Raw genomic sequence first — 288358 nt, forward strand, 5'->3', positions numbered from 1 at the left:
AGAGAGAGAGAGAGAGAGAGAGAGAGAGAGAGAGAGCGAGAGAGAGAGAGCGAGAGAGAGAGAGAGAGAGCGAGAGAGAGAGAGAGAGAGAGAGCGAGAGAGAGAGAGTAATGTGGTCATTTGCATGAAGATTATGATTACTGAAAAGATATAAAGATATTCTTAAACGCGTAGCGTGGGCTTTGTTTGAAGTCAAGTATTTTAAGTATTTTGAGCGCAGTTGTCCATGCAATAGCTGGGGCCCCAGTTCTCAATCTTCATTATAGGATGTCTTGTTTCATAGTCCTTGGTCATGATGCCTCACTGGTGAATCTGGGCCGATTCTTGATTGCTGCTTCTCATGAGTATGTTTAATGTGAAAAAATTCTGTTTTAGAATTATTTGTCTGATACAGATTCAACCAGGGGGCAATGAAGACTGAAATTAATCAATCATGACCATTACGTACCTCCTGTAATTATGTCACTGATATCTCGATGTTTTTAAATTGTTGCTCATGTGCTTGAATACTGTTTTTACAGAAAAGTCGGTTTGCTAAATTATTGTTAATTACTAACTAGCAGTACCAATGTTTAAAATTTTTTGTAGTTCTTTGAGCTGTAAGAGTCATTCATTCTAATGCCGTAAGCAAGCGTTTTGTACTGAAGGACTTGATGGGTCGATGATCACTGTCGGAGGAGTCGCGCGGGGTAGCCGCGCTGTTTCAAGCATCTAATTACGGTCCGCGCGGCTCCCCCCAATGGGAGGTTCGAGTCCTCCCATGAGCTTGGGTGTGTTTGTCATTCTTAGCGTAAGTTAGTTTAAGTTAGATTTAATAGTGTGTAAGCTTACGGACCGATGACCTCAGCAGTTTCGTCCAATAAGCCCTTGCCACAAATTTCCAGTTTCCCCTGTTGGGCGAGGATGCGTATCAGGCAGTTACGGATTTTTTCACATAGCAGAACATGTGTTTTACCAAAAGGGTATCTTCTAACTGATGCGTCTGTAAGATGATTGCCTCAATGCTCACGGTGGTTTTACTGACTTGCATGTGGATTTTGGGCTGTATGGTCTTCTAACGGAAGCTTCTTGAACACTTCTTATGTTAGAGTGGTAGAAATATTTGTCTTGAGTCATCGTAACTGACTGAACTGAACGTCGTCCGAAACAGGCCTTGGACGGCTCAGGGGTTCCGACCGGCCGTCGTATCATCCTCAACCCATAGGCGTTACTGGATGCGAATATGGAGGGGCATGTGGTCAGCACACCGCTCTCCCGGTCGTATGTCAGTTTCAGAGACCGGAGCCGCTACTTCTCAATGAAGTAGCTGCTCAGTTTGCCTCACAAGGACTGAGTGAATCTCGCTTGCTAACAGAGCTGGGCAGACCGGATGGTCACCCATCCAAGTACTAGTCCAGCCCTACCGCGCTTAACTTCGGTGATCCGACGGGAACCGGTGTTACCACTGCAGCAAGGCCGTCGTTGGCCACCGTAAGTGACGGGGCGAATATATTAGCATTTTGTTCATCCGGTACTTGAGAACGAGAACGCTAGCGACTTCCAACAAACTTAACACATAATTTCAAATCCTTTAGAAACCTTTTCTCCCCGACACCCGCAACAAAACGATGGAACGGAAAATGTGTAGCGCTTACTTCATTTTCGCTGTTAACCCGCTACCACGTTAGCGTCGGGCATGACATTTTAATTTATCACTGACTTACTACCTAATCTATATGCAACATATCTTGCAGACAGTATTCACATATACCACTGAATGTATTTGGAGATACTACATACATTTCATTAGGTATGACGTCATGAACATCGACAACAGTCCAAAACTAGCTTTTGCTTGAAATTGAGCGCAGATTACCCAGTTTATAATCATCCAGTTTTTCATAATGAGGGCACTTAACGACATTTAACTTTCCCTCGCTTGCATGACATTTAAAGCTGTTTTGTCCGTGAGAATTCCGTTCTTTTAAGAATTGGGCGTTTATGGGTTTTATACTAATACGCAGTCTCTTAGCTTTTCGGCCCTTACGATTTTAACCTACAGTTTCCTCAAATCACAGGAACCGGACTACGAGGTAACACACGCATTTGGCCGCAGGATTACACGGAATGAGAGTAGGAGTAGTGGTTAATAGGAACGCTTTGTCGTTGCTATTTTGCATGATTAATGAATCAGGCGCCCGGTTTTGGCCGTTAGTGCGGTCGTTACGACTCCATAATCGGTCCAGATGGCAGTTGCTAGCAAGCCAGGGCGTAACTAAGTTAGAACGAGAGGCTATTGTGCATAGTTGGCGACGCGGAAAGCGTAGACTTGGCAAACGAAGTTGGAAGCAATCGCAACTCGGGGTGTTACCTGCGCGGCAGTCCTCTGACGTCACAACCGGGCTCTCTCTTGTGATCAAGGCTTTCTCAAAGTTGTTTACACCAATAGCCCGTAAAGATTTGCGAGAATAAAACAATATAAACAGTTTATTGGCATGTAACCAGCTCATATTCAGGAACTATCCTCTTTGTGAAACGCAACAGGCTCTTTATTCGACGGAGAAATGAGTGGAATCGACAGGGGATCTCAAGTTGATTTCATATTTCTGGATATCCAGAAGGCTACCTCTTCTACACAAGCAGATTCTAATCAAACTGCGCGGCTGTGGAGTATAGTCTTCGTTATACGACTGAATTTGTTATATCCCGTTAGAAAGGTGACAGTCCATAGCAACTGATGGGGACGTCATCAAACAGAAGTGATGTCGGGGCAAAATGTTATAGGCTATTTGCTCTTCTTTTCCTATGCAGGGGATTTAGGTGAAAATCTGAACAATCCCCTTAGCCTGTTTGCTAGATCATGCTGCTGTCTGCTGTCTAGTAAAGACATCAGAAAATGAAAACGAATTGCAATGCGAGTTAGGTAAGATATCGGTTTGGTTCAAAGTACCAGTTTATACTAAACAACAAAAGTGTGAGGCATTGAAAAAGAAATTTCGGTTAGATGATAAAGCACACAAATTCATCGATCGTTAAGTCAGTGAAGTTTCGTGTAAAGACTCCAGTTACGAACAATTAGAACCAAACACTGCCTCTTTCTAGGAGAACAGCAGACACGACAAATCTACTGAAGAGGCTTCCTACACTACGGTAATTTGCCTTCATCTGTTCTACTGCTGCGCGGTATGGGGTCCTTACCAGTTGAGACTCACGAAGGGTATCGAAAACGATCCAATTGCGAATCAGCGGAGAGAGTTTCAAGGGTATGATACGCGCGTTGGTGTGGAAATCAAAAAATGTAAGATGTTTATCGTTATGGTGAGATCCGCTGATGAAATTTGAAGCACGTGCTTTTTCCCATGAATGCGAAAGTATTTTGTAGACTCGCATTAACAAAATGGTTCTAATGGCTCTGAGCACTCTGGGACTTAACATCTATGGTCATCAGTCCCCTAGAACTTAGAACTACTTAAACCTAACTAACCTAAGGACAGCACACAACACCCAGCCATCACGAGGCAGAAAAAATCCCTGACCCCGCCGGAAATCGAACCCGGGAACCCGGGCGTGGGAAGCGAGAACGCTACCGCACGACCACGAGATGCGGGCCTCGCATTAACAACGGGAGAAATCGTCATCATTGTAAGAGATGTCAAGCTCGCATTTTTCCCACGTGCTATTCTAGGGTGTAACTGCCGAGAAATAGCCTAAGTGTTTCCACGAACTTTATGCCAAAAACTGAAGCGAGGCTTGCAGAGTTATCATAAAGATGTTGATGTAAGAGAGTAAACTCCCTGTAAGGTGCGCAACTTCGCATTGGTGTTCTCGTTGATTCTGATCAAATGTTTGAGAGAAAGCGAAAGCAACACTCCTTAGAAATTACATTATAGATTCTTGTCCGAATTTTTCACAGCCAAACGAAGAGGGTGAAACGAAGAAATGGGGGAAGCAAATCGAGTATCAATTTTACCTATGTGAGGTCAAATTCTGCGAAAAGAAGATCTAATTGTTTTAAATTAATCGGAGTAATTAAGAAAAACTTAGTGGCGTGAAGGAAAATTAAAATATCTCACGAACAATGGCATTTTGCTGTACGCATTTTATACTGACACTCGTAAATAATGTGATAGGTATAACCTTTTGAAGAAGAGCACTAAGTGCCGGACACAGGTACAAAATTTAAATTTCTTTTATACAACTGATTGTTTATTATTTCGTTATATACAATTACAGTTGCTGAGAATGGATAAAATATTTATGTGAGTTGTCTACTAAAGTCACCTAATGAAGAAAAGCCACATAGCCTTTATCGTACAACACAGACCCACCTCTAACTGTTACCGTCTTTAAAATAACAGCATCCGAACTGTCCGTTAGCTTATGATGACTGGTTGCCGTGCTGTTCATTGTCATGCTGACGAGTGTTTATCCTAAGACGCCTGACTGTGATGTAACTGATGTGGATTCACGTATCGTCTATTGAACTGGATTAGATTAAGTTACAATCAGCACAGTGTTGCTTCCATAAACTCACAATGAGGAGATCGTCTAGGACGTGTAACATGTCAGAAAAACATAAATACACAATATACATACTTACAAAGGAAGTGTTACTGGTATTGGTACGCTAATGTTCTTTTCGCAGATCTTAAGTGAGATGGCCATCAAGTACTTGGAAAAAGTTAAAAATTTTGTGCAGATATCATTGATTGTACTGTCAGCCACAATCACTTAAACGTGTATGTACTAAACAACAGGTAGATGCAACGCTCCACAATACTTGGCTTAGGTTGCGCGCATTTCATCAGACAGCGTTTCGCTATTCGAAACACACTGATAATTGTCGTACTGCACTACATCTCTGGCAATGTTTGAATACCATACATTATGTGATCAAAAATGCCTCAAATGGTTGTGAGCACTATGGGACTTAACATCTGAGGTCATCAGTCCCCTAGAACTTAGAACTACTTAAGCATAACGAACCTAAGGACATTACACACATCCATGCCCGAGGCAGTATTCGAACCTGCGACCGTAGCGGTCACGCGGTTCCAGAATGAAGCGCCTAGAACCGCTCAGTCACAACGGCCGGCTGTGATCAAAAGTATCCGGACATCCCCAATTCATATCAAGTGCATTGTGCTGCCGCTAACTGCCAGGTATTCCGTATCAGGACCTCAGTAGTCATTAGACACCATAAAAGAGCAGACTGGGGCGCTCCGCGAACTCACGGACTTCGAACGTGTTCAGGTGATTGCGTGTCACTTGCGTGCACGTGAGATTTCAACACTCCTAAACATCCTCATGTCCACTGTTTCCCATGTGACAGTAAAGTGGAAACGTGAAGGGACACGTACAGCAAAAAAGCCTAAAGGCCGACCTCGTCTGTTGACTGACAGACTGCCGACAGTTGAAGAGGGTCTTAATGTGTAATAGGCAGACGTCTATCCAGACTACCACACAGAATTACAGACTGCACCAGGATCCACTGCATGTACTATGACAGTTAGGTGGGAGGTTAGAAAGCTTGGATTTCGGCTGCTCACAAGCCGCACATCACGCTGGTGAATGCCAAACGACGGATCGCTAGGTGTAAGGAGCGTAAACATTGGACCACTAAGCAGTGGAAAAACGTTGTGTGGAGTAACGAATCACGGTACACAATGTGGCTATCTGATGCCAGAGTCTGTGTATGGCGAATGCCCGGTGTACATCATCTGCCAGCGTGTGTAGCGCCAACAGTAAAAGTCAGAGGCGGTGCTGTTATGGTGTGGTCATGTTTTTCATGGAGGGGGCTTGCACCGTTTGTTGTTTCGCGTGTCGCCATCACAGCACAGGCCTACGTTGATGCTTCAAGTACTTTCTTGTATCCCACTGTTAAAGAGCAATTCGGGAATGGTGATTGCATTTTTCAACACGATCGAGCGACAGTTCATAATGCATGGCCTGTGGCGGAGTGGTTACACGATAATAACATCCCTGTAATGGACTGGCCTGCAGAGAGTCCTGACGTGAATCCTATAGAACACCTTTGGGATGTTTTGGAACGACGACTTCGTGCCAGGCATCACCGACAGACGTCGATACCACTCCTCAGCGCAACACTCCGTGAAGATTGAGCTGCCATTCCCCAAGAAACCTTCCAGCACATGACTGAAAGTATTCCTGCGAGAGTGGAAACTGTCATTTAGGCTAAGGGTGGGCCAACACCATACTGAATTCCAGAGTTACCGACGGAGGGCGACACGAAATTGTAAGTCCTTTTCAGCCAGGTGTGCGGATACTTTCGATCACATAGTGTAGCACTACCACCACTTTACTTACTAAACTATTTCTTCCATCGATTTAAGCTGTCGTATCATTCTCACAGTATCATGCTCAATAGCGCACAACATCAAAGAGCTTCATATATCACTACAACGGATGAACGCCTGCCGTGGAGGTGTGAGCTATTATTGTGCACCGTTGGAGAAACTTGTCATTCGAAACTGCAGCATTTATAGTGGAAATGTGAGTATACGAAACTGGTTTGCGAAGAAACATTACAGAAACACTGTAGCTGATTAGTGGATCTTCGTCCCCTACTAAATAGCATCGCATCATGTTAATACTAAATTTATTGTTTAAGGATGCGTAAGATACTTTAACTGAAGTTCTGAACCAGTTGCACTTTTTTTGAGTTGTCAGCCATATGGCTGGTTCCACGCGGTCCGCCACGAATTACTCTCTCGTGCCAACCTCATCACCTCGAAACACCACTTGCACCCTATGTCCACAATTACTTGTTGCAGGTATTTTAACCTCTATCTTTCCCTACAGATTTTATCTTCTACAGTTCGTTTAGTACCATGGAAGTTATTCCTTGATATCGTAACACATGTGCAGTATTCCTGGCCCTTCTTCTTGACAGTGTTTTCGTAACTTCATTTCTTCGCTGTTTCTGCGGAGAAGCATTTTATTAATTACCAGGACATCTCTTTTTCAACATCTTCCCATAGCACCATGTCTGCAACGCTTCGATTCTCTTCCGGTTTCCCACAGTCCATGATTCACTGCACAACGCTGTGCTCCAGAACATACATTCTCAGGAATTTCTTCCTCAAATTAAGGCCTCTCTTTGATACTAGTAGACTTGTTTGGCTATGAAAGCTCTTTGGCTGTTTCTTCTGAATTTTATGTTCTCCTTGCTACATCCTTCATACGGTATTTTCTATTCCGTAACTTCGTCTACTTCGTGATCATCAGTTTTGATGCTGAGTCAACTGCTAGCCACATTTCTGCTACTACTCATTACTTTGGCCTATGGCAGGTTTACCCTCCATCCATAGTCTGTACTCGTTATACCGTTCATTCTTTTCAACACCTCTTCACTTTTGCTTCACTTTCACTGAGGATAGCAATATCACCAACGAATGTCATCGTGATAGCCTTTCACCCCGTCTTTTAATCCCACTTTTGAACATTTCTCTTATAGCCGTCATTGTTTCCTCTATGTTTAATGTGTACAAAATGCTGCATCTTTGTTACACGCTTTTTAATTCGAATACTTCATTTTCGGCATTGCATTGTTGTTTCCTCTTGGTTCTTCTGCATACTGTATATTACCCGTTTTGTACTGTAGCTAACTCTGATTTTTCTTAGAATTTCGAAAATCCTGCACCATTTTATACAGCCGAAAGTTTTCTCTGAGTCGACAAACTCTATGAACTTGTCTTGATGTTTCTTTCGTCTTGCTTCCATTATCAAGAGCAACATCAGACCTGGAACTCTGGTGCCTTTCCTAACACCATCTAGCAGATCACAGTTGCTTCAGGAACTCTAATAGAAGTCCCTGGAGGACAGGAAACATTCTTGTTGAGCAACAGTGAGAAAATTTAGAGATCTGGCATTTTAAGCTGACTGTAGAATGTTTCTACTGCCATCAACGCACATTTCAGGTAACGATTACGAAGAGAAAAGTCAAGACTCATGCGGAGGCATATACACTCCTGGAAATTGAAATAAGAACACCGTGAATTCATTGTCCCAGGAAGGGGAAACTTTATTGACACATTCCTGGGGTCAGATACATCACATGATCACACTGACAGAACCACAGGCACATAGACACAGGCAACAGAGCATGCACAATGTCGGCACTAATACAGTGTATATCCACCTTTCGCAGCAATGCAGGCTGCTATTCTCCCATGGAGACGATCGTAGAGATGCTGGATGTAGTCCTGTGGAACGGCTTGCCATGCCATTTCCACCTGGCGCCTCAGTTGGACCAGCGTTCGTGCTGGACGTGCAGACCGCGTGAGACGACGCTTCAAACATGCTCAATGGGGGACAGATCCGGAGATCTTGCTGGCCAGGGTAGTTGACTTACACCTTCTAGAGCACGTTGGGTGGCACGGGATACATGCAGACGTGCATTGTCCTGTTGGAACAGCAAGTTCCCTTGCCGGTCTAGGAATGGTAGAACGATGGGTTCGATGACGGTTTGGATGTACCGTGCACTATTCAGTGTCCCCTCGACGATCACCAGTGGTGTACGGCCAGTGTAGGAGATCGCTCCCCACACCATGATGCCGGGTGTTGGCCCTGTGTGCCTCGGTCGTATGCAGTCCTGATTGTGGCGCTCACCTGCACGGCGCCAAACACGCATACGACCATCATTGGCACCAAGGCAGAAGCGACTCTCATCGCTGAAGACGACACGTCTCCATTCGTCCCTCCATTCACGCCTGTCGCGACACCAGTGGAGGCGGGCTGCACGACGTTGGGGCGTGAGCGGAAGACGGCCTAACGGTGTGCGGGACCGTAGCCCAGCTTCATGGAGACGGTTGCGAATGGTCCTCGCCGATACCCCAGGAGCAACAGTGTCCCTAATTTGCTGGGAAGTGGCGGTGCGGTCCCCTACGGCACTGCGTAGGATCCTACGGCCTTGGCGTGCATCCGTGCGTCGCTGCGGTCCGGTCCCAGGTCGACGGGCACGTGCACCTTCCGCCGACCACTGGCGACAACATCGATGTACTGTGGAGACCTCACGCCCCACGTGTTGAGCAATTCGGCGGTACGTCCACCCGGCCTCCCGCATGCCCACTATACACCCTCGTTCAAAGTCCGTCAACTGCACATACGGTTCACGTCCACGCTGTCGCGTCATGCTACCAGTGTTAAAGACTGCGATGGAGCTCCGTATGCCACGGCAAACTGGCTGACACTGACGGCGGCGGTGCACAAATGCTGCGCATCTAGCGCCATTCGACGGCCAACACCGCGGTTCCTGGTGTGTCCGCTGTGCCGTGCGTGTGATCATTGCTTGTACAGCCCTCTCGCAGTGTCCGGAGAAGTATGGTGGGTCTGACACACCGGTGTCAATGTGTTCTTTTTTCCATTTCCAGGAGTGTATTACAGCGCGAGGAACAGTAAATAGCAGGATAGAATCTGCTTTCACACAAGGAAACTGAAGTTTATTTTATCGATGAAAAGGTGTGCCAGGGCTTAGGGACATGTTACGAAGTGTATGTAAACATAAATAAATACCAGTAGATGAGGCGTGTTTCATTGCTAATACAAGATGGAACTGAAATAAGACCGGTGATACCCACCTAATCTTGAAATGGACGTAACTCTGCTATCAACATGAGGGATAGAGTTCTGTTAAAGTTACATAATTATTATTTTCAAAGCAGGGAAGTCACTCTGTAATAACTAATTACGGGATCTTATGCTTTATGTGCGGTGTTGGCGTATAAATGGAAAGGAAAAATATTTATGTGTAAATATAGAACTTCTAGAATCTGTGAAAGAGCGGTTTTATACAGTTAACAGCAACAAAAACTAGTGGGCACAACTCCAAAAGAATAGGCATTACTCACAGTAACCGTGGTCAATATGCCAATGGCACTTATTTCCATGTATCATAGTGACTGAAATAGCGTTCTGAATTCTAGTCATTCACTTAAATCTAAAGCTACATACCGAGTAAAAGTTACGAATATTTCTGTACATAATGACAGTAGATATTTATATTATTATTCCTAAGTTGTTTTGTAAGTGATGGACATTCGAACATACCGACACCAGAGTTCTTCAAATATTTGAAATCCGAATAGATAGTTTCCACTAAAAGATTAATAAATACGTCACAACGCAGAATACGAAAGAGCGTTCAGAAGAAATGTAATTAAAAGAAACTGCAAAAAATATATAATGAGCGAGACGTCCGATTTGTTGAAAAACTGTATTCACGATCCTGGAGTTTTTCGTTGTCATTACAGTCTCGTCATTTTCGGTCGTGGTTTCCTCGTATCTTTAAAATACTGTAGATGAATACAAAGGTGGTGTGGCACGATTTTTCTGTCCACCTCTTTCCGCCTGTACGAATATTCCGTTTCTAGTGACCTCGCAGACAACAAAGCTATGAAAATCCAGCACCCGCTTGGGGAAGACGCAGTCCTGTTCTTACTATCCTTGGAACGCCGAACGTCCATTCCCTATTTGTATCTTTACTTTAATGGGTTCCGACAACCATTTCATCGACTTGTGCGTGTGTACACTGTATGTTACTACTCACGAGCCAACTGACATACGAGTCCTAGCCATTAAGTAACATAGTAAACTTTCTTTTCCTGGCGAGCCTCATTCTTATCAATTTATTCGACGATACTGAAACTAAACAAGTTCCTTCGTTACCACAGTCTATAATATCAACCGGAAGAGCTCCTGTTGAGAATAAAACTTTCTTAATTACGTGAGAGAGCTAAAGTGCGGTACGGTAAGAAGCTCGAGGAACCACGAGAATGAAGTCGCAATAAGACCAACACAGGGTACAGGCGAACGCAGTTGCAAATCGAAGTTGGCTGTTAACGAGACTCTTCCGGAAATCCCGTAGTGAAAGCTGGGATCCAGTGACGCAGTGAGTGTACGGCAAATATTCGAAACAATATAGGAGCGCTGTCCGTGGGAAAAAAGGTAGTTTTTCAAGACGAAGAGAGATATGGTGAAATGCATACTGATGTGTGTGTTCAACAGTGGATACAGGACTCTATTAACTGTGATTCATCGAGATTCTGTCCACAGTTGCGACATCATCTTTGAATGCTTCTATATCTCCTGCAGCTGTTATTTCGTTTTTGTGTACTGTTGTTTACTTCCGATCTATTTTCAAGTATCCTGAAGAACGGAAGTAATAGGAATTTAGTACTTTAATAATCGGTTATAAGCTAACGCGATCTATAACAATAATATTAAGCGACTCTTAATGCACTGAATTCCCGTTGCTTCCCTCCATGGGGATACTTGAAAATGGTCGACGACCGAAATTGTACGAGAGAGAAACAAAGAAAGAAGAAGTAAGTTGTAGGCGGTACCAGATAATTCAAATTCCATTACACAACTTAAACACGAATACTTCATTCAGACTGCCGGAATTCAAACTAAATCATCGGTTTTATATTTAGCTACCTTACGTTCAATGTGAAATAGTGATTTGTAGTATACGGGTATGAGATTAATACCGGGCATCGGGTCCGAGCGAGGTTGCGCAGTGGTTAATGCAATGGACTTGCACTCGGGAGGACGACGGTTCAATCCCGCGTCCTGACATCCTCATTTAGTTTTTCCGTGATTTCCCTAAGTGGCTTCAGGCAAATGCCGGGATGGTTCCTTTGAAAGGGCAAGGCCGACTTACTTCCCCATTCTTCCCCAATCCAATGACACCGATGACCTCACTGTTTGGTCTCTTCCACCAAATCAATACAATGCATGCAGTCAAAGTTAAATGGCTCTGAGCACTATGGGATTCAACTTCTGACGTCACCAGTTCCCTAGAACTTAGAACTGCTTAAACCTAACTAACGTAAGGACATCACACACATCCATGTCCGAGGCAGGATTCGAACCTGCGACCGTAGCGGTCGCGCGGTTCCAAACTGAAGCGCCTAGAACCGCTCGGCCACTGCGGCCGTCTGCACCGTCATCAGCGCCAGTACAAAGTCCCAATTTTCACACAGTCCACTTTTTTACACAATCCAATCAAGCCACTGTCGCGAATGATCATAATGTATGACGAGGACAATACAAACACCCAGTCCCCGGGCAGAGAAAAGAATTCTGTTGTGGAAAATATTTTCACCACCAGTATTTCTCCTGTGAAAGGAGAGAAACGGTGACGTAAAGTTGCTAATCACCACCCTTTATGTCAATATTCTGTGTTAAATCCCGTTCTCCCTCGCAATATTTCATAGTGTGTGTACAAAACAGTAATTAAACGTCAATAAACTTCTCATTCGTTTACAATTATTATATTAATTGAAATAGCAATTAATAGCACTGAACGAATTCAGACGCTATGAGTAGATTGTCAGTGAGTCAATAAAAGAGAAAAGTAATGCATATCTTAGTCCTATTCAGATTCACAATTGTAGCACGCGTAAATATCCCCCACCCCGTCCCCCACCTTAGTAAAAGCAACATGAGACCAACCCTTACATTACCAACACTGAATCCACTTCTCTTTGGAAAGACTGGGGCGGAAAGGCTCGACATATACAAGGCAGTAACTGTCATTGTCTTCCGATGATGATTCTTCATGTTTTTTCTTCTTTCGCACTCTTGGCCGGCTGCTTTTTAAATTTAGCTTCTTTCCGCCTGGGACGGGCCTTGAGCTCTTCTTCTACAGTCAGTTTCTCTGGGGTGTAGGTCAAAATTGCAGAGTTTCTCCTTTTTCTTCATTTTCTTGTTTCTTGCCTTGGACCTGCTTCTGGTAACGGACGAACACCTTTAGGTGAAAAGGCTGCGCGAACTGAAGAAGATGATTGTAAACCACTAGGTCCTGCATCAAAGGCTGTGACATTAGAAAATGTTTTTTCGAAAATACTATTGGATCAGTATTAGATGTCCTTCCAGCTTCAGATCGGTCACTAGAAATCGCTAATGATTCTGCTAAGGGCATAGGTTGCTTGGAAGCTTGTTATGGGCGATCAGTGACAGGAGATAGTGCAAAATCGATTTCACTGAACGCATTCATATTAAATGGTAGTATTCCGGTTCAGTGAAACTCTGCTGCAATGTTTTTGGGAGTTACAGCAAGTGGAAGTGCTTCCCTTACAATTGAAGAGATGTCATAAATTGACATGGTCTTCCCCGGATGATTCTTGATCCAGTTGTCAACAAAAGCATTCACAAACTTTTTAAATTGACCATAAACTGAACGGGCTAGAGGCTGCATCCTGTGTGTTCAGTGCGATGGGAATGACAGCATAAAAATCCCCTTGCTTTTGCGAAAATTCAGGCTTCTGATTGGTATATGAGATTCGTGACTGTCGAGAGCAGTAAACATTTGTGCTCAGGAGTTGGTTTAGCAAATTTCACGAAACGGTGCAAAAATAACAAACATTCTTCCTCTTGCATCCAGTCACTCGCATTTCCTGCTCCAGTGCAACCAATAGGACCGTCTCGAATAAAATGGTCATGATACCTCAAGCTAGGGAATACAAAGAGTGGTGAGCGTTAATGACAATAGCAACAGTGACAAGAGTGCCTCCTACCTGCTTTATTCCTCGTTTAGCAACAATCCTGTTTGGTTTCTAAATAGTGTTTGCACCTGTCTCGTCCATATTCCAGATGTCCGTGGGCTCTAACCTATATCTCTCCATAACGCTAGTCAGGTTGTTGAAAAAGGTATTCACATTTGTTGGATTAAACGGCTGGCTCTGAGCACTATGGGACTTAACATCTGAGGTCATCAGTCCCCTAGAACTTAGAACAACTTAAACCTAACTAATCTAAGGGCATCACACACATCCATGCCCGAGGCAGGATTCGAACCTGCGACCGTAGCGGTCGCGCGGTTCATGACTGTAGCGCCTAGAACCGCTCGGCCACCCCGGCCGGCTGTTGGATTAAGGCTCGTTGCCCGAGCAAGACTTGTGGGTTGAGGCGAGCGAATAGACAACTGAGGATTCCTCTTCATAAATGTTGAAAACCGGTCTGGACCAGCAGTTTTGATTGTCCAACCCAGGCTGATGAAATTGGAATATTGTTTGTCGTTGCCAGTTCGTGAGCTAATTTACGGATATCCTTAGTCCAAAGTCCGTAAAATATCTCCGACGCTTTAATCACATATTCAGTTGTAATTTTTTCTTGTTCATCAGAGAACACTCGTTTTACACTTTTATATCCAACACGAGGCATTGGTGCGCTATTATCACTCATACGTTTCTCTTTCTTTATAATATACCGATGCAATGTCACATGGCATACAATGTGTTTCTTTGCTGCTGCTCTTATACTTATATCATAATTTGCTACATCATCTGCCGCAGTTTGATATACAGTAGTAGGAGTAAGTCCTCTTGTAGTCGTCCTAAGCCGTGTTCGTGTCATAGCTCCCTGTAACGAAATAACTAAGTAAATAACCAGTCTGTTCAGTAATAACGAGTTTGTTCAGCAAGACACTGCTACTACTAACAGTATCATACCTGTTCGCTAACGCAAAAAAAAAGAAAAAAAACGGGGACCAGCCGCTAATAACACTTTTTCAATAACGGGCACGAGATAAACGCTGTTACTTTCGTCCCCAGCAGTAATGTTAATTTTGTCCCCGACCACGCTTTTCTGTTTAATTGATTTTTATACACAATCTCTACAAGTAATGAAAAATTTGCCTGCCCGGATGGCCATGCGGTCTAACGGCTTTCCGGGCAGGAAGGAGCGCCTGGTCCCCGGCACGAATCCGCCAGGCGGATTTGTGTCGAGGTCCGGTGAACCGGCCAGTCTGTGGATGGTTTTTAGGCGGTTTTCCATCTGCCTCGGCGAATGTGGACTGGTTCCCCTTATTCCGCCTCAGTTACACTATGTCGGCGATTGCTGCGCAAACAAGTTCTCCACGTACGCGTACACCACCATTACTCTACCACGCAAACAAAGGGATTACACTCGTCTGGTGTGAGACGGTCCCTGGGGGATCCACCGGGGACCGAACCGCACAGTAACCCTGGGTTGTGTGTGGGGCGGCGGAGGGGTGAAGTGGACTGTGGCAGTCGTCGTCGGGTTGTGGACCACTGCGGCTGCGGCGGGCACGGAGCCTCTCCGTCGTTTCTAGGTCCCCAGTTAACATACAATATATACAGTACAACGAAAAAGTTGATAATGGTCGCATAAAACTGAAAGTTTCACGTAGTTAAATTATTACAGTAGACTTAAATTTACAGCGTGAGGACACAACCATCATAGAACTAAGAAAATTGAGAAAGCTTGCGTGAATCACTGAAAAAACGTTTTACTGCACTACACTCAACAGAGACTCTCCAACACTGGCCAACAATTGGTAGGCAGCTGGGAAAGATGAAGGGAATACATTGTTTGGATCACGTGATTTTCGGAACTACATGCGAAGGTAGGGGAGGGATGTTACTTTCATACCGTTTCTTTTGTCCCTGGTCTCCGAACAGTCACTTTCGCCTAACAAAGACGTTATGCATTTCTACGTATTTAGGGACTGTACGTCACGAGCAGAAAACTCATTTCCTTGGTATCAGGAGAGTCAATCATCGCATCAGGGTGTACAGCTAGTCTTTGCTGCCCCATATTTGCTCCTACAGCATCACTAGCGCAACGCGTAGAAGATCAGTCAGTCGTATCGAAACAAACCTCGAGGTTGACTGTGCCTCGAGAAAGCTGCACGACCGCTGAAGGAGATGGAGTCAGTGGGGCGCAACAGTCTTCGCCTGAAATATTAATCGCCTGTTTATACCTTTCTATTGGTGACGTGTGCCACAAAATTCATGCGTTTCTGACACTTGTTTCTTAGTGTAAGAGTTTTTCATTGCTGTGGTGGATAATAATAATTACGTTGCCGCAGCCCACAATGCCTGGCAGCAAGCTGAAAAGACGCGGCACAGACAAGACGCATTGTCTGCGGTTGCCTGCGCTGTCTCATTAACGCCCGTCGCCAATATTCGTTCTCTCCTTGGTTACGCTGGAAACAACTTCGTTCTCCAACAGTCAGACACAAAGCATCTGGGCCAATGCGCAACAGTGAACATCTAGAAAATCTGCGATCGTTGTAAAATGAGGCGACGAGCAAAACAGTAAGGAGGAGGAGGAGAAGGAGGAGATTACTGTTTAACGTCCCGTCGACAACGAGGTCATTAGAGACGGAGCACAAGCTCGGATTAGGGACGGATGGGGAAGGAAATCGGCCGTGCCCTTTCAAAGGAACCATCCCGGCATTTGCCTGAAGTGATCTAGGGAAATCACGGAAAACCGAAATCAGGATGGCCGGACGCGGGATTGAACCGTCGTCCTCCCGAATGCGAGTCCAGTGTGCTAACCACTGCGCCACCCCGCTCGGTCACAAAAGTAAGCACGAATCTTAAAACCGCAACAGAATCGCAGTCTTATTCCGTAGCGAGAGATCAGTAACAGCACCTACACATCTGCTGATTACAGAAGTGAGAGTCCATGGAGATTATTTATTATACACTGACGGAAAAAAAATTGTAGCACCAAGAAGGAGTTGTAGGATATATATGGAAGTTTGCAAGGCGGTTTCAACATCTGAAAGATGTCTATTCAAATTTCGCGTCAGTCGCATGAGAGGGAGCAAATCAGGTTTGCTTTAAATGCACACTGTAGCGGCAGTCAGAGTTAGTTACCTTTGAGATTGGAGGTGGTAAATTAATGTTAATCAAGACGTCGTTGTCAACACATCAGGTGAGAACGAAGTCGTGTAAACAGCTATGAGAAGCCGGATGTTCGATTGCTATACAGGGTGATTCAAAAAGAATACCACAACTTTAAAAATGTGCATTTAATGAAAGAAACATAATATAACCTTCCGTTATACATCATTACAAAGATTATTTAAAAAGGTTTTTTTTCACTCAAAAACAAGTTCAGAGATGTTCAATATGGCCCCCTCCAGACACACGAGCAATATCAACCCGATACTCCAACTCGTTCCACACTCTCTGTAGCATATCAGGCGCAACAGTTTGGATAGCTGCTGTTATTTCTCGTTTCAAATCATCAATGGTGGCTGGGAGAGGTGGCCGAAACACCATATCCTTAACATACCCCCATAAGAAAAAATCGCAGGGGGTAAGATCAGGGCTTCTTGGAGGCCAGTGATGAAGTGCTCTGTCACGGGCTGCCTGGCGGCCGATCCATTCTCTGTAAACTGTTTATACCAACGTTTAATACACCACCTATCAGGAGGTTTAACACCATACTTCGTTCGAAATGCACGCTGAACAACTGTCGTCGATTCACTTCTGCCGTACTCAATAACACAAAAAGCTTTCTGTTGAGCGGTCGCCATCTTAGCATCAACTGACGCTGACGCGTAGTCAACAGCGCCTCAAGCGAACAAATGTACAACTAAATGAAACTTTATAGCTCCCTTAATTCGCCGACAGATAGTGCTTAGCTCTGCCTTTTGTCGTTGCAGAGTTTTAAATTCCTAAAGTTGTGGTATTCTTTTTGAATCACCCTATATTACAGAAAGACTCTTTACGAATGCATGAGTGCTGTCGGCGGTGTTCCCTTATCAGCGGCGTTACGCAATCAAGGTCGTTCGCTCCCTATATAAGCGGGCAGTGCACGCCAGCGGAGCCATTCCACTGTGAGCTCTATCTGCAACAGCACTGAAGCACTATGCCTCGTCGACGTGTCTATCGTCATCGTCGCCACCGCATGCCAGTTTACAAACACATAATTAGCTTGGAAAATAAACTTTGAACAAATGGGACTGCACCGTCTGTTATTCTTAATGGACCCATTTCTTTTCGTGGATGTCGAGTTAATTTTTCACCCGATGTTGCAAGTGGAGCAGCTGGCAGTGGGTGGTTTACACTCGCAATTGTCCGCTGTGAGAATGCATCACTACCAGGATTAGAATCTTTTGCCGACCGAGATGTCATCGCCTACAAGACATAGCACTGTGGAATCGACCCGAAGACGCAAAGTAGACCTAGTATTGTTTATAGTAACTGCCTTTTACTCTGTATACCCGTTCCTGTCGTAAAATTTCTAATGATGAGAAAATACATGTATGGATTGCTGTCAGCGGTGTTCACGAGAATGTACGGTCGCAAGAAGACGGCACTACCAAGATAGACCGTCGAGACAATCTTGTTCTGCATGTGGCTCTGGCGTATCGTACTGCGTATGCAGTAGGACTCCGAGCAGCAGCTGACACCACAGTGACGCAACGAACTGTTACATATCCGTTACATGAAGGACAACTTCGAGCCAGATGATCCGTAGAGTGAATTCCACTGGTCGGAAACCACCACCGCTTACGATTTCAGTAGGGTCATCCGAGAGCCCACTGGAGGACAGGGTGGATGTCTCTTGTGTTTTATGATGAAATCTCGATCTTCCTTGGTGCAAGTCAAGACCATCTCTTGTCTGGAAGGAGGCCAATTGTGGGCTTGCTACCAACCTGTCTGTGTGCTTGACACACAATAGTTACACCTAAGTTATAGTCTGGGGTGCGATTTCGTATGACGGCAAGACCACGCTCATGGTTATCCCACGCACCCTGACTGCAAATTTGTACGTCAGTCTGGAGATTCGACCTATTGTGCTACCATTCATGAACATCATTCCAGGGGGTAAAGCTCGCCCACATACCGTAGCTGTAACCCAACGTGCTCCACAGCGTATCGACATGTTGCCTTAGCCTGCTCCATCACTAAATCTGTCACCAATCGAGCACATATGGGACATCATCGGACGAAAACTCCAGCGTCATCCACAAACAGCATTAACCATCCCTTAATTGACAGACCATGTGCAACAGGCATGGAAATCCATCCCACAAATTGATAGCAGACAGCTGTGCAACAAAATGCATGCACGTTTGCTTTCTTGCATGCAACATTCTGCCGGTTACATCTATTATTAATGTACCACCACTTGACATTTGCAATGGTTTAGGTCGCGCTTACATTAATACGTGATCTTGCAATGTTAGGCCGGCCGAAGTGGCCGTGCGGTTAAAGGCGCTGCAGTCTGGAACCGCAAGACCGCTACGGTCGCAGGTTCGAATCCTGCCTCGGGCATGGATGTTTGTGATGTCCTTAGGTTAGTTAGGTTTAACTAGTTCTAAGTTCTAGGGGACTAATGACCTCAGCAGTTGAGTCCCATAGTGCTCAGAGCCATTTGAACCATTATTGCAATGTTAATCATTTAAATGTGTTACCCAGACAAACATAGTTCCAAAATTTCATTCCCTCGTCAGCGTATTTTGGAGAAGTCCATTATATCCGAAGTGTTCCTCTTCATGATTCGGCATTTGTTCGCTCGGAGGTGAGATAAATGTGAATAAATGCATTGGTCCTGCGTTTAAGGTTGTTGATGATGTGGCGCACAACCTTGAGCGTCGAACAGATGAATTCATGCAGATATTTTTTGCTGATGAAGGACGAGGAGGCCCTAATTATCTTTCAGTTGTTTGATGAATGTGTGTTATTAAATCGTGCGAGATATATCACTTTCCTCTTTGCTATACAGCGTCCCACTTGAAATATATTTGACTTTGTATGTTCATATGACGTCCAAAAGTCGTCCATTGTATTCGGGAGGTAAAAAGAAATGAGTTTACATTCGATAAATCTACTAGGTTACTTCACTGTCTTGCAATTAAGATGAAAATTAGTATTTTTAGAATTTTGTTCTTGGTTGGATCCTCAGACTCAACATTTTTTAAAAAAGACAACACGGTCCAAACAGGCTGTAATATATTTATTGCCCGTGCTTTTACCTAATTTCGACTGGTAGTCATTTTCAAGCACTTGTCACAAACCTCAAGCTTCACATCACATTTGACAAACAAAGCAGTACATATGTAAAGGTGTGTGTTTCATAAATACAGCCAGTAGTGCACTAGTGGATTAGTACTGCTGATGGATGTAATCTACATTGAGATAACAAATCATGGGATATCTCTTAACATCACGTCGGATCTCCTTTTGTCAGGTGTAGTGCAGAAGCTTAACGTTGCATAGACTCAACAAGTCGTTCGAAGTCCTCTGGAGGAATATTGGGTCATGATCCCTCTACAGCCGCCCGTAATTGCGAAAGTGTTGCCTGTGCATTACTCTGTGCGCGAACTCAGATTACGTCCCATAAAAATTCGATGGAATTCATGTCCGGCGATCTGGGTGGCCATCTCATTCGCTTGAATTGTCCAGGTCGTTCTTCAAACCAATCGCGAACATCTGTGGCCCGATGACATGGCGCATTGTTAGCCATAAAAATTCCATCGTTGTTTAGGTATATGAAGTCCATGGATGACTGCAAATGGTCTCCAAGTAGCCGAACATAAGCACGTAGCCAGTCCATTCTATGTAAACACAACCCACTCCATTAAGCAGCCACCACCAGCTTCAACTGTGCCATGTCGAGAACATCGGTCGATGGCTTCGTGGGGTCTTCGCCACATTCGAACTTAACCATCAGCTCTTAACAACTGAAATCGTTACTCATCTGAATAGATCACGGTTTTCCAGTCGTCTAGGGTCCAACCGATTTGGTCACAAGCCAATGATAGCCACTGCAGGTGACGACGTGCAGTTCGCAAAGGCACTTGCATCGGTCATATGCTGCCACGGCCTATTAATGCCAAATTTCACCGCACTGTCCTAACGGATACGTTCGTTATACGTCCCACATTGAATTCGGTGGTTATTTCATGCAGTCGCGTTTATGTGTTAGCACTGACAATTCTACACATCGGCCTCTGTGTTATCCATGGTGGAAGGTAATTCGTGAAATTCGATATTCTCGGGCCACTCTTGGCACAGTGGACCTCGAAATACTGAATTCGCGAACGATTTACGAAATTAAATTTCCCATTTGTCTCGCTCCAACTACCATTCCATGTTCAAAGCCTGTTAATTCCCGTCGTGTGGTCATGATCACATTGTTAACCTTCTCACATGAACCTGCTGAATACAAATGATAGCTCCACCAGTGTGCTGCCCTATTTTACCATGTGTATGCTGTACTATCACCATCTGTATATATGCATATCATTATCCCATGACTTTTGTCACCTCAGTGTGGTACACTATTGGATAGTATATATGCTACACATTCACATGAAAGTGATGTGTGACCTTGCATATTGATTAGGTGGTTAGTCAAATGTGATGTGAAGGTTGATATTTGTGACAAGTGCCTGAAAATGAGGAACAGGTCAAGTGGGGTAAAAGCAACGACAACAAATATATCATTGCCTGTTTGGACTATGTAATCCGTGACTGACATAGTGCTCGTGGCAAATATAATATCGATGAACAGACTTTCATTAATCTTAATGTTCCTGGTTGGAATGACAACAGTTCAAATGGTGAGGTATTGTGGGGCAAAACAAATACCATAAATTCATCAAGTAAACAATTATTATTACACTGGTAAATATCTCAGTTCTTATTATTCGTAACAGTAACTATGTGACCAACACATGCATAACTAAAAAACAGCACTATGTATTTTACCTAATGTTAGTTCCATCAAAAGACGTCTGCCTGTTCGTTTGCTGGTTTTAGTTCAGTACCACATTTAAAATAGCTGAAGACGTTCTACTGGTCACCTACAGGAGTTTACACCAAGCCTTACTCACCTGCATGTCATCTTGTGTTTGGCTAGGATATACCAATGACGACATCTCCCTTTATATCTTTGCAAAATCTCCAAACATCTTCACTGAGTTACCGATTGTGTCTCAACCAGGTGGTTATTTTTTGTTATTAATAACTTTCATTCACCTAAGTGGAGCTGCTTTCAGTTACTATAATAATACTGTTCCATAGATGTTTACAAAAATTTAAATTAACTTGTTCAGGTGCCAATAAAGAGACGGGAGCTGTACTATGTTTCCTTTTTGCCAGACGTAATTTATTCTTCCCAGGCTGTGCTGTATATTAACATTGTGCAAGCGCTGTGGACCATCTCTGTATGTAGCAGGTGATACACGAAAAGCGTTTATCATTCATAATGAGTAATATAAATCACTTTTCTCAACGAATTTTTCAAATTTTTTAAAATGTATCAGTGTTTTTAGTGTTTTAGTATTTGGATCAGAGAAAAAAGCTAAGGAAAACTCTACATCAGTGAAACGACAGGCAAAGCTCCATTGACTGCAACCGAAGTCCTATTTCCTCTTTATGCAGAATAGGAATCCAAAGCTCCAACCTCGAGGACCATGAGATTAAGCTAACTTGTTTAATGGCCATGCCATATTTATTGTAGTAAAGTCTCGAGGGACGATCTCAAATAGTTGCCACCTTTCAGTTCCGAATCGCAAACGGCCACTAGCGAAAACAGTAACCTATAGAGCTGCGCTGAAACGAAGGTGCAGCCACAGAGACTTATATGAAATCGCGTAACGCGATTGTCTCAGGTAGGCGCGTAAAAGCAGCTGCACCACGCCCAAAGAAACTGTCAGGGATCTAGCCTCGTCGACTGTACAGTACCTCGTACTCTCCATGCCACTGTAGCTCACGACAATGTTTTCGTATTAGAAACGTCTTTGTTGAAAATTATTGAAACCAGTCCTTAAATACACACTTTGTTCTCACAGCCGTTGTCGGAAACAGTGACAATGGCTCTACGGAAGGAAGAAACAACGACATTAACGTGGGCTGTCTGTAGTTCTATAACTCTCGTGGAAGGAAAGAAAAAATAGTTTCTCACTTGACTTGTGTTTCTAGAAAACTTTTTATATCCCACCCGGTCTTCATAAATCTTGACAAATGGAAACAATTTGCGCCCACTCTAGGGGTGGACAACCCGGACGTTACTCCGGGGCACCAAAACTTAGGGGTGCCGTTTTGGCTGTAAGTGTGAAAAAAATATTGATGTGTCAAAATAAAAGAAAAATATTATTGCATGTAAACATGAAACGTAACCTGCAGTCATGTGAGTGATTTCCGTTTCGTCGGTTTTCTACATTTCCATTATTATAATGAAGTTTCTCGCCGAGTGGCCTTTTTTTTTTTTTTTGATCGATAGCATCCGTTTGAGTTGCTTATCGAATCAAAACAATGATAGTGTTTCCCAATAAAATAAATATTTTTAATTTGTCCAAAAATTTTTTTTATTGAATCATCAAAATATTGCATCGAATTTGAATGTGTTGTACAAACATATTTTTGTTTTATGAAAATAATTTTTTGAACTATTAATATATTTATTAATGCTTTGCTCTGATAGAAAGCGTTTTGTAATAATACATTTGAGCAATTGAACCGGATGTAATTTCAGTATCAAGTGTTATAAAATTGTTCACAAAGACAGTTTATGGTTTTATGAATTATTTGTTATAATAAAAAAGAACATCGATATCAACGATTTCGAAGTTATGTTAATACGGTTTTAGCGTACTTAAAACAAGGGACATCTTTACATTTTTTACAGTTTACATTGTTTAATGTGTGTTGTGTGTGCCTTTTATAGAATGTCTAGCTATCAAAGAAAACTGTCTCGCTACCAGTGCAAACCAAAAAGGCTGGAAAAGGAAGTCGAAAGGCAAAAACAGGCTGGAACATTAAAAATGTTATATCCAGAGTTGTGTCAAAACAAATTACAACTATGACAATCCAACGTCAAGTACGATTGTAAAGCAAAATACTGAAGCGTCAAAGGATTATAATGACAGATTTTGGAAGCTTCTAAATCAATTGGAACTGACGACACTAGGGTTCTATTATCACCAGAAGAAATCTGTCAAAACATTGACACCTACGTGGCACCCTCAGAACGCGTTCAACAGGTGTTGAGTACAGATGCAGTATTGTGACCAAGAGTTACAAGAGACGCCGATTTTTTTTTTTTTTTTTTTTTTTTTTTTTTTTTTTTTTTTTTTTTTTTTTTTTAGTAGCATACGCTCCAGCTAAGCCATTGCATAACTACAAATTGCCTTCCAAAGGTAATGGTCGACATTTAACAGATAATTTAGGACAGTAAATTTTACGAGATTGGCTAATGTACTCGCTTTGACAAAACTGCGTTTATTCTTTCTGTTGCAAAATTTTCGGCTGTATAGTTGGTTCTCTTTCAGAGGATGGTTTAAAAAGTGCGAAGCACCTCGGCGAAACTTAAAGCATGAAATTTCCATAATTCAGGGCTATAAATGAACCAAAAGTTAGTGTTGGAGAACTAGAGAATCGGTCAGTGAAAGAATTATTAATGCCGAAACAAATCGTTGGAACTAGGTGCTTCTAAGAAGTTAAGCAATTATTAAAAATGTTGGTAAGTGTGAGCCAAGTTGTTAGAGTATAATGACGATAATTCCTTAAAAACAGTTTAAATGCTTTCTGACTTTGATCCCATTATGGAAGAGTAAAGAGTACGTCCGTAGAATGCTAAAGAAACAAGATTCTAAAGCTCAGTATATCGGGAGCAATATACAAAATGAGATAATAGATCTGCTGCATCCAAGTCTTAAGTCTCACATTGTTGATGAAATAAAATCCAGATATATTTCCATAATCTTAGACTGTACTCCATGTATTAGCAAGGTAAAGGATATGAATCTTGTAATAAGATAAATTTCAATCGCTAAATCTGTGTTGAAATTAAAATTAATGAAAGCTTTCTAGGTTTCCTTCCAGTCGAAAGGCACGGGAAAACAAATGTTTGACATAATGGGAGACCTGAATGACATGCATTTAATTTTGCAGAATATCAGGGGACAGGGACACGGAAACTGGTGAAAAGTGAGTGGCGGTAAAGTAGAAATGCAATATAGAATTAAACTATATGTTCCTCGAGAATTCTGTGTTCCATTTAGTAACCACTCTCTGTCTTGTTGTTAATGATATGCCAAAGTATCCTTAGAAGCCGCTAGTATCTTAAACGTTATCCAACAAATATATTTTTTCGCCATCTACTTTCAGATGGGTTAAATTTTTAAAACACGTTCACGGTTAAACTTTGACACTAGATGGGGGAGTAGGATAGACGCCTTAATACTTTTAAGACTCCAATTGGGTGATATATACGATGCCTTACTAAGCGTTTAAGAAAATCAAGAAATTGATAGTTTACAAGAGCCCCTGGGCTTATTGATTTATACTAAACAATAAGTTTTTGTATTCAGTTTTTATTTGGCACAAAATACTAAATTCCATTAATCCAGTAATATATATCCTTTGCACTTTATCTTTTACAAAACTGCGAATTATTGTTTTACAAATCTTGTATGATTCGTCCTTCGATGAAACTACCATGGATGCTGAAGAGCAGCTAACGAAACACACGTGGAGGCTAAATTTTGATCAACGGTATCAGGATACCGCGTTAGAAGAAAAAAAAGAACTTCTCATACGAAGCACGAGATGAATCCATCAAATATCCAAAAAAAAAAAAACAATAAAAATACACTTTTTTATTTTACAATAACTCAAACACCACATGAACTACATGCTGGATTTGAATAACTTAGTAATCATAGAAGCTATTTGCTATACGCATACAATATGTACAATTTACATACAATGTCCAAAGAAATGTTAATAACACGCTATAAGGACTTAGAATGTAGTTTGACTGATGGTGATTCTCTTGACTTAAATGGGATCGAATTAGCAAAGGAAATTTCAACAGTATCTGCGGTTCTAGTCAAATATTAAAGCTTAAGCAATGTACTGAGGTTAATTACAAATCTTATTCTTGCTTTAAGAATGTTACTAACGATACCAGTAACCTTACCATGAGTCGAAGGAGTTTCTTCACGCTAAAATCAATTAAGAACATTTTATGTTCGACTAATACACAAAAATCATCTTAATGGTTTGGTCATATTGGCAGCTGAGCGTGAAACTGCCGGTGAAGTAAATTTAAAACATGTATTAAAAAGGTTTGCAGAAAACAGTAAGAAAAAAGTGTGTGTCTGTGTTACGTAATTTTTGTCACATTCACATGGAACATTGTAGACCAGGTAATTTACGTATCGTATCGTACTGACAGGACAATATATCGTTATTACAGCTTTATTTACATTACTAGTCAGAGAAGTATAATACAAAGAGTAATGCACTACAGACACCGTATTTAGTTAACTCTCAACGAGGTACTCTCAATAAAGGCTGTATTTCACTGGGCATAGCAAGTGATTAATTTTCCGCTGTGGTTGAATATCTAACACGCGTTCAACCCTGCCAGAGGCTGCTCCGCAGAACCGAAGGAATGCGGCTCTAATTTGATGCCGCTTGCATCGGTTGCTCTTGAATACATTCTTAAGAATCAGATCCCAGGGTGAATGTGATCTGAAACTGTTAGTGCTCTGGACAGCATGTTTCTGAAATGGGTGGTGAAAACTGCGAATCTGCACTAATGCAAATAAAGAACTTATGAGTTGACTTTCTGTTCACGGAATCACCCGATCGCCCACCCAGTTCTCATTGGACCAACAGTCCAATCGGCAACTTTCCTGCCGTTTCTACTTTCGTAGTACACCTGATTTTCGTATTGATGGAATCCATGTGGTCCAAGAACTAATGTAGTGCATCCATTTTGAGATTAAACACGTCTCGTCCACATATATATGGAAACATTAGCGACCCATCCCGGCTTTACACGGGTAGCGCTCATTATCTTTGAAAGGACGATTTGTCTGGCACAGCTATAGTGTTTTTTTTATGGACAACTGGGTATAATTATAGTTAATGTTCACAATCATTTTCAGATAAATTATACGACGTAAGCAGCGGGCGCCAGGAAAGTTGGGAGGCGCGAATATTGTGTTCCACATGTAATTAGCGTTCGGAACGACAATTCGTGATAATTATCAAAGCTGCGAGCTACCGCGCCGCTCCGTCCACCCAGAATCAGTCCTGTATTAGTGAAAACCTTGTGAACATCCATCCATACAATAGTTGCTGAGATTAGCCTTCACATACAGGGTGTTCGGAAATTTCCGTTACAAAATTCTAGGATTTGCGGAGAGGAGTGAGCACATAATATTTAGCCCGCCCGGTTGGCCGTGCGGTCTAACGCACGGCTTTCCGGGCAGGAAGGAGCGCCTGTTCCCCGGCACGAATCCACCCTGCGGATTTGTGTCGAGGTCCGATGGACCGGCCAGTCTGTGGATGGTTTTAGGCGGCTTTCCATCTGCCTCGGCGAATGCGGGCTGGTTTCCCTTGTTCCGCCTCAGTTACACAATGTCGGCGATTGCTGTGCAAACAAGTTCTCCACGTACGCGTACACCACCATTACTCTACCACCCAGACATAGGGGTTACACTCGTCTGGTCAGAGACGTTCCCTGGAGGGTCCACCAGGGGCCGAACCGCACAATAACCCTGGGTTCGGTGTGGGGCGGCGGAGGGATGAAGTGGATTGCCGTAGTCTTCGTGGGGTTGTGGACCACTGCGGCTGCGGCGGGGGTGGAGCCTCTCCCTCGTTTCTAGGTCCCCGGTTAACATACAATACATAATATTTTGAACGGTAACCCTGTTCCGGCGTATGGAGCCGGCCACGGTGGCCAAGCGGTTCTAGGCGCTTCATTACGGAACCACGCGGATGCTACGGTCGCAGGTTCGAGTACTGCGTCGGGCATGGATGTGCGTGATGTCCTTAGGTTAGTTAGGTTTAAGTAGTTCTAAGTCTAGGGGACTCATGACCTCAGGTGTTAAGTCCCATCGTGCTCAGAACCATTTCAACCGGCGTATCGACAAGCGCCGGCACGGAGAGGAAGAACACAAGAGCAGAGAAGGCTGTGAGACGGCGTCAGCCAATAGCCCGCTGACTAGGACCGCACCACGACGGGAACGCCCTCTGCCAGCCTCGGCCTCACAGTACGAGACAGAACTGGTCGACCAGCACAGTTGTAGACCGACGCTACGACAGCAATTATAAGTGATCCATGTCCATTGCTTAGTCCGTCCCGAGAGTTGATTGGTCAGCGTGACGGATTGCCGTCCTGCGGACCGGGGTTCGATTCCCCGCTGGGTCAGAGATTTTCTCCAGTCAGGAACTGGGTGTTGTGTTGTCTTCATCATCATTTCATCCCCATCCGGGGCACAGGTTGCCCAATGTGGCGTCGAATGTAATAAGACCTGCACCAAGGTGGCCGGACCTGCCCCGCTAGGGACCTCCCTGCCAATGACACCAAATGCTCATTTCTATTTTTTTCCATTGCTTACATGGACATTGTCCATAGCGAACAACATTACTTATTTGCATGTCGCCCATCGCTTGCGAGACGTTCTTGTAAATATAAAGTTTTGTTAATCTTCTTTATTATAATAAAAATTATTAATGTGATTTACTTGAATTGGTGGATAGCATTCCGAAAACGCAGCATCCTTTAGGCACCCTATACCAGACGAGTGGGCAGAACCCCACAAATCCATGTCCTGGATCGTACCGTATCCGTGCTACAACCGTTTGAAAACACGTTTTTTAGGTTTGCAACAGGGTAGTCACTGTTGAGGGTGGTTACATCGGATTGTCTGATGTCACTTGATTTCTACCCTTCCTCTCTCACTTCATTCCAACCTCATTCACGTGTCCGTGAGTGTTAACAACAATATAGTTGAGAACACATTTGTAGAATGCACCGATATGATTCTTCTGTATGGCAAAGCTGACTGTAACGGAAGAGCTGCTCGTCGCCTTTATCCAGATATTACGCACAATGTACGACTCAACCGCCCACCGCTTTCGCCACAATTACGCTACGGCTTCGAGAGAGGGCTGCTTTTACCAACAGCAGACGTCACTGTGGTGCTCCTCGGAGCTGCCTCACACCTGAATTTGAAGAGGCTGTACTGCGTCACGTTGAAGAGAAAGCGACAACGAGTTCTCGAGGTGTTTCTCCCAGCAGCCGTATGGTATGTTCTGGATCACCAACAACTGCCTCCGTACAACCTCCAATATTCTATACCAACTCTCACAGACATGTCAGTGAGGCTCGATCGAGGTGGTAGAGGTAGGACACACGTCAAATGACATCAGCTGATCCGACATAAGCAGCCGCCATGCTATCTTGTTGCAAACCTAAATTGGAAACATGTTTCCAAACGATTGTAGCACGGGAGGGTACGTTTCCGGTAATTACTTCCTATTCAGAATATTATGTACTCACTCCCCTCTACAGGTTCTGTAAGTTGCAGCGGAATTTCCGAATTCTGTACAGACACAAAAATGGGGCGGCAGACTTTGAGGATGCGAGGGCAGCACAAAATGTACAAACGGCAGAACGGAAAACTACGCTAAGGTTATAGAAGCACGACAATAGCGTCTCGGAGCAAGCGGAGAAAGATATCAATTGCAGGCAGCGGTAAAGATGAAACGGACTATGCTGACGGCGCAACAACAGCTGGCGCTGCGAGTTCTGCTATTCACCGCTAGATGGCAACGATGGTTGCCTTTAATGCATCGAAATTCATCCAGTCTGCACGAAATGTTTATAAATTATACACACAGTCTTTCCTCGTAAATCTGTCCACCTGTTAGTAAAAACCATATGAAAATCCTTATAGTAGTTCCAGAATTAGCCCGAACTCAGAAACGGTATCGAGATAGGATCTTCAACTTAAATGGCTTCAAATGGCTATGGGACTTAAGATCTGAGGCCATCAGTCCCCTGGACTTAGAACTACTTAGCCCTAACTAACTTAAGGACATCACACACATCCATGCCCGACGCAGGATTTGAACCTGTGACCGTAGTGCCTATAACCGCTAGGTCATCGCGGCCGGCCTAATTCCTTGTCCAGCTTGCTTTCTTGATGTGTCTGGATGCCAAGAACCCTGGGTTTGGTCGTTTTATTTCGTATTTCATCAGACATGAGCACACTAAAAACAATACACACACACACACACACACACACACACACACACACACACATGCGCGCGCGCGCGCGCGCGCGCAACGGTGCTAACGAAATACACACGTTTCACAAACAGCTCCAACCAAACATTACTGGATCACTTCCGATCCTTACGCTCAAGATGCGATTCAGCGTAAGATATGAAGTTACTATAATCATGGAGATCGGCTTACATTAAGAAACTTCGCCACATTGCTTGAATTTTAGAAGGCTGGAATTCATCGTTCCGATTTGATGATCAGCCATAAATACAACAACATCATCTAATGCAGCAACCTTGCGAAACGGTTAGCGCATAAACCGTACCAGTAGAAGGTCGTAGATTCGCATCTCGTCAAATATAGTGACTTTTTCTTATAAATGTAATGAACTGATAAATCTTTTTACTCAATTAATTTGCTTAATGTATTTTTTTTATTTCTAATACTCTGCTGCGTTATTTCTAGCGTCGTATTGACTTTTTTATATGGCTTTATTTTTCTTTCTATCATTTTCATTTCGCTTGGAATCTGCCTATGTTTCCTATAATCTGCAATCAAATGCCAAACAGGACTGTTCCTTGGCTGGGGTAACACGACAAATGATGTACTGAGTGTGAGGACTGTTCCAGGTAACGAATGACAGCGAGAAATTACAATTTGCTTTTAGCGCTGAACCAGAAATTTTGCTGTCTTGAGTTTGCTGGAAGGGGTTATCTTCAGTGAACCAGAAATTTTGCTGTCTTGAATTTGCTGGAAGGGGTTATCTTCAGTGAACAAAGCGATCGTGACTTTAATTCTACTGTAGATTGTTGAACGCCGTCTACTTGGCTACATTGCATATCACGAGGTTGCGACTGCGTTAGGAACTGAGTTTTAATTCAGAGTCACAAAACGTGTGTTCTGGCGCAGTCCCCTCATTAGCCGCTTAAAATCAACTGTAGACAGAGCATCTGGCATTTCTATCATACCCTTCGCAGCAGCCGCTTCCAACATTGCTCCGCGTTCCACATTAACATCATCAATGAAGCGACTCTCCGCACTTGTGTGCCATCTGCACCCGATGTGGCAACATCGTAGCGGCAAGTGCCGCACGTCAACCGTGAAATAATTTTAATCGGACGATAGTAAAATATTTGGTACCAATGGGACTCCCACGAAGAAAACTGGACTATTTAATTCATTCCCAGATTTGACGTGGAGAAGATTTTAAGATTCAACCTCTTTGTTTATTTGCTCTCTTTCCCGTGGGTCCAAAATCTGAAGAAAGATACACCAGTAGATCGTATTCTCAAGAACCGAGAATTATACTACTATTTGTAAAAGTGTTATTATTACGAGTAGTGAGAGTAGGGGAAAGCAGGGTGCAAGGGTGTGTTGTGGCCGCTTCGCGGTTGCAGTTCATTGCCGCCGAGTTGCCTTAATGTTTTGGAACGGCGTCAACATAATTTGGCAGCGGCGAGCGAGCGAGCTCCGCGCTACGGCTAAATGTGACAAGTTGCGTAACAATGGACAACGCGCCGGGCTGCGCCGTCTCGGATTCGCGTGACGCGTGCCGGCTGGGAACTGAGAGCGGCGGGAGGCGTCCGTCCAAGTGTGTGTGTGTGTGTGGGGGGGGGGGGGGGGGGAGGGGGGGGGAGCTTTTAATCCGGTGGAAAGCCTCGCCACCAGCGCTTCGCAACTACAAGGGTGAGCGGGAAGAGGGGGGGGGGGGGGAGGGCACGGGAGGAGTCTTCTGCAAGTAAACGGCTGCAGAATGCACTGCGTAGCAGCGCGAAAAAAGACAGAAACAGGACAAAGTGTGTCATTCATAGTGTTGGCGCGCGCTCGAGGGGAATGTGGCGCCCGGCTTACTTAAGGGTAGTTTAGTAAAACTCTACCATCTGGTGACCAAGATGTATGAGACAGGCGAAATACCCTCATACTTCAAGAAGAATATAATAATTCTAATCCCAAAGAAAGCAGGTGTAGACAGATGCGAAAATTACCAAACTATCAGTTTAATAAGTCACAGCTGCAATAAGTCACTGCTATTTGGGGAGCAAAATAACTGATGATCGTCGAAGTAGAGAAGATATAAAATTTAGACTGGCAATAGCAAGGAAAGCGTTTCTGAAGAAGAGAAATTTTACAGACGAATGGAAAAACTGGTAGAAGCCGACCTCGGGGAAGGTAAGTTTGGTTCCGCAGAAATACTGGAACACGTGAGGCAATACTGACCCTACGACTTATCTTAGAAGAAAGATTAAGGAAAGGGAAAACCTATTTTTCTAGCATTTGTAGACTTAGAGAAAGCTTTTGACAATGTTGACTGGAATACTCTCTTTCAAATTCTAAAGGTGGCATGGAAGGGCAGAATACAGGGAGCGAAAGGCTATTTACAATTTGTACAGAAACCAGATGGAATGAAAGGGAAGCAGTGGCTGGGAAGGGAGTGAGACAGGGTTGTAGCCTCTCCCTGATGTTATTCAATCTGTATATTGAGCAACCAGTAAAGGCAACAAAAGAAAAATTCGGAGTAGGTATTAAAATCCATGAAGAAGAAATAAAAACTTTGAGGTTCGCCGATGACATTGTAATTCTGTCAGAGACAGCAAAGAACTTGGAAGAGCAGTTGAACGGAATGGACAGTGTCTTGACAGGAGGATATAAGATGAACATCAAAAAAAGCAAAACGAGGATAATGGAATGTAGTCGAATTAAGTCGGGTGATGCTGAGGGAATTAGATTAGGAAATGAGACACTTAAAGTAGTAGATGAGTTTTGCTATTTGGTTTGGGGAGCAAAATAATTGATGATGGTCGAAGTAGAGAGGATAGAAAATGTTGACTGGCAATGGCAAGGAAAGCGTTTCTGAAGAAGAGAAATTTGTCAACATCGAATACAGATTTAAGGGTCAGGAAGTCGTTTCCGAAAGTATTTGTATGGAGTGTAGCCATGTATGAAAGTGAAACACGGACGATAAATAGTTTGGACAAGGAGAGAATAGAAGCTTTCGAAATGTGGTACCACAGAAGAATGCTGAAGATTAGATGGGAAGATCACATAACTAATGAGGAGTTATTGAATAGAATTGGGGAGAAAAGAAATTTGTGGCACAATTTGACTAGTAGAAGGGATCGGTTGGTAGGATATGTTCTGAAACATCAAGGGAATACCAATTTATTATTGGAGGGCAGCGCGGAGGGTAAAAATTGTAGAGGGAGACCAAGAGATGAATACACTAAGCAGATTCAGAAGGATGTAGGTTGCAGTAGGTACTGGGAGATGAAGAAGCTTGCACAGGATAGAATAGCATGGAGAGCTGCATCAAATCAGACTCTGGACTGAAGACCACAACCACAATAAGTTCTAGGGGACTGATGACCTCAGATTTTAAGTCCCACAGTGCTCATATGAAATATTTGAACCTCTTCACAGTCGGAAAATTTCGCGACTTCTGCAACTCAGTTACTCGATTGTCTGGATATTGTCGTCTGTGGTCGATGTGGGCGGTCTTCGTTACATATCAGCATCGCACACGTCTGTGCGGTCTTGGTCAAATTGTTGCCACAACCTCATCGCGACTGGACGCGACACTCCATTTGATCCACATAAAGTTAGGACTTCACGGTGAGTCTGTATGAAATTTAGACTTTTAGCGCACAATCGTCGTACTGTTCTGCATATTTCAGCTTTCGAATGCGTTCCTAGTTGGGGTGCGATTTCATTCACACATTATGATGCACCTGTTAAGCCCTACTGCAGAAGAACATTCTCTGCGGGGAACCCAGATCAGCCACTCTCCTCTTACGTTGCTCTATCGTTGTTCCCCAATGGTGGTAACGTGGAACGATATGTGTAGCCTACTTTTTGTGCTCCATTCGTGCATAATAAATCCTCTCTCTCTCTCTCTCTCTCTCTCTCTCTCTCAAATACTCTTAACTCTTGTTTCAATCGAGCTACTGAAATAATGTTTTATTTTTTTGAAAATGGGACGATGCACTTCTGCACTTCTTAAAGGTATTCTTAGGCTATAGAAAACCCGAGAACTGAGAAATTACACTAGTTAGCATCAGTGTCGAAAATTTTTCTATGAGTTTCCGAAGGATGCGGTAGAACTGACAGTCGGTAGAATTTTGCTATTAGGATGTACGAGTAAACACTTCTAGGCGGGGCTCTTAAAGCTAAGCCATTTTAAATCTTTCGACTGTTTGGATGAATCTACGAAAGCTGTTCACTTACGCAGTGAGGATGTAAATGTGGAAAACAGTTTTTCAAGACCCTTCTGATGCATCAGAACTTAGCTTATAGTTTCACTTATACCAACTGAGGGTGATTCTGTATCCTGTAGGAAGTAAAGCCAAGAGGATATGCCTTTAAACTTAGGTCTGTCTTCTTCCTGTGTATAATGACGAAGACTCGCATAAAAAAGTAACGAGGTGTATTTTACGCCGGGAGCCGCCTCCTGCCGCCTTGCCTTTCAACTTCAACACTTTATCGGGTAGTTTTTCTAAAGGTTTCAACGTCACTATTAACGAGTGTTGTTTCACTGTACATGTCTTTTCAAAAGTTTTCGATTGGCGTTAAGAAGGACGTTATTCCGTTACAAATAACATCCTTTGGTAACTCCTCTGATACAAGAGTTAATGTAGTATACATATGTTATGTTTTCAGCTATAAAGGGTATACGAACACGATACTGACAAAGCAGTAGGGGTGGTAGACGTAGTCTTTAAGTGTAAATCGAAGATAGGAACCAATAACTGGAAATGGTATCCATAGGCACTATGGAGTGTCGAAATTATAAGGATCAACGCCTGCGTGTAGGCCACCCTTCTAGCAACTAACGTCAGTTTGTATGCTGGCGGACCGCAATTCGAAGTTTCGCAAACGTCCAGGCAGTGTTCAGGACGTTACATGCCCTCGAACGCATCGTTTCATTTTGGAAGCGCCCTGTTTGCTGTCGCCAGCGTACAAATTGAAGTTTGCTGTCGAAGGAGTGGTGTAGCGGCAGGTGTGGTCTATACAGGGTGTTACAAAAAGGTACGGCCAAACTTTCAGGAAACATTCCTCACACACAAATAAAGAAAAGATGTTATGTGGACATGTGTCCGGAAACGCTTAATTTCCATGTTAGAGCTCATTTTAGTTTCGTCCGTATGTACTGTACTTCCTCCATTCACCGCCAGTTGGCCCAATTGAAAGAAGGTAATGTTGACTTCGGTGCTTGTGTTGACATGCGACTCATTGCTCTACAGTACTAGCATGAAATACATCAGTACGTAGCATCAACAGGTTAGCGTTAATCACGAACGCGGTTTTGCAGTCAGTGCAGTGTTTACAAATGCGGAGTTGGTAGATGCCCATTTGAAGTATGGATTAGCACGGGGCAATAGCCGTGGCGCGGTACGTTTGTATCGAGACAGATTTCCAGAACGAAGGTGTCCCCACAGGAAGACTTTCGAAGCAATTGATCGGCGTATTAGGGAGCACGGAACATTTCAGCCCATGACTCGTGACTGGGGAAGACCTAGAACGACGAGGACACCTGCAATGGACGAGGCAATTCTTCGTGCAGTTGACAATAACCCTAATGTCAACGTCAGAGAAGTTGTTGCTGTACAAGGTAACGTTGACCACGTCACTGTATGGAGAGCGCTACGGGAGAACCAGCTGTTTCCGTACCATGTACAGCGTGTGCAGGCACTATCAGCAGCTAATTGGCCTCCACGGGTACACTTCTGCGAATGGTTCATCCAACAATGTGTCAATGCTCATCTCAGTGGCCGGCCGAAGTGGCCGTGCGGTTAAAGGCGCTGCAGTCTGGAACCGCAAGACCGCTACGGTCGCAGGTTCCAATCCTGCCTCAGGCATGGATGTTTGTGATGTCCTTAGGTTAGTTAGGTTTAACTAGTTCTAAGTTCTAGGGGACTAATGACCTCAGCAGTTGAGCCCCATAGTACTCAGAGCCATTTGAACCATTTGAACTTCATCTCAGTGCAAATGTTCTCTTTACGGATGAGCCTTCATTCCAACGTGATCAAATTGTAAATTTTCACAATCAACATGTGTGGGCTGACGAGAATCCGCACGCAATCGTGCAATCACGTCATCAACACATATTCTGTGAACGTTTGGGCAGGCATTGTTGGTGATGTCTTGATAGGGCCCCATGTTCTTCCACCTACGCTGAATGGAGCATGTTATCATGATTTCATACGGGATACTCTACCTGTGCTGCTAGAACATGTGCCTTTACAAGTACGACACAACATGTGGTTCATGCACGATGGAGGTCCTGCACATTTCAGTCGAAGTGTTCGTACGCTCTTCAACAACAGATTCGGTGACCGATGGATTGGTAGAGGCGGACCAATTCCATGGCCTCCACGCTCTCCTGACCTCAACCCTCTTGACTTTCATTTATGGGGGCATTTGAAAGCTCTTGTCTACACAACCCCGGTACCAAATGTAGAGACCCTTCGTGCTCGTATTGTGGACGGCAGTGATACAATACGCCATTCTCCAGGGCTGCATCAGCGCATCAGGGATTCCATGCGACGGAGGGTGGATGCATGTATCCTCGCTAACGGAGGATATTTTGAACATATCCTGTAACAAAGTGTTTGAAGTCACGCTGATACGTTCTGTTGCTGTGTGTTTCCATTCCATGATTAATGTGATTTGAAGAGAAGTAATAAAATGAGCTCTAACATGGAAAGTAAGCGTTTCCGGACACATGTTCACATAACATATTTTCTTTATTTGTGTGTGAGGAATGTTTCCTGAAAGTTTGGCCGTACCTTTTTGTAACACCCTGTATATTTTCGACTCTGTAGCAATGGCGTCAAACTCGAGGCCTACGGGCCGCACGCGGCCCTTAGAGGTTATTTCTGCTGCCCGCCCTGCCAATATAACGGTATGTATATATCGTGTCAGCTTTATAAGCACAGGAGAACAATATCCGATTAGCAGTGAATTTTTGGTAGACAATTTCTAAGGAGATTCCACTCTGATGTGTTGCAGACTCCGTCGGTAGTCTCTGCCATTCAACACACTAGGTCGGCCTGTACGCTTTTGTGCTATACGTGTCCCTTCACGTTTCCACTTCAATATCACATCGGGAACAATGGACCTAGGGATTTTTAGGCGTGTGGAAATCTGGCGTACAGACGTATGACACAAGTGACACCCAATCACCTGACCACATTCGAAGTCCGTGAGTTCCGCGGAGCGCCCCATTATGCACTCTCATGATGTCTAATGACTACTGAGATCGCTGATGTGGAGTACCTGGCAGTAGGTGGCAACACAACGCACCTAATATGAAAAACGTATGTTTTTGGTAGCGCCCGGATACTTTTGATCACATACTGTATCTTTGGGTAAACATATCAAGGTCACACAACAACAGACTGCATGGTCTAAATAATCCTCCAAACAAAGTATTCTAGAACTCTTCAAAATTGTAAGATTCTAAGTTAAATACTGAACTTTAAACTCTCAGTTTGCACTTCGTTTGCTGTGCATGATTTCGATCATCATTTGAGAGGAGCCTCAAGTATTCCTCAAATATATTTTATTTCTAACTTCTAGACAAATCCTCTGAAAAATAAAAAATATTCTAATAAAAAATTCGTTTGACTATATTTGTGCCAATTTTCTTTTAGTTTCAAGCTTTGTTAAAAGAAGGGTAACTCTTTTGACACATCATTTGCTTCGTACCGTCTGCTGTTCTCGATATGTCCTTATCTTAGTACTTGATTTGAAGGAAGTAAATGATGCCATTTTCACAGTTAAGTGTCACAGAAATGTAAATTTTATGTGCTCCACGCCTTGGCCTTAAGGAGATAAACTTTTGACGCATTAACTGCCATCCTAGTGTCTTCTGTTTTCGAAATATTCTAAATTTAGTAGCTGATTCGAAGGAAGCCATCTTGACAGTTAAACGGAGTAACTCTTTGTGTCCAAAATAGGTATGCCTTCAAGAAGAGGACTTTTTGACGCTTCATTTACGTAGATAGCAGCAGCTGCGACTTGTTACTTAAGTTCATCTCCCCACAGACCATTAATTAAATTTACCCTAATTACTTTCATGCAACTGAACTTTTTCTTTTTTTTTTCTTTTTTTTTTTTTGCAAAGCTCGACCTCATGCTGGTCAGTTTCATATTCCATTTGTGTTTTTTACATTCTCAGTATGAATATGAAAATTAGGACAAAACTGTATTGAGTAATTTTCCCCCAAATTACGAATTAATTACTTAATTGCTCACTTTCGAGCAGTTCATATACATACGAACATACACTGTTTCATTTAAATACTAAGTGTTGCGCTGGTCAGTCTGATATTCCATTTGTCTATTTTCCACATTTCGTTTCTGAAAATTCGGGAAAAGTTTTTCTCCCAAAATCTAATTAGGTTTTTCTTAATCCTGTTTACTTCAAGCCAATAAAACGTACTCCACAAGCTAAGACGGCCCACGGGTAAATTTGATGCCCCGATACCCCTTGCCGATTTCCCATCGTTTGTTCGGCTAAGCTCAAAACTCTGACCAATGAGCAGTATCATATTTTCGAATTTCGGACGTAAATTCGGTTCCGGATTTTGTCCGACTGGATCTTTAGCACGACTTTCGAATCTCCAACTTAAAGCTAACTTCAGTGTTACTGGAGTCATTTTGCTTCTATTCTGAACACTGTTTCAGATTTTAACTAAACTAACAGCAATTTATTGTCGTATTAATAGTAGGAAGAATAAAAAGAACACAGAAGTAAAGGAAACGGTACAATACATGTAGGTTAATCGACATTAACCTCAGTATGGAGAAATATCAGATTGTTGAAATGGGAGTATATTTACGGGGCGATTCAAAGTGCAATGGCCACCTGCAACTAATCATAGGACAGGTAAATACTGGACAAATACTAAGTGGAAGAATCCACAGGATGTGTACACTACCAACCACCAGTATATGAGTATTACTCCACATCTTGGGATCGTCACTAGATAGATGAAACAGGGGAGATCCAAAGAAGGACAAGGTGGTTCGTCACAGGTTCCATAATTAAACGGAGAAGCTTGACGGAGATACTAATACAACTCCAGCGGCAGGCGATAAAAGTGGCGTAGTACTTCACGGTCAACTTTATCATTAGATTTACGACAGCGCACCTTTCTACAAGACTAGCCAGTGTATTGCTTTCTTTTAGGTTTGTTGTTGTAGTCTTCAGTACAGAGACTGGTTTGTTGCAGTTCTCCATGCTACTTTATCCTGTGCAAGCTTCTTCATCTCCCAGTACCTACTGCAACCTACATCCTTCTGGATCTGCTTAGTTTATTCACCTCTTGATCTCTCTCAACGATTTTTAACCTCCATGCTGCCCTCCAATACTAAATTGGTGATCCTTGATGCTCAGAACATGTCCTACCAACCGATCCCATCTTCTAGCCAAGTTGTGCCACAAATTTCTCTTCTCCCCAATTCTATTCAATACCTACTCATTAGTTACGTGATCTACCCATCAAATCTTCAGCATTCTTCTGTAGCACCACATTTTGAAAGCTTCTATTCTCTTCTTGTCTAAACTATTTATCGCCCATGTTCCACTTCAATACATGGTTACACTCCATACAAGTACATTCAGAAACGACATCGTGACGACTCGATGTTAACAAATTCCTCTTCTTCAGAAAAGCTTTTCTTTCCGTCACGTCTACATTTTATATCCTCTCTACTTCGACCATCATCAGTTATTTCGCTCCCCAATTAGCAAAACTCATCTATTACTTTAAGTGTCTTATTTTCTAATCTAATTCCCTCAGGATCACCCAATTTAATTCGACTAGGTTCCATTATCCTCGTTTTGCTTTTGTTGATGTCCATCTTATATCCTCCTTTCAAGACACCGTCCATTCCGTTCAACTGCTCTTGCAGACCCTTTGCTGTCTCTGACAGAATTATAGTGTCATTGGCCAACCCCAAAATTTTGGTTTCTTCACCATGGATTTTAATCCCTACTCCAAATTTTTGTTTTGTTTCCTTTACTGCTTGCTCCATATACAGATCCAATAACATCGGGGATAGGCTACAACCCTGTCTCACTCCCTTCCCAACCATTGCTTCCCTTTCATACACCTCGACTCACATAACTGCCATCTGGTTTCTGTACAAATTGTAAATAGCCTTTTGCTACCTGTATTTGAACCCTGCCTCCTTCAGAATTTGAAAGAGAGTATTGCAGTCAATATTGTCAAAATCTTTCTCTAAATCTACAAATGCTAGAAACGTGGTTTGCCTTTCGTTCATCTATCTTCTAACATAAAACGTAGGGTCTGTATTGCCTGACATATTCCAATATATCTACGGCATCCTAAATGAACTTTCCCGAGGTCGGCTTCTACCAGTTTTTCCATTCGTCTGTAAAGAATTAGTGTTAGTATTTTGCAGCCGTGACTTAACAAAGTTATAGTTCGGTAATTTCAATTTCCACATCAGTCAACACCTGCTTTCTTTGGGACTGTAATTATTATATTCTTCTTGAAGTCTGAGGGTATTTCCCCTATCTCATACATCTTGCTCACAAGATGGAAGTGTTTTTGTTAGGGCTATTCCTCTCAGGTCTGTCAGTAGTTCTAATGGAGTGTTGTCTACTCTCGGGGCCTTGTTTCGACTTAGGTCTTTTAGTGCTCTGTCAAATTCTTCAGCCGCGCAGGATTAGCCGAGCGGTCTCAGGCGCTACAGTCGTACACTGTGCGGCTGATCCCGGCGGAGGTTCGAGTCCTCCCTCGGGCATGGGTGTGTTTGTTTGTTCTTAGGATAATTTAGGTTAAGTAGTGTGTAAGCTTAGGGACTGATGTCCTTAGCAGTTAAGTCCCATAAGATTTCACGCACATTTGAATATTTTTTGAACAAATTCTTCACACTGTATCACATCTCCCATTTCATCTTCATCTACATCCCTTTCCATTTTCTTAATATTGTCCTCAAGTACATCGCCCTTGTGTAGACCCTCTATATACTCCTTCCACCTTCCAGCTTTCCCTTCTTTTCTTAGAACTGAGTATCCGTCTGAGCTCTTAATATTCATACACGTGGTTCTCTTTTCTCCAAAGGCCTATTTAATTTTACTGTAAGCAGTATCTATCCTACCCTAGTGAGATATGCCTCTACATCCTTACATTTATTCTCTAGCCATCCCTGCTTAGCCATTTTACATTTCCTGTCTCATTATCAGACGTTGGTATTCATTTTTTTCCTGCTTCATTTACTAGATTTTTGTATTTTCTCCTTTCATAAATTAAATTCAATATATCTTCTGTTATCCAAGGATTTATACTAGCCCTCGACCTATTACCTACTTGATCCTCTGCCGCCATCACTATTTCATCCCTCAAAGCCACCCATTCTTCTTCCACTGAATTTCTTTCTCCCATTCTTGTCAATCGTTCCCTAACGCTCTCCCTGAAACTCACTACAAAGTCTGGTTCTGTTAGTTTATCCAGGTCCCATTTTCTTAAATTCCCAACTTTTTGCAATTGCTTCAGTTTTCATTTACAGTTCATAACCAATGGAATGTGGTCAGGGTCCACAACTGCCCCTGGAAAAGTCTTGCAGTTTAAAACCTGGTCCCTAAATCTCTATCTTACCACTACATAATCTATCTGAAACGTTCCAATATATCCAGGCCTCTTCCATGTATGCAACCTTCTTTCATGATTCTTAAACCAAGTGTTAGCTATGATCAAGTTATGCTCTGTGCGAAATTCCACCAGGAGGATTCCTCTTTCATTCCTTACCCCCGTACCATATTCACCTACTACGTTTCCTTCTCTTCGTTTTCCCTATCGAATTCCATTCACCCATGACTATTAAATTTTCGTCTACCTTCACTATCTGAATGATTTCTTTTATCTCATCATACATTTAATCGCTGTCGTCGTCATCTGCGAAGCTAGTTGGCTCATTAAGTTGTACTACTGTGGTAGGCGTGGGCTTCGTGTTTATCTTGCCCACAATAATGCTTTCACTGTGCTGTTTGTAATAGATTAACCGCGCTCCCATTTTTTTTATTCATTATTAAACCTTGTCCTGCATTACCCCCATCTGATTTTGTACTCCTCCTGCCACCGAACTTCACTAATTCCCATTATATCTACCTTAACTTATCCATTTCCCTTTTTAAATTTTCTTACGTACCTGCCAAGATTAAGGAATCTGACATTCCACTCTCCGATCAGCAGAATGCCAGTTTTCTATCTCCTGATAGCGACGTCCTCCTGAGTAGTACCCGCCCAGGGATCCGAATTGGGGACTATTTTACCTCCGGAATATTTTAACGAAGAGGACGCCATCATCACGTAACCATACAGTAAAGCTGCATGCCCTCGGGAAAAATTACGGCTGTAGTTTCCCGTTCCTTTCAGCCATTCGCAGTACCAGCACAGCAAGTCCGTTTTGGTTGGTGTTACAAGGCCAGATCAATCAGTCATCCAGACTGTTGCCCCTGCAACTACTGAAAAGGCTGCTGCCTCTCTTCAGGAACCACACATTGGTCAGGCCTCTCAACAGATACCCCTCCGGTTGTGGTTGCACCTACGGTACGGCTATCTGTATTTCTCAGGCACGCAAGCCTCCCCACGAACGGCAAGGTCCATGGATCGGGGGGAGGTTTCTCCTACGTGTTGCTTATGAAAATACCATTAAGGTAACATTCGCGAATGGAGTGGAAAAAGGAGAAAGTTGGAGTGGAGGGGGAAGGGAAACACACCACCAAGTTACATAAAGCGACCTATGTACAGCTAATGTAGGTAACAGTTGTTGCATCCTCCCTAGTTGTTGAAGGTGGGGATTCCAGGAAACGTGCTTCTGGAAAACGTGCTTCTCGCATCGCTAGACAACAGTTCTAGCAAACCGTTTTAATAATTATATTGCGAAGTGAATGAATGACAATATTTAACTTTGAGAAATACGTAGATGTGTCATAAGCGAAGGACGCATGTAATATAATGAATGACCTTCAGTACAACAATTCCAATAGAAGTGAAATAATAGAGTGGATGCATCTATCAAGGTAGCTGTCTTGACGCTTCTGTAGCACTGGGCCACTACCAGTCGGGAACGGCGCTCATGTTCTCTTCGTCTAAAGGCCGCTGCTGTCCCGTTGTCGTCCTAGAGATGGGTCGGTCAGTGTGCTATTGGCTGGCTTCTTTTTCGCAGCCCCCTCAGCTCTGTCGTTCCCGACCGGCGTGCCGGCGCATCGCGTTATGCCGGAACAACGGTACACCACAAGCTAAATAATATGGACAAGATCTGAAAACCTCTCAACTGTAACTGCAGTTGGCAGCTACCTTTTCTGACGCACATCGGATCGACTATATCTTTAAGGCGGAGAGCCGCTATCTGAGATCTGTTGTTAGGCCGAGCCGGTCCTTAGGGACGGAGACTCAATTCGCAGAAAGAGCTCAGTCTGTCCAGCGGTGCTCTGAAAGAGACATGAGGCCACTGATTCGTTTCCGCTCCTTCCCTGAAAGTGGCTGGGCTGATTTTCTCGCACAGCACAAAAACATCACAGAAACCAAAAGAAACTAGTTAGTGTTTTGAGGTCGGCCAAAAGAAACATGTCCCATTCGACGCGTCTGATGTTTGGCGCTTCCCATGAAGTTTACGTTGGGATGCCTGGACGATCTGTTAGTACAAAGAATTCAGAACACAAGCCCTGCTGTAGGCAAAGACAAACGGAGACTTCTGCTGTGGATGAATACGCATTAAGCATTACGTGATAACATTCGGGTTCTTGCTGCGGTAAATAATACGACGTGCGTTTACGTTGAGACGCAGCGGAAATTTAGGTGTTTACCAACGTCATCGGTAGAGCAGAAAAAAGTTTTATAAAAAAAAAAAAAAACCACGAGTCATTTGTGATAGTCCATACGCCTCTGTCGATATGTGTTATACTGGATTCGAGAACTGTGTGCTGTGCAGCTTTATTCGAGTCATTAAAATGAATGTAGTGATTAATTGGATAAATGGCGCGGTGGTTCGTAAATGAAGTAATACACTATGGGCCCGGGGGTCTCGGTTACGATTCTCAATATTTCTCGGGATTTTATCTGTGGCTTATCAACTGTTCACCTCTTGAAATATTTGTTAACGCTAAAAACGTCGAGTTTAACCATTATTGGTTCCACAGTAACTAAATGTTCCCCATATAACTGGTTGGATATGAGTTGACGGTATGAAGCACAATGCTGCCTCCTATAAAGCCATATTTACTAAACGACTATCTGGTTCAAATCAATATTGGGCTGAAAGCTGCTTTACTATTTAGTTAGAGAGAAGATTTAAAATGCGTTTTTTTCTACGCTAGCAAGTACCAAGTAAACTGAACAACAGCAGGAAATATGAAGACTACAAGATATCTGCCTAACACAATGCAAAATGTTTCCTCACTAGCACACATTTGTAAAAGCAAGTACACATCTGTCGACAAAGTCGCAAGGTATTGAATGCGAACGGTTGCGGCACTTTCTCTCGCTACAGTCGCTAAACAAATTCGCGCGTCCACGCCTTCGGAGCCAGTTGCACTACAGAAACTAGAAAGCGATATCGCAATAAATTGCTCTCTGTACGTTAAATTTGAGCTTAACTAATTTAATATTACTAAAAAAAGAGAGTAAAAGTAATCGCTGATGGAGGAGAGAGTATTTTCGGGAGACTGTTACTATGAATCTTCTCGAGAAATGTGAAATAGAAGATGCTATGGCATTCAAGAATTTTATAGAGTGAGCCCTGCAATCTCGAAATCCTTCTGCGGATGAATGGAGAAATGATTTAGAAATAGTCCAACGTATTTATGGAAATCATTCAGCTTCGGTAATACTTGCCGTCATTGTCCAGCTCCTTGCAGTGGTAAATCATTTAACAGCTTGATGTATACCTTTATAATTTCAAAACATACGGTCTCGTGTATCATCCCAGAAACTCTAAGGTGTAAATACTTTGCTAAAAGGCTTTGTGAAGGTGAGAATTAACACTATTTTTACTGACAGAATATTTTATTTGGATAATGAATTTTTACACGTTGAACACCTTGCTGTATTTGCTTATAGGTTATGTGGGATCAAACACATAAATCCGTTTTTTAATTTGAACCGATTTTTTTTATCGTATGCGATATCCTCTGTTATTTTGACCTTATTTCATTTTTTATATAACAGTTTACAATTCCACCTGTTGTCAGGTGGTCCACGTGGAACAAAAAGATCACATATTGACATTTTGCTTTTTAGTTTAACACATTTATTTCACTTCAGTTTTTGAACTATATTGGCTAGCAGAGGTCTCTCAGAAGCAGAAATCTTTAAAATGCTGCCTAATCTTTGTGAACGAGATGCCACAGGCTTTTCTGACGACACTGTCGAAAACCTGAATCTTTCGTTTGATGACGGTTCCAGTTTGCGTTCAGACAGTGATGATGATAATGATTATGATAATGATCATCATCATCATAATGCAGTATCAATCAATTCTGAGCCTAATGATGTTCCTCTGCTGTATGTTTCAAACGAGAACCTGTAGCAGAGAACAGAACTAATTTTACTTTCTCCTCTCCAAACATTAGTGTTCATCCACATGTAATCCTAAAGCTTCAGGGACTACCATCTATCTCTAATTCTGAACGCTTTCTGAAGAAGAGAAATTTGTTAACATCGAGTATAGATTTAAGTGTCAGGAAGTCATTTCTGAAAGTATTTGTATGGAGTGTAGCCATGTATGGAAGTGAAACATGGACGATAAATAGTTTGGACAAGAAGAGAATAGAAGCTTTCGAAATGTTGTGCTACAGAAGAATGCTGAAGATTTGATGGGTAGATCACATAACTAACGAGGAGGTATTGAGTAGAATCGGGGAGAAGAGGAGTTTGTGGCACAACTTGACTAGAAGAAGGGATCGGTTGGTAGGACATGTTCTGAGGCATCAAGGGATCACCAATTTGGTACTGGAGGGCAGCGTGGAGGATAAAAGTTGTAGAGGGAGACCAAGAGATGAATACACTAAGCAGATTCAGAAGGATGTAGGTTGCAGTAGGTACTGGGAGATGAAGAAGCTTGCACGGGATAGAGTAGCATGGAGAGCTGCATCAAACCAATCTCAGGACTGACGACCACAACAACAACAACATGGACGATAATATTATACTAGTACTCGCTGAAGAGACCAATACGTTTGCTGCGAAAAACATTGCTGCAACTGGAACCCCAAATCAAAGGCTATCAAAATGATCTGACAGCAATACTAACGAAATGCGCAAGTTTTTGTGGATCATTCTCTGGATGAGATTTAAGCAGTTTTCCAAAATTGAGCCACTACTGGTCCGAAAAATGAATGTAGGTAAATGGGATTCCGAAAATATTAAGTCGGAACAAATCTGAGTTGTTACTTTCGATGCTGCATTTATCAAATAATGAGACAAAAGAGGTCTAAAAGAAAGGCTCTTCAAACTCTAGCAAATTTTGGATACTTCTGGGGCAGAAATTCAAGGAATCGTGCACTCTAGAATAATTATGTAACATGTCAGAATACGGTTAATATTATTGATACTCAAAACTAAGTATCAGTAGATACGTTCTGCCCATTCACCGGGACCGCAAAATCTTCTGATGTACATTTATAACATAGAAAACATGCCCGCAGGTATAGCCACAAAGTTGAAGTAAGACACGCCGAACGACTACGGGTGAGCACACGGGCTGACAGATGTTTCAAAATGTCCACCAGTGGGCACATGGCATTCAAACGTGTTAAAGAAGATAAGTTTACCGGCTACGTCAATGCTTACTGCTTAAATTTGATTATCAAAACTTGTACAGTTTTGGTATGGGTAGTCTCTGAATTTTGGACGAGAGTTTAACAACATAAAGTTTGGTTATGCGTCGTTTCTGAGTTTTTAACAGGAGCTTCACAATGTTGCGATTTACGAAGAAAGGAAGTGTGAGAATTTCTGTTTGCGCTGAGGATACTGATGCCGAGGAATCGATTGGAGGTCATATTACTTTAAGTGGTGTCGTACTCACGCATTTGAATTCACCATCCTTCCATAATACCCTATCTTTAATTTTAGTAAAACGTCATCAGCTTTCCTGGAAAAGCAGGTAACCATAGCAATTCGACTTTTTCGGAGAAAGACCACCTTCTCTTTCAAACGGACAACTTGTTGTGTTCTCTCCTGATTTGCAATTTTATACTATGGAATTTTTTCTCCATGCCGTGTTGTGACCTTGTTGCATAGCATTACCTTCATTTGCTTCTGTTTTTGTGGTGGTGTAAAGTCACATCCCAAGGGCACGAGAGATGCTGAAAATCTTCATTTGTTTTCAAAATCTAATTTTGTGTTCTTGGAGACATTGAAAATAGGTAGTGACTCGGAAAACGTACTGACTACAAGTCGCCTAACATTGTCGTTTGCTTCTCTTTTCGATGGAGAGAAGATTCCAGTTATAGGGTGTTTCCTAAAGATTCACTTGATTTCTGAAGACTATGCTCTCTACATGAAAGAAGAAAGAAACTTGATATAATTCGAACTTCCACATCGAAACTAAATGTTTGCCTTGGCTGCAATTGTAAAGGGCCCATTCATGTGGTAGCTGGTATGAGCAGCTCTCGTTTCATTTCCCAATATGATTCAAGTTTACGATAACACAGCAACAAAACCTTTTCAGCAGCACCCACTGGCACCTGTATGTGCGTTTCTTAGTGCTTAAGAATCGGTCTTAACAGATGAATGGACCCCGTATTGCACCACTGGTCGGCAACATCACTTGATCCACAGTGTGAAACTTTCTATTCCTAGAGACGCCTGTCCTTCCAACAACTCAAGGTGAACTGCACCTCCACATAATAATAGCAGTGAATGTAGTAGCTACAGGCACTCTTGCAAAAGTATGAGATGGTTTGATTACAGTGTGGATGTTCCTCGGGTGTTCAGTAGGTAGCAAATCGAACATTTGTGAGACTTAAATGAAAACTTTGATTCTAAACGTAATTGAAGAAGGCAGCAACAGGTTGTGTGGGCATGCATGTGAAAAACATACCGTTGCAAAAATGGAATGATTCTGTTGTGAATAACAAATCCAATGAACAAAAAAATGAAAAACGGCATTCTGTCACAATTGTCATTTTATTTCAATTCACGACGCTTTTAGAGCCCTGGAGCCTCGTCTTCAGGCGCTTTGACAGTCTGTCTGAGTTTGTTCCACATTTAGGTTAGTTCTGGTCTAATGAAATAGTAAACACATGGTTTCGAAACAAAATATGAGTAAATATGTTCATGTGTATCTATACATTTTCGATTGTGCAGCACATTTGTAAAAACAGTAAAAATGTGCTGTAGAATGGGATATACACTACTGGTCATTCAAATTGCTACACCAAGAAGAAATGCAGATGATAAACGGGTATTCATTGGACAAATAGATTATACTAGAACTGACATGTGATTACATTTTCACGCAATTTGGGTGCATAGATCCTGAGAAACCAACACACAGAACAACCACCTCTGGCCGTAATAACAGCCTTGATACGCCTGGGCATTGAGTCAGACAGAGCTTGGATGGCTTGTACAGGTACAGCTGCCCATGCAGCTTCAACACGATACCACAGTTCATCAAGAGTAGTGACTGGCGTACTGTGACGAGCCAGTTGCGCTGCCACCATTGACCAGACGTTTTCAATTGGTGAGAGATCTGGAGAATGTGCTGGCCAGGGCAGCAGTCGAACATTTTCTGTATCCAGAAAGGCCCGTACAGGACCGGCAACATGTGGTCGTGCATTATCCTGCTGAAATATAGGGTTTCGGAGGGATCGAATGAAGGGTTGAGCCACGGGTCGTAACACATCTGAAATTTAACGTCCGCTGTTCGAAGTGCCGTCAATGCGAACAAGAAGTGACCGAGACGTGTAACCAATGGACCCCCATACCATCACGCCGGGTGTTACGCCAGTATGGCGATGACGAATACACGCTTCCAATGTGCGTTCACCGCGATGTCGCCACACACGGATATGACCATCATGATGCTGAAAACAGAACCTGGATTCATCCAAAAAAAAAAAATGACGTTTCGCCATTCGTCCACCCAGGTTCGCAGGCGCTCCTGTATGTGATACAGCGTCAAGGGTAACCGCAGCCATGGTCTCCGAGCTGATAGTCCATGCTGCTGCAAACGTCGTCGAACTGTTCGTACAGATGGTTGTTGTCTTGCAAATGTCCCCACCTGTTGACTCAGGGATCGAGACGTGGCCGCACGATCCGTTACAGCCATGCGGATAAGATGCCTGTCATCTCGACTGATAGTGATACGAGGCCGTTGAGATCCAGCGCGGCGTTCCGTATTACCCTGCTGAACCCACCGATTCCATATTCTGCTAACCGTCATTAGATCTCGACCAACGCGAGCAGCAACGTCGCGATATGATTAACCGCAATCGCGATAGGCTAGAATCCGACCTTTATCACAGTCGGAAACGTGATGGTACGCTTTACTCCTCCTTACACGAGGCATCACAACAACGTTTCGCCAGGCAACGCCGGTCAACTGCTGTTTGTGCATGAGAAATCGGTTGGAAACTTTCCTCATGTCAGCACGTTGTAGGTATCGCCACCGGCGCCAACCTTGTGTGAATGCTCTGAAAAGCTAATAATTTGCATATCACAGCATCTTCTTTCTGTCTGTTAAATTTCGCGTCTGTAGCACGTCATCTTCGTGGTGCAGCAATTTTAATGGCGAGTAGTATAATACGTGTGTGTGTATAAAATTGTTTACTCGTTCTGTGCTTCAAACCCTGTATCCAGTACTGGAAACAAAAGAATTAACCTAAATCTTTAAAAAAAAAATAGATGTAGAAGGTCAAAGTACCTGAAGATAAGGCCACAGGGATCGAAATGCATCGTGCATTGAAATAAAATCACGATTGTGACTGAAGGTGGATGGATGTTCTTTATTCTACAAATGTTATAGAGTCATGAAATAGCATTGACAATAATGGATGAAACTGGAGCAATTCCAGCCAAACTACGGAGTCGTGTGACTTCTATCACAAAAAGGAAAAAGAATAGCAGTCTGTTAAGGCCAACCCTACCACTTCTACGTGCTTGTGGTAGGCTTTATGGGACAGAAAGTTGTGTCATGTAATCATAGCTCTGAAAGGCATGAAACAAATGTACGTGATCTGATGTTAGCACAAATACTGTTGACTTCCTAGGAAAAAAAATTACTGTTCGGTGTAAGGAAGTCCTATGATCCCTATTTAGGGGGTGGGTGAGGGGTAGGAAATAAGTGAACCACGCATGAAATTTCACCAGAAAGTGGCGGGAAGAGAAGAAAAAGTTCGGGAAAGACGCCCCCTGCACATTCACAGGTGGGTTAGAGTGTGAACATGTAACATGTCATAATAATATAAAACTAATGATTTTACAATCAAAGCAATTGCTTCCGATGTTCCTAGGCTCATCAGCAACATTCTTCATCTTATTTAATTTCTATTGGTCATGGTGGTGGTGGTGGTGGTGGTGGTGGTGATGGCAGTAAGATAAAAAACTAAAGTCGTATGACATGGACCCACAGTCTACCGGTGGCGTCTTTGACTAGAAATCAAAACATCATTGGTCCCGGTTTCGAACCAGTTCACAGCTTAAATTTTTAATAAAAAACATCACCAAAGGCGGCCGAATAAATCCGGGATAAGAAGCTACCTCATTCTGACAACGATGTTGCCAAAGAAGGGGGAGGTGTGAACTCCCTTACCCTTAGGGCGGCAAACTGCCCTGAGCGATGATCAACGGCATGAGGATGCAGAAGACAGTACAAACCACTGCATTAAAATCACATAATGTGTTTCCTCAGGCCTTTTAAACTGTAATTCAAGTAGTTTGTCATGATGATCTCTCCAACTACAAAAGTTTACGGACAGGTCCCCCATTTGGATCTCTGAGAGACGACTGCCAAACAGGAGATGGCTATGAAAAAAAAATTGAATAACCTACGGAATGGTAAAATTCTACGAGTCTGTGCGTGGAATTTCAGATTTTTTAACGTGGTAGAGAAGCTAGAGAAACAGAAAAGGGAAATGCAAAGGCTCAGTTTAGATATAGCGGTTGCCAGTGAAGTAAAATGGAAAGAAGATAAAGGATTCCCGGTCAGGCGGAAATTGGGTTAAGATCAGACGTAGCTGCAAATTACGTAACGGGAGCATTATTCCTTATGAATGGAAAGGCAGGCCAGAGAGTGAGCTACTGTAGACAGTTCAGTGTTCTCATCAGATTCAACAGCAAACCAACACCGACAACAATAGTTCCGGTATAGATGCCAGTAATAAAAATTAGAGAAGTTATTTGAGGTTATTTAACGGGTAAATGGAGATGAAAATCTAATAATCATTGGAGATTGGAACGCGGCTGTAGAGAAAGGAATAGATGAAATGGTTACGAAAGAATTTGAACTTGGCAGTTGGAATTAGAGAGGAAAAAGACTAATGGAGTTCTGTTGTATACTTCAGCTTATAGTAGTGGATGAGGTATACTTGAAAAATGCCCAGAGGCACGGAATGATTCCAGCTCGATTACATCATGATCGGACAAAGATTCCTAAATCATGTATTGTATTTTAAGGCGTACCCTGGAGCAGATATAGACTCAGATCATTATTTAGTAATGACGAAGAGTAAACGGAAGTATAAGAGAATCATCCGGAAGAATCCGTGAACAAGGGAGTGCGATGCTGCAGCCTGATGAATGATAAAAGCCTATGCTCTAAGGACGTGGATATTGCGACAAACAGTACCACAGTAGGCTGCTCAAGCTAATAGGAATGGACATTTGGAAAAGAGCAACCAAAGATGTTAGGCTGTCTCATATGGGTTCAAGGAAGAAACTTTGGGTAACAAAAGAAATACTACAGTTGACTGACGAAAGGAGAAAGTACAAAAATGTTTAGGGAAAGGAATCAGCAATATTAACCACCTATGAATGAGGTAAATAGTAATTGCATTCTAATGAGGATAGAATATGGATTGAGAGTAAAATCAAAAGAAATAAAGTAATGAGAAGCATCAGAAGTAAGAATAGAGAGAAACTGGTTACGAAGTTAACGAATCCTGCTACTTTGGAGGCAAAATAGTCTATGACGGCCGAAGCAAACAGGACATAAAAAGTACATTAGCGCAGACAAAGAGGACATTCGAGGCCAGGAGAAGCAACACAATAAAACACAGGAATAGAAGATTCCACCAATAGCTTTATTGTGAACACTTATTTTGAGCTAGAAATAAAAAATGTCAGGATATGAGCACACAAAGGGCGATGTAGTATTAGTTTCAAGGTAATACGAAGGGTAGTGCAATGGTCAGTACTCTGTCGATTCAAAATCTTTTTCGATGTCACCTTTTTTGTATTTGGTAAGAAGTTGCAGCTAACAAACACACTGTGAGAAACGCTTATATATATTGTCTCCTAGTGCGCCCTCCTTTCTCTCCGACTTCACCGCAGCGAAGCGATGCGTCTGGAAGCGTGTGCCGTGAAAACTGAGTAGGGGCTGGCCATTGTCAGTGCCTGTCCTTTGTTACTTCGGCAGCAAGCAAATACGAGCGTCTTTCAGTCACGCTATTCAGCAATTGAATGGCGCTCTGCCCATCTGTCGTCTTCATATAGAATGGTAATTGCTATTCATTTCATACCCGTATTTCACCCTCGTTAGTCTCACGCTAGTCTCGAGCGATTTCCTTAAAGAGGACACCTTATGAAAGCATATATCCTTGTTCGGTCTCATACCGGTAAGCTCAAAATACAAGGCATGACCAAAAATTTCCAGTGTGAGGCCATTGCTGCAGTGTTACGCAGCGTAGCGCGACTCTAATGCTGCTATGCAAACACCGAGATATACACAACGGATTAGTAGCACATTCATATCTTCTCGACGTACGTGCCGGAACCGCGGAAACGTGAACTACAGCGACATTAGCAAATGTGTCAAAACAGGACGAACGGGCTGTTACTATTTTGTTGGCTTTCGAAGAGAAAACACCGGCAGATATCCACTGGAGAATGAGTAATGTGTATGGGGCACTGTGTCTGTCGAAAACCGCCGTTGTGGAAAACTGCTTCATGCTAGTGCACGTCCCCATATCGTAAATGTCGTCATGCAGAAGTTACCCAAACTCAAGTGGGTGACAGTGGAGCACCCACCCTATGGTACTACTCTCTCTCTCTCTCTCTCTCTCTCTCTCTCTCTCAATGCAGTTAGCCCGCTTTCGGTCCCTTATAAAAGGCCCTAATGGGTCGACGATTTCTGTCTGACGAGGATGTGCAGCAGGCAGTTACGCACTTCTTCACGCAGCAGGACACGGTTTTGTACCAAATTAGTACTTCAGACTAGTGCGTCAGTGGGATGACTGGCTCAATGCCCACGGCGATTTAGCCTGATTGGTATACCACCGATCCTGAACTTATAAATGTTATCGCCGTTATTCTCCTAAACTTTTAGTTGTAAACACTGAACAATTGTCAACGACCAGCTTACTGAACAGTGGTAAGCTATTTTGCATATCAATACAAAAACTTTATTTTGATGTATTAGGTAATTAGTTGGGACGGATTCACTGAATGACGCATGTAAAATATTTTTAAGCCCTTATACAAACAATCCTTCAGTTTCCATGAACGCGTGGAGAGACAACTAGGTTCCACATCTACGTCTGTAGCATGTAAGTCACGTTGTAGTGTGTGGGGGGTGGGTACGTGTAGTAACAGTATCATTGCACTCCTTAATCCATTCGGCCGGCCCTTGTGGCCGAGCGGTTCTAGGCGCTTCAGTCTGGAACCGCGCGACCGCTACGGTCGCAGGTTCGAGTCCTGATCGGGCGTGGATGTGTGTGATGTCCTTAGCTTAGTTAGGTTTAAGAAGTTCTAAGTTCTAGGGGACTGATGACCTCATAGTGCTCAGAGCCATTTTTTTAATCCATTCGGGAACGGAGCTTGACAGGAACGACTGTCGCTATGACCTTCATATGATCTCAAATTTCCCAGGGTATCCAGTTGTGTGTGGGAGACAGCAAATGCTAACCGACTCTTCTTCAGTTAACCTCCTGGTATTTTTAACAGTAAGCCTCTCAGTGATTCACAACACCTCTCTTGTAGCGCCTACCACTGGAATACCGAAGTTTACTATATGAATCCGCGACGAGAAGCTCTGCTCTACACCCGCCTCCTATATAAATCCTAGCTGGTAACAATCGCAGACGCACAAGCAATACTGCAGAAGCGGAACAACGAATGCTTTGTAAACTACTTCTTTCGTGGATGAATTACATTTCCTTAGGACACGCTGACTCTTACATAGAAGATTACAGCAACTAGCCACTTTTTACAATGCTATTTATTTATTTAAACAGTGCCGTTACCGGTTTCGAACCGACAGGTTCATCTTCAGACGGCTAGTTCAAGTTTCACATGAGATTTCTGCTTTTATTTCCCCAAATGACGAAATTTTCTTAGGGTGGTGTACATATATAAGTGCATTATATTGTTTTCACTGCTGCGAGATAATAAGCAATCTGGAGTGGAACATAATGGTACGGATTCTTCGTCATAAGTAACCGAAACATCTTCACTTTAATTATTTGTTTTCATCGCTTAGATCGTTGAGAGGCACAATTATAGTTAAAAAGTCATTGTCTCACATCTTGTTTTGGTTTGCAGGGCACCACCACTCCAAGAAAATTTCGTCAGCTGGGGAAACAAAAGGCGAATTCTAACGCAAAACGTGAACTAGCCGTCTGAAGATCAACCTGTCGGTTCGAAACCGGTAACGGCGCTGTTTAAATAAATAAATAGCGCTGTAAAAACTGGCTGATTGCAATAATCTTCTGTTTAAGAGTCAACCTATACTTTACACACAGGCACGGGCTCAAAATGTCAGTTTTTAACAAAATAGCATTTGCTTAGAATTTTTCCAGTCGGTATCAACATTGTGCCTCCTTTCCCAACAACCGTGGAAGTGCCGCAAATCGTCTCTCCAGCGCATCCTACACATGTATGATGCGATTAAGTCATGAGAACGGGCAGGCCAATCCATTTGGCCGAATACCCCCTCGTTCCAAGATCTCATCTACGTGTTCTGTTCGATGCGGTTGCTCATTTTTATCCATAAAAATGAAGTCGTGGCCGAATGTATCCCTTGAAAGACGCACAGAGAAAGGAGTGCAGCGCCACAATAATATTGATCGGTGAGTGAACCTGTTAGTCGTCAAGACGCCCATGCAACAATATACCTCCCCACACCATAACACCTAGACCACCAAAACGATCATGTTGTTCATTGCTGGGCGTACACCTAGGTCTATATGGAACAAGGTTGGAACACGTAATGCATAGAGGAACAAAATTCTCAGATCCTCCTTTGTGGGCAGCTTTGGACTACAGCACTTGAACCGAAGCTCACCCTTGAAACCAGCTATGCTCTCATCTATATCCATATTTCTTCGTGGTACATAATTTTCTTTTACATTTATTACCCACATATTCGCTGATCAGCTTCAATTTGTATTTTCTGGTGCGCAAAATCTCATGTGCTGCGACGCAGTAATTAAATGCATCATACAAAATATCTGGATAAATCTGAGACGAGAGGAAACATAGGTGAAAAATGAGTAAGGTCTATCTCATCTTTAGTAAAATAGTCCTCTAGTTCTCCCTTTAAATTCAGAGCCACGATCAATGTAAGACCAAGGAATGCCCACATTTATTCTGACTGAAAGTTTTTCCATGAGTTCCACGTGTATTCTGCAGTTTTCCAACTATTTCACGTTTGATGCAGTCATAATTTGGCTAATAAGATAGTGAAAACCATCTGAAAATATTGGGTTCATCGTTGAGTGTGTATTTCGAGAAAGAGTGGATCCCTGTTGCCTGACGGAGCATGCGAACTGAATAATATTACCGTCACATTGTCACTTTCTTATTCGTAAGAGTAGAGGAAGAAAGAATAGGATTTAACGTCCTGTCGACATCGTGGTCATTAGCTTAGAATGTTTCAAAGTTGGGGATGGAAATCGACCGTTCCCTTTCAAAGGGACCACTCCGACATTTGGCTGGAACGATTCAGGGAAATCTTTCTTTCAATTCTTCGTCGCTGCTTTGAGATTTACTAGGGCTACGCACAGGAATAGATTCTTCTTGCTCAATCTCATCACAGCTTCATCTTCAGTATCTTCCCAATATCACCTCAAGATGTCACTGACTCTTACACACCTTGTTCCCGCCATCTTCGTACAAGCAAAAAGCGCGAGCAAAACACAAAATCGCTTACGCACCTCTAAACTCTCTGCCTGCTGTGCAATAAAGCGAACAGTTACTGTTAGCTGTTGGTCAGAGTTGGTACTACGTGACGAAGCCTGAAGCGAGCAGAACAGGCGGAAAAAATTGAAAAAAAAATTAAAAAATGAAAAACCGCCTGTCCGATCACGTCCGACACCGCAGCGCAAGCGAAATATTATTATGTCGGACGAGATCCGACATTAGAGCGGAAAGGGTTAAAGTGCATTTGATGGAGGATGTCTTGCAGGAAGGTATTGTAAAATCATTAAAATTGTGGCTACGGCTCCTTTGAATTTATTCCACCTCAATTTTCCAGCAGTGCTGTCCAACGAGGGACAGGGTGATATAGATATAGCTGTTATCATCTTGGCTGAAATGGACGGATATGTGCCGTCCGTGACGATTTTTCCACGTAAAGTCTAATGGACAGCAACAACCAGCACACCATCATGTCCTCAGCGGGCGTAACTGTGTTAGTGCGTGGGACACTGACGGATATGGCTCTGTGGACTTTGACATGTAAAGATGCCCCCACAGAATACCTAGCGATTATGATATGGATTAACCAAGTGAAATAACGGTCCAATTTGCTACCGCATCGGAACTGAGAGACAAGAGAAATATTACCAACAAATGTTCTATCTCTTGTCTGTGGATGAATCAGATTTCTTCCTTACTACAGGCGTGTCAGTTTCCAAAATAAATGATAGAATGAGGGACAGGGAGAAGACAACGAACATTTAACAGGTAAGCAGCAAATGAAGGGAATAAATTGCGATGTAGCGTTATCACAGCTTGGGGACGACATAATCTCAAAATTTTCCGTTACTTGACGGAAAGCCAGTCTTCCGGAGAAAATACAAATAGTACAAGTAAAACAACTGACGTAAAACTGTAGCACGTCCAGTTCTTAGAGAGCCCTACAAAGTGAAATTTGATGAACTGACAGAAGTGCTAGAGAGTCGTTGTTGGCCATGAGGGAAATGAAATGCAAAAGCAGTGAGCGGCAAGTGCGACAGTATTTACGCATTAACACTGGTGAATGCATTGTACAGGTGTACTTACGGCGGGCGATGTACACACGTGCCTACTCCACCGACGTGACTGTGCAAAAGACTGGTCCCAAAGTAATAGAAACCAATTCGTGTTAAATAGAACTAGAGCAACTGCGGCACTCCCTGGTCAGCAATACTGTTGTGAACCTGCATACGAATGAGCACCTTCTGGTATCTGCAACTGAATGGCGGCATGAAATTCAGAAGGATACCGCTGACAGCTGGTAAAATTAGATGAAATGTATTCGCAGTTCCGATTATGGATAACCATTAGCTGTATAATGTAACGAAGACAATGAAGATTTATGCCAGTCCAAGACGCGATTCGGAATTTCCCGCTTATCTCAACCTGTCGCCTTACATTTAGGCTATCCGAGCAAGACCTACAGACAGGCCCAAACTCCCACATGTCGACAACCATGTGTCTAAAACCGACAGTCACACATCCATTACGTATATTCCCATACAGGAGAGGCATTTTAATTGAACGTCGCTTGCCCTGTGTCAGCAGATAAATATATTTCTGAACGATCATCAACTAACGCCAACTGCTGCCAGCGAAAGAATTAGGGCTCTCCGAATACCGCTATCTGGAGGTAAATTTACAGCTTTCATCTCTACATATGCTTCCACACCGTGATGTAGACACTAAAGATCACTTTTATAACCTTCTGAGCACAAGCATCGCCAATATACCACCTCGAGACAAACTCTTATTACTTGGCAGTTTCAACGGAGAATTGGTAAATACCATCAACTATGGAACAAAGTGGTGAGGAATGCATAGCTTGACAACTGAAACGCTAATGGTCTACTGCATCCTGGTTTATGTGCTGGACATGACTCCTTGACACCAGCACTCAGTTCCGCCTGCCTAATCGCGACAACACCACATGGATGCATCCTTGCTCGAAGCTGGGCTACATCATCTGAAAGTAATGTGATAAAAAGGCTGCCCTTTGTCACCAGCACCGCAAGAAACGATGATGACTGCTGGACGGATCATAAGCTCCAATTCTGCCGGTAGACACTCTCAGTCTGTCGCAAACCAAAAAGATACATTCACAACCTGCATAGGTGGAAATTAAACTTTTCTAAACTTCAAATTAAATCCACTGCTCCAGATTACAGAAAAGCAATCTCAAATAAGCTCGCTAGTCATACAGTCAGTATTAATAGTGCAAATCAAGAGTTGATCACACTTCAGAAGGTCATTAATGAGCCAACAAAAGAAACACTCACTTCTGTAAAGAAAAAAGACTGGACTGGACTGATAAAATAATGAAGTTATGGGCCTGATCAACGTCTCCAAGATTCATCTTCCATTGCGAAGAAATCACATTTCATCGAAATTAAGGGGAAATATCAGGCACAAATTTGGCAAATCAAGAACAACTGAGGGCATTAAAAAGCTGAAGACCTGCGAAACTTCTATGCAGGCATAAATGAGGTACATGTTCCAATTCAGTCCTCATCAGGAACACTGAATACTGCTGACAATTCTATCACTTTAACTGAGAACGTAAAAATCTTAGTGCTTTGGAAAGAACATTTCTGTATGCTTCTAAATCGTGCCTCCCTTGTTGCCGAGGACAGTGTTTGTGATATCACTCAGCAACCCTAACAACTATGGATGCACTTCCAGTCACATACAAAGACTATCAACTAAGACCGAGAAAGGCTCCTGGTCCTGATGACAATCCTCTGGAATTGATATAAAATGGAGATACACAATTGAAAGCTAGACTTTTTACATTGATTCTCTAAATTCGGGACACTCAAGAAGTACCCGGCGACTTGAAGAATGCTACCATCATCTTCAAGAAAGGCAACCGAAGTTTATATGGAAATAACCCTGGTATATCGCTACTGTCAGCTGCAGGTAAAATTCCCGCAAGAATTCTATTAAATTGGCTCCAAATTATTTCAGAGAGGAGTTTGCCTGAATATCAATGCGGCTTCCGAGTCTTCAGAGGCACAATAGATCGGTTTGTGCGCTAGATAGCTCCAGGAAAAATCAGAGTGCAGCCGTAGACTCTACATTTACTTATCTATGGCCTGGAAAAAAGCCTTGATTCAGTACCTAGATCTGCCATGTGGATGGCACTAAGAAACTTTGAATGTCCTGAACACTGTGTGCAACTGGATGAAGCTCTTTATGATGGCAGGCCTGGACAGGTTCTTCACGGTAACTCTGCATCGGATTCGTTCCCAATCACTCAGGATTTGAAAGAAGGCTGTGTGCTTAAAATTGCAGCCCTCTTTACTCTACACATGGTTGCCATGGTATGTGAATCATCTGTAAGCAACCAGGCATGGAGATTAAATTTCTTTTTGATGGAGGTCATTTCATCCTTGCGAGATTTCGTTTACAAAGATTTGCCCAGGTTACAGAACTATAGCATGCTGATGACATTGCATCTCGTGCTCTAACACCGGCTCAGTTGAAACAATCAGTCAACTGCCTTTAAATTGCATGTGATCGCTTTGTTCTTACCATCAATGCGGAAAAAACTAAGGTACTCTCACAATCCAGCCCACGACCCACCACTGCTGACACAGATATGCTGTTGTGAATATCCCAGTCGCACATTTCCCGGTGGATCGCGTCCATTATGACATAGTACTAGCAAAAGTTGCAATAATTACAGTTCTTTGCTTTAATTACGCTTAAGCTGCTGCCTGCACACCATCATAGCAATTTAGTAGCCAAAACACAACTTCCCCTCTCTTATTAGTCATTTAGCATCAGCGACAAGTCAGGAAATATTAACTCAGTTAATGCAATCTTCTGTAATCTACAACCATCATATTCATTTTATAATAAATCTTTGAACATGACACTGTTGAACAAACAATTTTAAAGTATTTTAAGGGTTAGTGGTTTTTTTACCATTCTTGATGATAATGAAGAACATAGTTGTAAAGCGACTTTTTTAAATTTGCCAACACCCCTTTTAAAGGAATCACCATTAACGTAACTTACCACGTCATTATGCATTTCCCAAACATTGTCATCAATTAGATAAAGTTTCATTACTGCAATTTAAAATGTAGGTACATTACGTGGACTCATTGCACACAGTGTTCATCTGTAGTTAGTTCGCCGCCCGGTAAATGAGACGCGCCTTTTTAGTAGCTTTCAATAGCAGCAGCAGCGGCAGTTTCCAGAGAGCAATTGCCAGAGCGTTATTCATGGCCACAAGTATGCGAAAAGAGAAAAAGAAAAAAACTGCGTTTCAGATTTCAAGGGACTTCCTTTCATACGACGATAAATCAGTTAAGGTTTTGTCAAATTTCATATCAGAGAAATAAGGAAGTATGAAACAAGAGTGTTACGATTTTTGAAGGGAACGCAGGTAGAAGCTGGTGTTCTTTATTAGGGAACTCAGAACACTTCCCTGGAAATCACAGAGTCAGATTAACTTCTTTTCGATTGACTGTTTGCAATAGACGCAATTTCTCGAACAACCTTTCAAACTGTCCAAGCAAAGCAACTGCCAATGCAAAACCAATAAATAGAAACTACCAGTAGAACTAACAACAACAGGTTTTTAAATAAATTTTTAAGCGGAAGTGCTTAAAGTTAATGAAACAGGACATTGTGGCGATTGCGCAATGACGCATCTGTAGCGGTTGCAAGGGTACAGCACGGGAGGTGGTCAGGCGGCTGCGACAATAAAGAAATCGTCAATTAAGCAGTCTTGCGGTTCATTTTACTTCCATTCATTATGAAGTTTAACAGCTGTAGCTGCCCGCATTACAAAAGATCTATGCGAACAAGATGTTGATAAAGACGTTCAGGTTATCCACGTAGCATTGAGTCGGTTAATACGAAGTGTTCATGAACAAAAAACTAAAGCTGCACGTCAAACTCGTTGTTTACAGGGCTGTTAAGGTTACTATATGGCTGTGAAACTTGGACACACTATCGCCGTGAAATCAAAAAACTTGAGCACTACCACTAACAGAAAAATGAGATACATCTTGAACATTAAGTGGGAGGATCATGTGAGCCACACAGTGGTTCTCAAGAAAGCGCATCTAAACAGCACTGAGCCAACCATCTTCACTTATCAGCTGAAATGGTTTTGTGACATTCATCGCATGAGCGATACAAGGCTACCCAACCAACTCCTTTATGGTGAACTCTGGTCTGGCAGTAGACTTCATGAGACCGCTCTCAAGCGCTTTAAGGTCGAGCTAAGGCACGTCATGAAGATGACTGGAATAAACACACAAATATAAGAAGAATGCGCTGTGGACAGCTTACTGTGGAGGAATTCTACATCCATCCACATCAACTTGTTTGAAGAAGAACTCCGCAAAGAGAAAGAGGCCAAGAACAAGCAAGAAAGCTCCGTTATGTTACAACTACGACCTCCTCCAACCATTCAGTGCTATTTGAGTGGACACATGTTTTATGTCAGTATTGTTCTGTTCAGCTACCGGAAACACATTCGTAAGTTGGGCCGAAATGCTCATTCTATGAAAGAGGATGCTGTGCAGACTTGGAATTGAGTTACAACCGAGGACGACGACCTAGGAAGAGGGTGTTGGAGGGGGGGGGGTGGAGGAAGGGGGAGTGAGTTCAGCGTCGACACCAGCAGGGCGGGAAGAGATCCTGCCGTTTAGGTTGGGCATCACAGGGGTGAAGGCGCCAGGAGAAAGACTCCCGTACGAGACATTCCATTTCGGAAATCGTTCGGGAATTCAGTATTCCGAGGTCCACAGTGTTGACAGTGCGTCGAGGATACTAAATTTCAGACAATACCTCTCACCGCGGATAATGCATTGGCCAACGGCCTTCACTTAACGACCAAGTGCAGCGGCGTTTGTGTAGAGTTGTCATTGCTAACAGACAAGTGACACCGCGTGAAATAATCGCAGGAATCAATGTGGGACGTACGATGAACAGTACGATAAAGTGCAGCGAAATTTGACGTTGCTGGGCTATGGAAGCAGACGACCGACGCGAATACCTGAGCTAACAGCACGACATCACCTGGAGCGCCTCTCCTGGGCTCGTGACCATGTCGACTGGACTCTAGACGACTGGAAAACCGTGGCGTGGTCAGATGAGTACCGATTTCAGTTGGTGAGATCTGATGGTACGATTAGAATGTGACGCAGACCTCACGAAGTCATCGATCCAAATTGTCAACAAAGCATTGTGCAAGTTGGTGGTGGCTCCGTAATGTTATGGGAAGTATTTAAAATGGTATGGATTGGGTCCATTGGTCCTAATGAAACGGTCACACACTGGAAATGGTTAGTTCAGCTAGCTGTAGACCATTTACAGCCGTTCATGGACTTCAGGCTCCAGAACAAAGATGGCATTTTTATCGATGGTAATGCGCCATGTCACCTGGCCACAACTGTTTGTGACTGGTCTGTAGAACATTCTCGACAATTCGAGCAAATGATTTCGCCATCCAGACTGCCCAACATGAATACTGTCGAACATTTATGGGACATAATCGAGAAGTCAGTTCGTGCACAAAATCCTGCACCGGCAACACTTTCGCAATTATGGACTGGACGGCTGTAGAGGACAACATGTCTCCATATTTATGCAGGGGACTTCCGACGACTTTTTGAATCCATGCCACGTACAGTTGCTGCAGAACGTCGGGCAAAAGAAGATCCGACACGGTTTAGGAGGTATCTCATGACTCTTATAACCACAGTGTACAATCAAGGACCAGCAGCTTCATCCAAATGGCACTTTGCGTTATTCCTACAAACCTCCAATTCTTTACAGACTCGAACTTTCATGTACAAAACAGTTTCAAACGTAATTTTACCTTACAAATGAGTTAATGTGCTAAATATTTGAAGTTAAGCATGTAAGCGAGTAGTAGTTTAGAAAAGGTTTCAAATAATGTTTAAAGTTTGTTAAATATCGCTAGCTGCTCTTATTCTGAAGTACTGGATGAATATAGCAGGGGAATTTTGAGCGTCGATTGATACGATGCCTCAAGACATGTGGACAGTGTTTAACTGGAACACTTGTCTTACTGTGCTACATTGTCAATGTAAGATTATACTCCTCAATGGGTAGATCATGACAGCACATTAAATATTTAAATTCGGTCAATAACTATTGGAACTTTGTGGAGGTATGTTCCGTCTATACAACTAATAGAAAGCACGAAGCACTCCGTCTTCAGACCACTAGTGGCCTACCGGGACCGTCCGACCGCCGTGTCATCCTTAGTGGAGGATGGGGATAGGAGGTACGTGGGGTCAGCACACCGCTTTCCCGGTCGTTATGATGGTATTCTTGACCGAAGCCGCTACTATTCGGTCGAGTAGGTCCTCAATTGGCATTACGTGTCTAAGTGCACCCCGAAAAATGGCAACAGCGCATGGCGGCCGGGATGGTCAACCATGCAAGTTCCGACCACGCACGAAAGCGCTTAACTTAGGTGACCTCACGGGAACCAGAGTATCCACTGCGGCAAGACCGTTGCCCCAACTAATAGACGGCAGTTTGTTTATTGTCATAGGCGTTTCACATGTATTGCAGTGGCCTGGAATGCATGTTTCTTTTTATACATATAAAAACGTATTATGTGGTAGTTACAACATGTTGCTATGTTACATTTTGTCGTGTTTTTTCTCTTGTCTTTTTAGTTTAGAATCGAGTTTTGTAGTACAAATGTCGTGATATGAAACTACCGCTCGGTGTTACTTACGATTTACAGCGCTGTTATGCCATGCGTTTGGTCCTGGAGATGTATTCGTTACTTTCCATGTCCCAGTTGGGGCCAGTCTGGCTTTGTTTCACTCACATTTGATTCAACACAGCCCATGAATCAATTGTACTTTCCATTTTGTGATCAACATACGTGTTTCATCCGTGTTTAGAATTGCCAAATGTAGTTGTGTGTTTATCTGTCGTCTTTTGTTTGTTTTATATGCATGTTTTGACTTTTTCATTTGTGTGTGTGTGTGTGTGTGTGTGTGTGTGTGTGTGTGTGTATGAGAGAGAGAGAGAGAGAGAGAGAGAGAGAGAGAGAGAGAGAGAGAATCATAGTCATCACAAGGACCTTATATACTTTTTCAACAAGACCTTTACTTGAGGTTTTAAAGTTAATTCAGCAGGACTGTTGAATTTAATCTGAAAATCAAGGAGGGACATTGATAAATATCTGCTAAAATGTATCTCTCAGAGAAACATACCTCACATTTTATGTACAATGCAGTAAGTTACTGAGGCAATCTAACATGTCACACAATTGTCCATTTTCAGATTTTCATTACCTTTTAGATTGGTAAACTGAGCGAAAACCTGGTAAGTGTTCCATATGGAAAGAAACAGCCCAACACGAAATTTCAAATTCACACGGAAAAACGAAAGTCTTTATGGGTTGGAGCTGAGTGAGATACCGTACTTTACAAATAACGCATCTGGCCAGTTCTGTTAACCGGAGTTTGAAGCGAGAATATTCTCGGAAGGCTGTAATTGGGAATAAATGCGTGCTTCAGACTACGTACCGTGAAAAGTGGATGCAAGATCGCACCAGTGCACTCGGGATTTTAACGGTTGACCTGCGGAATGAAGCCCGTATGAGCAGCGAGGGCTAAAAAGAAAAAAATAGCGTACGTAACAGAACAAGTCCTATGTTCATATCGAACATGGCCAAACGCAGCGCAATAAGCTTCACATAGTGAAGCAGGAAGAATTGAAACCGTAGCTGCGCAGAGAGAAAAATATTCCTAACGGTAACCGAAGGTAAACTGCAAGAGCCTGTAAAGAGATTATTTGAAGACATAAGCTCGTTATTTTTGGATAACTACAGCTGTACACTTTTAAATAACACTGGTGTATACAGAATTTAATTTCAAGACGTAGAAACTTTCATTTTCAAACTACATGTTTCTTATAAATAAAAAAAATTCGTGTCGTTTCTTATCATGGCAGGTGATTATATCCCATCAAGTTTTGTATTTTTCGGTGTGTCATGCCGGTAGTTTTAATTTTATAACTTATCCAGCACCTAGTCTGTCTAACAAAACAAATGAAGCACTGTGAAGACATGGCCCGATGTCACTGTAACTTCGTACCCGTACGCACCACTGGCGAGTGTGTAAACGATTAAAGACGCAGTTCTCCGTGACATGTGTAATGGCCGCTAAAGAGCTTTGGTGTTGTTCGTGTTTAAAGTTGTTACCAGACGCGGTAGGGTATACAAGGTATGTAGACTGTGAGGATGCTGAGTAATCATCGTGATGTCGCGAGAATATGTGGCAGCGTTATGGGCACGTCGCTGACTTTGAAAGGGGCATCAATGTGGAGTTCAGTTTGGCTAACTGGTCGATCTGTGCAGTACCCAGATTTGGGGTCATTCGTACGGGACACTACATGAAAACGTGAGGGCAGACAAAATGAGAGATCGCCATGTTGTGCACCCAGTACATCATAACTCCTTCAATTTTTCACTTGCCATCCGAGAACAAGTAACTGACAGCACCATTCTGTGTCATCGCACATCACTGGTTGGAGGCTAGCAGTAGCCACACTAGGAAATTAGTGTCTCAAGCAGAGGCCTGCCATTAACACAACAACACAGAAGGCTGTGTTTACTATGGTACCGTCACCAGAAATCAATGACTGTTGATTAATGGCGTCGCATGGTGACGTATCGTGGTATCCCGTATGCCCATTGTCGGCGTGTAAGGGGGTGACCTTGTTGAGAGGTCCCAGTCTTCCAAACTTTAGGAGAGATACTGCGGTGTTACTCTTGGCGTCATGGAGTGTGAAGCCACCTGATATGACTTAAGTTCACGCATGGTAGTGATTGAGGGAACTTTCACGGGACTATGGTGTGTCACGGACATCCTCCATTCTCATGTGCCGCCTCTCATGCCTCAGTATCGTGGTGCCATTTTTCAGCAAAGCAATGCTTGTACACACATGGCATGTATCCCTATGGGTTGTCTGTATAATGCTGAAATACTCCCGTAACCAGCACGGTCCCCAGATCTGTCCCCGATATAACATGTGTGGGAGCTGCCCGAATGTCACCACCGTCCCAATGTCCGTCCCCAGAATATGGCGAATCAGTTACAACAATTGTAGTCCAGCTTGCCTCAGGAGAGGATATAACGGCTTCACGACACCCTTGCCAACAGAATCAGTGCATGCATTCAGACTACATGCGGTGCAACGTCAAGTTGGTAATTGGGCTCATAGTGCAAAGGTCTCCGCAAATTTGACTCGAATTTGTAATCACGGAAATGAAATCAAATATAATTTCAGCCCGTGAAATTTCTATTTGTTTCCTCTTCCCCTTCTGGATGCTTGACACTTGTATCAAACAGTGAATATACGTTTGTTCTACCGTTGAAACAGTGTGTAATGACCGGAAAACCAAATAATTGGACAGTGAATAACTTCGCAAAACTGGAAAAAATCTAACACTGTGAACAGCAATTGGTGAGAAAATGGATCATTCATACCACAGAGAGTTGGCCAAGGAGTTCGACAAAGCAGAAGTTGGGACAAATGATTCTGAACAGAATTCGGTTCACTCAATCGCTTACGTCATTGTGGATGCCTTGAGTCTGGCACTTGCTATGAAGATTAGTGGCTGTTATTTGATATACATTGTTTACGTTAATAAAAAATTTATATTCATTAGGGATTATTAGTTCTTTGTTTCAAAGTATTCAGTTTAAAACCACTATCATGTGAATAACTTTTCCCGTAAGGTTTGAGAACACCATACCAATATTTACAATTAACGGGTCTTCATTCGAGAACAGAATATGTTCATTCTTATGATGGTTCCTTGAAAGTCCTATAAAGCAATTTAATCATGGTAAGCATTATTTCATTATTTCTATTTATATTAATGAAGTCTGTCGTAAGCACTGAGAAAGATCAAGCATGCTACATTCCCTCAAGTGCTCTGTGGATTAAGACGAAAGTCTGCAAACAGTTAATAGTAGGAAGATAAGCAAACAAGCATCTGGGTGTTGACGCATGCTTTGGAAACACGTCTGTCATTCACATTACTAAGCACGCTGAATGGACGTGCCAAAATCCTTCGTTTCGCAACTCCAAGGCAATGAATAACAAACTATCGTTTCCATGAAAGCAATGGATATAACACCAGTTGAAATGCTGATGTGTTGTGACGCTTATTCATACTGTTCAAAAGTACAGCGGAAATGTCAAAATATTGCACTAATGACAGATGGAAGGCACTTCCCTGTTCGAGTATAACGTTTCTAGGTACATCCAAATGAAATAAGAACGTCATAAGAACGTATTCAGTTTTAAACGGTCCTTTTAGTTACTGGGCAAGGAAATTTATTTTCGTATAACATACGTGGTTTCAGCGCAGTCCTTTCAATGTGCTCTTGGCGAATCAGCCACTTGGACATCTCCGTATCAGATCAGTCTCGGTAGCTCTGGATCAACGGACTCACACAATATTTGGAACAATTAAAGTAGAGGCCAACATAAAAAATGGCTCTGAGCACTGTGGGACTTAACTTCTGAGGTCATCAGTGCCCTAAAACTTAGAACTACGTAAACCTAACTATCCTACTGACATCACACACATCCATGCCCGAGACAGGATTCGACCGTGCGACCGAAGCGATCGCGCGGTTCCAGACTGTAGCGCCTAGAATCGCTCGGCCACTCTGGCCGGCTAGAGGCCAATATAATCTCCACTAGCCGTCGCGTGGATGCCACTATACCACTTTCGTACACCACGTAAAAGAATCAAATCCAGCAAGGAAACTTTCCCAATTCTAGTGCATGCCCCCATGTTCTGCTAGATCCATATCTATGAACTACACGCGGTAATAAACGGAATAAATGTTTCAATAACGCACACATGAGAATTGCAAACGACTTACGAAACAATGATTTTATCTTGGAACTCTTCCATTTGGTCCGTGTTTGCATTTAAAAACAGTAATAGCAGAAATTGAGTCCGCCTTGATGCAAAACATCTTGTTATTCGATTATTTCTTTATTATCCCAAACTAATTTCGGCGACAAATATCACCATCATCCGTGGGTTTTTTTTAATCTTATTTATTGTATGTTACAGCATATTTTAAGCAATTATTGGCGCTGTTTGCGACATATTTTCTGTGCTCTTTTTTTTCTGTTGCCGTGTTTTTACTTAGCGAACATCATGTCATGTTCGTTGGATGGTATGTGGCTGCTTTTACACACAGAAAAACAAAACTTTCGCACTTTGTTTCTGATCCAGAATAATACGCCATTCTGTCGAATACATTTTCACTAAAATTTAGTTCCCTGCAGCTTTCATAACAATCAGAAAATAAAATTCAGAAAAACATCCAACCCTTCATGGTTCCCAACAAAATGAACGCCAAAACAGAGGCGTAAAGGTCATCAAATGTAGAGGAAATTGTATTACAGAGTGACCAAAGCTAGAAGAACAAATAAGAGGAGGCAGTCACAACTGGTGTAAACTTCAGTGTCTATGCTGACAAAAATATATCTTGAAGTGTAGAGCTGCAGTATACTGTACTCGCGTGAGGTAAACAGCACATCCGTAAAAGAAGACTATAAAGGCAGTTGCAGTGTTTCTCTGAGCAAGAATACTGAAGAAATAAGTAATCAGATGAAATTTGAATTGAAGGGATACGAACTTAATAGAGGTTAATTAGGAGGTCAATCATCGCAGGCATTTTCAGACTTGTGGAATATGTGTAAAGGCATCCAGGGACAATAAATTTGACACCGGAAGGCCCGGATGATAGCAAAAGCAGTATGAGGTAGCTGAAGCTACAATATGGCCAGTTCCTGGCGTCCTTCGCACTGCAATCAGGGCTAGTAATTTTTCCTCACAAACTATGGAAGTTGGCTCGTGGAAAGGTCATGGGCGTGGAGGGGTTTAGGGGGGGGGGCGGCTGCAGGTCACAGGGGGCATGTCTTGCTTCTGAGAGTGATAAACCGTAAATGCCCCCAAATTCTGGACTTCTGAAGGTTGGGTAAGTAGCTTGAAATGGTAGTGTATCCATTCGGAAAGGACATAAATTAATTACACAACGTGACTAAAACAAGGGATAAGTTGATAGCACACATAGCGAGGCAACAAGGAATAATTATTTTAGTACTGGAGGGAAGTGTGGGGATAAAAATTGTTGAGGGAGGCCAAGATTTGTCTACAGTAAACTGGTACTTTTGGATGTAGACTAAAGTAGTTAGGCGGAGATGAAGAGACTTCTACAAGGCAGTTCAGCTTCGAGAGCTGCATCAGACCAGTTTCCGGACTGAAGAGCACAAAATCAACAAAAATTAATTTATTCTTCAGGAATTTTGTAATTATGATTTGACATGTATTTTAGAGTAGATTTGAGTGCATATGACACTGTGGCGTTCACCTGATAGTAAGAGGGAACCATCACAAACATAAGCCAGAGATAGTTGTTCTTGTAAATATATTTACGATACGAATCCTATCGTTCCATAGTATCCTCGTTTACAGTTTCCATAAACAGCATGAGAAGTCAGTGGAATGCAGTGTTTTCCAGTTCAGGGCACACTACCTCAAAGTAACAAAGGGTCAGCAATTCCTTATTTTTGTGAAGTTATGGAGACATTATGGACGCAGGGCACAAGAAGTAGAATAAATCCGGAGGATGTACTGGCAGTAAGTTTACATTTCTATTTTGCTGCAAGGTTCATTGACTACGGAAAAAGGTGAATTTTTAAGCTGCGTATTTAGTTGATGCGGATTTGATAATCCAGGTCAGAACTCTGGCATCCCGTTAGCGCGACCTGCGCATTAGCACGTGGATAGTGAAATCAGAGAACAATTAAGTATCAGTATTTTTTGTTACGGAATGTCTTTCAAGAATTTTTTATTCTTGAGCCTCAGACTTCCATAACGTTCAATTATTATTAAGAATCTTTCCTTCATGATGAAATGTTTTTATGACACAGAAGAATAGTTGCTATAGTACAGTCATGCAGCTAGGTCGGTTACATTTCCAAACTGTCCTCTAAATTTTTCTTTTTAATCTGCTTACATCACTGCTGGCAACCGACATAGCTGCATGATGTTTCGGTATAGAATCACACATGGTATGTTTATCAAGTGTTACGAAGCTATCAAAAATGAATTACATGTACGCATGTGCTATCGCGCCTTCAGCTTGGTTTCGGTAACTCTACCAATGGTGAACAAGTGTCCTCTCTAATGCGTTACAGCGACCGCTTCTGTGACGGGAAACTGCGTCGCGGTTCGATAACCCCCTGGGAGTTTACGATGATGGTCAATGTACCGATCAGTCTGGATGTGGATTTTACGCAGTTTGGCACATCCCAGTAGGTGAATATTGGTCTGGCACTCACACCCGGCCTCAGACAGACGCTGCGCAAATGTTTAAAATACTTTGTCACACGTGCATGTAGAATATACTCCAGACGCAGGAAGAAGAGGTACACAGATTCCGTCTGAGGAGAGGAGAATGGGTAGGAGACTGAATATGACCCTAGGCGTTGGATCTCCGTGAACGTACACTGCTGGCCACCGTAAATGCAACACCAAGAAAGACAAGAGGTAGCACAACAAAATTTATTTTGTAGATAACATGTTGACCAAGTACCAAATGATTACGTTTACAGACATCTGTGACATGTGGTTCCTGCCAGAACAGTAGCCAGAGTAGCCGCCATTGTTGGAGATCACCGCTGCCACACGTCTCGGCATTGAGTCAAAGAGACGTTGGATGTGTTCCTGGGGTACAGCAGCCCAAGCAGCTTCCACACGTTGCCAAAGATCATCTGTTGTGGCAGCTGGGGATGCAATCTGCGTCACTCGTTGAGCAACCATGGACCACATGTTTTCTATCGGCGAAAGATCCGGAGAGCGAGCCGGCCAGGGAAGCAATTCAATCTGGTTATTGACGAAGAACCTTTGGACAATACGTGACACGTGTGGTCGCGCATTATCCTGTTGAAATATGGCTGTGGCCGAGCCCTGAAGGTAAGGAAGGACAACTGGCTCCAGCACCTCGGATGTGTAGCGCCGGCTATTTAAAGTACCGGCAATGCGTACTAGAGGCGTGCGAGAGTAATATCCAATACCGCCCCATACCATAATACCCGGTTCAAGACCAGTGTGGCGGTGCATAATGCAGCTGTCCAGCATCCTCTCTCCACGGTGTCTCCACACTCGAATCCGACCATCGTGGTTCTGCAGACAGAAGCGTGTCTCGTCAGTAAAGACAACGTCATTCCATTCTGCCGTCCACATCCGTCTGTCATCACACCATTGGCGACGGAGACGTCTGTGGTTCTGCGTCAATGGTAGACGAAGCAATGGACGTCTTGCGGACAGACCACTCTGCTGTAAACGGCGTCGAATGGTACGCGCAGACACTGGATGATGCGTTACAGACGCAATGTGCTGTGCTATGGTTCGGGATGTCACTGAGCGATCCGTCACTGCCATGCGCACAATTTGCCTATCAGCACGTGCAGTGGTGCACCGAGGTGAATGCTATCGACCACGTCGGTCCGTCGTACCCTCCTGCATCCAACGGTCACATATCCGCATTACAGTTGTTTGGTTTCGTCCAACACGACTAGCGATTTCTCTGTATGATAATCCACAATCTCGGTAAGCCACTATCCTTCCTCTGTCGAACTCGGATACTTGATCAAAAGATGTTCGCTGTTGTCTACGAGGCGTAACTGATCGTCTTGTGAAACAACCACAAGGTAAACACACGTGCCGAACGTACACTCGTCGAAATCGCCAAGCCTTAAATGGCGCTATGAGGTGACGCCACAGGCGCGCGTGATGTGCGTCTGCGCTGAAATTCCAATCAGTTGCATATCTCATCGCTGCAAACTCATGGTGTAAATTTCACTCGATTCGGATGCTTCCTTCAGGGTGTTGCATTTACGGTGGCCAGCAGTGTATAATCAGCAGAGGTAGGAAATGGTCATTAGTGGACTCCGCTGCAAGTCTAGTGCGTCTCTTGCTTCGATTGAGAATTAGTCTCGTAATCCTGCCGACGATCTAAGACCTCTCGTCCATTTTTCCACCACAATGAATTCGGCATTATTATCAATGAGATGTAAAGGGTTTTATATGCATTACAAAAAAGTGTACGTATTGTCGTTGAATGTCATTGCTAGACACAGTTGTCACCACAGTATCCTTACGGAAAGACCTGCAGTAGCATACGTGTGCGTGAAATGAAGCCTACCCTGGGAAGAATACCGTTACCGTCGTATCAGTTCTTTTCCACAATAGTGAGAAGGCTACAAAGAGTGCCACGCAAGAGCCCTGTGACTAACCGCGAGGATGAATCACCGGATTAATCAGCAACTCCATAAACAGAACTTTACTCGACAGTTACTGTAAGCAGTGGCGACGGCCAAGACACCCCACTCTAGGAGCAAGTCGGTGCCTTTGTGTGAGGGGACACCATCTGGCGCGTGCCCGGGAATGCGGGGCAGCGCCTCGGAGTCGGTGACGAGAGATGCGTAGCGCGAAAGCTAACGCGAGGTTCGTTGCCAGACCTGGAGCTGCGCTAGCTGTACGTTTCTCGGCTCACGAGACTTAAGTCATCCTTTTATTTATCTATCTATTTATAAGGATCCATGGGACCATGTAAGTTTACAGATGCTGATTACAAAATTTATAAATCAAACAATCAAAGAACTAACAAAACACGAAAAAATTATGGGAGCATACGCGAATAAATAACACATTATAGGGAGATTTGAACTACTGTGACGATCGTTTGTACAGAATAGAAAGAGTATGGAAGAAGGAAATTTTACAGCTTCGAGTTAAATGCTTGGGATTCATCATATGGTTTCTGTCGCTTCTGCCGGAACGTCGGGCCGTTAGAATTCTGAGATACCTGGAGAACGAGCTACACGTAGTTCCCCAACTGATACCGCACATCCGTCTGACCGCACTCTTTAGGGTTCCCTGCGTCAATCGGCAAAAGCGGAACGCTTTTAGGATTACTGTCGTCCGTCTGGCTATACAACTGTTAAGAACCCTTTTTCTCAGGAATGATAACAAGTGTCGAGCAGAAATATTGTCACCTACTACGGTGTACGGTCCATGGAAGGTGTTAAAAATTCGCACTTCTAAGTTAATGAATTCAAAAGATACGTCCAAATGTGCCACATATCTTGTTACTCGCAAAATCTTTCTGTAAAACCTATACATGAACAACATACGCACAAGTGAGCGGTAATGTAGCGTGATCGAATCGCGGTCGGACCTATTCGTTTTAACTCGGTCTGCACGTCTTAACGAAGTCAGGAGCTGTCACATCACGTGATTCCGATTCCACGTTACACTGTGTGTCCCCGTAAAAACCGCCACACGAGATAACACAGCGAAAGCAAGATAAGTAAACAAGCCTTCGCTTGTCATTGTGAGAGATAATGAAGAACATACTTACAGTGGCATTCAGTTTCCGCACAAATTCTTGAACTTTATATTTCTAAGATGGCTTTCCGTCTACCCTTAGTTATAAGAATTTAATATGGTCGACTTCACTGACTGTTTGATCAGTTTGTGACAGTACAATTTCTCTTTTACAAGGGTTCCAAGTCCAAGACTGTGGCTTGCGTTTTGTTACAGTAAGCATCAATGTCTGTAGGCCATGTGCTGATGTTACTGACTACCATATAAACTACATAATTTGTATTACGTTGTACGTCTTCCACAATAACGCTTTCATCAGCTTCAAACAGGAATACTTCTTAAGCTATCTGTCAGGTTTAGTGACATATTTATACGAGGGCCGTTCAATAAGTACGGCGACACATTTTTTTCTCAGTCAATTTCAGCTGTTGCAACATCGTGGAATATTCCCACTTCAGCCCCTACAGTTTCATGAAGTGGTGCCCTTAAACGTAGTCTTCAAAGAGGCGTCTGAAACGGAGGTGGGTTCCAAGCAGAGTTTCTTTGGCAGAAAATCGGAGCATCGCATATATCCAGAGGGACTTGCACAGAGTCACGGAGACCTGTCATGAAAAAAGGCAAGCCGAGTCGTGAGAGGCGCCTGTCATCATCACCACAAGGTCGCTCAGATCTGTACGATCTCCTGCGTATCGCCCACGCTCGCACAGCGGTGACTCCTTCAATATCGGAACGTACGGACACACTCATTCGAGATGGTTAACACATCATACTCAAATACACTACTGGCTATTAAAATTGCTACACCAAGAAGGAATGCAGATGATAAACGGGTATTCATTGGACAAATATATTATACTAGATCTGACATGTGATTAAATTTTCACTCAATTTGGGTGCATAGATCCTGAGAAATCAGTACCCAGAACAACCACCTCTGGTCGTAATAACGGCCTTGATACGCCTGGGCATTGAGTCAAACAGAGCTTGGATGGCGTGTACACGTACAGCTGCCCATGCAGCTTCAACACGATACCACAGTTCATCAAGAGTAGTGACTGGCGTATTGTGACGAGCCAGTAGTTCGGCCACCAATGACCAGACGGTTCAGTTGGTGAGAGATCTGGAGAATGTGCTGGCCAGGGCAGCAGTCGAACATTTTCGGTATCCAGAAACGCCCGTACAGGACCTGCAACATGCGGTCGTGCATTATCCTGCTGAAATTTAGGGTTTCGCAGGGATCGAATGAAGGGTAGACCCACCGATCGCAACACATCTGAAATGTAACTCCACTGTTCAAAGTGCCGTCAATGCGAACAAGAGGTGACCCAGAGGTGTAACCAATGGCACCCCATATCATCACTCCATGTGATACGCCAGTATGGCGATGACGAATACACACATCCAATGTGCGTTCACCGCGATGTCACCAAACACGGATGCGACCATCAAGATGCTTTAAACAGAATCTGGATTCATCCGAAAAAAATGACGTTTTGCCATTCGTGCACCCAGGTTCGCCGTTGAGTACACCATCGCAGGCACTCCTGTCTGAGATGCAGCGTCAAGGGTAACCGCAGCCATGGTCTCCGAGCTGATAATCCACGCTGCTGCAAAGGTCGCCGAACTGTTCGTGCAGATGGTTGTTGTCTTGCAAATGTCCCACACGGAACGAAACGTGGCTCCACAATCCGTTACAGCCACGCTGATAAGATGCCTGTCATCGCGACTGCTAGTGATACGAGGGCGTTTGGATCCAGCATGGCGTTCCGTATGACCCTCCTGAACTCACCGATTCCATTTTCTGCCAACAGTCATTGGATCTCGATCAACGCGAGGAGCAATGTCGCGATACGATAAACCTCAATCGTGATAAGCTACAGTCCGACCTTTATCGAAGTCGGAAACGTGATGGTACGCATTTCTCCTCCTCACACGAGGCATCACAACAACGTTTCACCAGGCAACGCCGGTCAACTGCTGTTTGTGTATGAGAAATCGGTTGGAAACTTTCCTCATGTCAGCACGTTGTGGGTGTTGCCACCAGCTCCAGCCTTGAGTGAATGCTCTGAGAAGCTAATCATTTGCATACCACAGCATCTTCTTCGTGTCGGTTAAATTTCGTGTCTTTAGCATCTCATCTCTGTGCTGTAGCAATTTTAATGGCCAGTGGTGTATCTTGCAGCTCAATTCGACTTCTCTGTTGACACACTCATCCACCAGCTGGGGTACTCGAAGGTGTGTGCCCAACGGGTTCCACCTAACAGAGGACCATAAAGAGCAACGAAGTATTATCTCTGCGGAATTTCTTGAGCGTTGCGAGGCTGATCGTGAAAACTTCTTGTCGAACATCGGAGCAGTCTGTGGAACATGAGTTCATAACTTCGAGCCGGAAACAAAATGGAAGCCGTGGGTTTTCCGCAGGAAGCAGAACGTGGATAATGGGGAGATTATTGATGCAGCAAGACGTTGGCCCCGGCGTCGACAAGTAGTCGTTCTATGCGGGAATGCAGGCCCACCCAGTAAGGTGGCGTAAGGCCGTCGCACTGAACGGAGACGTGTTGAAAAATAGGTTTTAGTAGCGAAAATATTGGGGAATAGTTTATATTGTTGGAATACTGAACAAAAGCAATCTGCTTTCATTAAAAAAAGATTTGTTGCATTACTTATTGAATAGTCCTCGTGAATACTAAGAAAAGTAATGGACCACGAGAAAAGCACTGTGGTATACAGCACACTTCACATAACCCCAGTCAGATTTGAATCTTTTCCCTGTTAGTTACTGTTGGACAAACTTCTGTTCTCTACTTTCCAAATGTGAAGTGAACCATTACTGAACTTTCCCCATGATCCTACCATGTTGTTCATTTGAAAAAGTTCAACGTGGCCCAAAGGATCAAATGTTTTTGTTGAACCAAAGAAAATACCTACAGTAACCTACCTAGTATTCAACCCTGTTAGTGGCTCACACACAAAGGAACACATTGCATTTACTGTGGATTCTGTTTTCCTGAAGCGTAACCACGACTCTGACAGAATTTTTTTTTTTTTTTGCTCTTATGTGTAACTGCTCTCCTATACATTGCAATGATAAAAACGTATGACACCTTGTTTGCAAAGAAACTGGTGCGTAATTGTCTACTTCATCGCTTCCACCCATTTTACAAATTGATTTCAGTAACTAGTATTGCAACTGTAACTGTACTGTTTCCACCAGCGGTACAACATCTGTATTGTGGCTCGACACTGTCTGCGCCCATTCTGTTGCCACTTCCGCTGTTCGCAGCATTGTGACATCGTGTTCTGAAGAAGAAAACTTTTCTCGACACGTAAATGTGGGTTGCTTCATAAGAAATTTAACTGCAGTCCAAATGGAAATCAGGAGCAAATATTCACATGCTCAGAGACAGTATGTAGGTCTTAAACAATTACCATCCAGTTTCATTACTGACATCTTTTTACAAAATATTCGAAATGTGAGTTGCTCAAGAGTAGTCGCTCAATTTACTTAAGAGATCACAGCGTGGATTCCAGAAAGGCTGCTCTACTGATAAGGCTATTTATAAATTCACTCATAAAATAGACCAAGCCTTAAATAACAATATATCGCCAGTTTCAATTTTTGTGGTCTTTCCATTGCGTTTGATTGCGTAGATCATGTTACTCTCTCGGAAAAAGTTTTATGGAACTGATGGATCTACGCACAGGTGGTATGAATCATACTTAACAAATAGAATGCAAAAGGTTGTGCCCAATAATTCAGACAACATCGGAAGGGTAGAAAATTTTAGTGGCTACGAAACAAGAAATCACAAATGGAGTCCGACAGGGCTCAATTTTTAGTCCACTCCCATTCCTTACCTATGTGAATGAGCTTCCACATAACGTGTAATACGCAAGATTTGCACTTTTTGCAGATGCTACTAGTGGTATGATAAATCCCATTAGAGGGAAAGCAACAGAAGAGCAGGTAAATGGTGTTTTCCAAGGAATTATTTAGTGGTTCTCTGTGAACTGACTCTGTAATTTTCCTTTTGCGCTCCGTAATTAAGAAGACAAAAAACAAAAAAACACTGTATTCAGAACTAGGCAAGACCCTAACGGCGATAGAGTGTTCTTATTTTCCTATCACCAATTTGACGTGTGTTGTAACTTTGATGCCTCGCAATGCAGAAGTCATGAGGTTCTGGATATTGATTCCGTCTCGGAAAAACGATCCGTTTGCCGTCGTGTTCAATATACACTCTCAGACAAAAAAGTGGAGCAGCCAGAAGGGAAAGATGAAACAAACCGAAACTTCACGGATTGAGAACGTATGTGATGGTATATCAGTGGTTACAAAATCAGGACACATTTACAAAGATCTTGGCAGCATGAGTCCATTTATCACTACCCCCTCTAGTCTGAATGCCTGCACCGATTCCGTAGGGGAAGGGGTCAAAGTCGTTGTATCCTCTCCTGAGGCAGGTGGGTCGATTACTGTTGTAAGTGATCCTTGATACCCTCGATATTGGCATTAGGAGCGAGTTCACGTCCGTGCTGCTCCGATAAATGTTCTATCGGGGACAAATCTGGTAATCTTCCTGGCGGAAAGTGTATTGCAGAAACACGCATACAGAGACTTGTGCCTTTTATCGACGAGCATTGTCCTATTGAAACATGGCACCACGATCCAATGAGAGCTAACCCATGAGGACGAAGACCGCTACGTACCACTGTGCTGTTACAATTCCCTCAAACAACAGCATACGATACCTGAAGCCGTATTAAATGGCTCCCAAAACGATGACGCAAGGAGGGACACCGCTGTGCATCTCCAAAATATTGAAAGAATGCTGCCTTTCCCCGGATCACTGTCATAATCGCAGAAGATTGTCGTCTGCGGTACTGAAGAACCGAGGCTTAAAACCGAACACTACACGACGCTTTCATCAGCCGTCCATGCTTCGTGGTCATAGCACCAGTCCAAATGCAGCCGCTTATGTTGTGGTGTTAACGGCAGCCTACGGATGGGACGGGAAACTCCTAGTCCGGCTGCTGCTAGTCCTTGACCAATGGTGCGGGATCACAGAATGCTGCAGTGGGTCCAATAGTTGTACTCGAAAAGTAGGTGCAGATACTGGGTGACAATTATTGAACTATATGAAATAAAATCATCATAACTTCTAAAGGGTTTGCATTAGGTGCTTCACATTACACGGTTGGCCACGGGGCATGGTGGCAGCTAGTATGCGCATTATGGTTTAGTTTAGCAACGAAGTGCACATTCATTTGAATAAGTTCAGTAAAAAGAAAAATTGGCACATTTGGGGGACTGCGAATCCGCATTTCGCGAACGAGAAATCTCTTGAGCCCCAACGGGTGACTGTGTAGCGTGCAGTGTCCAGTCACGGTTAGTCGGTGCGATGTTCGTCGATGGCACGGTGACTACCGAACGGTGCGTGAAGGTTTTGGAAGACGATTTCATCCCCATTATCCAAAGTGCGGCTGATTTCTACAAGATAGTGATTCATGCAAGACGAATCTCGACCCCATCGAAGCAGGGGAGTGTTTGATGTCCGGAACGAGCACTTTGGGGACCCAATTCCGGTTCTGGGGTACCCAAAGACCACTGGCATGATTCTAGATTGCCCGCCTATTCTCCGGATCTGGACACATGCGACTCATCTTTGTGGGGCTATATTAAAGACAAGGGTGTACAGCAATGACCCCAGAATCCCTGATGAGCTGAAAACAGCCAACATGAGGTCATCGACAGCATCAATGTTGTGACACGTCAGCGGATCATGCAGAATTTCGATATTCGTCTGCGCCACATCATCTCCAATGAAGGCGGGCATATCGAACATGTCACAACCTAAATCCGAATATCTGTAGTGACATGTTTGATAAAGAGTGTGCACGCCGTAGTTTGTAACTAATTTACGTTTTTTTTCATATAGTTCAATAATTGTCAACCAGTATTATGTGGTGCTTCGTGCATAATACGGCGATCCTCCCGTTTGGTGGTCAGACAAGTGACTGGAGTCTTGATGACGAGTATGTCAGCAGCCTTAACGTCCCCATGCAGTCCCCCATGAATATTGCAGGCCAACTCGAGATCCAGTGTGCGGCCAGTTTCAAACTCGGACAGATCTGATAACGGCGTTTCACAGTGAACACTCAACATCTGACGCTGGTCGCTCTTCTCATATACCCTAACCAGGCCTGGTAACAACACCAAGCACGAGTGAAACTAATGCACTCTCGATGCCGTTCTACTTTTCACAGAGAAATACAAATCTAAGGATTCACACACCCGCCGATGGTGTGTACGTTTACCAAATTACATTGAAAATACGACCATGCTTTTGAGTTCAAATGGCTCTGAGCACTATGGGACTTATCATCGGAGGTCATCAGTCCCCTAGAACTTAGAACTACTTAAATCTTACTAACCTAAGGACATCACATACATCCATGCCCGAGGCAGGATTCGAACCTGCGACCGTAGCAGTCGCCTTTGAGTTGCTTGACTTCTTTGTCAGGAAGCGTGTCTGCTCGGTTATAACGGCTAATGGGCTGTACAACTACAAGGGACTTTCCACAAGTGACGCAATATATTTCTCTTCTGAAAGCAAGTTTATTTTTCAGTACACCTTATAATTCCCCTTTCTTTGTCTACAAAATGCAAGTTTTCAACATAATCTCTATTCAATGCGACGGCCATACGCGACCTTAGTGGGAGGGCCAGCATGGTACCACTCTACTGGGCGATGTCGGCGCCAACGTGTGGCTGCATCAATAACTTCCGCGTCATGCACTAACTGTTTCCCGCAGAGTGCACCTCTCATTGGGCCAGACACATGGGAAGTCGAAAGGTGAGAGACTCTGGCTGTAGGATGGGCGAGGTAGAGCAGTTTAGTGGAATTTTGTGAGGTCTTCTCGGATGCAGAGACGTCTAATCGTGCAGTGAAGTGCTTGACTGCCGATTCGTCGACCACCACGAGTGAGTGTGTCCGCACAGTGTGACAGCGAGGAAGTCACAGCTAGGTACGGCCGACCGGCGCTCGTGCGAGACCTTGCGTTGTCATGGACAAGGAGAAGATGTTTGCATTTTTGTGGCAAAGCATATGCATTTTTGTGGCGAAGCATACGCCGAAGTCATTTCACCGCGGGAGATCGGACAGAATTGCGGGACCTTGTTGTGGCGACGACAGACGCCTCGCCCAGCGAATCGCCATGCTTTTGTTCACTGCGCGCTTCCGCAGACATTCTGCAAGCGCCTACGGATATCTGCGATGCCCTGGTTTTCCGGAAAAAAAGAAAATCTTAGTGACAGCTCTGTGCTTGGAAGGCATCTCCGTTACGGACACCATTTTGAGGGCTACGTACAGAGCAGACACTATCGGTACTTTATGAAATTATAGGGGCTGATGCGGGGATATTTCCCGATGATCTACATCAAATTCTGAATTTTTTCAGCTGAAATTGACAGAGAAAAAAAATTTTGCATCGCTTATCAAATGCCTCCCGTAATTTACTAAAGAAACGAGGACACATCACAAAAAATTTGCACACATCAGTGGTGTAAACAAACCTGAGAGGCAGGTGCGGCAGGCAGGTGGGGCGTAGGGAGCGCAACCAGCCAGGAAAAGCAGCCATGACGCGATAATTTGGGGCAGCCGCAGCGATTGATGCCGTCATCCCGGTAGCGATACGTGCGTGTGACAGCCGTCAATATCGCCTCACGGCGGGGCATGGCGACTACGCCACGTGCCCGCTAGTGGCCCAATTTCCGCACACTCCTGCGGCCACCGGTCGGTCCCGTGTCTTTTCTTTTAACAGGCTTTTCTCGACCAACAACGGAGGTTAACTACACCGAAGGAAGCAATAGCGTCCTTCACGACCGCAATATTAAAGACAGTACCATACAACTCTCAGCTGTCCTAAGCAGCTGCTGCTGTAAGGCCGGAGTTTAGCTGTCTATCCAACTAGACTGTTCCGAGTGTCCGCGTGAGCGCCATCAGAAAGCGGCACGACTGATGTACTCATTCCGGAGGATCCTTGGTCTCAAAATTATTTGCAATAGTAAACTACAGTTTCGTAAAGTGTGACATTGTTGCAATGGAGAAATCTAGATTGATTTGATTATATTTTAGAACCATTTATTCATACACCTTAATTACAATTACTGCGCTTCAGCCGGCCGGGGTCGCCGATAGGTTCTAGGCACTACAGTCTGGAACCGTGCGACCGCTACGGCCGCAGGTTCGAATCCTGCCTCTGGCATGGATGTATGTCATGTCCTTAGGTTAGTTAGATTTAAGTAGTTCTAAGTTATAGGGGACTGATGACCTCAGAAGTAAAGTCCCTGTTGTGTACATAGTTCGGCGTAGTCAACGCGTACACAACTTTCCCACTAGAGCGCGCCCCACTAAGCACAACAGCGCAGGCGCAGCGCTCGTCCATCTCCGCACTATGAGATGGCGCTGTCTTAGAGACAGACCAAATTCTGCTTCCGCCGATCCACGTATTAATATGTTACGCTGCCAATGAGATTGCTGTTAACATAGAACCTTTTCTCCTCGCAGATCACACTCGCACAGTGATACCTGAACGCGCGAGGTATTATAACGATTGTACTGACCTCCGATTAGTCAATCTGCATTAGTCTATAGTCAAGTTCCAGTTTGCGCCTAATAGGATTATCATATTCCTGTACATAGCCATGAAGAGAAATGTATAGACACTTTGTCAAGTATCAGAGATATGTGAGAATAAGATTAACGTACCAAGACCAAAGGAACTTCAGATTGTCAATTGTAAACAGCATCCAGAATCAAGTTAAGTAAGGTTTATGATTGTTATTATTTTAATAAACGTGTGTGTTCTGTTTAAAGTTGGTCACCATCAATCTGCCACTCTATATGAGCAAGTGGCATTTCTACTGTCTGACCTAACGGCAGAAGATAAACAGGCCACGATAAGACCACGAGACATATTGCTGATACTCGCCTACTTCGTTAGAAGCGACAAGTCAAATAATCTGATGGTGTGTGTACTGAAGGTCTTACAGTATGCACACCACAGCCCCATAGTGCTCAGAGCCATTTGAACCATTTTTGAACTGCGCTTCATAACACGTTTCGCCTGTAGAAGCAATCTTCTTCTTATCATATTACTTCTTTAACAGTGTTAACAAAATATCGCATGTTCCCATTCTTGTGACATTAGAATCTGACGCATATACATAGTGTCTCAGAAATGTTGCAACAAGCTTCAGGAACTGTGGAGGGTGTCTTGAGGAACATATCGAAGATAAGAACCTGTGTACGGGAACGTCATCCAAGTGCGCTACAGAGCGTCGAAGTTATAGCCGCCGGCGCCTGCCAATAGGCCACCCCTTCAGCAGCAAAAGTGACTTTGTACGTCCTCTGACGGAGTACACTATTTTCAACTGTCCTAGTTGATATTTATCAATACCTGTAAGCAGCGAAAGGTCTATATTTCATTATAACTTCATAAGCAGAAAGTCTCGCAATGTTGTTTATTATTCAATGATCACGACTTTGTCACGATCGCCAGTGGAGATGATAGAGCTACCTGCTGCATAGAAATGTCTTGTCTCCTATCAATGTGATGCTCTGTTGTTTCAGTGGATGTCAGTTTCGGTGGATGTAGGTTATGGACACGGATTTCCATCTGCAGTTTATTTTTCTCCCATGTACTTAAAAACTCCGGAGATTTTAGAGTGTTTCAGGAGCAAAATAAACTGTCAATGGAAATCTGTTTCCGAAATAGTCATCTAACAAGACGTTAGAGCATCACTTTCATAGAAGACAAGGCCTTTATAGGCAGCAGCTAGCTCCATCTTCTTCACTGGCAATCGTGGCAGTCTTTCATCAAGATCACTGAATGACAAACAACATTGCGAGACTTTTCGCTTACGGTGCGAGGTCACTTTTGCTGCTGAAGGGTCTCAGGTTCGAATCCTGCCTCGGGCATGGATGTGTGTGACGTCCTTAGGTTCTTTTTTTTTTTGTCATCAGTCTACTGACTTGTTTGATGCGGCCCAAAACGAATTCCTTTCCTGTGCTAAAATCTTCATCTCAGAGTAGCACTTGCAACCTACGTCCTTAATTATTTGCTTGATGTATTCCAATCTCTGTCTTCCTCTTCAGTTTTTGCCCTCTACAGCTCCATCTAGTGCCATGGAAGTCATTCCCTCATGTCTTAGCAGATGTCCTATCATCCTGTCCCTTCTCCTGATTAGTGTTTTCCACATATTCCTTTCCACTCCGATTCTGCATAGAAGCTCCTCATTCCTTACCTTAGAAATCAGTCCACCTAATTTTCAACATTCGTCTACAGCACCACATATCAAATGCTTCGATTCTCTTCTGTTCCGGTTTTCCCACAGTCCATGTTTCACTACCATACAATGCTGTATTCCAGACGTACATCCTCAGAAATTTCTTCCTCATATTAAGGCCGGTATTTGATATTAGTAGACTTCTCTTGGCTAGAAATGCCTTTTTTGCCATAGCGAGTCTGCTTTTGATGTCCTCCTTGCTCCGTCCGTCATTGGTTATTTTACTGCCTAGGTAGCAGAATTCCTTAACTTCATTGACTTCGTGACCATCAATCCTGATGTTAAGTTTCTCGCTGTTCTCATTTCTACTACTTCTCGTTACCTTCGTCTTTCTCCAATTTACTCTCAAACCATTCTGTGTACTCATTAGACTGTTCATTCCGTTCAGCTGATCATTTAATTCTTCTTCACTTTCACTCAGGATAGCAATGTCATCAGCGAATCGTATCATTGATATCCTTTCACATTGTATTTTAATTCCACTCCTGAACCTTTCTTTTATTTCCATCATTGCTTCCTCGATGTACAGATTGAAGAGTAGAGGCGAAAGGCTACAGCCTTGTCTTACACCCTTCTTAATACGAGCACTTCGTTCTTGATCGTCCACTCTTATTATTCCCTCTTGGTTGTTGTACATATTGTATATGACCCGTCTCTCCCTATAGCTTACCCCTACTTTTTTCAGAATCTCGAACAGCTTGCACCATTTTATATTGTCGAACGCTTTTTCTAGGTTGACAAATCCTATGAAAGTGTCTTGATTTTTCTTTAGCCTTGCTTCCATTATTAGCCGGAACGTCAGAATTGCCTCTCTCGTCCCTTTACTTTCCCTAAAGCCAAACAGATCGTCACCTAGCGCATTCTCAACTTTCTTTTCCATTCTTCTGTATATTACTCTTGTAAGCAGCTTCGATGCATGAGCTGTTAAGCTGATTGTGCGATAATTCTCGCCCTTGTCAGCTCTTGCCGTCTTCGAAATTATGTGGATGATGCTTTTCCGAAAGTCAGATGGTATATCGCCAGACTCATATATTCTACACACCAACGTGAATAGTCGTTTTGTTGCCACTTCCCCCAATGATTTTAGAAATTCTGGTGGAATGTTATCTATCCCTTCTGCCTTATTTGACCGTAAGTCCTCCAAAGCTCTTTTAAATTCCGATTCTAATACTGTATCCCTTATCTCTTCTAAATCGACTCCTGTTTCTTCTTCAATCACATCAGACAAATCTTCACCCTCACAGAGGCTTTATATTTATTCTTTCCACCTATCTCCTCTGCATTTAACAGTGGAATTCCCGTTGCACTTTTATTGTTACCACCGTTGCTTTTAATGTCACCAAAGGTTCTTTTGACTTTCCGGTATGCTGAGTCTGTCCTTCCGACAATCATGTCTTTTTCGATGTCTTCACATTTTTCCTGCAGCCATTTCGTCTTAGCTTCCCTGCACTTCCTATTTATTTCACCCCTCAGCGACTTATATTTCTGTATTCCTGATTTTCCTGGAACATGTTTTTACTTCCTCCTTTCATCAATCAACTGAAGTATTTCTTCTGTTACCCATGGTTTATTCGCAGCTACCTTCTTTGTACCTATGTTTTCCTTCCCAACTTCTGTGATGGCCCTTTTTAGAGATGTCCATTCCTCTTCAACTATACTGCCTACTGCGCTATTCCTTATTTCTGTATCTATAGCGTTAGAGAACTTCAAACGTATCTTGTCATTCGTTAGTATTTCCGTATCCCACCTCTTTGCGTATTGATTATTCCTGACTAATGACTTGAGCTTCAGCCTACTCTTCATCACTACTATATTATGATCTGAGTCTATATCTGCTGCTGGGTACGCCTTACAATCCAGTATCTGATTTCGGAATCTCTGTCTGACCATGATGTAGTCTAATTGAAATCTTCCCGTATCTCCCGGCCATTTCCAAGTATACCTCCTCCTCTTGTGATTCTTGAACAGGGTATTCGCTATTACTAGCTAAAACTTGTTACAGAACTCAATTAGTCTTTCTCCTCTTTCATTCCTTGTCCCAAGCCCATATTCTCCTGTAACCTTTTCTTCTACTCCTTCCCCTACAATTGCGTTCCAGTCGCCCATGACTATTAGATTTTCGTCCCCCTTTACATACTGCATTACCCTTTCAATATCCTCATACACTTTCTCTATCTGTTCATCTTCAGCTTGCGACGTCGGCATGTTTACCTGAACTATCGTTGTCGGTGTTGGTCTGCTGTCGATTCTGATTAGAACAACCCGGTCACTGAACTGTTCACCGTAACACACCCTCTGCCCTACCTTCCTATTCATAACGAATCCTACACCTGTTGTACCATTTTCTGCTGCTGTTGATATTCATCTGACCAGAAATCCTTGTCTTCCTTCCACTTCACTTCACTGACCCCTACTTTATTTAGATTGAGCCTTTGCATTTCCCTTTTCAGATTTTCTAGTTTCCCTACCACGTTCAAGCTTCTGACATTCCACGCCCCGACTCGTAGAACGTTATCGTCTCGTTGATTATTCAATCTTTTTCTCATGGTAACCTCCCCCTTGGCAGTCCCCTCCCGGAGATCCGAATGGGGGACTATTCCGGAATCTTTTGCCAATGGAGAGATCATCATAACACTTCTTCAATTACAGGCCACATGTCCTGTGGATACACGTTACGTGTCTTTAATGCAGTGGTTTCCATTGCCTTCTGCATCCTCATGTCGTTGATCGTTGCTGATTCTTCCGCCTTTAGGGGCAATTTCCCACCCCTAGGACAAGAGAGTGCCCTGAACCTCTATCCGCTCCTCCGCCCTCTTTGACAAAGTCGTTGGCAGAATGAGGCTGACTTCTTATACCGGAAATGTTCGGCCACCAATGCTGATTATTTATCAAAATTTAGGCAGTGGCGGGGATCGAACCCGGGACCGAAGACGTTTTGATTATGAATCAAAGGCGCTACCCCTAGACCATGGGCCCTTTTTTTCCGACGCGTTGACCACTTTTTTTATTTGATACTATTTTTTCCGTTTTTAAGTTGTAAAAATAAAAATAAAAACGCGGTTCCTCCGCTTGATAGTCCAACAACGCGACCACTTCTTTTTTTTTTTTTTTTTTTTTTTTTTTTTTTTTTTTTTTTGGAACAGGAAGGCAGGGTGAACAAACAATCTTTATTCGTACAATTGTGCTGTCCTAGGGATATGAAAAGTATCGAGACAGCAAAAACAATTTGGAAACCATAAAATCAACGCAAAGGCCGCCCTCTTTTTTTTCCTCTTTTTTTTTGTAACAGGCATAAAGTAATTGACAATCCTAGTCACGGGCGGGATTGAAAATGAAGTTATCATCTGCATCACAATCCCTGCACCACGCGGTGTCGCATCATAAACCTGGCAGAAAGCCATATAATCTTGACCATTTCTGCCAGTGTGGGCGGTATGTGTTTCTCCTGCGTCGACCATTCGAAGGACCATTATCTGAGGCGGTTTCGGTGTTTACCATCGTTGTGTATGTGTTTATCTTTTCTTTCTTTTTGTTTCGTTTTCACGTTAACATAAACCAGTCATAACTGGCACCAACAGGTAGGGGCCAGTTTTCTTCTCAGTGTGCTATATGCCAATATAATTGAACCGCGCAGTACTGTCTCTAGTCGTTCTGCTGCAGGAGTCTTCTCAGTTCTGGGACACCCCAGCTGTCGGGCGGATTGTGAAAAACACTTCCTAAAAATTTGGAAAAGTAAGTCCTTATTTCGTATGACTCCGTATGAGCTCGTGTTGTTCTTGTAAATACATCCAATAATCCATCACTGACTTAACATCGTTCGAATAAAAATATTTCGTCGCTTGTCCAGCGATCCAATTGACCGCATACGTCTTTTGTTTGGGAAAAAGGTCTTGTCCAGTAGAAAAAGTACATCAGATGTGATTTCTGTGTAGTTAGTGCGTCGAAGGAAGGCCAGTATTCGACGCGTCAGCATCCAGACGTCCCTCGCTGCGCCACACACTAAACCATGTTCTTCCGTTGCTAACAGTCCACTGTTTGTGTAAAGAGGAGAATCGACCATATGAATTGTATGTAACCGACTCCTGGTCACAAGTTTACGGTTTATAAGAATATACCACATCGACCTCGCTGCTTTTGACAGTAATGGAGTATGCACTGCACACCAAATGTGGTTCCACGTTCTCGACGGGTATTTGAATTCCATTATGTTGCGGCCATGTTGATCCATCAAGCATCTATAGATCTCCCGAGTCGTGGGTATTCTCGTCGAAGGTACTTTCAGACGAACATAACTGTAATCAACAAGAAATGAGGCAATGTGTGCAAGAGAAGGCGAAATATTGCCCACCGCAATAGGGGGTTCGTACGAAGACGGAACAAGTACTTCTATCAGAGCTGACGTTATGGTATGCTTTCTTTGTTGCCAATTTCGTATCATCGCTCACATGTACAGCGCCAGAACTTTGTTTCGCACGTTTGTGAGGTTGAGGCCACCGTTCCGGAACTGTAGCGTTAACGTATCATATTTGATCTTAAATAACATCCCAGTACTAACATAGTAACCAAAGGCAGCCATGAGGCGGTCTGCAGTACCCTTCGGTATTGGTAGGATCTGCGCTAAATGGGGCAGTCTTGACGCTATGTGAACGTTGGTGTATGCCACACGTTGGATCATGTCAAAGGCTCTCAGTGAGTTGTTGCGTATCGTCAGACGAACATTCTGCAGAAGCCGCCGAGAACTCGCCGCCGCTGACCGCCGTAGTGAACGGGTAAATGTAATCCCCAGACACTTCAACGATTCCACCGTCTGAAACGGTCCCGGTACGTCTTCCAGACCCCGTCCAATGTGCATAATTTTGGATCTCGTCATGTTAACGACACTGCCTGCCGCCGTCCCGTAAGAATCTAGATGTTCAACAGCCTGACGCACGTCATGTCCTAATCTGACAAGAAGGATCAGGTCGTCCGCATATGCGCGACAAACGAAAGAGTTCTCATTAAGCGCTATCCCAGTAAGTGAGCGCCTCATAACACACATCAGCGGCTCAAGCGCTATCCCAAACAGCATCATGGAGAGTGGGCACCCTTGTCGGACTGAGCTGTTAATAGGAATCGAGCCCGCTTCCCGACCGTTTACAATCACCTTCGATGTAGCCCCTCGTATTAGCCTCATAACGATGGAGATGAAAACAGGTGGAATCGCCATTCGGCTCATGACTGACGCCAAGAAGTCATGGTTTATCCTGTCGAACGCACGATCGAAGTCCACAGATATCATCGCTGCTCGCATTTTACACGTTTCCGCAAGGGCGATAACGTCATGGTATACACGTAACGCCGAGGAGATGTTGCTTCGCACCCCTAGGCAAGCCTGATCAGGGGATATTGTCCTGGATATCGCAGCTTAAGACGAGACGCTAGTAGTCGTGCAACGATTTTATAGTTGGTGATTAGCATAGTGAGAGGCCGATATTGATTAACACTGCTACTCCCCGCCATCTTCGGAATGGGAAGAAGAAAGCCCGGCACAAAATCCGACGGTAGGCGCATGTCCGGGCGCATCGCCTCATTGTACATCGACACCAACTGTGGCATCATCATGTCCACGAATCCTCGATAAAACTTTAGCGTAATCCCATCTGGCCCTGGTGATTTATGGGCCGCTCCTTTTGTGAGTGCCACCATAAAGGTCTTCTGTGAGTGGCTCCATAAGCGCTGCCTTATCCGTCTGTGTCAGTGTCGTTTGCAGATTTTGCAGTATCTCTTCCCCCACTAGACGGTCCGTCGGTGTACCGGCAGAGAGGTGGCGGAAATGGTCTAAAAACTCATTTGCAATGTCCTGTTGTGTTGTCAGTTGACGGCCATCTAAACCGTGGAGCACTGTTACCAGTGCCCGGCGGTAACGTTTATGTTCCCGCGACACATGGTGCATCGAGGTACGTTCCCCAGTGATGGTGTCAAGACATCTTGCCCGTATTGGGATGCCACCCAGTCGTCGTCGCGTGATCGATAGGATTTGTGCCTTGACACGATGAACTTCCGCATGATGTTCTGCAGACGGCACCTGGAAGGACAGCTCACGAAGCATGGTGTAATAATAATCAAGAGTGTCTCTTTGCCATCTCGTCTTATCCCGACCATATTGTATGAGAGCTCTTCTTATTGCCGGCTTAGTACACTCGAGCCACCATTGAAGCACGGAGGTATATGTTGATAGACGGCGTTGACATGTGGCCCATACCTCCTCGACTCTCTGACGACATTCGGGGTCCGCCAAAAGTGACGAATTGAGCTTCCATGTCCCGCGGCTTCTCCACACACTTTGCCTAGGGAGTGATATGGTACAAATTTAAGCCAGATGATCAGTAAATGCCGCAGGCCATCGTTCCGCGTCGACCACCTTATCCTGTAGGCCAACCGAAACATATATTCGTTCGAGTCTGCTCGCCGAGTGACTGGTATAAAAAGTATATCCCTCACGGTTCCTATGAATCATGTCCCAGGTGTCGCTTAACTCCAGATCCCGGCACAGCACATGCAATTCACGACAGGTATTGTAATGTGGAGTCTGGTCTTTTTGGGCTAAAACACAATTGTAGTCACCAGCTATAATGAAATGATCGAATCTGCCGGTAAATAAGGGCACAGTCTCTTCCGAATAATATCTCGCACGCGCCCGACTGTTGTCAATGCCGGAAGGGGCATAAACATTGTGAATGCGAATTCCTTTAACAGTTATCGCCAGTCCTCGTGCCGAAGGTAGATAAGCCAGGTCGAGAACCGGAATCCCGTCCCGGACCAATATCGCCGTTCCACTGTCGTTATTCGAGTGCGGCGAGGTGTAGGAGATGTATCCATGGACTTCCTGGAACTCAGGAATGTAAATTTCCTGCACCATCAGTATATCCACATCCGACGCATATATCATGTCCCTAAACAACTGCTGTTTCACGGGCGATCTAATGATATTTACATTCACTGTCCCTATTCTGTATGCCTGGGGTCGAGTAGCTGTCATCTCCACATGATGTTAAAATGACAAAGTTTCACCGTATCGATAGTCCCTTTGCACATCCGCAGAGGGTCGCCCGACGGACGTGTCCCTGCGGCTTTAGGTTTCTTGAGATGCGGACGGATGCGAGTCCCCACCAGTAGAATGGTCCGCATCGGTGATTTCGTCGTCCTGCTCATACCAGCTGATATTATTGAGGTGCTCCAAATTTTCCTGTGCGGCAGTGGTGTGTGACATTTGTTGTTCTTTCGCAGCTTTAGACTCCACCGCAGAAGGGGTAGCAGACCCCTGAGCGGATGCGTCGTCTGAACGACATCCTTTCACTGTCCAAATTCATATGGTCTGCGACATCCGAAGCTTGAGGTTCCAAGTCAGACAGGCCCATAGTGTTAGACTCATCTGGGCTCCCAAGAAGAGAAGGGAGCGTCTCCGTAGAGTTTAGTCGGCGCTTCTTGCGGCGCTTTTGCCGAGCGTTGTTTGCGGGCCCTAACCTCGGCCTCTGGTGTTGGCGAATCTTGCATGACCTGCGTTCTCGGCGCCGCCACAACGCCATGGGGCCGTTCCACTTCAGCTTCCATGCCTGTTGTGATGCTGTCATCCTCTTTCTGCACCACCTGTAATGTCTGGGATTGGAGGTTGGTCGGAGCCATTTCTTCTGCAGTGGTGTCCGAAGGCGCCTCAATCAACTGCGGCGTCGGTTCGATAGTGCGCTCCGACCTCGGCGTCACCTCCCCGCGAAGCGCCGCCACGTAAGTCATCGGCAATGACGTTGGTGTAGTCGAATTCTGGAGGTCTCCGCTGGGGAGTTGCACGAGTCTCCTCTGCATACACACATATCGAAGATGTCCTTCACCACCACACCCGGAGCATGTCCGGGGCTGTCCATCATAGATGACAATAGCTCGACAGCCCCCGATGTTGATGTACGATGGCACATGTTTCGTAAGGGCAATTCGCACCTGTCGGACACCATTGAGCACTGGATACGTGGTAAAACTTGCCCAACGTTCGGCCGTATGACTGATAACTCTGCCATATGGCTGGAGCGATTCAGTGACCAATGATTCTGGTACCTCAAAGGCAGCTCGAAGACTCGAATCGTACGTACGCCCAGGCCCGAATGAGCGACTAAAACTTCGCCAATATGACCATCGGAGTGTCGGAACTGGAATCCTCGTTTGGCGGCTTCAATGATCCTATCGCATGCTGCGTCGTCAATCATCTTTACGTAAAGAGTGCTGCTCACGATTGGTAAATGAATTCCAATAATCTCCGTGTAATTAAGTTGCACTTCGTCCCTCAAGAAACGTTCGATTTCGAAAGCCTTCGGTCGTGCATACTCGTTACAGAACGTGAACTGTATCATGGTTTTTCGGAAATTGTGTGCCATTGCGTTCGATTCAAACAGTAACACACGCGAGTGACGACGGTGTAAACACCGCTTCTTCCGCGAACGTTCGCAGCCGGGACGTAAACTAGTCCGAGCTGCTCCGCGGCTAACGGCGGACTGGTCCTTACGTTAGTTAGGTTTAATTATTTCTAAGTTCTAGGAGACTGATGACCTCAGCAATTAAGTTCCATACTGCTCAGAGCCATTTGAACCATTTGTAATCATGTGCACTTGAAATATCAGACATATCGTCATTTATGAGGCGGTCGTTTCCCTATTAATGATGGGACTATTCTCAAAAACTTTAGTTCCTGGTTGATTAAATCTGTGCGCCGGATCGGAGCTCGAACATGCGACCTCAGCCTTTAGCGGACATGGGCTCCACCGACTTACTCAAAAATTGAAAACTAGCTGCTGCCTGAATTTTGCTGGTTCAAAACAATTTTCTAGCTTGAGGTGGTCAATAATATAAATAGCTGTGAAATATGGTCTGAAGTATCTTCTAGGGTGCAGGTCATGCGTAACAAGGGCAACTAATAAATTGAAGAAGATTACAATCACGATTCTGTCCAATTCTCAAGTTTAGTTCTTCCCGCGATCTAGTGACCTGTGATAGTGCTGCCTGCAAGACGGATCTTGCCACTCTCGCTATAAGGATTTGTCACTTCTTTTTACAATCTATTTCGTCTGCTCGGTGTTTAATTCTTAATTACTTGTCTTGATTGTTTATCAGAATGTTGCAGTCTTGTTTCCAAACAGTTTCAAATCTGGTAACGTTTTAATCTGTTATTTTATTGTGTGAACAGGGATTGAATTGCTCATTTGCAACGTTCTTCGTAAAATGTTACTGTCTCTCACAAACAAAACAAGTCAAGTGATATTATTTACAGTACAATATTTTCGCCTTTGCCTGTTATCAGCGCTTACAAACGGACATAAATGTTTGTACCGTACATTCAGACATACCGCTACTATATGAGAACTCGTGTTCCAACTCAATAGGAGTTTCTGCAGTGGTTGGATTTACTGCTATTCTCTCCAGTGTTTCGCGAAATTGTCAATTTTTAAGCGGAGCTATAGTTAGTTTGTAGTCTCTTGCGTATCCCTTGAACTAGCGTCGCGCGAGTCAAACGTCACGTGATCGTTCGAACAAGCTCGATACCACAACGAACGCTGCGGCTAATCGAAAGATCTAGAGACCGTTCGAACTCGAGTATTGTTTGCCCAGCCCTGCTATTTACTTTTACCTCTATTAATGGCTACGTATGTACATGATTTTTTGTGCACATCTATGGAAAAGTATCTTTCGAATTATATACGTTTCATTGGCCTCTAGTGCACTTAATATTAAAAATCGGTATTTCCGTTTTCGATGTACATATACCAATTTTATGATTTTTATGAATACTTGGGTTGTCAGTTCGTAGTAATAGATCGAAAGTCATCGAGTAAAACAGAAGTAATATCCGGTGTTCCCCATGGAAGTTTTGTAGGTCCGCTATTGTTCGTGATCTATATTAATGACTTAGGAGACAATCTGAGTAGCAATCGTAGATTGTTTGCAGATGATGCGGTCATTTACCGTCTTGTAAAGTCATCAGATGATCAAAACGACTGAAAAATGATTTAGATAAGATATCTGTCTGGAGAGAAAAGTGGCAATTGATCCTGAATATGGAAAAGTGTGAAGTTATTCATATGAGTATTAAAAGAACTCAGCTAAATTTCGATTACGCGATAAGTCACACAAATCTGAAGGCTGTAAATTCAACTAAACACTTATCGATTACAATTACAAATAACCTAAATTGGAACAATCACATAGATAATATTGTGGGTAGAGCAAACCAAATACTGCGATTCATTGGCGCAACATTAGAAGGTGCAACAGGTCTACCAAAGAGACTGCTTACACCACACTTGTCCGCCCTGTTCTGGAGTATTGCTGCGCGGTGTGGGATCCGCATCAGGTCGGACTGACGGATGACATCGAAAAAGTACAAAGAAGGACAGCTAGTTTTGTATTATCGCGAAATAGGGGAGATATGGCACTGACATTATACATGGAGTGTCAATCATTATAACAAAGGCGGTTTTCGTTGCGACGGGATCTTCTCATGAAATTTCAATCACCAGTTTTCTCCTCCGATTGCGAAAATATCCTGTTGGCAACCACCTATATAGGGAGAAAATAAGAGAAAATAAGAGAAATGAGGGGTCGCACAGAAAAATTTAAGTGCTCGTTTTTCCCGCGTGCCGTTCGAGAGTGGAACGGTAGAGAGGCAGCTTAAAGGTGGTTCATTGAACCCTCTGCCAGGCACTATATTGTGAATAGCAGAATAATCACGTAGATGTAGATGTAAGGCTGAAGAGTTGTATGTTGTACCTCTTCCAGTGAAGTTCTGTCTCCCACCCGTGCCCCCTTTCATGGTCCGTAAGGAATGAAGAAATGAAGTAAAAATAAAAATTATAGTATTCAGGTCAGGCACTGAAAATTGCAGGGAAGTTACGTGTCGAAATATTTGTGGTTTCTGACGAATTTAATCGACCGCATTCCCGAGGGTTATTCGAAACAGTACAATGGTATTTGTGGCAAGTAAAACTTCTCAAGGTGTGGATCAGACAACTCGTCTCACAGCCATGTGCATGCAAATGTTAGCGCCCAGTAAGCTGACTGCCGCATTCCGCGATACGCCTCTCGTGACTTGTTTCTGTTTCTCACAGCTCGGCTCGCCATGCGTGAAATTCGCGAGCCTCGGCTCCCCTCGCCGCCGTCTAAATAAGTTATCAGCAGGAGTTACAGGTCAGGTAACAGCGCCGGCGGTCTGCTATCTGACCAACACGCGTGTGGCGAACGCATTGCCAGATCGACCCGGCGCACCGGTCAGACGTGCGGGTTTGAAATTGTCAGCACTGCTCCCCCTGCCCAGCACCGCCCATTGCACTCCTTTATAAGAGCTACAGGGACTTTTGCTCTATGAACAGAAATAACTGTGGCTATAAGCAACTCGATGTCGGCGGGCCGTTAAAGCCGAAACGTACACTCCAGTTCCCCAGTTCCCCCCGCATCCGGGCCGCTCTGCGCTCGCCGTTCGCACACATTCTCTCTCTCTCTCTCTCTCTCTCTCTCTCACTCTCGCTCTCTCTCACTCTCGCTCTCTCTCTTTTTCTATCTCTCTCGCTCTCTCCACATTCCCCCTCCTTTCATCGCTTGTGTGCCATTATGTGGCAGGGCAGGGGAAGAAGTTTCCCGTTGGGGAGGAGGGGGGTATAGGAGGTCGAGATGGAAGCGCAGGCCAGTATCAGATTCTGTTTCTCAAAGGGGACACACCCACACACGCGGACACGCATACAATTTGTCCAAACTTTTTTATGGCTTATATTACGGTTCGATTTTCTGTTAATTTTGTTTTCTTTGAGACATTCACGGCACTGCTAGTAAACCCTGTCTGCAAAACTTCGGCAACTTTCTGTGTCAGTCGTTCGCCGCAAAGGAATATATGGAGACAATAATGACGAGAAATAAACTTCTGGGCGTGCTGAAATATTTATCTCTTTTTCACGAAATCCGGTTCATATTATTTTACATGATCTTTCATAATTTCTATTCTTTCATTGTAGATAGTTGCTTCAGTGATAATCATTCAAAGAAATAGTTTTTTTCTTTATTGCATTACGATTTCCCCCCCAGTCCACCAGAGGGGCCGGCCGGTGTGGCGGAGCGGTTCTGGTCGCTACAGTCTGGAACCACGCGACCGCAACGGTCGCGGGTTCTAATCCTGTGTGTGATGCCCTTAGGTTAGTTGGGTTTAAGTAGTTCTAAGTTCTAGGGGACTGATGACCTCAGATGTTAAGTCCCATAGTGCTCAGAGCCATTTTCACCATTTGAACCAGAGGGGGCCAGGCTGGCAGCAGCGTAATATGCCGCCGTACAGCCTACAGAAAAGTGAAAAACATTATGAGAATATAAACAAACAAGAAAAAAGGCGATAAAACGGTGACATTATAAAAAACTGTAAAATGGCAGAAAATTGTGGAATTTAAAATATGAAAACACTCTGGTGATGATGCGGATGGAGAAACAAAAGAAATAGACAGGCACAATTAAAAAAAAAAAAAGAACACAAGGCAACAGTCTGGTTCCTTGTTAGCACAAGACAAAAAACACAACTATCGACAGTATGGTGGTTGTTCGCACGACTGACAGGGGATGTACAACACTGAACACCAGCTGAAAACAGCACTACAAAGGTGACACGGTGGCAGATGGTGGGTGAGGGAGATCCCGGACCGATGAGGAGGAAAAAGGGGGGGGGGCGCTGGGCGGACGCGAGAAGGAGGGGGAAAGGCAGTGGAGGGGAGAGCAAAAAGTACTCGGCGATGAGAAGGGAGGCAGAGAGAGGGTAGGCAGGGAAAATACAGGATAGAAGGGGGGAGAGGGAGCCCGAGGAAAAAGAAGGGAGGGGAGGTGAGGATCAGAGTTGATGGGAGGAATAAATGGAGGGAGACAGAGCACCATTCAGGAGGGGGAGTCGACGGAAGCCACCATGGGAAAGGAGATGAAGGGTGTAGAGGTGAAGTGTAGGGGGAACACAACTGTGAATCCGCGGCAGAGGGCAGGGGTTGGAGAGGAGAGGAGCAACCAGGGGATGAGGGGGATCAAAGAAATAAGGCGCTAGACTAAATTATATGGTTCAAATGGCTCTAAGCACTATTGGACTTATCATCCGAGGTCATCAGTCCCCTAGAATTAATACTACTTAAACCTAACTAACCTACGGACATCACACATATCCATGCCCGAGGCAGGATTCGAACCTGCGACTGTAGAAGCTGCGCGGTTCCGGACTGAAGCGCCTAAAACCTCTCGGCCTCAGCGGCCGGCAGACTAAATTAAATATGCTCACTCGAACTGAAGACGTCAGTAAATTTAGTCCAACGCTATACCCAGTTACTGTTCCGTCGAGGATTCCTCATCAACAGGGCATCATATACGAAGGGCGTTCAATAAGTAATGCAATACCTTTTTCTTCAGCCATTTGCGGTTGAAAAAATGCAGAATTTTCTGTGAACATGCTGGAATATTCCTACTTTAAACAGTTTCATGAAGTTCCGATAGGTGGCGGCTCCATACGTACCCTTCAAAATGGCGTCTGTAACGCGGATTCGTTCCAAGTAGAGAGCTGTCATTGAGTTTCTTCCGACGAAAAATCAGATCATCGTGGATACTCATAGGAGCTTGCAGAATGTCTACGGCAACCTGGCAGTGAACTAAAGTAGACTTAGTCGTTGGGAGAGGTGACTGACGTCATCGCAACAAGATCGTACAAACCTGTTCGATCTCTCGCCGTCAAATGATACCAGCGTGTTCGTCGCCACACAAATGCAAACGATCTTCTCCTTGTCCACGACAACGCAAAGCCTCGCGTAAGTCTGCGCACCCAAGATGAGCTCAAAAAACTTCACTGGACTGTTCTTTCTACTCCATCCTACAGCGCAGATTTCGCACCTTCCTCCTACCATCTGTTTGTCCCAACGAAGGACTCACTCCGCGGAAGCAGGACGTGTATGAACGGTAGGTTTTCGTTGCAGCAAGACGCTGGGTCCGACGTCGACCAGTAGAGTGGTACCATGCGGACATACACTCCCTCCCAGTAAGGTAGCTTAAGACCGTCGCATTGAACGAACATTATGTTGAAAAAACAGTGCTTTGGTGCCAAAACAGTGGCTAATGATTTGGAGTATTAGGATACTGACTAAAACCAGTATGCCTTCAGAAAAGTGCTCATGGAACGACCCTCGTATAAAATTAAACAACATTGTGTACCATGCTGATTCAAGGCTGAACCTATAAGGTACGTGCATAAGTGACGTCACAAGCAGATGCAGTATAGCAGTACCGGTCGTTAATCGTAGCATTGCACACATGCATCTCGAATTCCTTCTCTATCTCTTCATCCTCTGTATGTGATGTCTTTACGTTAAAATTTAGAAAACGTTATCACGCTTGAACATGAGATCCACATTAGAGGCAGTGGGGTTAACGCACATTCTTTCCCACAGGGGATACGAGAGGGGTGGGAGCGCGTCAGGAAGACCATCTGGCCACCAAGCGCCACTGCCACTGCTAAAACCGATGTAAAAAAAAAATGCTGAATCCGTACAGAGATGGGAAAAGGCAAAAGGACAAGAAAACCTCACGTGGTTATGATGTAAGTTGAGGGACCCAACAGAGTAGGGAGTTGGTTTTGGCGGATAAATGCTGTGTGGGGGATTTAAGTATACAGAGACATGAGATTTTTGGTATTCGTAACTAATGTGGATGTAATGCCATGGACATGAAAAGAATTGATAGGAAAGAGGATAGAACTGATGTGGGTTGATAACTGGATAGAGGAATGGAATGTGGTAAATGCTTTAGAAACTGACAAAACCCTTTATTTGTTGTTCAATCATTCACTAGTCCGTCACGGATGAAAATAAAAGACGCCGCTCTACAGCGAATAGAGTTTATTCTAATCCACGAATAGCATTTAAAAATGGAGAATATTATATGCGTTCTATAATTATCAATCTGATGATTGCAGGTTGATGGTATAAAAAAATTGTCATTAAATTAAAATACAGATGAAACTGATGGATCACTTGACTGCACTAAATCTGGAAGGATCTGTACTGGGAAGCACAAACTGGGGTAGTTGGGGTAGTTGTCGTGTTTAATTGTAGACATTTGGCGACGAGTAAAATGGAAGGATTGGTGGTAGTATATAAACAAGGGATTTTAGACAGTTTTAGCTGGTGGGCAGGCCATTTTTATGAGGAGGAAGCAATATGAGAGGATGGAAAGGAAAGAAAGAGTCGCATAGTGTGGAGAAGGGTGTGGAGTGGGTTACATCTGACAGGAAGAGCCGGCGGGCCGGTGTGGCCGAGCGGTTCTTGGCGCTACAGTCTAGAACCGCACGACCACTACGGTCGCAGGTTCGAATCCTGCCTCGGGCATGGATCTGTGTGATGTCCATAGGTTAGTTAGGTTTAAGTAGTTCTAAGTTCTAAAAGACTGACGACCTGAGCAGTTAAGTCCCATAGTGCTCAGAGCCATTTTTTGACAAGAAGAGTAAACACCGCGGATTTCGTTGTTGGCCAGTGGCAGTTAATTAAATTGCGTGGGGAGAGGATATGGAGGAGTATGGGTGTAGGGTTGGAGTGATTTGTTGATATAGACACGAGGCAGCATAACGTGATTGGTGAGTAAACAGGAAACAATGTCGTCGAAGTAGTGTGTGTGTGTGTGTGTGTGTGTGTGTGTGTGTGTGTGTGTGTGTGTGTGTGTGTACAGAAAGAGAGGAAATAGATGTGCTGGTGAATCATTCATGTAGGCCACGATAAAGGAATCCAGGTAGTAAGGCAGAATGCATACAGCCCAAGGAGCTGGAAAGAGACGGGACTTCGATATTCTGGCTGTGTCCGCATAACAGAGGTTGGAGGGATCAGTGCTTTATATAGTAGTGGTGGTGGTGGTGGTGTGAGTGGGGATATAGGAATATATGTTTGGCTGCATAGTAACTTTATTCTTTTGCGGATTTTCTATTGTATTTTTAGTAGGTGGGGTTCTATGTTAATTTACAGACGATGGTTAATCTGAGGTATCTTACTTTATTGAATAGGTCATTAATGGGTGTTGAAAAGTCATCGATACGGAAGCTGTTGACGGTTTGCCTATTGATTATTGCTTGGATTATGGATGGATTTATCTTGGAGAGCCACTGGTTGCACCAGGTGGTAGCCTACACAGTTAGGATTTATCAGTATAAAACCATGGTGAGTGGAGCTGCCAAAGTGTGAACCATACAGCCGCCTGCTGTAGCCGAGGGGTTTAATGCGCTTCAGCCCGGAACCGCACGACTGCTACGGTCGCAGGTTCGAATCCTGCCTCGGGTGTGGATCTGTGTGATGTCCTTAGGTTAGTTAGGTTTTAGCAGTTCTAAGTTCTATGGGACTGATGGCCTTAGATATTGAGTCCCATAGTACTCACAGCCATTTTTTCGAACCATACAGGTGGTCGTGGAAAACGGTACACCACACATTTGAACCATTGCTCTCCAGGAGTAACTACTACCAAGACACATTGATAATAAAACGTGTCGTTTGTCGCAGTTCAGTCATTGTCACTTAATATCAGTTGTCGACGGAGCATCTGGCATTTCCGTCATTCCACGCGGTTGGCGCTTCCAACATTACTCCGTGTTACACATTAACATCATTTATCAATTTAGACATATGGCCTGGCTTAACCACGATCTCATGATGTGCAATGCATCCAATAAAAAAAAATGTGCGGCAGAACTAAAATCCCGATCGCGTTGTTCACTGCGATTAAAGACAACCTTTACGAGCAGTCCTGCAGTCCTGTGCTGTTTCACTACTGATAGATATATTTTTCATCGTCATAAGCACTGTGAATCTTCTATTAGGAGAACTGTTGTGGGGGAAAATACAGTAACAGTTGACACATGTGCATCTTATTTACTTTGCGAGAAACTATTTATGTCGTTTAACATATTTGAAAAACGATAGAAATCTGTATTCTGCACATGGAGAAAACGGAAGCAGTGTGTTTCGCATTACCGTTGTCTGTGTAATGGCGTCCAGGCCCTCTTTTTTTTTAACTTGCTAACCGTAGGTCTTGTTTGTAACAATCCCTTATTTAACTGCGATTTCGTTTTGAACAAATCCGGTCATGTCTTCCTTACACAGTTTAATCGCCGTAACTTTTTAAATCCATGCCGCCACTGGTCTGGCTTTAATGTGAACATAATTATACTTGCAGATGGCGTGATTACGCAAGCAGTCTTCTTTAAATTTAATCGCTTGAATGTACTCAAGGAGAATTTAAGATTCCAACTGATCTCGGCTGGCTCTTGTTAGACTCTAGCGCAGATGGCGCTACTACCCGGCGTTCAGGATTATGAAGACAGTTAAGGCTAACTTTGAAGCAGCACCTGCTCATGAGCAAATAACTGCTTATTTATTTTGAGGAGGTTGTTTCAACTTTGTTTTTGAAGTCAGTGAAGAAAGTAATTAGTTAAAAATTGACTTTATATATGGATCTGCTGCGTGGTATGTAGAACTGCAGCCATTCGCTGACACAGATAATTTAGCATGGAAAAATTTTGGCTTCACGGAAACAGCAAGCATACATCAGAAAATAGCTTGTGCAGTCGGCAATACAGATAAGCTAACGACTCACGGTAGAGAATATAAAAAAAATTACAAATATATGTATATGTTTTTATATCGTGTCACTTCCCAAAAGCTACAATGCGTGTTTTTATGAAGTTGTATTATAGACAATGAACGAACAGTGACTGAATAGTCCGATTAAAATTACTTGACAGTTGACGTTTGTCACTTAGTGCTACAGTGGTGCCACATCGACTGTCGGCTGCTGCTCTGTTACAGCTGACACAAACACAGAGGATCTCTTCATAAATGATGTTAATGTGTAACACGGAGTAATGTTGGAAGCGCCAACCGCGTGGAATGACGGAAATGCCAGATGCTCCGTCGACAACTGATATTAAGTGACAATGACTGAACTGCGACAAACGACACGTTTTGTAGCCCACAATTTAGACATATGGCCTAGCTTAACCACGATCTCATGATGTGCAATGCATCCAATAAAAAAAAATGTGCGGCAGAACTAAAATCCCGATCGCGTTGTTCACTGCGATTAAAGACAACCTTTACGAGCAAACTCAAGACAGTGAAAATTCAGTTTCACCCCTAAAATCAAACTGTAATGTCTCCCTATCATTGCTTACCTGGAACTATCCTCATACTGCCTACACGAACTGCCACGTTACGAACCGATGATGGTCCTCGTTGACATTTGGTTGTAGATTATAGGCGACACTGATAGATTCCAAACGAAAAAGTAACGATGGCAAGAAAATAAGAATTAAAAAAGTCAGTACTATGTTGAAAATGACGTGTCAAAGTACTAGAAATAAAAAACACACTTAAACCAATAAACTGATTGAAGTCTATTGATTAGATTTAGAAATTAAGAAAAATGGACACTATCAGGATTCGAACCTACAACCTCCTATCGTCAGGTTTATATGCTAACTACTACGCTACGAAACTACTCTATACTAGAGTCTCATAACTATGACTCTGGTGACCCAGTTCAGAGTTGAAATACAGCCATCAAAAATTCAGCTTCAGCAATTTCGTGCGAAGCCTATCTGATGTAAGCCATTCTCTGTGATTATAATAACTGGATGTGTGATGCTGAATCGCGTCTTATGCGGAAGGATCGCATAACGTTAGTGCTGTGTTTGAAACGTGTGTATTCCACTAACACTGTTTTGTGTATGTTCGCGCGCGCGCGCGAGATAGATAGATAGAGAGAGAGAGAGGGGGGGGGGGGGGTGCTGTGGTTTTCCCGTGTGATGAAACACAAAATAAAAGTGCTAGACCCAGTATTCGGGATGCAAACACATCAAGAAAGAAAGTCAGACAAAGCAATAAGAAGTGACATGATCAACAGTTGTGGCGGTTTGACAACGGCGAACGGTTCGCGCGTGAGTGTGTTCTGATTGTAAGAAACCAGCTCCAACGTGTGAAGTGTTAACTAACAATTAATTTAGTCGGGCCTTAGCAAGCGACTGATACATAGACAGAACACTTTAAAATAGCCAGCGCATCTAAACAAACGGTGTATATAACGCCAATGAAGGAGCACTGTAGCAGGGATGACGTGTGGTATAAAGTCCTCACACCTCTTAAAACACCTCGTACACCTTCTCCTGTCCATGAAGATCACATCGTATTCCACATGCTTGAGAACGCTCCCATAATGACACACGTTTGTCAACACATTCAAGCAAAATCATATTCTGTTCAAATGCTTTACAACCTTTCCCAAGGGAATTTTAATCACCCCTTCTCAAAGACAATGAGGTAACTTCCAAGATATGTCCACCTTGCAGTTATTACCGAACACACTTGCTCCATATAAAATGCAGGTTCCAAATCTTCTAATTCCTGTCTCACTAAAATCCTTGTGAGATTCTCGTTCATATACCCCAAGATCCAGATGTTTCTCCCATATACATCAGTTACCGTTCTCATAGAAAATTCTTGGCAACAGTTATTAGGATAGCCACCAGTTACCTTTAGGACTCGGAGGAAAATCTCGCGCCATCATATAATTAACGCTTTTTTTTATCCTACGAGTATAAATGTAGGTCGTTCGCCAGACATTTCCTGCATCAAGCTAAGCAGAGCTGCGAACCATTAAAATGAATAAACTCCAGTGTGTTATGTTTGTATTCGCTTTGCAGGTATTAGACCGTAATACCGTCGAATGTTGTAAAAAACTATACTTTACTCAGATCAACGATCTTATCTCTTAAAACCAGGTAAAGTAGAGGGTGATCTAGAGTTTATAGGTGCAACACACTGATATGAAAATGCAGCATAGGACTAATAACTGACTGAAACCACATTTCGTCGTTCTTTATTTTGCTTTCCTAAATCACTCTATCTTGTTGTTTGGATGGATGTTTCAGCATAATTACGACCTAGCCTTCTCCATTCGTGTTATTTTATCTGTCCTTTTCACCTATATGATTTTATATGAAACTCTTGGAAGTATAAAAATGTTTTTGAAACAAGTTACACAGAATTTCCTTTTCCGAAAGGCACAGTACATTTGGAGAAGATAAAAAGTGCGCGCCATTGAATACCAGAAGTTAAGCGCGCGGGATACTAAATGACGTGAATGAAACAGAACTCTAAAGACATACCTCGCAGAAACTGATGCTGCTACAGTACATAAAGGAACCGTACGTTGGACGCGAGAGGAATAAAAACTTGTTTTCTGGGCAGAGTAAATAAACCATATTCCCAAGCCGACGCCGGTCTTTATGACTGAAATTAAGAAGAATTTACGGCGAGTGGGAGAACGTAAAACGAAAACATCAAGTTTTGTTGTCGGCAGTTCCCAGCACTGGCAGCGCGGCGCTACATGCATCCGACAGTCTGTGCGCCACCTAAAATACTGTATGAAATATTGACCGCTGGTGTAGGAAGTCTACACTTGAGCTTTACGGCATGGCCATATCTAGCTACACACCGGCACTTAACATCTCTAATAGGATTACGCAGAGTCTTTCAAAACGTGCCGACATACTGCTGTGTGGCTGCTATATAGTCTCTAAGACACTCTGAAACGTAATGAAAACGCGAATGGTCTACAGTTTCTTCATCATCGACTTCAAAAAATCGTACAATTTTTTCCCCTGTCATAACAGGCAGGATTCACTCGAAAATAAATTGAACTTGCACTATGACAGAAGCAATGGGTTGGAAATATATGTTCCTCCATTTTTATTAGGCAACACTAACATACAACGTAATCAAGCCTTGATCTACATATACAATCCCTCCTCTCCCCACTTCTCTCAGTTACTAAACTGACGATTCCTTAATCCCTCAGGATCTGTCCTATTAACTAATTTCTTCTTTCCAGTTAAGTTGAGCATTGAAATGTTTCCTCACCCACCCAGTACCTCTGCATTATTTAACCAATCAAACCATTGAATCTTCAGCGTTCTTTCGTAGCACAGCCTTTCAAAAGGTTCCGTTTCTTTATTGCCTGAATTGTCCGTCGTTTACGTTTCACTACCGTATAAGGCAACACCCTAGACAAGTACTTTCAGAAAACATTTACTGAAATTTAAACTGACATTTGATGCTATTAAAAATTCCTTTTTTCTAGAAATGCTGTTGCTGCAATTGCCAATTTGCATTCTATATCATCTGTACTTCGGGCATTGTCAGATATATTGCTGTTCAAATAACGAAGCCCATAGAGTCGAAAAATTTTACAGGTGACTGTCTACAACACAAGAAATTTATTTAGAAATCTTCTGCCTTAATGCCATAACTTGGGCAACTAGTAGCTGTTCAAAGTGATCATCGCCAGTTGTATGTACGCATTTCAACGGGAGATGATATTTTTTCGCACTCTCTCTCAAATTTACCTGTTGCTGTTACACAATGCGCCGGCCGAAGTGGCCGCGCGGTTCTGGCGCTGCAGTCTGGAACCGCGAGACCGCTACGGTCGCAGGTTCGAATCCTGCCTCGGGCATGGATGTGTGTGATGTCCTTAGGTTAGTTAGGTTTAACTAGTTCTAAGTTCTAGGGGACTAATGACCTCAGCAGTTGAGTCCCATAGTGCTCAGAGCCATTTGAACCATTTTTGTTACACAATGATACACACAGAAGCATGTCAGCTAACAAATTTCTCTCTAGTTTCTACTCAGATTTCATAGAACAACTTCATGTACTGCCGTAGGACAATAGCCATAAGATGAGATGCGGCGATCGCGTTGGCCAGTGGACAGAACCTAGCCTTTCAATTGAAAAGTTAGGACATGTGTTGTTCAGGTGATTACTGAGAGTAATACTGAGGGAAAATAGTGCACAGTCGAGCGGATATCACATCATCTTAAGGGCAACAAAACGTACAGTTACAAACAATTGTCAAGCAGCATACACTGAATGAACTTCACACCTTAAATGCACATTGAGCAGTTCAGGTAACGGGCGAATACTCCATCATCGACTACCACTCAGCAACTTTAAACAATGGTAAGCAGCAACGTAGAACTTGGGTGCTGTTGTTTTTCTAATAGAATGATGTCGATATTGGTTACTGTACTCCTACGCTACGGGATGGCGGATTAAGTATTCCAGTGGGAATTCTGAATTAGATTTTTCCTAATTTTCTCGTAGTTGCTTAAGGAAACTTTTGCGATTGTATATCTGAAAGAAACATGATCGAATTTCTTTCGTAATCACACATTAAGTTAAAGGATTATCCAACTCACAAATTAGTTTCCAACTTGGAAATTTGTCATCAATTGCCGGGCGGAGTGGCCGAGCCGTTCTAGGTGCTACAGTCTGGAACCGCGCGACCGCTACGGTTGCAGGTTCGAATCCTGCCTCGGGCACGGATGTGTGTGATGTCCTTAGGTTAGTTAGGTTTAAGTAGTTCTAAGTTCTAGGGGACTGATGACCTCGGAAGTTAAGTGCCATAGTGCTCAGAGCCATTTGAACCATTTTGTCATCAATTCTGACTATGGTTAGCAGTTTCGGACGCATATTGGAAATTTTTCAGGATTATTATAGCATATGATCTTCTACTAGTGTTGACAAACGCTTGTTCCGATTGATTCTGTCAAAATCTTCCTTGTAATCAACAAAAGCAAATAGTACTTCAACTTTCAGTGCTAATGCAGACTAACTACTCCGGTGAAATGCAGCACCCGACTACTTCAAAGATCCACGTACCCGAACTCTAACACGTATCGAAATGACACTTGTATTATTATTCAGTCAGTATAAATGCAAGAAAAATATCTAAGCAACCAAAATTTGGAAACACTTACGCATAACATTCGTCAGCAGTGGGGCGGAGATTTCTTGTTACGTGGTACTCAGTGAGAAAAGCAATACAGAGAAAAAGATAAGCAAAATACATTTTCCACCAAGCAGTCAGTGGCTAGCTTGCAATTACATAAATATCATGGACTGCAAATTTCAATGTGAATAAACTTAAAGAACTGCTAATGGACTCGAGATGCATTGTCGACAGTGGAAATAACATGTAGATAAGGGCCGGCCGAAGTGGCCGTGCGGTTAAAGGCGCTGCAGTCTGGGACCGCAAGACCGCTACGGTCGCAGGTTCGAATCCTGCCTCGGGCATGGATGTTTGTGATGTCCTTAGGTTAGTTGGGTTCAACTAGTTCTAAGTTCTAGGGGACTAATGACCTCAGCAGTTGAGTCCCATAGTGCTGAGAGCCATTTGAACCATTTTGTAGAGAAGGTAGTGTTGAAACAGAAAGAAATGTTTCATTCCAGCTTCAGAGATACCCCAAGCAAGTGGCTAATGGTAGACTTTCCGACGTACGTCCAAGAGGAACTCAAACTTTTACGACCGAGTTCAAAATATTTTGCTGGTGTTGTAACCTCCTGCTGTTAAATCAAGAAGAGTTTTAAAAACCTCACCTTCTGCAAAACACAATGTTTTAAATTATTTTTTTCTTCATCCAAAGATGTTTAGACAGATACGTGTTTCCATGTGTAGATCTCATATATTTCTGGAATGTACTAGTTTTAAATATGGAATTGGGCAGGTAGGTCTCGTTTTACGCGTTTTACGCTTGACAGCATGCCATGTTTGCCGTCATCTTGTACATTCTTCGAGTGTTTCTTTCTGTGTTGTAATTATATATTATGTTTCTCGACAGGGTATCGCAACTTTTCATGCACAGAAACGACATTAAGGGGGACGGTGTGACTTCTTTAAAACAACTGGTTTCAGGAATAAAAGTAGACCCACTGAAGACCATTACACGTAGGTGTCGATACGTGTGACTGAGGAAAAAATAAGAAAAGAAATGTTGTGTTTTGCAGAAGATAGAGCCTTAAATGCCATATTTAAATTCAAAAATTATCCAGATTTACTTCTTCTCTTGAATAATACAGGGTAGTCCCATCGACGCAAGCATATTGTCCTGGGTTCAGATACCACCCCTTTCAGATTCTTTAATGTCCTGCCATAAAACAAATGTTAAATGATTTTGTAAAATATTTATTTGCTATATTATTAAATAATAAAGGAAACTGTAGTGGCGTCAAGTCTTGTAAAATGGTTACTAACTATAGTCAGTAACTGCGTGTAGAATATCACAAAAACTGTTCTTTATGAGGAACCAAAGGGATTTAGAACAGGTCGTTCATGCACAGAAAACGTGTTTGTAATTAAGAAGGCAACAGAAAAAGAGAATTTAATACAGAAACACAGGCTTCCTTCAGCGAGTTTCGAAAGGCTTTGGACCGTAGAAGCTGTGATAGCCTATGGAAGATAGTGTCCGAATGTGGATATCTTTAATACTTAATGGAGTTAATGAAAAGAAATTGTTAACGATGTAGTAAAAAGTCTTCACAAAAATACACGCGTTGTAATAAACACACGTAGGAATCAATCAGAAGAAATAAATTTTAAGCAAGGTGTACGACAAGGGTGTGGAATGTCTGGTATCCTTTTGAATACGTACATTAAATTCATACTTGGTCAGTGGAATTAAAGGTAACGAATCAGGAATTCAAAGGGCTCTAAGCACTAGGGGACTTGACATTTGAGGTCAACAGTCCCCTAGACTTAGAACTACTGAAACCTAACTAACCTAAGGACATCACACACATCCATGCCCGAGGCAGGATACGAACCTAAGACCGTAGCAGCAGCGCGGGTCCGGACTGAAGCGCCTAGAACCGCTCGGTCACAACGGCCGGCGAATCATGAATTCCTATTATGGTTATTTGCAGATGACATCGTTATTATTTAAAAGAATGACGATCACCTACAAAGACCAGGATATCAGCTGAACGAAATGTGGAAGATATACAATTTTAACTCTAGAAGTTTACACACAACTTTAACCCTAGAAGTTTACACCAGGCTAGTCTGACACTGGAGTTTTTTGTTTGTTACTATGCATGCGCCACCGCACATGCACAGCTCGCTGCCACCAATGTAAATTCAACATTAGCATTGAGTGAGACTTTGTAGAGGACGGACGTTTGAGGTTGAGAGACAGTGTTGTGTGATTAATTTGACAGAAATACTGTAGGGAGGGTTACTGTGACCCTGAAGTATACATTGTGTAGCTGCTCTGTTGCTAAGCGTGAAGTACATTTGCGTGAAAACGGCACGTAGTAATGACGTTTTGCTGATGGAAGATGCCATACGGGAAACATTGTTAAAAGAACTCAAATGTGAAAGTGACGTAAGAGACATTCAAGAAGAAAATTATTCTGGAGCTGATGCTTCTGGAGCAATTATGGACAATGCTGAACCTAATCAGTCTGCCGAATTTTTAGACAGTAATGAAGAAAATACATCACAGAGGTGAAATGACATGTGTTTATTATATGAGAGCCTAATTTCATTATAATATATTCTCTATTCAGACAGTTTATCTAGCAAGTAACTGTGAGTCACTGTGACCCTGGTGTACAGATCGTGTGACAGTTTCACGGTTGTAAACTACTGGGGTTAAACTAACTAACGGTAAAACGAAAGTAGTGGCGTTCCGAGCAAAATATACAGTCAGATCAAAAAATAGTTTAGGTAATTCAATTTCAGATTAAGTGTCTCAAATCTTTTATTTAAACTGTGCTATAAATTTTCATTTTGACTCTGATATTGAAAACAAAATACACAAATTCCAAGCTGTATGTGGTACCGTTAGTTAGGCATTGGGCCATAAAGTACAGGAAGACGCCGTCACAAAATTCTGCTGTAAGGTGATGGCGGTTCCTATGTTACCCTATGGAAACGGAAGCTGGGTTACCACAGAAACTGGAAGAAATATGCTCAGGAAGAGATATAATTAGAAATAAAAACGTTAGAACAGAATTAAATCTTTTCACAATGAATGAAAAACTTTAAAGCTGTGGTGAAAAAGTTGGGGCCAACACCTTATAAGAATTCCCAAGGAGGTGCTGAAGTACAAACCGAATGGAAAAAGAGATGTTGGAAGACATAGGAAAAGATGGGAATGATTTTGTTCATGAGTTAGGAACAGGTAACAGCTTAATCCTTGAAAGGAAGATGATGATAACGACGATGCAATAGAACTTCGATTGACCGACTCCTCGGGTCATTACTGACGACGTACCTGACCATCCGTCTGCACAACACACGGAACGGAGTTTTGTGATCTTTTTGAAGCAATGAGAAGCCTCAACATGAATGCCATTTATACAGCTGCTCAAGCTTAGGAAGAACTTAAGAAAAGCACTCTACAAAAATCGTGGAAGAGTTGTCCTAGCCACAATCAACAGCAAGAACTTCCTGAAACTAATGAAACAGGATTTGCAAACTAATCAAACTGATATTCAGACTGATGATGCAGAGGAATGGCTAGCAGAAGGTGTTGTTGCTGTTACCAGCAAAGAACTTTTTTTTTTTTTGCATTAGAATAGTGTTGAGCAAGAGGAGTCACATATTTAAGAAAGGGAAGAAGACGAAAAGATCAGCCACTCTCAGTATACGCTTTCGAGACTGCCCTCAAATATTTGGAACAACATCCATCTGCTACAGCTGTGGACTTAGTGTGGGAAAAGAAATGGCGTGATACAGCCATTAAGTCAAGATTTAAAAAATTGAAACACAAACGCATTGTACACTTTTTAAATAGATTTTCAGTGTCTAAAATTTGCTATTATGCTTCCTCTTTATTGAAAATGTAATACTTTTACTTATTTTTTAATTTACTGGATTGTTTTGAGCTCCTGAAATTACTTGTTTCATTGTCCTCTCATTACCCACCCATTTTAGGCTTCCTACCACACCCTGGTGCCAAAATTGAAGGTTAATCGAGATCCTACTGCAATTTTACGCTCGTTTCTGTTGACGTCGTCTGTATGTCAAAAAAGAGGCCTGTACTAATAGGATTAGGAAAGCGAGAGGAAATACAATGAAGGGTGTGGTTGGTCATTTGCTAACAGCTAGCTAAGGATCAGGACTTTTTTTTATTTCCTTGAGCCATAAACGCGAGTCAGGTGTCAGACGGCGCGCGAAACCGTCCGTTTCTCATTATATCGACCATTTGCGCCCGCGCGGGCGTAATTGGCCGAGCTAATGGAAGGCGCGTCTTGAGCGCCAGCACGTGGCCGGCTTTTGTACCTCCGGCTGGCCGCTTGGTCTGCGCCTGAATGCCAGTGCGGCCGGCTGTGTCTCCGGCAGCGACAAAACCAGCGCGCACAATAGGCTGCCGTCACCGCAGATGCGACTTTCATTGGTCCGCCTGCCTCGCTTTATGCTGACGCGGATAAATAGCCGCACATTAGCGACCCACGGCAGAGCGCCCGTCAACAGGAGCCAAACGGCACGGCATGGCGCGTCATTTGTGAGCAAACAGCGGGACGGCACCGCTGCACGAAATGGCCGCACCGGTATACGACTCGGCACTTCTGCTGCCTGCTTTACTTCGTCCTAGTTCGTAAGCTCCTTTTCTACTTTTCTGCTAATGTCGCTTCGAAACTGACTTTCCCCTGAAACAGCTGTGGCAGAGAGAGCTGCTGCACGAAATTTGAAAAAGTAATGTCATCTCATTGATTAGCGTACAGACTAGGCATACAACCGCAGTTTAATGAAGTGCGGAGATAAATGACGCATAAATCAACAGTTTGATTGCCGGGTGTTTCAGCTGCCCCTACCAACAAGTTTCATGCAACCCGTAACGCCTACTGGCTAGCCTGCTTGTCACAGTTCATAAGCTCCGTTCTACCTTTCTGCTAATCTCACTTCGAAATAACGTTCAGCTAAAATGGCTGTTGTGGGGAGAACTATGCACGAAAGTTTACATTATAATATCAGCCTATATATTCGTATACAAACTAGGCATAAAGACGCAAATTAATAAAATGAAGAGATAAAGGACGCAGAGATCAATACTTTGATATACAAAGCGTTCAGCTGCCCCTTTTGACGTGTTTTATGCAACCCGCAACGTCTTCAGAAACGACGCGTAAATTTTTCGTATTCTCTTGCTTACAGTGTGCAAACTATTAGTCCTACAGAAAAAAAATAAACAAGCCCTTTTCGTAAAATATTTAATGTAATTAAATTTGGTACTGGGATACTGTGGTGTGTGTACTGTAAGACCTTTGGTACACACACCATCAGATTTGAATTGTCGCTCTAGCGAAGTAGGCGAGTGCCAGCAGTATGTCTCGTGGTCTTATCGTGGCGTGTTTACCTTCTGCCGTCAGGTCAGACGATAGAAATGCCACTTGCACACTTAGAGTAGCAGATTGACGGTGACCAACTTTAAACAGAACTTGATTAATTTTCACACACATTTATTAAAATAATAAAAAGCATAGAAATTACTTAAATTGATTCTTGATGCTGTTTACAATTGAAAATCTGAAGTTCCTATGGTCTTGGTACGTTAACCTTATTCTCACATATCTCTGATACTTGACAAAGTGTCTATACATTTCTCTTCGTGGCTATGTACAGGAATTTAGGAATATGATAATCTTATTAGGCGCAGACTGGTACAGAGTAATGTAAACTGGTACAGACTAATGCAGACTGATGCAGATTGACTAATCGGAGGTCTGTACACTCGCTATAATATCTCGCGCGTTCAGGTATCACTACACGAGTGTGATCTGCGAGGAGAAAAGGTTCTACGTTAGCAGCAATCTCATTGGCTGCGAGACATATTAATACGCGGATCGGCGGAAGCAGAATTTGGTCCGTCTCTAAGACAGCGCCATCTCGTAGTGCGGAGACAGACGAGCGCTGCGCCTGCGCTGTTGTGCTTAGCGTGGCGCGCTTTAGTGGGAAAGTTGTGTACGTGTTGACTACGCGGAACTATGTACACAACAGATACGTTTTCGCCAGAGGCTACGGATTTCGAGTTGTTTCACAACAGCGCGTTTGACTGTCACTTTCGTACTTTTTGTTGTATAATTTGAAAATAGAGAAAAAGTATCTCAGTACAAAATTTAAGTAAATGAAATTTCCTACAAAAGGGTCTGTACACATTGGTATTTGAATGCATTGCACATTGAACAAAACCCATGGGTATGAGCGGATGAATCACCCTATGTGTCATTACGTTCTTTCGTTTTGATACATCTGACTAACTTGAAATTTTCAGCAACATGAAAATAAACGACTCCCTCTACAGTTGTTAAATGAACAAATCAATTTCCGTAACAAAGACTTTTTTATATTAAACAATTTTTTTTGGTGACTGCCAAGACCTGGTTCACAATCTTCTAAAACACAGTGAAGCACCCAGAATACATGGTAGGATGTTAACATCGAACACCTACATACTTACAAACCATCGGCTACAATGTAAATGATTAGAGTTGGTATTCTCAGTCACAAGTGTAACTGTCACCAGAGTGCATTAGTGTTGCTCATGGTAAGTGTTGTTTCCAGGTCCGGTAGTGTATGTAACGAGCGTGCAAAACTTCGTGTGTTGAGTCAACATTAAATGACGCGGACATGCCATGAACTCGTCTGAGACAGCATTGTCAGCATCTGACACAGTTTGAAAGGGCGTTCACTGTGGATCTCTACTCGGTTGGTTGATCGAATGGTGCAATATCCAGGTTTTTGGGGCATCCAGATGCCTGCTACTGGACTGCATGGGAACGTGAGAACGGTCATACTCATCATCAACGTTCCGTTCGACCACTTCTGGCCACTACAAGGGAAGATCGCCTAGCTGTGCAGCCAGCACATTGTAACCCCTGCTTACCCTCCGAGAACAAGCTTATGGACTCCAAGGAACATTGTATGTCATATAACTACACTGGTCAGAGATTAGCAGCAAATAGACTATGAAATTACTATCCCACGCCTGAGCTGCGATTAACACAACAAAAACGGCTGCGTTTCGAGTGGTGTCGCGACGGGCAAGCATGGGCTACTGGTGAATGGCTTCGCACTATCTTCAGCGAGGAGCCCTCGATTCGACACGTCCCCAGAAGACCATCCTCGACGAGTATGGCGGCGACGTTGGGCAGGTTCTATTCTTCCAATGTTTTGTGGGGATACTGGTGTTACACCTGCCGTCATTGTGTGGGGACCTAGGGAGGTGGTAGTGATTGACGTAACTGTGATGGCACAAGGGTACGTTTAGGACATCCTGTGGCTTCTCATTTGACAATATCGTAATTCCATTTTTCAACAGGACAGTACTCGTCTACACATAGCATGTGTCTTTATGAAGTTTTCGTTATTTTGAGATACTCTTGTGGCCAGGAAGACCCCCCCCCCCACGCCAGACCCTAATAGAATTTCAGTGGGAGCAGCTCCATCTCAGTTTCAGCGCCCATGGATTCAATGCATACTTCCAGGCCATAGAAGGTGCAACGTCATACTGACAAGTGGGCTGATACGCCTAGTTGTTTGTAAATCTTACTCGATATTGTAATCACTTAAATAACATCATCTTTTCTGTTAATCTGCAAAGTTATATTTCTTTTTCCTCCTCTTCGGTGAGCTTCACATTTTTTGCAGGCAACGTATTTTTATGGAAGAGGCAAGAACGAAAGAAACGAAGCACAATGGGTTAAACAATAAAATTCTTTCCTCAACAACTGTGTGTGCTAATTATTAACCATACTAATGCTATCTCTCTACTATAGGTGTCTAGTACCGAACATGTACACCACTGACAGGATATATTCGCACGAGACATGTACACGTTATTTCACTCGGGCCCGTATAGAAGCACGTAAATTATTGCTACATTTACTTTTAGAACAGTGCCTGACATTAGCTGGTGATATACGTTCTGGCTTTCTTCAGCCAGATACTAAATTTATGCATCTGTCTCTGTGGCGGTGTAGGTTTAGGCTTCAGTTTTACGAAGATCATAATTCATTTCCACTGATTGTGTGGGATGAGGGCAACAAGTCGCCCCCCTCCCCCGCTCACCGTTCTTCACTGGTTACACCCATCTGCGAATGTTTAACTTTCTGTAAGGTCACTTGTGAATCTGTCAAGCGAAATAACTTCGTTATTTCCGGTCGGTCACAGACCCATAATCTTGTTGTTTCTTTGTATTCAGTTTATTCAAAGGTCTACGTTTCTCACTTCGATCCTTGTTCCATAGTCATTGAAGATTTCTTCTCAGATTTACATTCTGGCTCGTGAGGGATGGCAACTGTAATAGATAAAGCGGCACTGTGGACATCATGGTCTAATCTGAAGGGAGTGCAGTACTACAGCTGATTCCATATTTTGGATACAAAGTCTTAAATGGAAGAATAAAATCAAAGTACTGAAGTAATTTATTTTATGTGAAGCCAAACGAACAACTTACGGCAATTCCTTTTCTTCGATCTTAATAGACTTTATAAATCTTTTATTAACGTTGTGTGTGGTACTTCTGAGGGTGTTTATTTGCACTTGTATGATGGTAGTAGCGTTCATAGTGTGAATAATTTGCCTCTTATATCCATGGCTTATCTTTTATTTGTAACTTTTTTGCATGGCTTGCGCTTTCTTTCCATACCCACACACCAAAAAGTAATGGAATAAGCTCCTGAGAACAAGGGGAAAGATCCATCTTTCAGAAAATATAGGACTGAGGCGATGTTATGTGACGGATAGTGCGTGTAGGGCGTTCGTCATGCGGAGGTGATGATTAGCATTATTGTTTCTAGAGGAAACCTTTCTAACGGCAGCGGCAATTCTTTACGCAGGAAGTCAGCAAAATTAGTCAGTTCGGTAGCACAACAGGCCTAATTAACCAACAGTTGAACACACCACACAATACTGTTACAGGGAAACAAAGGTGGAAGTGCGTTTCTACAGTGGGGTACCGACTTTATTAGTCTCGTCGATTTGAGTAACCGGTATCGTGAACGTCAATATGCATGAATATTCTTTCATCAGAGATTAGTGACAATGGAATTAACTGGCATTCAGAAATTAACTGTCGGCATAAATCCAATAGTCGGCTTCTGTGAAGCTTTCGCACCCGCTGTTGCAAACTGTAGGTCATGTTTGAGTACTATTCCAATGTGGGACATCGGGTAGTGATGGGACAACTGACTGTTTTTAACAGCCGATTCCTCAGTCGACTATTTTTTCGTTCAGTCGGTTTTTTCAGTCGAATGAAACAGCCAAACGCAGCTATTCTTTGAGGTCAGCTACACTAATGTCTTTACTCACTGACCAGATCTGAGTGGTTTCAGTTACTGCAGGCCACCCGAGTAACACAAGTCGTGTCGGTTACGGCAGTTATATGTATATTTTCACTCAGTCTCCGGGGTCGAGTGATTCTACTTAGATACTTTTTCACCCGCTTCGTTATAAATGAACGATGACTAGGATGGACAACTTTTTTACGGACACATAAATTATCATTTATAATTCTAAAAGTAAAGTATTTTTAAATTGTATGTATTTACTTACATAAATACAAATTTTCCTAATTGTGGCTTAAATATCGATTTTTGATTTGGTTTCCAAAGTTTATTATCTGGAGCTCTACTGTAAATTTATGTACAAATAAATTAACAATCCATTTTTAACATACTTTTTTTGAGATCGGTTTCTCGTCTGTTTGTTTGGTACAAATTTTGCTATTGATTTTAGACTAGCTTACCGATAAGACAAACTCTTTGAATTCTCAAAACAGCTCAGAACTGAATAACACTACTCTATTAACGCGCTTTCGAGTCTGTTGTGCTACGAAGGGTACTTTTTTCAGCGGTCCATCTATCTGTCTGTTTGATACAAATTTTGCGACTATTCTTAACTAACTTCCCGATTAGCTGAAGACTACAAACTTCCAACATAACTCAGAAGTGGATGATAATGCAATATTAAGTAGCTTTATTTCATGGTGTATGGTGGAGGGAACTTGGTGCACCATAGTATTTCCCTGTTTCCCTGTTCCAGTCGCCAATGTTTCGCAGTTAAGAACGATTGTTGCTAAGCTTTCATGTCAGATCTTTTCTCTCTAATTTTTACCTTTATGGTCTTTCCGCGAGATATACCTAGGGGTAAGTGATTTATCGCTTGTCTCAGTTGAAGAGAAACTGAATGAAACATGATATTTGCTACATGTCCCTGATGTAATCTTATCAAAAAGTTCGAAATCAATTGAAAACTTTCACACACACAAGACTAACAAACAGAAAATAAGTATTTAAATAAAATACTTTTCAATATAATACGTTTCTAAAATGGAATAAAATGTATTAAATAACCTCTCTCAGCCCTGCACAGATATCTAACACAGTACAGGTAGTCCTACATATCTGTGCTTGTGAATTGTTAATAGCTATGAGAATCGTTACAAAAGGGGAAACGGAAAACTGGGGCGCATGCAGTAGATAATAGTATGGAGTGTAGAGAGCATTGCGTGGGTCCCACGTTTTTCATTTTAAATTTGTGTTAGGAATCTGGAAGGCGCTATGAGAAATTCTTTAATACATTTTAGGCCGTTTTAAAACGTGTTATATTAAATAGTTTTATACTTAAATAATTATTTTTAATTTAAATGTACTGAAGATCTGTCTGTCTCTTCCCATCTGTTAGTACCCAACATCGATATTTCGTTTTTGGTAAATGCTCAGGTGGCATGAACATAAACCACACACGATATAATATTTTTTTATTGGTGATTTGATCATCTGCACTTTAAGTTTGTACTGCCACTTCTGAGGAGTATTTTGTGGCGAAAAATACGTCATTATTCGTTAATTTCTTTTGAATTTCTTTGATTGACGTAGTTCCGAAACACGAATCGTCTTTGCAGATACTGTATATCGGATTAAATTAATCTCGAGGATCACGTCTTACTCAGTCGTATGATTTTTCCAAATATTATATACACTACTGGCCATTAAAATTGCTACGCCAAGAAGAAATGCAGATGATAAACGGGTATTCATTGGACAAATATATTATACTAGAACTGACATGTGATTACATTTTCACGCAATTTGGGTGCATAGAACCTAAGAAACCAGTACACAGAACAACCACATCTGGCAGTAATAACGGCCTTGATAGGCCTTGGCATTGAGTCAAAGAGAGCTTGGATGGCGTGTACAGGTACAGCTGCCCATGTAGCTTCAACACGATTCCACAGTTCATCAAGAGTAGTGACTGGCGTATTGTTAAGGGGTCGAACATTTTCTGTATCCAGAAAGGCCCGTACAGGACCTGCAACATGCGGTCGCGCATTATTCTGCTGAAATGTAGGGTTTCGCAGGGATAGAATGAAGGGTAGAGCCACGGGTCGTAACACATCAGAAATGTAACGTCCACTGTTCAAAGTGCCGTCAATGGGAACAAGAGGTGACCGAGACGTGTAACCAATGGCACCCCATACCATCACGCAGGGTGATAAGACAGTACGGCGATGACGAATACACGCTTCCAATGTGCGTGCACCGCGATGTCGCCAAATACGAATGCGAGCATCATGATGGTATAAACAGAACCTGGATTCATCTAAAAAATTGACGTTTTGCCATTCGTGCACCCAGGTTCGTCGTTGAGTACACCATCGCAGGCACTCCTGCCTGTGATGCAGCGTCAAGGGTAACCGCAGGCATGGTCTCCGAGCTGATAGTCCATGCTGCTGCAAACGTCGTAGAACTGTTTGTGCAGATGGTTATTGTCTTGCAAACGTCCCCATCTGTTGACTCGGGGATTGAGACGTGGCTGCACGATCTGCTACAGCCATGCGGATAAGATGCCTGTCATCTCAACTGCTAGTGATACGAGGCCGTTGGGATCCAGCACGGCGTTCCGTATTGCCCTCCTGAACCCACCGATTGCATATTCTGCTAACAGTCATTGGATCTCGACAAATGCGAGCAGCAATGTCACGATATGATAAACCGCAATCACGATAGGCTACAATCCGACCTTTATCAACGTCGGAAACGTGACGGTACGCATTTCTCCTCCTTACACGAGGAATCACAACAACGTTTCACCAGGCAACGCCGATCAACTGCTGTTTGTGTATGAGAAATCGGTTGGAAACTTTCCTCATGTCAGGACGTTGTAGGTGTCTCCACCGGTGCCTACCTTGTGTAAATGCTCTGAAAAGCTTATCATTTGCGTATCACAGCATCTTCCTCCTATCGGTTAAATTTCGTGTCTGTAGCACGCCGTCTTCGTGGTGTAGCAATTTTAATGGCCAGTAGTGTATTACTGTGATTCATACATCATACCTGATAGTTAAGGCTTCTTCGTTTTTTATCATCAGGGTTTTGTATATCAGAATCACTTGCACATAAGAATCACTTGCACTGTTATTTATTCCATTTAATTGGTCCAAACGAACGAAACACGTTTGTAAATTTCAAATTTTGCGACTTGTTACAATAATCGAAATACAATTACCTTGACGATACAAAGTTACCTCTAAATGTAGTCTTGTGTGTGTTGAAATGTGTCTGCGTAATAGCGTTAATATGTAGATATGTTCTTCGTGTTCTGAACCTTTGGGCATCGTGTAATTGAGGCTAGATGGGTATGGAGAAATCGTGTAAAAAACCACACTCAGGCTGGCAGGCAAAAGCAGTTTAAGGTGACGGGGAAACACACCGAGATGGCTATCGTCTTCACAAGTCCGGCACACAGCTAGCAGACACATCTTTAAAATAATACCTTAAAATTGGCTTATTTGAATTGAATTATAACATCTTGTACCTCTGTTCAAGTACGCCATGTGCCTATCCGCTCATTGTTACTATGGGTACAGATGTATTTCAGTTAATTAGCTAAGGGGAAAGTTATAAATTTCCAACATTGGGTTTTCCCAAAGAAGTCCTAGGTTTGGGGGCGTCGAGTGGAGTAATGGAGGAATTTTTATGGAACTTTGTGGGGTTATATTGGGATCTTTTTCGTGTCGGGGAAATTCGATTGATTGCAAATAAATAGATTAGCTAAAATTAATCAAATGATGTCCAGCCCTTAGATACTCTATTCGTTTCAGTCTATTAAAAAACCAGAAGCAAGCTCGCTTAGATGGTGTCCTATATATTTACAGGATGTTCCAAAATGATCTTTACAATTTTAATTCGTATATTTCATAAATGAGAATAGGTATAAAGTTGCGGTTTGCGGTATAGTGTTCACGCACACATAAATCTGTTTTCCTTCTTCTTGTTTTATTGACTGACCACACTTTAGCAGCTGGCACTCTATGTGGAAAGGTTGGTAAAGACCAGATATGACACCCAGGACCTGCGGAAACCTGTTACATTTTTTTTTCTTTGTGCGGGACCTGCAGGAACTCTGAGCTCGCACCAGAGCAGAAACATAAAAATTACACGCCAGGAGTGACAAGGAACAGGAATACCGCGTAGATTTCTTGGGTGCTACAAATGGCGCAGACATTTTAGGTGTCCATCCGTATCCCTCTTTTTTTCGTGACATTCGCGATATTTATAGCTCTGTTTCGAATTATTCAAACGTAATTCGGGAGACCTATTTGTTCCCCATTTAACAATTAAAACGATTTACCAAATTAGATGTCCATTGCAGCTGTACCATTCGCTGCTATTGAAAGGGTAACTTTCCAAATAAGAAGTTAATGGAGCAGCGACGAAACACAGTTCGTCGTAGAAACTACGAGTACTATGTTAATGACTCCACTGAATTATGATGAAACCTGAGTTGAATGTTTTCGTATGCTGTTGAAGAATACAGATACGCCGAAGAACATTTACAATACTGATAAATACTGTACGTTTACTAGCACTCATTCATCTTAGAAGGTACTGTTAAAATTTAAAGTAATGTACTTTCTGTAATAAACTACAGTGAAAATTTATTACTTTTGATCAAGACTTTTTTGTAATATCAGATTTTTTAATGTGTCCCCGAATTTTCGGCCTAGAAAATATAGCCAACTTAATTCAGTAAACTGTACTATAACCTTAGGTGTCCATGAACTTTGTGCTGCTAATCGCACGTTTCAGCATCTTCCCATTTATGAAGTACATATTAATCTGCTAATAGTAAACTGCCGGAGCGTCTATAGAAATGTCCCAGAACTATTCTCATTAATAAACGGCCACAATGCCCACATAGTACTAGGGACAGAAAGGTGGCTGAAACCAGATGTAAACAGTACTGAAATCCTAAACTCAAATTGGAATGTATACCACAGAGACAGGCTGGACAGTGAAGGGGGAGGCGTCTTTATAGCGATAAGAAGTGCAACAGAATCGAAGGAAATTGACGGATATCCGAAATGTGAAATAATTTGGGTGAAGGTCACGGTTAAAGCGGGCTCAGACATGTTAATTGGATGTCTCTATAGGCCCCCTGGCTCAGCAGCTGTTGTGGCTGAGCAGCTGAAGTATAATTTGGAAAATATTTCGAGTAGATTTCCCCACCATGTTATTGTTCTGAGTGGAGATTTTAATTTGCCGGATATAGACTGGGAGACTCAAACGTTCATAACGGGTGGCAGGGACAAAGAATCCAGTGAAATTTTTTTAAGTGCTTTATCTGAAAACTACCTTGAGCAGTTAAAAAGAGAACCGACTCGTGGCGATAACATATTAGATCTTCTGGTGACAAACAGACCCGAACTATTTGAAACAGTTAACGCTGAACAGGGAATCAGCAATCATAAAGCGGTTACTGCATCGATGATTTCAGCCGTAAATAGAAATATTAAAAAAGGTAGGAACATTTTTATGTTTAGCAAATGTGACAAAATGCAGATTTCAGAGTACTTGATGGCTCAACACAAAAGTTTTGTCTCAAGTAGAGAGAGTGTTGAGGATCAGTGGACAAAGTTCAAAACCATCGTACAATATGCGTTAGATGAGTATGTGCCAAGCAAGATCGTAAGAGACGGAACGGAGCCACCGTGGTACGACAACCGAGTTAGAAAACTGCTGCGGAAGCAAGGGGAACTTCATAGCAAACATAAACATAGCCAAAGCCTTGCAGACAAACAAAAATTACGCGAAGCGAAATGTAGTGTGAGGAGGGCTATGCGAGAGGCGTTCAATGAATTCGAAAGTAAAGTGCAATGTAATGACTTGGCAGAAAATCCCAAGAAATTTTGGTCTTATGGCTAAGCGGTAGGTGGATCAAAACAAAATGTCCAGACACTCTGTGACCAAAATGTTACTGAAACAGAGGATGACAGACTAAAGGCCGAAATACCGAATCTCTTTTTCCAAAGCTGTTTCACAGAGGAAGACTCTCTAGATTGTCGCACAGATGAAAAAATGGTAGATATCGAAATAGACAACAGAGGGATAGAGAAACAATTAAAATCTCTCAAAAGAGGAAAGGCCGCTGGACCTGATGGCATACCAGCTCCATTTTACACAGAGTACGCGAAGGAACTTGCCCCCCTCCTTGCAGCGGTGTGCCGTAGGTCTCTAGAAGAGCGTAGCGTTCCAAAGGATTGGAAAAGGGCACAGGTCATCCCCGTTTTCAAGAAGGGACGTCGAACAGATGTGCAGAACTATAGACCTATATCTCTAACGTCGATCAGTTGTAGAATTTTGGAACACGTATTATGTTCGAGTATAATGACTTTTCTGGAGACTAGAAATCTACTCTGTAGGAATCAGCATGGGTTTAGAAAAAGACGGTCGTGTGAAACCCAGCTCGCAGTATTAGTCCACGAGACTCAGATTCCGAGGGAGATGCCGTGTTTCTTGACTTCCGCAAGGCGTTCAATACAGTTCCCCACAGTCGTTTAATGAACAAAGTAAGAGCATATGGACTATCAGACCAATTGTGTGATTGGATTAAGGAGTTCCTAGATAACAGAACGCAGCATGTCAGTCTCAATGAAGAGAAGTCTTCCGAAGTAAGAGTGATTTCAGATGCGTCGCAGGGGAGTGTCGTAGGACCGTTGCTCTTCACAATATACATAAGTGACCTTGTGGATCACATCGGAAGTTCACTGGGGCTTTTTGCGGATGATGCTGTAGTATATCGAGAGGTTGTAACAATGGAAAATTGTACTGAAATGCAGGAGGATCTGCAGCGAATTGACGCATGGTGCAGGGAATGCCAATTGAATCTCAATGTAGACAAGTGTAAAGTGCTGCGAATACATAGAAAGATAGATCCCTTATCATTCAGCTACAAAATAGCAGATCAGCAACTGGAAGCAGCTAATTCCATCTGGTAGTACGCATTAGGAGTGATTTAAGATGGAATGATCATGTAAAGTTGATCGTCGGTTAGACAGATGCCAGACTGAGATTCATTGGAAGAATCCTAAGGAAATGCAATCCGCCGGCCGCGGTGGTCTATCGGTTCTAAGCGCGCAGTCCGGAACCGCGCGACTGCTACGGCCGCAGGTTCGAATCCTGCCTCGGGCATGGATCTGTGTGATGTCCTTAGGTTAGATAGGTTTAAGTAGTTCTAAGTTCTAGGGGAATGATGACCACAGATGTTTCAAGTCCCATAGTGCTCAGAGCCATTTGAACCAACCAAATGCAATCCGAAAACAAGGGAAGTAGGTTACAGTACACTTGTTCGCCCACTGCTTGAATACTGCTCAGCAGTGTGGGATCCGTACCAGATAGGGTTGATAGAAGAGATAGAGAAGATCCAACGGAGAGCAGCGCGCTTCGTTACAGGATCATTTAGTAATAGCGAAAGCGTTACGGAGATGATAGATAAACTCCAGTGGAAGACTCTGCAGAACAGACGCTCAGTAGCTCGGTACGGGCTTTTGTTGAAGTTTCGAGAACATACCTTCACCGAGGAGTCAAACAGAATATTGCTTCCTCCTACGTATATCTCGCGAAGAGACCATGAGGATAAAATCAGAGAGATTAGAGGCCATACAGAGGCATACCGACAGTCCTTCTTTCCACGAACAATACGAGCCTGGAATAGAAGGGAGAACCGGTAGAGGTACTCAAGGTACCCTCCGCCACACACCGTCAGGTGGCTTGCGGAGTATGGATCTAGATGTAGATGTAGAGATACATGTGATCTAAGTTGTTAAGATAATTTTGGAACAGCGTGTATTTTCCGTTCTTGATTATGGCGACAATGAGAAGCCACCGACAATCAGCACTCGTATGCAATGCGGCATCGTCCCGCCCGCCAGACAAATGAACATTTTAAATGTGATTGGTCTTTCACTCATTGAGCTGTATTAACACTGACAGCATTAACGTTCATATTCCTCACAGAAGAAGAGTACTACGTTTGAACATGGACGTCCTTAAAACGCGCTTTCACAAATCCTTATTACTCTCGTATGTACACTACTGGCCATTAAAATTGCTACACCACGAAGATGACGTGCTACAGACTCGAAATTTAACCGACAGGAAGAAGATGCTGTGATATGCAAATCATTAGCTTTTCATACTATTCACACAAGGTTGGCGCTGGTGGCGACGCCTACAAGAGTTTCCAACCACTTCTCATACACAAACAGCAGTCGACCGGCGTTGCCTGGTGAAACGTTGTTGTGATGCCTCGTGTAAGGAGGAGAAATGCGTACTATTACGTTTCCGACTTTGATAAAGGTCGCATTGTAGCCAACCACGATTGCGGTTTATCGTATCGCGACATTGCTGCTCGCGTTGGTCGAGATCCAATGACTGTTAGCAGAATATGGAATCGGTGGGTTCAAGAGGGTAATACGGAACCGCCGTGCTGGATCCCAACGGCCTCGTATCACTAGCACTAGAGATGACAGTCATCTTATCTCCATGGCTGTAACGGATCGTGCAGCCACGGCTCGATCCCTGAGTCAACAGATGGGGACGTTTGCATGACAACAACCATCTGCACGAACAGTTCGACGACGTTTGCAGCAGCATGGACTATCAGCTCGGAGACCAGGGCTGCGGTTCCCCTTGGCGCTGCATCACAGACAGGAGCGCCTGCGATGGTGTACTCAACGACAAACCTGGGTACACGAATGGCAAAACGTTTTTTTTTTTTTTCGGATGAAACCAGGTTCTGTTTACAGCATCATGATGGTCGCATTTGTGTTTGACGACATCGCGGTGAACGCACATTGGAAGCGTGTATTCGTCATCGCCATACTGGCGTATCTCCCGGCGTGATGGTATGGGGTGCCATTTGTTACACGTCTCGGTCACCTCTTGTTCGCATTGACGGCCCTTTGAACAGTGGACGTTACATTTCAGATGTGTTACGACCCGTGGCTCTACCCTTCATTCGATCCCTGCGAAACCCTACATTTCAGCAGAATAATGCACGACCGCATGTTGCAGGTCCTGTACGGGCCTTTCTGGATACAGAAAATGTTCGACTGCTGCCCTGGCAGCACATTCTCAATATCACTCACCAATTGAAAACGTCGGGTCAATGGTGGTCGAGCAACTGGCTCGTCACAATACGCCAGTCAGTACTCTTGATGAACTGTGGTATCGTGTGGAAGCTGCATGGGCAGCTGTACCTGTACACGTCATCCAAGCTCTGTTTGAATCAATGTTTAAGCGTATCAAGGCCGTTATTACTGCCAGAGATGGTTGTTCTGGATACTGATTCCTCAGGATCTATGCACCCAAACTGTGTGAAAATGTAATCACATGTCAGTTCTAGTATAATATATTTGTCCAATGAATACCCGTATATCATACGCATTTCTTCTTGGGGTAGCAATTTTAGTGGCCAGTAGTGTAATTTATATATGCTGATTGGTAGGAGGCGCGCTCCGTCTGGCGCTGTCAGCACTGAAACGCAAGCGAGGAAATATTCTCCCTCGCATGTCCCCGCACCCCACGGTACATCGTGGCCATCGGCCAACCTATCGTCTACAGACTGTGAGTGTCCGTTAAAATAATCCGATGTGACCTACATATCCGGGATTTCCGACATTTTTGTCTGGGGTCGACAGTTTTAAGTGATAACAGGCCAACATCCGCGATACGAATGCTTAATTTGTTACACGTCAATGGCGCTTGGAACAGCTTAATTCATAAAAATATATGAGTCAGTTAAAATAATGAAAAGAAAGTTACTTCATTCAGTGCGTAATTAAATGGAAATGTATAATGCTTATTTTAACTTTGGCATACCCCCTCAGATATGTGTTCACTTATCCCTGAGGGTTGGGCTAATCTCTGATGGTATAATGTAGCACTGCTTTATTTCAATTAATGCAAGTACTGCAGGCTGGTTCACTCAGAAGAATGAATGGGTATCTCAGTCAGTTATTCACTGCAGAGTGGTTTCCCATTAAAGAATGAATACATGGTTCCGAAAAACTATTGACTGTGTCTACTGGAAAAGAAAGAATGAACAATTCAGTCAATATGCAAAGCAAACAACGGTGTCGAATGTTTTATCGAGTTGCTCACACGAGCCGCTTTCACTCGAAAAAAATAAATTAATAACAATCCACCCGACACACAAAACTACAACCGACTCACTCGATTGTTTTCATCCGTTTGCTCCCACAGCTTGGTTTCATTCAAAAGAATGAATGAGTAGTGCAGCCGATTGAATAGATAGTTTTCATTCGGTTGCTACAACAGAGTAGTTTCACTGAAAACAATGAATGAATAATTAAACCGATACGTAAAGCTACAACCCAACGAATGAGTTGTTTATCAACAACCAATGGCTCAGCTGTTTTCATCTACCAGCCTTGATTGTCTGTTTCTATAGACTACATTCTCGACAGCATTTGAAATCTAATCCTCCTGATTTCTTTTCGCATTTTACTCCCGGCTGCTAACAGCAACAGAAAACCCTATGAAGAAAACGGTTCTCAGATGTCCATTTTGTGTGATTTTGACCGTGACTTTTATTTAAATTCAAAATAAAGCGTTATACTTCCAAATTTGACGAAAGTAGCCACGCCGGCGTTCAATAAAAAATGCCAAATGAACGTAAAACGAATAACATAAAACACCAAAATTTCCTCAGATAAATTCGTAAATAATGAAGGACATGGCTACAACTTGGTTCAATTACAACTTTAAGGAAATAAAGAGTTGGCACTTCGTCATGAATATGACGCAGTATGACGTCTTATTGAATGTAAACACAGTTTACGTAGCTGATAACAGATTCAAAATTTGCGCCTATAACGTGCCTTGCTCGGATAGCAGACGTGCCACCTAACTGTGAGTGGTCTGCGCTCGTAATTTGATGACGAATGCACCGACGTGAGATACCACATACCACAACAAAACACGTAACTGCACCTGACAAAAAATACCCCTCTCCGAAAGAATACAAAAGACACATGCAATAACAACTACAAAAAAATAAATGCATAAGACACAGGACGTAAATACTTTGTAAAGGATGTACGTAACAAAGTCAGTACTGATTGCAAACACTATTTACAGAAACTACATTTATTTAAAGACAGCAAATAATGAGTAAAGTTCGTAACAAAACAAAAATAAATTACCTGCGTAATGTATGAAATGCTCGAACTCTTTACAGGGGGAAAACGCTGTGAATTGTGGCTTATCTCTGTAGTCGATGTGTTGTGACGTCAGCAGCAGCTCGTTGATGCTGACGGCGTAGTTGCTGTAGCTCCATCCGTCATGAAATTACAATGGATACATCCTACCCCTCAGTGTAAGATTCTTAAGGCGATATTGTTATTTTCCAGTCTATTCCTTTTGTCATAAGTTGCTCAGATGTAATTTTTGCTATAGAAATCGATATTCATATATGTGCGAATAAGACGTTTCTTTATAAGCACTTTCTAGACAGTTTTGAAACAGTATACAATTCACTTTTCTTCACCGATAGTGAAGTTGTAGTCTGTGCGCTTTTAGAAATCACGATCGCGAATTCACATTTCTGACGAAAAACAATGCAACACGCTACGAATAGCTGGAAACTCTTCATGGCGACAGTTAATGTCTAGCGCACGCGGCAGCTCCTTAAGTCGTACACTAGATAATAAATTCAAAAGTACATTAACTCGTGCACCTCAGTTACATGTAATACATTTCGGTTCTAACATCGACAATGTCAGTCCATTCGCGTAAGCATCGTCCACTTCGAAATTTAGTTTACAGTGTGACAGAAAAAGAAGAAGGCAACAACAAATTTTCGGATTTTTCTACGCAGTGTGATTAGACAACGTAAAATGCGCGTACGCCACGTCACCACACTGCAGACAGCTGACTGTCACTGTTTTACTCTCACTATCGACATCTCTCTCGCACCACAGTTCATACAGCATTACGGCACATTACATTTAGTTTTACACACCGTTTTTCACAAAATCTTACTTATTCGAGGCCTGCTGCCACGGGATGGTAGTCCGAAACCGTTCAGTAGTGAGGAAGTAGGATAGTTTTCTTATTTCGTCCGTCTGAGCTGTATTTATATAAAATTCCGCTACAGCAGTCACCGGTTTCGGGCTGACACGCCCATTCTCAAACCACACATCTTGCTATTAACCGTAATTATTCATACAATATGGTGCCAAAAGGCACGAACAGCTTCTGTACAGCAAAGTATGCAGTGGAAAAACAGGTACCCTCACTGATCTTAACCTATGTGTCTGTTGCAACTGACTGACACAGCAGCCAGTTGCAACAGACACATAGGCTAAGATCAGTGAGAGTTCATGGTTGCCCACAGTACACTTAAGTGTAAAGAAGCTTTTCGTGCCTTTTGGGACCATATTGAACGAATCATTACGTTTAAGAACAAGGTGTGTCAGACCGAAACCTGTAACGAATGCGAAGGAATTTTATATCAGTACAACTGAGTCGGGCGAAATAAAAGAGAAACACAATTTCACAAAAACATAACAAAGAAAACCAAACATACATTGAAATTTTACGTACTCACTTACAAGGATAATCATGCAAATGAAGCAAAATATAGTCACATTACCTACTACAGAACAAAACAAAAAATATTCTAGATCATGAAGATATATGTACAGAGTAAATAAAGAGAAAGGAAAGAGAGAAGGAAAATGTATCCATTGCAGTTAGCAATATCTTCGCAACCCAACGAATAAGTAGTTCATATATTCAGTAAAAATTATGCAATACCAATTTAAATATGTGTACCATCCTATAGTATAGCTTGATGTCCGTGTGGTAAGTCCCAGATGACAACCACAGTTGAACATTAGCCCGTCCTGCGATTGTTTCTGATACTTTATGCTTCTTTCACGTCCGGCAAAGAGTTTTAAATGTGAAAAATGCCAAATTACACCATGTTTTGGACTTCATGCTAATCTGTAGGACGCACTATAATAAGTGATTAAGTGATTTGAAAATGCGAAGGAATGCAGGGCCATATTATCTCTAAAGGTCCTCGCTTAGTAGGCCAGCGTAGTTATCAAACCAACCATCTTGCTGAGGACTTTTTACTGTCCAAAGTAGTCAGTTTCAAACTGCCAATTTAACTTTTAAATGGTTCTTTGATGCTTACGCGTTGGGAAAATTAAGCAACTCCAAGGAGCGAGTCTGAATTACAGATCTATTTAGCTGCTCTTTTTATCTCTGGATTAGCCATAGAATGTCATCCTGAAGTTTTGTAAAACTATCTTTCACTCTACTGTGGCTAAAATTTTGATAGTCAGTTTCCATCACTAAACACCAAATGTGATTACCACTGGCACTGAATTTATACCACCATCGTCAGATGCGTTGATAACGCTGAAGCAGAGCTTCCTGAAACATTTTCAAGCGCTCAACTGAAGACGATGCTTAAAATGCTGGAATTGTATTACTTCAGATGAGTATCTTGATTTTCCTTATTTTCGTATGTACATGCCACGAGAATTGGTGAAGAGATGCAAGTAGAACAGCTTCAGACATTTTATTTTCTAGTCTTCTTGACTGAAACGTCAGCATGGTCAGTAATTATAACGAGTGACATTCAAGTCACTTATAGTTAATAAAGTCACGAAAACATCTTTAGTATTCTGGACGTGGCCAAATATTAAAGTCCGTTAACATATGAAAATGCATTAATTCGCGGGCTAATGTAGGTAGAGAGGTAAAACTTGACAGACATCTGAAATTATATGGGGTTTTATTGAAACAAAAAAAAAACGAATGCAAAAAAAAAAAAAAAGCACATAGCGCTGGACCGACGAAGCACATTTCATACGCTGTTGGTATGTCAAATTCCACAACTGCAGAATTTCGGCTACCGAAAACCTAAAAGTGTCGTGGAAACTCCAGTGCATAAGATGCAAGTCACGGTGTGTTGTGGATATACCACACCAATCGTGATCGATCTCTTTTTCATCGAGGAAATCTGAATTGCTGCTTTTCAGTCTGCGTGACGGATGCGAGATAGTCCGATGAGCTACAGTACCGCATCCCTAGCCTGGCTGATAAACACCTGCTGGAAGGCACGACTTATATGCAGGATGGTGTTCCACCACATCTTGCGCTACGGTCGCAGTTTCGAATCCTGCCTCGGGCATGGATGTTTGTGATGTCCTTAGGTTAGTTAGGTTTAACTAGTTCTAAGTTCTAGGGGACTAATGACCTCAGCAGTTGAGTCCCATAGTGCTCAGAGCCATTTGAACCATTTTTTGAACCACATCTTGCCACACGAGTGAATGATCTCTTGCACACGTCGTTTGGTGAGGATCGCGTGGTGAGCCACCACATCCTTCATGCTTCGCCTCCCTGGCTTTCAGATCTCAATCCGTGCTATCATTGGTTATGGAGTTACCTGAAGTCGGAAGTATACTGTGACAGTCCGACCTCATTACGGGTGCTAAAAGACAACATCCGACGACAGTTTCCCACCATACCTACCGGTATGTTTTACAGTGCGGTTCACGACATTGACGCGTGGCTACATGTATTGCTGACGAATGACGGCCGTTATGCTGAGCATTTGTTAAAAAGAATATCATATTCGCTAAAAATCGATTGAATACTAATTATTGCTTTTGTGCCACATGAAGCGCCATTTCTTGGACATTTTTAGACTGATGTTATTTGAAGCATTTGTGTCAATTTTTACTTCTGTACCTACATTATTCCGCACAGTAATGAATTTTAAGCTGTTAACGAACTTTTGGGTCACCCTGTAGTAAATAACTGGACATTATTTACACTACCAACACTCATACGCCTCAAAGAAACGTTAAGTTTTGTATTAATTTCAATTACGATTGCTTGCTTCGTAGTAATTTTCAACACTAAGGTTACGGACATACGTAATATCGAAAAAAAATTTGGAATCCACCAGCATACATACAAGTTTCGCGCCAAATTCACATGTAGTCGAAGCAGAGAAATCCAATATCCTCTCGTCACCATCTGCACAAATACACACACGTTTGCAGATTTTTACAGCAGCAAATAAAAGAGCTGGCGCGGACAGAGGTGTAATATGTTTCATAAGCGTTTCCGTCCTCTTCAGTTGCCGTTGTAACATGTCAAGTGAGAGTTTAAGGTATTGGCCTTCAGAAACAAATAATTGCTTGCTTGGGTTAATCATTATTTGTGCATATGCTTAGCCTAAAATGTGTTACAGAGCTAGGACTGCATCTCAGATCAGTACAGATGACGCACCACTTTATGTGAATTATGTTTGCAGTGTAATGCTGTGCCGGACACAAGCCGCACCGGAATAAAAGTGGAACCCTTAGTGTGGGAGACAGAAGAAAGAGTGGAAGTCAGAGGAAAAGAAATTATTACCCATTTACAAAAACTTTCCACATGACAGTCATTCGTAACCACACTTCTTAAGTCCTATTGTAGACAAATTAGACACAAATACCAACCTCCACTGATTCCACTGTTATCTTTACTATTGGCGTTTGCTTCAACACCCTTAGTGTTTCCGTCATCCTCCACCCGAATCACGTTGCCCTTGAAGAGTGACACAGTCCTCCCTGTCATCAAAGGTACTGGACGCAGCACTTCCGGTACAACATCTTTAGAAAGCTGCCCTATCTGATGTACTCTTTGCAAAGCTAATAACTGCGAATTACAAGTAGTCATAATTACTGAGGCGAATTCAGATGTTCCTTGAACATTTTCTTTCGATGTTTCCACTCGTTGGTGAATACTGAATGTTACCCTTCATTTTAAGAAAAACTTTGCTTTCCCCGTCATGTATAACAGCAAAATGTGAGTATGACTATACTTCTTGAGTACGTCTTTTCACAGCATTTTGGCCGCTAGTAACAACACATCGCTCATTGTTAAAACTTTATTTAGATGTGCGTTTCGGGAACAGTCTAGCATCCGCATATCAGGTAAAAAGAACTTAATGCAGAGTATCGTATAACACGATTTCATTCTTAAAATGATACACGATACTCAGAATTACTCACTTACCTGATAAGAAGATAATGACCTGTGACCGAAACGCGTAAATAAATACACTATATGATCAAAAGATCTTGGCAACTATTGGTGGATATTGACACAGTTGGCTTTATGACGGTTTGAACTCCACTGTGGACACATTCAGTGAGGTGTCTGTGGAGTAATAGCAGCACATTCTTCCTCAAGGCACGGAACTAGAGAAGGTAGTGATTCTGGACGCTGGGGTCTGGAGCGAACCCGGCGATCTAAATCAGCAAAACCTGTTCCACTGTGTTCCGGTCGGGACTCTACTCAGACCGGTCCATTTCACGAACGTAATTGTCCACTAACCATTGCCTCACGGATTTGTTTTATTACAGGGTGGATTACCATACTGGTACAATCCTCGTCGTCGGACTGTTCCTTAACCGTATTCAGTATTCAGTTCTGTAAAATGCGTTCATGTAATTCCACATTTAGAGTTTTCTTAAATGTATTAAGGAGACAACGCCCTAACTACACATATCAAAAAAAGCTTTTTATCCCTGTATTCGTCGTTGCATATTATCCACAAGCTAATCAAGGCACTGTTGGTTCAGATTGTCCCACTCCTCAAAGTGGTTGGTGGGACACGTCGTCCATAAACAGCCCTTTTCAATCTATCCCAGGCATGTTCAATAGCGTTCATGTCTGGAGAACATGCTGGCCCCTCTAGTCGAGCGATGTCGTTATGCTGATGGAAGTCATTCACAAGGTGTGCAGGATGGGAGCGCGAATTGTTGCCCATCAAGACGAATGCCTCGCCAATATGCTGCCGATGTGGTTGCACTATCGGTCGGAGGATGGCATTCACGTATCGTAGAGCCTTTACAATGCCTTTCATAACCACTAGCGGCGTACGTCGGCCCCAAATAATGTCACCCCAAAAATAGCAGGGAACCTCCACCTCACCGCACCTCCTAGACAGTGTGTCCAAGGCGTTCAACCTTACCCGGTTGCATGTGACGAAGACTCTGTCCTTGATATAGCCCAAGAAAAAAAAATCAAGGGGCGTAATGTCTGGAGAGGGGGAGTAATGTCCGGATCGGTGGATTGGAAGGAACGGCCCAACACCCTGGCCACCCCGCTCTCCAGACATTACGCCCGTTTCTGGGGCTATATCAAGGACAGAGTCTTCGTCGCACCAGTTGCTGACGTCGACGAACTGAAGGCTAGGATACAACCTGCTGTGGGTACTGTGACAGAACACATGTTACGAAACACCTGGCGGTAACTGGAATACCGCCTCGACATTCTCCGAGCTACTAAGGGAGCACACGTTGAGGTTTATTAACGTAAGTGGTCTTAAAAGAAACTAGTAACACTAACATATATAACGTCATCAAATGTAACTTATTATGTCAGACGGTTATACTGTTACAAATTTTTATGATCAGGGCAAGACTTTGTGCTCAACCTGTGCCATATTTCTTTCGCGTCACGGGCACAGTGCGATGACCTCAATCTTTCTATGCACTAGCTACATTTATAATTCGTAAGCACTAGCGATATTGTCGCTACATAACGGGTTAAGGCTCAAGCGCAATGGTTCGAATGGCTCTAAGCACTGTGACACTTAACATCTGAGGTCGTCAGTCCCCTAGACTTAGAACTACGTAAACCTAATTAACCAAAGGACAAAACACAAATCCATGCCCGAGTCAAGATTCGAACCTGCGACCGTAGCAGCAGCGCGGATTCCGCGCTGAAGCGTCTAGAACCGCTCGGACGCAGCGGCGGGCAGTTGACGTTTCTACGATTCGAAAAATAGCATGTTGCAATGATAAGCCGCAGACCAACTTTCTTGGCTTTATCAGTTTCACCATATGAAACGCTTCTGACTGTCTTTTGCTGAAGGCAGCTGCGAGTGTATATTTGGACGACCCGTTTGTCTCTCAGAATATAAAACTACTTCTGCAGACCTCTGCGGGCCAGAGACGTCAATTACATTCCACGCGCGACTGCGCCAGCCGGTCGCCCCCTGAAAGCTCGCTCGGCAGAGTCGAGTTTCGGACAGGTTGTGTGACGTCATTTGGTAACAAGTGCGGCTCGTTACTTGGCGGCCTGTCAGAGGCTGACCAGAGCACCGGCCGGCCGTAAACAAGCGCGAGCTGTCATAACAGTTGCGGCGGGCGCACTCTGGTAATGACCGCCGCTGGAAACGCCCGCTCAGCGTCTGCGAAAACACGCGGGTCTGCTCGAGCTGTCAGCCGCTCGCTGCAGGTGCAGTCGGCCAAGGGCGGAGCATGAGCCAGTGGCCACGCGCTATGTGCCCCATATGAACTCGAGAGCGAGAATCGGAGACGACCTTATTTTGGTTCTCCTTTTGATGTTCTCGTGAAAGTGCCTCACAAAGTCGATATCTCATAGGAAACATCACAGAACTGTATCTACTTTACTTTCTTTTCAGGATTACGGATCTCAATCGGTAAAAACGGGACCTTTATAAGACCACTTTCTTGTTGTTTGTCTTTTGGACTGTTAAAAACTCTTCTTCTCAGGACTTCGTTGATCGTCAAGTTGATTCTAAATACCAGTATCTGTGTCATTTATAAGTACGACCTAATGTTCCTTCGGGCATGCATGCGCTACTATAACTCTTGTTGTTGTTGTTGTCGTCTTCAGTCCGGAGACTGTTTTGATACACCTCTCCATGCTACTCGAATCCTGTGCAAGCTTCTTCATCTCCCAGTACTTACTGCAACCTACATTCTTCTGAATCTGCTTAGTGTATTCATCTCTTGGTCTCCCTCTGTGTTTTTTACCCTCCACGCTGTCCTCCAATGCTAAATTTGTGATCCCTTGATGCCTCAGAACATGTCCTACCCACCGGTCCCTCCTTCTTGTCAAGCTGTGCCACAAACTCCTCTTCTCCCCAATTCTGTTCAATGCCATCTCATTAGCTATGTGATGTACCCACCTAATCTCCAGCATTCTTTTGTAGCACCACGTTTCGAAAGCTTCTATTCTCTTCTTGTCCAAACTATTTATCGTCCATGTTTCACTTCCATACATTGCTACACTCCACTTTCAGAAACGACTTCCTGACACTTAAATCTATGCTCGATGTTAATAAATTTCTCTTCTTCAGAAACGCTTTCCTTGTCATTGCCAGTCTACATTTTATATCCTCTCTACTTCGACCATCATCATTTATTTTGCTCCTCAAATAGCAAAACTCCTTTAATACTTTAAATGCCACGCCCGGGCTCCCGGGTTCGATTCACGGCGGGGTCAGGGATTTTCTCTGCCTCGTGATGGCTGGGTGTTGTGTGCTGTCCTTAGGTGAGTTAGGTTTAAGTAATTCTAAGTTCTAGGAGACTGATGACCATAGATGTTAAGTCCCATAGTGCTCGGAGCCATTTGAACCATTTTTTAAGTCGACAAATGCTAGAAACGTAGGATTGCCTTTCCTTAATCTTTCTTCTAAGATAAGTCGTAAGGTCAGTATTGCCTCACGTGTTCTATATCATTTAGTCACTGCTATTTCACGCCGGTACTATTATTTCGTATAGATTCGCCAGTACCACGCTCTCAACTCTCAATTAACATGTCCTTCCTGCACGGGAATATATGTAATGTACGAGTTCAGGTTGTGACACATCTATGACGACATGTGGGCGTTACGGTCTGCCGTGATTCGTGCAGGGGTTGGAGTTACGGTCTGCCGTGATTCGTGCACGGATAGCTGAAACGATTAAGGCCTCTGCTCGAGTAAAGCAGCTAATCCGCGTACGAGTCCCACTCGTGCACAAATTTTGATTGTCATCAATCCAATATATAGTCGATGGTGGTTCATATTCGCAACTGAGAATACGTTTCCTGTATCAAGCTAGAATTTATGTCACGCACTAAGGTCTACGGTCCTTTGGCGATATAAAAAAGCAGAAGCTTCAAAGTAAAGGCAGTCAATACATATAGCCATTTATGTCACATATTTTGATATTCACTAACTCTATCATCAAAACATATAGGGTACTTACCGTTTGACCTAGAATCAAGCAGTTTGTGACGAAGCAAGAGTTAACAGTGAAAGTAAAGAAACAATCCGAGAAGTGCTAATTCGTAACTGTATAACAAAAAAAGTCATATGTTATCCGTTTGTCTGTTTGTCCATCCGTCTGTTAAGATCCCTTTTCCTCAGAGGCGGGTAGATGAAATTTATGTTACATACAATGTCCATGGAGCCTTGGTGTTGTGATCAACGTTAGCTTCTCAGCTAATACAATCAAAAGAACGGTCATTTATGTCACACTTACTGATACTCGTTAACTTCCTCATCAAAATCTATAGGATTCTTTCCGTTGGCCTAGCATGAAGATATTAGGCAAGAAGCAAGGTTTCACAGTACAAGTAAAGAAGAAATGAGAAAATTGTGAATTTGCAATAATATCCCACGAAACAAAATATTTTTTGTCATTTGTCTTCTGACTCTGTCTGTCCGTCCATTTGTTGAGACTCCTTCTAGTCAGGAGCAAAGTTGAAATACCGAATGGTTATAATTAAACTTTCCCTATTTACCACGTTGTAACACGGAAACTAATTACCGTAAGAGAATCGAACTTCGTAGCACTAATGTCCGGAGTACGGGGTGCATGATTTCTATGCGTCACTGCGCCACCGTCTAGTTTCAGCGATTTCCACCAGTTGCCGTGATCAGTCATCGTGATTCATAGTCTCATACACTTGACCAGTCGCGGTGCGCTTGTTGACGTGTCAACTTGAGCTCAGAGCAGGGCATTATTGGTGAAGCTCTATTATCAAAACAGCAGTAATGCTGCAGCTGCGCTTCGAGAATATAACCGGCTGAAAGGATTAAGGAAGGGTCCTCGTCCTCCACCTGCTGTGCGGAGCCCTGATGAAGAAGTTTGAATCAACTGGAGAACTGGGCGTCCCACCGGGAAGAGGCCGACGACGGGTTGCACCTCCGGTGGTTAGTGAAATCGCCGTTGCTGTGACAGACAATGATGTACCCAATTCCCTACAAAAAATGATTCAAATGGCTCTGAGCACTATGGGACCTAACTTCTCAGGTCATCAGTCCCCTAGAACTAAGAACTACTTAAACCTAACCAACCAAAAGACATCACAGACATCCATGCCCGAGGCAGGATTCGAACCTGCGACCGTAGCGGTCACGCGGTTCCAGATTGTAGCGCCTAGAACCGGTGGCCATCCCGGCCGGCAATTCCCGACAGTCAGGCAGTGTGTGTGCTGTGTTACGTCAGTTGAACATCCCGTGGTTCACTGTGTGGAAGGTGCTTCTAACCAGTCAGAAATGGTATCCGTACAGGATCCATATCGTACAGCAGATTGAACCACAGGACGCACAACAACGTGTTCAATTCGCTCTCCACTTTCTCGCAAGGATTGAAGTTGACGAGGGCTGACCCTGGACCATCCTATGGGCAGACGAAGCTCACTTTCCTTTGATGGGTGACGTGCACACACAGAATTGCCGATTGTGCGGATCTTCTCATTATTTTCATCATGGCAGCGACAACAGCAACCGTTACGAAATTGCCTCGAATGAAAAACAGCCCACAGTTGCACTAAATTATGTTCATTTTAAACCTTGACCGTGGTTTTTGCTATAATAATATAGCCTTATTCAGAAGTCATACACACATACTAACCATAGTCAAGGTTTAAAATAAACATAATTTAGTGTAACTGTGGGCTGTTTTTCATTCGAGACATCTTCGCTTCTAGTCATTGTGCATCAAATTACTGTATGTGGTGAACGTCTCAATGTATGGTGTGGCTTCACGGCTACGTTTATCATTGGCCCATTCTTTTTTGAACATGTTGGCGTTCAAGGACCAAAGACGTGCAGTGTCACTGGACAGGGTTACAGCGATGTGTTTCGCCGCCGTGTCATACCCGCCCTACAGGAGAGAGACGCATTGAACTCAACAGTTTTCATGCTAGATGGGGCCCCACCGCACATCGCTCGTGAAGCTCACCTGCTTCTCCGAAACATGTTTGTAAATAATCGAATTATCAGCCGATCGTCTCCAAATTCTTGGTCAGCACGATCCCCTGATCTCAGTCCCTGTGATTTCTGGCTGTGAAGCTACCTGAAGGAGAGGGTTTAACAGGGGGAACATTCACACATGTGCTGATCTGAATCGCAGCACATCAAGAGAGATAGACAGCATACCTATGGACATGCTTCGTTCTGCTGTGCAGAATGCAATCCTGCGCTTTCAGACTCTTCTGGACACTGATGGGCGCCATATTGAGTCCCTTTTGTAGTAGTAATGTTACCGGTAAGTTAGGGTACGACGTACCATAGCAAAATATTAAAAGTGCTTTAACTGAATTGATTCTGTACTATTTCTCTTCCCCGTGTCCTTGACATTAATGCTACTAAATTTGGTGTCGTCCGGTAATTTCCGTGTTACAGCGTGTTAAATAGGGATAGTTTAATTATAGCCACCGGATACATGTCGCATACAAAGATCTGTAGTAGCTTGGCTTTATAACAAATTTAGGCTTCTGCGTCAATGCTGTCAAAAGATACGGCCATTTATGTTACACATTCTGATACTCGGAAACTCATTCATTAATAACTATAGTGTACTTCCCCATGACTTAGAATCAAGCAACTTCAAAAGAAGCAAGGTTTCACAGTAAAACTAAAGGAAAAAGTCCGAAAATCTTGAATTTGAAATTTCATCCCAAGAAAAGATAAACATTTTTTTTCACGTTTGTTATCTGACTTAGTGTCTGTCCGTCCCTTTGTTGAGACCCCTTTTTCTCAGGAACTGGTAGACGCATAATGTTGATATTTATGTCACATAAAAAGATGTAGGGGCCTTTGTTGGTGTAATAAACATTAGCTGCTAAGTCGGCGCAATAAGAAGATACGGGCATTTATGTCACATATTTTACAATCGCAAACTCAATTATCAAAGCCTACAGGGCACTTCCCATTGGTCTACGATCATCCAATTTGGCAAAAAGGAAGTTTACACAGTACAAGTATGAGAACAAAATCAGAAATTTATTAATTTGCAATTATATCACACGAAAATACTATTTCCTTTAACATTTGTTATTCGACTTCGAAATTAAAATATGCTCTGAAGACTGGAGCTCTCGGGACGGATATCTTTGCAGCATCAGTGTCGATAACAGGCAAAAATCGACTAGATTCTCGATTCCCAGGATAGATGAACTTTCTATACACACACTTAAATTTGTACGGATTCGCACCTGGCCATTTTTAAGTAACTTCATTTATCTTATGATTTATGTGTACCGATGTGTAATGAGAAAATGTTAGGTAAGTTGATGCTATATTCACAATGTGCCTATGTATTTTGTTTATGTATTTCTGGAATTTTATAGCCAATAGAAAAAAAATCTGTTTAAAAGGTTGACGAACGGTAATGGGACAGCTGATCAGCGAGTTGGTTCAAGTTTTGTATCGTGTAAGAAAAATGGTTCAAATGGCTCTGAGCACTATGAGACTTAACATCTGAGGTCATCAGTCCCCTAGAACTTAGAACTACTTAAACCTAACTAACCTAAGGACATCACACACATCCATGCCCAAGGCAGGATTCGAACCTGCGCCAGTAGAGGTCACGCGGCTCCAGACTGAAGCGCCTAGAACCGCTCGGCCACACCGGCCGGCATCGCGTAAAACAGGAAATGGCAAGTGTACTGAAGTACTGAGAAAAGTCTGTTAATCTGTGATAACAAGAGTAATTTTTGTAATACGGAAATGAGAAACAGTATGTAGAGTAATATTTCACTGTGATCTACGCTGAGCAGATAACAGAACTTTGTTTCCGTGATACAAAATGCGAGCTGGCGACTGTCATCTTTATTGTTGAGCATTACTAACGAGTGAAACTTTTACTGAATTTATTCTGAACACCGTATTGTCATTTACTTCCTACAAAACTGTGTTTAGAAATGTGCGGGCCAAGCTTCCGGCCATTGGTCTTCATTGAAATAATAATCCGACTGTTAGATAAATTAAGCTTCAGACAATGTTAAAGTGCAATATCTCTGTATGAGTTTCTAAGACGATAAGATCCAGTTCCATATCCAGTCTCAATAACAGTTTAAGTTTCTTTTGTGAACTCTACAGATAATGGATGCGACGAGGCTGCCGTAAATTTTTATTTCAGATTCGGTCATTATTTTAATAATTATCATGTTGCCACCGCCATCTTGCAGCATACCAGTGATCTTCGAGAATAGAAGAACGTCGGATCCAGAACACAACCTCCACGGCAGTGGAGACATAGGTTAGACAAATAAATACATCTGTCTTCAAACCCGACTCACATCTCTGTTCATACCACATAACGATAGAATCATTACCCTAATAACAGATAACTTGAGACGAACTGCATAGACAGTGATAGTGATTATTTTAGGAAATAAGTAGGAGTGTTAATCCGATTGTCAGTTATATTATATCAGGCGACCTTGAAGGCCAAGTGTGTAAAGCGAGACCCGTACGCTTCTTCCACTGTAGGATGTGCAGTGCCGTATTCTGGGCAACAGTCACACCGCATAGCTGAAACCGAATTATACCTGTTGACATGTCGAATACAAAATGCCTTTTGTTGGTGTGACATAGCCATCTAGAACGGGCACACATTTTGTAATGACTGAGCCAGGGCAAGAATTGGCTGCACCAGGCAACATCGTAGCGGTAACCACATGGAAACTGGTGGCAGGATAAACTTGTAGTTAAAGTGCATAAGTGAAGTCAAATTTTCACCTTCATTCTTGTGAAATCGAATGAGTTTTTTCGAAGAACCATCTACTATTTACTATAGTGCTTCAGTGAGTAATTCTTTGATTCTTGCTTTGAACAAGGTGACAATAAAAATGGTCGACGGATATCTGCGCCTGACGTATCCCTTCCACAATGCAATCATAAATCCAACAGGAGCCATAAATTCGTCGTTTTCCTACACTACTTCGATGTCTACCGAGTACCACGGCTCTCTGCAACCAATAAAAGTAGCAAACCTGGAGAATCTCTTGTGCTCTTACAACTGCTCTTACTATGTGCTGAACTGGGGGTAGCGGAGGCTGTGGGTGATATTAACACTTAGTCCACTGTTTCGTCTACAATATACCTCCTACAGTGATATGTTGCCTGTAATGATACCAGACATAGTCCATACTTTCTGAAGAACTAACGGAAATTTCCTGCTGCTAAGACTAGTGGAACCAAAAACACAACACCTTCTGCACTCTTTACACTATTACAATTGCTTTTAATGTGAGCAGACATTAGGACAATATTTTCTGTTAGGTGAGACTGAAGCCTAATTAGCTGCATTGTCTGCTATACACTGGTCAGCCAGGACATTATGACCACCCATCTAATAGCTGGTATGTCCTACTTTGGCACGGATAACAGCTGAGACGCGTCGTGGTATCGAAACAGTGAGGCCTTGGCATGTCGCTCTAGGGAGTTGGCTCCACATCTGCACACACACACGTCACCTAATTCCCGTAAATCCCGGGGAGAGGGGTGAAGAGCTCTGACGTCACGTTCAATCACATCTAGGACGTGTTCTATCGGGTTCAGATCTCGTGAGTTGGGGGCAATATCAATTGGAACTCGCCACGGTGTTCCTCGACCCACTCCATCGCATTCCTGGCCTTGTGAAATGGCGCAGTAATTTCATGAAAAATCCCTTAGCTGTCGGGAAACATGATCGTCATGAAGGGATGTACGTGGTCTGCAACAGGTGTACGATACTCCTTGGCCGTAAAGGTGCCTTGTACGAGCTCCAGTGGATCCTTGGATGTCCACGTGAATGTTTTGCAGAGCGTAGTCGAGCCAGCTTGTCTCCGTTCCACAGTACAGTTGTCAATGGGCTGTTCCCAAGGATGATGACGGATTCATGCCCTCCCATCGGCATGATGAAGGAGGTATCGAAATTCACCAGTCAAAAAAATAAAATAAATGGTTCAAATGGCTCTGAGCACTGTGGAACTTAACATCTGAGGTCATCAGACCCCTGTAACTTAGAACTACTTAAACCTAACTAACCTAAGGACATCACACACATCCATGCTCGAGGCAGGATTCGAACCTGTGACAGTAGCGGTCGCGCCGTTCCAGACTGAAGCGCCTAGAACCACTCGGCCACACTGGCCGGCTTCATCAGTCCATGCAACTCTCTACCACTGCGCCAACATCCAGTGCCTATGGTCACTCACCCATTTCAGTCGCAGTTGCTGATGTCGTGGCCTTTAGATAGGTTCGTGCATGAGGCGTCGGCTGCCGAGACCCATCGTTAGTAGTATTCTTTGCACTGTGTGCCTTCACACAGACTTGAACTCTGCCCAGAATTAAGGTCTGATGTAAATTCCGCCATGGTTCGCCACCTGTCCTCTTTTACCAGTCTGCCCATCCTACGACGACCGAGATCTGTAATAAAGGATGGAAACCCAACCCCGCGAACTCTGGTCGTTGTTACACCTTGGTTTTGCCACATGTTGAAGACACTCACCACAACACTCCTAGAACATCTGGCAAGTCGTGCAGTTTCTGAAATGCTCATGCCGAGCCTTTGCGCCATCATAGGCTGCCCTCGGTCAGACTCAGACAGATGGCGCGCCTTCCCCATTCTACACACAGACAGCACGCTCACTGATACTACATGTACGGTGAGAGTGTCTGACTAGCAGTCGTTCCTCACCACTTGACACTGTTATAGCATGGACGGGTTTATATCGATAGTACGTCGGTGGTCTTAACGTTCTGGCCAGTCAGTGTATATCCTTTGCAGCGTTCTTATATTTGAGATGACAGTATTCATATTTCATGTTTCCTCTATAATATGATGTCCACTCTGAAGCCCGGTGGTCAACTCGATAGATCTTCATATGGGAGACCCGGGTTCGATTACCGATGCCGTACCAGCTTTTTCCTTGGTGGGAAGACTGGACCGGGATGCACTTAGCCTCGCGAAGCCAACTGTGAAGCTACCTGATTGAAAGGCAGCGGGCCGGCCGCTGTGGCCGAGCGGTTTTAGCGCTTCAGTTTGGAACCGCGCGACTGCTACGGTTGCAGGTTCGAATTCTGCTTCAGGCATGGGTGTGTGTGATGTCCTTAGGTTAGTTAGGTTTAAGTAGTTCTAAGTTCTAGGGAACTGATGACCTCAGATGTTAAGTCACATAGTGCTCAGAGCCGTTTTTGAGAGGTAGCGGCTCCAAAGTCGGAACGTCGACAACGGCCGGGAGTGTGGTTTGCTGACCCCCCATACCCATCTACACCTCATTCGATGATGAATAGCTGAGGATGACACGGTGGTCGGTATACTATCGCGTGATCTTCAGGGCCTGATCGCGGGGTTTCCTTCTTTGTACGAGAAGATATGCGACGCTAGAGAATCAATGAAAACCGTCAAAGGATTTCATTTCAGTCGCACAAGTGGAATCTGATAAACTGTAGATGCGGAGGGGAATTACTGATAAACTGACACTAAGTAATAAATCTGAGCGGCCAGTGACAGTCAACACCATGGACAGAATAATTTATCGCTTCCAACCAGGAGCATAAAACATAAAAACTGGCGTCCTGACAGGTACAAAAGAGGGGAAACACAACAATTATAAATTGCAATTAACAAGGAAAGTGGGAGATTATCTATCATAAGTGTCTCCTGACTAATCTACCGTGTTTTCCCTTGCATAGAGTTGCTGGGAGACGTAAGTCAGGGCTGGTGTCATGCATTACATTGGGACTCCAAACAGGCATACCAGGCATAGTATGCTAAGTCTTCAGTCTCATAAATGAATCACAGGGCGGCACGTGAAACATTGGTTAAGACACTAGAGGAATTTGGAATGTGCCTGAAGAATATTGGCAATTTTGTGGACTGGTATAGATGTGGTAGGTCTATAAAGTGCATATGAAGTAATAAATCTATGGAACTCTGGTGCAGGAGAAAGGAATACGTTAGCGAGAAACCTCTTATGGCATCCAGGATTTTTGAGTTCCCGCGGGAAGGAACAGTTGAGAGGAAATGTAGTAGGACCAAGAAAAGAGCATAGTATAAAAAACTAGTCATGCAACACGTCGAGTAGTTCGACAGAGAGGGAAAATTTTAAAGCAGATGGGTAAAGATGGATGGAATCATCAGACTGATGAATTAATATATTTTCGTGCAAGACTACTGTGATAAGATCAGCCTCCACTTTCGTGCTATGTTTTCCGAGTTATTACGGTTTTTGTGGTTTTACAGACTTCATGGTAACCAACATAGAGTACAGAATTAATCGAGTTTGACAGATTTCTAATGTGGGGGTTAGGAACCCATAAGTAAGAAGAATACGAGGTAAAGCTGAAATAAATTTTCAAACAAAGAAAGGCTGGTCCTATTGTTCGCCCCTGAAAAACCGTGCCAAAGGCTGTGACACGTCCCAGATTTAACATCTTACAAAACAGCTATTATTCTTTCGGACAGAATTATGGGTTTCCTAAGAGTCGCCAGGCAGCAACTGAAGCAGAAAAATTACGTTCAAGCAACGATAAATAAATGTTTGCTCTCCTAGTCCATTGCCAAATATCTTGGCTGCAGCGTATCCACACAGGAAGACAACTATCACGTGTCTCAAAACTCTTCAACAGCCGGGTCTCCTATACACAGGAGCCAGGCCCCACTTCCCCACACTTGCCTCCAGGAATTGCGATAAATTTTTACTAAAAGTGCGAAATTCGCGTGAATTTTTATCGATAAAAATGTCTTGAGGGACCGATTTCTTCAAAATCGCGTTTTTTTCAGATTTTACTTACCTTGTACGGTGTATTCCAAACTCATGGCTTTCATTGTTTTTCCTAAATCGGGAGACAAATACCATAAAAATAATAGGAGTAACTTTATAACTAGTTTAACAACATAATACAGTACTCGATGATGAGTTAGACATTACTTACCTGAACATACTAGACAGCTACCTCTAAACGCAGTGAGTAACGACGGAGATATTAAAACACAATCGGCTGAACTGATAATATGGAACCGTTTGTTGCTCTCATTGAAATACACTCGTGTTCAAAAGAAACAGACCACCTTCAACGATTAGAGATAGGACGTTCATATTCACAGGATCTGTACACTAACATGTTCTGCAGAAATGCTTAGCGTTTGAACCATGTCGGCCCGCGGGTTCAAGATCAGCATCAATAGCTTGATGCAACACCACCTACCAGTAAAATGTGCCTGTGGCTCTCGTTGTCTCTATAAACCGAAGGTAATGGATCAGTGTGACTTGAGCAAACGTGCAGGATGTCTCGCAGACGTATGTGCGAACCGAACAATCAATTCAATTAGTTTTAAAAAGGGTACATTATTGGTATGAGAGAGTGACGCATCCCTCCGGGGAATTGATGGTGTGTGGTACTGCAACGGGTGTGTGCGAGTAGTTCACGGAAGGACGTAGACGAGATGGGTCAGGCCGCACCACCGAAACCATTGAAGCATCCCCAACTCTCTTGTGGTTCCCTTTTTAGGTACTCCACGTCGATGTCTGCTCGTAGGTACGTATCGTCGGTAGGTTTTCCGGGTTTACTTCCCGACGTGACAGCGACGACTCTCCGATGAGGTGCGGGCCTTGTATTTTACTATTACTGCGAGTCTTGTAAGTATCGCTTTTATTTAGTAATTTGCCCGACTAAAACTCTCCCCTTTTATGATTAAGACAGACTGCGCCACCTTTCGGAGGGAGTGGGGACGTCAAAGAGTCACAAAAGTTCATATTAAGCAGTCCGTAAAACACGTAAACGTTCACTTCAGTTAACGTGTTAGTTAATGCCTACGCTTTCCGCTAGGTGGTGCTGACTTACTGCTGAATAGCTTTGGTTCCGTAAGACCTTCACTGATTAGTACTAGGTAAATGAAATAAGTACAACACTCTTGTATTTCACTTTCACCCTATGTTCAAGGATTAACATGGTGATGAATGATGGTCTATTTAAAAGGTTCCTAGCCTGGAGGAATCTAAATAGTCCGCAAATGCCGATATGCACGCGCTCTACGTCCAGATTCGCAACTAACGGCACACGACACTTTCAAAAGTCCACAAGTTTTATATCTGAGTACCGGTACCTCTGAATTCACTCGTATCAGCAGATAATTTGAGTTTCTGTCGTCTATATGTCCGTAAAGTTCCAATCTAGCACTAAAGTCCTAAAATCCCATTAATACTCCGTTGCTACCAACGGTCAGAGATCCTACACTACATGACTTTTAATCTCCGTAATATTCTAACAGTTTATCGTGAATCTTAACACGACAAAGTCCAATCTAATTATTGTCTCGCTGACTGACACAGGTTCCCCGCCCTTTAACGAAACAATCAAGGAAAAAAGGCGGCAATAATGACCGTCAGGCCTTTTTATAGGTTTTTCATCACAAGAGTTTAACGTCACTGCCTTCTCCATGACGGAGCTTCCGTGGCTTTGCTGTACTTAGACGTTAAACTACTTGCTGATATACTATAATTTTATCCGCAATTACCGAACTCTGAATCTACACTATTTTCCCCTCTAAAAATTCTATTCTTAATTTTAAATATACTTTCTATAGCTTTTATCACTGTAAACTGAACCGAGGTGTTACATCATCCCCTGAGAAGATTAACACCTCATCCGAATACCACTGTAGGGATCTGCGTCCTCCTCTGCTCGTAACAGCGTAACACATCGTACACTATCAGGGGTGACAGTCCGTCGCCGTTTAGTACGACATGGGTTACATGCGCGTCGTCAACTTCTCCACTTACCTATGACGAATGTGAGTAAACATGCTAGAAGGCAAGACATACAGCGCCAACTTAAGACCTTGTGGTGTGGGGTGGTATTGGGTATAACCACGAATTACGTTCGGTGCGTGTACAGGGTACTGTGACCCATATCACCTATGTGAGTGACGTACTGCAACCCGTAATCATACCCTCTCTACACAACACCTCAGACGACATTGTTCAGCAAGACAATGCACGGCCACATATTGCTGCGTGAATAAGCGTCTTCTTGATGTCGAAGTATGTCAGTCTTTTGTCCTGGCCCACCAGATCACCGGACTTGTCGCCAATCGAGAAGTTGTAAGATATCGTGGGACTTCAGGTGCCGCGCTGTGACCCAATGCCAACCACCACTTTGGAACCAGGTGAATGAAGCGTGGATGGCTATACCACAGGACGCCTTTCACTCCTTATGCGCATCGATGGCATCACGCATGGAACAAGTTTTCAGGGCTCATGGCCTTGCTGAACTGAGGTGACTAAATGCTAATCATTTCTGCACGAAATACTAACGCACGTGTCCTGTGAATATGAACGTTCTGTCTGTAGTCGTTCAAGGTATTCTGTTTTCTTTTTTTTATCAATATGAGTGTACTTCCATTCGTTCGTGTTAGAAATTGTAAAATCTCTCTGATATCTGATACAAGAGGACAACAAACCAGCGAACTCCGCACAAAGAACTGAGCGACGGTGTTTACGAGCAGCAACAAAGCACACGTTTAATTAAATCTCCTATGGGCCGATAAAAATTTGTTCTGTTACTGAGAAATTGGCTTTCGTTTTGTGTCTTTAACCTTTAGCCCCCAGAGGCTTGACTGCCATCGTGCAGCCTTCGCATACTGCCAGGAACGCGACATTTGAATTCATTCGTTATTTTCTGTATTTTTGCATACCTCCTCGGTATTATTCCACTCTTTTTGTGGTAAGTTCCCCAAAAGTGAAAAGGGACTTAGTGATTTATAAATACAATTCCACTGATGGAATAAGTTGATTGAAGGCGAAATCCAAATGAGTACAGAGAAAACATAAATGTTATGGCAGGCTTATTACATTAACAATGTGCTATACAGAAAGTACTAGCAAATTTGCTATGATTATTGGTCCCCCCCCCCCCCCCCACAATGGTAATATGGTTTTCATGAGCAACTCACAGTTACAAATAGTTAATTCCAAAACCCTTTGGACCAGCAATAGTAGGTACCGCAGTATAAATTTGTTGACTATAAAGCTTATCTAGGAAGAAAGTTTGATACGGAAAGTTTAGTGTTACCTTTTTCTGTGTCACTCGATACGCTAAGTAAAAAAAGTTATTAGTGAACTTTAAAATCCTTAGACTGTTTCTCGATTGTGGATTTAAGGTAATGTGGAAACATCATTTTTTTTTACAACCCTATAAAAATTTTTGCTTCAATGATACCCGTTCTAGTCTCCAACGTACGAGTCCCTCTAAAATGCTTCTTTTGTTTCTGTTTTGTTTTGACATGTGGGATGAAGATTATTTGTGAAAAAATCTATTCCATTTGCAAATAAATTGATTTTGACTACCCCAACCACGACATTTATGATGAATGGATCTGTTTCTTTTGTAGCCATATGGCCTGGAAGACTTTCTGCACTTTCACCGCTGGGGATAACGTGCGTTCTCAATCACGAGCGGCCTCAAATGAGTTGTTCCCGCTGACCTTTACACACTAGATTTAGCGCTTTACGCTGTGCCACGGTGAACGACTTGAAAAACGAGTCGCGTTTTACCTGCAGAGCTTGGAAGACAAACGTTGTTCTATTGCATTCTACTTGTTTTGAACAGTAACTTCTCAATATTTTCGACAACTGGGCAGCTAAATATTTCAATAAAGTTTTTTTAGACAGTTCTACGTACTTGTATTATTTACATACTTCACCCCGAACAATGAAAGTTGCTGTTAAAACAGAGCAATACAATGAGGAAACAGATATTTGTTCCAGTTGTGTTACCGTGCAGGCCAGATCAGGATATCTGCATTTGTGACCCTGTGTCACGTATTCATTCCTTTTCCAAAAACACAAACAATAGTTTTCATAGAACAAAGAACACTTCCATCCCAATTGCACTTAGGCTACCTTAAGCAGCTGGCGATTGCTGGAGCACTTGCGTTGTCGCATTTGATGACGGTAAAGGAACATATGACATTGAAGAGTGAGATATATGGAACAGTTGGCATCGTTGGTATAACGTAAGAAAAGACTACGGTACATCACACACCAGAATGCGTTGTGTCAGATAGGTATCACTTTGCCAATAACCAAAAGGAAATGTTAATAGAAACTGTTTAGGTGGCATAACTGAATTTTTGTGACTCTTATTACTGCGAAACGAGATGTTCAGGAGAATTCTTCATGCAGGAACTGTAAAATCTACCTAAGCAATGGGTATCTGCAAGTGACCTTACATAAAAACTGTAGAAACCAGAGTAATCTGTGGAACGATCGAGGCCAGAGTTTATGGGGTTTCCAAAGGAGTTTCCCTTATGAATGTCCTTGGAAAGAGTAAAATAACAAATCAGGTACCGAACAAAAATCTTCTGGGTACAAAGCATGAAAAATGGAAATAAGATGAGGAACAACATGGGAAAAACATATATTCGACAAAGGATCCTCTGTCCACAAAACGTACTACGGTGTACTAAAGAGAAATCTGAGGATCTGTAGAAAGATATGTTGCAACACGCAACCTATCCGCGAGATGTGGCCACCTGTGGCTTCCACCTGTTCTTTAATATAAAGTAAAATCTGTCCTTGAAATACGTCAAGTAAAATGGAGATAATGTGGGAACCTTTGGTGGCTATAATGTCCGCCCTCCAGGATTACGTTTGAAGGTCGTAATCAGCTCCTGGGAAACGACGGGCAAGAATGCTTTGACCGAAGACAGGAATATGCCGAAAAGTGCAGTTGGAGATCAGGTCAGTCTTTCATTTCGAGACCAGAAATTTTCACCTTGCTCTCATTTGCAGTCACCGCGTGAAATGGAACAATGGTTATGGTACTGTACCCATATGTATGCGGACGGGGTCCTCTTCTCCATTTGTTCATCCAGATCTAGAGTCCCGTGGTTTCCTAAATTTCCTATTTCTAATTGGTTTCTTCTAGAAGGGCACAGCCTATTTCCGTCACATTCCTTCGTTAAGTCTCTAATGACGTCGTCATCAACGAAACGTTTAATTCCTTCTTCTTTCTCACGTACATAACCGAATGTAGGAGAAGCAAGCAGTCGCACTGGCAGTCTACGACATTGAATTTCCTCCCCTTTCATCTCTCACTCTAAAAATCACTCTAATTTTATCGATTACGAGTCTACTGTCTTTACTAAGAACTTCAGTACTTGCTAATGGCAGTCAAGTTTCAAATGGCAAATGGCTCTGAGCACTATGGGACTCAACTGCTGTGGTTATAAGTCCCCTAGAACTTAGAACTACTTAAACCTAACTAACCTAAGGACATCACACACATCCATGCCCGAGGCAGGATTTGAACCTGCGACCGTAGCGGTCGTGCGGTTCCAGACTGTAGTGCCTTTAACCACTCGGCCACTCCGGCCGGCGGCAGTCAAGTTTTTTCCAATCGTGTATTTCATATACAGGCGTTGCCTATGTAAATACTGCAAGGCAGTGATCTTCAAATACTTCATACACTACAACTTCACTCGAATTGTGTTAGGTATTGATGAGGTCTTCGCGTCATTAGGAGGAATAATAAGACTTGTTACACAACTTTTTTGCAAACATTAGCTTTTCTGAAGACAGTAAACATTTTAAATTCTGCGAAGGCTCTACGGGAAGTACTGAGCATCTTTGTTGATACGTTTACATCGATTTTCCAATTTGTCTGCTACATTTAACTTCACTATGATCTCTGATAATGTGACCGACGTTCTTCACCTGTCTAGAAGTGGCTAATTACAGTGAGAAATGACATTAGTGGCGACATGTGTATACATTCTCACGTTTTCTGGCTCAGTTAACAACTTTCATTATAAGCTGCATCCGGCTGCAGCTTATGACGGAACAAAAAATGCTTTTTATTTAGATGTTCTTGCTGATGCTCCTACTCGTTGTTTCCTTGCCAGCTTTTTATTTTTTCCGAAAGAGTGACATTTCATCTGCTACCCCGAAGTAGCCAAAATTGTTGCGCCATGAACATCTTGACCGAATGCTTCCAAACAGATCCACCAGTTTGAATTTTTACCTCTGCATCGGAGTATCGCTGCTTTGTAGCTTTCTGGCAGATTAAAACTGTGTTCCTGAACGGAACTCGAATCTGTGGCCGTCGCTTTACGCGGACAAGTGCCGACTTAGCTACCCAAGCACTACTTATGACCCGCCTTTACAGCTTCAGTTCCTACAGTACTCGTCTCCTACCTTTCAAACTTTCATGGAAGTTCTCCCGCGGGAACTGCAGGACGACCACTACTGAAAGAAAGGATATTGCGGTGACTTGGGTTAGCCACAGACTGAGAGGTGTTTCCAGAATGAATTTTTCATTCTGCAGAGGAGTTTGTGCTGAAATGAAACCTCGTGGTTGATTAAAACTATGTTGAAATCCAGTTTAGAGTCCCAGTACGGCACATATGTTTCATCTGCAATAAAGTTTGAAGCTCCAATATTTCCATGTCTGTGGGATATGTTGATTGAAATTACATTCTTATGACAAGTTATTTTCAGTATACAAAAAATCCACTTCTACAGATAAAGAATGGTGTGAGGGCATAACAGCTTTTGGTGCGTTTAATGTTACAGAGACTTCTCAGATGTACGCAACAACATATCTTGCCCAGAGGGCGTGCACGTCCAGTTTATCGCAAAGTATCGGACTCTGAAGAAATTCGAGTCACTTAAATTGTGATATGGGAGCGTCGTACCAACAGATAGCACAGACAGCAGGTTATAGCGCAAAAGCTGCAACACGAATGGTGATTAGATGGACTCAGGACAATAGTCTCGCAAGAACAGTAAGCAATGGTCTTTTCAGAATGAAAGCCCAACGAGAACATCGCAGGATTGTTCGACTGGCTCCGAGGAATAAATTGGATGATCACATCTGAAATTCGGGCAGAGGTTAGGGGCAAAACGTCACCACCAGGCGTTCGGGACAGATTACACTAACCAACAGTTAAACTGTAACTGAGATAATTAAATCTTTGTTAAATATATCGACCGCCCTGATAACGGAAACGACAATGAAAAATTCTAATTAGCTCTCGTTTCCAAGTTAAAGGGGGCGGAGGACGGAGTTTCTTTCAATTATAATTATTACATCTTATTAACATTCATTGTCAATCCCTTCCCATATATGCTTCGAAATCCTACGGATGGTAGACAGAGTGATGAAGTTTCACGCAACAATAGTTGTGTGTAGTTTGTCGCAATTTTTAGTCCACGCTCGTAGCAGCAAGGGGAAGAGGAAGGAAGAAGCAGAGACTGTTTCACTTGAGCGTACGTTCAGTCTGTTACAATCTATCTTTTGTTCGTGTGTCCTCCTCCGTAGCGCAGCGGTAGCGTTACTGCTTACCACGCAAGGGGGCCCGGATTCGATTCCCATCAGGGGACTGGGTGTTGTGTGTCCATCATCATTTTCACCATCATTGACACGCAAGTCGCCGAAGTGGCGTCAACTAAAAAGACTGGTAATACGGCGGCCGAACCCCGAAGAGGATATCCCGGCCAATATATGCCATACGATCATTTCATTTTCATTTCTGTTCGTGTGCTGTAAGATTATATTACTGAAGTGTAGTTAGTGTGTGTTGTCATTATAATTCCTGTGATTCAATATGCCTCGCAAATGCCTAAACAGTGTTAAAGATTTTTGATACATTTGCAGACAGTTAACATTCACATCGCAAAGGAGGCCAATAACCCCATATATTAGGAAGACGTACAGACTTTACTTTAGCTGCGAAATCGGGGACCAGGAGAAGCCCTGGGCTCTTCAAGTACGTTGCATATTTTGTGTCTCGAGCCTTCATTAGCTGTTCAATCGTAAGAGAAAAATTGTTCAAATGGCTCTGAGCACTATGGGACTCAACATCTGAGGTCATCAGTCCCCTAGAACTTAGAACTATTTAAAACTATTTAAACCTAACTAACGTAAGGGCATCACACACATCCATGCCCTAGGCAGGATTCGAACCTGTGACCGTAGCGGTCGCGTGGTTCCAGATTGAAGCGCCTAGAACCGTTCGGCCACACCGGCAGGCTTCATGTACTTCTCGAAAGTAAGACTCAAGTGTGTGCTACTGCGTAATGGCAAAGTGTTATCACTGATTCAGATTGGGTAAGCCAAAGCACTTCATTATAAAAAGATCATAATTCTCCCTGCTCCTCGTATAAAACTGGGCCTACGAAAAATTTCGTTAAGGCCATGGACAAAACTGGGAAAGCATCTCTCAATTTTTGTGAGTAATTTCCACCTCTTAATGAGGCGAAAATAAAAGAGAAGATTTCCATGGGAGAACAGATACGAAAACTGTATTAAGATCAGAATTTCAACAGAATTCTGATAGTTCATGACCAGTTATGCTGTGATATCTTTGTTCAAGTGTCAACAGACTTGGTAGGAAATGATAGAAAAGGAAACTATAAGGTTCCTGAGCAAATCTTCTGAAATGCTACAATAGACTGTGGTGCAGCATATCCTTAAACTTACATTTCCGAGATTCACACTTAAAGTTATTTTCTGACAACGATATTGCTGTAATCAACAAGCATGGAAAACGCTTCCACCAGCAAATTTTGGACATGGAAATGAGATATGAGGGAAAGTGGAGTCAATCAGTACTAGCCGATTACTGCTGGACACTGATCAGGGAATCACCAATCGAGCCTTCAGTGACCTTCCTCCGAGGGGCAACACCAAGGTAAATACGAGCATAAGATTACATGGGCAAAAACGTAAAACTATCATAACTTCAAAACGAGAGCTAATTTGGCATGTTCGTTAACATTTTCGCTGTCAACACCACCGAATACTCAAGTATTAGTTGTTTTCATGCCAGTTCTAGAAAAAAAGTGGAATTTTGTTGGCTAGTGTTACCGGAATCTGGTTCGAGATCCCACGCACCGTTCACGGCTGACACGATACAGTACGCCACAGATACTAACATAGTGTACTGGCTGGCATTCTGTGCCGGCTGTGTGGCCGAGCGGTTCTAGGCGCTTCAGTCTGGAACCCCGCGACCGCTACGGTCGCAGGTTTGAATCCTTCCTCGGGCATGGATGTGTGTGATGTCCTTAGGTTAGTTAGGTTTAAGTAGTTCTAAGTTCCAGGGGACTGATGACCTCAGATGTTGAGTCCCATAGTGCTCAGAGCCATTTGAACCATTTTGAACTGGCATTCTGTGGTGTTCAGCGTTACCTTCCTTCTGTTTGTGGAGGTCAGACTAACACCAACTCGTTCGTTAAAGACCACAACAACTCGTCTGTTAAGGATTTGGTGGATGATCATCGGAAGCATCGATTCTAGAGACGCATGCCTCTCCAACTTTTGGAATCATTGAAGATGTCAGTAGGAACTATTTGGTGGTTGATGATCGGTGGTTTAATCCTGGTCAGTATGTGCAAAGAATGACGAAAGTGTTTATTGAACCCTTCGTAAGCATGGTACCAAATAGCATATTCCAGCAAGATAAGGCATGACCCAACACAAGCCTTGAATAATGTTTGCCATCCCTGTCTGGCTTACCCAGTCCGCCGATTTTTCTCTCGTAGAATATGTCTGGGATGCAATGGGAAAACGGATACCTTCATACTGATCTCCATCGTGCAGTTTTCCTGAAATGACACAGACTGCGTTTCATCAACAGTAAGAAATTCCTCAGGATGGCATTCGGTGGTATTTACTTTCATACCAAAATGTGAAAAAGAGAATAGTTGTGTCCCTAGTGGTCAAACCTCGCAGTGATTTTGATAATGGACGTCATTCTCGAGTGGAATGAGATATTAATAATTTAGCACCTATTATTTGATGAACATCTCCTCAAACTTTGATAATTATCGGACTCGAGGTTCGTGATGTACCACTTATTTGGACGCCACATTGACTTACTTGGCGTGTTTTAATTGCCTTTCCCCCACTGTCGAATGACATGCCTAGCCAACTGCGTGGGGTGCTACAGTTTGACCGGAACGCAAAACAAAGGTGAAACTTGGTATTTTTCACATTGATAGACCATTGTCGATCGTGAAAGAAGCGATGAGTGCCAGATAATGTCCTATACTCAAACTACTGAAATTCCGACTTTAAGAATTATAATCTGATAGGGGTTTAGTTTCCAAACCACACCTATTTATATGTACGGTTGTTTAAATTATCAAATTAGCACCTTACAAATGCGTCTTCTTAATTGTTTCGTCAAACGTTGCTTCATCCGGCGTCGTGTTCCTTCTTCGTCGTTTATTTGTGGAGGCTAATTCGTCGCTACGAGTAAAAATAGCAGACACTTGTTGCATCACGGGGAAGCGGCTTTTGTTGTGGTCAGCCTGATGCAGAGAGCTTGGTTCCCGCACAATCACTCGTGTGTTAACAGCACATATTCTGGGAAAAATGTAAGTGTGGCTCATTAATTTATTGGAAAACATAGTTACAACATTTTATATCTGTTAGAAGTACTGTAGTGTTCTTCGCATTATCTCTCTTGCTGCGTTACAATAATTTCACAAGGACATAGTTTTTACCAGCAGAGAGAGAGATAATGTGTTATTTACTGATTTTAGTTCAAGTTATGTGTACTGTGGTAAGGTTACTGCAAAGGGGAAGCCTCTGGTAAATCACGCAAAAGTAGTATGTGTGGAAAATTATCCCATAATCAGATAATGAACTTGGCAGGAACCAAAAGGAACTAAAACGAAATTTTTAAATGAACACACCGCCATTTGAAAATACAGTTTGACTGTACAATACAGTTTGGCTGTATTGTCAAACGGCGGTGTGTTCATTTAAAAATTATTGTGTGACTGTTGCTCAGCAACATCAAAAGCCATTATCAGACAGTGAGAAAATTATGCATATATTCACAGTCTTAAACCGCATTACAGTTTCTAGCGATCGTAAACGAAAGAGATCCGAAGGTAAAGTAGAAGCAAATTCGTCAGGTAAGATATCTGAAATATGTACTACTTTATGAGACGTTATAATGGATAATAAGGTATAACAGATAAAATTAAGCAGTACTTCCAGCAGTGATCGTAAACAATTGAGATCCAAAGGTAACACAGGCATAAATCTAAACAGAAACAAAGCCTTAAGGCAGGATATCTGAATTATAGAGAACTGTGTAATATATTACAGAGAATAGGAAGGTATAGAAGATAAAATTAAACAACAATTTCAGCAGTATAGACACTAAAGATTATGCCATCATAAACTATATAGGCAAATACTTAACAAACATATTTATACAAACATGTTAAAAGAGTTACACGTTTGAAATAAGAACATAAGAAAATGTAAAATGGAAGAGCAACTGTTAGACAGAAGGCCACAAATTAAAATTAATGATAACAGAATATGATTAACTGAAGGTAAATAGAATGAATTTTACTTGAAGCTGCCTTCCAGACAGGGACTCGAAGCCTGACCCTCGCCTTTCAAGGGCAATGCTCTTAACGTTTGAGCTATCCAAACATAAACACCCTCACTGCCATACTTCCGCCAGTACCTCTCCTCAACGCTCCAGACTTCACCGAACTTTTTGGCATGTTTTACGGCAGTAGTTCTCCTGGACGAAATGAGACTGCGGAGAAATGGCTAAACAACTGCTTATGGAGATGTTTTTGGAAATAATAATTCCCTGTGCTGCTGAGTTTGCACTGTTACAAAACTTCGTAAAACTTAGAAAGTTGGGGAGGAGTACGAGTGAAAGTAAAAGTGAGAGAGCGGGTCGTGAGAAGAGATCAGAAATGAGGTTTGTATACTCGCTTTAAACTCACCAGCGGGTCCTATGACGTCAACTCAGCATGCGCCGTCTCCGTATGCTCGGAGATTCAACTCGCCCAGTGTCCGTCCCTGAGCATTTAACTGAAAATGCGTCTCTTTAGTTTACCGGATACAAGTGGGTGACAACCAGAATGGAAAGGGGAGCGAGTACCCCAGTAAGGACGTATCACAGAAAACTCGCGGCATTGCCTCTGTATACACAACTGTTGGGCATAACGATTATTATGTGTCAGAATATGCACACCAACAGAGGCGGGGCTCACTACGTTCCTCAGCTTACCCGTGAGACGTCATGTTGAGAGTGTCGGTCTCCGTGAGGATCACGCGCTGCTGATAAAGCTCTTTCGTAATGGTGACTGTTAACCAGTACTCCAGCAGATATTCAGGACCTTCAAGGTTATGAGAAAAGGCATTTGTCCAGTATCTGCTGAGGGTCTAGAGAAGATGATTACAAAGTTCTAAAAGACAGGTTCTTTTGAAGTGCAATGTGCCAGAGGGAGAAAATCAGTTTCCCCGACGTCTGTCGAAGATGTGGCCATTGCACTGCGGAAGGGGTCAAGGGGTGGTGTGCAAACAAGCAGCGGACGGGGAATTGCCCGACCTCTTGACACGAGCACGGTGCATAAAATCCTATGAAACTTGCTGCATTGCTATCCATACAAAATCATCTTTATCCAAGAGTTGCTTTCTGCTGATCTGCCAGCAAGACACGCGATCCCTCTCGAATTTCTTCTTTACACGGAAGTGGACAATCAGTGGACATATGAAACTCATTTCCATCTCCAAGGACATGTCAATACGCAGAATTGTAGAATACGGGAAACGGAAAATCAGCACACACATCAACCGGTACCACCACGTTCATCAAAGGTGACTGTGTGGTGCAGGCTGACGACATAGTTCATCGTAGGGCCGTACGTTTTGGAGGAGGTGAGTCCTGCGGGTCCGGTTCTCTATATCGGCACTGATAAATGCTGTGAGAGTCTTCTGCACACCGACATCACTCCAACCCCCATCAACAGCGTCTATATGTACACTCCTGGAAATGGAAAAAAGAACACATTGACACCGGTGTGTCAGACCCACCATACTTGCTCCGGACACTGCGAGAGGGCTGTACAAGCAATGATCACACGCACGGCACAGCGGACACACCAGGAACCGCGATGTTGGCCGTCGAATGGCGCTAGCTGCGCAGCATTTGTGCACCGCCGCCGTCAGTTTCAGCCAGTTTGCCGTGGCATACGGAGCTCCATCGCAGTCTTTAACACTGGTAGCATGCCGCGACAGCGTGGACGTGAACCGTATGTGCAGTTGACGGACTTTGAGCGAGGGCGTATAGTGGGCATGCGGGAGGCCGGGTGGACGTACCGCCGAATTGCTCAACACGTGGGGCGTGAGGTCTCCACAGTACATCGATGTTGTCGCCAGTGGTCGGCGGAAGGTGCACGTGCCCGTCGACCTGGGACCGGACCGCAGCGACGCACGGATGCACGCCAAGACCGTAGGATCCTACGCAGTGCCGTAGGGGACCGCACCGCCACTTCCCAGCAAATTAGGGACACTGATGGTCCTGGGGTATCGGCGAGGACCATTCGCAACCGTCTCCATGAAGCTGGGCTACGGTCCCGCACACCGTTAGGCCGTCTTCCACTCACGCCCCAACATCGTGCAGCCCGCCTCCAGTGGTGTCGCGGCAGGCGTGAATGGAGGGACGAATGGAGACGTGTCGTCTTCAGCGATGAGAGTCGCTTCTGCCTTGGTGCCAATGATGGTCGTATGCGTGTTTGGCGCCGTGCAGGTGAGCGCCACAATCAGGACTGCATACGACCGAGGCACACAGGGCCAACACCCGGCATCATGGTGTGGGGAGCGATCTCCTACACTGGCCGTACACCACTGGTGATCGTCGAGGGGACACTGAATAGTGCACGGTACATCCAAACCGTCATCGAACCCATCGTTCTACCATTCCTAGACCGGCAAGGGAACTTGCTGTTCCAACAGGAAGGTGTAAGTCAACTACCCTGGCCAGCAAGATCTCCGGATCTGTCCCCCATTGAGCATGTTTGGGACTGGATGAAGCATCGTCTCACGCGGTCTGCTCGTCCAGCACGAACGCTGGTCCAACTGAGGCGCCAGGTGCAAAAGGGCTTGGCAAGCCGTTCCACAGGACTACATCCAGCATCTCTACGATCGTCTCCATGGGAGAATAGCAGCCTGCATTGCTGCGAAAGGTGGATATACACTGTACTAGTGCCGACATTGTGCATGCTCTGTTGCCTGTGTCTATGTGCCTGTGGTTCTGTCAGTGTGATCATGTGATGTATCTGACCCCAGGAATGTGTCAATAAAGTTTCCCCTTCCTGGGACAATGAATTCACGGTGTTCTTATTTCAATTTCCAGGAGTGTAGATAGGATCATTTTTATGCAAGATGGCGTCCCTCCACACATTGTACAGCTAGTGTGAGTGGCTGCTGCAGAGGTATTTCGGAAATAATAGAATTATTAGCCGTCATTCCTAAACAGGCTAGCCGTCCAGATCACCTGCCCTAGATTCATCAGGGGAATACGCCGAGAAAGACTGCAGTCGCGCACATTATACTGGGTTGCGAGAATAGGATATAAACAGATACAAGAATAACTGAATATGAACAACTAGAGTACCATGGAGGCTTCTTTTGTGGGCTTCATAATGGACGACATTTATAGTTCTGACAAGTTTTGCTGGCACCACGCTCGGTTTATTATTATATCAGTTGGCGCCAGACCATTGACAATGAACAAACACAAATCAATATAAACGAAATGAGCGCATATTATACAATGAAAAAATGGCTCATGGAGAATTATATACACTAAAACAAATGTATTATTCCTTCGCGTTTCCAATGAGCTAACGTATCAAACAATTGCCCAGTAAAACTCGGAGTGCTTGACCTATGTAGAAAACCATTTGAAGATTAATTAATTATTAATTATTCCACCAGGTCGCTTGAAACGTTACAAATGTTCAATGAACAAATGAGTGAGGTAACACAAATATGCCAAGCAGTATTCTTGCTACACTTAAAATAGTTTTTTTTTTGCCTCTAAGGATATGATTGTCATGATTTTAAAATTTTATGTAACAAGTTTCGTACTGTAAACACACAATTTCAAATACATAATTGTTATTATGCTGCTGCCTCTTGCACCTTTTTCAGCTTAGATAAATAGGTATTAACATTACTTGAGTCTTCTCTTCGAGAGCAGACAGGGGAAGCACGAATCTCAGGGAAGTTGGAAACGCGCGGTAAGCCAACGGTACACAGGAGTTAGAAACGAGCACTAAAACGTAGCGGACTTTTAAGGTGCGGCCACGATCTGCAAGGCATCTGCCATTAAACTTTGAAGCAACAGCTCAGAATCAATGCTCCACGCATGCACAGTAGTTGGAAGGATCTTTCCACTATGAAATATATACAGTGTGGTCCATTAATTGTGACCGGGCCAAATATCTCATGAAATAAGCGCCAAATGAAAAAACTACAAAGGACGAAACTTGTCTAGCTTGAAGGTGGAAACCATATGGCGCTACGGTTGGCCCGCTAGATGACGCTGCCATAGGTCAAACGATTATCAACCACGTTTTTTAAAATAGGAACCCCGATTTCGTGTAGCACGAAAAGAAATATGAATGTTTTAGTTGGACCACTTTTTTCGCTTTGTGATAGATGGTGCTGTAATATTCACAAACTTGTGGCTCACAATTTTAGACGAACAGTTCGTAACAGGTAGGTTTTTTAAATTAAAGTACAGAACCTAGATACGTTTGAACTTTTTATTTCGGTTGATCCAATATGATACGGGTACCTTTGTGAACTTATCATTTCTGAGAAAGCTTTCTGTTACAGCCTCATTACTTATAAATACCACATTAATGCTATTAATGCTCAAAATGATGTCCGTCAACCTCCATGCATTTGGCAATACGTGAAACGACATTCCTCTCAACAGGGAGTAGTCCGCCTTCCGTAATGTTCGCACATGCGTTGACAGTGCACTGACGCATCCTGTCAGGCGTTGTTGGTGGATCACAATAGCAAATATCATTCAACATTCCCCACAGAAAGAAATACGGGGACGTGAACGTCCGGGCCATGGTATAGTGCTTCGACGACCAATCCATCTGTCATGAAATATGCTATTCAACACCGCATCAACCGCACGCGAGCTATGTGCCGGACATCCATCATGTTGGAAGTACATCGCCATTCTGTCATGCAGTGAAACATCCTGTAGTAACATCGGTAGAACATCACGCAGGAAATCAGCATACATTGCACCATTTAGGTTGCCATCGATAAAATGGGGGCCAATTTTCCTTCCTCCTATAATGCCGCACCATACATTAACCCCGCCAAGGTCGATGATGTTCGACTTGTCGCAGCCATCGTGGATTTTCCGTTGCCCAATAGTGCATATTATGCCGATTTACGTTACCGAAGTTGGTGAATGACGCTTCGTCGCTAAATATAACGCGTGCAAAAAATCTGTCATCGTCCCGTAATTTCTCTTGTGCCCAGTGGTAGAACTGTACACGACGTTCAAAGTCGTCGCCATGCAATTCCTGGTGCATAGAAATATGGCACAGGTGCAATCGATGTTGATGTAGCATTCTCAACACCGACGTTTTTTAAGATTCCAGATGCTACATCTACATCCACACTCCGCAAGCCACCTGACGGTGTGTGGCGGATGGTACCTTGAGTACCTCTATCGGTACTTATCGCGCAATTTGTCTGCTACTGATATGCGGATTAGCCGCAACAGCAGCTAAAACGCCTACTTGGGCATCATCATTTGTTGCAGATCGTGGTTGACGTTTCACATGTGGCTGAACACTTCCTGTTTCCTTAAATAACTTAGGGAAATGGCAGCAAGAGAGGGGAAGAAAACCAATGTGCACTCCGTGTGCATACCGGGGGGAGTCATTCCAGATGTGGAAAGGGTCCTTCCGGATGCCATGAAGGGTACAGGGTGCACCCATCTGCAGGTGGTCGCTCATGTCGGCACCAGTGATGTGTGTCGCTATGGATCGGAGGAAATCCTCTCTGGCTTCCTGCGGCTATCTGATTTGGTGAAGACTGCCAGTCTCGCTAGCGGGATGAAAGCAGAGCCCACCATCTGCAGCATCGTCGACAGGACTGACTGCGGACCTTTGGTACAGAGCCGAGTTGAGGGTCTGAATCAGAGGCTGAGACGGTTCTGCGACCGTGTGGGCTGCAGATTCCTCGACTTGCGCCATAGGGTGGTGGGGTTTCGGGTTCCGCTGGATAGATCAGGAGTCCACTACACGCAACAAGCGGCTACACGGGTAGCAGGGGTTGTGTGGCGTGGGCTGGGCGGTTTTTTAGGTTAGATGGTCTTGGGAAAGTACAGAAAGGGCAACAGCCTCAACGGGTGCGGGGCAAAGTCAGGACATGCGGGGACCAAGCAGCAATCGGTATTGTAATTGTCAACTGTCGAAGCTGCGTTGGTAAAGTACCGGAACTTCAAGCGATGATAGAAAGCACCGAAGCTGAAATCGTTATAGGTACAGAAAGCTGGCTTAAGCCAGAGATAAATTCTGCCGAAAGTTTTACAAAGGTACAGACGGTGTTTAGAAAGGATAGATTGCATGCAACCGGTGGTGGAGTGTTCGTCGCTGTTAGTAGTAGTTTATCCTGTAGTGAAGTAGAAGTGGATAGTTCCTGTGAATTATTATGGGTGGAGGTTACACTAAACAACCGAACTAGGTTAATAATTGGCTCCTTTTACCGACCTCCCGACTCAGCAGCATTAGTGGCAGAACAACTGAGAGAAAATTTGGAATACATTTCACATAAATTTTCTCAGCATATTATAGTCTTAGGTGGAGATTTCAATTTACCAGATATAGACTGGGACACTCAGATGTTTAGGACGGGTGGTAGGGACAGAGCATCGAGTGACATTATACTGAGTGCACTATCCGAAAATTACCTCGAGCAATTAAACAGAGAACCGACTCGTGGAAATAACATCTTGGACCTACTGATAACAAACAGACCCGAACTTTTCGACTCTGTATGTACAGAACAGGGAATCAGTGATCATAAGGCCGTTGCAGCATCCCTGAATATGGAAGTTAATAGGAATATAAAAAAAGGGAGGAAGGTTTATCTGTTTAGCAAGAGTAATAGAAGGCAGATTTCAGACTACCTAACAGATCAAAACGAAAATTTCTGTTCCGACACTGACAATGCTGAGTGTTTATGGAAAAAGTTCAAGGCAATCGTAAAATGCGTTTTAGACAGGTACGTGCCGAGTAAAACTGTGAGGGACGGGAAAAACCCACCGTGGTACAACAACAAAGTTAGGAAACTACTGCGAAAGCAAAGAGAGTTCCACTCCAAGTTTAAACGCAGCCAAAACCTCTCAGACAAACAGAAGCTAAACGATGTCAAAGTTAGCGTAAGGAGGGCTATGCGTGAAGCGTTCATTGAATTCGAAAGTAAAATTCTATGTACCGACTTGACAGAAAATCCTAGGAAGTTCTGGTCTTACGTTAAATCAGTAAGTGGCTCGATACAGCATATCCAGACACTACGGGAAGATGATGGCATTGAAACAGAGGATGACTCGCGTAAAGCTGAAATACCAAACACCTTTTTCCAAAGCTGTTTCACAGAGGAAGACCGCACTGCAGTTCCTTCTCTAAATCCTCGCACAAACGAAAAAATGGCTGACATCGAAATAAGTGTCCAAGAAATAGAAAAGCAACTGGAATCACTCAATAGAGGAAATTCCACTGGACCTGACGGGATACCAATTCGATTCTACACAGAGTACGCGAAAGAACTTGCCCCCCTTCTAACAGCCGTGTACCGCAAGTCTCTAGAGGAACGGAGGGTTCCAAATGATTGGAAAAGAGCGCAGATAGTCCCAGTCTTCAAGAAGGGTCGTCGAGCAGATGCGCAAAACTATAGACCTATATCTCTTACGTCGATCTGTTGTAGAATTTTAGAACATGTTTTTTGCTCGCGTATCATGCCATTTCTGGAAACCCAGAATCTACTATGTAGGAATCAACATGGATTCCGGAAACAGCGATCGTGTGAGACCCAACTCGCCTTATTTGTTCATGAGACCCAGAAAATATTAGATACAGGCTCCCAGGTAGATGCTATTTTTCTTGACTTCCGGAAAGCGTTCGATACAGTTCCGCACTGTCGCCTGATAAACAAAGTAAGAGCGTACGGAATATCAGACCAGCTGTGTGGCTGGATTGAAGAGTTTTTAGCAAACAGAACACAGCATGTTGTTATCAATGGAGAGACGTCTACAGACGTTAAAGTAACCTCTGGCGTGCCACAGGGGAGTGTTATGGGACCATTGCTTTTCACAATATACATAAATGACTTAGTAGATAGTGTCAGAAGTTCCATGCGGCTTTTCGCGGATGATGCTGTAGTATACAGAGAAGTTGCAGCATTAGAAAATTGTAGCGAAATGCAGGAAGATCTGCAGCGGATAGGCACTTGGTGCAGGGAGTGGCAACTGACCCTTAACATAGACAAATGTAATGTATTGCGAATACATAGAAAGAAGGATCCTTTATTGTATGATTATATGATAGCGGAACAAACACTGGTAGCAGTTACTTCTGTAAAATATCTGGGAGTATGCGTGCGGAACGATCTGAAGTGGAATGATCATATAAAATTAATTGTTGGTAAGGCGGGTACCAGGTTGAGATTCATTGGGAGAGTGCTTAGAAAATGTAGTCCATCAACAAAGGAGGTGGCTTACAAAACACTCGTTCGACCTATACTTGAGTATTGCTCATCAGTGTGGGATCGGTACCAGATCGGTCTGACGGAGGAGATAGAGAAGATCCAAAGAAGAGCGGCGCGTTTCGTCACAGGGTTATTTGGTAACCGTGATAGCGTTATGGAGATGTTTAATAAACCCAAGTGGCAGACTCTGCAAGAGAGGCGCTCTGCATCGCAGTGTAGCTTGCTCGCCAGGTTTCGAGAGGGTGCGTTTCTGGATGAGGTATCGAATATATTGCTTCCCCCTACTTATACCTCCCGAGGAGATCACGAATGTAAAATTAGAGAGATTAGAGCGCGCACGGAGGCTTTCAGACAGTCGTTCTTCCCGCGAACCATACGCGACTGGAACAGGAAAGGGAGGTAATGACAGTGGCACGTAAAGTGCCCTCCGCCACACACCGTTGGGTGGCTAACGGAGTATCAATGTAGATGTAGATGTAGAACTATCCGATGAACGGTCCGGACACTTGGATGATGTCGTCCAGGATACCGAGCAGCATACATAGCACACACCCGTTGGGCATTTTGATGACAATAGCCATACATCTACACGATATCGACCTTTTCCGCAATTGGTAAACTGTCCATTTTAACACGGGTAATGTATCACGAAACAAATACCGTCCGCACTGGCGGAATGTTACGTGATACCACGTACTTATACGTTTGTGACTATTACAGCGCCATCTATCACAAAGCGAGAAAAGTGGTCCCACTAAAACATTCATATTTCTTTACGTACTACATGAATATGTAATTAAAATGGGAGGTCTTACTTAAACAAACGCTGTTGATATCTGTTTGACCTATGGCAGCGCCATCTAGCGGGCCAACCATAGCACCATCTTGTTTCCCCCTTCAAGCTAGACGAGTTTCGTTGTTTGTAGTTTTTTCGTTTGATGCTTATTTCGTGAGATATTTGGCACGGTCACTATCAATGGACCACCCTGTATATATATCAACGCGAACTGTAGCTACACGTGAGGCGGTGTCAAATGCGATAAGTGTAGATCCATAGTCTAAGTACGCTCATCAACGCAGCCGACAGTACTGTGTCTTGTGTAATTTTGTAAAACGACAGGATCAGTGAGTCAAAAATTTTTGGTTGTTTACTAATTAAGTGAACTTTTGTAAATTAGTTCTCAATTCCAGTCATGTTACTTGCATGAAGTTCCTTTCCTGGTCCTTACATGAACTCATAAACCTGCAATATGATTTCTTCTGATGAAATCTAAATATTTCAACCAGTTTCGTCATAGTAATAATCATGTTTGTGCAATTCGTTACAACAGCATTGTGAAATATTGAATCACAAGCAAATTGATAATTTCAGACACTGGTGTGGTGTACAACTACACGTAAATGTATGTACGTATTGCCTTCCTCGTCTGGAATGAAAAGGCGTTGTGTGAGCGCCATTTGTCCTTCAGCAAAACTTGGTATCATTAGAGTATGCTTCCTGGAAAAGTGTGTGTAGGCTATTACAAGCAGTTACGAGGTAAAAAATAGTGATGGGACGCCTCCTAATATCGTGTCGAATCTCCTTTTGTCCGGCGTAGTGCGGCAATTCGACGTGATATGGACTCAACAAGTCGCCGGAATGTCTCTTGCGTCTAGCTCTAACTACCATTTCGCGTTCGAAGTTTGTTAGTTCCCGCCGCACGGCCACAATCACGTCGGAAACCTTTTCACATGAAACATCTGGGTACAAATGATAGCTCCGCCAATGCATTCGCCTTTTACACGTTGTGTACGCGTTATTACCGCTCATCTGTATACGTGCAATCGCTATCCCATTTACGTTACTATGAGGTGATTAGGAAGCTCTGTTTGATAGTAACGGTGCTAATACAAAATTATATTCTTCTTCCAGATGCATGAAAGAATATTTTGTTTCTTTAAAATCTTTCTTAGCAGTAAGTTTGTTGTACTGTTTCGTTAACGTGAATTAACCTTTCAATATTGGTTTTGTATGTTTCTTTTGTCCGCAGCTCGTGGTCTCGCGGTAGCGTTCTCGCTTCCCGAGCACGGGGTCCCAGGTTCGATTCCCGGCGGGGTCAGGGATTTTTCCTGCCCCGAGATGACTGGGTGGTGTTGTTGTGTCGTCTTCATCATCATTACGGTCGGAGGAAGGCAATGGCAAAACACATCCACTACGACCTTGCCTAGTAAGGCGGCGCGGGTCTACCGCGTCGTTCCCCTACGCTCTGTCATGTTTCTTTTGTTTACAGTGAATAACGGTAACTACAGAACAGCTACGCTTTATAAATGTCCTTATTTGCACTGGTGACCGGATATCACACACATTAAAAAATACTTTACAGAGTTTACTTATTGCTTCTGCTTGACTGTTGCTTTGGATTTTTATGTTTGGCTGTAGCACTGATTAAGTTTTGTCCTTAGGTAAAGTCTTGGTTAAGTACCAACAACGTCATAAAAAACAGAACAGGAATAGGAGAGCTACACATTGTCGCCCATGGTCCGGGGGACATGAAGAAGTCGAGGGAAATCGAGAGATCCTGCCTAGTGATTTTAAGAGCTAACTTTCACGAACTTGTCCCGCTGGTGTTGGCTGTCACTATAGACGTATCGGACAGTAGCCTGCTTAACGTTTAGCATTTCAATCCATGACTCAGTACATCACTTGTTTCGTGGTAAATTTTCAGCAGCAATAGACGCTTGTCGACTTCCTAGACGTCTCAGTAGAGCACACCGTTACTGTGACGTGAAATTAAAGCCCAGATCGCTAATCTGCCATATACGCTCTGCCTGATTGAGTTACCTGAAATGATATATAATAGGTGTGAACCAATGGAAAGTAATTTTGTGAAAAATAATGAACAACATGGGTCGAAGGTACTTCCTGATAAACTGAGAGAAAAGAAAAAGCCTCTTCCACAAGCAATAACATTGATCACTGACGTAATAACAGATTACATCTGACTACTAGCACGAAACAGCGAAACTTGCTGTCACAGAAGGTACAAGGCAGGGGAGAACTATTAACAGCGGTAGCAAACACAAGAAGTTTTCTCATTATCTGCTGTCGCTCAACACTGAACTATGAGCTGCACTGTTGGCTAATCGCCTGCTGTCTCTGTCGCCTCTTTGGGACAGGTTCCCCATTATAGTTAGCGCTTTTTTCTTTCAATCACTTTATCTGCTCATTCATTTGCTGTTAAAAACTGTACTCAGGCATAGACAATCAGCAGAACGTCTGTCAATAACATCACAATTGTCATGAGAGTACAAGCACAACAAATATTCCGAATAACGCAGACCAGATGATATTTTTTTATTTATTTTCAGTTGACGTCATGCTACAGTTGCTGCGACGGGTTTTAGATCTGAAAACGGTCTATTCTGGAAGAAACCGGTCATCGAAAATAAATCAAAGTTGTGATCTAGACTGGATTATTCAGACACTTTGAATTTACAGGTCACTGTAGTGTCTGCAAGGCGGCATAATCCCACTTTTGGTAATATTCAAATATATTGACAAATAAGCTTACGCACCGTGTAAAAGAAGTTAATGCATAGTATTGTATCACATGGATTTATTCAAAAAATATGTTCATTCTTAATGTCATCTATACGTTGTCCTTCTCTTTTCATGACATCCGTTTGTAAGATGTTCTGATGATATGCGCTGTCCGGTAGGAGTTAGAAAATGTAATTTTAACAAGTGAGCTTTTGTTATTGGTGACCAAATACAGAGGTGAAAAAAGACATTATTCACACATCTGCAGTGGCTACAAGCCTCTTGTGTGACTTTATGTCCGACTTTAAGTAGTTTCTCACTGCGTAAGAGGTTTATGACCTCAGGAACTAGGAGAATGCTGACAGGACAGGGAGAGAACACTCCATTTGCACCAAGGTCGACGAACCCAAATTTATGTAAAATATATGTACTGCCATCCACAACAGTAGTCCGACGTCCACATGGAATAATGAATGTACACTTTATCTACGACTTCAGAAATGCGAACATGTTAACTCTTAATGTCATCTATACTTTGTACCACGCCACTTTTCAGTCCTATATACTTCACAAAATATAAATTGATATTTAGATTTTGTTCTTAAATATATGTAGTTTCCCATGACGTACTTTAACGTGTCTCCAACCCTATAAATTTAATCGATGTTAATTTAATCACAGCAGACTTTGGTCCCAGTGCCAACGACCTTGCCTCAGTGGTAACACTGTTCCCGTCAAATCACCGAAATTAAACGCTTTCTGGCTAAGCTAGCGGTAGGATGGGCCACCGTCCGGGTATGCCAATCGCTGATGGCAAGCGAGTTGCATTCAGCGCTTCTGAGGTCTACTTGACTGAGAAGTAGCGGCTCCGGTCATGAAAACACAACGGTCGGGAGAGGGAGTGCTGACCAAAGTCCTTCCATATCCGCATCCAGTTTCTGCTAACGGATGAGGATGATACGGCGGCCGGTTCGTAACGTCGGGCCTTCAGAGGCCTGTTCGGACGGAGTGTTTTTCCATTATTTTATTTTTTTACAGTCTTGATCTCAGGAAACACTAAAATGGATGACAGAATGGAAAAGATACAAGACAACTGTTTTCTCTTCGTGGGTCAGCAAGCATATCATTACGTAACTGCACCTAATGTAATGGCATCCAACCAAACATTGTTGGGTGGACACCGCACTGCATCATTTAAGATTGCAGATGACATAGTAATTTTCAAAACAAAGGAAACTGTTTCAGTATTTGCATATGTCTTTCAAAATGTTAGAGAGCTCAAAATTTGAATCAAAAATATAAACTTTTAATAATGAAAACAATTACATTTCGCAAGTAATATCTGTAGTATCCAACTGAGTAACAAACTTTCTTCGGATATGTAGACTAGATAGAGGCATGGAGATGATAGTTCTTGACACTTTCTAGCAGGTTAAAACCGTAGTCGAGAACCGAGACTCTAACTCGTAGCCTTTTCCTTTCCTATCAGATTAAGAATGTGTGCTACAACGAGCCTCGAACTCGGGACCTTTGCCTTTTGCGGATAAATGCTCTGCCGAGTTCAGCCCTCCGTGTGGTAAACAGTTTTAATCTACCAGGAAGTATCATATTAGCGCACACTCCGCTACAGAGTGAAATTTCATTCTGAATAGTATCCACCTTTTTCTGGTCATTAGTCTCCTGACCGGACGATGCGCACCGTTATGAATTCCCCTCCTGCCCCAAACCTATTCGTCTCAGAGCAGCAATTGCCCTCAACGTCCGCAACTGTTTGTTGGGACTATTCCAGTATTTGTCTTTCTATACAGTTCTCTGGTACTGCGGAAGTAATACCTTGCTGTATTTAGACATGTCTAGTCATCATGTTCCTTCTTCTTGTCAACGTTTTCCACATTTACTGCTCCCTGTCATTCCATCTCAAACGCTTCGATCCTCTTCTTTTCTCGTTTTCTCTCAATATATGACTGACTTTCATAAAATGCTGGGCTCGAAATATACACACTCAGAAATTTATTTCTCAAGTGTTTCAACAGAAATACCTCAAATTAGGAAAAGTAGTATGAAAGAAATATTGTTCCAATATTATCCACTGCATCTATGTTTCTGCATCACCTTGCGCATGTAATACCATTCAATTTGGCATCAAAATATATTGTGTTTGTTTTATATATTTAAAGTATCGACTTGATTTTCATAATGTTATGTAGGCTATTCTGTTGTTTTGCCACATGCTCATCTTGTCTTCTTCCATTTAATATTCCTTACTCATTTTGTTCTCGAACTGTTCTACCTCATTCTGACACCTGACGAGCACGCATAAAAACACTCACTCACTCACTCACTCTCTCTCTCTCTCTCTCTCTCTCTCTCTCTCTCTCTCTCTCTGTCTCTCTCGCACACACACACACACACACACACACACACACACACACACACAGAGAGAGAGAGAGAGAGAGAGAGAGAGAGAGAGAGAGAATTTTTCCAGTTAAACCTTAATGTATTGTGGTATGTTCTCTTTCTTTTGCTTACAGTTTTTCTGTAGCATTTTAAGTGTATTACTATACAACTGCTAAAGAGGACATTTGCTCTGGTTTACAATTCCAGTCTCCACGTGCAGTTTGTTTTACAAATTTGTGTAGCCGGTCGTTGTGGCCCAGCGGCTCTAGGCGCTTCAGTCTGGAACCGCGCGACAGCCATGGTGCAGGTTCGAATCCTGCCACGTGCATGGATGTGTGTGCTGTCCTTAGGTTAGTTAGGTTTAAGTAGATGTATGTTGTGGGGGACTGATTACCTCAGATGTTAGTGCTCAGCTCCATTTGTACCATTTTACAAATTTGTTTACCAGTGTTGTAAGTTCTTTTATGACAAAAGATAGTTATAGTCTGATGATTGATTTGTAAGCCGAAACCAGGACGATTAATTAAATTAATAATATGAAATTTTATTTATGGACTGTAAGACATTTCTCCAATCCATGAAATAATGCAGCAATTGCTCCTCTATTTCACAGAAAAGGAGAAACAAATGAGTAAAGAACTGAAGGCTTATTATCAACCTACCCGTAAGGTCAATTCATTAAAATTATGACCAACAGCATAACAAAGACATCTGAGTTTATCGAAAGTATGAAGCTGTATCAAAAAATAGATAAGCAGCGTACAAATAATCATTTCCAAATCGTCAACGAAACTACAGAACACAGAAACGATTTTGACTTACTGCTATGCCAGGCATTCATGTATTTTGAGAAGGCTTTCGATTCAGTTTCAACAAAATCTATTTTAACAGACTGTGTTCAACAAGCCATCGATTCGCTCTGTGTTGGAATACGTTACCAGTAAAGCTGCCATTAGGCTCTTCAGATAGTAAAACGACAGAATTGAAAAAGGAGTCACCTTGGGGAACCTCGTATCCACAAAACTCTTCATAGTAGTTGTAAAGGAAGTTTTCGGATGTTTGGACCGGGAAATCTAAGATTGAATGCATGTTAAAGAAAAGTATCTACAGCCGAGTTTTTTCTTGCACACCAAAGTCTATTGTCCTGTCCACTCTTGAAGTGCGTGTAGTCCACATACTAATATCCTTGTCGATTCATCGGAAAACCTTCTCCCATTCTATCTTTTCAACATCATTCTGTAGCAGCCACGTCAAACTCTTCGATTCTCTTTTTTAATGGTTTGGCAACAGTAGAGGTGACATGTTCAGCAGGTGGCCCAAGGAAAATAGTAAATGTCGATGTGGCCATCGCACTAAAATGTAGATGTACTTGCGGCATCTACCGTGTTTAATCGGAAGAACATAGTACGCCATTCAGTATGGAACGCGATCCAGTGTAGGTACATACTGCAACAGTGGAGGGTATCTATCGTATGGAGGCCGCTGCGGCTGTCCAAGGCACAGTGCGCCGGGGAAGAGACCGCCATTCCCTTTTTTCGGAGAGAAGGAGACTAATGACCATAAAAAAAGGGAATACTATTCAGAATGAATTTTCACTCTGCAGTAGTGTGTGTGCTATTGTGAGACTTCCTGGAACATTAAAACTATATACCAGACGGAGGGCTGAAATCGGCAGAGCATTTACCCGCAAAAGGCAAAGGTCCCGAGTTCGAGGCTCGTTCCAACACACATTCTTAATCTGCTAGGAAAGGAAAAATCCACGAGTTAGTGTCTCGGTTCTCGACCACGATTTTAACCTGCTAGAATGTTTCAAGAACTATCATCTCCATGCCTCTATCAAGTCTACATACCCCAAGAAACTTTGTTACTCAGTTGGTTACTACAGATATTACTTGCGAAATGTAATTGTTTTCATTATTAAAAATTTTTATTTTTGATTCGTATTTTGAGCTACCTAATATTCTGAAAGAGATATTCGAATGCTGACACAATTTTCTTTCTTTTGTTAACAAAAATAGGATGGTGTCACACGGGTATTGCAACAGATGTGAAACATAATGACTCAGGAAGGACAGTTCGAACGACAGAAGATATCCAAAGAGTTCGTGCTGCTCTGCAACGAAGACCACAGCAATCTGCACTTCGGCACTCCAGAACATTACAAATCGATTCCACGTCTTTCCAGAGTATTTTGAAACAGAATTTAAAGTATCATCTTCGTCAGTTCCGAGTGGTTCATCAGTTACGGCCCGCATATAAAGTGTGCGGTCGAAATTTCTGCATTCCATTACTGGAATACAACTGACACGGATGATTTATTTCTGACGCATCCTATGAACAATTGTCAACCTGACGAAGGAAGAACAGGTTGTCACTACAAACTCGGTCCTCTCCGAATGACTGGACTTCGCTCCTGTTCCTAGCATAATACCGCAACATAACATTATTAGCAGCGTTTAAGAAGCAATCAGTGGCGATTCAGCGGAAAGGGTGGAGGAAATAAGGCGGGAAACTTGCAGGATGATCGACAAATTCCGACTTCAGAAACCAAATATAACAACAGCAGGACTAAGAGTACTAAGAGAAAATGATAACACAGTAGTCCTACCCACAGACAAAGGAAATGTGACAGTTTTATTGTATGTTGACGACTACCACCAGAAAATAAGTACCCTACTACAGGATCCGGCCTACAGGACACTGAGGATGGACCCAGCACCTACGATGACAAAAAAGAACAGCTTTGCCTCACAGGTCAGCACTAACGAAAGAAGATACTAAAGAAAAGACTTCTTCAGTAGGTAATGGCAGTGACACTCATCTAAACATCAGGGAATTTCGAGGCAGCCACCAGGACTTCAGCAACAAATCTTATGTTTGACGAGGCGAAATTTAATCTAAATAGGTTTGTGAACGAGCAAAACTTGCAGCTCATACACAAACTCGCAGCGTGATTATGAAAAGGCTCAGTGCAGCCCAAAGGTCGTAGTCTTTTGTGCTATTGAATAGTCTATTGGTATCGTTCAGCTACATCTTTTAAGACAACAACGGCCGTCCAGTGAGTGTAAATTCCGAGAAGTATGGACCTTGGTCAGTAATGTTTTCATTTCAGAGCTGCATGGATGTTGCCATCTAAACGCGATATGGTTTCAGCAAGACGTGGCTACAGTCCATGTAGCTGGAAATTCGATGACTTAACATCGACTACTCTACGATTAAGTGACTACTCTACGATTAAGTGATATCCCCTGGTCGGTTGTTTTATACTGTTCTGTACCTCAGTCGTTAAAAGCGGATCTATTATAGGATCACTTTGTTTCCGCCTGACTATCTGTCTGTCCGTCTTTGAAGACCCCTTTTTGTCAGGACGGGTAGAGACATTAAGTTGAAATTTATTTCACGTACGAAGATCTGTGGCTCCTTGTTATAGTGTGAAAAATTTAAGCTTCAAAGCCAATGCAGTCACAAGATAAGGCCATTTCTGTAACGTATTTTCATACTGGCAAACTCACTCAACAAAACCTACTGGATGCTTACCGTTGACGTAGAGTCATGAAATTTTACACGAAGCAAGGTTCCACGGCACAAGTAAAGGAAAAAAATCTGAACATGGTTAATTTGTAATTATATCACACAAAATATGCCAGTTTTTGTCCTCTATCTGTCTAGGCGTCCGTCTGTGAACACCACTTTTTCTCGGGGACGAGTAAAGGTATCAAGATTAAATTTATGTCAAAAGCGAAGCTCTATGGTTCTTTGGCAGTGTAAGTCAACGCAGTCAAAAGATACGAAACAAACCGAGAGGTCGTGGGATCGAATCTCTGGAGGACCACGGATTTTTCAGTCTTCGTTTTAACCTGTCCTTCACCTTTTGACTACGTGAGGTGTCACCAAAACAACACGTGATTCGGATTCCACGTTAAACTGTAGGCCCCCTTTCGCCAATTGGATGACAGGGGTAGTTCAGATACACACAATTCATCGAAGTGGCGTCCAATAAAAAGACTTGCACCAGGTCATTGAAACATACGAAATTGTTATTATTATTGTAATTATTACTATCATCATTATCATATATGTACTCGTACATAATTAAGTTTGTACGGAACCGTAATGCGCGTGTCCAACTCGCACTTACCCGATTTTTTCCTGTGAAGTCACCCCAGGAACAAAAAGTTTTCACTTTGGCTACAGAATACTAATAATAATAGTAAGCCACAGTCCAGGAGAAGACACAGTCTCTTCATTAAGAAATGTCTAAGAACGTAATGAGGAGCTTCCGTGAATGCACCAACAATGAAGGAAGCCATTTGTGAGTTGCACTGTTTAAGAAATTGTTTCGGCACTGAACAATGAGGACTATAAAATGGAAATTTTTTATTAAAACACACTCACACTGGCACAGGCAAATTCAAGTCATGCCAGAGACAGACGCGGACGCAGGGGCTGAGCCAGTATGTCGCAAGTGGGTCACGTCGAAGACACTGTCTGCCGAGTAAGGATACGCTTTCAGGCAGTAAGTAGTCTGCGACAGAAAACCAAACGAAGCGAAACAAGGATATTCTTTAACGCGCGAGACATGCTGCAAGAGATTATCTCTTTCACAAGAGCACACAGCGAGGGACTGACACAGCCTGTTAACAGAATATAGCAGAGTAAGGAGGACACATTCGGTCATTACGAACCGAGCTGTTCGTCACAGCCTCACATTAGCTCCCTGTGAATACTCCTGCTCTCCAGCTCTCGACATGATCATTGGGATCGATGGCATTTACAGCAATATCACTCGATTCCTGAATTACGATACTGTAGCGAATTTATGTCCTAGATGGTCCAACACAGTCTATGAACTAGCCGAAGATGTACTCAGTATGATGGGCTTCACCTGGTGGACTTCATGGCACTGGCCGCCTACCATCTACTGAAAGAGGAACTGTCTTCCGACAACACCACACTGCAGAATGCTGCCAACGTCGGAGCAACAGGGCCTCTTGTGTTCCACATTCCTATTTAACACTCAGCCGCCTTCGGACGCTGACACATTGCATCGGTAGATAGGAGATCAACCGATCACACGACTACCGACACGAGATGCGTCGTGGATGGGTCATCAAGGGCCATCGTAGAATTCGGAGAGCGACCGAATACACTCCAGCAGCCAGCCCGAAACGATCGCGCCTTCTCAGCGGCAGTTTGCCGCGCTGCCAGGGTCTCGAACGTCTTCTTCTCGGCATGTAACCGACGGACGTCATCTAGAATCCAATACGGACCTGAATGTGCACCAGCCGAGGCTGAAGCGGAAGACTACGACTTGTAAGCATTGTGAATAAATAACTGAACTCTATTAGTGTTTTATTAGTGTCGAAGAGGCTTCACAGGTTCCCAACAGCAATAGTGATTTTACGCAGAGGTGTCTCCTCTCGGCCCTCCGTAAAATGAAGTTGTGTTTGGCTTTTCAGTGATGGCCATACGTGTAGAATAGCGGTCTAAAGGCTGATTTTTTCCACTGTGTACTGACTCTAGGGACGGATCGTTGAGAGAAAACGGAACAAAAAAAGTTCTAATGAACTTACGTTCGGCAATGCATCGCTTCAATGTCAGAGACCATGTATTGAATCACACATTGGTACAGCGACTGAGGTATGATAAGCGCTGTACCATGCAACCACAGTTACAGTATGTGCTGAAAATGGTTTCCATGTGCCTCAACGCATGTATGTATGTGTCATAGCGTATTTTGTCTCACACGTTCACATCGGCCAGGCTGCAACGGAGCAGTACAAAGGCAGCATAAATACGCTGCTGCAGAGTCTTCACTCTGCATACGCGATAGTTTTGAGTATAACCAGAAATCGCACAAGCTGAAATCCGGTGAACCAGCAGGCCATGCAACTGGACTCCCTCGTCCTATCCATCGACCAGGGAAGACACGATTGAGATGCGTCCGGACGTTAACGGCAAAGTAGGCTGCAGCACCTTCATGTAGTAGCCACGTAACCCTTCTAATCCTCAGTGGCACTTCTTCTAGCAAGGAAGGTAAAATCACCAACAAAGAAACACCGTTAGTGCCGGCCGGTTAGGTGACGGTGAAGGAAGATTGGTCCCAAAATACGGTCGCTAATTATCGCGGCCCACACATTCCGGCAGCACCGATGCTGATGATTCGCTGTCACCATACCATGGGGGTTCTGCATACTATCCCACAGATGACTGTTATCAATGTTGAAGATACCACTACGTGTAAAGGTAGCCTCATCCGTGAATAGGTTGGATGACACAAATCCCGGAATCGTGGTTGCCTGGTGAAGAAATCAGTGACAAAACTGCTACCGATGTGGAAAGTCTGTCGCTAGTAAGCGATGCACGCGTCGTAAGTGATAAGGGTACTAACAATTGTCATGGAGAATGTTCCACACGGTCGTCTGACATACTCCGTAGTGGCGGGCTAACTGTCTGGTACTGACACGGCGATCGCCTTCCACAGCGTTTGAATGGAGTCTACTGGGGTACACTTGTATGTTGCACCCGAATATGATAATATTAATGTAAACTAAAATGGTTCAAATGACTCTAGGCACTATGGCACTTAACATCTGAGGTCATCAGTCCCCTAGACTTAGAACTACTTAAACCTAACTAAACTAAGGACATCACACACATCCACGCCCAAGGCAGGATTCGAACCTGCGCCCGCAGCGGTCGCGCGGTGCAGACTAAAACGCCTAGAACAGCTCGGCTACAGCGGCCGGCTGTAAATTAAAGTGAAACTATTATAACACAAGTATGTCTCTGATAGGCTTTATAATGAGGATCGCTCACTGTGCACAACCACAAAACCAAAGATACTGTTTCTGGTCTGAGACTGTAGTGTTGCATTAAGAGAGCGCTTGGTGTGCAGCAGTGAGTAACCGTCTGTGAGTGAAAAAGGATGGAGCACGCAGTTTTTGTGGTCTGCTCTGTGAAGCCACCAAGTGTTCGATTATAATGTAGAAATTATGAGTACATGTATTATTGGAAACAGAAACGGGTAAGCTGAAGTCTTTACGCAAGCAAAGTAGACATGTGAAGTAATTATGACTTTCGTTTTGCGAGCGCTTTAGTGTAGATAAGTTGGCTGATAACTGTAACTGTCGAGTAATCCCAGAATACACGTTAACTGATTTGATGTAAAAGCTAGTTAGATATTTAGTTTTTGTGGTGTTTCTAAGATTTGTTAACACAGGTGTATGTAATTTGATGATTTGTATTCATGATTATTAGTGAGGTTAGATAATACTTGCTGTATAAATCTCATTGTTTGTGAATAAATTAGTAAAAAGGGATGTCATTTTTCTGAGTAATGTAATTTCAGTTGTCAGATGTTTTGAAAAGCCAAACTTAACGTGAAATACAAGTACGCTAACAAGCCAGTGTTAGTAATTCATTGTAATCAGTACCGTCTCACCGTCCGGATCATGTGTTTTTCAAAGGTTTTGGACTTTTCTTAAATGTTTTCATTTATCGGCCAAAGGAATTTCACGTGCATTTGAAACTATTACGGGCAGCATTGCACACGGCTGAGCCTGTAGCCACCATATTTTAATTTTTTCATACGATAGCAGAATATAAGGTTGCACTGCCAGTAACCGAAGATTAATATTATTCTTATTAAGATAGATTTCATTATTTGTATTTGTTCACACTCGTCTTCATCCAGTGTACAACAAAATAGAAGAATTTTGAGAGAACATTACACGTTAATCACATTTTCCTCCAAGTCTGGTGTCCAAACATTTCGGCTACGTCCTTCGTGATTTCCTGCTTCCTGAAGTGACCCTTTCTCAGACAAACGGAGAAACTCTGTTGCAAACATTGAATGCTGTGGTTGTTGACGGCGGGGATAGGTCTCCTGATACAACACTGCGGCCCGTTGCCGTCTGCCTTTACGTAAGTAAAGAACATGTCGTTAAGCCCTCGATTCGAACGCAAAACCATTGTGTACATTTCTGTGTCACATCCACTATAAGGTGAGTCAGCTAGAGATGTGAATCGGATACAACATTATCAATTACTATGGCAGGAGAGGGAGCTATGGTAGGACGTATGGGGAACGGTACCACTCTCTAGGAGGAAAGCATGCATACTGTAACTGTGGTTGCGTGGTACAGCGCGTATTAGACCTTGGTCTCTGTAGCAAAGTATGATTGAATGAATTGTCTCTAGCACGAAAACAATGCATTTTCGGACACAAGTTCATTTGACCTTTTTTGCTCCGTTTCCTCTCACCAATCAATCCCCAGAGTTTGTACACGGTGGGAAAAAACGCCTTATACATGGTGGTCAATTGATCGTGAACGGGCCAAATATCTCACAAAATAAGCGTCAAACGAAACAAACTACAAAGAACGAAACTTTTCTAGCTTGAAGGGAGAAACCAGATTACGCTAAGCTTGGCCCGCTAGATGGCGCTGCCATAGGTCAAACGGATATCAACTGCGTTTTTTAAAATAGGAACCCCCATTTTTATTACATATTCGTGTAGTACGTAAAGAAATATGAATGTTTTAGTTCATCACTTATAAGTAGGCTGTTTAGGTTTTTTTATTGGTAACGCCACCTCTGTATAAAAATCACTGGCTGTGCTGTGTGCAGTCTGTGTCTAGTTTGCATTGTTGTCTGCCATTGTAGTGTTGGGCAGCGGCAGCTGGATGTGAACAGCGCGTAGCGTTGCGCAGTTGGAGGTGAGCCGCCAGCAGTGGTGGATGTGGGGAGACAGATGGCGGAGTTTTGAAATTTGTCATGAACTGCTATATTTATATATGATGATATCAAGGTAAATACATTGTTTGTTCTCTATTAATATCTTTCATTTGCCAACTATCCCTATCAGTAGTTAGTGCCTTTATAGTTTGAATCTTTTATTTAGCTGGCAGTAGTGGCGCTCGCTGTATTGCAGTAGCTTGAGCAGCGAAGATTTTTGTGAGGTAAGTGATTTGTGAAAGGTATAGTTTAATGTTAGTCAGGGCCATTCTTTTGTAGGGAATTTTGAAAGTCAGATTGCGTTGCGCTAACAAAATATTGTGTGTCAGTTTAAGCACAGTCTGTATAAATTTTTTCAAAGGGGTCGTTTCATATGTCGACCCTTAGCCGAGGATACCTCACTGGACTCTTCTGATTTTTTCTTGTAGTTTGTGTAATTAGTGTAGCTATTGTTTATTGCTAGCGCGTAATTGTAGAGAAAATCTCCTTTGTAGTTGCAGTCTTTCATTGTTGTACAGTAAAACAGTTGTGGCATGCATGTAGATTTGCACCAAGTATTTCGCAGCTGCAATTAACTAGATATCATTTTCAGTGCTATGTTAATGTGTTCTCTTATTTTTGATCTTCAAATTGTGTTTTTCTATGTTGTCGTGTGAAATACTGTGACAATAATGGCGTGTGAAAAACGTAATACTAGGCTCCAAAGTAAACTGAGAAATGACAGTGAAAATGAAAGCAGTGTGTTAGCGCCACCGAGTAATGAATTAACTGATGTTCAAAGTAGTAATTTGGTAATTGTGCATAGGGAAATGGAGCGGGCTGCAAACAACGGTGTAGACAGTGTAACAGGTAGTGAACAGGGTAGCATTATCGATCGATCGGTCAGCAACAGCTCGCCTCAGGAATCCGAAATGACAGGACACAATTTCGCAAATACTGTAGATTCAGGTTTTGGGTCATCACCGTTTTCTCAAATAAGTCAAGACACATTTTCTGCTTGTCAAAATGTGAATGTTGCCGGTGCAAATGCACTGCCGAAAAGCGTAGAGAAACAGATTCCAGACACTAATACATTATTATTGCAATTAATGCAACAAATGGGACAAAATCTTAAAAAGTTAGACACAGTGGAACAAAATCTTAAAAAGTTAGACACAATGGAACAACACCAGAGACAAACACAGCAACAGTTAGACACAATGGAACAAAATCTTCAAAAGTTAGACATCACACTTGAACAAACACGTGAAGATTTAACTACTGAGTTACATAACATTGAATCGAAATGTCAAAAAGTCTGTAATGACGTAAAAACACAAAATTGTGAGCATTTTCAACCTATTTTTTCGCGGCATGAAAATGCATTACATAATCACGAAGCAGCCATAAAAGAACTGCAAACCATTGTTCATGAAAATCATGAGACCTTGTGGGCTAAAATTGACTCAGTTGCATCTACCGATTCGGTTACGCAACTTGCAAAAACTCAGGAAAACTTAAAGGACACAGTAGATTCGATTTCAACACAAATGGACACTCTGAAACTTGGTTCAGAAAAACACACTGAGGAAATGTGTTCACTATCGGAGAAAGTAGCCGAACTTTCGGGTCAGGTCACTAGCTTATCTACAAAGGTAGATGATGATCTGAATGACACAAGACCTGTAGCCTTCACTGACACAGAAGAGCATGAACAAATTAGAAAATTCAAACAGAATCAAAATAAAATCAATACACAGTACAAAAGAGAAATCCGGGAAGTACAAGATCAGCTGACACAGGCAATACAAGAATTACGTATTTCAGAGGATACTCGCGCCCCAATACGGGAAGAGGTACACAGAAATACGGAACAGCCACAAAATAATAACACAGGGCATTTCGGAAGTTATGAAAGAAATTGGCAATGTGCACCGAATTTTGAGATGGAACGGCCGACACGACCTAACAATGACCGATATGCGACTCGCCGACATGATGATTTTGACTATAAGCTGTTCATTACTACACGTAAATTCAAAACATTTAAGAATTCTGGCAACGACATTCATCCACAAGCATGGCTCCATCAATTCTCGCATTGTTTTCCTCCCAACTGGTCGTTAGAACACAGATTAGAATTTATGTGTGGCTACTTGGAGAATGAACCAGCTGTAAGAATGCGATCGGTAATTCACGATTGCCACAGTGAAGGAGAGTTTTACCATGCCTTCCTCTCAGCATATTGGTCTCAAGCCACACAAGACCGAGTAAAACATAGCATCATAATGATGAAACGTTTCGAACAATCTGAATTTTCCAGTCTTATGAAATATTTTGAAGACATGTTGCATAAGAATCAGTATCTTTCAAACCCATACAGCCCCTCAGAACTCATCCGCATTTGCTTAATCAAACTGCCTGAACATTTACGACATATTATTTTGGCAGGACGTGGCAAAGACGACATTGAAGCATTTCAGGGACTCTTACAAGAATTAGAAATTGACACTGACAATCGCGGAACGCGAAACCAGGAACACAACAATTACAGGTCACATCCGTCGCAATTCCGCGATGAAAGAAGTAATAACTTGACACGACAAGGCTATTCTCACAACACAAATCGTGACCAAAACAGACACCACCCGTATGACAACCGTTGGCAGAGTAGTAATAACTACAGGGAAAGATCACCTCTCCGTGGTAATGACTATCACAGAGACAATAAGAGAAACAGACAATATGGGAACCAAAATAAATACTATCAAGGGAGACAGAATAACTTTAGACGCAACGGACCAGCGCAGTTACGATTCAGGGAGAAATTCTCCACCATGTGACCGACAAGAAAGAAACTATGGAATCTACCGACATGACGACAGACGATATGATCGTAACGACAGACCTGAATTGCATCAGAACTGGCGGGATTCAAACAGAGCAGGGCCCTCTCGTCACGGTGAATTTGTAGAAGTTAGGTCTCCAAATCCCAATAACGACGCGCGCCAACAAAGAGACAATAGGCAATGACTCACACCGCTGGCAGCAACAAAACGTACTTATGAAACTGATGACGCAGCTGCCGTAGCTAGTAATTACGTAAAAATGGAAGACATTAGGGACATCTTACTCCAGGAACACGACGTAAAACTTAACAACATTGCATATCCTGTGATTCACATTACTGTAAATGACGTAAAATTTACGGCAGTTCTTGACTCTGGCAGTCCCATCTCAGTAATTAGTGAAACAGCCTTTAGCAAATGCAACAAATCGAACGATTGCCCCATACTTCCGTTACGTAAGATTAAATTACAAGGTGCAATCTTTGGAAAAAGTGTAGATGTACGCCAACAAACCAACTTAGAATTCTTTTGTCAAAGGCACAGCTTCTCTACGAACTTTCTTATTGTTCCATTATTGTCGACGGAAATTATATTGGGAGCAGACTTTTTGAATGAATTCAAAGCAATCTTAAACTTTCACGATGCTGAAATAAGTTTAGAGAAGGAAGGTAAGTCAATAGCTTTGAAATTTGAAGATTGGCTCTCAAACCATGACAAAGAAATCAATAGGCTTTACCTTCTGTTGGACAACAGTTCGGAATTTTCTACGGAACTAGACACTAACAATCACTCTGCAAGAACTGACAGGGATGATATCGACGGCATATTTGAAATTAATGAGTTAATTCAGAATAAAATTCAAACAATTGAGAATTGTAATGACACTGATAGGCAGGACCTTTTTGAGATTTTACAAGCACATTCCACAGTTTTTACTCATAAAACAGGAGCAATCAAGGGATTTCAATACCAATTTCGTGTTTGTGAGCATACTAAATTTTGTGTTAGACCATATGTAATTCCAGCACATTATAGGGACCGTGTTAGAACAGAAATACAATCTATGCTTGACGAGGGCATTATTGAGCCTGCGGCAAGCTCATACAACAATCCATTACATGTTGTTGAGAAGAAAAATGGATCGATCAGGCTTGTCTTAGATTCGAGACAAATCAATACTATCATTATTCCTGAAACAGACAGGCCGCAAACATTGGAAGAACTTCTTCAAAATTTTAATGGTGTAAAAGTGTTGTCTTCCATTGATCTCAGATCCAGCTTTTATCAGATCGAACTTCATCCAGAATGTAGAAAATACACAGCTTTCCTTTGTTTCAGCGTTTGTTATCAGTTTCGGAAACTTCCCTTTGGTTTGAACATTTCTTCAGCAGCATTCATTCGCGGGATAAATTCCATATTACCTGAGTTCTTAAAACGTCACATCACCTTATATGTGGACGATATTCTAATAGCAGAAGCTTCATGGGAACAGCATAATCGCATCCTCAACAGTTTGTTACGTATTTTTGCAGAATCTGGAATTACAGTTAACTTGGTAAAGTCTGAATTCGGTAGGTCAAAGGTGAGGTTTTTGGGACATATTATTTCTTCTGAAGGCAATCAGCCGGATCCTGAAAAGTTAGAAGCAATCAGAGCCATTCCAGTTCCATCCACAAAAAAACAAGTCCGCAGTTTTCTAGGTCTCGTAAATTTTTCCGTCGTTTTCTGAATATGCAAATTCTTGTTACACCAAAACTTTGTTCTCTCACTCGAAAAAATACTATTTGGAACTGGGACGAACAAGCACAATTGGAATTCAATTCTTTGAAAGAAGCGTTACTTCACGCGCCAATCTTAGCTCATCCAGATCTGTCACAAGATTTCTGCCTTAGCACGGATTCTTCTAAAGTCGGTCTTGGTGCCCATTTATTTCAAGAAGCCATAGAAAATGACACTACCATTCAGAAAACCATTGCTTTTGCTAGCCGAGTGCTAACAAAATCTGAAAAAAATTATTCCGTTACTGAATTAGAAGCTTTAGCTATCGTTTGGGCATTTAACAAATTCCGTTTCTTTCTTTCTGGTAAGCACGTAAAAGTATACAGTGATCATCGTGCATTACAATTTCTTATGTCTTCAAAACTAAATCATGACAGGTTAAGCCGTTGGGCATTGTTTCTGCAAGAATTCCACTTCACAATAGTCTACATTCCCGGCAAGGAAAACATTGTTGCGGACGCACTGTCACGCGCACTGGCTGGGCTAAAGAAAAGTAACACAGAAGGCAACCTCGAGAAAAATTTCAGTATTCTTTACATTCAGAAAGTCGTCTTTAAAACTTCATCACCACATCTTTAAAGGACATTGCTCATGAACAAGATAAAGATCCGATTTGGAAAGACATCAAGAGCAAATGGCATGAAAAGACACACACACAGATTCGGCATTATTACCTGGTTAGAAACAACATACTCTTCAAACGCTGCACTGTTGAGGACAAGCTATGGGTACTTTGCATTCCAGACGATTTTGTTAATAAGCTCATTTGGTACATTCATTTCAGCTACGCACATTTTGGTCCACGAAAATGTTATCATAGTCTTCGAACGACTTGTCATTTTAACAATATGAAAAAGAGAATTCGAAGAGTCTTGTAGACTTTGTCAAAAGGCGAAACCATCTACTATCTCCCATTGTGCTCCGCTGTTTCCTATCATTCCATCTAAATTAAAAGAATTTGCTGCTGTTGATCTCTTGGGACCACTTGTCAGAACATATAATGGATTTTCGTACGTTCTAGTCGCTGTTGAACTTACTTCAAAATTTGTTTCTTTCATACCGTTATGTAAAGCCACTGGACGGTCTGTATCCAACGCCTTTGTTAAAAATTTCTTACGTGAAGTTGGACACGTTAGTAAAGTCATTTCAGATAACGGACCGCAATTCAGATCTGCTGTTTGGTCACGCACGCTTCGGAATCATAAAATCAAACCTGTTTTTATTCCATTGTTCTCACCACATTGTAACCCGTCTGAACGGATTATGAAAGATATCAATAAGCTTTGCAGACGTTATTGTCACAGAAAGCATCAGTGTTGGGACAGATATTTACACTTATTTCAAAACGTGCTGAATGAAATGCCTCACGACTCCACTGCTTTGCCACCTACTCTTGTACTAAAGAATGAAGAACTACCGAACAGAATCAGAGAGCTTGTACCTTTCCCGAATACACGTAAACTTCGACACAAAGTCATAACTGATTTGGCTATTAAAAATATAAAATCTGCAGCAGACGAAAGGAGAAAACTACACGGTAAAGCAAATGCAAAGAAATTATACATTGGTCAGAAAGTTCTCATTAAAGCTCATTCACTGTCACATAAGAAGAAACACTTAAGCCACAAATTCTTTCTAGTTTACAATGGACCATACAGAATCCGACGTATACCACATGATAATTGCGTTGAAGTTGAAACTCTGCGTACTAGGAAGAGTAAAGTTTTACACCACATTTCACACATAAAACCGTTTATTGAGAGATAATCTGCTTTTTAACTTGGTCTTTGGTATAAAACTTTTCACTTCACATTTCTAGTATGCTTTGTCAGACTTAAGAAACTGTTAACATGCAACAATGTTTGCAGTTAAATATCCAATCTATAACCTAGGGAACATTTTTAAACAGAAATTACGAATGCATTATTATAGTGAACAGACGTCACAGTGTTATTGTGTGTGTACATTCTTGCTTGTTAGTTGCACGATTACGTAACGACTATAAGGCTCACATACTTAGAATATTTACCAATACTGCTAATGAGATTTTAATGCAACATTTTGGTTTACTTGAAATTTGGTGTATCATGAGGTAAGTACATTGGCCTCTGCAGAACTTAGCTTTCGGAGGACGATAACTACGACACTCCCACAGAGATTATCTTACAGCAAAACGCACATTTAGCGCTACAGGAAACGTATTTGAGTGATTAATTTCGCACTTAAAACATTTATTTTTAAAGATATTTGAAGTACAATGATACAAAGGTTTTCTGTGATACATTTCATTCCATTGCTGTAATCTGTAACACCTGAGGGTATAATTACATTAATCCTCAGGGGGGTACACACCTACTTTGTGTACAATGTGTTTGGCAAGCACAAGGAGCCCTAGCTAATATGGTATATGCTTACACAACTTTACACATCGGTACCATATTTCTCTAACACATAATTACACAGCTATCTGATCATTTAACAGAGAAAAAAACTTTTTTTTTACTACATCAGTGACAGATGTTTACGCAATTACACAGTTGGGTAACTTCACACTTATGAAACTGTATTTTGTCTGTACTTTGTAAACTGCTCATATTTTTCCAGAACCATTGTGATACTATGAGAGCTTTGAATGATGTATTTGGTAAGGGAGCATGATTTTTAAAGTACGTTTGAGGTAAATGACACTACTGACATGAGCAGAGAATTTTTTTAGGTTTTGAAACTATTCGAGGAAGCTATGACGATTTTGAGATTTGGCTGAGGTTTTATGATGTTATTATTACGATGACTATGTGTATTATGCTGTTGCGGTATGTTTATGATCAGTAAGCTGATGCTATATGAGTAATTTGATTATGCTACGTGTTTCTCATGATGAAATATTGAAGAAGTGTCTACGAATATGTATATGTATAATAAGGTAAGGAATAATGAATAGTGGTTAGGGACTCTGACTTGTGAAAAAGGATGTTGGAAACCAAGAATCGTACTTTAAGAGTTATGAAATGTGTGTAAATGCGTGAATGTATCACAATGCCGGCGAAAATTTTTTGGACACTGTTACATTTATAGGATTTTGTTTCTACAGATTTTTAACCCAAATTCTTGACCTGTAAAATATTTTTATATGAGACTGTCCCTGTGGCGGAAACTGCCGTCGTAAATATTTCGTTAAGAAAGGTAAGTGACCTTGATGTAATGCGTTTTTGGCGCCCAGCTGAGAGGTAGTTGTCTGACAAAAGAAAGCCATTAGGTGGAGAAAAAAAAGGAGGCCATTATCCTCGCTATTGACGTTCCTTTGTAGAAAGCATCGCAAATATGACACGCTCATTACTTGAAAACATACGATTACTCGTACTTTGTGCTACTTACTGAAATGCTTATGAACTGATGGGAAATATTCGTACATTTGCACACCTGATTATGACATGTGTCTTTCTACGAGAATTGAGAGAATTTCTACTAACTTATGAAGTGCCATATGGCTAATGACTGATGTTTCATGCCTTCCTTTGTACATATTTGCTCATTTTGTTTAATATCTAGTTTCTAACTGCACTGTAGCAAATGTCGACCCTTAGCCTAGGATACCTCACTGGAATCTTCCGATTTTTCTTGTAGTTTGTGTAATTAGTGTAGATTTTGTTTATTGCTAGCGCGTAACTGTAGAGAGAATCTCCTTTGTAGTTGCAGTCTTTCATTGTTGTACAGTAAAACAGGTGTGGCATGCATGTAGATTTGCACCAAGTATTTCGCAGCTGCAATTAACTAGATATTATTTTCAGTGCAATGTCAATGTGTTCCCCTATTTTCGCTCTTCAAATTGTGTTCTTCTGTGTTGTCGTGTGAAATACTGTGACAATAATGGCGTGTGAAAAACGTAATACTAGGCTCCAATGTAAACTGAGAAATGACAGTGAAAATGAAAGTCAGATTGCGTTGCGCTAAAAATATTGTGTGTCAGTTTAAGCACAGTTTTGTATAAATTGTTCAAAGGGGACGTTTCATAGAAGTAAAGAAAGTTTTGTTTGCAAAATACTGCAGTAAAACAAACCCTGTCCTTTCCTTGTATTATTCCGCTATATGTTTGTGTACCCTTCAGTATTTATGTTTTTCCTGTATTTATATGTTTATCTGATAAGACTTACGTTGTAGAATTTTTCTAATACTAAGCTACATTCACTATGATGAGGAATACTGTTATCCTCAAATATAACTGGCATTAATAATATGTTATTTACCTTGTAAATATGCTTAGACATTATTTATTCTGTTTTGTTTTAATGCTCATATGTTAAGGTGATGTTTCAAAAGTTATTCTGATCTTTATGTATGTACTTATGTCATTATTTTTGTAACACTGATGTATATGTTTATTTCTATTCTGTTGTAAAACCTGTACTACAAATGTTATCTGTATTGTTATGTTCTTTAATGATGTATTTTGTACCTTTGTAATGGTATTCTGATGTTATAAAATTGTAATTGACACCAGTTCATCATATTATTAACTTGTAAGTTACATTTCACTGCACACGTTTCTGTTGGTCATAGTATATGGACAATATGTGAGAAGTAGGGACTGTTAGTGTTTGCACGTGTGTTAATAATTCAGCAAGGGACTGGATAACAGCATTTCTGGTTCTAAGGACAATTCCAAAAACTTTGTGAGTGCACAAGTGGTGGTTATGGACTTGCTATATTATCCGCAAGACTCTTCAATGGTGATTGTGCACCTGCACAGTCGCAACAGATCGCAACAGATGGCTGCTGGCCATCTCTACAAGGACTACAGTGGGTCTGCATCTTTGATGACCCACCAATACCATTATCTCTACAAGGACTACAGTGGGTCTGCATCTTTGATGACCCACCAATACCATTATTTCTACAAGGACTACAGTGAGTCTGCATCTTTGATGGCCCACAAATACCATTATTTCTAAGAGGACTGCAGTGGGTTTGCACCTCTGGTGACCCACCAATACCATACTCTCTACCAGGACTAAAGTGGGTCTACTCTGTGATGACCTGCCTACCAATATTCTTCAAGACGTCAAATGACTCTGCTGTGGGTTTGCTCTGTTGTGGTCCATTACTTGTCTGCATGTCAAGAGTCAGCACTGTCTTTCCGTTGGAAGAACACTACTTCTTCAAGACTGCATGGAAATCCACTACTTCTGTGTGCATTCTCTTTTACTGTTCAGACTTTGAAAAAAAAAGAAAAACACTGTAATTTTACTGTGATGAATCAGGACTGTCTTTATAGACTGTGAGAAAATTTTAGCTTTTGACCAACATTGTATCAGTAAGTATGTGCATTTGATATCTTTGTTATTGTAATTATGAAAAATTTTATCAAATCATTATTGGCCACTGTCCAAAACAATTTGTAAAATTTTTTGTGGGGAGCATGCGGGCTATATGAGTAGGCTGTTTAGGTTTTTTTATTGGTAACGCCACCTCTGTATAAAAATCACTGGCTGTGCTGTGTGCAGTCTGTGTCTAGTTTGCATTGTTGTCTGCCATTGTAGTGTTGGGCAGCGGCAGCTGGATGTGAACAGCGCGTAGCATTGCGCAGTTGGAGGTGAGCTGCCAGCAGTGGTGGATGTGGGGAGAGAGATGGCGGAGTTTTGAAATTTGTCATGAACTGCTATATTTATATATGATGATATCAAGGTAAATACATTGTTTGTTCTCTATTAATATCTTTCATTTGCTAACCATCCCTATCAGTAGTTAGTGCCTTCCATAGTTTGAATCTTTTATTTAGCTGGCAGTAGTGGCGCTCGCTGTATTGCAGTAGCTTGAGCAGCGAAGATTTTTGTGAGGTAAGTGATTTGTGAAAGGTATAGTTTAATGTTAGTCAGGGCCATTCTTTTGTAGGGAATTTCGAAAGTCAGATTGTGTTGCGCTAACAAAATATTGTGTGTCAATTCAAGCACAGTCATGTATAATTGTTCAAAGGGGTCGTTTCACACTTTTTTCGCTTTGTGGTAGATGGCAATAAAATAGTAACAAACATATGGCTAACAATTTTAGATGAACAGTTGGTAACAGGTAGGTTTTTTAAATTAAAATTCAGAAGGTAGGTACGTTTGAATATTTCATTTCGGTTGTTCCAATGTGATACATGTACCTTTGTGAACATATCATTTCTGAGAACCCGTGCTGTTACAACCTGCTTACCTGTAAATACAGCATTAATGTAATAAATGCTCAAAATGATGCCCATCAACCTCAATGCATTTGGCAATACGTGTAACGACATTCCTCTCAACAGCGAGTAGTTCGCCTTCCGTAACGTTCGCACATGCATTGAGAAAGCGCTGACACATGTTGTCAGGCGTTGTCGGTGGATCACGACAGCAAATATGCTTCCACTTTCCCCACAGAAGAAATCCGGGGACGTCAGATCCGGTTAAGGTGCGGGCCATGGTATGGTGCTTCGACGACCAATTCATCTGTCATGAAATATGCCATTCAATACCGCTTCAACCGCACGCGAGCTGTGCGCCGGACATCCACCATGTTGGAAGTACATCGCCATTCTGTCATGCAGTGAAACACCTTGTAGTAACATTGGTAGAACATTACGTAGGAAATCAGTATACATTGCACAATTTAGATTGCCATCGATAAAATGGGGGCCAATTATCCTTCCTCCCATAAGCCGCACCATACATTAACCCACCAAGGTCGCTGTGGCGTCACCGCCAGACACCACACTTGCTAGGTGGTAGCTTAAATCGGCCGCGGTCCATTTAGTACATGTCGGACCCGCGTGTCGCCACTGTGTGATCGCAGACTGAGCGCCACCACAAGGCAGGTCTCGAGATACGGACGAGCACTCGCCCCAGTTGTACGGACGACATTGCTAGCGACAATACGGACGAAGCCTTCCTCTCATTTGCTGAGAGACAGTTAGAATAGCCTTCTGCTAAGTCCATGGCTACGATCTAGCAAGGCGCCAATTGTAACAGTGCATGTATCTTACGAGTCATTTGTATAGTCAAGAGAGATGTATCACAAGGAGTGATTAAAAGTTAAGTATATTCCAAAGCTACGTATTTTCTTTATAGCAGTCATAACGTATCCTGTTCCAGACTTGACGCCAGTCGGCGTGTGTGTACGCGTGCCTTTCGGCTCCCTTCTCAGTGTGGCGTAACTAGCTTGTTACGCGACAACAGTCGCTCATGTTCCATCGTGGATTTTCCGTTGCCCAATAGTGCATATTATGCCGGTTTACATTAGCGGTGTTGGTGAATGACGCTTTGTCGCTGAATAGAACACGTGCAAAAAACCTGTCGTCGTCCCATAATTTCTCTTGTGCCCAACGGCAGAACTGTACACGACGTTCAAAGTCGTCGCCATGCAATTCCTGGTGCACAGAAATATGGTACGGGTGCAGTCGATGTTGATGTAGCATTCTCAACACCGACGTTTTTGAGATTCATGATTCTGGCGCAATTTGTCTACTACTGATGTGCGGATTAGACGCGACAACAGCTAAAATACCTACTTGGGCATCTTCATTTGTTGCAGGTCGTCGTTGAGGTTTCACATGTGGTTGAACACTTCCTGTTTCCTTAACCATCCGGCGAACGGTTCGGACGCTTGGATGATGTCGTCCAGGATACCGAGCAGCATACATAGCACACGCCCGTTGGGCATTTTGATCACAATAGCCGCACATCAACACGATATCGACCTTTTCCGCAATTGGTAAACGGTCAATTTTAACACGGGTAATGTATCACGAAGCAAATACCGTCCGCACTGGCGGAATGTTACGTGATACCACGTAATTATACGTTTGTGACTATTACAGCGCCATCTATCAGATAGCGAAAAAAGTGGTCCAACTAAAACATTCATATTTCCTTACATAGTACACGAATATGTAATAAAAACGGAGTTTCCTATTTCTAAAAAACGCAGTTGATATCCGTTTGACCTATGGCATCGCCATCTAGAGGGCCAACCATAGCGCCATCTGGTTTCCCCCTTCAAGCTAGGTGAGTTTAGTTCTTTGTAGTTTGATGCTTATTTCGTGAGATACTTGGCCCGGTCACTATCAATGGATCAACCTGTATACGTCATAATGATGTACCGGGTGATCAAAAAGTCAGTATAAATTTGAAAATTTAATAAACCACAGAATAATGTATATAGAGAGGTAAAAATTGACACACATGCTTGGAATGACATGGGGTTTTATTAGAACCAAAAAGAAAAACAAAGTTCACAAAATTTCTGACAGATGGCGCTGGACATCAAAACGTCAGTGACTGTGCATGACAATCGTGTATAAAAGGAGCTGTAATGAGAGAGAGAATCATATGCGCCAGCAGTCGCAACATGTTGACGTTACCTGAAAAGGCCCTTTTAGTGAAGCTGTATTATCAGAATGGGGAATGTGCTAGTTCAGTGTTACGATCCTATCGCCATAGGAAGGGCATTCGAACGGGTAAATGTCCGTTGACAAATGCAGCTGTCGCGAGTATGATTTCGCAGGTCGAAGCCATGGGTTGTTTAGACGATCGACCCCGTAGTGGCCGACCGAGCACAAGGCGTAATGCTGCTGTGACAGTTCAGGAAGAAACAGAGACTGTAGCGGGTTCGTCTGTGCACGGAGAAGTCAGTGCTCGTGCAGTCGCACGTCGTACCGGCATTCCATACACTACTGTTTGGTTGGCACTGAGGCGTACCCTCGGATGCTATCCGTACAAAATCCATCGGCATCATGAACTGTTACCTGGCGATTTAGTGAAGCGGAGGGCATTTGCGGTGTTGGCGTTTAAAAAGATGGCGGAAGATGACGATTGGTTGAGTAAAGTGTTGTGGACCGACGAAGCTCATTTCACGCTCCGAGGGTCTGTCAACGCCCACAGCTGCAGAATTTGGGCTACCGAAAACCCTAGAACTGTTGTGGAAACTAAATTGCACGACGAGAAAGTCACGGTATGGGTTGGATTTGGCACATCTACCGTTATCAGGCCTTTTTTATTCCAGGAAATGCGTGAGTCTGGTTTTGTAACTGCTACCGTGACGGGTGAGAGGTACGCCAATATGTTACTGAATCGCATCATCCCCAGCCTGGCTGATAAACACCTGCTGGAACTTACGATGTTTATGCAGGATGGCGTTCCACCCCATATTGCTAGACGCGTGAAAGATCTCTTGCGCGCGTCGTTTGCTGATGATCGTGTGCTCAGGCGCCACTTTCGTCATGCTTGGCCTCCAAGGTCCCCAGACCTCAGTCTGTGCGATTATTGGCTTCGGGGTTACTGAAGTCGCAAGTGTATCGTGATCGACCGACATCTCTACGGATACTGAAAGACAACATCCAACGCCGAAGCCTCACCATAACACCGGACATGTTTTACAGTGCTGTTCACAACATTATTCCTCGACTACAGTTATTGTTGAGGAATGATGGTGGACATATTGAGCATTTCCTGTGAAGAACATCATCTTTGCTTTGTATTACTTTGTTATGCTGGTTATTGCTATTCTGATCAGATGAAGCGCCATCTGTCGGACATTTTTTGAACTTTTGTATTTTTTTTTTGTTTGTTCTAATGAAACCCCATGTCATTCCAAGCATGTGTGTCAATTTGTACCTCTCCATCTACAATACCCCGTGATTCCGTGATTTATTCAGTTTTCAAATTTATACTGACTTTTGGATCACCCGGTAAATACACGCTGAACATAATAATAAACAAATGAAGATGTACCGCCTCCTCTTGCTCCACCGTATGGATGCTAGTGGTCGTAATGTGCTTGGCAGTGCGAGACAAGTGGAGCCGAAGCGGGACGCAGATCACCCACAAACACATGCGACTCGTGGCGGACGTCCCCAGAGCAGCACCTGCTGCCCGCAGCAGTAACGCTCGCGGCGGTGAAATACAGCGTCCGCGGCCCGCGGCAATGCAGGAGCAGGTGTTCAGGTGCGAAGCGAGCGAGCATGTGCCCGCCACGCCGGCCAATCGATTGGCGGCGTGACATTTACAACGGGCGCCCACCGCCGCCGAGCCGCGCCTGCTGCTCGCTTTAGTACGGCACATTAGAGGCGTCGCAGAGCCACCGCTAATGGTCGCTCTCGCCTACCAGAAGGTTACGGGGAATCGATGGTTCGCCTTGATTACCGCTGGACGCCCCAGGGCCGCGCCGCGTGACTGACCGCGCCGCGAAGCGACGCCCGGCCCGCTCACGCGACGCCGGTTCACGGGCTGGCCGCTACTGGCCGGTCGGCAGTTTGACCTGGAACACCCCATCGTGATCTGGGTCACTGCCGCCGCAGCCGCCGCCGCCGCACGGCGCGCTCGCCGGGCAAATTTTAGAACGGCCCACTGGACACGGTCATCGCGTGGTGTTAACCAGTCCGGCACGTAACCGTATGACGTTCAGACTTTGTACACGGACGTTGCCTGACCGGACGGCTGTGCATGTGTTGCGGAAATTCTGGCTCTCATGCAGTAACACCATAAGGTTATACGTGATAACGGTACACGTCGTGGAACACAAGTACGAGCGATAGTTATAAAGTTGAAAGTGTCACCACGAAGCAATAAAGTAACGTAATTAATTTTTTATTTAGAAAAAAGGAAAACAAATGGCATTCATTCACTAATCGTGATTTTTATTTCAGTACACGATGCATTTAGATCTTTGGGTGGTTGATCTGCTTACTAAGAATTTTTAGCATATTGCGGCCCCGCCAGCAACTGTGACAGACAAATATTTTGAGGAATCAGCCTCAGTTGCACAAATTTTCTGGTCTTTATCAGGTTTCGGCTAAATTAATCTCGCCTCCTTCAGAAGCATAAAATTACTATAGCATGCCAGAGTAAGGCACAGTCAACATTAAAATTGAAACCTATAGTGCCGTGCTACCATGCGGAATAAAACCACTTAGCTGAAGTCCAGCCCCGGCATCTCTTCACCACGCGGTCGGTTGGCAGCGACAAGTAACGTTGGCTAACGTATGTCACATATTTCGACACTCAACACACCAATGAAAACATATAGATGTACCATCTATACGCATGTCGGGCCTGGTTGTCTAAGGGTGGCAGTGGACAAGAAAACGCCAGTTGCACCATTTTTTCAAGAAAGATTCTTTTAGCCGAAGCAGCACCACTAATAATCAAAGTTATTTTAGTTTACCCTTCGAATAACATGTCTTGTAACACCACGTTTTACAGGATTTTCTTTTGTACACATTCACTAATTATAATCATGTAGCAGAAAAATGAACAATTAAATAAATTAAAAAAAATAATATAAAAACGCGTAGGTCATATTGCTGTGGGAGAATTTTTGGGAATAATTATCGGTAATGCCAGAGGTTGGGTAGGGTGGTGCATTTTTGTCATGGTAGGGTTGCCAAGTAGGGGTGGATTTGATAATAGTTTGTTTTCTTTGTTTTTAAGATAAACTTTGTTAGTTAAGGAGATAGGCGAAAATAATGAAGTAAAGCGCGTGTTTTGAGGCTGACAGGTCGACTCTCGGTCCGATCATGGATTTTTAGATCTTCGTATAATCTAGGTTTCACCTCTCAACGATATGAGGAGTCTATATATAGATGCAACATGGTCGTTACTTACAACCAGAAGTAGGTACCAATCGAAATGGGATCATAATAAAGCCACGATTTACGTATAGATTACTCTTACTAATGTTGTTTTCGCAGGTCACTGGATAACGGCAGTTAAGCCGAAACAGATGTATCGGATGAAATATTACAAATATTATCTTACTGCAGCTAGTTTTGAAGATTTCATTTTCATTAAGTTTTATAGTAAGGTACGCTATGCTCCGGACCCAACGGAATATAAAGTAACAACAATAATAATAATTGTTTACGTTATAGGTATACATAATCAAGTTTGCGCGGAACCCTCAGAGCGCCAGTCCTTCCTGCAGTCGGCTGGATTTTTGAAATCAGTTTACTAATGGTCCTGTTAATTGAACTTGAATATACACTCGAAGATAAAATTCTACGAACCAAGAAGAAGTTCTCCGAATGCGATGGAAGCGGTATATGTGATGTAGGTGTGTAGACAAACAAATAATTAGAATTTCGGAAAAATTGGATGATTTATTCGAGAGAAAGAGCTACAAAAATTGAGCAAGTCAGCCACATGTTGATCCCTCTTTGGCCCCTAAGCACGCACTTATTCGGCTGCTCATTGATTGACAGAGTTATTGGATATCGTCTTGAGAGATCATGAATACCCAAATTCTGACCTACTGGCAAGTTAGAACGTCAAAGCCCCAAGGTGATTGGCTTGCTATGCCCATAATATTCGCAACGTTCTCATTCGGGGGGCAACGGGCTTGCCGCAGTGGATACACCGGTTCCCGTCAGATCACCGATGTTAAGCGCTGTTGGGCGTGGCCGGCACTTGGATGGGTGACCGTCCGGGCTGCCATGCACTGTTGCCATTTTTCGGGGTGCACTCAGCCTCGTGATGCCAATTGAGGAGCTACTCGACTGAATAGTAGAGGTTCCGGTCAAAGAAAACCATCATAACAACTGGGAGAGCGGTGTGCTGACCACACGACCCTCCTATCCGCATCCTCATCTGAGGATGACACGGGGCCATTTGTGGCCTGAAGGAGTGCTTTTCTCATTCGGGGATAGTTCCACTGACCTTGCTGGCCATGGTAGGCCATCGGACTCATTTCGAAGTGGGACTGATCAATAATGAAAATTCTACTTCAGTCAATGAGATTCGAGGCCCGTAAAGCAGTGGATACGAATACGACTGTCGTCCGCCATACGGCCTGACAACCAGGAGTGATGGTCTGGGGCTCCATTTTTTTTTTTTTTCACACTAGGATCCCTTACGGCACAGCGGTACGTCGGCGACATTCTACACCTGCTTTTGTATCCCTTCATGGCAAGCCATTCGGAGCTTACATTTCAGCAACATAATGCCCACTCGCACACGGCGAGAGATTTTGCTGCTTGTCTTCATTCTTGCCAAACCCTACTTAGGCCAGCAGGATAGCCGGATCTCTCCTCCTAATTGAGAACGTTTGGAGCGTTACGGGCAGAGCCCTCCTACTAGATAGGGATTTTGGCGATCTAACGCAGTGTTTGGACAGAATCCCTCAGGAGGCCATCCAACAAATCTGTCAGTCAGTGCGAATCCGAATAACTGCGTGCGTAACGGCCAAAGATGGATTAACACGTTATTGAATTTCTCATTTTGTGACGCTCATTGTCTAGAATAAATCACCCAATCTTTTTTTTTTTCAGTGCACTGCATCACATCCACCAGTTTCCGTCCCATTTAGATAATTCCTTCGAAGTGTGTTGGTTTTTTTTCCAGGGTGTACTACAAGTTGACATACTGTGTTGCAATGGAGCTACGTCCGCCCTTGGCAGCTGAGTGGTCAGCGTGACAGAATGTGAATCCTAACGGCCTGGGTTGGATTCCCGGCAGGGTCGGAGATTTTCTCCGCTCAGGGACTGGGTGTTGTGTTGTCCTTATCACCATCATTTCACCCCAATCGACACGCAAGTCGCCGAAGTGGCGTCAACTCGAAGGACTTGCACCAGGCGAACGGTCTACCCGACGGGAGGCCCTAGCCACACGGCATTTCCATTTCCAATAGAGCTACAAGTTTTACAAAACTAAGACGAATATGGAAATTACTGCTACCAGCAGTGGTTATATAGTTTTTATGTGCAACATGTGTGAACATATTTAAAAATCGTTGTTAGTTTCACAGTACATTTGGAAAATATTTAAAGAAGTCAACGAGTACAAGAATGTGAAGATGCTACATTTTTAAATATATACACACATTGTTATTTCTAAGCTGATATAACGACATAACATTGTTATTTATATCCAGATGTTACTCGAAAAACGAAATTTTTTGCAGATATCGAACTTGACTGTACGTTGTAAAATGGTTGTAACTGTTAAATAATTACTCATTTGTGGAAACAAATTTCTCAGTTTGCTGATAGAATAGTGGTTACTAAACTTTGTTTGTCCTTTAACATGTTTTCAGAAAGTTTCTCTCTGTGTAACAGTACTTATAGTTGCTGTAACTTAAGTTCTTCCCTTATCTTCAGTGTGAAGTACAGTCAAGCTGTGTGTTTGTTCAGTTACATATCGTGGATTTGTCATAGTAGCTGAGCATGAAATCATTAGGTTTTTATCATCGTGGTATGTGTGGGAAGCATTTTCTGTTTTCTGTAAGTAGAACACAAGAAACTGTTCCACTGTAATTTATATATTCCACGAAGTTCTCTTACTGGAGTGTTTATGTTTACTGTGCGAAGTAAGGGATGACGAAGTATGTTATCTGTGGAGACAATTTACGAAATAATATAGCCACGGCGGCAATGCGCAACATTTTGTATTTGTGGTCATGCGTAAATGTATAGTCATGGAACCCTTGCACCGAATGACAACAGCATACCGTAAGGGATTCAATAACAAAATGGTGCAGTCTACTGATAAAGTGCATATGAGTGTTGTTGAGCCATTTCATTGTATCTCCTCTAGTGCCGTGCTACGGTACTCTGCCCCGGGATTTTACGATCTACGAGGACTGCAGAAATGCACCTTCAAACTAGAACTAATTACGTAACTTTTCTTCCTGGGTGATAACTCCAACTTTATGACTACCATTCGTAAAGGGAGTAGTCAGCAACTACATTTTAAAAGATACACATTTGGGAATCTCACCTCCTTCCGTACTTTAAGTTGTGTACCACATGCCTACATTTCCAGAAAGTAGTTGATGTTTGTACTCGTATGAAGTCTGCTTCACTTTGCTTCATGCGTTCCACATTATGATTCCACACGTACCACACAGCCATCTTTACTCATCAGTCTATATCACCGCTGCCACTTACAGGTCTACATGTATGGAAAACTATAGATTCAATTCTAAAGTCAGCCGTTCTCAATTATTTTAGCAGATCATGTCCTTACGACCATTGCAGCTATTATGGCTGTCTTACTCTACGGAGTTTTCTCACATAGATAAAGTCTTATGTCATTCAAGTTTGGTTGAATTGGCTCGATATGTCCACATCCAAGTTGTCTATTAGGCAAGAAACATAATGAAATCTATCAACGCTGACGGCGTAAAACCCAAATACCCAATGTACTCGCGGCTCTCTCTCTCTCTCTCTCTCTCTCTCTCTCTCTCTCTCTCTCTCTCTCTCTTTTTCCCGATCTCTCTTTCTTTCTCTCTCTCTCTCTCTCTCTCTCTCTCTCTCTCTCTCTCTCTCACACACACACACACACACACACACACTCTACGAAGATGAAGTAAAAAAGAAAACAGTTACATTATTTCAAAATACTTCCCGAATAATAACTGTGATAACGAATCACAAAATTGTGAGTTGGACTAATTACTGGGCAAATTATAATGATGCTTATCTCAGAAGGTTGTGCAGGGTAAAAGGAGAAACCTTAACTCTCTGAATATTTTCATATTTTTAATGTATTTAAGGTAATTAAAGTTTATCACTAGGTCAAAAGGAAATCCCTGAAATAATTCTTAGTTGGTTTACCAATGTGTCTAAAGCAATATTGTCGTAATTTCTCAGATAGTCGAGAATGGATTTGCGACAGTTCGTAATGACGGTATTCAGAACCGGAATTTCGCGGCAATGCTGTACGATAACGTGAGGAATTTTCAATCCCTGGGGCGTGTCACCTGTTCCTTACAAAAATGTAGTGAAAAGTAGCTATGAAGATATTTGTAAGGGCAATGACGCTTCGTGTCTTTCTCCAAAACATTCACGGAGAAGCCTGTTCTCATCATCATTGGTATTTTAGCATCAGCATGTAAGTCGTTCCAGTCGGTAGTTTTGAATTATCGTCGATTATCCACCGCAGTAGATTCAATGTCGCACAACTGCCGATGTCGTCAGCTATAACTACAAACTCATTATTAGATTAGGCATTCTTTGTCTTGCAATACAACTTCCAAGCAGATAGAACTCAACAATTCGTGCTGAACAAGGCAAGACCGTTTGATGAACAAGCAACATCGTAAGTATCCAAAGGAGCGTTATTGGGCCGTTATTGTTCTCTCTCTGTATGTATAAATGTCCATATGGCTATCGTGAGAAGGTCCATGTGCCTAGTTGTGAGGGCCGGCCGCAGTGTCCAAGCGGTTCTAGGCGCTTCAGTCAGGAACCACGTGGCTGCTACGGTCGCAGGTTCGAATCCTGCCTCGGATATGGATGTGTGTGATGTCCTTAGGTTAGTTAAGTTTACTTAGTTCTAAGTACGGGGGACTGATGACCTTCCATAGTGCTCAGAGCCATTTTGAACCTAGTTGTGAGCAATACTGCTGTGAATAGAATAGCTGAGACACCAGAAAACTGCAACGAAACGTAAGAAGTCCTGAAGAGGGTTGACGTTCTTTGCGGGGACTGGCTTTTGATCCTCATTGAAAATAGTAACTGTATCTTATTATCCACAAGTAGCAGGAAAGAAGCATTAGTTTTCGGTTATGTTACTGCTGATAAATCACTGGGATGGTAACAAGCGTCTAATATCTAGGAGTGTGACACGACACTCAGCCTCTATACGACTGTCTAGGAATTTAGGAGGAAACGTGTGCCTTAACATTATCTTACTTCAAGCAGCACCCGTTCCAATCTCACTATCACAAAAACAGTACGATTATATTTACGAAAGAAAACAGCAGACCTACCTTTCTACTCTTCATTAAAAAACATTGGATGTTTCCCATTTTGTGTACAAGAACAACAGAAAGTCGTCATCACTAGAAATATGCAACACACAGAATCAAAATAAAGTATGTACGAATATACTATTTCTCATACGTTTCCGGACGCCTACATATAAAGCAGAATTTTCCACTGGACTTCAAAAGGACTGAATACGCAAGCTAAAAGAAGGCGATGAGTATTATCAATAACGAAGAAAATAGCACAAGAATGGGTCGATCAGGAGAGCTCACTGACTTCGAATGTGGACTACCCGTTGAGTCCAACCTGAATAACAAATTTATCAGGCAAATTTTACCCGTTCTAAAGCCAAAGTCGACTCTTGGTGATGTGACTGGGAACTGGAAACGAGAAGGATCCACCAAAAATAAAAAAAAAGACCAAACAGACCTCACGTACTGACGGACAGGGACAGTTGAGCATTCCAGAGGGCGGCTGTAAAGGGTTGGAATGTTTTGGCGTTGGAGAATACCCAGACAACGTTCGAAGCCATCATGTGTAGTGTCAACAGTGAACTACGGAGGACGTTGTGTTACGGTATGGGGGCGCATTTCGTGGGGGAGGTGTCATTGTGTTCTGAGTGGAGACGGACTGTATCAGCATGACAACGCACCTGTCAGACAATTTTATGTGGACAATAACATTCCTCAAATGGACTGCCTGCCCAGGTCCTCGATCTGTACCCAATGGAACACCTTTGGGATAAGTTAGCGTCGATTTTGCTCCAGACCCCAAGGCTAAACATCGCTACCTTCTACGATTTCGGGTTTTGAAGAATAATGGTCTGCCATTCCTCCACAGACATTCAGACACCTCACTGAAACTGTCCCCAGCAGATTTCAAACCGTTATAAAGGTGAATGGTGGACACACCCCATATTAATGTCCACTAATTGTTGTCCAGATGCTTTCGATCAGATGGTGTATATGTTTGTATTACAGTTTTGACTCTTCGTGTTGAACAGAAAACCCAATTTCTTGAAACTCTTAATACTGCTACCGAGATTCGACCAAATATCAGGAAAGACCAGAAAGAAATCAGATGAGGTTGAACCAACTGGTCGGAAGACCTTCACGGACGTTTGCCGATTGGGATCAGAAAAGACCACAACGATAAGCAGACTAGTGGCAACGACAATACAAATGGTTCAAATGGCTCTAAGCACTATGGAAATTAACATCTGAGATCAACAGTCCCGTAAACTTAGAACTACTTAAACCTAGCCGGCCGCGGTGGTCTCGCGGTTCTAGGCGCGCAGTCCGGAACCGTGCGACTGCTACGGTCGCAGGTTCGAATCCTGCCTCGGGCATGGATGTGTGTGATGTCCTTAGGTTAGTTAGGTTTAAGTAGTTCTAAGTTCTAGAGGACTTAAGACCACAGCAGTTGAGTCCCATAGTGCTCAGAGCCATTTGAACCATTTTTGAACTTAAACCTAAATAACCTCAGGACATCACAGACATTCATACCCGAGGCAGGATTCGAACCTGCGACCGTAGGAACAGCGCGTTTCCAGACTGAAGCGCCTAGAACCGCTCGTCCATAGCGGCCCGGACGACAATAGAGAGCTGGCCGAAGTGGCCGTGCGGTTAAAGGCGCTGCAGTCTGGAACCGCAAGACCGCTACGGTCGCAGGTTCGAATCCTGCCTCGGGCATGGATGTTTGTGATGTCCTTATGTTAGTTAGGCTTAACTAGTTCTAAGTTCTAGGGGACTAATGGCCTCAGCAGTTGAGTCCCATAGTGCTCAGAGCCATTGACAATAGAGACAAGCAAAATTCAACGAGTGATCAGGGAAAGGAGAGAGAGGGGGGGTGGGGGAGGGAGGAAGAGAGAGCCTGAGACGCAGCGAACGGCACAGACCAAGAACGAATGATGCGTTACAACGAGACGATAGCAAAGCGAATACAAGACTGACTTCTACGTCTCTGCGAAGCAGAATTTACAGGGCGACCGCGATCTCCAATTGGCCGGCAGAATGGTTTGCCTCGCCGTGGCTGGTTACGCTAGCGCTCGCATATTTAGAAGCTCCGTCTAGCGACCAAGGCCCTGTTCCACGCTCACCGTCGGACTTTCAGAGTCGCCGGGCCGGGCTACCAGAATAAAGATTTTATTCAGAAAATTTGGATTACGTAATGGCAATAGCGCGCGAGACAGTCAAGTTCAGTGTGTTTCAAAATCAATATACGGGTTTTAAGGCTTTGTAGCATTTAATACATTCAACTTACAATTATAATGCATCAAATGAAAGCGCATCTCAGTTTTTATTACAAGTATTCAAAGTGAGCATCATTCGTAATGCATCGGGTTGATTGGCGAGTTTTTCCCGAACCGTCATCGGTGTGTCTGGAATAACTTTTTCAACAATGCTGTTTCTAAAGACGGGTAAATCAGCTAGTAGCGGAGGCATGTAAATATGATCCTATACGAATCCTTAAAGGTAAAAGTCGCATGGCGTCAGATCTCGTATGACCGTGGAGCATGCACAACAATCTCTCTCATCTGGCCCCTTCCGGCCAATCCAGCGGTCGGGTACAATGTCGCTTAACCAATCGCGTACTGAGCTGTACCAAGGAGACGGTGTCCCATCTTGATGCCAAATAAAGTTCAGTGGTGCAGCGTCTTCCAATTGATGAAAGAGCCGCTGTTCTAGCGCATCAAGATGAAAAGCACCAGTTAGAGTTGCTTCACTGTAAAAGAAAGGCCCATAAAGTTTCCGTCAGGATACGGAACAATAGAACATTAAATTTAAGGGAGTCTCGTTGTAACTGCACCATCTCATGATGATTTACTGATCCCGAGATGCGTACATCGTGTGTGTTGACATTTCCATGTAGCTGAAATGTCGATTCATCACTGAAGACGACACAAACCAGAAAATATTTACCAAAATTTCGCTTGCAAAGTTAGCTTGTAACAACTGCAAACGATAAGGTCTTAGTAGTGTCTCCTTAAAAGTCTCCACACAATAGACGTTACTAGAACTGCTAAATCACGACTGGCCTTCGGAACAGATTTCTTGGGACTACGCGTGAAGGACTTAGTCGCTCAAAAAACGTTCTTTACATACTTTTGGTAGTCCCATACCCTTACTTTTACGCACAAGTATACAAACAAAACTGTTTTAGTTGCTCTTTCAAATGATGTGCATTTATAATTGTAAGATGAATGTAACAAATGGTAAAAATTCTCGAAAGCACTATACTGATTTTGAATCACCCGTATTAAACAGTTTCTGGCTTCACTTATGAAACTCTTGAAGTGAAAGTCTTGAAATGAAGTGTCATACATACAAGGTGTGCTTCAGAAATTTTTAGACTGATTCACTTCTGAGTAATAGAGCGCGTGCAGACCGGTTCGGCCGTGTGGGGGAAGTAGCGCGGGGTCTCAGGGAACGAACTGACGCTGCGGCAGTTGCCTCCGTAACCCTGGAGAGTGCACATCGTTTGCAGCGTGAGTGCTTGTCATTGACCTCGGTCTAAAAGTGGGAGAGGCGGAAATGGAGCAGCACTTGGAGCAGCGATATGCGATTAGGTTTTGCGTGCGACTGATCAAAACCGCCACGGAGACTCTCGGTATGATTCAAGAGGAAGAAGCCACGTATCGTGCAATGGTTTTCATATGGCACAAACGTTTCGAAGATGGCCGTGGGAATGTCGACGACGACGACGACCGCTCTGGGGAGGCCATCCTCAAGCCCAACGGATCAAAATGTGGAGAGGACGCGGGAACTTTTAAACAATGACCGTCGTCTTAGTGTGAGTGCTCCGGCTATTGAGGGATCGAGTTCGCCGCGTCCGTCCGGCGATGAAGGGCGATGGGGTTCTCCACCACGACACGGCTCCCGCGCACACGTCTCGCGCCGCCGCCGAAGTTTTGGTCAAGTTCAACGTGACAACACTGCCGCAGCCACTCTACAGCCCCGACTTGGTTCCAAGTGACTTTTTCCTCTACCCCCGAATCAAGACAGGCCTAAGAGGGAAGCAATTCGACTCCATCGACGCCATCCAGCAGGCTTCGACGAGAGCCCTTGACAGCATGACGCACGAGACCTTCCAGGAGGGCTAAAAACAGTGGAAGACGCACTGGCAGCGCTGTGTTGGTGGTGAAGGATCATATTTTGAAAAATGTTAGTCCACTGTACTAAAATGTCCAATAAATTTCTATTTCTGAGTTAAGTATTGAAACTTTTGAATCACACCCTGTAATGTTGGATTTTAGCTTAAGCTAAATTTTAAAACTGGTTTGAGGTACGTTATGTCCGGGACACTATTCCCACAGAGCCATGTGAGCATGTGCGCCAATCGGATTGATTGTTCAGAGACATCCCTGTCACAATCCGCGCCGTCCCCATTGCACAGTGGTTCTGCCACTATCCACGTAGTTCTGCCACCGCTCACATGGGAGCACCATCTTCAGGTAGAGGGACGTTATTAGCAAAAAGACAGCAGAAACACAGGGGAATGTACGAAAGTTTTTCAACAAATAATGCAACACATTTTTTATGGAAGCAGGTTGGTATTACTCAGGATTGCAATACACCGTATATTGTCCACTCTTCTGGCTACAAGACCCTATTTTTCAACATAATCTTCGTTTAATGCGATGATTTACGCCACTTTACGGGGAGGGCCTGTATGTTCGCATGGTATCAGTCTACTGGTCGATGTCTGAGCTAATGTCGTAGTGCATCAGTAACCTCGCCCTCATTCACGTGCTGCTTTCTGCGGAGTGCATCTGTCATTGGGAATTGCTCTTTATAGTATTCTGTTAGGTGGCAAGGAACCCAGCAGGCTCACACCTTTGAGTACCACAACTCGTGGAAGAGCGTTTCAGCACAACCAACGCAGACGTCCAGCTGAGCAGCGAGGTGTTTGATTCTGATCCGTCGGTCACCTCGAATGAGAGTGTCAGCAGGTTACAGCTGTGCAGGAGTCACAGCTGTGTGCGGTCGGGCGTTATGTGGGACATCGGACAGGTTTGTGCTACGTTGTTGCTATGGTGACAGATGTTTCGTCCATCGACTCGCCGGGCTTTTCCTTTACTGCCACGTCTCCGTAGATATTCTGCAAGCGCCTCTATCTACATCTGCAACGCTCTGGTTTTCCACATCCGTTACAGATCCAATTTTGAAGGCTACGTGTAGCGCCGTCTCCAATCGAAACGTCATGAAACTATAGAAGTTGAGGCAGAAATATTTCACGGTGTCCCACAACAAGTTCCGCATTCTTTTCAACCGAAACTGGCTGAAAGAAGAAATGTGTTACATTATTTATTTAACGAACCTTGACCTTCAACAACAGAGCCGGCCGGGGTGGCCGTGCGGTTCTAGGCGCTACAGTCTGGAACCGCAGGATCGCTACGGTCGCAGGTTCGTATCCTGACTCGGGCATTGATATGTGTGGTGTCCTTAGGTTAGTTAGGTTTAATTAGTTCTAAGTTCTAGGGGACTGATGACCTCAGAAGTTAAGTCCCATAGTGCTCAGAGCCATTTTTTTAACAACAGAACCTATGACTAAGTCACGGTGTATAAGCTGTATCTTATCTCAGAACGATGCGCATTTCAGGCCTGTCATGTATGCTGAAATCAGGAAACACTCAACATGAATTTCGAGAAGAACTGTACTGTAACCTGAACCATATCAATTTGTCCTTTGCGCCAGGGTTCAAGAATGACGATATTCGGAAATTTTGTGGGAATGTTTGTAGTTAGTTATGTTAAAAGCATGAACGTAATTCAATGATGTATGCAGCATGCGTCACATGAAGCAAGGAAAATTTTCGGTGAGCAAAGGTGCAACAAACGTTGTAAGATACATGAATGTAAATTTAACATCCAAATAAAAATTTTCTACAGTGAAACCGGTCGGTATGAGAGGCATGTCTGCTGTCTGTCACCAAACTTATTAAATATCAATTTAGAAGAAATAGTTGCGATAAGTCTTTACCCAGGAGGAAAAATTCCAGTGTGAGGAAGGAAAATTGAGTGAGATTTGGTGATGGTATGAAATTATTAGACGGCATTTAAAAGACGATCGACAGCAATTTAGAGGAACTGAAGACTGATTTACAACTTTCTAATATAAAGATAAAGGACGAAAAGCAATGTTGGTAGTCAGCTCCCAGAGACATGCGGCATAAAGGCCATTCGTAAGAAGTGTCCGGCCACCGCACTCGCATACCGAGCAGTTACTCGCGACCCCAGTGTTGCTAAAAATATTACAATTATAAATATTGAAATTGCATTGTATGATGAGCTATTTTATTGTTTCGTGTCCAGGATGTCATAGGCTGAACTACTGCTCTTGTAAGCATTAGGTCGATTTATTAGCATTTTATCGGTTCAAATCAAATGTGTGTGAAATCTTATGGGACTTAACTGCTAAGGTCATCAGTCCCTAAGCTTACACACTACTTAACATAAATTATCCTAAGGACAAACACACACACCCATGCCCGAGGCAGGACTCGAACCCCCCCCCCCCCCCACCCCCAGGACCAGCCGCACAGTATTTTATCGGTGTCTCACCGTATGGAATTACCCTTAATGATATCAGAGTTAGGGTCCAACCACTCATGAATGACACACGAACTATAATTGGGGGGGGGGGGGGGGAGAAAAGCCAGGAGTATTACCCCAATTTAATTTTCGCACCACTAAAAAGATGAATGAAATAGATATTAGTGTCAGTGGCTTTGAAAAACATCTGAAATCGTTAAAATGAAACTAAGCTCCAGGACCCGAAGGTATCCTTATCAAGTTCTATACTGATTTGCGGATGGGCTAGCACCTGTTTTAACTATAATCTGCCGTACATCCCTCGAACAAAAGATCGTGCCAAGTAGTTGTAAGGAACCACATGTGTCTACAGGAAGGGAAGCAGAAGTCATCCAAGAGACTGCCGTCCTATGTCTGTCATCAATTTGTCGTAGAATCTTAAAACATATGGAAGTAATGGCCTGGTACGTTGTCAATAGCATATATATGAGACATGATAACGTGAAACATAATTTTATTAGCTCTGAAGTGATCTTGTGCAGCTCATATTGAAGGCTCTGCTATTTATTTCCTAACTCATTAAGCGGCGTTGCCCAATTGCTTACTTACTCAAACTTATAAAAGGCCGGAAAAATAATCAAAAATACTGTGTACGAACTATAAAGTGGACGAGCGGTCTAAGGCGCTGCACTCGTGGACTGTGCGGCTGGTCCCGGCGGAGGTTCGAGTCCTCCCTCGGGCATGGGTGTGTGTTCAAAATGATTCAAATGGCTCTGAGCACTATGGGACTTATCTTCTGAGCTGATCAGTCCCCTAGAACTTAGAACTACTTAAACCTAACTAACGGAAGGACGTCACACACATCCATGGCCGAGGCAGGATTCGAACCTGCGACCATAGCGGTCACGCGGTTCCAGACTGTAGCGCCTAGAGCCGCTCGACCACCCCGGCCGGATGTGTGTGTGTGTGTGTGTGTGTGTGTGTGTGTGTGTGTGTGTTTGTCCTTAGAATACTTTAGGTTAAGTAGTGTGTAAGCTTAGGGACTGATGGCCTTAACAGTTAAGTCCCATAAGTTTTCACGCACATTTTTTTTTGTAAAGTGGAATCTTTTAAAAATACACTGCAAAATTAATTTCAGACAAAAATTTATAATTTACAATGTATATGTCTTTGGGAGTCTCATTAGGAAGCCTATCAAGACTTTAAAGAATGTATTACATAATAATACAGATTATTATGGATTTTATTTACATGTCATCCAGTGCCCAACCTAGCGTCATCAGCATTCTCAGTTAATTTTAGGGGTGCCTTAACTTCACAGCATTTTTTTTCGGGCCCAGATAGGAGACAATACATGTTCTAAGTGCCATTTAAATTCCCCACACGTTACAGAGCTTAATAGATATCACGTTCCGTTCCATCCTCTAATAACCCCTCCCCCTCACCCGCCCCCCTCCTCATCTACCACCCCTGTAGGAGTGTCCTAGTACAATAGTATCCAGATTTCAATGTAGAAAGTCTTGAGTGTACCAAACTTAGTTGAAATTTACCCAAAGATAACACAGTGACGCTTTACTTGTCATTCCTTCACATGGCAAAGAGGAAAATGACGCATTGTCAAGAGCATGGATTCATATTGGAAAGGATAGTCTACCAGTTGCTAATGCTTCTTCCATTTCCAGTCACGTAAGGAGCGAGGGAAGAATGATTGTTTAAAGAGCTCTGTGCGAGTTGTAGCTACTCTAATCCTGAGTATGCCGTCTCTACGGGAGTCTCTACGTGAATTATAGGTAGGGGGTTGTAACGTATTTCCAGATTCTTGAGATCTCCTAATTGTTTTTCACGGAATAGTTTGCGCCTGTCTTCATGGTTTGCCATTTATGTTCTTTCAGCATCTTCGCGACGTTTTCGCACGGATCTAACAAACCTGAGCACATTCATGTTGCCCTTTTTCGAATTCGTTCAGTATCCGCTGCTAGTCCTATTTGGTATGGGTATCGCACACTTCAGTAATTTTCCAGGATGTGTCGCACGAGTGTTCAGTACGTACATTGATTGCATTTCCCTAGTATTCTGCCGGCCTGTGTGGCCGAGCGGTTCTAGGCGCTTCAGTCTGGATCCGCACGACCGCTACGGCCGCAGGTTCGAATCCTGCCTCGGGCACGGATGTGTGTGATGTCCTTAGGTTAGTTAGGTTTAAGTAGTTCTAAGTTCTAGGGGACTGATGATCTCAGATGTTAAGTCCCATAGTGCTCAGAGCCATTCGAAGCATTTTGAACTTAATATTCTGCCAGTGAGCCGCAGTCTGGCCTCTGATTCACATGCGATTGAGAATATCTGATCATTCCGTATTCCTACAGATTGTTACACCCTGCCATTTCTATGAGCTGATCGATTACAACGGCATCTCATTTACGTCATAGCCTTAGGAAAAATGAATCAAATGACTACGAGACTTAACATCTGAGTTCATCAGTCCCCTAGAACTTAGAACTGCTTAAACCCAACTAATCTAAGGACATCACACACATCCATGCCTGAGGCAGAATCCGAACCTGCGACCGTAGTAGTCACGCGGTTCCGGTCTGAAGCGCCTAGGGCCGCTCGGCCACCGTGACCGGCTATAGTCTTTGTATATTACGTTACTTCATTTGTGCAATGCACGAATTTAGATTTCTGGACATTTTGAACAATTTTCCAATCTTTGCACCACTTCGAAATCTTATCTAGATTCGACTGGATATTTATGCAGCTTCTTTCTGGCAGTATTTCACTGCATATAACTGCATCATCTGCGAAAAGTCTGAGTTTATATTAATAATGCCCGCAAGGTGGTTAATATACAACATTAACAGCAACGATGTCAACACACTTCCTTGAGACACACCGGAAGTTACTTAGACACCTGTCGACGACTCTCCATCTAAGATAACTTTCTGCGTCCTCCATAGCAACCCATCGTCAGTCCAGTCACAAATATCGCTTGATACTCCATAGGACCGTACTTTCCGTAATAAGAGTTGATGTGGTACTGAGTTAAATTCTTTTCTGAAATCGAGAGATACAGCACCTACATGACTGCATTGACCTATGTGCTTCGTACGCCATGAAAAAAAAGTGCGAGACTGATTTTGTATGATCAAGGTTTCCGGAATCCATACTGGTTGGCATGGAGGAGATCATTCTGTTCGAGATACCTCATTACGTTTGCCTGCTGCAGTGAGAGAGCACGACAGAGATCGGTCGGTAATCAAATTAGCCGCTCGGGGTAGCCGCGTGGTCTCGGGCGTCTTGTCACGGTCCGCGCGGCTCCCCCCGTCGGAGGATCGAGTCCTCCTTCGGGCATGAGTGTGTGTGTGTCATCATTAGCGTAAGTTAGTTTAAGCTAGGTTAAATAGTGTGTAAGCTTAGGACCGGTGACCTTAGCAGTTTGGTCCCATAAGACTTTACAACAAATTTCCAAAAAATTACCGAATTTCCAGAGATCGTGATCGGACTTCTGAAGCATCCGGAAAGTGGTGTGTTGTCAAACTGAGTAGGACAAACAAGAAACACAAGAGACACTTTGTTGAATCTAATGTGCCCGAGTATTCGGTTTTCTCTGCAGTCGTAGGCTGTATACCGATTCGGTGCAGCACACCCTGCTTTCTATTCCACGCCGAGCAGCTGCAGGGAACGACGAGCGAATTTCACACGTCCAGTGCTCGGCGCCCTGGTGAATAAAGAAGCCAGGCACGGCGACGTAACGATCCGTTAAGGGATTTTATTATCCAGCGCCTTAGACCTCCGGTAGCACAAGTCTCAACCCTCCTAACGAAATGTCGTGTACTTTCTCGTGACTCTTTTCGGTATACGTGATTCGGTTACTTACTTCAGCTCGAAAGGAATGGATTGAGAGTAGATGTTTAGTTGTTCGAAAAATATTTGTTTTATCGTGTAACGGGCAGGATTATTTTCATCTTTCCTCTTTCGCGAGGAAAATGTGAAAATTCCTCAACGTATCTAAGCAAACAGCAAGTAACACATATTCACACAGGCCAAAAGTTCATACATGTGTTCAAGGTACTCTTAATTTGTCCTTATACTGTTTAGATATTCTATACTAAGCATTCTCCATCGTCAGACAATTTTTAATGGTCAGTTGCTACTAAATGCCGGAACTCAGCTACCGTAGCTGTGTTGTCGGAATTTTAGTGCTGGAAGGCAAGTTTATAACTAGTATTTCACTGAAAGGGGTACGAGAACTAATGGTGTACAATCCCTGGTGACTAGATGCGGTCTCAGATATCTTGGATTGAAAGACAAACCTATCTCCGATATGTAACTGAAAGAAGGAAGGAGGAAGGAAGGAAAATTGAGTTTAATATCCCGTCGATGGGGAAGGGAATCAGCCGTGCCCTTTCAAAGGAACCATCCCGGCATTTGTCTGGAGCGACTTAAGGAAATCATGGAAAATCTGGACCACCAGACGCGGGTTGGACCGTCGTCTTCGCGAATGTGAGATCTAATATGAAGATATGATACACCATCTGATACGAAGTATCAAGAAACCCCCTTGTAATACGGAATTCACCGCTGCATGTGACGAGAGACCAGGAGAGAACATCTTTGTGTATCCATTTACGTACAAATTCATCTTCAATTCTTTCCTCGTCGACCACAAAGGTTGGACAAAAATACGGAAACACGAGAAACACAAGACGTTACCTTGTATAATACAGTGGAGAAAACCTATTGGCATTCGAAACGCTCTCTAGTCGGGATGGTGATGATTGGTTGGCGGGTCGCTCAACGACACGTTTATCAGCGTCCGTTCAAATTCCTATCTTTTCACAATCCAGTCTCGCCATGTTCTCGAATGATGATAAAATGATGAGGACAACACGAACACTCTGTCTCCGGACCGAGAAACTCCCCAAACCGGTCGGGAATCGAGCCCAGGATGCCGTGATCCAGAGGCAGCGACGTCTAGACAACAAGCTTAGAAAGGTTCCAGTCGTCTTGGGATGGATAAATGGGAGTCCTGTATGGTCTCCAAAGGAATGTAATACTATTCTTCCTGCAAAATACAGGCACGGAACGATGGTGGAAGTGGACACCAATCGTGCACTCTTCTCTCCAAAATAGACCATGAAGTCCAAGTAGTATAGAGTTCAGCTGGCAGTGGTGGCAAGGGAGATGCAACCATCCATGAGCTCGCAAAACCTGTCTGGACGGTGCGAGCTGTTTGATCAGTGGCCCTGTCGTATTGAAACACAGCTTCGCCATTGGGGTAACAAGCATTGTACGATGAGATGGAACTGATCATCCAAAATGGCCACATAACTCTTGACTGTAATGCAACCTTGCAGACTTGCGGAGGAAGCATGAGGCCCATGGAATACCACGATATGGCTGCCCAAACCTCACAGAACTGCTATCATGCTAAACTTTTCGGTTGTACATTCGACCAGAAGTTGCCAACAGTGTAAAACATGACTCATTCGACCAAATGCCTTTCTTCCGTTGTTCCTTCGTCCTGGTACCGACATTTGCATCACTGTCGAGTGATTTTGGAATTCCAGTTCGCCCTGTAAATCTCTGCTTCTGGAGCTCACTTCGTGTTGTATTGGTGCTGACAGGACTCGACAGTGCGACGTTCAGATCTGCGGTTACTTTTGCAGCTCTCGTCTTCTTATCTTTCTTCACAATCCTCTTCAATTACCGTGTGTCACGATCACTCAACATACAATCAAAATATCCACGGGTGTGCTGCCGGTCAATAGTGTCCAACGGGCACAATATTTCGGCGATCATACATGTCGCCATCATCAGGTGAACTGACGGACTGAGCTCCTGTGAACGTGCCGGCACGGAGATCCGTACGCTATGGCTGCTCAGAGGGAACTGGGTTCGGTCGCGGCGGCGGCCTGTTTAAATACCCTCCGCCCGCGGCGCGCTCCCTCCGCCGTCCGCACCCCGCGCCACGGTCGCGCGGTGGAACAGATTGCGACGGCGTCTGAGATGACGTCGGTGTGATGGCTCTGTTCGCCGTGGTCGTCACAACTATACGTTTGCTCGATTTACTCTTGATTAACCCGATCGCTAAGATTATAGCCACAGTCACGGTTTATGTGGTCGTCATTGGTGCGAATTTCGATGGCCTCTCTAACAACGCTGTCCCAGTATCTCGACGTCTGTACCAGAATCCTCGTGCGGTCATACTCCATAGCGTGATTTTCCGACAAACAATGTTCAGCGACCGCCGACTTGCTCGGATACATCAGTCGAGTGTGCCTCTGGTGTTCACGGCATCGATCCTCGACGGTACGCATCGTCTGACCAATATACGACTTGCCACATTGACACGGAATCTGGTACACGCCGGCCTTCCTCAAACCGAGGTCATCTTTGGCGCTCCCCACCAGTGCACGAGTTTTATTTGGAAGACAAAACACAGTTCCGACCCGGTGTTTCTTCAGAATGCGGGCGATTTTCCCCGAGAGTGCGCCTGTGTATGGAATAAATGCAGTGCCTACCTCCTCCCTCGTGACTTCATCCATCTCAACAGGTTGTGCTGCAGTGGTTGGGCGGAGAGCACGTTGAATCTGCCACTCTGAGTACCCATTTTTTCGAAATACAGTTCTCAGATGTTCCAATTCCTGGGGTAGTCTCTCTGCGTCAGAGATAGTGCGCGCCCTATGTACTAGAGTTTTAAGTACCCCATTCCTCTGTGAAGGGTGGTGGCAGCTGTCTGCGTGCAAATACAGATCAGAGTGCGTAGTCTTCCGATACACCCCATGACCTAGGGTGCCGTCAGCCCTTCTCTTGACCAAGACGTCAAGGAAAGGTAATTTACCCTCCGTTTCTGTGGCTATAATCTTAGCAATGCTTGGGAACCAGCGATCGGGTTAATCAAGAGTAAATCGAGCAAACGTATAGTTGTGACGACCACGGCGGACAGAGCCATCACACCGACGTCATCTCAGACGCCGTCGCAATCTGTTCCACCGCGCGACCGTGGCGCGGGGCGCGGACGGCGGACGGAGCGCGCCGCGGGCGGAGGGTATTTAAACAGGCCGCCGCCGCGACCGAACCCAGTTCCCTCTGAGCAGCCATAGCGTACGGATCTCCGTGCCGGCACGTTCACAGGAGCTCAGTCCGTCAGTTCACCTGATGATGGCGACATGTATGATCGCCGAAATATTGTGCCCGTTGGACACTATAGACCGGCAGCACACCCGTGGATATTTTGATTATCAAATACGCCGGGAGAAACTCAAGAATCACTCAACATACAGTTTCGTCTAGGGTGTGACTTGGCGGATGATGTTTTTCCGCTTTACCTGTACGCGGTATAGATCTTCGATGCAGTGCCTCGTGAAACACCAAAACAAAACATTTCGGCTCCCTTGGTTACGGAAACGTCCACCCACGGTCGAATGCACTAAGCTCTTACGTAATGCACTCGCAACTGTACAGAACGCTGTTCGACTGACACTTGCACACCGCACTGGTGCCGTTCGCTGTCAAATACAATAGCGCAACCTGCAGGCTTGGCCAGCATCACAATTTTTGTTTGAAACATGCATTTCTTGCAGTGTTTGCGTATTTTGTCAAAATCCTGTGCTTTTCGGTGGGACGATACGTCCTAATTTTCCTTTCTTTCCTTCTCCAGTCGTCCTACGCTGATCTGAAATGTGTAATGCAGATATTAATAATTTTTTCCTCGGAAGTTTGGAATGTGTAGGAAGAAACGAAATTTTACAAACATCAGATAGGCGGAAATCAGTGACTTTTGGTCGCATGGAGTCGTGCGTACGAGAGGCAACGATTCGCAGAGTTAATTTTGTTTAACATGCATGAGATTATAAATGATACACTTTAAAAGGCAGACTGTCACCCAGTAAATATGGTCTCGGTATAACCTTCGTAATGGTAACGAGAATCACTTCCTTCCACATATGGCAAATTGTTTTCAACACTCTCATTGTATTACACTTTCATTTTTATTTTCTTTGACATTTGTATTCTATAAATTATATTCTCATCAACTAGTCAGAAACAAATTATATAGAACCATTTTAACAACTATTAAGCACTCAATTTGCTGTAACCTTAGAGAAAATTTTATATAATATGTTGAGTATATTATTTAAAAAAGCATTAACAACTGTATTCCAATAACACTGTAATAATGAGAATTGTTTGTAGTTGGATTTAGAAGCTTCCGGCCCACCTTACATTTCAAGGCGGTGGGTTACCCTGTACTGTTCATGAAATAAATAAATAAATAAGTGATCCTAAGTAGCAAAAATTGATTTGTCATGTTTTATCTACCTGGCTGACGCTTGTTTGTTGGTTGAACTTGTCTAAAATCTAAAATTGAACCAGTAGTTACAGAAGTCATTGTCACGAGTCTTACTGAACATTGTGAGATGAGAACTGGAGCTGATGTTTTCTGACAGGCAAGGAATCTGAAGTGCGCAATTGTTGATTTGGTAGACGTGAGTTAAATATGTCGTTACGATACACGCGAATGAGAGGAAAACCCGATGCTTTATCATTTGACTACGAGGAAAATATTAAGGAATACAGCCATCGTGAATTACGTTTTCATATTGCATAAATTATGGTGATACTTTCAGAAACCACGTAGGAAATTTAGAAGGATTGCACAACAGATGCGACAAACGGAAACTACTGCGCATCTCACAGCTAGAGGTATGTTTTAGAAATACATAACTGCAGAACTTATAGCTGTTGACACACACGCGAATGTAAATGCACACACAAAACGATTTTAATACAATTATCTGGCTCAACTCAATTTTTTAAGTGATGTTCCCAAGTCGCGTAGGACGATTGCGACTACTGCCTATAAAATTGAAAAAAAAATATAACAGTTCAGCTCAGCTGATTAGGTTGCTAGAATCTTTTTTTCACTTGGTGTTCAGTAATTCATATTTGCACGGATTGACGCGTTTCAAGGTTAACTCACCATCAGACATATAAAAAAAAGATTAAAAAAGTCAAACGCAACAGAACAATAAAAATCTTATGATGACAACACGTCACGCGTGAGGAGATCGCAATACGCGAATGACAGGGCAAGCGAGCGCATAAAAATACAACCAGGTTCCTCAATGAAACGAACAATAGAAATGCGTATACAGTCATCGCACCACTCTGAATAAACAAAGGTTATGGCAGTAATAAGCTAACGAAAATAGTAAAGAACCGTTGACGAGCAGAACCTTCCGGTTCATTAATCACTGTAGAAATTTTAGCAGCACGATGAATATAAATTTCACACATTGCGATATCCTTATGCGTGGCATGTTGTCACCGCTTCGTACCGATCTTCGTTTTGTCCGTTCCCTTTCTGTTACATTTAACATAACAAAATAAATTTTAAAAAACTAAAATGTGATATTAGGTATACTGCTCTAAGGCAATGTTGTTTCTTAATGTGTCTAGTGTTATGTTGGTAGAGTTGTTTGCAGTTACGTATAATCAATAAAAACGGTATTATTTCTTTTGTCTCTTTGTCCCACTTTCCGATTTTCATTCACCATTTCTCTGTATGACGTCAATTCATTTTAGTTCTAATCTTTACGCATTTTTACCAACCATTTCCCATTTATACAGTATATTGTTTTTGCCGCTTCTTATGATACTCAATTTGCCTTTTCTGATTTTCAAAGACAACTATATTTCATACATATGACATTTTTGACATTATTTTGTGATGTTTTACTTATTGTGTAGCACTGTTTATCCTTTTACATCATATTGTAGCTATCAACACATTTGTTTCTTCGCAAGTCCATTAGTCACTCGGAGCGCCACTTCACACATTTACTTACGCTATCTGGAGGTTATTTCTGTTAAATTGCTAGATTTCAACGCACTTCACGCTCAGTTGTACTTTGAAACAGTTAACTCCCACATGACATCGTACTGCATATAAAAAGCTCCACCTTTCTTCTTAGATATTTTAAAAATGTTGTTACTTGTGATTCACTTATTACACAAGACTGCTTTTTACATTTTTACATTTAAGAACTAACAATATAGCCCCAGAAACAATTTAAAATTACTTAGGATGCCTCGGTACTGACCAAGCGTTTCGTGAGGCAACGCGTGGTACATAAACCAAGCGTTTTGGGAGGCTTCCCCTCGCTTGCAAGGCAATAGTTGCAACTGATAACCCCCTTTATATTCCCAATTGGGAACCATTTAGCCTCACTTCTAGTTTACTGAAATCAGAGCGAAAAACCGATGCTTTACAATGGACCAGTCGTCATATAGCTCGCCTTAGTTAATGACAGAGAATCCGATGTTCTGAGGATCTTTCATAGATGCGCTTTGTATATTAGTTTCTGTGTACCAAATCGTTAAGTCTTACTTATTCATCATCAACCAACCACTTTGTTACATAGAAACTATTCTATAAACCACATGCAAAGTAGATCCCTTCATACAAGTTCACACATAATGACAGCGGAATGAGGTTATGTACTGTAAATGACCAGACTAGTATTACTTACACTGTCGTAATTTTTGAGTGAAGGTTCGTATAAAGCCCTCAATACGATTATGGCACAGTGGAGCAAGCAGCAAACAACAGTATTCGTGAGCATCCAATAATAAGATTTCATGGACACTGTAACGATTCTATAATGGACTCTTCAAAAGCTATCACATGGATACAGAGTTATAATGCAAATGCGAAATTAATATCTCCATATATTATCTTGGTATAGTGTTACATTAGTTCGTTAATATTTTCTTCTGTTTGTTTTATATGTAATTTCTTTGGTTTATATATGTAATATTTTTTTGTAGTTTGGACAAATAATAACTAAATAAATAAGCAAATAAATAACTGAACAGCAATAAGATTTTTAGAAAAGCTACTTGGTTTGTTTTACTTTGTTGTTACATTATGTGCTTAGCTGAAAGTGTTGAACACCGAATGTTTTCATTCAGTCATTGACCTATGAATGAATCTGTATGGTTTTTACACCTCTTGGCTGTATGTGTGGTATCACGTATTGACACCACCATACAGGTATCATAGCAAAGGAATTGCAAGTTTCTGTAAGACACCATAGTTGTTGCATAGGATCTGGTGGACCCAATGGTAAACGCCCACTGGGTCACAACTCCAGCAGCTGGGTACCACGAGAGCCCTCTGCCTCCTCAATATGGGAGGACTGGGGACCGCCACTTAGCCAATAGGTGCCTGGAGCACCTACGCTACAACACCTTCGTCTGTGTTGCCTACTTGTTAACAGTGAGACATGGAGTATTTCTTGTTGCGTCATTTGTAATGAGTCTTTGTACGTTTGGATAAATAGAAGTCTAGGAAGTCTTCTGCTAGCTGTACTACTCGTTCGCTGATCATTTCTGCTTCTGCTCCTGAGCTTTCTGATCGTAGTTACCACACCACTCTGCAGCTCACCTCTTCTTACCATTGTAGACAAAATCGTACACAACAATATCACGCTGCTGATGCACTTTGTTCGTTAACTAGAATTGACGCACTTTCCTTACCAACATCTCTGCTCAACTTCTAGAGGTTCGTTTGGGTGCCATAAGTGACAACGAACTATTTAATTTGCTCATTTATTCATGCCTTTATTTCATCTGTCAATATTATGGCCTTCATGTCCTGCATTCAAGTTCATGTAACACTGCGATGGGCACAGCACGAGAGCTAAGTAAACAAGACAATAAAATAAAAATAATAAAATAATAATAATATCAATAATAAAAATAGATTCAGAAATAAATAAACATTTAATAATCTTATCAATCTTATTAATATTCTGTTAATAAATTTTCTAAAATGTATGAAGCTGATGAAGAAAACTAGGCGTGTGAAAATGATGTCGCCCAACCACCTCTACTCAACATTGGAACGTGATCAAAGCAACCAATACTACACTCGACTTGAACAAATAATCGTGGACAGGTAGCAATGTCTGGAGTCTTCGCCACTTATTCCATGGTGAAAGGCTTCACTTATGTGTAAATTCGGCAGTACTAATTAGTTTCTAGGTGTTAACATACGCTTTCTGTTGCACCACTGCATGGCGGTTGTCTTATGCTCAGTGCTCAGCGTGTACTGGTATCCAGCATTGACCATTCTGATTTACAGGTAGCCTAGTATGAAAACATTAAATCAACAGCCGTTGGAGCCCTACTTAATAAGAAAGCACTAACTTACTTCGTAATTTAACGGGGCTCTGTCACCGATGAACATCGAAGCTTTCTGTGAACTGCTCTGCACAGATATCCGCAGGCGAAAGCTGATCGGCGACCTACTGCTTTCGAGAAGATTTCAGGCACGTACGCGGCTGATTGCAGAGGAGAGGTGCCGTCTGGCACTGAAGCGAACACGTCGTCACATCCTCGATAGGCTCCAGACGTCGATAGTGACCAAGGGCTTAGGCATGACGTCAGGGAGCTAATCGCGGTTGCAGATCATTACTGTCCTCCTACGCTCTGAAAGCTAGCTCCACGTTCGCTTAGTAAACAGTGTACCCAAGAGCACTCAGCGTGCATCCTTATTTACCTATTATCTCCGGCAGAGTCCAGACGGTTTGGCGTCCTTCAAAACTGCCTTTTCATTTCAGTCTTGTAAACGCCATGTTGAAACTACGTTACGGTATCCCACCTCTCCTTACCGTTGTGTACAAAGTCGTACACAGCAATATGATGCTGCTAATGCACTTTGGATTTAAGTTACCAATGCGGTCGATCAGTGAGCGTGTGGCGATACAGAAATGGGTACCTTAACGTCATACATAACACGTAAGGTGGTATTTCGTCTTGTATTTCAAACTGTAATCTTTGTACTAGGGATGGTTTGGAATTGGCTATGAGTATTAGAGGATGTCATAATGATATAGGTCAAGGTGCCAGATATCTCACCCTAAAGCAGTTCACACTGGTGGGCTTTCGTTCAGGAAATATCGTCCTTGGAAATCTGACAACGTTAATTTACCATTCGTTAAAATGGCATTGGTTTTCGAAGCGGCGCGGTTGTTGCAGGCATAGCGTCTACACTTAGTACGCTGGGGGAGGGACGTGGGTTCGATCCTGGCGCAAAGCGAGTCTAATGTTCCTTCTCTCTTTTTCCCTACTCTGGCTCTACTTTCATTTTCGATAACAGACGAAATTATTTATTATGAGAGATTTAAAATTTTTAAACTTTCAGTCATCAAAGAAACATTGGTAACAAATTGTTATTGCACCATGAACTTTGAATAAAGGACGCCTTATCACAGTGACATTTAGTTTTCAGTAGGTTTGAGAGGAAACCTACTTCATTTGCATTCTGAAACGCTGGTTTTGCAGCCATTAACCAGCTCTAATCGAAAATCAGAGGTACTCTCCCTTATTTTTAGTCGTGTTAGACAACACATGTCGACGTGGACAAAAATTAAAGAATTACCTTACATATCGAGCCTAAGACCCAAATGTTGCCAGTCTATCATCACAAGACCCACAATACCACAGCCTAGGAAATTAATGCCGTGTTAATCGAATTAATCTCCCCCGATTTCCTAAATAAAGGCACCAGGATGAATGGCATTAGTATGAGACCTGACACCATCGTCTAGCTATTTCTCAGAATTAATGGCGTCTCTCAGGAAACTGTGATATCCGTTCATGTAATGGTTTGGATCGCTATTTTTTTAATTTTTATGACCGGTTTTGATCCGGCTAGTAGGTCACCTTCAGATAAAGTTCTTTAATTATCAGTTTGTCAGTAACGAAAAGAATGTAACATTATGTTCTCTGACATGCATTTCAGACCCGCACTCTCCCTATGTCACTTAGTTGGCAGATCGTGGCTAGCAGCTCAACAAAGAACTGCACGTATCTTTAGAAAATACTGCTTGTTGTCTGAATGATACTGATTTGCATTTAGGTTGTGCTGATCTATACTTACGGAACAATAGAAGTTGTTGGTGGAGTTAGGAAAATGGAGGTAATGAACGGTCTGTGCCTTAGTGCAGATCGTCGCCTCCGTCGCTGAGCGTTCATCGCTGTTGGCTGCATGGATAGGGCCGGGTTCGATTCCTGGTACTTCCAGGTAATTTTCCTCGGTGGGAAAACTATAGCGGGTACAATCAGCTTCTTGATATCAAATGAGAAGTTGCTTGACCGAGTATTAGTGGTTGCAGGTTAAGTGAACTGACAACAGCCGAGGGATGTGTTGACCGCACGCCCTTACATACAGGTTCCAATGACGTCATTGGAGGAGAATCACATGGTGGTCGGTCGGTACCAATGGGCCAGTCAGTGACTGTGGCGCGAGTCTTCATGTTGATACCTACCACATAGACTTCATTTCACTTTGACCACAATTATATGCCTACAACGCAGTACATTTCCGTGAATCTGTTACGTCAGGGATAGCAATGGTTTACAGTGCTGCTCTCGGGAACACAACTGCGAGATCATTACATGAGGTTCCAGTAATTTGTGGTCTACTAAAGACTGCCGTTCTATTTTCAGAAAACTCGCTCTTTGACTTGGATACCCTTTCTGTAGCAACACAATTATAGTGTCCAGTGAGTTAGGAGTAGGCAAAATTGCTAATATCACACATCATTCTAAATAGAAATCAGTAGATATGTAGTCCCTCAAGACCGGCTTAATGCAACTCTCCATACGAGTCTGTGCTGTGCAAGACTCTTCATCCCTGCATACCTGCTGCAACCTACAGGCACTTGAATCTTCTTACTATAATCGTGCCGTGGTCTCACTCTACAATGTACATTCCCATGCACACTTTCATTACCAAACTGACATTATCTCGACGCCTCAGGATGTGTCTTTCAACTGATCCTTTCTGTTAGTCAAATTGTGCCATAAATTTGTTTTCTTCCCATTCCGATTCATTATCTCTTCATCAGTATTCCATTCTACATATTTTACATGGTGACAGCCAGTTAAGGAATATTTTAGGGAATTGCTTTAAGAAAATTACTTCAAGGGCCCAGTCAAATCATCACAAGTTTTCTCCCAAAGCTACTTCGGCTGTGCCTACGTGACCCAAGTTGCCTGTCTTTCAGAACCGAGGCAGTTCTGTCCAGTTAAAGCTGCTGACAAGAGACGTCTTGAGCCTTACATTAAAACTGCTAGCGAATTCAAGCCATCGATTTTAGCCAATAGCGTTCGTGAGATACAGGTCACGTGTATGGACGCTGCAGTGCAGAACACAGCTGCCCCACCCCTCTCTCCCTCTCTCTCTCTCTCTCTCTCTCTCTCTCTCTCTCTCTCTCTCTCTCTGTATCTCTCTCTCTCTCTTTCGTCATCCAGACCTCGAGCAGAACAGACGTCTTTCTTGGGGGGCAGAGTCTCCATGACCGGCCACCAACATCAATTAACATGAACCGCCTCCCCTTCCGTTGACCATTTCAATTAGTCGTTCGATCCCCTAGTTTTGCCTAAACCTGGTAACTTCCGACCCTAGGCTCGCCCCTTGCATTCCATACAACGCACACAAAAGAATTACATGTTTGCAGTTGTTACTGTCCTTCAAAGTAGTCACCAGCGTTGTATAGAACCCGTTGCCTGCGATGTGGAAGCCCTAGTATACGGTCAGCAGAGCCTGTTCTGTTTATGGTGCGAATGGAGCGCCCTAAAGTTGTGGTGATTCTCGTGTACTAGTGTGTTGGTGTTATCCTAGCGCATTACGTTCCTCCACGGCGGATCGTCAATGCACATTATTACTGTTCATTTTTGGACCATCACCTGCGAGCAGCTTTGCGAAAGAAGCGGCGCAACCCACCCATCATTATGCACGACAATGCGCGGGCGCATACAGCGCAAGCTGTGGCTGCTCAGTTCGGTCGATGGGACTGGGAAGTACTGTACCATCCACGATACTCCACGGCTTAAGTCCATGTGACTTTGATTTGATTCCAAAGATGAAGGAACCACTTCGTGGCATTCGCTTCAGAGCTCTTCCAGAGATTCGACATGCAGTAGACCGCTCCATTCGCACCATCAACAGAACAGGCTCTGCTAACGGTATACTACGCCCTCCACATCGCTGGCAGCGGCTCTACACAACGCCGGTGACTACTCTGAAGGACATTAACAGGTGCAAACATGTCACTCTTTTGTATCGGTTGTGAATAAATAGTTGCCACTATTTAAGTTCCAACCCACGTATATTCTCTTCATTTTACCTAATTTCCTGTTCCGTCACTTTGCGGCAGCCCAGGATGCCCCACTTACATGTCCTGACCGCTCAACCTTCTGTACAATATCTCCTCTTCAGTACTCCTCTGTAGCATGGTATATCAAAAGCTTCTATTCACTTCTTGTCTGTACAAAATTTTATATCCTCCATACTTTAGCCACATTGAATACCTATCTGCCACCCATGGCTGCAAATGGTTCAAATGGCTCTGAGCACTATGGGACTTAACATCTGAGGTCGTCAGTCTCCTAGAACTTAGAGCTACTTAAACCTAACTAACCTAAGGACATCACACACATCTATGCCCGAGGCAGGATTCGAACCTACGATCGTAGCGGTCGCGCGGTTCCTGACTGAAGCGCCTAGAACCGCTTGGCCACATCGGCCGGACCCATGGCTGCACTCGTATCATTAGATTTGTCATGATGAGTGATCGTGAGTAAGTAAGCAACTGTGCATAGAATAACATCAGTTACCTTCACGTGTCTGCCTATTCATACAAGCATAGCTCTTGATATGGGCCCTCTCTCCCTCCTCGCAACTCATCCCAACACACGACTGGTCAGCGTGCTCAGCGTACAGAGGGGCGTCGGCAGGAGTACGAATCTGTACATCGTTCTATTTTGGTTGTCATGCATTATACAACCTGTACGTTATGCAACAAAGATTGTGAAACTATGAATTAAACACAATGAAGATTGTATTCGCATTGTATTCATTACTTTGAATTGTATAAAGAACTACACTTCAGCCAACAAAGTTTTCACAATTATGATAAATAGCAAGAGCCAAATAGTAATTAGTTTTTTTCTTAATCCGCGTAATATTGTTCGAATCAATAAATACAGGATGGGGCAAATAAAAGTGACCTGGAGAACAGAGTTCCAGAGTACAAAAAAACACCGTAGAGGAAAGGAAATGAAAGTACTGATTTGACTATAGTAGATATTGAAAGTGACCACCATTCATCTCTTCGCACTTTTGAGACCTGGTCAGCAAGTTGCTGAAGGCGGATTGAAGCTGGACTGTAGGAATTGCTGCAGTTCACCCGACATGTTCTGTTGCATTTTTTAAAGACTGTGTGGGTTGTTGCGGTACACCGTAGACTTGAATGCTTCCTACAAAAAATTATCGCTCACTAGCAGATCAGGTGACCCGGGTGGCCAGCTACGGCCCGCGATCAGACTGGCCTATGCTAACAACTCTGTGAGACGTGAAGACGTGTAAATGAGCTCCAATGTTCGGTCGGCTGTATGGACAGTTGATCCATCCTGTTGTACGTAAACGTGGTGTGTGCACCACTGGGGTGGTTATATGAGCACATTCACGTCCTGTTGTATCCACTTGTCGGGGCCACTTTTATTTGCTCCACGGTGTATCTTGCACTACACGCTTTCTAAGGACTCAAATGTTCTTTCTCAGGATCCAAGTTACCCCATAGTTTTACGTTTTATCCGTGCAGCTGGGTTTTATCACTCGCTCTAGTGTTGGCGCTGTCGCATGGTTTCTCAGGCTACACCCCCTCCAGCGACTTTTACGAGGTTCATTCAAGTTCTAAGGCCTCCAATTTTTTTTCTAATTAACTACTCACCCGAAATCGATGAAACTGGCGTTACTTCTCGACGTAATCGCCCTGCAGACGTACACATTTTTCACAACGCTGATGCCATGATTCCATGGCAGCGGCGAAGGCTTCTTTAGGAGTCTGTTTTGACAATTGGAAAATCGCTGAGGCAATAGCAGCATGGCTGGTGAATGTGCGGCCACGGAGAGTGTCTTTCATTGTTGGAACAAGCCAAAAGTCACTAGGAGCCAGGTCAGGTGAGTAGGGAGCATGAGGAATCACTTCAAAGTTGTTATCACGAAGAAACTGTTGCGCAACGTTAGCTCGATGTGCGGGTGCATTGTCTTGGTGAAACAGCACACGCGCAGCCCTTCCCGGACGTTTTTGTTGCAGTGCAGGAAGGAATTTGTTCTTCAAAACATTTTCGTAGGATGCACCTGTTACCGTAGTGCCCTTTGGAACGCAATGGGTAAGGATTACGCCCTCGCTGTCCCAGAACATGGACACCATCATTTTTTCAGCACTGGCGGTTACCTGAAATTTTTTTGGTGGCGATGAATCTGTGTGCTTCCATTGAGCTGACTGGCGCTTTGTTTCTGGATTGAAAAATGGCATCCACGTCTCATCCGTTGTCACAACCGACGAAAAGAAAGTCCCATTCATGCTGTCGTTGCGCGTCAACATTGCTTGGCAATATGCCGCACAGGCAGCCATGTGGTCGCCCGTCAGCATTCGTGGCACACACCTGGATGACACTTTTCGCATTTTCAGGTCGTCATGCAGGATTGTGTACACAGAACCCACAGAAATGCCAACTCTGGAGGCGATCTGTTCAACAGTCATTCGGCGGTCCCCCAAAACAATTCTCTCCACTTTCTCGATCATGTCGTCAGACCGGCTTGTTCGAGCCCGAGGTTGTTTCGGTTTGTTGTCACACGGTGTTCTGCCTTCATTAAACTGTCGCACCCACGAACGCACTTTCGACACATCCATAACTCCATCACCACATGTCTCCTTCAACTGTCGATGAATTTCAATTGGTTTCACATCACGAAAATTCAGAAAACGAATGATTGCACGCTGTTCAAGTAAGGAAAACGTCCCCATTTTAAGTATTTAAAACAGTTCTCATTCTCGCCGCAGGCGGTAAAATTCCATCTGCTGTACGGTGCTGCCATCTCTGGGACGTATTGACAATGAACGCGGCCTCATTTTAAAACAATGTGCATGTTTATATCTCTTTCAAGTCCGGAGAAAAATATTCGGAGGCCTTAGAACTTGAATGCACCTCGTAATTGTGACGTGGATACCAAAATAGTGTCTTTTATGGTAAAAAGTTGTGTTGGTACCTCTATCAACGTTTTCCAGGTGGAGGTTCTTCGTTTGTAGTTGAGTGGTTGACCTTTTGCCTGATCCATCAACCACTGTAGTCTGGTTTACTCTAGTCAACTATTTCCTCTGCTCCTTTTAAGTGTCCTCTATTTTGTGTTATTGCGGTGTTCATTTTAGCTCTGTACCCCATGATGTTCCCTCCCTCTGGGTGCAGAGGTTACTCGTTTACTGTATAGGCCTTTTACAAGTATGCCTGTTTGGGACAGGGGACTGATGGCCTCGATGTTTAGCCCCCATCAAACCCCAAAACCAACCAACCAGCCAACCAAGTTACCCCCATGCCAGATTTCACAGAAATCGGTTCAGCGGGTTGGTCGTGGTAACGTAAGCACAGAGTTACTTTTGCTTTTATAGTATTAGTATGGTAAAACTTTCAGTTACATTATCTTTCGTTCTTTGACCAGATTTTGATGAAATAAAGCCCTTACGGTGCCAAAAGCTTTGCTCAAGTAACTTGTGAAAACACTGTGAAAGTTCGTCAAGTAGTTTTGGAGAAGCGTGTTCGATCAGTCAACGACCGGTTTACAGTTTTACTGTAAGTACAGAATTTTACTGCCTAAATGGCAAAAATCACCTTCTCGTGTCTCGTTTCCTAATCTGAATACCTACCATCACCTGATTTTACTTCACTATGTAACGTTACCCTTTTTTACTTTTGTTGTTGTTCTTTTTAAGATATTATTTTGTTCAACTGCTTTTCCAAATCCTTTTCCGTCTCAGACAGAATTACAATGATGGTCACAGTATAGGACAAATAGCAGATCACGAGACTGTAGAAAAAATCTTCTCTGTGACGGACACTAATTTCCTTGATGGCATCTCACGCCTGCGTAGCACATCGTCGCATTGACGAATGAGAAAGCCGCCACACACCGTTATATTTCGACAGCATCGTTATTAACACTCTCAGATTTCCTCAGCCTGACTGATTAATGGTGTCCTTTGATTGATTGATTAATGGTCCGCATTCGAGTATTAACCGAGATGTTGATCCCATTCTGATGCACGATATTTCGCGGCTTAGCGCGTACGGAGTGACAGTGTCGCTGTAAATAGGGGGCGGCAACAACAATCCTTCATTGTCAAGTTGGAGTTCACGCAGCGAGAGCACACAATAGCACAGCTTTACAGCACCTGAAGAAGACGAGTGCATAAGCTGCCAAAATATTGTGCACATAAAAGCAATCAATATCTCGGCTGAACATCCGAATGTATACCATTAATATCGATATAATCTCCAACTACACTCCCTGTATTACACTTCTGCAGTATCTCGTCTGCTTCAGTGCATGATTGGTTGAACTACCAAGAGAGTGAATCACTTGAAGTGTTAGAATTATGTAACGTGCTGGTTGCAGCACTCGAAAGGTCACTTTCCCGGATAATGCTTGATGGACTTATCGAGTGGTCGGTACTGGCGGAAGTGATGCTGAGATGCAGTGTCATGTGTCGTGTCTTGAGTTGTAAAACTGTCACAGGCTTCGGTAGACTGTTTTAAGTAAGGGTAAACTACCCTAGTTTTCCTACACTGAAGAGCCAAAGAAACTGGTACACCCGTCTAATATTATGTAGGGCCCAGTGAGCACGCAGAAGTGACGCAGCACGACGTGCCATGGGCTCGACACAACATTCTAATGATAAATTGACACCATGAATCCTACAGGGCTGTCCATAAATCCGTAAGGGTACGACGGATTGGAGATCTCTTCTGAACAGCACGTTGCAAGGCATCCCAGATATGCTCAATAATTTTCATGTCTGGGGAGCTTGGTGGCCAGTGGAAGTGTTTAAACTCAAAAGAGTGTTCCTGGAGCCACTCTGTAGCAATTCTGGACGCGGGGGGTGTCGCACTGTCCTGCTGGGATTTCCCGAATCCGTCGGAACGCACAATGGACATGAATAGATACAATTGATCAGACAGGATAATTACGTGTGTGTCTCCTGTCAGAGTCGTATCTAGACATATCAAGGGTCTTACATCACTAGAACTGCACACTCTCCACACCATTACAGAGCCTCCACCTGCATCAACGTCACCTGTGCACAAGCATGAGGTTGTCTCCATACACGTTCGTGTCCATCCGCTCGATACAATTCAAAACGAGACTCGTCGGACCAGGCAGCATATTCCCAATCAACAAACTGGCCAATGTCGGTGTTGATAACGGGCCCAGGCGAGGCGTAAAGCTGTGTGTCGCGTAGTCATGAAGAGTGCACGAGTGGGCCTTCTGCACTGGAAGCCTGTAACGATGATGTTTCGTTGAACCGTTCGCACGCTGACACTTGCTGATGGTCCAGCATTGAAATCTACAACAATCCGGGGAAGGGTTGTACTTCCGTCACGTTTAACAATTCTCTTCAGTCGTCGTTGATCCCGTTCTTACATGTGCTTTTTCCGGCCGCAGCGATGTCGGAGATTTGATGCTCTATCCGATTCCTCATATTCACGGTACACACGTGTAATGGTCGTACGGGAGAATCCCCATTTCATCGCTACCTTGGAGATACTGTGTCCCATCGCTTGTGCGCCGACTATAACACCACGTTCAAACTCACTTAAATCTTGATAACCTGCCATTACAGCAGTAGTAACCGATCTAACAGTTTTGCCAGACACTTGTTGTCTTATTGGAGTTGCTGAAAGCAGCTCCGTTATTCTCCCTGTTTATATATTTCTATATTTGTATACGCATGCTTATTGCTTTGGCGCTCCAGTGTAGTAGCTTTGGTCAGTTAAAATCCTAACCTCGCTACCTGTACGTTAAGTGTGTTGCATAACAACCGGGCGTTACCTCATTTCGATCTCTTCGTTTGTGTATGCGATCAGCGTCTAATTAGATTTCCTAGAAACCGGAAGCGGAGAAACGGCCAGAAGCTGAGTGAGGATCCATAAAGCGCAGCGATATCTATGGAACATTTTTGCTCTACGTAGTTATTCTCCTGTATGTTACTTAAAAATAAACGGTATTAAAAGAAAAAGAGTAATTTTCAATGTTTAACTCAGGTTTTAATCGAAAATCGTTCATTTGTCACTTGAAACACAGGCATGTTCGTGTAAAAATAAAGAAAAGGAATACAGATTTATCATTAGCGGTAGAAAACGCAATTTCCTCAAAATTATGTCAAACATCGTATCAATATTTCATCAAGCTTACCTAAAACATATATCTGTTACTCAGAAAAAACTTTCGCATTCATCAATAATAACAGGAAACTCTTACCTTTGATCTTGACGAATAACGCTGCATGGAATCAAAAGTAATCAAAGTAATACGGTTTTTTTATTGTACATATACACTGTACTTGCCCCAAAATTAATTACTTCGGTTACATAAAAGCGCAGAATTTACGCGTTCAACTAATTTTTCTTATTAATGAAATGCAGTTTATATGACATCAACGTCTTTTACGACATGGTGCGGTACAATGGAACTATCGACAAAAGGGACAAGCATTTCAAATACTATTAAAAATAGTTTGTATCATCAGAACTGAAATGGATTAACATTTTCCGGAAAACTGTTAAAGATAGTAATTGCTTGTCCTAATAAGTCAGTGAAAAATTCCGTCCTCGAATACAACAAGACTTAAATTAACTAATTTAACGACAATAGAGTGTGTACGCAATAGTCACAAAATCTAGAAAGCTCACAAAAGAAACCTATCAACCGTTTTTGGACAAAAAGTCGAGACGTTACGTGAAAATGGAGCCGTTTTTCTACGTTATTTAATTATTGGAGTGGGGAAAGCACTCATTCCTTATACGGTGTACCGCTGGCCGATGGAATCGGAATACCAACGTTTTCGTTAACGTAATACCGCCGAAGTGTATGGCCTTTATGTTAGCCCTGCGAGTTATACTTTTAATGACAAGTGAGCATTGCTATTCGCCGATCACCCAGAAAATGCTTCGATATGCGTAGTTTGCCGCGATGTATAACCAGATAGTGAGAGTTTAGTTACGTTAAAGAGAGTGTTTTCTTAATTATATTTACACAAAAAAATGTGATACTGGAGTATGTGACTCAGTACGTTGTTCGTGGTAGTCCGAAGTTTTATGCTTTGAATGTTTTTTGTTTCTTTTTTTATATATAAATCGCTCTGGAGCCACACTAGCTCTCTGGAAGCATAAAAGTTATAATCAAAACAAAAAATTAAATACTAGAATTTACGTTTTTTTAATTTTCAGCTACCGTTAATTATATAAGATTTTAAGTTTTATGATGATAAAATACACTACGTTCAGTAAGATTTGAAACGTTCATTTCCTTTATAAATAATTCCATTGTATTTCATGATGTCATAAAAATTATTGACGTCCCGTATTCCCGCGAAAATAAGAGAGAGGGCGAAAAACATGAGACCTGATTTTAAAGCAGAGGAAATTTGAGAGTGATAATAACAACACTGTCAAAAACCAACGACGGTTCGGAAAAATTTGAAGCTGTGCTCGTGGCGCTTTTTTCGTCCGTTTCTCTTTTTATTTTTTTTTTGGGAGGGGCTGGCTTCCAACGGAGACTGTTGTAACACGAACACATACTTATGATGCTAGTGACAATAATGACACACACCTCACTGCAAGCGGTGGTGATGCCTCCAGTTAGAGAACAGACAATGGAAGCACTGAAAAAGAATTCCAATCTTCTCCTGATAATAAGTTTAAAATCGAAAGTCTCATCAAGACGTTTGATGACAATACACTAGAGGACATACATGATGATTATCACGTCAGAGGTTTCAACACATATGACAAGCTCCTGAAAAAATACCGTAAAATGAAGTCACTAAAAGCAGTAATAGAAACGTACTGAAAAACATTGCGAAGAAAAGAGAAAGTAGTACAGTTTTCAAAGGAAATCGTTCGCTGTAGTTCAATAACATCAAGCAGCGTGTATTGGGGAAGTTTGTTGAAGTATGAGAATGCAGTTCTTACCTCATTATTGCCATTTACAACATTGGGCGTTGGACGTAGCCAGAAATCTCTGGTTAGCAAATTTTACTCCGTCACTGGCATTTATTACTAATTCAATGGGACTAATTATTATCTTGAAAAATGAGCTCAGGTTAAATCACGCCGTGTAACTATGCTCGAAGTACGAAAAGGTAAGGTCGACGACGAAGAGATTGATTCAGGGAGCTCAAATACTTTTTGCGAAACCAATGTGTATATCACGGCAGAAAACATGAACTATGGTCAGAGTAATGTGAACAACGGACTTTCTTCCGAAAGAACGCTAACCATGAAATGGGAGAGAAACGTTTCTTGATATTGCATTCAGTTAGCATTGCAACACACGATCGATGTTGCTATATCAACGGACGATTGGCAGAGAAACTCTATATATGCTTCTAAGAAACAAGTGGAAGATCTGGACCCTGTGTGTCAGGGAAACAGAAACCTGATGACTTTTTTTTGTCAGTTTAGAATCCACATTTGCCAACGAAGTCGCTCGTATTTTGTGACTCCCGGTCTGCACATAAGGATGAACAAGTGCTACTGGGAGCCGCTGGATGAGAAGATGTAGTTTTAAAACTCATTCCGCTTAGAACTACAGAATGTGCACGGCCTGTGGAAGTATATTTCGTAAGACAGTATAAATTAAATACCTAGAGAATAAAAGACTTTCTTAAACTACGATCGAGAAACATGCAGCCGAAACTGCATGACAGATTTGAAACTTCCTGGCAGATTGAAACTGTGTGCCCGACCGAGACTCGAACTCGGGACCTTTGCCTTTCGCGGGCAAGTGCTCTACCATCTGAGCTACCGAAGCACGACTCACGCCCGGTACTCACACCTTTACTTCTGCCAGTATCTCGTCTCCTACCTTCCAAACAGATTCTTTGTCACGAGAACGCACTCAGTCATTTACAATGAATTATCTGCGGAACTATATAGTCAAACGTTTCGTGTCAGAACTCTAGCTAGGATATTGATGAACCTGTGAACAACTTAAAAAGTGTCACTGAGTTGGCGTTTAGCACTGATATGACAGAATGTGCAGTTATGACATTTGATCAGTTTGCTTTTCTTCACTGTGCGTTTTGTAGTTTTTCATATTGCTTTGAGCATTTTATTGAAAGTCCTCACTTTCATTTGTAGTTAATTTGCCTCATTGAATTTCACTTCTACAGTGACATCTGGAGAGACATCTACAGCACGTTCGTAGAGTCTTGCAGAAAAGCGACACCCAGTGGTACATTCAGGGGTATAACCAAAATTTCCCACAGATATTTTCGTTCGAACGCGATACTTTTCTTGTCAGGTACCTCACGCTACCAGCACCGAGAAGCGAGGCGTATTGCTCGCTCGGATGTGTAGTGCGGTAAAGCCTTGCCACGCATCTTAATTTAAGGGTTGATCTTGTTTGGAGCAAGACAAGTATCTGCATGGATAGCGTAAGGGTGTCTGGAGAGGCACGGACTCTTAAGTGCGGCTTCCCTTGACGTGACCACAGGGAAAGGCAGGCCGATAGTGATATGCCTTAAGGCAGTCCTTCCCAACCTTCCTTAGACCATTACCCCGAGTCTAATCTGATATGACGTAGTACCTACACTCCTAAACCCTCGACCGTCAACATTAGCGCCTAATTAAACTTCAGGATGAAAAATGATTTTCATTCGACACTTTTGTTTTTAAAACTATGAGAGATAAGTAATATTTTGTTATAACAGAAGTTTTATTAAACCGCAAACTAATGAGTCAGTGAGACCATTGGCACTGCTTATTTCTAACAACCATTATTTATAGGACGATGTAGCAATTCTCAGTGCATCGCGAGTGCTACATGTAACTCCAGCTCAGAAAAGAAAGGTAACTGTTAGCGGTTGTTCTACACCCAATAATGAAGAAATTTTTGGTCCATCGTAGGTAGTACCTATAACTCAAAGGAGGCATTTTAATGACTATTTAAGCGTATGTGACCTATATATTTCAATTTTACTTTCATACATGTGTACTAAATATGTGTGTAGTGGGTGCAATAAATGAGGAAGCTGTTCCTCACACATTCGTTCCACAAGCTGTAACATCGACGACATTGTCACGTGTTAATGACAGTATTTGAAAATAATGTTATTAAACTTACAGTTTTGAACATGGCTGTTACTCAGCAAACGTATACTAGTTTCAACATACGACTAAACACCCAACCGTTTGTACATAAACGGTAGATACAATGACCTAGTTTTCGACACCTACTTGGGGCGTCTTCATCAGAATCAGATGTTGCTAAATCCTGTGTTTAACAATTTTTTTCTTACGTCTTTGTATTTTGATACAGCTTTAGACACCTGGGCCGGTAAGAACCTTACAGTTCTGAACATGGATTTTTACCGCCCACGTGTCTAAGGCTGTACCAAAACACAAAGACGTAAGAAGTAAATTGTTAAACGCAGGATTTAGCAACGTCTTATTCCGATCAAGACGCCCTTAGTTCAAAATGTTCAAATGTGTGTGAAATCTTATGGGACTTAACTGCTAAGGTCATCAGTCCCTAAGCTTACATACTACTTAACCTAAATTATCCTATGGACGAACACACACACACCCATGCCCGAGGGAGAACTCGAACCTCCGCTGGGGCCAACCGCACAGTTCATGACTGCAGCGCCTTGGACCGCTCGGCTAATCCCGCGCACGCCCTTAGTAATTATCGAAAAATAGGTCAATGTACCTACCGTTTATGAGCAATCGATTGGTTATTTAATCCTATGTTGAAGTTATTAAACATGTATTAAATATCAATAATAGCAATTTTTTGAAGAAATAATTTAATTTCGTGAACGAAACGCGATTTTTTCGCCCAATGGAAAATATCATTTTACCTCTCAGAAGGGAATTATCCCAGGATGAGAACTACTGCCTTAAGATGAATCCTTATTCTGCGTAGAGCATCCCGATGGATGTTATGCAAAAGCTCCGAGTAGAATGAATGCTATGAGAATGTTTTCTTGATTTTCGTACGGCTGCAGCACCTTGGGTGATGGTATGTGGTGCCATTTGGAACGCCAACACCTTCATCCCCGGTTCGCATAGCGGAAAACTTGGACTGCAGGCGTTACTCTTCTCTCGTCTTACGGCCTGATTGGTGTGCTCTGTGCTCGAGGTCTCTGTGACGTTATATTTCAACAAGATGAAGCAAGACTGCCCACTGCCCGTTCCGTCGTGCCCTACCTTTACAATGAGAGTGTTCGGCTGTTGCTCTGGCCAGCATGTTCTCCAAATCATTCATCAACTAGATAGATACTGTCAAGGATTGCCTACATACTGGCATGTCGTCGCTCGCCAACTATTATGATCGATGAACAGTGGCACAGAATTAAAGCAGCATAGAATGACAGTTCCTTATTTGTCGTCAAAGAAAATCGTGTTCATTGCCCAGCCGAATTACACGGCCCACTTACATTAGTGTGACCACTGCCTGGGTTCGACATCAACATGGAATAACCACACTCAGATGGCAGGTGTCAGCACTAGCAGTGGAGGGTACATAAAGTGTGTCGGGGGAACACAGGAAATAGTGCAGTCATTGTCGTAATGTAGAAATGGACCGATTTATATGCTGTGGAAAAAGGCGTGATGAGTGGCTTTTTTGCCAAGGATGGAAGTATTTCCGAAACGGCTGAGTCCGCAAACTGTTCAATTGCCGCCGTGGTTAAGGCATACTGTGCATGGCAAAATGGCACATGCACAAGTGGTGACAAGGGAACTGTGGTGCACCACGGGCCACAGATGTCACAGATGAGCGATTGCTGCACAGATGTGTGAGGGCGAATAGACGTGCGGCTGTTGAGCAACTGACCGTCCAGATGAACCAAAAGTGTCTCCTGAACGACTGTTCAGCGGAATTTTGTTGGGTATGGGCCTCCGCAGAAGACGCCTGTTCATGCTCCCTTGCTGACTTCTATTTGTCGGTGACGAAGGCTTAAATTTACATGCCATTACCACAACTGGACGTTCTGTAAGTGGCAAAAGGTGGTCTTTTCAGATGATGTAAGGTGGTGTGGTCTCCTGACCTTCATGTCTTACATATTCCGACCTCACCACTGTATCAAGAAATTTCATTCGAACCCAAACTCAATAGGGTAGAGTCAATTTTACATATTTCCATCTAACTTATATGCAAATCTAATAAATAAATCGCAAGTGCGGACCGAGAATAAAAAGTCGAGGCTGTTGTGCACAAAAATTCAAGACACGATGGCCACAGGACTTTTTGTTCGGTGGAGGCAACCAGCCCGCTGGAAAGATTGTAGGAGGGTGAGTTAGCACGCAGCTGCGCTGGCCGGCCAACCACCCAGGGACCAAAACACTTTTTGTCAGAGAAAAGGGATAATGGACTGCATATTCACCTTAAAAGCAAAACCAGCTGTATTGTTTGGGAGATGCATATGCGTTTATTTGACGGACCATTTGCGCAGTTTCAGAGTTCTCACAGGTGGACAGTAAATGCCTAACGCAGATGCTATATATTTCCATGTTGGTCGGCTTAAACGGAAATCCATTCTCCTGTTTGTAAGAGTAACGCTGATTGACGGACTATTTCTGACGCAATGAGCCAGAGAGTGAGGGAAAGACAGCGGATGATATACCCTTTCGCTTTTTGCATGGTGAGGGGTCGCTCCGGTGACGCTCTTGGAGTGGGAACACGTAGTGGGAGCGAGTGCGCTAGTTCGTGTACACAGAGATCGAGAAACTAAGTCTCTACTCAGTACTGCACTGAGAGAGCACCTCTGTTGCTACAGAATCAGAGTGATACTCTATATTGAGCCGCTTGCGATTAAGCGTTTGTTCACTGTGTTGGCCGTGACACTTAATGTGCGATGTGAACACAGACAGAGTATTAGTTAGAGCCTGTGAGAGAACACTGAGTGGCATCGCGGTGGACTGGTTCTCTGATAGGATTCCTTGACTTCATCAAGGTGTGGTGAGAGTGCGATTGGCAAAGGTCAATCCAGATAAGAAAAGATAGTTTTGTTGCTTTTCAGCGGTGAACGATGCAGGCAGCAGTCGTCGCAGCTCACGGTATTGTGCACTACAGCGTAGGTGAGCCCCATCTTTCCTCCATTAGAAACAAACATACTTCATTCACGTCAATCCATTACATTTCTCTCGCAACAGCCTTGACCGTACTTAGAAAAATTCAATCGGATAATTATTCAAGTTGAGTAGGCGCAGCTCTCAGCCATTCTGCCAAGTAAATAACAATGTTAAAGGAGCACTGAGAGAGCACCTCTGTTGCTACAGAATCAGAGTGATACTCTATATTGAGCCGCTTGCGATTAAGCGTTTGTTCACTGTGTTGGCCGTGACACTTAATGTGCGATGTGAACACAGACAGAGTATTAGTTAGAGCCTGTGAGAGAACACTGAGTGGCATCGCGGTGGACTGGTTCTCTGATAGGATTCCTTGACTTCATCAAGGTGTGGTGAGAGTGCGATTGGCAAAGGTCAATCCAGATAAGAAAAGATAGTTTTGTTGCTTTTCAGCGGTGAACGATGCAGGCAGCAGTCGTCGCAGCTCACGGTATTGTGCACTACAGCGTAGGTGAGCCCCATCTTTCCTCCATTAGAAACAAACATACTTCATTCACGTCAATCCATTACATTTCTCTCGCAACAGCCTTGACCGTACTTAGAAAAATTCAATCGGATAATTATTCAAGTTGAGTAGGCGCAGCTCTCAGCCATTCTGCCAAGTAAATAACAATGTTAAAGGAAAGGGATAAAATAGCTTTCCCACACTTTTTATAAAAATTTCATTAACAGGATTCCTATCCATAAGAGGTAACCTCCTATTCCGAAAAGAACCCGTAAAATTGTGTATCAGTTTATAAATAAAAGTTTCACTAGATTTTCCCAGATTATGCAATGAATAATATTTTCCGTTCGTTTAATGTTTTCTCACATTAACTAGCAATACTACACTACCCAAGTATCCCTCTAGTTACCGAAGAAACTAGAATATTTTTGTGTCTTTTCCTTACAGCGAACGACTCCAGAAGATATTTATTGCTGAAAGTTGTTCAGACATTTTTGGTACGTTAGTAGCGTCTGTCTGACTTCTGTAGTAGTGTAGGGTGGAAATTGCTTCTTGCAGGAGCCAAAGGGTACTTGTCAGATCAATCCGTTGCGCAACTCGTCAACATAATACCCACACACATACAATGAATCACGTTTTATACACTATGAGATATATGGCGTTGGCGTGTACGACGTAAAATTTCCGAAAACAAACACAAAAGAAGGAGGTGGCTGCATTATGGCGTCGTGAGTGTTTTCGTGGCATTCCTTAGGTTCAAAATGGTTCAAATGGCTCTGAGCACTATGGGACTCAACATCTTAGGTCATAAGTCCCCTAGAACTTAGAACTACTTAAACCTAACTAACCTAAGGACATCACACACACCCATGCGCGAGGCAGGATTCGAACCTGCGACCGTAGCGGTCCCGCGGTTCCGGACTGCAGCGCCAGAACCGCACGGCCATCGCGGCCGGCTCATTCCTTAGGTGATGTAGTCATTCTGGAAGGCACATTAGTTCAACACAAGCATGCATCTATCTTCGGGGCCCATATAAACCCCTTGATGCAGTTTTTTCTCCCTCTATACTATGGCATCAACCAGCAAGATAATGGAGTGTGTCACACAACTGTGCGTCGTTCGAAGATCACCAGAATGCTTGTACCCTACTCCCTTGGCCACCAAACTGCCCAGATTTAGACCCAATCGACAATCTGTGCGACCACCTCTGTCGAGTTGTTCGCAGAGTGGAACCTCAACCGAGAAACCCACCGCAGCTGGCCAAGTTACTGGAGTCGGTGTTGCTCCACATCCGTATCGACAGCTTTCAAAATTTCACTAACTCTCTTCCTGCACATCTCACTGCGGTCCACTATGCAAAACGCTGTTGTTCAGGTTTCTGACAGGTGTTCGCTTTAATGTAATTGGACAGTGTAGACCGGTCGTTACTATTCTGAGTTATTTGTCATAACGTGCATTTCCCAAAAATCACCTAAAAATTCAATCATTCTTCCTACGAAACTGCAGAAGCACAAAAAGTAAAATTTCGTAGTTTGGTATCGTTGTTGGCGTTGAAATTTCCACTCTGAGCTTGTATTCGGAATCAAAGCGAGGATCTGACAAATTCTTCTTCACAACCGAGTGGCAAATATTTTTGTGGTGTACGTATTCCTCGCATAGATCTAAACCTTTACGTTATGGATCACAAAGGTAATGTCATTCATGCTCCGCTGTATATGGAATCCTCTGCGATATGGACTGTAGCGCAGGCTGGAGAGGTTGGTTTGACAGATTCTCGCGCCCGAGTACTTGTACGCTGCGGCCCTTTGTCCGGAGGCCGATATGCAAAGTGCTGCACCTGCATTACCATAAAGTTGCGCGGCGCCCGCTTCCGACAACCAATTGCCGTTCTCATCCCGCTGCCATTGAGAGATTACAGCCTTAGCGAAGCGACCACGCTCGTTATTCACTTTGCCCAGCATTGTCCCAGAATTCCTTATCCCCACCGCGTAACCACCCGGAGTACCGCGTCCGCGTGCACGCAAGTTGGCATGTGACGGTTCTCTCATCCATAAGGAACGTGTTTTACGACTATACAGCCTTAGGGCATTTAAATTTAAACGACAGTTAAGTCTTATTTTGACGGAAACAGTCTGCTGCTAGTTTAGCGAATGACGTATGGTATAAACTTAAAAATCGTCCATGTTTCACTGTGATATCGGCGGGGGAGACGGGTCGGATCATAATGGGTTTTATTTAATGCGTCCTCTGTTAATATTTACAAGAATACAATTTTCGTTTATTAATAACTTATTTAAAAGCTTCTAAATCTTTTGAGTATTTACGTTGGACGTCTATATTGTGGGGATTTTATTATTCTTCATTCGGTATTGCAACTGACTTGTACTAATATGATCGTTTCAGTGGTGCTAAAAAACCAGTAATCCATTTACTACACAAGACTTGTCTCACGCAAAGAAACAGAATGACCTCACATCTGGATTGTTCACGTTAACACAAATAAGTCTCGGAAGTGACAATAATGACTGATTTGAAATATGAGACTTTGCGAAGTTCATTCCGTGCATTTTATTTCCATTTACTTTATAACCAAAAAATTTATCACTGGAAATCACTTTCAGTCCAAAGGCAGTTGTAATCGAGGTTTGGTGATCTTCCAGGCTCACACCTCCGAAATGAATTTTTCTCAGTGGTAGAACGTTTGAAAGATGCATTGACCTAAAACTGGAATACTTTTCTAAGTATACTTTTGATTTAAATGAAAAGTCTTTCAGGCCAAGGAATGTTTATCTCGCATATGTAATCTTATGCAATGATTATAGGCATCTATTTGTGAATTGGATACGAAAATTTAATTGACTGTAATTAAATCGTGAAATGTAAGCTTTCACGGCCGGAAATACCACAATTAATAAAATATTCCGAGCTATTATGCCACGGTTGAATGAATTTCAATGTAAAACCCAACTGCGGAGGACATTTTCAAGGGGAATCACAGCTTCCTAGACTTTCTGATTCACATCCTGGCTCCCTACCGACTGCTGCAAAATTCCGTTTACGTGTGCTCACGCGCACTGCGTGACGTCACATACTCTGAACACCGAAGCACAGCTGGTCGTTGTCAACTTCCGTCATCCACTATTGATATCGCCCATGGTTGAAGACTCGAACACACCTTCATCAACACTGAGATCCAGATGTCAACAATTTCATACGCTCCTCCTTCCTATCAAAATTTCTGGGTTTTTAAAAATCTTTATGGTCTCTCGGTATAATCTTTCATTGTGTCTGTCTGTGGCTGCCAGTTCTCCAGTCCTATCAAAATGAATGTGCTGCGAAGAATGTCCCGTAACAGCTGATGTGTCAATCTCTTCCCTTCTACAGTCGCTCTTGTGTTCTTACAGTACTTTTTTTTTTTTTGACCGTTCTTGTTGTAGTACTCACTTCCACCACTCCACAACTATACAGAATCCTATAAATTCCTGATTTTTTTAAGCGGACTAGATTAGTGAGGTGTTTTAATTCCACGTCAGGCACCTCTGGTATGCAGACGCTCCTTGCCAACTATTTTATGATTTCTCGCTTTTGCTGTGAGTAGTAGTTGGAAACCCGGTGTAGGTAAGGGTCTGTGTGTGTGGGCTTTCAGTAAACTGTCAGGTCTAAGATACCATAGTTTTTATTGAAAACTTATCTTCCATCCTCTTCCCCCTGCAAGGTGAAATGAGTCTTCGGACTAATGCCGACCTAGTTCCTCTCTGCCTCAACAAAATTAACGTATCATCTATGTAATTGAACCAAATAGCTTTTTGGTTGGCAGTTTCCAATACCTGCTCCTAGAATTTTTTCCATAATGAAACTGAACTATGGAGCTACGCATTGTCATGCCATCGGTCTGTTAACAGAGCTCATCGACCCTTTTGAAATACGAGGTCGTGAGGCAATATTTAAACAGTTCTGCAATATCTGGAGGAAAAATCCGGTTCAGCTGTCGCAACAACTTACTCGTATTGGGCGGAAGCGTCAATGTTCAGATTTGTGTGAATTCCTAAGGGACCAAACTGCTGAGTCCATCGGTCCATAGACTTAAACACTACTTAAACTAACTTATGCTGAGAACAATACACACACCCATGCCCGAGGGAAGACTCGAACCTCCGGCGGGAGGGGCCCCGCTGTCCGTGACATGGCGCCTCAAACCGCGCGGCCGTTCCGCACGGCACCTAAACATAGTGAACAGCGATACATCAAAAATAACGTGCCGTTTAATTTACTCTTCAGTTCAGTTGCGCTGTCACCAAGACTTTATGGGTAGCCAAAGGTACATAAAGATCATATTCCTCTTAGACCTATAGCGAGTGCCATTGGTTCACCCACTTATTCAACACCAAGTTTTTGAAAACAATATTACGACCGTTTGTGGACCTGCTGTACTTCTCTACCAGGAATTAGGCAGATTTTAACACAAAATTAAACAGCTGGAGGACATGTAGTTAGTTTTGATTTGGTAGTCCTGTCTACTATGGTTCTACTCAGTGAGGTATTGCAACAGCTGTATCAGATTTTTCCATCTGATATTGTAAAACTGTTGAAATAGTGCTTCACGGCCACGTATTTCAAATTGCCGATGAGTTCTATGAACAGACGGATGGCGTGGCTATGGGGAACCCTTTCTTTATGGAAAGAAATTAGAGGAGTCACCACTGGAAACAGCGAACAAAAAGCCGAATATCAGGTTCGGCTATGTAGATGATACTTTGTTTTGACTCTTTGAGATTAATACGAAGATTCAGTTTATCACGGAGGAGGAGGAGGAGGAGGAGGAGGAGGATGAAGAGGCAGGCGGAAGATTAAATTTTGTTGATGTGCAAATTTCCAAGAAAGAAGATGGCAGCCTAGGCCGCACAGACCTTTACCTAAACGGTGCTTGAAAATCCTTATATTATATTATATTTATATTAATATTATTTATGTTATATTACATTATATTTATATTATATAAACCTTTTCGAACAGAACGAGGAACATATGCGAACCAATGCTATTTGACACAGAATTAAAACACCCCGCCAATGTATTCCTCAAGAATGATTATTCATCCCACGAGGTAAAAGTAGCGATGAGACCACCGCGTAGAAATCATAGTGAAAGCCAAGCGCCCGTCTTCCATTGAGGACGGTATTGACCGCATAGGAAACATTTCCAGAAAACGGAATATCGCGGTAATCTACAGACCAATCTGAAAGACTACCTAAAATTGGCCAAGGATACATCCAAACCTCTAGAAAAATCGGGAATTTATAGGACTCCGTGCAAGGTAACTGTAGAAAGGGGGAGTTGGTGAAAAGATTAATAGATCAGCTGCTGCGGAACAAGCTTTGCAGCGAGGAGGCCATCACATTTACTCTGTTAGGACTCAAGTACTGGCAGCCACAAGCGGATACCATGAAAAGCTGTAGAGAGAGGCCATTGAGACTATTAAACACCCCAGAAATTTCAGTAGGAAGGGGGCAGGGCGTGAGACTGAATTTATCTGGTTCCCGGTGCTGAAGATGATGTATACTTGTCTTCCACCATGGGGTGATAGCAACAGCGGACGACGACAATCGACAATAGCCAATTGCGCTCTGGTGTTCAAAGCATGTCAAATCACGCAACTGAGCGGGAATGTGAGAAAACGAACTTTTCCCAGTTCATGACTTGACGATGCAGAAACCACTGATACAGGCTCCATTGTTTTATAGTTTGGCAGTAACGTTTTTTGCCTCTTTTATAGCATCTTCAAACTGACTGGCATAACAGGATTTAACACCTAGGTTGGCGTCCATGCAAATGTCTTAGCAGTCAATCTGAAGACGGCTTAAGCAAGGTGAAATGCATTATTGGCAAAAAAATACAATAATAAAGCCTGTTACGCAACCAAGAATGTTTATCTCTTGAAAACACGAGTAAACCGAACTTTGCTGTTATCAGTAACGGGCCAGGGTGTGAGTCGCACACTGAAAAAAGCTGCTATCTCCCTCGAAATTGTCCTCAGCAAATGGGGACCAAACGTTGGGTTTTAATGTGAAATCGATTCAGCCACGGCATAATATCCCGAAAAATTTTATTAATTGCGATTCAATTACACGTCTTAAAATATTATGACGTTCGAATAAGTATTCAGTACTAAACGGTCTTCTCTCTGAAACACCACTGTGTGTAATCCTGTGCTACCATACTCACAAATAATTTTAACCGTTAGTCACAAATCTACCAGTGTTAGAGCAAATCAATCAAGTACTTTGAACAAAAAATGTTTCAATTGCCCCAGGTGTCTGATATAACTTTAAATTTAATTAATGTTCGTGTTATACCAGTTTTATATCCACAGCTTATAAATACACATGTTTTGGGATAAGCTATGTATTTTACATCAGAGGCATGAACTTCAAAACTGTCTTCATGTCACATGTAAAACGTCAGAGCTTTCGTCGTGCTGTTCTCGAATCGTGCTTTGGAGTATGGGAAATTTACAGATCCAGGAATCTGCGATGAACTGCAAGAAAGAGTGGCAGAGGCTTGACACTTTGTACAAAACGTTCAGTTGCCTTTCAACGTAAACAGGTGTAGCGCACTAAACATAAATGTGCGGAAAGATGCATCGTTTGTCGATTTCACTACTTTTATCAATCGCTAGAAACAGCAGAAAATAACCGCAAGACCGCTACAGTCGCAGGTTCGAATCCTGCCTCGGGCATGGATGTTTGTGATGTCCTTAGGTTAGTTAGGTTTAACTAGTTCTAAGTTCTAGGGGACTAATGACCTCAGCAGTTGAGTCCCATAGTGCTCAGAGCCATTTGAACCAAACAGCAGAAAGTGAAAAATACCTGGAGGCATCCGTTTGGAGTTTCCTACAGTAGAACGATAAAATAAAACTAGAAGTAGGGAAAGCAGATGACAGGCTGAAATTCATTGGAAGAAGAATAAGGTGAGTCAATTCATTCATAAATCAAGTAGCATGCAACCCTTTCGTTAGTCCGATTTTTTAATATTTCTCGTTCGCATGCTACCATTGCCCGGTAGGACTAGTAGATAAGATAGGGAAGATCCAAAGAAGAGAGGAGCGTTTCGTCAAAGATCGTTTATTAAGCACGACATCGTTATGAACATGCTCACCAAACTTCAGTGACAAACTCTACAGGATAGCCACTACACATCGAGGAGAGTTTTATTGGTAAAGTTCTAACAGTGCACGTTCTAAGAAAGTCCAGCAACGTATTATTTATATATCTTCGTACAACATACGTCCCGCAAAAAGACAGAGACCGGAAAAAAGCAGCTAATGTAGATATAGATACGTAGGATTCCGCGGCCTTTTTGAATGTCATTAAAACACCTGTTGCGTACTACCGCGTCACCGCGTAAACTACCAAATGAAACGCAAATTTCTACCGAGTTGCCTTGACTTTTCTAAGGCTCTGAGGATGGCAGCTGGAACACAGTCGAAATTTCGGTTCTCTGTATAAGATGGTCAGTACTCTCAGAAGGACATTCATGAGACAGCGAATGATGAGTTCATACTGATGCCTTAGGAGTGTCCTCTTTTCCCATGGATCATTCACCAATGGGACAAGTAAGTGAGAAAATCATATTCGTATTACAAATACTCTTCGGCACTAAAATGGATAAGTATGTACATGCTGATCTCAACCTATTACTAAGTTTTGCATAGCATTCCTGCGCTCTCCATGCAGTCCTGACTTTCAGTACCAACAGAAATGGTGGTACGCATTAATATTTGCAAGAACGCCATTAAAACTATTTTGACACTTTTTAAATATAGCATACTGAATTGATCGGTAAGTCATGGGAATTTAACTTTGGGAGATAATTTTAATGGAACTGCGGCATCCTTTACGTCTAAGGGTGAGGTTATATATATTTTTAACTGTACAGAACAAAATTTCACACTACACATATAGGTGCTTTAGCAAATTTCAAATGAGGCACTTAATTGCCGATAAAGAGAAGAAATGAAACCTCGGACGTTGAGCTTGTAATTCAAGTTTTCTCTTAGCAATACGAAACAGTTCACAAAAGATAGTGTTTAATGTCAAAGAGTGATTCTAAAGTGGTTAACCCTAATGAACTTTTCTACTTTGTCCTCGTTAATGGAAGTGGACTGAATATTTTATAATGTTGATTCTTCCTCAGTATTTTTGGTAAATATTTAAACGCAGACTGTTAGTTTCGAGGATACAATACTAATTATAGTGTGTATAATGAAAAGCCGATATGCTGTAAAATCGATTATTGATATGGATACAAGAGATAAAAATAGGAGAACAGTAAATGAGACTGAAGAACAAAAAGGGTGTAAACTGACGTTCACGTTTTAGTGTTGCCTGAAACAATTTAACGAACCATTTACACCATGTTATGTTTTCGAATAATAAATTGAGACACCCAGTTTCGAGTAATATCTGTAACTATTTCATTTAATCGCGTAGTCTAAAAGATGCATAAAAAGTGTTGTAGGCTGCATAACGCAAAAATTAAAAAGAGCATATTACCATGGTTATCTGATGCTGTTTACAGGAGAACGACCTCTGGACTTGAATAATGTAAACTTCGTACTAGAGAATTTTATCTGTCCAGATCTCAGAAAATGCATACAGAGAACTAGTTTCGATACACATGATCTGAAAATGGCTGTTTAACTTGCCGAAACAAATGATATTCCGATCAGGGCTAGTAAACTTCTTTTTTAAGAATATTACATTATTCATCCTATTACCATATCATGCTGATTATTGTCTCCTACGAAACCTAATGTTCATAGAGTTGTCAAGGGTAATAGACAACATAATTAGAACGAACCTGCTTCAATCCTTACCGACAGGTGTCTGTAATATGGGTTAATAGTATTCTATGTTCATCAGCGGGGAATTATATTACTTCTAATAACGTTGCGTCCGCCGCTCGTTATCTCGAGGCAGCAATCTCGCTTCCCGAGCACGGGGTCCCGGGTTTGATTCACGGCGGGGTCAGGGATTTTCACCTTCCCCGAGATGACTAGGTGTTATTGTGTCGTCTTCATCGTCATCAATCATCCCCATCACGGTTGACGGAAGGCAACGGCAAACCACCTCCATTAGGACCTTGCCTAGCTCGGTAGTGCGGGTCTCCCGCATCGTTCCCCTACGATCTGTCAAAAAGCATGTGACTTCATTTCCATTCCAATAACGCCGCTACCTGCTGACTAGTTTCGAATGAGTCCGTTCATTTTCGAACCACTTCCCGCGTCTTTATCATGTGTGTCTTAAATAACTCCAATGTAATTTATGGGCCCGCATCTCGTGGTCGTGCGGTAGCGTTCTCGCTTCCCGCGCCCGGGTTCCCGGGTTCGATTCCCGGCGGGGTCAGGGATTTTCTCTGCCTCGTGATGGCTGGGTGTTGTGTGATGTCCTTAGGTTAGTTAGGTTTAAATAGTTCTAAGTTCTAGGGGACTGATGACCATAGATGTTAAGTCCCATAGTGCTCAGAGCCATGTGAACCATGTAATTTATGTAAGTTCTGTTTTTTTCTTACAGTATAAATTCGAACTGTCTTTTATTTTCATTACTGACTTCCATACACTAAGTCAAGTTAGAAAATGTGGTTTACCTCGTGTAGCCTATGGTAGTGGATTGCTCCAAGGATAGACAGTTCGAATGTTTACTGTGAGAACAGACCAAAACTTAAATAAATGACATTTATGATACTGCAGTGCCTGTCTTGTTAAGAACGATGCAACGTTCCTTCGGATATGCATGCAGATCCACCGATACCTGGCACCGACTTTCAATTAAAATGTCCTCCGCTATAGGGGAGTTACATAATTTGTGTACGAGTACAGGTTGTGGCCCATTAAATACTTTCCTTGCCTTCATACCTTTATATAGCTACCGGTTGTTTGTAGTCGCGACTGAAAATACATTTTGTGTATTTAATATATTGCACTGGAATTATTTTCTGATCATATGACAATGCTACAGACAATGGGTCGAGAATGAACGGACTCTTTCGAAACCATCAAGATGAAAGAATATGTGTGTAACTGTGGCAGGAAACCAAGTAAATAACAAAATTTAATAGCTGGACCTTTTTGTCAACTCGCCATGTTGGTATTACACAGTTACTTGCTTGTTTCCGGAGTGTTTTTGTTGCTTCGAGGAGGTAGTTGTATAGCTTTCTCTGTCTCAGGTGTTTCTTCTATTACCTTCCAAACGAAACAGTGAACTGTCTTAAAATCTTGTAGCAATATACTTATCACCGCAGCACCCGCAGTTTCTGAGTTGCACAATATCGCCCATTAATTTTTCACAACGTAGACACCATCATGCTGTGGGAGAAGAATTGTAGGTCCGCATTGCGAAGCTATAAAACTGTCAAATATATCGACAGTTCTGTCCGATCGGTCCAACTCCAGTTTAAAAATTGATGGAAGAAACAGCGAGCAGGAATGATGGATCGATTGGGCAAAATGTTAGAGAGACTCTTATTCTTGCTTCATGTGACTCCGCAGCTGTGCCGAGGAAGACGACGTGTCAGCTGAGGCGCTGAACGCGTATTCTAAAGGAACTGGGTTCGAATACCTGTGCGGCCATTCACGTTTCCGTGTCCCATGGTTTCACTAAACGGTTTAAGGCGAATTATAGAATGGAGCCTGTGAGAAGGACTGTGGTCATTTTTCCTTCCCCACCTTGCAGTACCTTTTGACCCGTCTCTTATGATAAAAACCTTATTTTATTTGTTTCCTTCAAGATCAATACCATAAGCCTGACTCTGTACTGCCCATTTAAAAACTGTATCAGTTCTTCAATAAGATTAAAGAATTTGAAGGAAACACAGTACAGTTCGCTATTGCAGATAAATTCACATCAATACAATTACAACCGACGTGTTGATTTACAAACTGGCTCGCATACTCCAGGACATACTGTAATGTTCATGGTTGTTTCAGAGGTAAGCTTCTCAAAGGCACAATTTTGTGGCCGATGGCTTGTCCTCATGGCAACGCAGTTGAAGCGTGGTCAGGCATATATTACATGGTAAGCTTACAACAAGTCGGACTATCTCCCAATAGTGGAGCTGAGACCACAGGGAAAAAAAACGCACTGAATCACTTTCTAAGGTCGTGTGGAGTTTTACTAACCTCCAGTTTGTTGGGTAAGAAAGAACTGATGTCCCTGTCAAACTAAAGACACACAAAGAACAGTTCTGGCGTTCACAGGATGCCAACGTGTAAGGTGCAGCCGTACATTTGCAAACTATGGAAATTAGTATGCCGGCCGATGTGGCCTAGCGGTTCTAGGCGCTGCAGTCTGGAACCGCGCGACCGATACTGTTGCAGGTTCGAATCGTGCCTCGGGCATGGATGTGTGTGATGTCCTTAGGTCAGTTAGGTTTAAGTAGTTCTAAGTTCTATGGGACTAATGACCTCAGATGTTAATCGTCATAGTGCTCAGAGCCATTTGAACCATTTTTTTGAAATTAGTATAGACACCTGTATTCATACTCTGTGTAGCAGTAGTCTAAAATTTTCTGTGAACTTTTCAGTTATACGTGTAAAATTTATCGTCACGGTAGTTGTACAGGTTTTTGTTAGTTGTATGAGCCGTTGTCTCGCGCAATAAATTCTGTCTTGGCATCTTAAATCGTTAGTTAAAAGATAACTGTCAGTTTCTATCTAAACCATGTCCCTGCAGCCATCAACGTACTGTGACTCAAAAATGAACCGGCATTAACGGGCATCGTATTAAGATTAGAGGTGAGTGGAAGTTGAATTTGTCAACGTGTGCCTAAAGTGCATATATCCATCAGTGATACCTCACGTCATCTGTTACAAGCAGTTGCAATCCAATGTTATCGTTAGTAATGTTATACAGTGTTATTTTCTATCAATAGTTGCAAAGTACCCATGCAACTAAAACGTTCAGAAAATTTCATGCGACAAATATCGTCACAAAACAAATGTAGCCTGAAATTCCCAGTTACAACAAAAGTCATCGAGAAAGAGAGAGAGAGAGAGAGAGAGAGAGAGAGAGAGAGAGATAGAGAGAGAGAGAGAGAGAGAGAGAGAGAGAGAGAGAGAGAGGGGGGGGGGCGGGAAGAGGAAGGGGGGGCCTGGTTTTATCCTACATCTGGAGACGTAAATGATATATCAAATGCCCCAGTAGCACAAGTAACCTAACAAGAACTAGGGCTCTTTTCTGATAACATTAATATCGAAAACAGGGGCTGAGTGTGCACTTGGGAAACACATCTGGAGGTGACACAAGGAGAGCAGGTTACTTTTTGTTGTTTTTTGTGCACGTAAGTATAAGGTATACTATGGTTACTTCAGGCGAACAATCCATGTCCATAGCTGACCACTGTGCAGTTCACAGACCTGTTCACAAGTATCCTGTTTACTCGCCAATGGAGCGAGGAAGAAACGACTATGAATGTGTAAGCACCCTAACGTCTCTAAACTTATTGTCATTACCACTAATGACACTTGATATCGAAAGAGTACTGATAACTTTTTCTGTGTACTCTAAGTTTATAACCAGTATGACGTAGATGTAGCCTTACGCAATTTTAGTACTGACTGTGGGCCAGCGCTGAAGCATGGGTATCGTTAGTGGAAGTTGGTAGTGATCTTTGGAGGGTGCTGGATGGGAAACCACGACATGACAAAGGCGTGCCCCTGTGCCAACCCCTTGGCTTCAGTCAGCGCAAAAGGCGAAGCATCAGAAAGGGGGGGGGGGGGGGGGCGGGACTCCGGTCGCGGGCGAACTTATGGCGGCGTAGAGGGAAGAAACACAAAGGGTGTCTGAGAAAGGACCGAGAGCTGATCCCCGCGGCAAACGAGCGCGTGTTACAGACGTCGCTCTGGCGAAGAAGTGCACTATAAGGAAATTGCTTCACGTACAACCAGAGGATTTTCTTACACTGTGCCTGACATCTATACCTATAACATGATAACAATACGGTTTACAGCATTTTTAACGCAGTATTTTAATACCTAAGGCAAAACAACTGAGCTATGCGTTTACTTCAAATTACCAGTACCTACGAATAAATCCAAGGCTGAATTATGTAAAGAGAGCGGTACTTTAATGTGTCCGTGAGATTTTCTTTTAAGTACCGAGATACAGAATCAATATGAATTCCTTGTTTGGAACTGTATACTTCTCCTACGGCATGACATAACACTTGTCACGCATACTAATTACCATTGAAATATTTCGTACCAAGGAAGAGGTTCGAAGAAACGTCTTACAGGTACAAGGCAGGATCAGTGGAATAGCTTCAGTTCAGAGGCATTGTCTTTTATATTTACTACATTCATAACTCACAGTCTCCGGTCTCTACAAACTGAACACTGGCAGTAAGTATGGCGAATGAGATTGTCACTACTGTTCCAAGAAAATTTCTCACGCTTCATGTAATTTAATGATGGATGTCAGATTACTTTTTATGGCATTCAGTTTTAAATAAGGAAATTATAAATTAGATAAAGATGCAGTAAAGTTAGTGCCGTATGAGTGTCAGCAAGATCTATAACTGAACATTTCAACACCACAATGTTTAAATGCTTTTCCGACACTACTACTATCACGGCTAGTATCATCTTTCATTCACTTTGTACAGCATCAAAAGTTGCGCGAGCAAAATTTTACAAAAAAAGGTTGAAATGGCTCTGAGCGGCATGGGACTTAACTTCTGAGGTCATCAGTCCCCAAGAACTACTTAAACCTAACTAACCTAAGGACATCACACACATCCATGCCGCCGGCCGGTGTGGCCGTGCGGTTCTAGGCGCTTCAGTCTGGGACCGCGTGACCGCTACGGTCGCAGGTTCGAATCCTGCCTCGGGCATCGATTTGTGTGATGTCCTTAGTTAGGTTTAAATAGTTCTAAGTTCTAGGGGACTGATGACCATAGATGTTTAGTCCCATAGTGCTCAGAGCCATTTGAACCATTTTTGAACACATCCATGCCCGAGGCAGGATTCGAACCTGCGACCATAGCTCAAAATTTTACACTTATATACTTTCACGAATGCAAAATTCTAAGAGATACGCATTACGACGGTATACTTGCTTACGTCAGACAGCATCCAGCGAGAATGCCTGACGACTGATAGGCCCTCAGCTGGCAGCGAAGCGGATGTACCTCTCTTTATATTAACAGTTTCCCGTTGTTTAGTTCCTGAAAGGTGTTTTTAATAAAAATATATTCTCGATACGAACATTAGTTTGAATAAAGCTTCCAGTGTAGTTGACGTATTTTTCTAATGATTTATTTTATTAATAATTAATGTTTAAAATTATTCATATTACTTCCTCTCTGTACCAAAATCTCCCCTATCTGACATATTTTCCCACCAACTCAAGCTCTCCCTCTTTCAGGTTACACGTAGTGATCGTATAAGGTTTGTGCGTTAGTGTTCTACAATGCTGCTGTTGTACTGAGCTTACACGTGCCAATCCCATAGATTAGACTAGACTAGATTAGATTAGATTAGATTAATACTTGTTCCGTAGTGATGTGGAACGTGTTAATAAAAGATGTCTGTACGAGATATTACATAACACAAAATATTGCAAGACACTAATGTTTAAGGTTTTTTGTTTTTTGTTTGTTTTTTTTTTTTTTTGTCACACCACACATACGAGGCATTTTGATTCACTTTGCATATTCAATATATTACGCTACCATTATTTGCTTTGAACAGCTATGTCACGAATTGTTCCTTTACAGGAATACGAACGCCAGTGCAGCCTGGTAACTGATCTACATCTACGTACATACTCCGCAAGCCACCGTACGGTGCGTGACGGAGGGTACCCTGTACCACAACTAGTCGTTTCCTTTCCTGCTCCACTCGCAGATGGTCTATATGCCTCTGTATGAGCTCTAATTTGTCCTATCTTATATTCGTGGTCCCTCCGCGAGATTTATGTGACGGCAGTAGGATCGTTCTGCAGCCAGCTACAAATGACGGTTCTCTAAACTTTCTCAACAGTGTTCTTCGAAATGAATCCCTGGAGGGATTTCCACTTCAGCTCCCGAAGCATATCCATAACACTAGCCGGCTGATGAAATCAACCGGTGACAAATCTAGCAGCTTGCCTCTGAATTGCTTCGATGTCTTCTTTCAGTCCGACCTGGTACTGATCCCAAACACTCGAGAAGTACTCCAGAATACGTCGCACTAGCGTCCTATATGCGGTCACCTTTACAAATGAACTACACTTTCCTAAAATTCATCCAATAAACCGAAGTCGACCATCCGCCATCTCTACCACAAAACTCTATATGCAACGTCTCAGCAATGTCGTGCGGTACTTTAGTGACATCTATCCGCAGACTTGGAGTCTTGCACATCTGCTGCTTTCGAGTGCCGAGGACGAAGTTCATCCGCAAGTGGTATCGTCCTCTGACTAGTTCGCACTATCGGGAGCTGGTAGCTCCTCCAACACTACTTTATATTTTAATGTAATTGTATCAATTGCGGCTTTGAAAAGTGATTAATCTTTCCAGATGAGATTGTGGGACGCTAACTTTTGCCTGTATGTATTTCGTTTGGAAAGCAGTTTTATATTAAACAGTAGATACAAAATTTAAATCGGAGCTGAGAACTTCGGCTCACATTGTGTCCGACTCTGCTACATTTAGGCAAGCTGTTCTCCCAACCCAGGCTGGTAAATATTTTTGCTTGGGCGGCATTCCACCGGGCCTCGTACTAAGAGCTGTTTACACTCCAAATCTTTGGTCATCATGAATCATCCTGAGTGACATTAAGCGGAATGACTACATAAAGCGAATAGTAGAAAAAATAGATGCCAGACTGAGATTCAGAGCAAGAATCTTAAGGATTTGTTACCCCTCCGAGAAGGAAGTAGAATACAAGGTGCTTGTTTGACAGATTCTTTAGTATTGTCCATTTATCTGTGTTCTTTATGAGGTAGAAGACATAGAGAATATCCAACCAGGAACGGCGCGTTTAGTTAAGGGGTCGTTTAGTCGGCGCCAGATCGTTACAGAGATGCTCAATGAATTCCAGTAGCAGACGTAACAAGAGAGGCGTTGTGCATCATGAAGAAGTTTGCTACTAAAATCTCGAGTGAGCACTTCCCCGGAGGGGTCGGGCAACGTATTACTTCCTCCTCTTGCGAAATGAACACTACGAGCCGGCCTATGTCGCCGAGCGGTTCTAGGCACCTCATTCCGGAACCGCGCTGCTGCTACGGTCACAAGTTCGAATCCTGCCTAGGGCATGGATGTGTCTGATGTCCTTATGTTAAGTTAGGTTCAAAACGGCTCTGAGCACTATGCGACTTAACTTCTGAGGTCATCAGTCGCCTAGATGGTTCAAATGGCTCTGAGCACTATGGGACTTAACTACTGAGGTCATCAGTCCCCTAGAACTTAGAAATACTTAAACCTAACTAACCTAAGGACATCACACACATCCATGCCCGAGGCAGGATTCGAACCTGCGACCGTAGCGGTCGCTCGGTTCCAGACTGTAGCGCCTAGAACCGCACGGCCACTCCGGCCGGCTGTGTTAAGTTAGGTTTAAGTAGTTGCAAGTCTAGGGGACTGATGACCTCAGATGTTAAGTCCCATAGTGCTTAGAGCCATTTGAACACTACGAGAAAGTTAGAGAAATTGGATCTAATACAGGGGCTTACCGACAAGCATTCTTCCCACGCACCATTCGCGAGTGGAGCAGGGAAGTGGAGATCACTTAGTAGTGCTAGAGGTACCCTCCACCGCACACCGTCAGTTCTTTTGCGGAGTACGATGTGGATGTAGATAACTCCTTCTCCGCTACTCTATCCTTCTGCACCAGTACTCACACTAGCTACTGGAACTACAGCACTGGACATTAAACTTGTTGTTTTCTTAGATGGCACGATCCGATAAAAATGTCCTTCCGCATTCATCGTTCTCTTGACCGTAATAAGTGGATTACATCTCAACCACGTGAAACACTCCAATACCCTAACGCCACCTAGTACGTACTACCCTGTTGGCCCTACACATGACGTCAGCTTTCGAATTGATACAAGAAATTGCGTGATTCACCTCTCCAAATCATACGTTTACAGTCCTCCACTGCACACTGGCGTCGCTCTTTGCATCATTTCAAGCTGTGCTTAACATTCGCTATCATCAGTGATTCATTTCGCTGTTTTCTTGTGATGTTTTACAACAACCTTGTTCTATGATAAAAGGGCACTGTCCGTTATTAAACGAGATCAGCGGGCCTTGGTTTAGCTATGGTTTTCCTTCGTATTTACAGTCCTTAATCACATCACCATCTGTCGACATGGGCAGATTTACCCCAAGGGTTGAAATGTCTGTGATGGATTTGTTGCTCAGGTGACATCCACGCTCACAGTAACTGTCCTCTCCTGACCGGACCATACTGATCTTACTGTTTCTCTAACACGGAACACCAAAATAGCAGAAATCAAGGCCTGTGTTACGACACAGAAACAGAAAAGGACGGTAGTGCTCCAAGTGGTGTGGCAGTGAACTTTCAATACGAGAAATAGGGCGCGGAAATCCTTATTATACGATTACTAGACGATAATATTTTTCGTTTATACTTTATTGACGTGTCAGGTAGTCAGCTGGTAAAATATATTTACATGTAAAACCTTGTTTTGCAATTTCAACCGTGTGGCTGTTAGAAGTGGAAATTATGCTCCTCACTATGACCTCCTTATGCCTATTGCACTTTTTGAATTGCAACGTAATTATGTTGCTCTTAATTTTTGCTGTCATCGGTAATATTTGGTGGGGAGGGGAGGGTGGAATGATTCCATACTTGTTTTTATTTTATGTTATATAGAAACTGGTTTCGTCACATAGTATTCTGTGGACCCATGTCTATTTGCAACTGCTTACGAATCCGAGTCTGAACTGCTAGATTGAAATTCACTGTAAGCACATTGCTTATATTCTACGTTATTTGCGTTATCATCCGTTTTTCGTACTCTGGCATTTAATGGAGGGTACCGAAATTTTCATTGACTTCTTCTAAAATATAGTGTTTGTATTATCTTTTAATAACATTTGCGTAACTACCACCGCATTTTTAGCATTTGCAACGAAGAATTCAGTACTCGCCAAGACTACATAGCATAAGATCTACTCATCTACATCCATACTCTACAAACCATTGTGAAATGTATGGCACTCAGAGGCAAGAAGCAACACCGTTCAAAGCAGAATTAAATACTCATTTCTCCCCAAGATATAATTATGTTGAATACCAGTACTGTCGAAACCTGCAAACTAGGAGTCTTCCTTTAACCGTGAAAAAGTACGCAAATGGGCGAAAAAAAGACGTAGAGTAAGAGCCATATACTTACAATGCATTGAGTAGCTCACACTCAGATTCGTAGCAGTAACAGATACACATAAGTAAGCAGAACATCATGCAAGGAAATCGGCTTCTGTGTTATACGAGGCCGGCCGGCGTGACCGAGCTGTTCTAGGCGCAACAGTCTGGAACCGCGCGACCGCTACGGTCGCAGGTTCGAATCTTGCCTCGGGCATGAATGTGTGTGATGTCCTTAGGTTAGTTAGGTTTAAGTAGTTCTAAGATCTATGGGACTGATGACCTAAGAAGTTAAGTCCCATAGTGCTCAGAGCCATTTTTTTGTTTTATGCGAAACGAAAACCCAATATTAAAGATGCGAAAACAACGCAATCAGAATACGAGTAACATATTTGAAACGCAGTTCAGAGAGTTCTATAGAACACGAGAAGTCTTGATCAGAAACACACACTGATGAAACCAACTTCTGTTATCTATGAGACGGACAAACATGGAATTCTAAAAATCAGCCAGTAAGAAATCGAGATGATGGACTGATAAACTTGGAGGGCTCCAAGTGGTGTGGCAGCGAACTAAGGGCGCGTTAACTAGAAGTCCCTATTTGAGTTTCGTCCCCCCCCCCCCTCCCCCCCCCCCCCCCCACCGTGATCTCAACTGTCAACACAGTACTCCCCGTCACCTTTTATACTCGGAAGTCCACCCCACGTGTGATCTAGAGGTCAATTCTGAATTGCACACGAGTCTCGGGTAATTATGATCAGATACTGTATGTGTTCCGACCCGTTGCGAAGTGTACTGGCCACCTGTCGGTGTACATTATGGAAACATGCCTATTGATTTAGCAGCACTGCAATAGCCACGTACGTAACCCTGCATTAAACAAAATGATGACTTTCAATGAGACACATCCGCCATAAGATCTTGCGACATGCTAAATGCTTCGTGCGAGAGTGGCTGCAGCGGTAGGCAGGCGGAGTACTCACCGTGGCCGCGGAAGAGTGTCAGCAGCGGCTCAGGGACGGCCGCTGGAGCTGAAGAAGGCGGGGACGGTGTCGGGGGCAGAGGTGGCGGCAGCGGGGGCGGTCGCGGGGGCGGCGCTTCTGGTCCGGGGGCGAGCGCCGCCGCATACTGGTGAGCCGCTGACGCCGAGCTGCGAGCACCGGGACGTCAGTAGCCGTAGGACCGAGTCTCAAGCCCGCCGGCACCGCGTTTCCCTCCGAAGCTATTACGATTTGAAATCTCCACTCGCCGACGACATACTGACATATACTTTTTAAGCTCAGTTTTTTTCTAAATGCAGTGGATGCTTCACTGCCTGACTGGAATATCTGCCAGCGACGAACTGCTCAGCTTGTAGTCTTTTGGCAATAGTCAACAATTAGAGAAAGACATCGTTGTTTTTCCAGGAAAATAAGGCTTCGTTAATTTCAGTTGCGGAGACGACTCCAGCCAAGGTACCATTTTAAATCGAGGTTCACTATTTAAAGTGAGTTATAGATTAAATTGGAGACTGTCGTTTTCTACATGTATAACCTCAAAAATGAAGGCAATGTATCATCCACAAACGCCACCTTTGGTCTAGCATGAAGAGCAGTAGAATATTTGACATGACCCTTGTGTGAGATAGTGTTTTTCTCGCTCAGCACTACACGACGTGCTGATGCGAACTTGTAGTGTCCCTGCTGTGGCCCTCGTTTAACATATAGTAAATGAGGACTATCGGGGACATACAATGTGGCAGAGAATTTGGAAATCTTTTCCACAAGTGGCTATTATGATCGCAGAAAACGAGCTGTTGACCGGCACAGAAAATGCATAACATGACTCTATTGATCCTTCCCGTCTTGCCTTTACGGACGGTAGAAATTTAAACCGCGCGCAGAACAGATTAAAATAGGACCAATCACTATAGTTTTCGTGAGTTTGCCCTTGTTTCTTGAAGCAGTTTTTGAGGTGAATGCCGGACTGGAAATAATCTCCCATATGTTCCAACTGAAATTTTCTCCGCCCCTCTCCCATCCTGTTTGGCCCAAAAGAAGTTCTAAAACTACCCAAACTGCTCCTATGACATGGGAATCAGATATTTAAGAAAATGTTTGTTCTACAGTAACGTACTCTATTATTAGGGATAGGAAATAGAAATATAATAAAAGGAAAGAAAATTACAGCACTGGCAACCAAAATACAAAACTTGCACACTGACACCCGCACACATACAACACACATTCACACTCATTGTTGACTGGTAGGCTATGCTAAATTTTCCCATTAATACGAAAGTGTGCTGAAATTCGATGGCTCCGAATTTTGTATTCCAGTCTGAAAATCAGATGAGATATTACACGTCATGCATATTACTCGGTCGACTTTCACGCTTCGGTGAAACAAGTTGCAGCCCTCTGCCGTTAGAGTGGTCTGAATTGTCGCGCGTAACACGGCGGTGTGTAAAGTAATTATGTCGTTACGTGAGAAGCAGTGTACTATAATCGAGTTTCGAATTGGAAGTGTTCGTCTACATATGGAGCATCTTCTGCGTCTGCACGATAATGCCAGATCACACAAGAGCGCTGCGACATCTGCAACAATCCTCTCCTCGGGTTTACTGTTATCGATCATCCACGATATAGTCGCGATTTGACCCCATATAACTTGCATGTGTTTCCAAAACGTAGAGAATACCTTTGAGGAATATTACTTTGATAGTGATGAAGTGGTGCATGCAGAGGTGGGGCTATGGCTCCATCAACAAAGTCAAACAGTCGACAGTGACTGTATCAACGAACTGGTATCTCTTTGGAGAAATGTGTTCGTCGCTAGGTTGATTATGTTAAGAAATAAGTATATAGACATGAGGAATGAAGACGCAGAATGTTAATGAAGTTTGTTCATTTTAGAAAGCTGTAAGAGTTTAATGGAACCTATTCCCCGATTCCGACAGAAAGTTTTCGAGAGGTTTCCCTTGGTTGCTAGGCGAATATTGGAAATAGAAATCTCCTCCCTGTTTTTAGCGGTTGAGAATCGCTTCGCACAAACCCTATCCAACACGGATATTAGGCGGAAATAAGCAAAGTTCTATACAGCCCGCTCTGCTCTCGTGATCTGAAAAAAAGAAGGCAACTGGGTTGGAAGTTCTGGTCTGCAATATGTGGCGCCACGAGACAGGCCTAAAGGTCTACATGGGACATGGTCAAATTGTCGTGGACATTGCCTCCTTGGAGGGCAGACGGTATTTTTTCCCGGCGGCCAGAGGACTCGGAAACCGCAGCCAAAGAAGGGGAACAATAGAGATTTTTTGTCGTTGTACTGCGCAGAGAACGATGAGGTCTACATTTTTACACCGTAATCAATGGGCAGCTGACATTACGTAAGGCTCATGTTACTGTACGTCAATACTGAGCACAGTGATGGCTGTCAATGACGGCGTATGCACTTCAATACGAAGTGTTCGATAGAAGCTGTGAAACTGTACAGCGTGACCGTAAGATTGAAAGACTATGTTTCCTGTAATGTTTTCTAATTTTCTCGCTGGGTATGTATTGAACCAAACACGAGAGACAGTTATGTATTATGTTTTGTAATAAAGTTGAAGGCATGGTCAGTGATTGTACATAGCTGCGAATTTTCTGAATTTTATGTTGACGTTTGTCTTTTGTAGATTAGGTAACCTGATCTAGTTCTGTTGTCTGTAGCATCAGGGAGTAGTTGGTAGAGGCTCTTGGCAGTAGAGGTAGCTCATGTTGTCCTCTTATTCATTTATTACACTCTACTATCATCGACGACAGATTAGAAAGTGCTACAGATTGAAACTGTGAGGACTGTCTTATCCGTTCTGTTGTGCTTGGTTCGTGTGTGCTTGTGAGTCACAGGGGCTGAATCAGATTTGAAGTGAACATGTTACGTTTGCTAAGTATCGGTTTCCTATTTGTTATTGTGCTGCAACCAACTTTACATAAAAACTATTTCTGTTGATTCCTTATTAACCGCTAATATTACTATTGATGTCATTCTGCATGTGTGCGGATATCTGTGTTGTTCAGTGAATGCCATCGTAAACGATTACGCAAAATCCAGCCCAAACCCCACTCCACCTCAGTCCTGTACCACAATAAAGAAGAATTGAGGAGTCGACCAGCAGAGCTCACTGACTTGCAACGTGAACTAGTCACTGGATGTCACCTGAGTAACAAAACCATCAGGACATTTCAAGACCTCTTAAGCTAGCCACTTCGGTTTGTAGTGATGTGACTCTGAAGTGGAAATGCGAAACAACTAGCACAGCTAGACCACTACCAAATGTATAGACGGAGAGGAACCGTCAGGCGCTTCGCATATTGGTTGCAAAACTGTCATGACATCAGCAGAAGAAATCCTCCCGAATGACTGGGTGTACGGAGCTAACAGGAATGACATGGAAAGGTCGAGCACATAATGTGACATGTCTATAGTCAGTGCTCAGTGGCACTTGAGGTGGTGCGAAGAGCGACGTCAGTGGACAGTGTGTGAATGCAAGCGTGTGATTTGGAGTGATGAATCACGCAATCCGATGGAATGTTTTGGAGTTGGCTAATATCTGGGGAACGTTACCTGCCACCATGTGCAGTGCCAACAGTGAAGTACTAGTACGAAGAAAGTGGTATTACAGTACGGCATATGGGAATGGTTTTTGTGGTTATGGTGTGGTTCCCTTATTGCTTTTACGAAAACGCTAAATGTAGAGGTATATGAACACATTTTACAGCCTTGTATAGGGTCTACTCCTAACACTGGAGAAACAGTTCGGAGACGGTAACTGTTCCTATCAGTAGACAGTACATCATGTGATAGAACAGCATCTGTGACGGAATGGTTCGTGGACAGTAACATACCTGAAATGCCGTGGCCTGCCCAAAGTCCCCACCTGAACGTAATGTGACGATTGTGACGAGCTTAAAACGTCGACTATGCTACAGACCCTAGTGTTCAACATCGCTACCCCTTCTGATTTAGGCTCTTGAGGAAGATTTGGTCACCATTCCACCAGCCTTTCAGACACCTCGTTGACAGTGTTCTCAGCACAGTTTAAGCCGCCATAAAGGCGAAGAGTGGACACACCAAATATTAATGTCCATTAACAGGTGTTAGGAAACAGCTGATCATATGTATTTTCGCCGCTGCAGCGAGAGTGACTTTCCGCGACACCACGACATGAAAGGAACGTTTCAGTGTAACACAATTTACACTCTCTTTGCATAATACATTTGCTGAAATATCACATTCTGCCCAGACTGCTGTGAAACTAGCAAAATGCGGGCAGCTGAAACATACGTCGATTGCGTCACAGTTTTGTCCACGGGCGGACGGCCGCGAGCGACGATCTGCCTCGAATCGACTAGAGTACAGGTCGATACGAGACGCACGCTTATCTGCCATTGTCAGAGCCGATGAATGCTCCGCGCTTGCCAATTGAGTCTCGCCCTTTGTCGCACGTAGTTCCCAATCTGCACGCCTGCTCCTGAGAGGTTCCGACGCCGGATAAACGTTTTATCCATTCCTCGGATGTGTCAGCATGTTGCGAGCGCATACGAATGCAGGAGAAGTAGCTGTCGAGAACGAGTATCTGCTTATTGATCTGCGCAACATCTGATTACAGCTGCTTCATACCAGCACGGGACGTCTCTCTGCCATTTTTCTGTTTCAAAGTACGCCCATTTTACAAATAAAAAATATTCGTAATATCTCGTGCATGAGTTTACCTTCCACCCGCACACTGACGGAAAACGTACACTATGTGATCAAAAGTATCCGTACACCACCAAAAACATACGTTTTTCATATTAGGTGCGTTGTGCTGCCACCAACTGCCAGGTACTCCATATCAGCGACCGTGTAGCCGTTAGACATCGTGAGAGGGCAGAATATGGCGCTCCGCGGAAATCACGGACTTCGAACGTGGACAGCTGATGGGGTCTCACTTTTGTCATACGTCCGTACGCGAGATTTACACACTTCTAAAAATCCCTAGGTCCACTGTTTCCAAAATGATAGTGAGGTGGTCACGGGGAGGGACACGTACAGCTCAAAAGCGTACAGGCCGACTTCGGCTGCGGGTCAGTATTTGAAAAGCGTCGTAATGTGTAATAGGCAGACAGCTATCCTGACCATCACACAGGAATTCCAAACTGTATCTGAATCCACTCCAAGTACTACGACAGTTACGCGGGAGATGAGAAAACTTGGATTTCACGGTCGAGCGGCTGCTCATAAGCCACACATCACACCGGTATTGCGATATGACGCCTCGATTGGTGTAAGGAGCGTAAACATTGGACGATTGAACAGTGGAAAGACGTTGTATGGAATGACAAATCACGGTGCGCACCGCGTCTTGTACACACCCACCGCGGCGCTTTGGGGTCGCAGCACCAAGTTACGACACCTGAAGATGGGCGTATACGAGCCTGAAACCGGTCGTGTGATAATAGAAGAACCTTACAACTGTAGCGGTATGTGATAATAAAAGAACCGTACAACTGTAGCGGTTATTTTCAACCTCTGAGGCCATTAAGATTGGATTCCTTATTATGTGCCACTACCTAATTTAGTCCTCTCGTCACACTATTATGTATGTTACACATCAGAAACTATAACATGACACTGCACACACACACAGACACACACACACACACACACACACACACACACACACACACACACACACAAACACACACACACACACAGAGAGAGAGAGAGAGAGAGAGAGAGAGAGAGAGAGAGAGAGAGATCACACTACGATAACCATCTCTGCAATTTTCAATGACAATGTGTTTTGCAGAACTGTGGAAGGTGATCTTTATTCTCGCCCTGTCTCTATCATATCACTATATTGCAATTCGTACGGCGAGAACGTTTTTGGACTTTTGAGATTCGCCTGACAGTTAAGGCAGTGTAGCAGCAGTTGTTTAAACCTCACATGGCGTTCTTTTCGGAAAACTTGTGCATATCGCAGCAAAGCGTGCCGGAGAGCTTGAGCATACTTGGCTATGTAATCATTACACCACAGTTCGGTCGTATTGTCTGTTCCTTGTGTCTGCGAGGCAAAGGAGCGAGTGATGGTAGCGCATCCTATCTGACCGCCGTACGTACGTCATCTTATCAGTAAAGCTGAGTAATCTAGAGCAAAAGGAAGAAGGCACCTAATATTTTCATGTCTGGTGTAGTTGTGTCATTCCACCATAGTCTTCTGCTAACGGTTCAGGAGATTTTGGGTCTAGAGAGGAAATTTAGGTGGAGGATTAACAGCGCTAACTTATAACGCCTTGATTACTGTGCGAAATATCTTACAGCCCGGCTCATGGGATTGCCGAAGTGTACGACTTGCCTCACACCCATAAATAACGAGTTATGGTTGGCAGCTGGCTGTCTCATTTAGATGTCAGCCAAATGCCTAACCAATTTAATGTCTAAAATTATAAAGAATGTAGCAACCAGTCGCGGAAACGTAATTTATTTATCTTGTTGCAAATCGATTTCGACTGATATCAGTCATCATCGGTGCATTTTTCTAACCGATACATGCCACAAGTAGAAGTACTGTCCTTGGCAGATTTCTGATGGAAAAATGCACCGATCACGACTGATATCAGTCGAAATAGATTTCCAACAAGATAAATAAATTATGTTTCTGCGACTGGTTGCTACATTCTTTATAATTTTATATTCCACGGTCGCTCCACAGAAAGGGAACCTTACGGAGCCCAACATTCAAAAATTAATGTCTGGCATTGTTTACCGCTGTAAAGGTTGCGTTATATACTAACGCGTGTTAGTTGACCTAATAAAGCAATTCAGAGTTGCCCAGAACAATATATTGACGAGCCTGCACATTTTCTCAGTGTTTATAAAAGTCCTTCTGGAAGAAACGCTGGAAATATTACAACCCACTTTTTTCTGATATTATAGGTTTCCTAGTGGCTGAGCGGTTCTAGGCGCTTCAGTCTGGAACCGCGCGACCGCTACGCTCGTAGGTTCGAATCCTGCCTCGGGCGTGGATGTGTGTGATGTCCTTAGGTTAGTTAGGTTTAAGTAGTTCTACGTTCTAGGGAACTGATGATCTCAGCTGTTAAGTCCCATAGTGCTCAGAGCCATTTGAATCATTTTTTATAGGTGTCCTTTTTTTCGTTGAGACGACCGTAAGTTCTCTACTGCCTCCAGTAGTGCTCAAACCTTTTTCTGGAACATTTCGAGGAATGGGCCTCAAATTGGTTTCATCTTCATTCACCATCATTCTACTGTTATGTGGTCAACATGTTTGTGAACTGGACACATCGTGTAGAAGTTCATCAGCAGTTCCTCTATATAAATCACATGCACTCTATCATTCAGTCTATCGTCGAGACGAAAAGATAAGGAAAATCAATATATTTAGATTTTTAGAAGGTAGTAATTCACATGTGCTATACTCTGTATATGGAGAGCACACTTACTTCTAAGAATTCTGATATTTCACCGCTAAGCCCAGAAAAGAGCGGTTCTAAATACGCTGATATAGAATGTTTCTAATGACCAGGTCCTTTTGGATTCCGTTGTAAATCACGCGAAGCTCGTGTTCCGAAGAAGTGGCCGCGAGTATAGAGACATCAAGTTAACGCTCTCCAAGGATCGAAGGGCGAAGATATTCAACAATCACGAGAAGATCCGCTCACTGTCTTCCTTCCGCGGAATTGCCTACAGTAGAATAATTACGAGGTCCCAGGACACATGGCATTGGACCTATTTACTAGCCACCCAAAGAGATTAAAAAGATGGTAGCCCAGATCATGAACGGCATTGGCATAAAAGTTCCTGCAGTTTATAATTTACTTTGTGATTTGGGAAGCAACTACAGTGTCTGACAAAGAAGTGAAGCACATAGAAGACATGGTCGGATGTCAAAGTAAATTCGTACACGTACACCAAATGATTAGAGATGGAAATCTCTGTGAAATGTGGGGAAGGAGGAGGAGATTATTGTTTAACGTCCCGTCGACAAAGAGATCATTAGAGACGGAGCACATGTTCGAATTGGGGAGGGAGGGGGGAGAGAGAAATCGGCCGTGCTCTTTCAAAGGACCCATCCCAGCATTTGCTTGAAGCGATTTAGGGAAATCACTGAAAATCTAAATCAGGATGGCAGGACGGGGCTTGAATCATCGTCGTAACCGCTGTGCCACCTCTCTCGGTCTGTGAAATGAATGTATAACGACCACCAAGCGCGTTAATGCTATTCGTGTTGACTGTTCTTACTAGCGCTCGTAGGGTATACAAGGGGCGAGACCAGCCCAAGATGTTGAATGATCACTGTGATGGACGCGGATATATCACGTACTGGGATGAGACAACGTTAGCAGCAGTGAAATCTTATGGGACTTAACTGCTAAGGTCATCAGTCCCTAAGCTTACACACTACTTAACCTAAATTTAATGAAGGACAAACACACACACCCATGCCCGAGGGAGGACTCGAACCTCCGCCGGGACCGGCCGCACAGCCCATGACTACAGCACCCCAGACCGCTCGGCTAATCCCGCGCGGCCACACCTGAGAGAGGTTGCTGAAAGGGACTCATCGTCGGTTTCATTTTTGCCGGCCGGTCGAATGGTCCAGTGTCCGGATCTGTGGGGTACATAGATGTGACAGTTGTCCATGCTGGACTGCACTGGCAGGTATACTCGATGTCGAGTTTCCTGTCGATTAAGTCTCATTACGAACGGGACAGGATCACCGTATTGTTCGCCTAACACGTCTTCACGCTTCTTCACATCTGCACCATCCATCCGTGAAAAAGTATTGGACTCCCTGACATTCTTTATTGTTCTCCACCATTGGTCAGAGACCAGGAGCAGCCGAGCTATGTATTTACCATCTCATGCGTGCGCACAACAGAAACGGCTGTTTTTGCAATGGTGCCTTGACCGGAAATGATGTACTTCCGATGAATGGCGCCATATCTCTACTCCTGATAACCATCGTTGGCGAGTATGACGGAAACCTACAATTTTTGCCATGCTTTGGACAGACGCAGCGATGGTAAACTTGGAGACATGGTGTGAGGAGCCGTCGGGTGTGACTTCAGGTCACGGCTGATAGTAACTGAGGGAACTGTGACAACACAACGGTACGTCACGGACGTCCTGTGTTCTCATATGTTTCCTCCCTTGTGACAGTACCGTGGTGCCCTTTTTCAAGACGACAATGCTTCTCCACGCGGGGCGAGTGTTTCTGTGAACCGCCTGGGTGATGCTGACGTACTCCTGTAGCCAGTAAGATCACCAGATCTGTCCCTGACAAAACATGAGTGGGACCACGTTGGGCGTCAACTACGTACCAATACCAGTATCCAGTATATCAAGTAGCAGGTGTATCAGTTGTTGCCCGGGCTATCGAAGGAGAGAATACAAGGGCTTTGTGGCAGCGTTCCCAACCCCAAAAGTCCATGCATCCAGGCCAGAGAGGGTGCAGTGTCATATTGGTAAGCGGCCTCATACTGCCAAGTTCTTTGCAGAATTCACTCGATTTTGTACTCAACTAAATAACATCAAATATCCTCTCAGTTTGTTAAGTTCCCCTTCATTTCCTGCCCCAGTTTTTGATGCTTCACTTTTTGTGTCAGGCACCCCAAGTCTACCTTTTTTTAACGCTTTACAGACCGATAAAGGAACGTTACAAATCTAGACACGGTAAAAAAGAATCTGCGCTAACTGAACACCGCCTCAATTTTTTTTTTTTTTTTTTTTTTTTTTTTTTTTTTTTTTTTTTTTTTTTTTTTTTTTGGTGTGGAATCTCGTAATATGTTGCTGGGCACAACATTTTTCTACGACTGTCACCAATGTGGCTGTAGAGATGAGACTCAGCAATTTCAGCTGGGACTGAGGATATGATCTTACTGAAGCGCGGTAACGGGCTATCGACGTTGAGAGACTAAAGAAAAATCTTCTACTTTATTTACATTTCGACGGTAGTCGTTGCACCACTAACGTCCCTACATCGCAGCAGCCACGATCTCTGGTAGCGTAATGATATGATAATGTAGGTCGACAAATAACAGGTCAATTATTGGTTATAAATGGCCACTACAGGAGCAACTATGGCAGTCTGATGGCAGTTATCGTCGTATCTTCAAGCTTTTACTCTTATTTGCCTCAGATAAAAGATCGGGAACTTTTCGTTCGGAACTATCTGTGATTCCTAGTGAACGATATTCTGCATTATGCGAATGTAGTAAGCGATTCCTCAGGAGACTAGCATTTTTTCGATTACCGCACCAGCTACGGCATGGCACACGTTTTTCTCCCCTGACCGCATCAGAGGATTCCTTAAAAGCATTTCGAGTGTATTTATCCTTCTATGCGAACATACGATGGTATTTATCATTTCTGACTGAGCTGTCATCCAGTACCATTGTTTTTAGTAAACATGGCAGGTCATGGAAGTCGTTTCCCTGCTACGTCATTTCCTTTAAAAAACAGCACAGAACGAAATGTCGCAGATTTGAGTCAAATATGGGGCTGTCATGCCGACACTACCGGAATTGGTATAATATTTTTTAAACCGAGCACATAATCGATTGGGTGATGTAGAAGAAGATTCTTATATCCGCCGCACACAAAGTAATTACAGCTTAAATCCGTTCCAAGCACGCACGGATGTTATAAATACGGATTCATATATCACGACCCCTGATAAATCACCAAAGTCACCGCGCCCTGTGACGGCCGGCCTACATAGGAAGCTAGGAAAAATATGGCCGCCTCTCTCGCGTTTCTTAACGGAACGAGCCAGTAAACACATCGGAGCAGTGTTTTATATTTACTGCGATCGTAGAGATCCAATAAGGTAATCGCATCAGGAATGACATTCCATAAAATACATCTTTAGAGTCTGGAAATAGAGGTAAACTTGAAATCAGCTTGCAGCCTTACTTCGAGTCAGGACGTAGGAAAACCAATAAAGCGAATGGCTTTATTAAATTTGTAGCCTAGACAATAACTTATTCATAACTGCATCATGACCTAAATGTCCATGATACTTTTGTGACTCATTCAGTCGCATGAACTTACCGCATTGTCATTAGTTTCAGTTTCGCAATGCAGTCTGTTCTAATCTTTAAAAATATCGTGACTACTAACGTTGTGATAAAGTACGTGCATGGAAACAGAAAATTCTAGGTGTCAAATACGGGTCGGACCACGGTATGCCGGCCGAAGTGGCCGTGCGGTTAAAGGCGCTGCAGTCTGGAACCGCACGACCGCTACGGTCGCAGGTTCGAATCCTGTCTCGGGCATGGATGTTTGTGATGTCCTTAGGTTAGTTAGGTTTAACTAGTTGTAGGTTCTAGGGGACTAAAGACCTCAGCAGTTGAGTGCTCAGAGCCATTTGAACCACGGTATATCTCAGTCTGTGTTTAACTTAGCCTCCACCTCCCAACGATCTAAAGACTCATCTGGAATGATGTATGGTTCGGATTCCATGTTAAACTCTTTCCCTATTAGGATTACAGGGACATCCAAGTTGAGGTTGTGTCTAACTGAATGATTTACGTAAGGGCTATTGAGCCATAAATACTGACTGCTATCTTCAAAATTAGTGAGAGGAACCTTATTAGTGGCAAATTTCCAAATCTCTATGTATAGAATCTGGCGTCTTATTGCAAAATTTTACATTTCTGTAGATATTGGGTAGTTTTATATATTCACGCAAGGAAAAAAAAATTTAGACGGACGTCTTCAGCGTCAGATACTGGAAACCTATAGATCGACACGAAAACAAAAAACAACGAAACAGCTTATTTAGAGAGAATATGAACACGATTCTGTACTCCGTCTGTCTCCAAATGAGAGGAACACAAGGATTTAACGTCCAGTCGCCCACGAGATCAAATGAGATGGAGCTTTAGCTCGGATTGTGGAAGGAAACCTGGCGTGCCCTTTCAAAGTGACCGTCCTGGAATTTGCTTAAGTGATTTTGGGACATCATGGAAAATCTGATTATGGATGGCCAGATGGATATTTTAACTGCCGTTTCCTCATATACAAGTTCTACGCGAGCTGTAAATGCTGTGATAGGGAGTAATGAAATCTTCGATATCGATATACGTTATCACCCGAACAATATCTGGTCGCAAGTATTTTCAACGATGTATTTTCTGGCTCTTTGTGCAAACCAAGGTAATAATAATATGTGAAAGAATAATAATCCAAGGCAATTAATGTGTATCAGAAATCAATTTTCAGTTGCGAATATGAACCACCTACGGCTCTATCATGGATTGGCGACAATGAAAATTTGTGCCGGATCAGGATTCAAACCTGAATTTTCCGCAAGAAAATTACATCGTAATTCTTAATAACAAAGGCACTGCTATTTTGTAATGTGTACAAGTCTGGTTTACGTATTATACGAAGCGAATAATGCTACGCTCATAATGTAGGGATCAATATTTAATAACATAGCTACTACACTCTTTTATGTTTGAACTGAAAATATTAAGATAACTGCACATAATTTCATAAATATATCCTTTGTAATTGTGTTCAACTGTTGAAGCTAAATACCAGTGGAAAAATGTTTGTAAGAAATTAAGAACCACGCCAATATCAAAGAATGAAAATACGTTGTGATAAACGTTATTTTCATAAAATGGTGAATGTTATTGAATTTATAGGGAAAAGTTGAGTTATTTCTAATTACAAACATTTCGTAAAATTTCTGTAACGTATAAAAATTAATTCCAATAAAATTTATAATGGTGTAATGTTCTGATTCGTAATGATACGCGACCGATGGACGCTGAGATCCGTTTGTTGTAAGGTTTTTCGGCTGTAGTACGACGATGTTGGACGAATGATCGGTAACATTGCCTCATCAATAAATTATGAAGTTATGATCTACTGACGTAATCATTCAGTGCAAGAGGTGACCTATAACTTTGTACTATAGTCTTCTTATGAAACCAAATTAGTTTGCCAACGTCGCTAATATATATAGCCATCCTCAGGTCCATAAAACGGGCAATGACAGTTACATCATACAAGCATACTGTATAGTCCTCATGTGACGGAGTGGTGTAAGCATTGTACGATGTAACTACCATTGTTCAGTTTTGTAGCTCTGAGGATAGCAATACACATTTTCGAAACTAGTAATCTAGAAATTGTGTTAACATAACGATCTTGGCAAATAAATTGGTTCTCAAAAGAAGGCTACAGTACAGTCTATGAAGTATCTGGACCATCACTGGTAATAAAAGATTATCACACTTTCTGTGTTTATTGACGTGTTGAAGATATCTTGCTGAAACGGAAAGAACCACCGTTATAACTTTTAACTCGTCCACTTGTGGCAGTTGACGGAAAACAAATGGAACCAAAAGGAAAATACATACTGGTCATTTAGTCAGCAGTCCTGTTGCAATTATTGTTCTGCTAAATTACGTTGTACGTAGATGAATAACACTTCCACCCTCTCTTCGGTGATGTCCGTTTTACTTACACAAACCTTCAAACGAAAACGTTTGCTAGAATGAGCTGTGTACATTTCCCTTGTGTTTCGTCAGTTTACTGTCAACTCCAGTAACTGGGCGAGTTACTTTACCCCAGATTCCTGCACTTAGTACGGAAGACTGAAAGTCAGTTACATAGTTACCTTTTAAATAACCTCATGTTTACCTGAATTATGCACAGACAGAGGTTTTTGAACAGGTCTTAAGAGAAGGAAGTGGATTACCAAATAAAAAATATAGGGTGCTATTTAAGAAAGAGACACTACTGTTTATATTCGTAACCAACAAACTTACAAAAAAAGACAGTCATGCTGAGTAAAGTCTCCCAGGTAGCTGTGCAACATTTTCTTCATAATTTTTTTATTCCGCTTCTAGACAAAAAGTTGTTTGATGTGGACAAGATAAGTTGGACGTCCTACATAATAGCTACTGCGGAAGATGGTCATCCAAAGATACATACCACGGTTAGTAGATTGCGCGGAAGTGATCTGGAGTTGTACGTGCAGTAGCAAAACCGCGATTGCTGACCTCAGAGTTAACCGAACCACTACTTACTAGCCCGCACTAGCCATACCGTATCCTGTTTTAATTGCGTTTACGAGCGACAACAAGGTTGTTTACGACAGTTCGAACGTTTTAGTGACTGGCTATTGAGTACCTCATTTACGCAGTAATTACTATGTTGATGGATGTATTAGAGTAATCAAATGGTTCAAATGGCGCTGAGCACTATGGGACTCAGCATCTGAGGTCATCAGTCCCCTAGAACTTAGAACTACTTAAACCTAACTAACCTAAGGACATCACACACATCCATGCCCGAGGCAGGATTCGAACCTGCGACCGTAGCAGTCACGCGGTTCCGGACTGAAGTGCCTAGAACCGCACGGCCACCGCAGCCGGCATTTGAGTAATCATTAAAATGAAAAATAATGGTTTGCTGTGCGATGACCAGTTTTACTAATCACAGCAGTCAGGTTAGTAAGTCAGGAATTAAGTTTCACATATTTCCTAAAAACTATGAGACGGAACGAAACTGGATAAACGTTTATAATCGTGCAGACTAGTTTCCAGTCGGAAATATTCATGTCTGCTCGATATGTTACACTAATTCGAATTACAAAAGGAATTTGAAAAGTGAAATATCGAATATTCCTTCCAAATGTAAGTAGAAGAGTGATGCTGTTCCAGCTCTAAATGTAACGTCCCCCGGTGCTCATTTACAGCGTAGTAATGAGCCTAATAAAGAAAAAAATATTCCGTCATGAAAACGAAGCTGCTGTAAAGAAGTAGGAGATAGTTTAGATGAAAGTATATTACCGGCTTATAAAGAAATTACTACTAGACAAAACGTTAGCCGTGAAAACAAACAATGTAGTCAATGCGACAGTGCGTACGTAAGCCAATAATTAGAAATTGTGAAACCAGAAATAAAATGGGTTAGGCAAAGGAATGCAGATTTACATGAGCGTATCTCTCAATGTAGCTCTGAGTTACTGAAACCAAAACACTTTCAAAAAGTCATTCAGGGCTATTTTTCTGACTATCGGCAGCAAGTGGTTACTGAAAGAACTGGTCAGCTGAAGGTATTGTAAAGGCTCCCGCTTTATGTTGCCTATCTTATGATGCTTTTTTTTTATTTCTTCAGGACCCTACTGAAACAACCTCTTCCTACTGAAGGCCCTAATAAAAGAAGACTCAGGCAATTCAACTCTTCGCCTTGTTTTACTGGTTTAAACCTCAGTGATTTCAAAACCACAAGTTATTAACAGCATTCGAAAAAAGACGTAGTTCTTAGCTTTGACGAAATTAAAGTAAACAGTGATTCATATTTTGTCCAGGCACAGAGAAAACAGAACGAGAAGAAAATGTCCAGCGAATCTGTCTTGTAACAAGAGGAAATGGAATAAAAGAAAGGGATAAACCAGAAAAAAACAAATGAAAAAATATTACTTATATAGAGCTTAATAATAATACTAAAAAAGGAAAACCTCGATTATATTCATAACTGCGTATGCATAAAAATTTGTGCATATACACTGATCAGTCAAAACATGGTGGCCACTGCCCGCTGCAAGGTCGGATGCTTCCTGGTGGCAGGAGACGCATTAAGGAAAGTATGTAAGCCGAGCAGAGACGAATGTAGGATTACCCTAGCGAAGATATGTGCAGAAAATGGAGAAATCTACTGAGATAATCGACTTTGCCAAAGGATAGATCACTATTACGCAGAGCCTGTGAACGAGTATCTCGAAAACGGCGAAGCTGGTCGAATGTTCACGTGTACTGTAATGATCATCTACGAAAAGTAGTAGAAAGGCAGTGAAACTACCACTAGGCACTAAGTGGTTGGACGTCCACTTCTCTACACAGATCGTCGCCTTTGGAGGCTTGTGTGATGTGTAAAGAAAGATACATGGTGTTCTGTGGCATCTCTGGCGAAAGAGGACAGTACCGGCGGACGCACAAGTGTTTCCTAGTACACGGTTCAGCACAAGGAGCTCCGCAACAGATGACCCCTTGGTATTCACCTGTCGACCCAACGACATCGTCAGTTACGGTTGTCGTGGGCTCGGAATCATCGAGACTGGGCCGTGTACCAATGGAAAAGTGTCAGCTCACCGGATGAATCACGTTTCTGATACGCCGCCATCTAGGCGAACTGCAGCTGGAAACGTGAGCCATGCTATGAACCTAGGCTGATTGGCATGGGAGACATTTTCCTGCCCTTGCGTGAGACCTGTGATAATAATCTAAGGCACACTGACTACTGCGAACCACCTGCGTCCCTTCAGACTTGATGTCTTCCCCGACAAAAAATTCAACTGGCTCTGAGCCCCTCTGGGTCGCTATCGAGCGCCATACCGTGAACACGAATCAGCGGCCAGTTACTTATAGAAAAAACGAGGATCTTTCAATAAGTAATGCCCCAAATTAAACAAAAAAGCCATCAATATACATAGAAAAACATCCTTGTTCGTACTTCACATTTGATGTTTGTTCTCTAGGTCGGTGAAGTTTCGAATCTTTCTGGCATAGGGCAGTGGTTTAGTACAGCGTCAAAATGGCGTTCACATACGACACACGTTACAAGCAGCGTGCTATTATTGAATTCTTGTGAGCAGAAAAAAAAACCGTGATGAACATCTATAAACATTTTTGTGCAGTGTATGGCGATGTTGCAGTTGATAGGCGCATAGTTGGGCGATGGGTAAAGAAAGTTAGAGCCTCAGTAAATGCAGAAACAGAGCTCCAAAATGAGCCACACTCGGGATGTCCTGTCACAGCCACTGCTCCAGACATGCTGAATCGTGCGGATTCCCTTATTCGCCGACCGGCGCATCACAACTCGACAACTGGCTGTATCGTTGTCCGTCAGCATTGGGAGTGGGTCTGAAATGATCAAGACTATCACGTATTGAACGAGGTGCTCACGATGTATTCTACGAATGCTCACAGCGGACCACAATATCAAAGAAAGGCCATTTCATCTGAATTGTTGGAGCGTTTTGAGATCAACGGAGAGGCCTTCCTGTCACGGATCGTTATGGGGAACGAAAGCTAGGTGCACGACTTCACACCGGAAACAAAAAGGCAGTCCATGGAGTGCCATAACTCTCATTCACCACAAAAGAAGAAATTCAAGACAACCCCCTCTGCTGTAAAAGACTTAGTGACAGTGTTCTGGGATCGTGATGGCATCATTCTCGTGGATGTGATGCCAAGAGGGTCAACCATCAGTTCACGTAAAGACTCTGAATAAATTCAAGAACCGTTTCCGACTTGTACCATCGGACAAGAGCCCAGCAGAAATGTTGCTCCAACACGATAACGCACGCCCAAAAACAAGTCTGAGAACCCGGGAACACATCGCCAAATTGGGTTGGATTTCGTTGCCTCATCCACCCTGCAGTCCAGACCTGGCACCCTCAGACTTATCTCTCTTTCGGCTACTTAAAGATTCTCTACAGGGAATAAACTTTGAAGATGACGAGTGTTTGTCATGCAGTGAAAACATGGCTACGTCAACAGGACCAGCAGGGAATACATATTCTTCTACAACGTTGGCGTACAGCCAAATAACGAGATGGAGACTACGTGGAAAATTAGGATATGGACAAGACATGTTGACGTACATTGTCACCAATTTGCAACTCTTAACAATAAATATGTTGAAATACAAAAAATGTGGGGCAATACTTACTGAACGACCCTCGTACATGACTTGTTCGTAGACACGTTGTGCCACATAGCTCCACAAACTTACCAACGAACCGTAGAATCAATGATACGCACAAGCGGTGATATATTGCTTTACAAAGATGACCCAATAAGCTATTACGCTGATGGTCATAATTTTTTGGCTCGTCAGTGTTAAGTTTCAATAGAATGCGGCGAGACGAGAGGGTTCACGGTGACGTCACAACTTACAGCCCACCAGCGCGTGACACTTAGCGTGCATTCTAGTATCCGTGATACACATAAAGTGAGGAATGCAGCATTTCCGACAGTTATGTCTGCTTTAAGCATCGACCGGAGTATTGCTTGGTTACACAAACAGGGAGGGAGCAGTGGTGTCTGCAGTTGCCGCAGAGCGCAGCAAAAATGATGCCGTCAAAGCAGGAGGACGCAGTAGCCGTAACAGGGATGTAGCCGGTGGGGGAGATGGGGGGATGTTGGAGGGATATAGCTGGTGGTGGAGGTGGGGGGGGGGCGGCGGATGGTGGGGGGAGGGGGCCTACAGCCGGTCTGTAGGGACACTAATTAAGTGTGGCCGGCCAGCGCACCGGGAATGTTTGTTATGGCCCGCACAACAATCGCTTGCTAATTACGACCGCGCGCAGAGCTCCAAACGCAACCGTAACAGCCCGGTGTCTCCGCGGCGAACCTCCATCCACTGTGCCACCCGGCCGCTCCAAGGTGCTAGCACAAAGACTTTTGCGGCTCTCTCGCTAAAATGAAACCGTAAAATATACGCCTGAATTTCCTGTTTTACTGACATCTTGTTTAATTTCGAATTCTGTGTACTGTCGAACTGTTTTCACGAGTACTGAAGACATCACCACCAAGGGTTCCACAATATCTTCTTATTTGTATGACGTCACGCTTCACGCTATTTTGCTGCCGAAATTTCGCGCCCACTGAAGACTACGCCTTAAGGTTTGGAATTAGCGCTAGAATTCAGAAATGAATGAATGACGGCAGTACATTTGTAATGTCTGATATGTACTTATCATAATAAAAGGTAGTTTTTATTATGCCATGTTAAAATATGGCAGCTAAATCGCTGAAACAGCAGCAAAAATGCTGAATTTCAAGGCATGAATTTATTTTATTCGTGTTCTTAATTATGTTCATGCGTACTCTGTACACCTTCATCTAGTGCGTGACAGAGAGTACTTAGCATGGCAGCACATGTTGCGGGTTCTTTATGACTTCTGAAATCTCTCTGTGTGTGCTATAATTTGTCTAATTTACTTTGGGGTCACGTTTCCTACAAGAGTGAGATGCGTAGGTGACTGAAGAATACTTTTAGTTTCTCCACACAATGGGTCTTGGAATTTTGTGAGTTGGCTTTGCCCCCAAAATGTGCATTTATCTGCAAGAGCCTGGCAATTCTTTTCCAGTATTTCTCTTGCGTTCTTCCGTGACTAAAAAAAAAATCTGTGATCATTAGTGCCTTTCTTCTTTGCATACGTTCTATGTGCTCTTTTAGTCATACCTGATATGGATCCCATACACCAGAACAACATTCTTAGTCGTACGGCATAAGTTAATTTAAAGCGCTCTTCTGTCTAGGCTGAATGCATTTTCCACTGTATCCCGTCAATTAAACGAGAGGTGTATAAATTTACATCTGTGTAAAAGTAAAGCAGATTGGTAGTCTCTGAACCACTTTGAAATCTTACCAAATTCTGATAATATTTCTGCAGCTTTGTTCAGACAGAGCTTCATTACAGGTAACTGCATGATTTGCGATTAATAGTTGCTTTCAGGCCGTGAATACGCAACATGAGCAAGAAGGGTCGCAGCACACTTCCAAGGGCCACGCTCGATCTTACTTCTACTTCTGTAGATGACTTTCCATCCAAATTAATGCGCTGCGTTATACCTACCAAGAAATCCTTAACACAGTCACAAATTTTGTTTACTCACCTATGTGACTGTACTTTTGTTAACAGAGGTAAGTGTGATACCGGCTGAAATGCTTTTCAGAAGTCAGGTAATAACCCGTCTGTCTAGTTTTCTTGCACCATACTTTTGAGATTTCATACAAGGAACCCTGAAGTTTTGTATCATCGATGTTGTCGGATCATCGCTTGCTGGTCTTAAGAATATTTTAACAGAGTTATTTCTCAGTTGCAGGTATTCTTGTTCACGCAAATGAAAATAATTGAATTAGGAAAGTTCAATAACAATTTGAAAATGAAACAACGTTCTTTCACTACCTTGCTCATGAAAGAATGAGTGCGGTTTTACTCTCCAAAGCGCAGAAGCTCTTGCGCTCTTTCGTAACTGTTGTTTGGTTGATTGATTTGGACGGAGGGGACCAAATAGCGAGATCATCGGTCCCATTACATTAGGGAAGCATGAGAAGGAAGCCGGCCGTGGTTGTTCAAAGGAACCATTCCGTCATTTGCCTGAAGTGATGTAGGCCAATTATGGAAAACCTATATCAGGGTGGTCGGACGTGGGTTTGAAGTGGCGTCCTCCCGAATGTGAGTCCAGTGTGGTAACCACTCCGCCGCCTCGCTCGGTCACGGCTGCTGATTACGTGATAATTAAAACAGATTCAATTACGAATCATTCTCAGCCATGTCAATTGGTTATGCTGAGGGTAAATTGATTATGATGAGGACACATGGTCAAATAACAGGAGGTACGAAATCTGACGTCACGCATTGTCGTTACCTGCAGTAATTCAATAATTGGAGTAAAACAACTACAATGTAATTGACAACGATAGCGCTTGGTTTCAGTAAAATGTTATTTAGTTAGAGCCATCTTGTCAATGTACTAAGTTCCAATTTCAGGCCTTTCTAATGTATTGTTACGTACTCCAGTATCACATTTTTTTCTATATTTATTCTTTCTAAAGACCACTTCTGTTTTTGATTAGTTGTCCTAGTTGTAACACTATCATTTGGAAAAATTTCTCTGGTTACACAGAACCAGTCTTCCGCTCTCACCGAAGAGTCCGACGCTATTAGCCTTCCTGATATTGAAACTGCATGTACAGCAGAGAAGCGAAATCGCACATTTACTTTCAAGAGAAATCTTCTGAACAAATGAGCTTTCTATAAACATAGCTCCGTGCTGCCAACTGACACGAAAAGACCCTTTATGGTACAAATTCAAGGGAGTGCTGTCCAGTAAGGTTTGTGGTTGATCTTAAGTGCCGTTTGGTACGTACCAAAGCGGGACACATCGATTTGAATTTGAGCTGATTCTACGTGTCGATCACGCATAACTTATTAAGAGCATTGGCCTCTAAATGAAAGGGTCCGAATACAAATGCCGAGTCGGCACACAGTTTTAATGGACCACAAAGTTTAATTTCTATCAGCAGTGTTTATTCTACTTTGTGTATTTCTATTTCTTCTTTAATTTTTTCATTCGAACTTGTCGCTACTTAGCTTTTAAACAACATTTAAATATATATTTTGTTTGTTTTGCTCACATATTGAAATCCACTTCGCACAAATTTTCAAAAAATTAATTTACCTTTTCATATATATTTTTGTGTTTAATAAATTAGTCTTGCTCTCTCAGAACTACTGAGTTTGTGATTCTAACTATACATGAAATTTCTGTCACAATTCTTCTTTCCAGTTCAAAATTGAATGACAAGTATGTGCTTATAGATGTTTTTGAATCAGTGTTGTGAAACGTTAATTTGCTATTCGTAGTCGTCATCTTTTAGTGTAAATACAGGTACGGCCAAACTTTCAGGAAACATTCCTCACACACTAAGAAAGAAAATATGTTATGTGGACATGTGTCCGGAAACGCTTACTTTCCATGTTAGAGCTCATTTTATTAGTTTCTTCAAATCACATTAATCATGGAATGCAAACACACAGCAACAGAACGTACCAGCGTGACTTCAAACGCTTTGTTACAGGAAATGTTCAAAATGTCCTCCGTTAGCGAGGATACATGCATCCACCCTCCGTCGCATGGAATCCCTGATGCACTGATGCAGCCCTGGAGAATGGCGTATTGTATCACAGCCGTCCACAATACGAGCACAAAGAGTCTCTACATTTGGTACCAGGGTTGCGTAGACAAGAGCTTTCAAACGCTCCCACAAATGAAAGTCAAGAGGATTGAGGTCAGGAGAGCGTGTAGGCCATGGAATTGGTCAGCCTCTACCAATCCATCGGTCACCGAATCTGTTGTTGAGAAGCGTACGAACACTTCGACTGAAATGTGCAGGAGCTCCATCGTGCATGAACCACATGTTGTGTCGTACTTGTAAAGGCACATGTTCTAACAGCACAGGTAGAGTATCCCGTATGAAATCACGATAACGTGCTCCATTGAGCGTAGGTGGAAGAACATGGGGCCCAATCAAGACATCACCAACAATGCCTGCCCAAACGTTCACAGAAAATCCGTGTTGATGACGTGATTGCACAATTGCGTGCGGATTCTCGTCAGCCCACACATGTTGATTGTGAAAGTTTACAATTTGATCACGTTGGAATGAAGCCTCATCCGTAAAGAGAACATTTGCACTGAAATGAGAATTGACACATTGTTGGATGAACCATTCGCAGAAGTGTACCCGTGGAGGCCAATCAGCTGCCGATAGTGCCTGCACACGCTGTACATGGTGCGGAAACAACTGGTTCTCCCGTAGCACTCTCCATACAGTGACGTGGTCAACGTTACCTTGTACAGCACCAACTTCTCTGACGCTGACATTAGGGTTATCGTCAACTGCACGAAGAATTGCCTCGTCCATTGCAGGTGTCCTCGACGTTCTAGGTTTCCCCAGTGGCGAGTCATAGGCTGGAATGTTCCGTGCTCCCTAAGACGCCGATCAATTGCTTCGAACGGGACACCTTCGTTCTGGAAATCTGTCTCGATACAAACGTACCGCGCCACGGCTATTGCCCCGTGCTAATCCATACATCAAATGGGCATCTGCCAACTCCGCATTTGTAAACATTGCACTGACTGCAAAACCACGTTCGTGATGAACAGTAACCTGTTGATGCTACTTACTGATGTAATTGATGCTAGTACTGTAGAGCAATGAGTCGCATGTCAAAACAAGCACCGAAGTCAACATTACGTTCCTTCGATTGGGCCAACTGGCGGTGAATTGAGGAAGTACAGGACATACTGACGAAACTAAAATGAGCTCTAACATGGAAATTAAGCGTTTCCGGACACATGTACACATAACATCTTTTCTTTATTTGTGTGTTAGGAATGTTTCGTGAATGTTTGGCCGTACCTTTTTGTAACACCCTGTATACCGTTTTTCTACATGCTCTTTTCATATTGTGAATCGCTCCACTGAAGACATATTTTACTAACTCGTTTGCTCGGATTACCTCTTCTGGGTATACTAAATTTGGATTTCTTCTCTTCGTACAATGTCTGTTATGAAAATATCAGTGTATTTCAGATGCTGTTAACAGACAAATTTCTCTCTGTAGTGCTTCTTAAATGTGCTTAAATTGTTGTTTCTTAGAAGACACTGGATTACATCAACGGTACGGTATTTTAAATAAGTACAGCAAAGCAATTTAAATACGCAAGACTGTTTTCATCAATGAATCAAATGTTCTTCACAACTGTCCTGTTGACACCCGATGTTCTTGAAAGTTTCGAATCACATTCTTACACATTTCTCTAAGACGTACATGAGAAATGTGTTGTAAGTATACAGTTTTAATTATTTCAAAAGCGGGATTTCTTCTTCTATGATCTCGTTAGCTGGAAGTTAGATAAGTTTTGCAAGTTTAGACTGAACAACAACTGCTCGAATTGCTTTGTGGACGCTTTAAATAATACAGAAAGTTTCGGTTGTCTTTCACTACCGTTCAGACTTATCGTAAAGCGTGAAGATGTATGGGTCCGCTTTACCTGCCCAAAACCCTCGCCGTGCAAATGATGAGGAAGGAGGAAGGTTGTGAGTGGTTTGGGGGGGGGGGGGGGGCAGGGAGGTGGGGCGGAATGAAGTAATAACATAGTTAAAAGCCCAGGGATAACCTAGGTCGCGTGCTAGAACCCTGTGAGGGACTAAGCGGTTTTTTAGTTACAGGGTCTCGGGAAAACTCAAAAAGGGCTTCAGTGATAAAGGAAGCAGGCCGAACACAGGAAGAACATAGATAAAGGATCCATCTGTATAAAAGTTATAAATTGTCGTAGCTGTGTTGGGAAAGTACCAGAGCTCCAAGCGCTAATAGAAAGCACTGATGCTAAAACCGTTATTGCCACCGAAAGCTGGCTGAAACCGGAGATATGCTCATCCGAAATTTTCGCGAAGAACCTAACGGTGTTCCAAAAGGATAATCTAAGCGCGGTTGGCGGTGGCGTGTTTGTTGCTGTTAGAAGTAGTCGCGAAACTGAAGTAGATAGTTCCTGTGAGTTAGTTTGGCCAGACGTCATTGTTGGCAACCGGAATGAAATAATAAGTGGTTCCTTTTACCGACGTCCCAATTCAGATGATACAATTGCTGAAAGGTTCAAATAAAACTTGAGTTTGATTTCAAACGTGTACCCGACTCATATGAATATAGTCAGTGGTCACTTTGATTTACCCTCGACAAGTTGGCGAAAATACATGTTTAATTCCGGAGGTAGGCATGAAACATGATCCGAAATTTTCCTAAACGCATTTCCTGAAAATAATTTCGAGCAGTTAATTCATGAGCTCACGCGAATAGTAAACGGCGTGAAAACACACTTGAACTCTTAGCAACAAATATTGCTTAGTTAATAACGAGCATCAAGACGGATACAGGGATTAGTGAACACAGGGTTGTCGTAGCGAGACAGAATATTGTAACTCCCAGATCCTCCAAAAATAAACGAAAAATATACCTATTCAAAAAAGTGAATAAAAATTCACTTGACGCCTTCCTGAGAGATAATCTCCACTCGTTCCAAATTAAGAATGTAAGTGTAGAATTCAAAGAAATAGTAACGGCAGCATTTGAGAGATTTATACCGAATAAATTAACAAACGACGGGGCTGATTCTCCTTGGTACACAAAACGAGTCAGAACACTGTTGCATAAACAACGAAACAAACATGCCAAATTTAAACAGACGAAAAATCCCAAAGTTTGGCGATCTTTTACAGAAGCTCGAAATTTTTCGTGGATTTCAATGCGAGATGCTTATAACAGTTTCCACAACGAAACTTTGTCTCGAAACCTGGCAGAAAATCCAAAGAGATTCTGGTCGTATGTGAAGTATGCTAGCGGCAAGACACAATGAAAGCCTTCTCTGCGCGATAGCAACGGAGATACTATCGAAGACAGTGCTGCCAAAGCAGAGTGACTAAACACAGCCTTCCGAAATGCCTTCACAAAAGAAAACGAAGTAAATATTCCAGAATTCGAATGTATAACAGCTGCCTACATGAGTAACGTAGAAGTAAATATTTTCTGAGTAGTGAAACAACTTAAATCACTTAATAAACGCAAGTCTTCTGGTCACACTGTATACCAATTAGGTTCTTTCCAGAGTTTACTGTTGCAATAGCTGCATAATTAATAACCATATACAATCGTTCGCTTAACGAAAGTTCCGTACCCAAAGACTGGAAACTTGCACAGGTCACACCAATATTCAAGAAAGGTAGTAGGAGTAATCCACTAAATTACAGACCCATATTATCGTCGATATGCAGCAGGATTTTGGAACGTATATTGTGTTCGAACATTATGAATTACCTCGAAGAAAACGGTCTATTGACACACTGTCAACATGTATTTAGAAAACATCGTTCTTGTGAAACACAACTAGCTCTTTACACATATAAAGTGTTGAATACTATTGACAGGAGATTTCAGATTGATTCCGTATTTCTGGATTTCCGGAAGGGTTTCGGCACTGTACCACACAAGCTGCTTGTAGTGAAATTGCGTCCTTACGGAATATCGTCCAAGTTATCCGACTGGATTCGTGATTTCCTGTCAGAGAGGTCACAGTTCATAGTAATTGACGGAAAGTCATCGAATAAATCAGAAGTGATTTCTGGCGTTCCTCAAGGTAGTGTTATAGACCCTTTCCTGTTCCTTATGTGTATAAACGATTTGGGAGACAATCTGAGCAGCAGTCTTACGTTGTTTGGAGATGACGCTGTCGTTTATCAAGTAATAAAGACATCAGGATTCCGAAACAAGTTGCAAAACGATTTAGAAAAGGTATCTGTATGGTGCGAAAATTGGAAATTGACCCTAAATAATGAAAGATGTGAGGTCATCCACATGAATGCTAAAAGGAATCAGTTAAACTTTGGTTACACGATAAATCAGTCTAGTATAAAGGTTCTAAGTTCAACTAAATACCTAGGAATTACAATTACGAACCACGTAAACTGGAAGGAGAACATAGAACATGTTGTGCGGAAGGCTAACCAAAGATACTTAAAAAATGTAACAGAACTACTAAGGAGACCGCCTACACTACGCTCCTCTTTTAGAATACTGCTGCGCAATATGGGATTCTTAACAGATAGGACTGACGCAGTCCATCGAAAAAGTTCAAAGAAGGGCAGCACGTTTTGTATTATCGCGATATAGGGGAGAGAGTGTCACTGAAATGTTACAGGATGTGGGATGGACATCGTTAAAACAAAGGTGTTTTTCGATGCGGGGCAACTTCTCATGAAATTCCCATCACCAACTTTCCCCTCCAAATCCGAAAATATTTTGTCCACACTGACCTACATAAGGAGAAAAGATCACCATGATAAAATAAGGGAAATCAGAGCTCGTACGGAAATATATAGGTGTTTGTTCTTTCCGGGCGAAATACGTGTTTGGAATAATAGAGAATTGTGAAGGTGGTTCGATGAACCCTCTGTCAGATACTTAAATGTGACCAGCAGAGTATCCATGTAGATGTAGATGTAGATTTAGAGGCTCCCTTATTAGAGTGACAGCGAAGACTGTAACGGCAGTGAAGGCTGAGCGAATAGATATCGGTACGGCGGAACAAACAGAACTGTAATCTATCTTTTTCTTAAAGAAAAAAAAAGCTTTGAATCTTTTATATCTGACTTCGGTCAGTACACAAAGTGCTCGGCGCCCGTTTACCAAAGGTGCAGCTGGAACTTAAAATCCTGGAGCTAACCCGTCCAGTCTTAAGAGCTGAATTATTCTACAAACTCAACCCTATAATTCCACGTACAACAACGGGGTGTTTCTCTACTTACAAAAATACCCCGGGAGTTAACAAATCCTCAGCCACCAGTGGCGCTACTACTCAATCGGATTCTAAAGAGAGTAGTCTGCGACGTTACACGTCAAATCAGAGGAAGCCGGATTCCTCAAAAATCTGTCTTTATCATAATGAACCTTAACCTCTAAAATTTAGGATAAAACACGTAAAAAACAAAAAACAAAATTTCAGCTATGCAAGAGGTAAGATTTTCAGACGAGAACACCATGGATTTTGGAAATTACAGACTGTTAAAAAGCAAAACAGACAAAAGAATCAAAATAAAGCCCACCTAGGGGTTGCATTCGCAGCTTCAAAAAATATTCCTAGTTCCGTAGTTGAAGTAAGACCTCCTTTCAACAGACTAATGACAATTTACTTAAAGTGTGCAAATGAAATGTAGACAGTAATTAGTGCACATATGCTTCTCAGCCAAGACAATAAAACAAACACAGAAAAAGTAAATAAGCTGTGGGAGGTGGTAGAAAATAGAATACCTAAAACTGTAGAAAATCATGTGAAAGTTTTAACTGCCGATTCTAATGCAAAATAAGGGAAAGAGCGAAAATTCAGCAAACCGACAGGTGTTTTCCCTCCTCGTTAAGCGACCAATCAAAACGAAGAGAGAACGGCAGAAATATGTAGGAATTTCATTCTCAAAATCATATTAACCAATTTTTATGAAAAGCCTCAAAATATAAAAAACTAGAAATAAACATATGGATCACCAAAAAGAGCACAGTTGAATTTCAAACTGATCATATCGAAATCTCGAATCCACATCACAAGGTGATTTTAAACCTTCACGTATGATAAGCAGCAGAAAAAAGGTTGTCATTTATTTCTAAATTTGATACCAACAAAATCCAACAACTGCCATTTCCAATGAACTCGACAAAAGGCAAGCACAAAATTGGTTGGACGGAAACACAAACTTTTCACAACTACCCAAAACCAAATTCCTTTGCAAAGGTGGAAAAACATCCTTGGTGGAATGAAGCATATAAACAACCAATAAATACAAGGGGTTCAAAAAAAAAGTAGTATCAACCAAGAAAATGCAAATGACGTGTTCCTTTCATCTAGATAACAAGACACAAAATTAATTAGACTAACAAAACAATAAAATAACAGTCAACTCTGTGGAACTGAAGATTTTCAAAAGACGGGTGCCAGCCCCAAAAACCTCTACCTCCAGAACGAAAACAACAGCGGGCACTTAAAAATCAAAAAAAGTTCAGAAACCTACAGATTTTTTTAAGAAAAAGAAGATCTTCTAAATTTCCCTGAGCTCACGGATGAGTACCGCCAGAAAATCCCCTAAAAACTAATACAAATTCAGAAGCATCAGACCAAGACCTCCAAAAACATACGTTTTTCATATTAGGTGCATTGTGCTGCCTCCTCCTGCGAGGTAAACCATATCAGCGACCTCAGTAGTCATAAGACATCGTGAGAGAGCAGAATGGGGCGCTCCGTGGAACTCACGGACTTCGAACGTGGTCAGGTGATTGGGTGTCACTTGTGTCACACCCCTGTGCGCGAGATTTTCACACTCCTAAACTTCCCTAGGTCCACTGTGTCCAATGAGATAGTGAAGTGGAAACGTGAAGGGACACGTACAGCACAAAACCATACAGTCCGACCTCGTCTGTTGACTGACAGAGACCGTCGACATTTGAAGTGGGTCGTAATGAGTAACAGGCAGACATCTATCCAGACCATCACACAGGAATTCCAAACTGCACCAGGATCCACTGCAAGTACTACGACGGATAGGCGGGAGGTGAGAAAACTTAGATGTCGTGGGCTGTTCATAAGCCACACATCACGCCGATAAATGCCAAACGACGTGGTGTAAGGAGCGTAAACACTGGACGATTGAACAGATGAAACATATTGTGTTGAATGACGAATCACGGTACACAGTGTAGGAACCCGATGGCAGGGTGTGGGTATGGTGAATGCCCAGTGAACGCCAACTTCCAGCGTTAGTAGAGCCAACAGTAAAATTTGGAGGCGGTGTTTTTATGGTGTGGTCATGTTTTTCACGGAGGGGACTTAACCCCTTGCTGTTTTGCGTGGCACAGCACAAGCCTACATTGACGTTTTAAGCACCTTCTTGCTTCCCACTGTTGAAGAGCCATTCAGCGATGGCGACTGCATCTTTCAACACGATCGAGTATCAGCTCATAATACACGGCCTGTGGCTGAGTGATTACACGACAATAACATCCCTGTAATGGAATGGCCTGGACAGAGTCCTGACCTGAATTCTATAGAACACCACTGGGACGTTTTGGAACGCCGACTTTTCGCCAGGCCTCACCGACCGACATCGATACCTCTCCCCAGTGCAGCACTCCGTGAAGAATGGGCTGCCATTCCCCAAGAAACCTTCCAGCACCTGACTGAAATTAGGCCTGCGGGAGTGGAAGCTGGCATCAAGGCTAAGGGTGGCCCAACACCATACTGTATTCCAACATTACCGATGGAGGGCGCCACGTTAAGTCATTTTCAGTCAGGTGTCCGGATACGTTTGATCACACATCGTACTAAAACAAAGTCTGGACCCCCAAAACAACTGCAATTATTAGTGAAATACTAAATAGCACAAAAACTAAGATAGGAAGGAGCGCCTGGTTCCCGGCACGAATCCGCCCGGCGGATTTGTGTCGAGGTCCGGTGAACCGGCCAGTCTGTGGATGGTTTTTAGGCGGTTTTCCATCTGTCTCGGCGAATGCAGGCTGGTTCCCCTTATTCCGCCTCAATTACACTATGTCGGCGATTGCTGCGCAAACAAGTTCTCCACGTACGCGTACACCACTATTACTCTACCACGCAAACATACGGGTTACACTCGTCTGGTGTGAGACGTTCCCTGGGGGGGGGGGGTCCACCGGGGGCCGAGCCGCAACAATAACCCTGGGTTCGGTGTGGGGCGGCGGAGGGGTGAAGTGGACTGCGGTAGTCGTCGTGGGGTTGTGGACCACTGCGGCTGCGGCCGGGACGGAGCCTCTCTGTCGTTTATAGGTCCCTGGTTAACATACAATACAGTACATGAGGTAGTAGATCTCTCCATTGTTTCTCAACTGTCTCTTCTAAATAGTAGTCAAGAGAGGCGGACCCTGCTAAATACTGTAGATCAAGTCATATTAGAAAGAACCAGTCTTGAGAAAGATTGCTTAGCTTTTGCAGACTTCGCGACAGTTATGTGTCAGGACGTTTAATAGCACTAAATTAAATAGAAATTGTTAAACACGTACCAGAAAGAGTAGCGCTACAAATATCTTTTAAAAAACAAAACGCATGTACAGCAACAGCCTGGTAAGCAAAATTCTAAAAACTGAACAGGGGGTAATCGAGTGTCTCAGCAGTTCAAATATAAACCCAAAACCATTCTGGAAACCCGGACTGGAGAAGACTGCTTACGTAATACGTTGTCACAAAATAGGAACAACTTTGTAGCTTACAAGAGACAGCTATAACAAAAAGTGAATCTCCAAAGCCATTAAACTGAGAGTCTACAGCACAGTCACCAAACCAGTGTTTCCTTATCAGGCTGAGACACTCGTTTTAAACAGAAAGGCACTGAAGAATTGCTAAGAGAGAATGAAGAGCAATCAGGGGAATTTGGGTACAAGTTATAACGTAGAAGGAATGTACAGACTAAGAACAAATATGGAAATTATAACGTATACCTAGTAAAATAATGGAACCAAACAGACTAACTAGACTGCATATGGATTTCTACGGACCACACAGTAAAGTAAAAGTTGGAACAACAAAATGGATTGGTGTAATACAAGACAACAGGAAATACGGAGGAGTAATACCAGTTGACGTACAATACAGCGGAATATTTAGGCAGAAAATTCACGACTGCACTTTTGGTGTGCCAGGAATACCCAAGTTAACGAAAACAACTTGGTCTCCCCAGATAAAAAGAAATTATTCTAACAGAATCAAAATACTACCAGCACAAAGGAAAACGAAAGCAAAGCGCTGAAAATGCCCCATGCTGTACGTCTTGTGGTGCATCAGGGCCTAAATGTGATTAATAATGATGATGAAAATAATTGTAATAATAATACATGGTCACAGGAATGTTCATGGACATTTCAGGAACGCTCATTTGAAGCAGAAAACTTCATATGGACATATGCACTCTTTCTAATGGTCTCTGAGATAGAACACGTCAATAAGGAACAGTAATGGATCCAAGACAGAACCCTGTGGGACCCCCTTTGTGATTTCTCCTACGTACAATAAATTGGAAACGGAGACTGTGGTGATTTCAAATTGATGTGTTCCCCCCACCCCCGTCCCACCCCCTCCAGCCAGATCTGAAATCAGTCGAACACATCTAGGGCGTGGGTGAACGTGGTGTCAGAGCTCATCGCTCTCCTCCCCGGTGTTTACTGAAATTAGGCGACTTGTGTGCAGATATAGTGCCAGCCCCCTCCAGCACGTCCGCAGCTCGTGGTCTAGTCGCTAGTGTGGTGTCCTCTGGATCACAGGGTCCCGGGTTCGACTCCCGGCCGGGTCGGGGATTTCCTCTGCTCGGGAACTGGGTGTGTGTGTTGACCTCATCATTTCATCATCATCATCATCATTCGTAACAGTGGCTAGATTGGACTGTGAAAAAAATTGGTGTAAATTTTGAGACTTTGTGCGGGCGCAGTTGACTGCCCCACACACCAAACATCATCATCAAACCCTTCCAGCGACATACCAAGGTCTCATTGCTTCCACGCCACAACTCGCCGCCGCTGTTATCCGTGCCAAAGGTGAACATTCTGGCTATTATGTAGGTGGTCTTAATGTCCTGCGTGACACCAGACTCACCTTTTGCCTTCCACCGAAAAATGATCAAGTATTACAGCCGTCTAATTGTTGATGTTTTTCTAATCATTGTCTAGCTTATGTTTAGTTGTGCCAGAGTGATTGCAGCATCAACAAGTCTAACGCAACCATAAATTATTCCTGGAACTGCATG

At 42.9% G+C, this 288358-nt stretch overlaps 1 pseudogene; it reads left to right on the forward strand.

Annotated features, from left to right (window-relative positions):
- Positions 1 to 196437: 196437 nt before the first annotated feature.
- On the forward strand, positions 196438 to 196555 carry LOC124790788 (annotated as a pseudogene).
- The last annotated feature ends 91803 nt before the right edge of the window (positions 196556 to 288358 follow it).

The sequence above is a fragment of the Schistocerca piceifrons genome, chromosome 3 (assembly GCF_021461385.2).
Source record: "Schistocerca piceifrons isolate TAMUIC-IGC-003096 chromosome 3, iqSchPice1.1, whole genome shotgun sequence".
Lineage (NCBI taxonomy): Eukaryota > Metazoa > Arthropoda > Insecta > Orthoptera > Acrididae > Schistocerca > Schistocerca piceifrons.